This window comes from Stigmatopora nigra, chromosome 7, assembly GCF_051989575.1.
Source record: "Stigmatopora nigra isolate UIUO_SnigA chromosome 7, RoL_Snig_1.1, whole genome shotgun sequence".
NCBI lineage: Eukaryota > Metazoa > Chordata > Actinopteri > Syngnathiformes > Syngnathidae > Stigmatopora > Stigmatopora nigra.
In genome coordinates, this window is record NC_135514.1 from 10,494,700 (window position 1) to 10,710,850 (window position 216,151).

At 38.7% G+C, this 216,151-nt stretch overlaps 6 protein-coding genes and 1 long non-coding RNA gene across 18 annotated transcripts; 4 read left to right on the forward strand and 3 right to left on the reverse strand.

The window, feature by feature from the left end:
• Positions 1-23,093: 23,093 nt before the first annotated feature.
• dedd1 (death effector domain-containing 1) lies at positions 23,094-33,078 on the reverse strand. 3 transcript variants are annotated; one of them, XM_077721046.1, is made up of 8 exons: positions 32,978-33,078; positions 32,614-32,677; positions 31,588-32,076; positions 30,910-31,038; positions 30,251-30,391; positions 26,126-26,215; positions 24,388-24,778; positions 23,094-24,312 (listed from the first exon to the last, which is right to left on the reverse strand). In XM_077721046.1, exons 3-7 carry the CDS (start codon positions 32,039-32,041, stop codon positions 24,414-24,416), a joined length of 1,179 nt encoding a protein of 392 aa, XP_077577172.1. In that variant the 5' UTR covers positions 32,042-32,076; positions 32,614-32,677; positions 32,978-33,078; the 3' UTR covers positions 23,094-24,312; positions 24,388-24,413. The 3 variants fall into 3 exon arrangements, with proteins under 3 accessions (XP_077577172.1, XP_077577171.1, XP_077577173.1); XM_077721045.1 differs by having other exon boundaries at positions 24,384-24,778; XM_077721047.1 differs by lacking the exon at positions 26,126-26,215 and having other exon boundaries at positions 24,384-24,778.
• A 188-nt stretch (positions 33,079-33,266) lies between these two features.
• rabac1 (Rab acceptor 1 (prenylated)) lies at positions 33,267-35,855 on the forward strand. Its single transcript, XM_077721862.1, has 6 exons — positions 33,267-33,621; positions 34,045-34,185; positions 34,318-34,530; positions 34,609-34,706; positions 34,846-34,947; positions 35,041-35,855. Exons 2-6 carry the CDS (start codon positions 34,064-34,066, stop codon positions 35,127-35,129), a joined length of 624 nt encoding a protein of 207 aa, XP_077577988.1. The 5' UTR covers positions 33,267-33,621; positions 34,045-34,063; the 3' UTR covers positions 35,130-35,855.
• Positions 35,856-36,893: 1,038 nt separating this feature from the next.
• atp1a3b (ATPase Na+/K+ transporting subunit alpha 3b) lies at positions 36,894-58,322 on the reverse strand. 2 transcript variants are annotated; one of them, XM_077721287.1, is made up of 22 exons: positions 57,857-58,322; positions 45,921-46,004; positions 45,077-45,136; positions 44,396-44,599; positions 44,193-44,306; positions 43,971-44,105; positions 43,782-43,899; positions 42,814-43,082; positions 42,541-42,739; positions 41,636-41,880; positions 41,365-41,557; positions 41,001-41,176; positions 40,781-40,917; positions 40,556-40,706; positions 40,081-40,249; positions 39,855-40,009; positions 39,668-39,791; positions 39,440-39,585; positions 38,848-38,978; positions 38,666-38,767; positions 38,442-38,533; positions 36,894-38,017 (listed from the first exon to the last, which is right to left on the reverse strand). In XM_077721287.1, exons 1-22 carry the CDS (start codon positions 57,860-57,862, stop codon positions 37,989-37,991), a joined length of 3,039 nt encoding a protein of 1,012 aa, XP_077577413.1. In that variant the 5' UTR covers positions 57,863-58,322; the 3' UTR covers positions 36,894-37,988. The 2 variants fall into 2 exon arrangements, with proteins under 2 accessions (XP_077577413.1, XP_077577412.1); XM_077721286.1 differs by having other exon boundaries at positions 45,921-46,043.
• A 12,949-nt stretch (positions 58,323-71,271) lies between these two features.
• On the reverse strand, positions 71,272-182,766 carry LOC144199461 (nectin-2). Of its 3 annotated transcripts, XM_077721112.1 has the most exons (11): positions 182,404-182,766; positions 135,345-135,454; positions 133,519-133,768; positions 129,618-129,911; positions 129,379-129,496; positions 128,720-128,868; positions 73,484-73,619; positions 73,352-73,409; positions 73,155-73,241; positions 72,160-72,384; positions 71,273-72,049 (listed from the first exon to the last, which is right to left on the reverse strand). In XM_077721112.1, exons 1-10 carry the CDS (start codon positions 182,486-182,488, stop codon positions 72,181-72,183), a joined length of 1,491 nt encoding a protein of 496 aa, XP_077577238.1. In that variant the 5' UTR covers positions 182,489-182,766; the 3' UTR covers positions 71,273-72,049; positions 72,160-72,180. The 3 variants fall into 3 exon arrangements, with proteins under 3 accessions (XP_077577237.1, XP_077577238.1, XP_077577236.1); XM_077721111.1 differs by having other exon boundaries at positions 71,272-72,384; XM_077721110.1 differs by lacking the exons at positions 71,273-72,049; positions 72,160-72,384; positions 73,155-73,241; positions 73,352-73,409; positions 73,484-73,619 and adding an exon at positions 110,883-117,318.
• On the forward strand, positions 87,931-139,558 carry LOC144199463 (uncharacterized). Of its 3 annotated transcripts, XR_013326917.1 has the most exons (4): positions 87,931-88,338; positions 88,813-88,891; positions 90,691-90,945; positions 138,539-139,558. It is a non-coding gene; the product is annotated as an uncharacterized LOC144199463 (long non-coding RNA). The 3 variants fall into 3 exon arrangements; XR_013326915.1 differs by lacking the exon at positions 88,813-88,891; XR_013326916.1 differs by lacking the exons at positions 88,813-88,891; positions 138,539-139,558 and adding an exon at positions 103,235-103,760.
• Positions 182,107-204,325, forward strand: g6fl (g6f-like). Of its 5 annotated transcripts, XM_077721113.1 has the most exons (10): positions 182,107-182,354; positions 188,350-188,698; positions 190,270-190,536; positions 190,805-190,840; positions 191,918-192,244; positions 196,858-197,103; positions 201,757-201,882; positions 201,993-202,066; positions 202,240-202,266; positions 203,165-204,325. In XM_077721113.1, the coding sequence occupies exons 2-10, from the start codon at positions 188,458-188,460 to the stop codon at positions 203,210-203,212; spliced, it is 1,392 nt and encodes a 463-aa protein (XP_077577239.1). In that variant the 5' UTR covers positions 182,107-182,354; positions 188,350-188,457; the 3' UTR covers positions 203,213-204,325. The 5 variants fall into 5 exon arrangements, with proteins under 5 accessions (XP_077577239.1, XP_077577240.1, XP_077577242.1 ...); XM_077721114.1 differs by lacking the exon at positions 196,858-197,103; XM_077721116.1 differs by lacking the exon at positions 188,350-188,698 and having other exon boundaries at positions 182,108-182,354.
• Positions 204,326-204,782: 457 nt separating this feature from the next.
• abhd16a (abhydrolase domain containing 16A, phospholipase) lies at positions 204,783-211,784 on the forward strand. Its single transcript, XM_077720638.1, has 20 exons — positions 204,783-204,944; positions 205,515-205,571; positions 206,086-206,152; positions 206,290-206,376; positions 206,507-206,592; positions 206,676-206,749; positions 207,405-207,500; positions 207,616-207,730; positions 208,226-208,327; positions 208,395-208,458; positions 208,547-208,596; positions 209,446-209,569; positions 209,738-209,842; positions 209,915-209,978; positions 210,053-210,109; positions 210,429-210,491; positions 210,675-210,751; positions 210,823-210,921; positions 211,013-211,059; positions 211,522-211,784. Exons 1-20 carry the CDS (start codon positions 204,843-204,845, stop codon positions 211,603-211,605), a joined length of 1,620 nt encoding a protein of 539 aa, XP_077576764.1. The 5' UTR covers positions 204,783-204,842; the 3' UTR covers positions 211,606-211,784.
• Positions 211,785-216,151: the final 4,367 nt, after the last annotated feature.

A 216,151-nucleotide genomic window follows, 5' to 3' on the forward strand; every position in this document is an offset into this window, starting at 1 on the left:
ACATCCAAAAACTTCTAATTTGAGGCCTCCTCCTTAGTGGAGGTACAACTTTATCCCTAAATCTTTGTACACTAGCAAGAATTTGAATGACTATTTTTGTGCTCTTCCCTGATGGAGGTCACCACCGGAATGGTCTTCCCCGCATCCACGGCAACCTCTTTCCCTTACACGTCGTCAATTACTAGCCGGCATCAGTCAACGCCAGGCGCTTACACACCAGATTATTGTCCATATAGATTTTTAAATAGAAAAATCTATACTTTAAACATGGCAGTCAATACGAAGAGAATCAATAGGAATGAAGCAGCGTGTGTTGCCGCCTGCTCGCCAGTCCCCCACCCCTCATCCAGTCCCGTAGGCCTAGGTTTTCTACCTTAAATGCCGCGGGGCAATTATCGGACGCTTTTCGTGGAATTATCGCTGAGGACGGTATAAAAAGAAGAGAAGAAAAGTGGCCGGATTTTATCATGGAGGCCGGCACGGATGTGCTGCGAGCTAAAGCGGCCTTAATGAAGAAAAATGTCCCGCAGTGGACAAACGGGCTCGATGGCGTCTCTCCCCGAGCGTCATGTATGACGGATGACATCCAATGAGGAAGATGGGAGGAGGGGAAAAAGAAGGAGGCAGAAGTGACTGGTTGTCCTTCAAAGACCCCCTTTTTTCCTCCACCGAGGGAGTGAGCGCGCCCCCTTTCCCTCCCTTCTTCCCCTCCCTCTCTCCCTCCGCGCACTCCTTCCAGACAAAAGCAATTATTTCTTGTAGAATGTAGTGCGTTTGTGCGTGTGTGCGAGGCAACGGCGGAGGGAGGGTGCGCCAGATTGAAGGAGTGGGGGGGGCGGAGGCATGGAAGCGGATGGGGTGGGGGTGCTGTGCTATATACATGTATGACATCTACCTATACCTTGGGTTTTGGGGAGCAACATTTTGATCTATCTGACTTTTGTCAAAGTATATAAATGATGGGAGGATGAATGGAGTTCTAGAGTGAGGATAGGGCCAGGTGCCCCCCCCCCCCCCCAGGTTGAAATAAAATGGTTCTGTATTTCTCCATATCCTACACTCTTCTTTCTTCTTCATCCCGTTCATGGTTGTAGCGGTTAGAAGTGTGATGCTTACTACTAAAATCATCTAGTTGTGTCTAAATTCGATAGTTAGATAGAAACCCAATTTCTTGTTGGCCATTACAAAGATATTTGCTTTATGTTACATCAAATTCAAGATCCAGGGGCCAAATAAAGACTATTTTATCATTTTGTGTGGGCCAGAAAAGTAAATTGTGAACTTAATTGATTTCTTTTCACTGAAATAATAAAAAATAAACCTAAAATTACAATTTTTTTTTGGAAGAAGTTAAGCTTAACTACTAAGTAAGTTCCATGCTTCTATTTTAGGCAAAAATCTGGTTTATTTTATTAAATACTATACACATATATGAAAATAACGGTGATTAGAAACTCTAAGACTACTTTGCCGTTACTTTCGACACAATTCTTAAAATAAGCAAAGCATCCAAACTCTAAAATGAACTATGACAAATAATAATAGTGTAAATCCAAATAGGGTCGACTATTTGAGGAAGTACACCACACATTACGTTTGATGTTGTCCACCCAAATTGGTCAGATTGGTTGGAGGTGCCTTCAGGATCCCCACAGCTTTTCTTGCCCTAACAGAGGCCTCTACTCTCTGGGGAACCTGGAAGACCCAAAGGAGGCCCGAGGAGAGAGAGGGAGACTCTGACCAGTAACACCTGCTGGACTGCTAGCTCCCCCAGTGGGGAGCAAGCCCATCGACCCACCCCCACTTCCCCTGCAACCATCTTAACAACATACAACCCCTGCGCCAAATGCTGCATAAAATACGCCAGCACGTCTTCCATAGGTAATGGCTGTAATGATGGGATTCGGCAATTATAGATGATTACAGTTGGTCAAGATGGACGCATCCAATAATCGCTGGCATTGTGGTGCTAAAACATTGCCATTTCTGTATTCATCTGCGTTTGGGCTTCGAGTTGCTTGTTCACTGAATACATTCTGCACTCTTGACCATGCATGAATTATTGATTCATATTTATTCGTGGAAATGTCAACTCGGTGTGACTTTGAATGACACCCCATTTAATGCCCCTCCTATACTGATGTATTTATTTATTATATGTTGTCAAAAATAATATATATATATATATAGAGAGAGAGAGATTTACTCAGTATACATAGAGATTAGAATTTTATGTTATTAGTTTAAAATAGCTTTATTTTATCATGAAATAATATTGTATAGATTTTTATAAATAATAACAAAAAGTATGATATATATTATATATTTTAAATTATTCATTTAATTATTTTCGATAACATAAATCACAGATATTAAGCTAAAAAATTGATTGTTGTATTTTAATTCACTTTATTCCATGTGATTATTTATTAACGCTTTCAGTATAATATTTTATCTATTTATTATATTATTTCATAGATATTATTATATTCATATGGTTTTGTTTAGCAACTACAGTTTTAGCAGCTCAAAACATTATTTTTTGCAATATGGGTTACACATAACAAGTTGAGTGTGGACTTTTGTATAGTAAACAATCACTTGTTAAGTGCTTTTAACATATCGTACAAGCAAAAAAAAAACAAAAACAAATATATTCATAGAGGACAATTTGCTGAACACTTTGCCTAGCGTCAGGGCGGTCATGTGCTCCGGGTCAGAGTGTGGCATGAAATATTTATCCAATCAGAAAGAGTCTGAAGTGTCCTCAGGCCATACATTAGTCATAAACAGGACCTTGCATTAGTCACATGGAGTGTTGCCCTCCACTCCTGCACGTACGTATTTGACTGCATGTGTTGTGGTCAAATCGTCCTCATTGTCATAGTCATAGTCATGTGTCAGTGGCATGCTCATCCTAGCTTGTCCGCCTCACATTGGCGTTGTTAAATGTTCGTGTCACAGAGACAAACGAGGCGGCTGAATTAAATTCGCACTCATCAATAACGCCGCCGCTCGTCAATCGATAGTGGGGGAGGCCGGCAGTGGCGTTGCCGGCTGTGTCAGCGGCCTAACGAGGGCCCCCATTAGAATGGACAAAACCCCCCACCCCACTCTTCCTTCATTCACCCCCTGCTGCTTATGATGTCCGCTTATATCCTCAACAGCAACATATATTCACATAAGGCTATGTTGCGACATGATGTGTAGATTTGTCAAGATAAAAGTGGTATGATGTATGGCCTTGTATTAACTTTGTGCGTGATGGTTGCACTGTTCTGTACACAATGTCATGGTGTATTGTCCACTCTCCAATAAATATACTCATAAGTCAATTAAAAAGAATGTAGCTCACAATTCTGACTTCAACATTACTGCCAGGAAAACAACATTTGAAAAGTTGCACTGTTGATGTGCAACTTTTTCCGATCAAGACTGTACTATTTCACTGTAGTAGTACTAGATATAAGATTCATTCATACAAATTGCCCATGACTGTCATGATGAATGAACACCTTTGACATCAAGATTCACACATTTGGGAGAAAACAACCTTTGAATGGCTGTCCATTGCCCTCATTGATTTACAGCTCTGAAAAAAATGATTAAATAGCTGCCCACTGTAGTGTGTGATATCCAATTTGGCATCCAAAATTGTCAGTGTTACATTCAAGAACCATTTTAAACATGTACAAATTGATAAGAATCTAATGTATAATTAATATACTTAAGATAAATATTTAGAATGCTGAGATTTCATCTAATGATTGACACTATTTAAAAAAAAATCCTATTGACAAACAACTTGTGTCCACTTTAGTGTCTGATGAACAACTTTAAGGTCAAGATCTGTCTCCTCGAATGACTGATGTGCCACTTTGACACAAAACCTCCTGCATAATATATCACTGTCTTTCTTCTGTAGTGACTGCTGCACAATTATGACATCAAAACATATTCTGGTAACTGTACAGATACAACACAGCAATACCCCGCCTTAAAGTATCCCAGTATCGGCTATGTCATAATAATAATAATGATAATATTCCACTGAGCCGCTGACTAGTGATGCTCATCCTTAACAAATAACGCTGATACATTATACATTCGCCCTCTCGCTACTTTACAAGCACTTGATCCCACTAAAGCCAGCGTTCTTTCTATATTCCTCTTTCTATATATTTTTTTATTATTAGTTTTTATTAACTTTGCCTCTCTTCTGTCAGCAGTCTCAATAATCAATGCTGATATATTGCCAATATCCACTTCAGTCCCTCGTGCCATCTTTCACGGCGGCTGCCTTATTGGGGGTGTATATAGTTTGTCCCAATAATAATGATATTTATTATTGATATTTATTATCTAGCTGCTTGGCAGATGTACTAAACATACACACACACACACACACACACACACACACACAGTCTCACCGGGGCTCTTTAATTTACGCCGGTAATATCGGGCCATTATTCCCTCGTTCAGGGTTATCAGCACACGGCGGCCGTAAGGGTCTATGGACTTCCTCCATTTGTGTGCGTGAATGTGTTTTTATGTGTGTGTGGGTCAAGATTCAAGTCATTGGTAGGGGGTGTGGGGGTGGTAGGTTGTCGGTGGGCAGAACTGGACAATGCTCTTGCCCTCCCCACACACACACACAAACATGGCAACCCCCCAGGCCTCATCTACACCCCCCCCCCTATCTGCCTCCAGACGGTAATCCACCCCAGTGCTCCTCATCCTTTCACGTATTGATTTCCTCTCCCGCACCGCGGTTACATGTCGCACCCACGTCTGCTAGCGACCCCTCCCTCCGTGCCTCACCCTTTACCGCCCCCCTCCATCAAGCAAACATTCTACACAACACCTTAAAAAAGCAAATAGGGGGGGGAGGGTTGCTTGTCCAGGCAGGAGAAGGGCTAAAAATGTGGGCTGATAAAGCACTGCAGTATTTCAGCAAAGCAAGCAGCATTTTACAAGGATAGAAACAAACAGGATGGAGAGAGGAATAAGAGACAGATGTGGACAAGAAAAAAAAAGAAAAAAAAGGGTGGCGGGAGGAGAGGAAATAAAAAAATAAATAAAAAGAATCTGCCCCCGGGGGGTTGCAGAGGATATTGTGGAAATTATCAGAGTGCGACACGCGCTGGAAGTCCGAGCCCAAAGATTTATTTCGAATTTGTCTTTGACAGAGAAATTCATCACACCGCCACTACCGCCGCTCTAATTCTACACACATTGCACCTGCCCAACAACCTAGCCTTTAATTGGGCTGCGTTCTTAATCGAGCCAGCACGATGAATGGTTGAGGTGGGGGTCAAGGTTAGACTTGGACGAAAGTGGATGCATGGGATCCAAGAACAATGTATGAGAAGAGGATATATATGTGTGCATATAGTGGGGCAAATACGTATTTAGTCAACCACCAATTGTGCAATTTCTACTAGATTAGAGAGGCCTGTAATTGTCAACATGGATAATTCGAATGACTTTTAGAGGAGGGTCTATTTTCCTGAAGTCACTATTGAGTATCACTTTTAGTGGAGTATCAATTTTTCATGAACTCACTATTGAGTCTCTGTCCAATACAAACAGCGGGGTCCTTCATTTTCAGAATGTCACAGAGAGAACGAACACTAGCGCTAACGTGAAGGTCCATACAATCAAGGATATTGCAGCACAGCCAGCGTGAACATTGGAAAGGAACAAGACTTTGCAAGGCCAATGGGTGTGTTGTTTGCCTTTCTTCTTCTTCTTCTTCTTCTTCTCATCATCTCCGGGGCCATTTAAAAGCACTCATCCTAAGTGGCTGACACAGTGGAGTATATATTGTAATGGCCACGCTCGGACGCTGGACGCACGGCCCATTACGAGGCCGTACGCCCAGCGCCACTTTTGTGGCGTGGGGGGCCGTGCGACTGTGCAATGGCCACACAATGGCAAAGAACCACTTGGGGGAAAAGGTTAGGGCAATTTGGTCACCGGAGGAAAAATAATCACATAAAATGAAAATGCATTTCTTGACACTTACACAAAGGTCTTGCAAACACTTGTGGCACTTGCATCACATACTTTCATGTTATAGAAAAACGGTGGAAGGAAACAGGCTCCACTGAATGGAGGGAATATGATGCGCACTTGCAGAATTCAAAGACAGCCTCTACATACGAGAGTTGTACAATGATAGTCCTTGTTTTATTTCTGTATTAATTTCAAGTAGCCTGAAAAGGCCCCTTCATTTAAAAACAATAATTCGTTGATATTCCGAACCATTTGCCCTCACAAGGGTCACATGGGGGGCTGGATGCTATCCTAGCTAACAAGGAGACAACCATTCACACTGTTCAACTAGCCTTCCATGCATGGTTTTTGGGATGTGGGAGGAAAACGGAGTACCCGGAGAAAACCCATGCAAGGAATGCACTTTATGCAGTACAAATCTATAGTAAATAAAAACAGTTGAGGCTGTGGTTCGCCTTTAGCCAGAAGTCATCTACGTTTAGGCTCTAGCACCCCAAAACAATGACAGTGATGTTAAAAATGAAACACTTTACTAATAAACTGTAACCAAAAAAGTTCCAATTCAATTTTTCCATCCTAAAATTGTCTCTAAATGTCCCTTTTTAAATCACACCTATCATTAAAAAAATGCCTGTTATTTTTAGAAACCATCACCAATATGACAGCCAATAAATTGTCACCAAACGACAGTTATCCTTTTTCACAAACTTAAAATTCAGCCTTAGATATTCTTCCAAGCCTCCTTGTGGAAGAAAAAAAACCCACAAAAACTCACAAACTAGACAGAAACCCAAACAAAAGATAAATGTAAACCAACTGTATATACAATACAAAAGTTTTCCGGTTCATGCACAGTTTACCCCACATGGCAACACTTTTATTACAGCGCTCATGCATGCATGGAAACTCACACACACACAAAAACACACACGTGCACGCGTGCTCACACACACAGGAGGATACAGCCAATTAGACCCACCACCTTCAGAGAAACACCAGTGTGGATAGAAGACTTGGAGTCCAGCGGGTCTCCAATACCTAACACAGTCATAAGGCAAAAATAACACAATACACACGCTCACACAGCATGCGGAATAACAAGGCAAAGACAAAACAGTGCATTCCATCTCTGACATTTCCAATATCTGTCCATCCTTCATAAAGCCATAAAGTGAGTCATTGCGAGGCCACACACACCAACAAACACACGTTCCATCAACATGGCCGCCACCCCCACCAACGAACGGCCCTCTGATCCGGCTTATAATTACTCAATTATTGATCTGCCCCCGCAATCCTCCCAAATCTGCAGCTTTTTTTTTTCTTTCCAGCAGACATGTTGAAAATGTGCACGGATAGATTCTTGAAAATAACTGCATTTTATTGGTTAGTCCGTATATACTATATGTTATAATAAGTGCGGTATGTGTAATAAAAGTAGTCATTCAACTGGGAGAGTGAATGTGTGTAAATAATGTTTCTTACTGAGTACATAGTGAGTATACTGTATATTGACTTTTTTTTCTGCATCGTGGTGGAGGCAGCTCCTGCGGATTATACTTTATGCTTTATAGATTTTTTTTATTTAAGGCAGACTGTATGTTTGAATTCCTTGTTGGTTTTTGCATTTTCTGTTTTTTTAAACTTTGGTTTTAACAGTATTAACAGCAATTAAGACATTATATATTGTTAGTCTATTGGCATATTGTCTGTCTATACATATGTATGCATCGTTTCAATTGTAAAATATGTCCTTTAAAGATATTTTGTTATCTATCATAACCTTTAATGTAATTTTATCAGGTTTTCCATTATTGGCCAGAATGTTTTTAATGATTTTTGTTCTTAATTTTTGTTTGCCTCTACAAACAGTCAGATTTTTAGTAACGTGTTTATTTTTAAAATTAACCTTGTTGCTTTGATTGGCAAATGCTTAAATTATAATCTTGTGTTGCACAAAGAGGTAAAGTATATTTCTCTGCGGTGCGATTTAAAAAAAATGACTGCAATCAAAACACAAACCTTATGAATGAAAACCTTCAAAAAGGTCACACACTAATTTTCACCTCAGTTGCAAGACTGGAAAAATGGAATTTGAAAATCACCATTAAAAATGACTAATACAACAAAAGTTGATGCTAGTTTGGATAACTTCCCCTCAACGTTTAAGGTTGTGCACTATCATTAAGCATAACAACTTTCATTCAAAGCAGTTAAGTGAAAAAAAATCTCATTGTTTCTGTTTGAACTCCCATTTAAAACAATTTGGATGTGCAACACCATCAATGGCGGCAAATGAAAAGTACAATGATTTCCACGCTGTGACATTCCCATGCATTTCCGCACGACTATCCTTCCCTCCGTCTTGATTGTTTGTCGAAGTCTTTCCTCAGCCTTTTCCTCCCTCGGTGCATGTGTGCGAGCCGCGGCAAAATAGCGAGACTGTGAGTGAGAGTGCAGGTGATTTAGAGCAAGGGATCAATAAGAAATTTAAAAATCAATGCACTTAGCGCCAGGAAATCAATGGGCCTAATCGGGATGCCAATCGGACCAGTCAAAACAATTAAGAGGCAAGAAAAATGTTTAACAAGCTCGTAGACACACCAGAGAGAGAGAGAGAGAGAGAGAAAGAGAAAGAAAGAGTGAGGAGGAGGAGGAGGAAGGTGGGAGGCGGGAGAAGGATGAGATGGAGTGATGTATGGGAAGGAAAGGGCTCAGCGGGGGGAAAGCTCCCCAGCTTAGGCGGAGGCAAGGAGGGATGGAAAGGGGGAGTTAGGGAGGTTAAGGGCTGGAGAGGAAGGAGGAATGCCGGGACCAGCTTGGAGAAGCTGACCTCATGGAATAATGCTCTCGGGGAACCAATTCCTATCTAGGTTTTGGACACTTAATAAACTTTTGGAGTCATTAGTGGACTAATTATGCATGCTTATGTATAATTAAAAGGCTGTTTGGGTTTGTAATGTCAAAGTTCTAAATATTTGTGAAAAATGTATAATGAATGGTCCAAAGTGTGTATTCCAAGCTTCTATTTATTCCTTATTCTAGTTTTTTATTAAATTAATCATTTTAATAATTATTATAAAATGATAACATTTGGGAAAAACCATTATTAGGACTGATGACTTAAAATAAATAAACTAAATGGAAAATGACTGACAAAAATGCTCAACATGATAAAATGGGCAACTGTAATAATTATTAAAATACTTTTTTGTATTCTCAATTAACATCAGTTTGATCATCAGAGCTCATTTCACAGAATGAAAACTTGGACTCTATTGGATGCCACGACATTACCTTGAACTTGTCCTACAATAATAACATACTAAGAGAACTTCCTAAAATCTGAAATAACTATAAATTGATCACGTGATAATTGGTCAATTGTGAACCAATCGGACAGCTTCCCCTGCCAATTATCACAAGCGAATGGCGAAACTGCAGCTGTGGGCTGGTAGGAAACGACATCATTGATTGGCTGGTAGGTAGGTGGATGTTAAGAGTGGGTGTGCGGTGGTGGGGGGGCTAATTTGGGGTCAATCAATAGATCTCCCCTCTCTCTATCTTCTGGCTGCTCACCACGCTGAAAATCAATGGCAAAGCCAATAGTTCTCCGCCCCAGTGTGGATTAGTGAACACACAACTAATCAGCCAGTCACTGAAACTGACATGTGGGCTATTAACCTATTGATACGGAAGACACGTGTTGAACGGTCGCTCGCACATTCCGATAGAAACATCTGGAAAGATCCTGACAGCCAGTGAGTCAGCAAAAAAAGGAAGGAAGAGTGTTTCTTCAAATGTACTGGCCTTCTACTATGTTCCAAAAACATGATGTGATCTCAGAGCCCTCATCAAATACGTCTCAGAGTAAAATAATTCAGGATAATCTATCACACACATGTTAATACGGGATTTTAGGATCATTATCAATACATTAATGACACTTGAAACTTGGTTTGGGTAGAATCAAAAGTATGCAACTCAACGAAATCGTACCTATCACATGAGCAACACTGATTTGACCTTCGAAAAAGACATTTTCAAGATTACCAGAGCTTTTGCCATCCTTGATTCCCCTTCCTCACCTTCTCCACATCCTTAATCAGCACAAAAGTATGAGCACAACTTCCAAATTGCAAGTGCATGGCCGATATAGACTCTCAGCAACTTCTCACCAGCCAAATAAAACCAAATAATATATTATATATCTAGTAGGGCCTTAAGAGGAGCTCCACGACACGGGGAATATTCCTCCAAAATAGCAAAGTGACGACAGCTTTCATCCTGCGCTTTTTGAAAGCGCTCTTGTTTCCCCCACTTCCCCTGTTCCTTCAACATTCCCTCATTCCTCTCATGTTTGACTTTTCATACGTTGGGTTTGTTCTTCCTCATTTCCTCCCCTTGTGTAAGGAAAAAAATATGAAAGCCCTGGAAATGGGAGTCTTCTAGTCTGACAGTTACCGGTGCAGTAGTGCAACCACAAAGCTAGCCATGTACTACAACTCAGTGTGTAAAGCTGCATAGACAAACAGTTTTTTTCCAAATTCCATTGGCAGAAGCTTCTAGGGGACATTGATACACAGAAGCTAAAACTTACAACATGGCGGTCATTTACTGTCTACACAACATATTAACTGCAATTGATTGATGGCCATAAATGTCCAATTCATTGGATTGGACGTCTACCAATGGCAGCCAATGGATTACAACGAATGGAAGTGCAATGCTGGTTCTGTAAAGACCAGATGCTGATCATACAGTTTGTCAGAAAGTTTCACATTAGAGTTTGGACTCTAATGTTGTGCGTTTGCATTTTTTTTCTCGGCTGCTAACGTTGCACTCTTTATTTTTATATTGCTTTAAACACAGGGAGAAATAATCATACAGTGGTCAGTTATTGTTGTCTTGACTCCAACTTTTACTGTAATGACTAAAAAAAATCTCCCGCGCCTCAACCTATGTGCACCCAGACATTAATAATCGAAAACTGATACATACTTTAACATATTACTCTTGCTATTTTGATGAAGGCATCAATAATCGAACACTGATAACCATCCAATCTAAAACTAGTTTTACATCACACATGCAATCATTAATAACTTACACACTTTAGCCTATCACACTAACGTAAAAAAAAAACCTAACCGGCCGTTTCGGTGGACTTCATTAAAACACGTTGGGGATGTTAAACACGCTTAGTGTCATGACATAAGAACAGATTTAAAAAGGATGGATAACCACAATTTTTAAAGAGGCTTTGCATTTCTATCTGAAACTTGGGGGCATTACAGTTCTTCACCTATAGGATAACAGTCAAATATCGCTTGCATATGCATTTATTTTGCTTAAATTTAAGGACATTTGAATGGTGGCTCTAAAATGCAGAGTTCACACTAGTGGATTACACCAAGGCCACATAGACACCTGGCTGTAATACACTCGACAAACATGCAAGACCTGTCGTAAATGGCCTATGAAACAACTCAATGCGTAAAGCCGGATAAACAAACAGCCTTTAAATCCCATTGCCATGCACTCAATCCGAGTAGTGTGCCTGCATGTGTTTTGTTTACATGCACATCGTAGCGTATCCGCTGGAATAGAAAGTGTTTGTGTGAAGATGGATTTGAGGCCGCCGTCATTTCTCTAGCGCACTTCATTTCCACGGTGAACCCCCGCGATGTGTCACGCCTCAACTCTACATGTCTACCCATAATCGACACCTCACGCTTCCCGACAGAGATGACGGAAAAGTTGAAGAATGGACTTTACGGCCTAGGCTCGGACGCATTGGTTCCGTATAACCTTCCTATTGGATGGACGTCTTCCGATTTCTCGCCCCTCCAAAACCAATATCTGCACAAATAGGGAGGATACGGCATCGACGTGATACAGCCGCGGAATACGGCTCTTTCCCTCTTATCCCGCTCAGCCATATTGATGCCCCCCCTCCCTCCGTCCTCCTCTTTTTGAGCCTTTTCACGGCTGAGCCAAAATGAAGTCTTTCAAGGCCATGCGACTATTGGCAGATTAGGAAAACATATCCTATTTTGCAGCTCTCTTGATATCAGGAATAATAGAAGGCCGCCAAGGAGGCGAAGAGGATACACTGTTTGTTACCAGGCTCGTCTGAAATTAGAACACGAGCTAGAAACTTTCCTCTTGCCAATGCTGGAATGAACAAGAGAATTGATAAAAAAAAGAAGAGGAAAAGTCTAAATTATATTCCCTCTTTAAGCCATACAGAAAAGAGGAAGAAAAAAGATACAAGGGGGGGAAATGTGGCATCAGTGGCACCTCACAATGACGGGCGGAAAATCACAGAAAATTGATCACATCCTACAAAATGGCTGCAGTGACCGAGAAAAAAAAAAGAGAACAGTGTGAGCTTGCTTTGGATGGAAGAGGAAGAGAGGGGGAAAAAATAACCAGCAGGTGCAAAGGGGATGGATGAAAACACTGCACTTGTGACAAATGACGCTGCGCCAAGCACTTATGAACACATTACTGCAGTGGAAGCGCTCCACCAAAATTAGCACGCGTTCCAATTGCTAACAACTGCTTTTGGTTGCTGTTTTTTAAAGCATGGACTTATTTCTATTCTTTAATAAGAGATATTTAAGTTTTGTTCGAGCTCTGATTGGTGCTTGCTGATTGGAAATTTTTACGAGGCATTATAAAAATGTATGTACGACATGGATTTTTTAAAATCAAGGGATAAAAATGTAAATAATTACTAGTATTGAAATACATGTTTTATGTTAATTGTTTTGTTTTGTTTTCTCTAGAGGTTTTTGGGGTGATTTTTTAAAATAATTGTTAAACTAAAACATAAATAGAAACATAGAATTTAAAAAAACATTTAAACTGAACAAAATGTACAAAGTGTAAACAATGTATAAGATAATGATTAAATAAATTATAAAAATATGTTCATGGATGATTTCCTCTCCCAAAAAAAGAGACAAAAATACAGATTTGGGAGAATCTGCTGTCTTATTAAAAATATGAATCAAAATACTTTAAATTAAAAATGTTTTTGCACTCATTTTTATTCTGACTAAACTGCTATATGACCACAAATAATCGTCGCATAAGAATATATGACTAATTTTTGCAGCATTATTTGATGAAATAAAATGCAATTCAATAAAACAATGAAGGTTATTTTCTGTTACTGTTAATGTACTAATAGCAGTATTGAATTAGTTTAGGTAAACATAATAAAATCAAAGCTAAACGAGGAAAAAATCCTTCTCCATAGAACATGTTGTTTAGTGCCGTGCTTGGAATAAAATCAATAAAATAAGTGCATGAGAGACACATCAAAAAGGTGAAGGTGTGGAGAATAAGGCATAAAAGAGTTACGTCGAGCGGTGGCGTGTTCAGAGGTGATATACAGGAGTAAAGGAGACGAAGGAGGAGGAACAAGTGCAAAAAAAGGAGGAGTAAGAGATTTGGGATTAAGCACAGAGTGTGGGCCAAAAAAGGAGGAGGATTAGCACCACTGGGCGACAAAGTGAGTGATGGTCTTGCAGGGGAAGGGACGCACACACACATGACTGAAAGCTGAAGGAGTGCGAAAAAAAGACGCGCTTTTGTCCTTTTTTTGGGGGGTGCCACAGCTGGAAGACAAGACGGTGCAAGCATCTGGAAGAAACCATCTCACTGCTCTCTGCTGACCTCCGCAGGTGGGCAGTCGGTCACTACAAGAGGGCCATGTGCCATCCATCCCTGGACCCCCTCCTGTAGCCCAGGGGGGGTTCGATGGCTAGAATGGTCCTGCAATTGTCTTGTTCCAAGTGCAAGAACAGCAACAAGAATTAAGAGTTGACACCTTGCCGGGCACTGAGAGGAAAATAACATCCTGTTGAAAAAAAACTGTATGGGAGAGAAGCAGGTAGACTTGATCAATAACGTCGAGGGGCTCCATGTTGCTGAGTCACGCTCATGAGTGAGAAGAGGAAGAAAAGTATTTGAAGCATCTCTTAAGAAAGAAGAGATAAGGGAGAGCAAAGATTTCATTGGGATTTTTAATTGCCAGATTGAACAGGCATAATTCGCAGATAATTGCATTTAATCCAGAATATACTATAGAGTGGAATATGGAGGACATGTTTAGGGAGGAATGTACAGTTTGTATTTCCTCATATGTGCAATTAGGTTTGTGTTTATGCCTGCAATTTATGAAAGAATTGATTATAATGACTTTTTGGTCTGTATTTTGAAATGATGGATGAGAAAAGGATTTCAAATTGGTATTGGATTAAATTAGTCAGAGAATTCCTAAAGAACGAGTTAATTTGAGAATTTTTTTTGTAGTCTGTTGATGGAGATTTTTATTTTTTGGTTCTGAAGTGAGAGTTGATCAGGATTTTTTATTAATTGGGGGACTATTCAATGTAAATTTCATTTTTGGGGAGTTTGTGTTTTTTGTGCAATACAATGTGGATGAGAGGAAATGGAGATTGATGGAGGAATTTTTTGGTCTATAGGGAGATTTTTGCTGGCCTAAGAATGTTGAGCATGTAGTCAAATAGCTCTTAAGAGTTCAAGGTGTGCTTTTGTGGTGGCATTTTTCTAAAAAAATATTTCAGGTGGAGGGAATAGGACCCCGAGAAGTTGGAACAATTCAAATCAACCAAAATACATTTTTCTGTAGGGTCTATTTGGTAATAGAACCTGCTGGAGATATTTTTTGTTGGTCTAAGTTGAATTGTAAGGGAATAGAAAACTTTTTTTTGGGTGGAGGGAATAAAAGTGTTATGCTAATACATTTTTTGGAACATTTTGAAGATGGAATGATGGGAATTTTGGGCAAAATTCAGGAGGAAAAAACTGACTGTGTTTTTGCAAATAAAAGAGCAATAATACAAATAAGGTATTTTGCATGAATGTAAATTGTATATTTGTATGAGTGTGTGTGTGTGTGTGTGTTTTAATATCTTGGAACCTCACACTCAGAAATACACACAGGCGAGTATTACAAAAGGCCATGTGAAAGGTTGCCCGAATGTGTGTGTGTGCAGGCAAGATAGCACGTTTGCTAATCTGGATGAAGGTGGTGTAAAATGGGGTCAGGTGTTAAATCGGTGATATGAAGAGGAGGAGGGAGATTGTGGTGAACGTAGAAGATGGTAAAAAAACCAAAAGATTGCTGTGAAAGAGCAAAAGAGAGCCAGAATTTTGCTAATGACGGACAAATGCTTTCAATCAAAGTCAGTTGTGCATACACTAAATACCTATTTGTACAGGATGAGTGTTATATTTGTAAAGTAAAAATTCCACTAACAATAATATATTTCAGCAAACGTTAGGTGATAGTGGTGTTTTTATTTCCTGTCCCTATTCTATTTGTGTGTTTCTTTCCTATTTCACATACTGAGGAATGAAGGGCTGCGGTGAACATTTTGAAAAGCAGTTTTGACTGTTTTCCTGGGACACTGCAAAGCACCCCTGTGAACCTCGAAGTACAAGTTTGTGGGCTGCCTAATACATCCCCTCAAACAAAAAAACAAAAAAAGACCATCCCCAAAAAAGCTCCTTAAAAAGCTCCAGCAAAATAGACAAATTTTCCGAATTAGTTTATCCAGAGCTAAAGTACCAAATAACCAAGGTTGGGCATTAATTGGCAAATCAGCAATAATCCACGTGCCAATTTAGAGGCTTCAATAAAACATTTAATGAATGGCAATAGTGCATCAGCTTTATGATGATCAGTCTTGACTATTTCAGAGTAGATAGGATCTTGGGAATGGATTTAACACACTAAAAAAAATAACCACAATATGGTTGTACATTGAGGATAAATTCTTAGATTTGCCTCACTAGAAATTTTGAAATTGTTCTAATTACACTTGTAGGAATTAGAAGTAAGGAATAGTTCTTCACGCAAAAAGGATGGTGTTTGCCAGAAATGAGAAAAGAAGCTGAATCGGTGACTTGAAGCATTAATATCTGGTCTTACTTTCCAATTTAACCTTGCCGGTTCCTTCTTTCTCCTCTTCCCTCCCCCTTCCACCATGACTCTCGGACCCCAAAAAGGTCCTCCCGTCTGCGGGGTCATCAGTCTGGGATGAGGCCCGACCTCTGACCCAGCCAGGCCTGGATGTATTCTGAGCACAAAGGCAGCAGACACTCTCCCGTAATGGCCATTTTTGATCAATTTATCACCTCCCGGGCGCCTCTGCAGTCGCCATTTTGACTCGCAGTCCAATCAGCTACGTTTTCCCGGCATTGATCTGACCACTATTTATCAGCTAATCAATACAACCATGATCGGGAATTGACTCTTGACTCTATACAATCGCTACTATGTCACACGACAGACATCCACATGATATTTTGGAAATGTGAAATGCATCACAGACAGCAATTGTTGTCCAATCCATTTAAACGGGGGGAAAATGGCGGCAGAAATTGATACGTGCTCTTTCAATTCAAATAAATCGGACGTCTGTTACCGTCAAATATCGCCAGTTTGATTAAGGGGAATTTATACAAATGGTGTGATTTTGGATATAATAGTACGAATTAACTAAAATAAATATCAATCTAGTAGGAATTGGTGTAGTACTAGTGGTCTGGTATAAAACATTAATATATATATATATAAATGTATATGTATGTAATTTTTACACTGAGGTAAAATTAGGGGGAAAATCTATTGAGTTGGATTTTTTTAACTATTGCAGTCATATCTGTTTATTTTACATCTAATTTTTGCCAATATTGGAAACTTATTTTTAAACAAGCAGAAATGACAGGTATAAGATTTTCAAAACACTTTAGCTTTTTTGATTGGCCACTAAGAATTAAAACAACTATTAGTGGTCCACAATGTTTTGGTGTGGCTTGTTTTCACAATTTAAAAAAAAAATACTAGCATTAATTTGAAAAAATGGAATAAACATACACTACATAATTTAGGTAAACCTACCAGAACCTTAATGCATCTAATACTACAACATTAAAAATTTTCCTGCATTCATTCAACAAAATGTGAATTATTGACACGCTTTGCATGTTATATTTGGACTCTCATAAAGCAAAAACGATATAAAATATTGCAGGTAAGTTGAACCATAAATGCATTTGTCTTGTATGGATGTTAAATAAGAGACTATCATATAATATAATAAGATCCAAGTGCATGTGTGTTGACAACCACCCAAATAAAGCAAGTGTACCTAATATTGTGACTGTTGTGTTCTTGCCAAAGGCCACTAACATATTCTGACGGTCACTGCCGTCGCACACCTTTTCTTTTTCAAACACACACACACACCCATACACACACACACACACACACACACACACACACACACACACACACACACACACACACACACACACACACACACACACACACACACACACACACACACACACACACACACACACACACACACACATCCAACGTGCAATCGCAATCTCTCCGCATTAATTGAGAAACTGACCAGGTGACCTCTGAACCCTGCAGGTCATTACCGCATTGTGCAGCGGGCCAGAGAGAGTGTGAGGTCTAGGTGGGGGTGGGGGGGCTTTTTCCAGGTGGGGGTCGTCGTCCAAAGAAAATTGATTCATTTTGTTGCTTGTATTAAAAATACTTAAACAAAATAAGTTCTTTTTAAAAATTGTTATTATTATCAATGCAACATGCAACTTTGTGTGTGTATAATGTCAAACCTACTATGATTTTTTTAATTCAAACTAAATCTGAGCTAAATTCCACTTCGCGTCTTTTGTAAGGTTGTCCAGAAATAAGCTGAGCTGCCTATAATAACCCTAATAATTTAAAAATACACACACACACACACACACACACACACACACACACACAGTAAAACTGCACGTTGTGTTTTCCATTTTGTCCTCGAGAAAAAGACAAAGATTTAACGTAACTATTGTTTTCAAATCAATATCAGGTGAATATTGCTCAAACATTTCAATTCTTATGTGCATGATATAAATTTGCAAGACATTTATGTGCCTCTCAACTTTCAAATTTCTGCTTGTCTTTTAAAAAGCGTTCAAACGTTGTGGATTATAATACATTTGCAATTAATTGCATTCCAGATTTTAGAACATATTTTAACTATGTTGAACCAATTTAATATAATGAAACTAAATGTACAAGCAAGCTGGTGTTTGCATATAATTAATATACATATGTAAAATTGAACTATTAAATTAAAGGTTATTTTTCATAATCAATATTTTCATATATATTAGGATTAAAGATGTAATCGCGATCATTGTAGCTTTATTCATTTAAATAATTGTGCTAAAAAAATGTGTTAAGCACCACGAAAAAAGTTTTATTTCACCAAATGCAAACATTGAATATTATCATAAATGGACTAACCCTGTTGATGTTAAAATATCAAAAATGATTAATCAACTAATGAATTTTGTTGCTTTTGAATATTTTGCCAATTGAATTAACACTTATGTGATTCAAATAAGATCATCTTTGATATTATACAATTGTCAAATGGTTATGATAAAATTTTACCGTTCTGATCTACACCAAAATAAAAAATGAATATATAATTATGCAGATATTATAAAATGACTGACTACTTTATTAAGTAAAGTGGAAAACTTGCATTCAAAGGAATCCAAAAGAAAGGCTTTAACAAATCTAGAAATGCCTGAGTTGGTGGTCCAACATGTGTTTATAATAGAGTAAAATGCATCTGAGATAAAAAGAGCTTAATTCTAATATTTTGTCTCTTTCATGTGGCTCAAACCAGTACGAAAAACGCTAGGAACTACAGTAAAACCACCATACACGTTTCAAAAGAAAGAGAGAGAGAGAGAGAGAGAGAGAGAGAGTTAGAGATAGAGAGAGAACGTCCCTTTCAGCTATTCCCTTTAATAATACATTTAAAATGAACATATTATCATTAGCAATATGTTAATAAAGGCCAAACTGTTGATTGAAATATCACTATTTAACTGCAGGCTTGTCTAACAAGAATCCAACGACTCTTTCTTTCTTTCTTTCACTTTCTTCCTCCTCTTTGTTTACACCAAATGACCAAATAAGACATTAATATCTTTCTAGACAATAACAAAATTTGAAAAAAGCTCACTTACACTATAAACCTTTTCCAGGTGAATTAAAGATGCAAATGAGTAGAGTCAAAACACAATGAAAAACATATTTAGCACTGAAGACCACTTCAATATGCATTATTATGAAAATGAGTCATTATTGACTTGTGCACCTCAACAAGTTAATTTTCCACTCCTTCTGGGACATTACTTAATACGCCATAATTAATAAGATTCCAAAACATACTGTAATGTTGGAGCAAAAACCAGCAAATGACAATCCCACTCTAAAAACATCAAATCTACTTAATATATACCACACTCAATAGGATTTAGCACAATCATATACACGCATCCATTACAACGGGCAACCTCCACCTCCAGCGCCAACACCGGGAGCGAGCGCTCAGCGTGGCCGGCCACCGAGCTACCTTCCCGGGGCTCGGATCGCTCCGCGCACCGGTGTCTCGGCGGTCCCCACCCCGCGGCCCGCTCTCCTCCCCGCCTCTGCCGGGGAGAGAGAGCCGAACTCCCGGCCTCTTTATATAGAAAGCCCGGTCGGTTGTGCCTCCTCCTTTTAATTGATTTTCCCATAATTAACTCAGTGTGTCCATCGATTTCCGCTCCAACGTGGTCGCGGTGTTATTGTGGACGCCAGCACAGCGCTCAACTCCTCCAACTATGAGGCCATATCGACCACTCATACACTCATCACGCGAGAAGAGAATGCGTGGCGTGCAAAATCACACACATGCACTACCACGTGGCAGGTAATGAGGGGGCGTTACAGGTGCACGCGTGACAACGGCCCACGCATATTCCAACACACAAATAACGTGCGAGCACTTTGTAGGAGGACCGACAAAAAATGGGATACCCCTCCCACCTTCAAATATCATTTTTCCCCCTTAATTTAAACAAAAAAGAACATGTACCAGTACTTCCATCGACGAACGTCTCCATCCACGCCACGCGAGTCAGCTTGTCTGGACAACAGTGGGGATGGAGAGGATGATGGGGTACATGGGGAGGCAGCAGAGGTGGGGAATTAAGGGGGGGTCTTGATGCGGCTGGGATAGGGGACTCAGCAATAAAGTGAGGGGGTGCTGGAATAGGCGGGGGGCAAGTGGTAACTCCCCATCCTTTTATACCCCCCCTTTCCCTCCTCTACTTCCATTTTTTCCCCATCCCTCAACCTTAACGTGGGGCTTGCTCAGCGGTTGCCATGGTGACCTAATGGCAATGGTGCTGAGGAGGAGAAAGACGTATGTGATGAAGGAGCAAAAGGAGTAGTACAAATAAGAAAAGTTGAGTTCTAAAAATTACTATGAATAACTTTGGGTGAATTATTTATCAAAATATGCTTGAATGGCAAATAGACCAATGTAAAGCAAGAATATATTTCTTAAATGGACAATACTTGGGGGTGAACGTTGTACAATCACTTTGTAGGTGAAAATGTCCTTACTAAAAATAATTTTAAAAAAATCTGTTGTTATTTAACCCTTTCTGGGGAGTTACAATTTTGGGTCATCACAAAAAAAGGGATAAGCAGCCTTCAGGAAGAATAATAATTAAGTCAGTATAGATTGTGGTACTTCTCACTGTTACTAGACCTGACATGTGTACAACATGACATTTTTCAATGGAGCCACGTCAATAAGCAGCAGCATGGGACCCCATCAGTGAGACGCGCTATACCCTGCAGGTTATACACACAATAACGCAGGTCCCAGCGGGTCCTATAGTGTCTATCAGCTTTAGATGACACGTTTCAATAGCGCTCTGATTTGGACGCCCGAGACGCCGCAAGATGGCTGGCGTCTCCATCCAATCAAGGAGGTGAGAGGAACACCTGCGGACGGCGGGATAAAGCGGCACGATGACCACCACTCGGCCACACAACATTAGCTTTTTGTTACGCCGCGCAATTTGCACACACCAAAACACCTCTGGTGATGTTTTAGGGCAATAAAGCAAAGTGTGTGGATGTAATACAAATGTTTCATATAATGCACTCAAGGCTAGATCCCATGTGATTCGACAATAGCACCATAGCAACAGCGTCTCGGAAATACTTTGGAACGCTTTGACCTGAAAGGAGGAGGGCTAGCTGTTCCAGTCACCGATTGGCCGTATAGCAAGCGGTGAAAGGTCAGGGCCATCGACCTTTTCTACTATTCAAAACCATCACAAGCACCGACCCACATTTACTGTACTACTTAAATTATTTCTTGCACAGAGCCAAAATGAGATATGATGCCTTCTGGAGGAATTATCTTTATACTATCAATTTCTGAGAAGTATTTACTAACGTTCCCACAAGTTATGTTAAGTTCCTTTTACATTAGTAAGTTTAAGTATGGATAGTGACTGAAATTATAACGTTGGAGTGAAATTCAATGTTACAGCTTTTTCTTTCATTAAAAAAAAGCTACACAATCAAAATTTAAAGACCTCATAATCACAGATTTTTGCACGCCAATAAAATAATAAAATCATCAGTAACTAATACTTATTCAACCAAAACCAGTCGTTTGCTTTCCTTGATTGGCTCAACAAGCAAAACAAAATAGTGCAAAAACTGCTGTATAATATAACATAATTATCCACAACAACTCGTAAATCAAGATTCTTGCATTTCGTGAAACTTCTGAATATTCTCTAACCATGTGAAAAAGCACTTTACATTAAAATCATAATAATACCAATAATAATAATAACAATAGAGAAACATATACTCACCAATGACTGAAGCAGTGACGAAAGTTCTCATAGATGATCTCTTTTGCTTGTGACGTCAGTCTGTTCTCACTTGTTTTTACTACTATTTTAGACAGATTGTACTTAGCAGCCAGGTTGGACGCACTTTTAGATATCACACTTTTGTTATACACTGCTGTCTCGTGTGATTTCTATGGCTTTGCTGTAGGATGCAGGAATAAATAGAGAAAGAATGGTGTCAACTACTTATAATGATCTTGGGAAGGTTGAACTCCCTGCACAGCATGCCAAGCCGGCTCCACGTAAGCGCCCCGGTTTCTACGAAGAGCCGTGATGGGGTCAACCAAGAGTGAGACTTTATTCCAAATAGAAAAACATGGACAGAGTGTGTGGATAGTGAAGCGGACTTCCCAGACAGAGAGCTTTCTAGAAGAGCTGTGCAGCCTTTAAGAGGCGACACCAAGCAGAGCGAGCCTTTGAAACATCTGCGTTTGCCCAAGGCGGGCTAGGGGCAGGTTGGCTGCCCATCAAAAAATAAATAAACAAATAAAGAAAACCATAAAAATAACAACTGGGATTCTTTGGACGTGGTTGTAACAGTTCTAGCAAATATTTTCCCACATGTTTTCCGCTATTTTGTGATGGACATCCATCACCGATCATAGTACTGAGTGAGTAAAAATAAAATCTTATTTTTATTACTGCATTGATTTCTTTAAAAAAAAATCTAGAAAAACAACGCAGACAACAGCCATTGTTGGTATGTAGATTTCTGGCCAAGACTGCCTTTAAAAAATGTATTAATTTTTTTTATACAGTTGAACTTTTCTGGTTTAAATGGCAATATCCATTAAAGTCATGTGCATTCTTATTGTCTCATGTGCCATCAAGTTCCTCAAAATTGACAAAATGCCCCAACTTTTGCCGGCTGAAACTAATTCAGCTTTTGTTTTCAAGTGCTAGAAATGGTTGACTACATTTTTTAAAGTTTTGATTTCCTTTGACGTTTTGTAAAGTGGATTTTTATCTTATCTTGGAACATAAGATTTCCTATAGAGGCAATGTCTGTCTTTGAGAGTTAAATAATACATAGTACGGAGAGAATTTTAAAAGTCCAAAATATATATATATACACTATAAAAACAGTACCTACATCACGATTATTCACCTATTACGGCAGTTCTTTGAACCTATTAACTGCGATAAACGAGGTATTACTGGATATCAATGTGACTAGTGTCATATTTTAGATTAGTTTATAAAACAAAACCAACTCAAAGAACTTCCCATCCACATATTTATTGTTATTATTATTTCTCACCCAAATCATAAGCATGCTTTCGTAACATACGATAGATAACCAAAACAGTTGGTAAGCATTAAACATCAAGTGCTCAAAAGTATAAATAAAAGTTTAAACCATACCATATAAAGACAAACAAACAAAAAACCCTTTCTGGTCAGTTCCAGCCATTCCAAGCAAACCAGAATTCTTGTTCTAGTGGTTTTTATATGAGAGCGAGGGGCCTTATTGATCGAGTCAAGTCCCAGCATTAGTTCCAGAAGGGTGACCAGACAGCGCTCCGTCAAAGACATTCTAGCGAGGATGATGGCAGCCAGGATGTGCGCACTTTGGATTTTGATCTTCTGAACATCGCTTGTATTGAGTGCCACAATGCCTCGTCTTGTAAGGGTTTTTACTTCCAATATGAGCCCACATCTTGAATTATCGTCCCCGCTACCGCTACGGTCGGCTGAAGTCGGAAGCTAATCACCAATGTCATCTAGCGCTGACCACTGACCACAGCAATTGCGAGCTGCAGGTTTATCATCTTAGGACGATTCAGGACCAGCCTGGTTATCTTAAGACGCGGCCAAAGTTAAGACGCAAAGATCACTTTTTTTCACTCCGGATTTCCGCTTCAAACATATTACCGTCAGGAGACAAACTTTATCAAAGTGGGGAAAGGGGAAAACAAAATGGTGACTTTGGGCTATTATGGTTCAAAAGTTAGTTGGGCTTCTTCGATTCTTCTTTTGATCGCACAAATTTAACCCATAAGGCTAGAAACTTTTACTTTTTCTTCCACTTAAACAAGATAAATTCATTCACTGCCAATGGCAGAGATAGATTTTAAATAAAAAAATTCATGTAGGCAGCATGGAAATAGAAGGAATACATAAAATACGGTCCAAAGGAGCGAAAACGTTGCCAACAAGAAATTAACCTTTTTTACATATATATTAATTTTTTTCACCCGCAAAACCCCTCCAAAAAATTGAAATTCATTAAAAGGACTGATGTGAAACACCAAGAAAATTTGTTCAAATAGCATTGTTGCGGGGCTTACCACTATAAACAATGTTTGTCCTTCTCTGCCTGGTCTTCTTTCCTTCCGTTCTCTCATTCATTATCATCTGGACGTGAATTCAAACGGAAAACCAGTTCTGTAGTCATTGTTTCAACTCAAAACTCCAAAGCTGAAGTCTGCCACCTGGCGGCTGCAAGGAGTAAAATATGACCCAAAAAATTGACACATCATTGTCCCAACAAGTTAATAGCAAAACCCTACCTACATCCCTCAGTGATGGTCTTCCCGTCACTATGGCATTGGGATAGGGCTCAGATGCTGCCGGCCTTCTTCGTAGTCGTCCTGATCCACAGCGATGAGCAGCCGAATTTCCTCGGACCCGGCCGCCGCCCTCAAAGACTCGTTGATGAAGACCCCTTTGAGGGCCTCCAGTAGCGAACCGCTCAGGTAGTCCAACCAGAAAGCCTCCAAGTTTTCTAGCTCAGTAAATTTGATGTCGCATACGATGGCGCCCAGATCGCGGGTGCGCAGTAGCAAGTCAGCCCGGCTGAAAAGCTCGAACTGACGCTCCAGAGGGTGATGTTTATCCGATGAAACGCCGTTTCTTAGCGCCGACTCGTGGTTCAGGTATTCTGCCCGGACCCTCAGACGAATGGCTGAGAGGGGGAGGGAATAGGGAGTAGGGGAAAAAAAACAAGGAAAGGGTCGATGTTAGGATATGAAGTCAGAGGAGAGGGAAGGGAAACGGAGACAACGGTCAAACTGTTAAAGGCAATTTTACATTGCACGGATGGAACTTGGCCCAGCTAATCATTTAGCATACAAGACGATACGGCCAAATACACTAATGGCAGATAGAAAAGGCTACACTGGAGGTGTATGAATCCCGATGTGAAGCAGTCAGGGCGTTACAGTAATCCCTCGAATATCGCAATTTCTCTGATCGCGAATTCACTTTTGCAATTTTTTCTGCTATTAAATCTTTTTAAAAACATTTAATTGCAGTACTGTGTCAAGGTAACAAGAATGGTTTCTGCTTGTGAGTTTCAACGTGGATTTTCACATTACGGTTTTTTTTGAAGTTCATAAAAATGTGAAAGTTTAGGCTAAAACTCGTAAGCGGAAGCCACTACTAGCACTGAAGTAAAAAAAAAAATTCTCAAGACAGCTGGACAGGACTTTTTCAAGAAGAAACAAGTACAGCAGCAAAGTGGAAGTTTTGGGATAAGAAGTCTGAAAATGGTCAAAGTTTTAAAGGTGACTCGAATCCGGAAAACCTCAAGGCGGCACTGAATGGCATCAGTTCTTAGGTCTGGACCACCCTGGCATTAAAAAAAAAAAAAAAGAAAACGTAAAGAGCACCCTGGAAAGAAAAAAAAAGGGATGGCCAATCTTCTGGACCAATGTGTGACTGGCAGCCATTTACGTCATCTTTGAGAAACCTCAGCCTACATAAACCATAACTGTCTCCAAAGTATAAACGCGTCAATAGAGAGCCCAAGTCAGTAGCGTGCAGTGTAAAATAGCCTCCTTAATTGATGAATCACACAACATCGATGACATAAAAAGGGATTGAAGAGCAGTTTCTCAAATAAGGAGCTCGTGACCGAGTAAGCGGAACATTAACTGGACTGGAACGTACACATTGTCATTTCTGATTGAGCTTTTGCTAAAAGCAGCACAAACGTTGCCAAGGACCAAAAAAAAAAAAAGAAGAGGTAAAGTCAGGTTGAGCAAAGTGGCCATTTTAGTGAACTTGGAATGATAAATATGACTGCCATGGAAGCGGTTGCCTTGTACATGGTGTCAGCTGCACACTCAGCAAAATTCGTGTGGAAGCTTAGCAGTGTGTGGTCCAGGTATTCTGTGTTTTGCTTTTCTTTTCTTTCTTTTTTTTTTTTTTTACTCTTTCAGTTCCAGCTCAAGTGTTAAACGATGAATTTGCTCGTAACCGGATTGGCGGTCATGCAACAGCACAGCGAGGAAGATCAGAGGATACATACTGTCCTGAACACGAGCGCCGCTGAGAGGGCGTCTCCTCGTGTCCCTATTCCAGAACTGGGAGGTGGAAACCGGCTGCTTGACGACTTTGGCTGCAACAGAAACTCATCTGGTCCCCTCCAAAGCACTCTTTAGTGTGGAACAACAGTATTGATGGAATTTTTTTCCCATCAGTAAGAGAATTCATGAACACCATCCTCTGTTCTCAGAACATTGAAAAGCGTGACATGGGTCATTCCAAGATTGCATGCAGTTTCTAAGTAAATAGATTGTTTTTAAATAGCAATGGGTCTGGAATATCCTTGAAAATGCCATTTTTCTATTGTCCCATTCTTCCAATGACAAAATTCAAATCTGTTCTAATGTCATTTAATTTGATTTTTTGAGGGCTTTATGTGTTTCATTTATGTCTAATGGAACAGTGGGATAATTTATTCCAATTACTCTGACCGGGTTATCTGTGTAGATGAGGTGTCCCAGCGCTATCAACGTACACCATAACGCTAAACTAATTCGCTAATAGTTTTATCCATTTATCTTTTCTCTATTTTGAAATAAACGACCGTATCAACCGCAACGTCTTGCGTTATGGTGTTTTGACTTTGTCACCTTGCAGTTTCGTGCATGTCATCTTTTTATGCGCATATAAGCCTTGCCCTCGATTCATCATTTTTTTGTTTGACAAATGCGGCTTATATGCGAGTAAAGACGGTAAGTATGTCCTCTTTATCTGCTGAAAGCTAACAATAGCACAAATTTGGAAGCGTGTTACTCGTAAATAAATTTTATAATAAAAATGACCATTGAATGCTAAGCGTATTGAATTGCTTTTTATACTTTAGCACTTAATATCGATAAGGACATGGCAGAAAACCAGAAAAGTGGAGGCTTATTCTTCTGGAATGACCCACGTTTCAAGGGGACTAACATCATCGAGTCCAGTTAATTATCCTCCTGCTGATTAACGTGAACCAACAGAGTGGTATTTGTCTGAATTGGGCGAGCTGTGCACGACTCAAGAGAGCCATGGTTTGCAAAATGCCAACATTTGAAAGGCAAATGTTGAATAAAGGCATCGATTCTCGCATGCGTTAACATTTGCAAAAGAGCAACGTGCTCTAACGAGGGTTGTGATTAGACTGATAGAAAAATAATTCTGCGTGGACACAGGAATCAATTTAGGACCAGGGTGGGAGGATTTTTGCATGAACAGCCTTTCATTTACATAGCTTTCTAAGCAATAACTTTGTTACTGTGTAGCATGACTTGGGGACAAGAAATGGTAAAAAGTGCAAGATCCCTTGTTAAAGAGTGGAAAAAGAAACAACAGGCTGTGTTTACTTGACTCACCATACAAGATAACGTTAGGGATGACTTGAAGATATATTTTGGAGGTAACACTAAAATATGAAGTATAATGAAAGCTTCAAAATCAGACAAAATCCAATAAGAACGTAGAGGCCCTGGTTAATAGCAACTATCAATATCCAAAATTAGAGTTGTCCCGATCCCATAAGGGCATTTTCAGCTCATCAGCATAGTCTTGTTTCTTAGCATTTAAAGGTCACAAAGCAAGAAATAATCTCGAGATACAAAGAGCTTGCAAAGTTGAACAATATTAACTTGTTTTTACAAAAACTCACGTTTGCTGATTTTTGTTGTATATGGTAACATGCTCAAGTGAGACCAGAATTGACCAACAAACTATAGAAATTCTCATTTTCTATTAAATATTCGTTAATGAGAAGATACTGTGGTCTTCTAATCACTTGTGAAGTAGTTTAGTAGAAAGTAGTAATGTCCTGATTGGATACCCCATGTTGGTATTGGCGCCTGATAAGGCTTTTTTTTTTTTTTTTGGAGTATCGGACAGTATTAGATTAGATTGGTCACAAGATCGGATTAGATTCAGTATTCGCATGTGCTTTTCGGTTGCTGTAAATTAAACCACTGGGAAAACAAGCTAAGTGGGAATACTTCACTTTAGAAACTAATCGTAGTAACAGAGCATTTCTTGATGCCAGCAGGTCTCATGTTAATACAAAAAAAATATTATTTGACATTTACTGGATTTTAAAAGATTGATTATTTTGGGCATTATTTTTACAAGGAGTATGGGGTTCGTAATGGGCAAAAAATTAAAGAATCTGATCGGAAGTTAAAAAATAAAATCAGCATCGGGACATCCCTAATAGAAAGCCAAACTAAAAATATATGGAATTACATGGTATATAAAAAACATTGGAACAGCACAAAGTTTTTCTAAGTTTTTTCAAACCCTCAAATAAATAGTTAGGTGTATCTGTATCAGAGTAAAAGAAGGAAACACGCCAAGGGATGGGGGGAATCGAGTAGCTACAGAATGTTATGATGCAGGGAGACCCACTTTTACCTTCAGTACGCACCCACACTTGAATGTGCATGACTGCCAGGGACTGTTTATGGACTGTTTATGTTTTGTTTTGTTTAGTTTCTCACTCTGCCTCACTGAGTCCATCATCCTCTGTGCCTCAGCGCTAACGAGCCTCAATCCTGAGCCAACCTGCTGGATGGAATCAAATGGGCAGTCAGGACAGCAGCAACATGTTCAGTCACAGGAAGATCATTCAAGCTTTGCAAAAAATGGCTTGAGTCAAAACCCACAGGGGTTTTTAATTATTAAAAAAAATGGGCATCGGGACAGGTAAAACAAACTTGCCATTATAGATCAAATCAGTAAGGTTAAGCCTAAATAGAGCAATAAAATTCCTAAGAGAGGAATGATCATGCCAGACCTCATTTGTTTTGCATTGTAGATATTTGCGTGGTCTATTTCAGCTGTCATTTGCGTAAATGAAGATGAAAGAAGGCTGCATTTACAAAATGATGTTCTGGCTGGTAGCTTTTCTTGCTGTGCTGAATTGGCTATCACAATGGAGGGTATTTTTGCACCCATTTCCCAATAAATCGGTATATATCCAATGGAATTTCAGTAAATTCAGATATGTGCATACCTTCAGTTTAAAAATCAAGATTTTAAATGTGAATCATCACATTACATTACAGTGCTATTGAAGGCGACAGACGTCCAATCTACTTTTAGACAAAATGGGCTGGCAGTGTCCAAATAGATCAGATATACATCAATGAAAGCTATAGAATAAAGGTCAAAGAAGAATATGACATATTTCACCATCAGAACTCAAAAGGGTGGAATAATTAAGGCAACAACGTATTTTTAGGACAATAAGACGCATAAGTCCCCAAAAAAAGTGTTCACGAGTCTTTTAAAGGATTTAGTTGGTAGTTCTGTGAAGACAGTGGAATGAACTAGATAATTTACATATAAAGTACTGATCTACTTACGAAATTTTAAAGTTATGAAAAAAAATCTGGAACCAACGAATTTCGTAAGTAGAGGTACGACTGTACAGTGAATCGCCGACTTGAAAATGGAAAAAAATCATCCCACAAAATCTGAGACGAGCTTAAGATTTCTTTCTTGGAAAGGAAAAAAGTGAACATTGCGCAGCCTTATTGCTTAGAGTTCTGATCAGGTGCGTTGAATGAATGGCAAAGGTTACATGTAACGGGTAGGATGAAGGAGTGGCAATGCAATGCAGAATTAGATGAAAGCAGAAAAAGGCAAACTCGTGATGGATAGAATGGGCATCGTCTCCAGCACACAGTTAGTCAGCATTATAAACAACACTACTTAACTTATGCATTAGGTACTTGGTCAAGGTGTACTCTTGATTTTTCCGTCCATAGAGCTCAATTATTTCGTAACACAGTGGAAAGGGCCCGAAGGTTTACGCTTATTTCAACTTTTATAGCCAGTCGTTAAATTAATACAAGACTGGGAGCTCAAAATGGAATGTTCCTTGAACAGAAGCCAAAACACAAGACTTGAAGCAAAGCAACATTAATGATTGCAGGTAAGCTTCCTGTACAGTAAGTGAATTATGTATTTAAAAAAAAGGTGTATTCCATCAAAGCAGCGGCCAAGCAAACTTGAGGACATAGTGACCATGATTCAAATAAGGAGTTAATTGTTTTGCTTTAGAGAAAATGTGTGGAATTTTTGTGGAAAGGTGTGATCATGTAGAAAACAGAAAATTATTTAGGAATGAACATGCTGTTCTTACTGCAGGATTTTTTCGGTAGTGGCACAGGTGATGGTGACTGTGGCGGCACTCTCGTCTTCTTGGACCTACGACTCCAGCCAAACCCCCTTTTTTTTCTCGTTTTCTGTCTCAGAGGTGGTGTATGCACGCTTGTGTCAGACCCTGGGACAGTACATAAGACAGTGTCTCTATCAGGACAAGCATATGTGGACTGGTAGCCAATGAAATTACAAAACGCATTAAATAGTGGAGCATTAACAGACACGAAAACAAGACTTAAAAAAGATATGAGCTGTTGTCTGCTTTTTGGATTAAAAGATAAAACTAAATATATCATTGCGCCCCTTCTTTGATGAAAAAAATTGTAAAAAAATAAATAAATACAAGATAATAAGTTTCACACCCATGCTTTATATGGACTTTTGTTTTAGATCTATAAAAAAGTAATATTTAGGGCTTTTTAATCCAGTTTTTTTAATTCAATTATTTTAAAAAATCTAAAATATTAGATCTAAAATGGTGCGGCCCATATGAAATCGAGTTGACGATACACCCTTGATTTACATCATTTCCATATAGTACTTTGACGAGAATATTCTGTAAAATATGCTTGAGAGAGGTACTATATGCCTATAGGGGCTTCTGACATGGTAATTATACTCTTTAGGGAGCAAACTTACCTGTTCCCATTTGCATTGTGGAGGAAGAATGAGGCAATTGTGCTTGTCTATGGGAGCCAGTCCTCGAGCCAAAAGCGCTAAACAACTGTTGTTGTGGCCCACATTGCCTGGCATTTCTTTCTGGTGACACTGCAATGTCATCAAAAATTAGATGATTACACATCTGCAAGCTGTTTTCGAAGCAGCCAACCCCATGAAATTGTATTCGAGAATTGCACTTCATGTACAGAGACTTCAGGTAATGAAACAATAGGCATTTACCATAAAGTTACATTCCCATTTTTTGTTTAGTAAAGCAAGAATAGAACATATGTAGGACAATTTTCCAGAATTTTAGCCTTTGATTGAAAAATAATAGATTTAACAATGTATAGCTATGCTAGAATTGAAGCTAATTCAAGTCTAGAAATTCAGCCATAATTTAAAGTAGATTTTTTTTGGGGAAGACTGCACCTAAAAAAATATAACCATTATGTTGCTAATCTTACCTAGTCTTAGGGATCTGTTAATTTTCTTTAAAAGGGGCCTAAAATCTGGTAATGGCTATTCCAAAAACAAGTTGAATCAAATGTATGACTGTGTTGTCTACAATCATTTCACATCATGCTGAGGTATCTTTAAGTCATTTTAGCGTCAGAAATTGGACCATATTTTGACTTTATTTATGGTGGAACTGACCTGTTTTCCTCTTCTTATGGGACACCAGAGGCAACAAGTCGTGTCGCGTAAGTATTCTAAGGAGCTGCAGAAGCGGCTCCAGGTTGCCTTCACTGATGTACCCTTGCCTCTCCAGCTGTAGCAACAACTCCAGACCATTACTGGGTTTGCACCAATTCGCCATGCAGTGCGGAGAGCCATGCGACTGAATGCGCATCCACGCCGCCAGTAGTTTGGGACTCGGGGCCTCGCCCGAGTCCGACGGGTCGTTCACATCCGGCTGCACCGTCCAGCCGGCTGGATCCAAGGGGTGAGCGGAGGTAAAGGTTTTGCTCAATAGGAAGAAGAGTACGCCAATGTCGGCTTCCGTCAGTTGAGCACCGACCACTTCAAAGACTTCGTGGAGGGACAGCATCTCATAATAATTGAGGCATTCGTTCTCATCCCAAGATTGCCAGTGCTTAATGGCGGCCATGCCGACGTCACCCAACTCCAATGATAACTGGCAAGCTGCGACAAGAGAATGCCATTTGAAATTAGACAGGGTTTTCCCACATTGTACCCGGATATACCGTATTTTTACGACCATAAGGCAAAGTTTTACACTTTAATCTTTTAATGTAAATGAACTGAAAGAAAATTTGGCTTTCCGTTTCCTTGTGCCCTGCGATCGGATGGCCACCGATTCAGGGTGTGTGTCCCGGAGTCAGCTGGGATAGGCTCCAGCACCCCCTGTGGCCCTAATGAGCAGTTCAGAAAATGAGATGAGATGAAATGAGAAATGAACTAATTATATTGTGAGAAGTTGTGGGATCATTTTAGTTGGGTAATTTTTGCCCAACTGTGGAAGTATTGCGCAGTAGCAAGCAAGTATCTACAAAAAAGACAAATATAATGAAGCACTGTTTAAAAGTTTTTTTGTTTTTTTAGCAAAAAGACAAAAGTTCTTGACAAGCTAGAAAATCCAACACTCTAATTGTAAAGTAGCTATAAATACATCCATTGACAACCTTCACATACCTACATGTTATTGTTTGCCGTCCTTACCTTAAATTCGCTTTATCGTAGTCTTGGGTAAGAAAAAATATCTTTCTCAACGTTGACATCTACCCTGTGAAGGATGGACAGCTGCGATCAGTTGTTAAATACCATACCATACACTTGAAATTATAAATAAAACACGATTTATCGAGTATATCTTAATGTTTAATTTACAGTGTAAGATGGTGATATGCTTAGACAGCGTAAGGTTGACTTTCGCTAGCAGTTGAGCAAGGTTTAATCTAGCATCGAACGACAACACGTCCTATACATTAAAGACAAAGAAAGGAAAATAAAAAAAGAAGATTTTGCCAGCACGAACAGTTTTAAGAGTTTACGATTTGACAGAAAGCAGACCAAAACAACTTACCCTCCCTGCTTGTATGTGGACAGACAGACAACTTCCTAACATTAAGAAACTGTCCAATCACAGCTCGATTTATAGAGCGCTCGCGAGCTGGTTTGGTGTCAGATTTCTTTAGCCTGACGTCACATTTGGAAGCGAAAGCTGATCTCAGGTCGGTTTACATTATGTGGGAGTCAATCGAAGATAAAGCATTCAGAAAAGATCCATTCGTTTTTACCGATTTGGTTACAGATTATGTACCGCGTTGTCACAGTAAAGCAGGTGGAAATAACCTTATACCTGATCTCAGGTCGGTTAAAGGAACATGTTTACTTCGGCCTGGCGATTTTGTTGCTCGCTTGGTTTCACTTTATTTTCAGTTTATTTGCGGTTACGTGGAAGACTTAGATTGCTTGAAAAGTTATTTTTATCTGGAATAATCGCAAATATAAACACAATATACAGCCAGGTTTGTTATCATCAACAAGCCTGTACTTGTCTGACGTCTTTATTATATGTATTATTAAAATTATTGCAGTAAAAACAATATCGCTGGTCTCCGATCTGTTTCTAACATGCTCATGCGCATTTGCCGACTCTGACGTGGGAAATAAAATTCCACATCACTTCCGTCAATACACAGAGGCAACCCGGACCTTTTCACTTGTGTGAGTGTGATTATTTTCATAACAATTCATCATTTTTTCCCAACACAAAATCAAGTTCTAAGGACATAGACACTAGCAAAATTGTAAATCAGTCTTTATACTTTTTCAAACAATAAAAACGAATCGACTCCTAACAGGAACGAGACGTTCCCTCTTCGGCCATTTTATAATGGGCGAAACCTATAATCGTGCAATATTCTCTTATTTGAGTTTAAATTTTAACAATAATTGTATATCGTTTAACTTATTAATTGCAACCGGCACCGTTACACATGCCATTAATTCCATCTGGTTTTAAAACATTGTTTTACTGCCATTGATGGGGATAGACGTCCAATCCAGTTGAACTGGGAGACGCACGCACGCACACACACGCATACATAAATAATAATAAAAAATAATTATTATTATTCCTTCTTTTAGGCTGAAGTTGAATTAGTAGATGCACATTCCAAAAAGTGAAGAGTGCCAGGTGGACATTATGGAGAGTAAAGCTGGAGATGTTTTTGGTGCTGAGGATGCACATCCAACCGGCACTGGTGGTCCAGCTGGTATCCTTGCCAAGTAAGACAGATTTTAAATGTTTTTTTTCTTTTAAAGTCTGTGCGTTGATCTATTCTACTTGAAACTTACCATTAAAAGATCAACTTTACCTTTATACTTGTATACCCATCACTTAAAAAGTCAATTTTCCAGGTTGGGCCTCCCTAAAGGCATTTCTGTGGGTGTGGCCAAAGAGTGGCTGGATCGCCGGCGTGTGTCCATCCGTCCGTGGGCCGGATTCGTCGACCAACGCAAGTTTTCCAAACCGCGCAACTTTGGAGAAATGTGCCAGCGTGTGGTGAAGAATGTGGACACCTACAACAGCAACTATACTTTTATTTTTCTTGGACTCATTCTCTATTGCATGTAAGTGCCATAATGATATGCAGGTGGACATTTTTAATGGATACTGCTGAGGTTTTGACAGTTTTCTTCTGTTTTCAGAGTCAGCTCGCCGATGTTGCTCATAGCTTTGGCTATCTTCATTGGCGCCTTCTACATCATCCACCTCAAATCCCTGGAGTCTAAAATAATCATTCTTGGTAAATATTGTTTTTAACTTTTAATATTTTTTAAGATGACTTTCTCGGGCCGCGCAATGTGATGTGGCGGCCCAGATTTGGCCCCCGGGCCTTCACTTTGACACCAAAATGTAATAATTTGTTTAAAAATTTTTCTCAGGCAAGGAGCTGGCCTTCCCACACCAAATGTGTCTGGCCGGAGCCATTTCCTTACCTGTGTTTTGGGTAGCTGGAGCCGGGGCAGCTGTCTTTTGGGTTCTGGGTGAGTCAACATCATGAACGAATGGATTGCTTTGGTCAATGGGACCAAAAGATTATCATTCACTTTTTTGTTTTCCCCTCCTTCCTCGCTCAGGAGCCACCTTGTTCGTCATCGGCACGCACGCCGCATTCCGAGAGCTGGAAAACTCTGACAGGGAGGAGCTCCTGATGGAGTCCGTGTAATAACAACGCCATCTTGCTTACATTATATTGCTGTTACACAAATAATCAGACTATTCTGTATTCGAATACATTATTATGAATTGCCAAATTCCTTTTTATTTTCTATTTGTATGTTATTTTGTCATAGGGATGCAAATATTAACCCTAAGTGACTGGTTAGTGTGTTGGCCTCACAGTTCTGGGGTCCTGGGTTTGATTCCTTGGTCAGTCCTCCTTTATGAAGTTTGCATGTTCTCTCCCGGGCTTGCGTGGGTGTTCTAGGACCTCCTGCGACCCTTGTGAGGATAAGCGGTTCAGAAAATGAATGAATAAATGTTAACCTTTCAAAAGTGCAATTTAAAATCTTTGAACACAATGAATCCGACATTACTGGTATCATCTTTGGGTGTTTTAAATAAAATACAGTAGACCTGAGATGTATATAAAAAAAGGTTGTGGATGTCGCATTTTTCCTTGTAAAAGCTTGATTTATCAATTTGTAAATGAAGGGTCGCTTTCAAAATGGCCTGAGATAATACCTTGCCAGATGGAGGAGCTGTTATTTGTAAACGAATGTTGAAAATTTGAGGATTTGACATTTTTCACGTTCACCTTTAAAGGTCATCCATGGGAGTAGGTGCACATTTGGTGAAGTGTGAAGGAAATTGTTCTCTTAATGAAATATTTTAAGTTGTACATGTAAAATGCAATTTGTACCTGTAATAAATTCACCTATTGCAAGAGCAATTTATTGTGTAGTCTGCATTTCTTTTGTAGGTTGCTTTTGCAGAAAACCTAGCTCATAATTACACTTTACTTTTGCATTAGCTTCATCTCTACAATTACAAGTTAGTTTTGTTTACAAGTACGATTTATCTTTTAATACGTACAAATTCATTGAACATTTTTGCGGTATTTTTTTTTGCTAATCTTTATTTTATGATCAAAATTGCAGATTTTTTTTCATTTTCTTTTTTAGAAAATGTGTAATTTAAGAGAAATATCTGTTCCATCTCTACTTTTCTCATTTTCTCCTTGTTTACTGTAAGAACACAACATTTCTTCCATTTCTAGCTCTTGACTCCAATTGTGGCATCCTTCACCCCTCTTATGACCCATACTCCAAAGGAACCCCTCATTCTGGTTACCATGGTGATGACCTTGAAGCCCCGCCCATCCTGCCTCTCACTGGCAAACACACCGTCTTATTCACTGCGGCAAAGGCAAGCGATCGATATTCTATTAAAATGGAGTGTTTGGAGGTGTGTGTGTGTGCGTGTTTTTGTGTGGTGGGGGGGTTGCACTGCGGTGAGACGTGGCGCTGGGGGTGGGGTATTGTTCAGATTTTTTTCCATTGGAAATGGAAGAAAATAAACAGGTAATATTTGCCTGACATTTTCATCCAGTTATCGCAATATTGGGAAGATGATTTGAAATATGAATGTTTTGAGTTACAAGCGTCGTCAAGGTTCCACTGCATATTAACTCCATATTAAAAACTATTTGACTGTTTCCTAAAAAATATATATTTTTAAATCTATATATAGTATCATCTCATTTTCTTAAACGCTTTATCCTCATTAGAATCGTGGGGGGTGCTGGAGCCTATCCCAGCTGTCTCCAGGCCACAGGCCCAGGGAGAACATGCAAAGTCAACACAGATGGACATGACCTGGATTTGAACCCAGGACCCCAGAGCTATAGTAGTATGTTTACATTATTAATTTCATTATCTATTGAGGATCAATTTTCTGTAAATGAGCCAAGAAGGAGGCACAGTCAAAATGAGGTTGTATTAAATGTTTCTACATGTTTTATTGGTGTTGTGTTCATTGATTTGACACACATTTTTAATTGTACTTTGTTTTGTATTCTTTTCAATTCCTCTTGAACATCAACTTTGAAGCAACCAGCCTGAGACGCATACACGCACACACACTTGGACCAAGGCGTCATCCTCATCTTCATCCTCACACACCTACATGAGCGGCATCCATTTTGAAACGGAACGGGCCAAAAGAACCACAAAAAAATGGGTTGTTTTCTAATTTTTTTTTCCTATCTTTTTTTTCTTCCAACAATTCCATCTTTTATTGTAATGGGTGCCATTTTTAAATTCGGTATAGAATTATATAGATTTCCTAGAGCACACAGAAAGATTGTTAATGGAAGGGGAGAGGGGGTACACAGTGTACACAAACAAGAGACAAAAACAGGGGAGGGGGGACCAGAGGGGGGTGCGGGATGCCTTGGTTTGCCCCCCACCCCTCCGTTAAAAAAAATAATAAAATAAAATAAAGCAAAAAGCAAATATCAGTGAATCAGTCCCCCCCCTTACCTGACACGTTTAAGAGAATAAACAACAACAACACTGTGGCGCAGATGGTAGTCAGTGAGTGTGATGGCTATTTGTGTGTGCGAGAACTAGGATTCGGGGGGGGGGGGGGGGTGGGCGGGGTTTGAGTTTTACGAGGGCGGCGGGTCATTGGGACGCGAGGGTGGCCCTTTTTCAGCCGAGTCGGCTCCTTGGAATCTACATAACATAATATGCAGCTGCCGTTTGGTAGATATTATTATTAATATTATTATATTGGTTTATGTACACAGCAGTGAAAGAACACATGCAAAGACTATCATATGGGCAGGGGTGGGGGGCGGTGAGGAAGGGGGGGCAAGAGTGGATGTAGAAAGTCGTAAAGGTGCTTTTGCTGTTTTGAATCTTTGGGGCAGTTGGGATGAAAATTGCTTCAAAGCGTTTCGTTTTTTTTTTTTTTGTCTGGAAAGGAAGAAGGGAAGGAGAAGAGGGGAGGGGAGGCAAGATGAGATAGGGAAGGGGAGGGGTTGGAGCGGAGGGTGATGAGCAACAAGATGCTCCGACGATCAATAATAGGTCTCCCTCTCCACCCAACCTGCACGAAAGGAAAAGTGTTTTGTTGTTAGTTTGACCATAACATGAAGGTATATATATATATAAAAGCACAATAATTTAAAGCAAATATGACTGGATGCAAAATGATATGTAAAACTAGCAGTAAAAATTAAAAAAAAGCATAATAGTTTAAAGCAAAGAAAATAGGATGCAAAATGATATGTAAAACTAGCAGTAAAAATTAAGAGGTTAAAAGAGTGACTTTAACCAACAAAACAAGTGTGTTTTCAATAATAAAATCAATCAAAATTAAATATCACAAAGTATTGTTTGAAAGCAAAATGATTGAATAAAAACTATGCATAAAAAATGATCAATTATTGTTTAAAAAAAATTACATTAATGCAAAATACTACAAAGTTTCATTTTAGGAGCATATTAACAATGAGTAAAATGCAAAATACCTCCAGGGTTCCGGCGGATGAGAAGCTTTCGAATTTCATCATAAACAAAGATGAGGAAACTGTAAGGGAAGGCGCAGAACCACCAGGAAGGTCTGCACACACACACACACACACACACACAAACACACACAGGTTTAACATCCAAGTGGCAAAGTATGATGTGATATTGCTTCCACATGAACATGATTCTCAAGTTTTATAGAAAAAATTGAAAAGTGTCTTACTTGAGGGGATACATCCTGAGGGCCACGTCCATACCAGGGCAATATGACAGGAAGGCAGCCAGGGCAGTCTCCTCAAACAGGCCAAAGATCAAGATCTTGTTCCTGCAGGGAAGAAATAAAAGGGATTTAGAGAACTATGCCTCCTACCCTGCCGCAGTGAGGGGGCGTTGGTGGCTACTTACTTCATTCCCTGCTGGAACACGGAGTTACGTCTGGTCTTGCAAATGATGACGTCGGCCCACTGCACCACCACAATGCTGACGAAGAAGGCTGTGTGGCATGTGAACTCCACGATCTTCCTCTGCTCATATGTCTGAATGGGAAATCAGTCAAAAAACACAAAATAAATGTTAACAAAAAAGAAAAAAATACTTTTTGTATTTTGACTGACATTGATTTTTTGGGGAAGATGGTTTTCATGTTCACTGTATTTTCATTCTTTCATTTTCCAAGTGGTTATCATCACAAGGGGCGCACTGGAGCCTATCCCAGTCAACTATTGCCAATCACATGGCACAAGGAGGCTGACAACCATTCATGGTCACACTCCTGTCTAGGAGCAATTTATAGTGTTCATCCAGCTTATCGTGCATGATTTTGGGATGTAGCATGAAACTGAACTTTCATTATTAACATTGTAATATTTTGCACATTTTCCTGTGTAATTTAGCCGAATTTTTCACTTTATGGGATACATTTCGACCAATGTTTATGTACTAGTCTTAAAATCTGTGTCTTTTTAACTGATGTTTTGATCTATTATCATTGCTGTACCCATTGTTGTCCATAAGCATCCTCCAAGTCATTGCAGGAGCGGTCGTCCCAATCCAAGCGAATGCCCACGAGGCGACTGGGCAGGAAACCGTTTTCAGCCAAGATGACAAAGTAGGAGAAGAAACCACCCAGGGCCTGGATCATACCTGAGCAAATCACAAAGCAGACAAAGCACTCAGCTTCCCTCCTTTACGCAAATGGGAGTGTCCCAAAATCCACCCCACCCACCGATTTGTCCATAGGCAATGCTGATGAGACGCTCGTTCACCAGCTTGTCCCTGAATGGGTTCCTGGGCTGACGCTTCATGATGTCGCTCTCAGCCGCTTCGTAGGCCAGGGAGATAGCGGGTACCTGCATTGACATTAGCAGTTGTTGCATTCACACTCATCAATGGAAGCCAATGTGGACGCTTACCATGTCTGTTCCCAGGTCAATGCAGAGGATGGTGATGGTGCCCAATGGCAGGGGAATATTGACGATGATGAAGAGGAGGAAGGGGGTGATTTCTGGAATGTTACTTGTCAGTGTGTAGGCGATGGACTTTTTCAGGTTATCAAAAATCAGACGGCCTGAAAGGGAAAAAAAAATCAATGAGTATGTCCAACAAAAAATGACAGGGGGCGTATTAGTCCAATCCTACCTTCTTCAACTCCGGTGACGATAGAGGCAAAGTTGTCATCCAGCAAGATCATGTCAGCGGCTTGCTTAGATACATCGGAACCTGAGATTCCCATGGCCACGCCGATGTCAGCCTTCTTCAAGGCGGGGGAGTCATTCACACCGTCGCCAGTCACAGCAACGATAGCACCCTGAGGGAGCAACCACAAAGGAGAGAATGTCTTCGACGGTTCACTGTCGCTACCTGCTGTCGAGCTCTGGTACTGCTTATAGCTCTTCAATTAAATGGGGATGTTTGTGCCCACCAAAACTCACTCACTGCATTGCGTTTTGTCAACTACTTTATCTCAGTAACTCTAATTTAGGACTGAAATAATAGACATTTCCATCAAATTCATTTTTTTAAATGTACTTGGCTTAACCTGCCCATCTATCTAGAGGGAAAACGGAAATACTGAGAAACATCTTAAGAACTGGTTGTATAATTAAGTGTATACCTGTCTCTGGCAGCCCTCTACAATGATCAGTTTCTGCTGAGGGGAGGTTCGAGCAAAGACAATCTCAGTGTGATTCCTCAAAATATCATCCATCTGATCCTGGGAGAGTTCCTTCAAGTCGGTGCCATGGATAACGCAAGCCTTGGCATCCCTAAAAAAATACAAGCCCTGTTAGGGGTCCCTCAAATACTGCAGAAAAAGTGAGGTTATTTACAAGGTGCTTACCTGGGGTTGACTTGGCTGACAGGAATGTTGAGACGAGCTGCGATGTCCTCCACTGTCTCATTACCCTCGGAGATGATGCCCACTCCCTTGGCGATGGCTTTGGCAGTGATTGGATGATCTCCAGTGACCATAATAACCTGAAAAGGCAAGAAAGAGACACTTTCAAGCATCATGTGTGAACAATAAGGAGGACAATGATTACATCGGAGTGGGAGCAAACCTTGATACCGGCGGATCGGCACTTGCCCACTGCGTCGGGCACAGCGGCACGGGGTGGGTCAATCATGGACATGAGTCCCACAAAGCAGAGGTTGTCTGTCTGGAAGTTGACGTCATCGGTGTCAAAGGCAAAGCCTTTTGGGTACTGGTCCTCTGGCAGCATCAAGTGGCAAAAACCTGGAGGATGTTGAGAATGTACAAACTGTAAATCCATATTCCTTAAAGATGAACCTGAAAATAATTAATGCAAACGTCCAATCTTCTCTGAAAATAAACAGGTTTTTCATTGACAACAAATTAACTCAAAGTCAAGAAACACATCAACTACCTTCCTTTAAAGATTCTTTCCCATTGTAAATTCTTACCCAAGACTCTTTCTCCCAGTCCTCCCAGTTCCATGTAGGCGTTTTGGAAGGCCTCCTTCATTTCTTCATCCATAGGCTGTTCTTTGCCCTGGAGCATGATAGTGGCGCAACGATCTAGGATCCTCTCGGGGGCTCCCTTCATCACCAGCAAGTAACGGTTGTCATTAGGGTCCTCGGTCTCGTGCACAGAGAGCTAAAAAAAGGCAGTGGAGGTTAAGATGAGAAATACACTTTGAATTATGAAACTATGACATCTTTAGTGGTGACTTACTTGGTATTTGTTGGTGGAATTAAAGGGGATCTCAGCCACTTTCTTGTTCCTGTCACGCATGGCCCTGACTGAACCGCATGAAAGCTCGATACATTTAAGCAGGGCTGATTCGGAGGCGTCTCCCGCCACATCGCGCTTGAGGATGGCAATCGAATCCTGTCCCGCTTTGAACTGGGCACGGTTGCAAAGAGAGGCCACGCGAGCCAGAGCCTGCCACGTCACAGAGCTCTTGTCAAATGAGGCACCTAAAGAAAGAGAAACGAAGCGTTATTACAATTGGCTACCTCTTCAGGGATATTCAGTGAGATGATGGTTTAAGTGAGGTTTAGAATCCATATTGGTTCTTTCAATTTGCTTTTATTTCAACTGTACAAAGGGCCTTATATGTGCTGAAGTTGTCTAGTGACCAACCTATAGGCTGTTTTAGTCGCAACCCTGACACAAAATGAATGAATGGATGATATGTATTTTAACTGTAACTAATATTAAATTGAACAAAACTGAGGCAAAGCACCAAAAGAGCGCAATTGGAAAAAGATTCATATTTTTTAAGAAAGTAAACTAAAATTAAAAACAGGCCCTCGTCTGCACAGCCTCTGACAAATGCTAACATGTGGCACCTGGTCAGTAGGGGGCGCCACGACATATATGGTCACATTTTTTCTATTAATTTTATCATTTTCCAGTGCCTTTGATGGCAATAATAATCCAATTCGTTTGAACTGGGAGGCCTGTAAGGAACCAATCAAATGGCCGTCAATATGTGAAGGTTGTCATGTGCTCTAGCTCCTTTTTAGTTGGGGCGTTATTCTATCTCTATCTTTGTGTTTTGTATATATTTTAGTTTGTAATTCGAGGGCCACAGATGTCTATTTGCATTCATGGCCACATTTGACCTTACTCACCAGACTGATCCTCAGTGGTGTCAGCCTCATGGATCTGGTTGTCGAACCACATGTGGGCCACGGTCATCCTGTTCTGGGTTAGGGTGCCTGTCTTGTCAGAGCAGATGGTGGAAGTAGAGCCCAGTGTTTCGACGGCCTCCAAGTTCTTCACAAGGCAGTTCTTCTTTGCCATACGCTTGGCGGTCAGGGTCAGACACACCTGCAAGTACAGAGTGTTATTATTGTCTCTTATGTTTAAAAATGAAGGATTAATGCAGACTGAATTCCACTCACAGTGACAGTGGCCAACAGGCCTTCGGGTACGTTAGCCACGATGATACCAATAAGGAAAATGACGGCCTCCAGCCAGCTGTAGCCCAGGATGATGGCGAGGATGAAGAATGTGACGCCCAGAAAGACAGCAACACCGGTGATAATGTGGATGAAGTGCTCAATCTCTTTGGCGATGGGGGTCTTGCCAGTCTCCAGGCCAGATGTCAGGGTAGCGATACGTCCCATAACCGTGCGGTCTCCGGTGCAGATGACAATGCCACGTGCTGTGCCTGGTTAAGACATAGGGTTTCGAATCAGAAGTTGGTTCAAGTAGTAGTAGTAGTAGTAGATGGTTAAAGTAAATATAACTGCATTTATTCATGAAAGATGAGCAGCGCTAGTGTTGAATGATCTTAGAAATAGGATAGTTGTGATATTTCAGGCTGATAACACAAATTTGATTTGAATGACGATTTTTCTTCCCCAAAGTAAGCTTCAGAGCAAAATTCATATTCACATACTATGTAACATGGAATTACATTCTCATCAAAACACTGACTAATAATGCAAAGACACCTAAGTTCTGTATGCAATCCTTTTTGGGTAAAAAAAAATGCAGTAATGGTATATATATACATATGTACCCAAAAGTTAGCCTTTTTTTTCTCAAATATGGCTGTTTATTGTACCTAATTCAAAAGTAACAGATTGGGTGATCTGTCCAAAAAATAAATAAAGTATATATTTTTGATATGGTTTATTTGTGATTCTTTTAAAGTTTTTTTTTCCATATTTAGGTTTAATGTTTTCTCTTAACATATTTGTTGTACAATGGCGCTCACTATTGTGTATTCACATTAATCAAACAGGTAAAACCCATTTTGAAAATTGTCAAATAAACCCAAGCAGATACTTTGCACTATTGTACCTTAAAAAAAATGTTGCCAAGTCACATATAGTAACCGGGGCTGACAAGTAGACCAACATACCTTCCACACAATTGGTGGAGAAGAAAGCCACATTTCGAGTCTCCAGGGGGTTGTCATGGGTACAGTCAGGTGACCTGCTCTGAGGCTCTGATTCCCCTGTAAGGGAGGAGTTATCCACCTGTGAAAGAGGTAAAAAACATTAAAACTTAGCTTGGCCTTGTTGACAACATCTACTAAACGTTTCTCTACCTTGCAACCATGTGCTGAGACCACTCGGATATCAGCGGGAATCCTGTCTCCTCCCTTCACTTCAATCAAATCTCCGCCAACCACTTCTTCTGCGTTAATTTGTACCTTCTCACCCTCTCGGATGACCAGCGCTTGCTGTAATAAATATGAACAAAGTTTAGTAAAATAAGCTTGTAAACAAAACAGATAACAAAAACATGAGTTTTGCGACATATTATTTACCTGAGGCACCATGTTCTTGAAAGACTCCATGATTTTAGAGCTCTTAGCCTCTTGGAAATATGAGAAGCAACCGGTGATGACGACGACAGCTGTGAGCACGATACCCAGGTACAACTGTATAAAAGCAAAGAATATAGATGTTAAGATAAGAAGTGATGATGATGATGCTAGCACAAGTAATGGACCAATAATGCGTTACTCACGTTGTCTCCGGCAGGCTCCTCTTCAGTGGCGGCCTGGATAGCGTAAGCCAGGAAGCAGAGGATGGCGCCGGTCCACAGGAGGATGGAAAAGCCGCCAAAGAGTTGGCGACAGAATTTGACCCACTCCGGAGTAGTGGGAGGTGGGGTGAGAGCGTTGGGGCCATCCCTGAGCAAAAACTCTGCTGCCTTGGCATTTGTCAGTCCCTGCAGGGGTTCACAGGCAAAAAAAAGCAAGCAGTTATTTTAGATATTCTTGTTTTTTGTGGATCAACCAGTATCACACCTGCCATAAGCAGGTGCATACTTATATTCCCTGTTTTCATGTAAAACATGCTGTAAAACACAAAAAAACATAAAAGTGGACAGTGCTACTGCCACTGGCTGCCGTGTAAACGGCGCCATCATGGGGAAAGGAGAAAAAAAGGTTTTATTTTATTTACTGCGCGTCATATGATTGCTACTGCGCAGAGAAGACGAGTTTCTGGACAGCTTGTTGATGAGATGATCATTTGATTCCGTTGTAGTAGGGTTGTCCACAACTGTTCTAAATCAGTATGATTCTTTTATAGTGTGATGTCTCATTACTGGCAAAAAATTGCCAAATTTGCTATTTTTATATCTTTTGTTGGACTGAAGGGCTTTGTTGCTATCTAGTAGACACATCTGGAATTTTTTTCTTACCTGGACAATGTCGGTCTGGAATTTCCTGCATACCTCTTCTACGGACATCTTGTGTTCCGTCTGAAAAAATCAAATAAATCAGTAAGAAGACATAATGATAACTTAAATGATTTTAACACAGTTTTGCCTTAGCTAATACTTTGCATGCAAGGAAAACTATCATAATATAGTTCCGATTAACCAAATGGATTTCTTTCGATTGCAACTTTACACTTTCAAGAATCTGTTTGAGATAGAAATAGATTCTAGGCATGCATTTCACCTGATAGACAAAGTGTATCATGGCAGCCAGTTGAATCTGCGATGTGGCATCAAAGTTGTGACCTTCTGACCGCAAGTCTTACCATCAAAGATATGTACCGTATTTTCACGACTATAAGGCGCACTTAAGTCTTAAATTTTCTCCAAAATAGACAGTGCACTTTATAATACAGTGCGCCTTATATATGGAAAAAACAGAAAATAGAAAATGAAAAACCACCACTGTCGGATTACAAAAAAATCCAAAACATCAACAATGGCTGGCTCTAGAGGTGACTGTGTAGTGAGTGCTTCATACCTGGAAGTCAATAGCAATTACCGTATTTTCACAACTATAAGGCGCACTCAAAAGTCTTAAATTTTCTCCAAAATAGACAGTGCGCCTTATATATGGAAAAAAAATGTCATTCATTGAGGGTGCCTTATAGTCTTGAAAATACGTTGTTTTGTTTATCCTGTTTCTGATTTAGATGATTTCTTTCCCCTAAATGAGTCCATCTTGGACATGACAGACTCTATTTGTCTCTAAGAAAGGCATATGTAAACGCATTTATAGTAATGGAGTTGAGTTGTTTTTACTTACAATCGGCACTTCCTTCTTCAGGTCGTCCATGTCCTTGGTCCCCGTCGCCGCCTTCTTCTTCTTGGGGGATCGGTCGTCTTTGTCCTGTGTGGTGGCAACGCGGTAACTGTCTGATCGGCCATACTATAGACATACACATATGTTTTATACATGCCTTACATCTAAAAGTATACACTTGTCTTGGGGAGTGTGGGATTGGTGTAGGAAGGTGCTATACTAGAGGCATTGATGACATCACCACATTTAAGCTAGAGATGGGCATTATCTTTGTTTCAAAATTATTTTTGATGAATATCTTGAAGCATTTGAGGCAAAATTGAGAAGATTGTGGTATTAGATTTGTCTGTAGAAGCACAACATGAAATTTAAAGGAAGTTGAGCTTCGTTATTCCTCTCAGTGTATATCTAATTTCTCTACATTGTCTTGATTTCAAATTAATTTGATTTGAATGCCCATTTCTAGTATACACAAACCCTTGAGAAGCAGCCTATAGAAGGATGGTAGTCCTATTTAGTGGAATCACACATAGCAACAATCTGGCCAAATTTGAGTATTTTCCATCCATTTAAAACAGATTCATTCAAAGCAATGACTATTTTTTGCTCTTTTATGTGATTTCCTGTGGAAAATAATGTTATTTTCATGTCACAAATAGCAGTACACAGTAGTTTCTAAATAATATAACGCTTTTTACAGCAAATAATTTCTGTTAGTGGTTTCTATACAGTACATTTTGCCTGCCGACTCAATGTGTACCTAGAGAAAACAAAAAGAACAACAACACATGTATATGGTCTCTCTTCTTGGGGATTTTCAGCTAATGGGAGTGGGATTGGAACATATAGTTCACTGATAAGCACTTATATTATGAAAATAAATGTTAATTCAAGAACAATGTTGTTGATTGACTTGTAAAACATTTATGGTACGAAGAAAAAATCTTGTAAAAATATGTTCATACGTATCTTAAAATCTATGTGCACACGTTCAATGCTTTTTAGAACCTGCAATAGAACCTGGCCTCGATCTGACCGTAATATTAGAGACATAATTCTAGGACATTAAACATGTGCTTGAGGTCTGTTTTGTTTGATCACACTATCAATTGTCTGGACTGGACACAACAGAAAAGGCAAACGTGGATCTTTCATCATGGTAAATTACACAGGCAACAAACAAAGGAGTCACAAGTGCACTTTCCGTCGGCTTTGCTGCAGTAACATTTCTTTCATAGCCTTTTTTTCCTTTGCTGAAACAAAGAAATGAGCTGCCTAATATTAAGAGCTATTTTTACATGCTTCACTTTTGCATAAAATCTAATGTCACTGTAAAAGAGGGCTGGGTTTGATTGGATGACCCCCCCCCCCCATTAAAGGAAAGTATCTAATCAACACAGCCAAATCACCTATATTGACTAATCAATGCCTGATAATCTTTGACAGCAACCCCCTTTTGTTTGTGTGAACCGATGACGAGGTTAAGAGTTTGGAATTTGAATCCAGTGGGAATAATCAAAGTTCACTTGTCAACCAAAAACGGGTAAATTGTCAAAATGTCTTTGTGGCTTTTATATATCTCTCCTTTTTGTCTGCATAGTACGGCACTAAATCTACAAAAAAAAAAATCTGAAGAGCTTCTTACTCGTACATGCATAAAAGACCTGACTTTCTGGTTCACTTAACATTTGAAGCATAAAAATTGACAACCATCCCTCAATCCAAACAAGCCAATCCTTTGTCAGAGCTTGCCATGGTAGAGGGAGCGGTTTGACTTATATGCAAAAAACACACACACACACAAAAGGTAAGACGTGTTAGTGTACTGTAATGCAGGTGAACAAACCTCCGCCTATTGCAAGACCAGACAGGCTTTTATAGGTAAGAAAGCTGAAGGTTTCCAGTGGAAAATTACCTGCCAATTTCCACTGTCATTATGATCTATCATCATTTAATTTGCATTTCAAAAGAACATTTTTACATTTCATTAAAAATATAGTAGGTCAATCCCACTTTTTGGCCTAATGTGACATATTCTATTTTTTTTCAATCCGACCAAAGCTTCATTTGTTCCTAAATAAAAAATCTACAGCTTTCAAGGCTGCAATGCAGGTCAACTCATCCAGTATTCAAAAGATAAAAAAAAATATTTTATACAAAACAGAGAGCCACGAAAAGCAATAAAGCAAATTTGAAAAATTACTATTTATGATACGGTTTTGAAAAATGTCAATATCCTCAAATAATGAGTACGTGCACAAAAAATGCTTTACTGTTATTAACCCAGTGGGCAGTTGCGGGATTTTTTGTACAAAAATAACCGAGTATTTTTCAATCTACCCCCTGCTGAGGGTGAAACATTTTCAGCTTGGCCGCACACTGACTACACTGACAGCAATCAATAGTGCTGCTCCCGAACTCAATCCCCTTACTAGACCTAACCGACATAAATTCTACATGGCGTAGCTGAACAGAGCAGAGGTGCTCACAGCTGGAACCGGGTGTAACTTAGTGTTTCAGCAGGTTCCACTGGCAGACAAGATAGATTTGCCAATTTCTCAAAAGGTTTTTAATGATCCGGAAAATCACTCCAATTGTGCTTTTAACCACAGAATGATAAGATGTTCAAAGGCCAATAAAAGACAATTTTGATCTCAGCAATATCTCTAAAGATTTATCGAGGGCAAAAATGATCTGCCAACAGCAATCCGAGATAGTTGGAGGCAGAATAACGGGCAATGTTTATCATTCATTAAAGATAAGCCCGCAAGACTGCAAGATTTGTCAGAAAAATATGTTTTTTCTAGACAACATAACAAATTAGTGAACATCTATCAATACTTGTGATGTCATAATTTTTGCCAAGATTTATACTATGCCTTCTAAGTCACTAATGCGCAGACTGGCTAATGTAATGTAAAGCGTAAGAAAAGCAATTCCAATTGAGCAGAAATAATAGCTTCACATTATATGCCCATAAATGGTGCAACATATTGTACTTTTCAATAATATAATTGTATATTCAATTACTGAATTTAACGATGGCATAATATAACGGCGCCCTTGCATTTAAATGTCTCTATTTGTACGATAGTTGCCATATCATATAGCCCAAAATCCATTAATAAAGGTTTTATTTTGAGCAGTTTATTCACAAAAAGCATAACAACAGGTTGTGTTAGAAGTGCCACTGCAGTTGCCTAATAAGGCTCCCTTGAATTGGTATTTGTATCCATCTACAAAGTCATAAGTGTGGCATTGTAGCTGTCGCAACAGTGAGCGGAATGTGAGGCAAGCAGATGACAGACAGGAGCGCACACATGCAATAGGAGACATCAGTGGGAGGTGAGAAGCCGGCCCAGATAAAGAGTGAAACAAAGCAGGTGGCAATGGGGGTGGGTGGTTTGTTACACCCCCAACACTTCTAATTAGATATTGACCACAATCTTTGTCCACTAGCTCTGTATCAGCCTCTGACCTACACTGACCCCACTCCAAATGATTGCTCAACCTCACTTAAGGTGTGTGTGTATGTGTGTGTGTGTGTGCATAGCAGTCAGATAACACAGTATCTATGAAGCGTCATAAGTGCAAGTATGCAAAAGACTTACTTTTGATGCGTCATCCACCACTTTGTATGTGTGAGATTGCCAGATGTGGTTTTAACATTGTATCGAGAATGTGAGTTCTCAGGTATTTGATCATGGTGGAAGCATACCAGTCTTTATCTTGACCAGTGCTTGAATACTAACTGGGACCTCTAGGGTCCTTGAGTGCAGTTATATTGAATATTGAACTATAAGTAATATTAATACTCTTGAGACACAAATCTTGATTTGTCAAATTTTCAGTTTTGTCATTGAGACATCTTGAAATCTCTAGGATCTGGGACACCTCTCTGGTGTGGCGTAATAATGGACAACATTTCCATGACGTCACAGCGACTTCAGGGGGAATTGTTCTCCAAGAGACTACGCCTTGCCAAAAGCACATGGGAAACTAGATGTCGCAACTTATTCCTTTCATTCACTCATGATGACCTCTTGAAAAAGTGAAATGGGCTTCCTACCATCAGGAATCATCAGTGCCAACTGTTAAAGTGGCACTATGAATACATTTTGGGCATTGAGCCACCCCTTTTACTGATCTGTTGGTAGTGGCTTTTTATGATACCTGGCAAAGCCATTTTTTACTGTCATAGTAGAAGAGATAAACATTCAGTCACTATCTGGTTGTGTCAGAAGAGGGGTGTAACGTTTCAACATTAGAAAACTCCCCCACTCCACGGTGTTGAAAGCAATTGCAGTTGTTTGTTGACAATTGTATACTTCACATCAAATGCTATGGCCTACATTATCAAGTTGACAAAAACAAAAATTTAAGGTTTAAGCAAATTGATAAATCAATTTTCTATAGAAGAGAGCTTGGGATATCAGGTCTGTAAGTCTTTTTTATGCATCATAATATAATTTAATGCTGGAAATGCAAGAATGGGAGCAAAATATAAGAATTCACTTGACAAACGGTATTGTCTGACTGAATTCACCGGGATAAAGAGGCTATCTAGCAGCTATCAAAGCAATTAAGCACTCAGTAATTATATGGAAGGTCAATACAAACTAAAACAAGTCTGAAAACGGACCCAATCAATCAACTAACTATTCAATTGGTGCTCCTTTGGTAAAAAAATAAAAAATAAAAAATAAAACCTACCTTAAGTGCAATCATCACTGTAAACTAATCAGCAATAAAAACCAAATATTTTTGGGCAAAAGCTCATAATTTATTACCCTCTGTATTTTTCCAAACATCAAAGAGTGTATCTCCAGCCTCTATGCAAGTCTCTGGAAATTTAATGAGCCTCCATGTTGTGCCAAATAGGAAACAGAGACCATTGGCTGGAATTACAGACGCTCCATCAGAGAAAACAGAGAAAACGGACATGCTAGACACACAAGCCAGACATCAATGGCCAATGGCTCCACACTCTCCTTTGGGTACCTTAAGCAAATTACTCACAAACCACATTACAAGCTGACTTGAAAAACTGGATTGAAATGCCAATAAGTCAATAAGTCAGTGTTGCAGGTCTGTTGTTGGGGGGTTTGCACAGGCTGACATTTTGTGAGTGTAGCCATGGTGACTGATGCAGGGACTACAATAGTTCCCCTAATGTGATGTGGGACAAGTAATAATTGATGCATATGTAAGTGGACACTGTATTCCCTGCTTGAATGCGATTTGTGGGTGAGTGTAAGCAGATGTGAGTCATTTTATAGCATGTATCCTGTGTGGCTACAGTGGCACGCATTGCGGCAAAAAGAGAGATAGCTTCAGAGCCAGAAATGTACAGAGATAGAGAGAAGGAGAGAGAGAGACGGGGAGAAAGTGAAAAAAAGATAAGAAAATCTGATGTGTGGTAAAATGTGGACAAATCCGCTATGAGTTGATCCAGGTTTCATTACATAATGATAATAACTGGGTTCTCACTTTTTACTTTGCTGCATAGCACATTTGAAAAGGGAAATGCACAGAATGCCGTTTTTTTTTTTTTACATCTTTAAAGGGGAAGTGATTATGGACAGAAGAGAGTGGGGTTGGCAAATCTCTTCCTCGTATTGCATTTTATTTTTTTGTGCGGTTTGTTTCGCTTAAATCATATCTACCACAATCAGATACACGCTCTTTTTTATCACATCCATCAATATTAGCAAAGACACTTGCCAATTTTAATTCAAAATTGGTTTGGCTCACTTGCGTTGGGCATTATTTGAATTTGATTGATTTCATTTTATTCTAATTTATTCCTAAAAACAGTGATTTTTATTCACGCGTGTACGCTTGAATAATTTATATAGTATTGTTGGAGGTTCTCTGTTCTGATTTTTACACATCATAAAATTAGTGTCTATCAAAAGACACTTTTAATTAATGTCCACTGGCCAAGACTGGGGAGAAATTATCCATCTGGCTATCTTGTTCGTGTATGCACATGTAGATGCCATTGCACACTTTTAGAAATGTGTGACCTTGCAAGGTTGTTGGGCCATCTGCTGTTCCTTGCAGCAGAATAGAATTCACTCAGGGATGTAGAAGGGGGATCAAAGTGGGGTTAGCGTTTGAGATTAGCGATACACTGGATTAGTTTACTAAATCTTTTGCGTGACTCTTACGCTGGAAAACAACCACCATTTCCAATAGTTACTAGTTTTAAATTGTCAAACTAATTGGTCCAGGGCAATATTTCTTAACCTGTATTGAACGACAAGTGGTTAGTAAAATAGTTGCCTTTGTTTAATTGCATTAAATTAATTGGATTATGCACTTGTTACCTAGCGACAAGACTTTACCAGTCTTGTAAATAAAATAAAAAATGATAAATCTAATCAGTATAATTTCTTCCTTTTACTACTTGTGCAGAACCAAGAGCACACCAATATGTGCATGAATAGATAAATGTATTAATTATGAAAAGTAATCAAGGCATGTTAAAGAAACAGGCAAAAGCATATCTAGCAATTTACCTTTCCTTGTGAGAGTATGTGAAGATTACTCTTGTAAATGTGGTCTTGTTGAACATGGCATTTTGCCATGCTGATGCCATTTTCTAGGTCATACTAACACACACAAATTTGCAGAAGTGCATGAGTTCTTCAGCTTCTGAAAGGTTGCCAAAACTGACAAATGCTATATACCGATTTCCAATCCCCTTAGATTTTTTTGAAAATCAAAACTACACCCAGTGGCAATGAAGAAACAAGTCACATTTGTTTGTTTAGGGTGTCACTGTGTGATTACCCCATACGAACATTACTCAAGATCGTCAATACCTATCATAAGATCCATGCACCACTATGTCATTAATAGAAATAGAAATCAGCACACTGGTAAAAGTCAATCAAACTAGGAAATTATTACAGAATACTATGTATTAGGAACACTGCCAAGCCAGGTGTCAGCCCAACGAATGGAGCAGTGGTTGTCATAACTCACAAATCTCCGCGCATCACTAAAAGCAATGGAAATAAAATCATAAATATTCATTCGTTTTCCACTCTGCTTATCCTCCAGGGTTGCTGGAGCCTATCCCAACTGATTTTCAGGAAAAAATCTAACTACACTCTAGTCTAGACTATTGGCCAGTCAGTCACCGTGCACAGAGACAGACAGCCATTTGCACCCACAATCACGCTACGTGAATCGATTCCACGGTTGCCCGCACTGTATAGGTGAGTGAACCATTACACCATAGACAGCCATATAAATATAAAGTGTAGATAAAGTATATCACAGTGGATCAGCATTAACATTTTTATAGTTGAGTATAATGATTCCTACAGTTGTCGAGTTAGATAGAATTTAAAAAGCTAATAAAAGACCAATCTTTTACTATAAACACCATAAAAGCATTCATGGGCAAATTAGAAACTATGTTCACCATACCAAATTACCATTAACATTTCCATGTACAATTAAAGTTCACTAGGGATGTGATAAACGGTCTATACTTTTTTTAAATACAGCGCTACTTGGTTGCATGGAAACTACTCCAGTTGTCCAATTCCTGTGCAGAAATCGTATAAATTCCTAATAAGAAAGGCATTCTACAAAACTTGGTTAAATGGTATGGCTTCTGGTCACACCCTTTGTTCAAACACATTCAAGCATTTAGCCAACAAAAAAAAAATCTCCCAGACAACACCTCGAATCAGTCACGTCTTTGTTGTGAGGCAACGTAAATTCGCTGCCATGTTCTGAAGGTAGCTGCTGTGACCATACGTCATGTTAAAGTAAAGCTCTACAAAGACAAACATGACGGCGCTGACCTTTACATTTTAATTTGACTTGGAAAGCTAACGCAAGACTTTTTGCTAACTGTCCTTCACTAGAGGACAATGCCTTTGGAACAGTGATAATTATTGATCAGAGATCCTTGAGAGGCTCGATAGAGACAACGGTGGCTGGATTTTAACTGACCACCAGGCCACAAGCACTAGATTTAGTCTCAGTGACTCTTATGATTCCAGAAAGGGCCACAGTGGGTGGAGGTTTTCATTCCGGGCTACAAGAGGAAACCTTTCCAACAATCTGGTATCTTAAAACTACAATCATGTGCTTCTTGTTTTAACATAAACCTCAGTGGTTAAACTATTTGTGTTGGATCGGTTGGAAGAAAAACCTAAACCCCCACAAGCCCCCGAGAACCCGTTTGCCCACCCCTGATCTAAATAGACCTTACATCTGATTACAATGACAAATGCTTGTAATCTAATACAAGGATTAACGATAGTTTGACCGTTCGGTTTAACAGTAGGTCAATACTGGCTGAAAAATGGAGTACACAAAAGATTGGTCAACAACTAATCGTTAAAGCCAAGTTGTTTGGTTGTTTTAGATATACTATATTCAATTTTATTTGTTTTGCGTTATTTTTGATAATAATCTTTATAGCAAATATCTGATAGCCTCGTTTGTTGTTGAGTAATTTGAGTTCACTCACACAATCTTGATCTCATATCTGAAATTTTTGCTCTCATGTCAAAGCAATTACTCACGTTAACATCAAGATCCTAAATATACATTTGTGAGTTCCAATTGACAACTGTCCTTTGCAATCAATTGCTATTTTCTATTATTATCTGGTTAATCGCAATTTGTAATAGAACACGATGTTCTAATCTACAGAGATGTTGCCAGCGTAAGATATTCTATTATTTAGTATGTACTCGTTCACCTCTGATTTTGCCTGACAGTCCAGAATGTAGCTCACGTGTCCACAAATTTTTGTTGCGTGTTCAAATTGATCACTCTCATTGCAACAGCTGCTCTTGTGTGTGGGTGTAATTAGGAGTACAGGGTGCCATAGAAAACAATGATTCTGAATAGAACACACTGCTTTCTGACAAAATGACTGTATTTACTTGTCATTTTAAGACACTAGCTGTTGCTTACATGTAGATTCACTACAGTCACTCTTATCATTCCCCCAAAAATTGGTAGCGAAGAAATGTTAATGACGCAGATGGCTTGGATCATGCCAAGTGAAAACTATCTAAAATTACTAATTATATAGCAAATTGATGTAAGAATTGCCTAAATTATTTGCAATATGAGAACACTGCTAAACATTGTCATTCTTAAGAAACATATCTATATCGTCACAATTATTTTGCATTACATTTTACGAATGTAATACATTTCATAAAATATGTTTGACCCATTAGTCATAATGAAAGAAAGATTTAATCTATAATTCCAAATTATCCACTTGATCTTGATAATGTTATTTTAAATTTAACTTAAACGAAACAATTATTGCATTACTGCAGATTGCTCCCCGTCCCCAAATTGGAAGTATATAGTTAGGCAATTGAATTTCTTTATTTTATTTTAAACACAAGAATCTAAATGTTTTAAGATTTTGCTCCATCAGAAGCTCGGTTTTCAACCTTACAAGAGAAGTAAGGAATCATTAACTAACTGCTAACGTTGACTGTTAATGTCAGAGCTATTCTGAGCTCCACTGGATTATAACATTAGCTGCAAACGCCATACAACGACTCGACTGGACTGCGATGTTCACAAAGAGAAACCTGCAAAAAATGTATATTTTATGGTAAGCGTGCTTCTGTTGATTTTTTTTACTTCCGATTTGGCACACACACCTCACCCGGTATTCCGCTGACTGTTTTGATATATGCGAAAAACGTTGGTATCTGCTATAAATTGCGCAATGTCGGCTTCGTGGGGGTAGGGTGTCTATCTTAAGTTATAATGAATTAGCCTATAGGTTAGTCCAGTGCGGCAGGTACGGTACGTACAGCACTCTGCACCAAAGCAAGGGCTGGGCCTCTGCAGCATGCACCAGTCTCTTAAACGAGCACCCACTTCCATTGCCACACACAAGCATAAGCTTCGTTGTAGTAGACAGTGGAGGGGGGCTTCACACACATCAGCGGCCATTATGACCTTCTGATAAAAGCTGCATTACCACCATTTCCCCGTTGATCACTCCATTCCCAAATTTTCACCTCATCCAGAGACCACACCCTATGAAGATCATCCACATGATTTTCTACCCTACCCCATCTGCCTTCCCTGATTACGTGTCCCCCACAATGCACTGCGGGGAGGGAACAAGAGCCACTGAAACAGGAGCCCGACGACAGTCATTATCCAGTAACAGGATATACAGCCAACCAGCCCCTCCCCTCCCTCTTTCTCGTATAAATCCATTTCGCCACACCTGCAGTTGTGTCCTTCCTCTCTCTCCATCCACCCACCCCACCGTCCTCTTCTAGCATCCATGTCAGGGATGTGAAGGTGAAAAGCACTCCCAGCATGCACTGGTGCAAAAAAAAAAAAAAGAGGCTGAATCCCGACCACCCCCCTCCCTCTGGTTTTCTGGACACGTGCTTATTAGGCGAATGCTCCATCGCACATCTCGAGCGTCGGCCTATCGTGGTTCTGCGCTGGGAATTTCCACGGGAGAAGCCCCGCCCCTGCTTTGACGCAGCATGCACGTTGCATGCGATGTGCCCCCTGCGGCCTTGGGGAAAGGACAGCTGGCGCACCACATTCGCTATGATGCGCCGACGACATAAAACCGCACCGTGCGATGAATGCAAATTCATCCTATTTCAAATGTCCATCATTTCATCCCTGCTGCATCTAGCTTTGCACGACCATAACCCCAGAGGCAGCGTTTTTTTTAAACGTCAAAGCCTTCTTTTTGACGCAGCGGCCTGTCACCTCCCTCTGCAGGGACACTGCAACGTGGAAAATGGGGGACCCCGTCGGCTGCCTACTGTCACTGCAATGACGCCGGTTCCTTTCCAGTGTGCAGCGTCACACCACTGCACTGCATCCCAAATTGATGCAGTGGTGTATATACACACTCGCACGTACACACACATTGCGCAACAACCCTGCATTTCAGTGCATTGCCGGATGATATATTTTTCGTCTATGGTGCATTTCTCCGCAAACACACATGAATTTAAAAAGGGGCATCTTTTTTTTCATCCTTACTATGTGTAGGGAGAGGTGGGGGGTAAAAGTATTCACTCCTGGCGATTAGTGCGTCTCCGTTATGTCACAAATTAAAGGGGAAATAAGCTGGTGAGGCGCTTATTCCCAGTAACCGCATTATGACGCATGGGTCATCGAGGGTGCCGGACGGGGGATGAGACTATGTGGGGGCATGACTCGGGGCTCACTACCAAGTGAGATGGGGTGGGGGGTGGTTTGGGGTGCGATAAAAAAAAGGTGGGGGTTGGAAGATGGAGGTCATGGCGATGAACTTCTCATGTACATTAATAGTCCTTCAATCACGTTTTAGAAATGAGATGTGAAAGCATGACCGAAACAGGTACTTGCTACCCGCTCGTGCCTTTATAAACCGATTAAGGTCTACTTCAGGAGACTGGCAAGGTTATAGGGAAGCGTGAGGCCTATGATGAGACACATAGAGGACACTGGGCCCTCGTCTTCTGCAGGGACTATGAGCAACAATTTCCATCACTAAAATGGTGGTCGCCCATGGGTGTGTGGATGAGCGAGAGATGTAATCGACGGCAATAATTCAATAGCAAGACAATCCGTCATTTAAATAGACGAGTCTCGAGGCAAAATAGCAATGATAAGGAAATCGAAAACATAAATGTGTCTACAATTGGTTTTGTCGCAGTGTGTCTGGAGGCAGTTCCGCATTACAGTCAATGTCATTCAGTCATGCACGGGATTTCCACGCGGGGAAAAAAATGAAATGACATCATGTCTCTTGTTAAGGTTCCTCCTTTCTTCTTCACGCTCTCCTCCTATGAACCACCGCCTCGTTGCGGTGATGATGGCGGACTACCATCGCATTTCAGGCTGCTTCAGGTGGGCGTTAATGAGGGGTAGAAGGTAGGAAATGCAACGACGAAGCGCAGGCTTACCCCCATGTTGGCGCAGTCACTTTTCTCCTGCTTGCAGGTGATGCACGGCTTGAGAGGTGTTCCCTCTCTGCAGTTGCGACGTTATAACGTCTGGTGGTGGGCGGGTAGCAGGGAGAAGGGGAAATAAAGAGAAAATGGTGGTACGACCAGTCTTGATGCAAAAGGAGGGGGAAATCAAAGGCGATTTAAGGTGAGTGCGTCACCGAAAAGTTATCGATCTCGCAACTGAAGCTAAGCAAAAATGTCTGTGATCACCCCAGCCGCAGTTTGGGTGTATTTTTTTTAAAAGAAAGGTCGCGCTCTCAAGCAGAGCATCACGCGGAGATGTACCACTCGCCAAAAAGACCGGCGTAACTAAGCCACACTACTCCCCCTGTGCCCGGCGCTGGTATCCCTCCGCCCCCCGGTAACAGCCTGCCGCACTACGCCTTCTCCTTGCGCCTGTGAAAGAAGCGCCACTCCGAACGGATGCCTAAAAAAGTCGGCTTGCTGATTACATATGTCCCACCCAACGGCAACGTTTCAGCCAATCAGCGACGTTTTTTAGTCCATCGCTCGTTCTAATCCAATCATGAGGTTGAGCGTCTTCTCCTCCACCACCAATAGGCGTCGAGTATTGTATTCCCGCAGGCTAATTGGAGGCGAGCTTGGCCCCTCCTGCTTTACTGCAGAATTCAGTGGCTAACTGAGCAGCTAGCTTTATGCAGGCTAAGGATTTAACGTTAAAAATGGCAATTGTTGATCATTTTTGTGGTGTCACGTTGCAGTCATTGGACACTATTAGGCATGTCCACGTATACATTACACCATCAACACATATATGATGGATCCACCCCGTGCACTTGTGCAGCATCCTTACTATGCAGAGTCAGCTTTTATTTATGCATTATTCATTGCTGTAGTACAGGGGAGGGGACCCTTTTTCCTACATTATTTTTTATAATCTCATAAATTATCTAAACGAAGTGTTACGGTGCAGCAGTATATTTGAACAGTCAGGTCACAACTCTGGCTTTGGCCTTGGTTATCTCATCTCATTTTCTGAACCGCCCTATGCTCACTAAGGTTGCAGGGGGTGCTGGAGCCTATCCCAGCTGACTTGGGGCGAGAGACAGTGGTTATCCTGAATTGATGGCCAGCCAATCGCAGTGCACAAGGAGATAAACAACCATTCATGCTCACATTCATACCTAGGGCAATTTAGAGTGTGGAATCAGACTACAATGCGTGTCTTTGGGATGTGGGAGGAAATTAGTGTATCCAGAATAAACCCTATTTCACCTTGCATTATTTCCCTCATATCACTTTTGGTGAAAGTATACATTCAAAGGCACTACTCTTCTCCCTGCTTGATTGACAAGGTCACCTCCACACGTGAGCGATTATTATTGTCAGGGTATATATAGCCTTAAAATGACCTTTAAGGAGGGATATGCATTTTATTCACTCATTAAATCAGTTAAAAACTTTTGATAGTATGCACAAGTAGTTCTGTGACATGACCCAATAAAGAATCAGCGTCACAATGCCTTTCTCATCAATATCCCACGTTGAAGCCATCTACAAAAGGACTGACATTTGCATATAGCACATAACACATGTTGGAATTTAGGACCCAAACACAAAGTTAACTTATTTACATTATGCTGTTCTTTTTCAATAGTTTGCAAAAGAGCAATATTTCAATTGACGTAAAAACATAGCAGTTTGATATAAATTGTCCAACGTTTTTTTTTTTTTTTACATGTTATATTGATTTTGTGTGAATCGCATTGACTCCTGAAATATTCCGGAAATGGGACAAGGGCACTCCTGAAATGGGGTCGACAGTGGTTGGCAGCTGAGCTCTGCTGTTTATTTTAATTGGTTGTACGGGTTGTTCGTCATATTAACAGTGGTAAAAAAATGGCTCATTTTCCATATTACAATAAATTTGTCAATGAATGGGGGTATATAGACTTTTTATATCCAGTCTTTAGGCTAAATGAAGATTTACTCAATGACAAAATCCATTAATCACTGAAATGCTTCCATTTCATTTTTCAGTGCGAATAAAGGTAACAGTTTGGGCACACCTCTTTACTTTGTATCTCGCGAGTTGATACATGCAGGCAAAAATGCCCAGAGAAAAAGAATAAATCACACGGATACAACAGAGCGGGCTACGCTCAAGGCCAACCGTCATGGATTGGATGTAAAAAATCATTTTACGTAACCATAGATTCAGCAGAAGGCGACCCTTATTGCAGCAACTGTGAGTCACGTTACCTCCCCGTTGCGTTTCTTTCCCAAGAGAGGGGACGAAGTAGGAGTGCAGAGACGCTTCAGTCATGCACTGCTAATTTGCAAGGGAAAAATCTGAGCTTTTTTCTCAAGCAAGGCCCTAGAGCGACGCACTAACACGCTGCTGCAGTTTGACGTGCTTAGAAGAGACTGGCCGCTAATGGACTTATTTCCAATCCGGTTTCAAAATGGCTGCCACGCCGCTGCCTATCCTTTCATAACCTCATCTAATTCAACAAGATACATTTGGAGGAGAGTGGGAATAAGGGGGCTATGAAAAAAAAGATATCCTCCTGCAAATTCTTGGTCGCCATGGCAACAGATGACCTTGTCTGAGGCTTATTTTGCTGAGTCAGTCGAGGGAGGATGGGGAGAATTAAAGGGGGGGGGGGGGGTGCTGTTTCCAATTTTGATGCGATGGCATGATGCGGAGAAATTCAAGCGAGGCAAATGTACTCACATATAGAAGTACAAATACTTATTTAACTCCTGTGGTATAAGGAAAGAGAACTATTTTATCATATGGTGACGTAATTAAAAAAAATATATATTTATTTACATTACAATGCATTCTCTCTGTAATTTGTGAATACGCCTCGTCATTAGGGATAAAGTATCCTTCATTATTTAAAAAAAAATCCTCTTTGTACATTGTCATCATCTGCCTAGGTAGGTAAAGGAGAACTATAGTGAATATATTTAGTAACAGCACAGTGACCTAAGTAGAACCACGTCACACACATTTCAAAGCATCCACACGAATATGTTGAGACTAATGAAGGCCATGGAGCATTTTTGGAAACGTATGTGACGTGAGGCGTGAGTCAGGGCCGCGGATGAATACTCGAATGTCACAAGGTCTCAGTGTCATACGCCACAGGCTAACAGTGCTGTATATTTAGAATCATAGATAGTGTCTACACTCAAAAGCAGGGGTGGAAAAAACATAGACAATCTATGATCAAGCGTCCTGTAAAATTCAGTTTGACGTGTTAACAGTATAAAATGTATATTCCTATATAATGTTTTTGACATTACTAGTCATATTTTCCAATGTTTAAGTCCTCTTCAACTCCTGGGCAATCGTAAATACCATATTTTCACGACTATAAGGCGCGCTGCATTATAAGGCGCACTGTATTATAAGGCGCACCCTCAACGAATGACACATTTTAATGTTTTTTTTCTATATATAAAGCACACTGGATTATAAGACGCCCTGTCTATTTAGGAGAAAATTTCAGACTTTTAAGTGCGCCTTATAGTCGTGAAAATACGGTACTTGTGTGTTATGTATAATCTATTCATGTATTGTCATATTTTTCTAAGTTTTTACAGGCTGATGATTTGCATTTTGATTGATTTGATTCATTCATTGTATAACCAATCAAAGTATTGCTACATGCTATATGACGTCCGAAAACTTGCACAATGCTTATTGGCTATGCTGGTTGTCAGCCAGTATATTTTCTGACACTGACGTAGGAATAATTAAAGATGTGCACCCATTCAAAAGTAATGAGTTTCACTTGACAGCTTCCAAGTTTAAACATTTCCGCACCCTTCAGTAATTATTTTTCAAGCCGATTTATTTTTTTGGCATGTTGCTACACCAAAGCGTTGTTTAAAAATGTTTGAAATTCATCTGAAGAAAAACAAGCTGTCACTGAATAGAAACCAATCGGAAATACTGAGCAATTTCTTGCGATATCATCAGTTTAGAATAAAATAACAAACTAGTACCCAGCAAAAAACTGGAGAATATGCTACAAAAATCTTTTTAGACTGTTTATCTATAGTGCAGAAATCCTTTTTGCATATTACAGACCTGTAATATGCAGTAAATGACGATTCTGGCCCCAATTCAGGGCCTTTTTAATCTTGTAAACTATAAAATCGTTTTATGACATGACCCGAATGCTGTACGACAAAGAAGACTACTTGGTTGCCACCCATTTGAAAACATACTAGCATCAACTTGCCAAATCAGAGTTTGTCCAGACTTGCATAGGCATACTTTTGATTAGAAATGTGTGCCTGTATGGCACTGCGGGAGTCATCTGGACTAGCTTGCGTGTGTGAAGGTGATCCTAGCTAATCCGCTTTTAGAAACGTCTGACATAATCTGTGCTCCACTCACAGGGTTGTCAGTGGGGAGAGAAAGGAGGGTGGAAACAGGGGGGTGGGGGGGTTAAAATGAGGACTCGGGATCACTGACGATAGATGATGGAGAAACAGATGAGGTTAGGGAGGAGGTATGGGGCCAATGACAAAGAGGAAGGCGTGAGTCAAGTGGGTGGTGATGGAAAATTCCTTTGGGTGTTAGTAAAGATAACAAAGCAGGATATGACTATGAATGGCATTCTAGACCTCCAACTATGATGAACTCAATCAAATCCTTATTAGAAATTCACCACATATGCCATGTTATTGGAAAAAATCCAAAGAGAATAGCCTAAAATGTCATTTACTTTGTAAATGAGGTTACCAGGATGAGGGCAAACTAGCTTTCCACTGCTATTATTGCACAACAGATTAGCACTGGCACACTTTGAACCTATTAGGGAGACATTAGACCAAGCCTCTATGTCTTTGGTGTGACTGTCAATCCGTTCTTGTTGTTCTGTAGAACAATAGCAGGTGGTCACATTTGGAGTGTGAAGGGGTTTATTGGATGCTTGAGCTATTTCAGGCAGTTTGCTTTCAGGTCTGCTGAGCTTGGAGGGTGTCACCATCATTTACCACAAAGCAAAATGACACTGCAGGAAAAGTGTCTCCTGCGACCCCCTCAAGCACACACACGGACACACCTTTTTCCTCGATGCATATGCAAGCATCTTCTAGCACTGTCATAGCGACTGCCGTACAAAGTACACCAAGGGTACACCAATCGTTTTGGAAATAAATGTAATAATGTTGATGTAATGTGGCGAAATGTACACACATGTTGGGGGGATATGCAAAAAAATTCTAAATGTGAGACCAAATGAAGTGAAATGATGAGTAGATATGGGTAAATTAAGGGAGAACAAATTTGAAAACAATAAAAAATTAGAATATGTCAGGAATAAAAATGTTAGTATAAATCTGACTCCCCAAAAATACTCAATTAAAAATTAACAAATAATTTAAAAAATACTAGAGCAAAATCTAGATTTTCTTCTAAATAAAACAGATGAATACATTCAAAACAGTTTTAAAAAATGTAGTAGAATATTTAAATTATGAACAATAAGAAAGCAAAAAATATTAGGGATGAGGACACGCTTTATAAATTGGAAAAATGTAGTGGACAAATATGAATATACATAAAAAATCACTCCTATCTCTTTAAAAAGCAGCTACTGACCCCCAAACTTATGGTTGCTTTTGTCAGCATTTTGTAATATTAAACTCATGAGCCTGCATGTGTGTGTGTGAGAGTACACTATTCGAGGATCGACGGCAATGCTGCTGCAATGCCAAAATGTGCTTGTGTGAGCGAGCGAGTAGCCGGCCCTTTAATACACGTTATCCAATCACATGGCGGGGGGATGCTGGGACAGGGCCGTCCTTGGGAATAACCTTGCGGGGAATCGGGCTGCGGGATGGGCCTAGGGGACCTCGGGACAAAGTCATGCATGGCAGATGGGTGGCTAGGAAGCATGAATGAGCGTGTGATAGCCCAGAACGTTAAGAGGATTTAAAGTTCGGCCGGATCGGTGAGCTTCGCCCACTTCTCTGTCTCTTCCCTCCATTGCCGTCGTGCATTTCAGATTAAAGCACACTTTCTTATTCTGATATTACACAAGCCTTCTCTGAAATCAGGATTTGCAGCCATTGGAATTCTTATGTTGATGATACATGATCGCTTCAGTTGTCAGATGGGTGTAACCATCTTGAAATAGCCATTTGCTCAGAGACGATGCAAGAGCAATTGTCTTGTATTTACGAGTGCAACATTTTGATTTTGACGTTTCAAATGACTTCTCGAGCAGAGCTTTTTTTTCTCTCGCCCCCCTCACCATAATTAGGTCTGGAATTGCTGTGAGCAGAACAGACAAGTAGCAGTTCACTCATCATATATTCATTTACTGAATGCCAAGTAAGTCTGTAGCTTTCTCAGCTTAAGGAAATCAAGAAAAAATACAAGCTGACAGGCCACCAGATGCTTTGGTGGCTTTATTCTGTTCCACATGACAACGCATGCTTCTATCATGTCTCATGCACCATTTACTTATATGCACCCACCCATCAGCTTCTTCATATCAAAGCCTCACTTTAAATAAGAATATATTCTCTTACTCTATCTACCATCACCACCAATAAATCGATCATAACTGTCACAACAATAATCCTAAACAGTATAAAATCATACAGCCATAGTACAACACAAAGCCAAATAATGCTACTACTTTTGTCTGACTCCAATCCAAAGTGAGCCCTACTAATATAATATCTTGATGTTTACATATATGATGCTCATTTACTAACCCAATCACACAAAATTCAGCTTTTAAGGTGCCATTTATTATGAGGGGGAACCATACTTTGGAGACCCACGCTCCAATGCCTAAGAAAAACTGCTTCACATCTTAATGACTATTCTGTCATTTAATATGAATCTACACTGCTAGTGTGAAGGTTCCGCATATCGTTAGGATGACTGACAGGTTGTCTCCGTAAGGAAAACATTTATCCTTGGACAGTTACGGAGAGTGCTGCCCCGTCATGGCCGTACATGTCAAAAGACCCTGGAGACTCGAGGTCGCCTTGGCAACAGTATAGACACTCTTATGTACTCCCCAATTCATTTCACTCCTCATCACATCACTCATTCACATTCATTATACACACACCAGATTCTAGATTAGGCACACATCTAATTTACATGCATAATCTATTTAATGTATATGTATTTAGTTTTGCAGTGTAAATGTATTTGTGTTTTTTTTAGCCTAGCAGTTTTCAACATGACTCCAGTATTAATTCATATGTGTAGGTGACCCAAATGACTTCAAATGTCTGGCCGGAAAATAGATCATGATTGTATTTCATAATACTAAAGTCTATCCATTCTCCTTGTCAAGGCGTCTCTGTTTTAATATTCTTCCGATTATTCTCCGAAACCAAAGAAGTGGGAGTGTATTTACATATTCAATGTCTGCCAAGAATTAGGCCGCCCACCACGTCTGCTCCGGATGCTTCTTACTGTTAATAAGTGCACATAAATGCCACTGGCCTGAGAAACACATTTTGTCAATAACCACTAAAATAAAGAATTAAGATTTGAGCTGTCCAAAGAAATATGTATATATATATATATATATATATATATATATATATATATATATATATATATATATATATATATATATATATATATATATATATATATATATATATATATATATATATATATATATATATATATATATATATATATATATATATATATATATGTGTATATATGTATATATGTATTAATGTATATGTGTATAAGTGTATAGGTGTATAAGTGTATAAGTGTATAAGTGTATAGGTGTATAAGTGTATAAGTGTATAGGTGTATAAGTGTATACGTGTGTGTGTGTGTGTGTGTGTATATATATATATATATATATATATATATATATATATATATATATATATATATATATATATATATATATATATATATATATATATATATATATATATATATATATATATATATATATATATATATATATATATATATATATATATATATATATATATATATATATATATATATATATATATATATATATATATATATATATATACACACACATATACATATATATACACATACGTATACATACATATTCACATACACATACACATTCACATACACGTTATACACGTATGTGCATATATATACACACTGCTAAAACATAGGCAACAATGACATTACTATTGTTCTTTTATATCATTAGTACTATATACAGTATATAAAGCCTCTGTATAATGTGGAAAGAAACCTATTTTGTGATATTTTCCATCTTAAATCCTCTCTATGTGTTCTTTTCCTCTTTGTTCCTCCTAAAGAGTCTATTTTTAGCTCCCACTCGACGACTTATCGGCCTACACGTTAGCGTCTTTATGCATCCTTCCATGGAACTACAGACATCTTGTGCCGAGTATGAAACGATGAGTAACATGGAGGCGATGATGTGCGCTGATTGGCTAATCCTCACTCTCCCACCACCACTGTCCTTTGAGCCTTCCCATGATGCTCAGAGGAAGGAGAGCTCCCAAGGTTATATATGCCAACACATTTCAGAAAGTAACGTGCGTACACACACACACACACACAAACACACACACAGACTTATCCTTGACAAAGCTCGCGGGGGATTGTCACATTTCCATTTAAAGTGCTACACACATGTTACGGCGACACATAAGAGGTCATTTGGTAGCATCGGAAGAGCGACGTGACTGACACACAAGGACATAACACGTGACCCTCAATTCTGGATATAGATACAGTACAATAAGCTGTGAGGGTGGCCGGGCAGATGAGTGGTTAGCGCGTCTGCCTCACAGTGGGGGACCTGGGTTCAAATCCAGGTCGGTCCACCTGTGTGGAGTTTGCATGTACTGCGTGGGTTTTCTGTGGGTGCTCCGATTTCCTCCCACATTCCAAAGACATGCATGGTAAGCTGATTGGACACTATAAATTGCCCCTAGTTATGAATATGAGCTGCCTTTTTGCTGAAAATAGCAGCTTATGAGTGAAATGGCAGCCCTATAAAGAGTTAACTGACCTTCGGAATGGCGTGATCTTTTTAGGCAGCCAAAATTAACTTTTTTTCCCCTTCCTCTTTTAAAGAGTAAAGTCGTAATTGCATATCTGCACCCCAGATAACCCACAATGCAGCGCACTAGCGCTAGTCTAGAGCATCCAGCTGTTCATGGCTGCTGTACTAGTCTCATCATTGTGCCCGGGGACACGCTCAGTGGCTGAGCTCAATTAGGATTAAATTGTGGCATATTAAAGTATTCCTGTGGAGTCAACCCACGTCAAAAGGTTAATCTCAATCTGCGTGACGTAGAATCGGGAAGACTTTTGCAATTACTAGGGATGCCATTTTGCCCTTGGAACATTTTCTGTATGGACATGTGGAGTTTTAATGAAAATCCAATGACAATACTTGGGAAATAAATAAATTGAGCCTTTATTGTTTCAAATAGGGCGTCGACTTCACAGTTCTGGGGTTGAAGGTTGGATACCAGCTGAGTCATCGCTATGTGGGGTTTTCACATTCTCCCCGGGCTTGTGAGGGTTTTCTCCGGGTATTACATCCCAAAAATATGCATGGAAGCTCAAACACTCTAAATTGCCCCTTGCTATGAGTGAGAATGTGAATAATTGTCCATCTCTTTGTCCCCTGTGATTGGCTGGCCATCAATTCAGTGTTACCATTGGCTATTACCTGTAGTTGAGTGGGATAAGCTCCAGCACCCCTTCACAACAATTGATGCGGTTCAAAGAATGAATCTGTGTTTAAAAAGGGGTGGAATAGATTTAATGAGTTGCCTAATTTGCAATTCATTAAAGGGAGTAGCTGTATATATAGTAAAAAGCGCAAAGAAAGTAGGAGTAAATCTTCTGCAGGCTGATAAGGAGGAACGAGGCCATTAATCAGTTTTTTTTCCTTCCTCATTCTATTTGTCAAGTATTTCCTGGCAACCAATCTATTAGTGTACCTATGCACGTCTACTGGTGAGTAGACACATTTGTCCTGGTGCCCAGAAATGTGATGGAAGGAATGATGATGACGATGACAACAAAGACCAAGCAATAAGTCAAGACTAAATAAAAACTAATTATGCCAAATGCTAAATGAAGATATATCCAACCAAGAGGTGCCACCCAATTAACAACTCGATATTTTAGTGTGTGTCGGCTGAGTCAGAAACTAAATGCTTACAGGGAGCCACCAGAAAGGTACGCAACAAGGTAATTGGAGTTGCTTTTGTCATTAAATATTCATCCCCTAAAACCCTCCAGCAATGTTACTGCACTCTAAACACACAATGGGGGAAAAAGGCAAACAGAGGCAAGCCCCTTTAGATTTGTAAAATGTGTAGAAATGATATAATATCACAATACTATGCCATGCTATACCATCCTATACTACACTATCCTATACTTTATACTTAAATAGAATGCTCAGGGGGGAAATCAATTAGAGGTTTTTGTTGCACTGTCATTGGCAAACAAAAAAAAAACCTGAAAAAACATTATCATAATAAAGTCATAGAATTATGCATGTGTGTGCATTCTGAGAATGAATTATCATTTGTGCAATGGACAGACTGCTTTATGAGGGCCATCTTATCTTTCACAATAAAACAAAATTCTTCATTTTATATGTATCTATTCTGTCCTACGCTGGAATCTCGTGACAACATTATTAAACCAAAAACTGAAAAGGGTACACAGCGACAAAACAAAATATCACTATGCAAAAAGCCCATTGATATTGGAGTGCATTCCTACTAGCCATAAAAGAGATACTTTTACATAATTTGTAAACATTAGTCCATAAAGACACAAAACTGATGAAATTCCAAAAAGCATATTTGTTAATATAACTAGAAACACCATATTTGCTGGTGGGTTTCTGCCTTTCCTCAACCTAAATGTATTTTAAGCAATGTAAAAGTGACATTTTCAGTTCCTAACACTGACTGAATTACAGTGGGTTTCCTGGCCTTACTTGAATAAAGGCAATTTATCGTTGCCTAGTCTTTTAATAATGAATACCAAGGCCATAATTTGAACGGTTGCTATATTTTCTTTATGATAATCATGCAGTGGATTGAGAGTATCAGATGTATTTATCCAGAATGGTTTAATGCACAGTGTTGCCTCATCTTGGCTATTTTCACTCTTCTAACTCACAAGAGTACACCCCAACAATAGGGGGCTTTCTTGTTGACGGCATCACTCACCGCATTGCTGGCGTCCGTCCCGCTTTCGTCCTCTTCTCCTGTGGCACATTGTGTCCTTCTGGCCTGGTGTTTTTTGCGCAAACAATGGAGTCGTGATGAAACCGAACCGGGAAGTATGGGGAGGAAAGAGAAAAGTTAGTTAGAGGAACTCAAACACTTTTTGAAGAGTTTCTCTCATATTTTTAAAAAAAATCCCCCAAAATGAAGGTATTTTGCCTAACTTTTGTACATCCCAATTTCAAGTGTACCATTTTTGTTCACTCTGAGTTTGAGCTTTAGTCATTAAAGTCATTAAAATTAAATCAAACTTTACGACTTTATCATACACAGCAAGGCCGTATTGAGAAATTAATTAAAGGTAACTTTCTCGCTCTTAAAATAAACGTAGCAAGTCATTGGCTTATCAGGCTCAAGCAGGCCTCCATTTAGAAATGTGTGTAAGTGTGTGTGTGTGTGTGTGTGTGTGTGTGTGTGTGTGCAAACTTACCAACCAAGCTAGAACCACGCAGCCAAACATGCTCATCATGGTCATACACATGATGGCCGTCCCATCAGAAATTCTTCCACATTTCCCCTTCGTTTTTCCAGCAGGCACACGAATAAAGGTCACCTTTTCATTTTCCAACCACCTTCTTTCCAGGAAGTCTTTCCATCCTCCCACACTTACAGCCCACTTCTCTCAATCCTCACCTTCTTGTCTTCTAGTGCTATTTTTAACAGGCTTAACAGTGCCGAAGCCAGCGGAGGTTTATTCCCGGCCTTCATCGGTTACCTGCCGCCAATTTGTCGGTTAATCTCCTCCATGCTGTGCAATGTCATTGCCTGGAAAATTCTCAACATGCCATTTATGTTAAAACATTAACATCGGAAATTGTTTCTGATGGTAGCACTGAGTCAAAAGTCGATTTTTTTTTTGCCAGTTTTCTAGCAAAGGACTTAAGTTGTTGTGTTATGTAAAATGAATACATTTATTTGGGTAGATATGTGTTTGCCATTTTAACTTGAACCTGAAAAAAACATTAATATTCCATAATACATACCTGTCAACCTCGGCAATTGCTCCCGTTATTAATGATTGTGATTCCCCTTATTAAGCGATAAAAAATATTTAAAAAATGTACAAATGCAACGTGGCACATATTTACTGACATAAGGTGAACAAAAAAGTAAAAAAATTGCCCAATGGAGCATTAAATTCAAGATTCTGTAGATGTCACTGACAGCTTGAACTGTTTGGGTACATTGCTTGCTGACGCGCTATATTTATATAGTGAAAAGGCGGATGTATGAAAGCGGAATTTGTGTGCGCATATTTTGCTTAAAACATGACAATATTAGCAGTCAATTATGACATTTTCGTCTGCTACCAGTGACTAAGACGATCTGGATTAGAGTCAAGATGGGTAAAAAAATCGGTTTTACAAAAAACATACTTAAAAAATCCCATGCAAAAGTTGTTATACGGCGTACATAACTTGTAATGATCAAAAACGGATAAAATACTGAAAAAACAGGTATGCATAATAGTTATTAATAAACTATTCATCCTGGGCTCATATTTTATCATTAAGCCTTGCATTTGAACAGAGGTATGTCGATTTTTTTATGTCCTCTCATGATGGATTTATCCCAAATCATTTTTTTAGGTAACAACAAAAGTGTTTAGTAGTTATTTAGGCCTCCTTTTTGGTGCAGTCTCTCTCTATGCAGCAAATGAATCACGCTGGTCTAAAAATGGCTCTTTTTTTTTCATGTCACCAGCGGATGTGCAGCTCGAGATGGAAATAGATGAGTCAGACAAGACTTGCTTTTCATTGGATAGAAACCATATTGAGCTTTTGAGTAAAAGCACAAGAAAAAGACATCTGTTATCCTTTTGTGTTGCATTTATAATAATCTCACTGCTGGCTATTTGCAAAAAATTTAAAACAGATTTATTTTTATTCCAGGGTTGGGAGTTGCAACACATCCTGGGTTTTAAACTCCCACTGCCACCGGCTGGACAAATGCTTGAATTACAGCAACTTTGAGATGAGAGCATCTTTAAAAATTTGACATTTAGATGTCGTTAAAATGTACATTTGAATGGATGACTTTGAACTCTAAAGGATTTTTTTTAAAGGGATTTAATGTTTATGGAATTAGAGCAATTTATTTGGATAAAACTACAAAACATTACAGATAATGGCTAAATTAACCTTAAAAAATGTTTTCAATAGAAGGATTGTTTTTTAACTACGTTTTAAGACCTTACTTAGCGCATTAGGGAGCAAAAAAGGACAAAAACCTTCAAAATAATCAAACGAATTCACTGATTAATTCCCCGATTTCAACCCAATAGAGAGTAGCCACTCAAAAAATAATGAAAATGACAGTTTCACAGTCCTAGAGCTTAATTCTCAATCCTACTCATAATTTACCACCCGTTAAAAACAAAAACCACAAAACGAAACGGTAGAAAACTTGGTAGATAATGACCATTCATGCTTTAGAGTTAAACATAGTATACAAAAAACTTATTTTAAAGGATATTTATTCACTTATTTATGAATTAAACGGTGGCAATCAATAAAATGTACATTCTTTAAAAATTTAAATAACGATTCAAGACAATCAACGAATTGGCACACAAAGCCCCTCAGAGAGACCGAGAAGGGGGGTTCAAATAGTTGACCCACTAAATCAGTACACAAATTGGCTCTCTTAACATAATCTAAAAAAAATTTATCCTTCACGAAAGAACAAGAGATTGTGATAGTTTTTGTTGACCTAATCCAGATTCACCCTGGAATCTATATATCATAATGCGAGCTCTACTACATAAGTACATGCTTTAAAATAAAAATTCTAAAAGTAACAGACGCCATATAGAAACAAAATGAACGCCAATGATTTTATCTAACATTACATGAATAAGTTATAAAAAAAACCTCCCAAATGTCCCTGTAAAAAAAAAAAATACGATTTTGTACTTTTACTGGCTCAAAAAATGAGGACAAAAACATTTTTTTAAAAAGTATACATTCTCAATACACACACACATTCATACACACCTCTGTACAAGCAGGCCTTGCTTACACGAACATGGCAGAAGAAATGAAGCTGTCCCCGCGGTTGACGTCAGTACCCTGATGGGATTCGACCCCACTACGCTCATAGAAAGGTGGTGCTTCGCCATTGCCCGGATCGTCCCACCCAGAGGGAGCGGCGGCGTGGTAGTGCACCCGTGGCCCTTCATTGCCAATGTTATCCTCGTCATCGTTGTAAGCATCCAAGTCCTGCAAGAAGAAGATTTATCTTTATAAAATGATAGCTTTGTGTATTGAATTTTTCTTCATCTTTGTCTGTCGTTGATTTTTGAAAAATTACGACATTATTTTCATAACATGGCAACCGTTTTAGCTAAAAAAAAAAAAAGGATAATGAGTTAGAGACATGAGGAGAATTAATATACGGACAAATAGGCTTAAGGACAGGTATTTTTACACTTCCATCAGGACTCTAAACTTGCGGTAGCACGACACAGAATCCCTTCTGTGTAATAATTTAAGGGTGAGGTAATATGAATAGGCGTTAGGCGGTGATCTGCGTCCTACTGGCTGAATGAAGGTAAGTGAAAGACAGTGAGGGGTAAGTGATCCGCTCAGGGGGTGATGCGATGCATCCATAACGGCAGAATACCAAATTACGAGTCTGAAATTATGAATTATTTGGGTCTTTTGTCGGGAAAACGCACTACCAATTTCGTCATACGCAGTTCGGGGTATGATGACAATTAGGCTTTTGTTGTTGATGATGATGATTACAAAGCCTATGTCCGATTATGTTATTATATAAATCAGGATTCTACTGATTTGAAATTATTATGCCATACCGATGTTTACAATTTGAAAATGATGCATTGACAGACTCTTATAAGCAAACATAGGACCTTAACCCTTAACTACAGAAATATCTTTAGTTGTTTCATTGTCTATTGTTCCAGTTAGCGAACAAACTTAAAATGATATCAAGCAAATCCCAAAAATGGGAAGAGTGTTTATCTCACTGTGACTGGCTCTGCATCCTGGGTTCCATAATACTGGTTTTGTAGAAGGTACTCTTCTGACGCGGGAAGGTTCGTGCTGGTCACCTCCTACACACAAACACATTCCTTTTCAAGTCATTCGCTGCCATTTTAACTGAGGAAGGCATTTCACATATTGTAATCATGTTAAGGGCAAATTAAACCAGACAAAAGCTCACCGGTCTCACGGCAGTGTTGTTTTTCTTAGGTGGTGGGGGCTTGTGCTTGGGTGGACCACTGCAGAATAACGCAAAACATGTTTAAAGCAAGTTACCAACCAAAAAAAGTACCATAACAGACGAGAAACTCACTCTCCATTGAGCTTATTGGCACGATGTTTACGGAACATGACGATGGCAGTGCCAATAATCGCCACGATGAGGATAACACCGATAATAGCGCCGATGATGCTTCCCGTAGTCGCGCCTTTCTCGGGAAGACGGGTACCTAAAAAAAATCACAAATGAATTTCATTTCTATCTAAGATTAATACATTTTATTTGATTTGTTCCAGGCTCGTTGGCTCATTTTACTTGTATTAACATTTTTCAAAAAGTCATTTACACATGTTCATTTAATAATATAGGCATTACTTGCAGAGTTATTCATAAATTATAAGCACTACATAAAAAATAGCCTTCTTTAAGAGTCGTTGAATAGGACTAAGAATGCATTAGGTTCCATTAAAAGTGTTAAGAGCACCCACACAATCCCACACACACACACACACACAATAGCCAATGTGTAGAGACCTCTATACAAAGTGATGTCATTATACTGCAGTTTTCCCAAGGGTATTATGGTAATGAGGAGGCAGTTAAAGGGCAGAGAATATGTGAGGACAACTTGATGATAACAAACTGCGCTCCTACTAATTGGACAGGTCATGATGGAGTGTTTTTGTGATTGTCTTATTACATTTGGCTTCAAACAATAACATCCTTACTGAAAGCAATTTCCCTGCCAGGCACAGAAAAGCGCCTTTTCATATGATGCACCAAATGGATATTCATCAGCCTTCTGTAAATATGTGTTATGGAAAAAACATTTTGCATGATCTCATTTACGAGGAAAACACACATTTAAATATCTTGTAGAAGTGTAAAGGCAATAGTGTCTGATGAACTGTTTATATTACAAATGTGCTGATAGTGAGACTGATGAATGCTGATGGTTTTCAATCCATTCTCACTATGCCTGAAATGTATTGGATTGTTAAAATGTAAAATGATTGATGAATAAATAGAGTTAATAATTCATTCACTTAAAAGAATGACAATACATTTTCTTCTCCCCATGTAATAGTTGCAATATTTTAAAACAAGCAAATAAATACATACCTAATGGAAATTGCATTTACATGGTATATGCTGATGATTAAATTTTAAAATTATGATTAAAGCTAAAGATAATTTCAAAAATATATAAATATTATTTTTCAGTTATTTGGGTATATTATTGTATATCTGATGAAAGCTTGATATATTTATTTAAAAATTAAAAATAATGCACAAGTGCTTGAATTAAAAAAAAAAGTATTCATTATGTATGATCTGATGCAAAATTAAATTAAAAATAGCAAAAAAAGTCAGTTTAAAAAAAAGGTACAAAATTTAGTAAATTAATTGCCTAGTTGGCCATATATTAATATATTAGGTACATTTAATTTTAATGTCATCAAAATAACGCAATCTACAAATCTTGAACATATACTTCACAATGCCACTAACTAAAAACAAATGGTATCAAGAAAATACAGTAATTCAACAGAATGTAGTAGCAACCTCTGTCCACATGACGATGCTGTGCCTCCTTAAATAAATATATAGTACCCTAATTTCTCCCTGTCTAGTGTTTTCATTTCAGTGTGATTGCCCCTCAATGCAACAATTGTCTTTTCAGCAGGACACCAACGGTCTACCATTTTGATTACCAGCCCTCCTCCCCCATGACATTATTTGAACCCACTGCGATGAAAGATCCCACTTTGCGTCCACATCTTTATCTCAACAGTCATCATTACATGTTCAGTGCTGTACTGCCTCATCAGGGTGGCGCCTGATCAGACATGTGCTCCCAAATACTTCATAACCTCTTCCAGGCAATCCTAGTGGGACACAAAGGCCATTTTCCAGTATGGAGAAGATGCTGGATGTACAGGGTGGGGTGTGTGTGCCCTCTGCCACATACCATAATGAAAGAACCACAAAGAGCTAAGGTTTTGTGTGTAGTGTGGGTCTGCAGAGAGGCACACACACATTTAGTCTACCTTTTTCACAGCCAAACTTACACACACCTAGAAATTGCAATTTCAAATCATGTATAGAATTATGTATGTGGCAATACTGATGGTTGCTAGCATCCGAGGTGAAATGAATTCAAGACTAAATCTACTTTTCTATTACAACATATAGCATTAAATACACTGATAAAGTGGAATTCCCATGTGGAATCTTGATTGTAAATAAACGACTGAGGTTTTCAATTACAAATAATGAGAAATTTGTTGCAATAGGACACGTTTTATTTATTTCCCAATTGCCCCAATGACACTAATTACAATAGGAGGGGGACAACCCATCCCTCTGCAAACTCCACCATGATCTATGCCACTATATTGATGTGTAAATGAGGGAATAATTGTCTGGACAAGTGGTAATATAATTGAAAAAAATATGTGGGGTCTTGGGCACCCCTTATAGATTGCACCCTGGGCAATCGCCCACATTACTCATAGGAAAAAACGGCCCTGACTATCTAAGATTATCTGTCTAATGTTGCTGCACTTTTTGTTCAGAATTACTACTAATTGCTTATATGATTTCTATTACTAAAACACAGATAGTGTATATTTATTGTATGACTCCATACTCTCCATTACGTATTGACACTAAGCTATATTTTAGCCTCCATTATCTGCTACATTGAGTAGAGAATTAAGTTGAGTTCACTGGCATACATCTATATATATAGATTGGGAAATCATTCAGATAAAAAAAGTCTTTTTTGCTAAGAATTACCATACAAAACAGAACCCATTTGAAGTGGATGACAAGAAAACAAGATAGTCAAAAGCTTTTCTGGTTGCATTGAAATAATAAGTGGCAGCTAGCCAACAGAGGGGGTTGGGGACCTCCCTTCACTCAACAATTATCTGTCTATCTATCAATCTAAGCTCTGCAAGGGGCTTATTCCAACTAGAGTCATGGACTCGTGGGCGTCTGGAGATTATCTAAGATGACCTTTATTGATCCCCAGCCAATTGCAGGGCGACTGAAAACAAACAATTCTTTATAGTTACACCTAAAGAAAACCAGAGCCATTAATTAACCAGAGAAGCATGATTTGGGAACTTGGAAAGAAGCCAAGCTATGTGTAAGCCTGAATTTTAACACACCCTGAGCACAATAAATAATAATTATCAGTTAAGATCTGCTCAGAGTTCCCATCAAACCGGTGTTGTTTTCGCACTAAAATGCCAAAAATGTGTGCGGGAACTACATCAAGTATGCAAATTGGTGTAATTACTACACTCTTCACATGATTTGGATCTAAAAAAACTAAGATGAAATTACTGATTGTTTTACTTCACATTCAATGTTGTGTTGTCAAGGCCAAAAAAAAGAGATTTTTAAAAATTTTTATACCCGTAGTGAAGCATAGTACTTTATGGAAATAACATTGCAGGTGCGTTTTTAGTTCTAGGTGAAATTTCCTTTGCATTTATGCTTTGTGTGCCTTCGAACAAAAGCAGATGAATAAATTCTAAAGCATTTCAGACAATATTATCTACTGAAATTCAGTACAATCCTTCAAAACTATTTGGATTGCGCTCCACGGAGCAGATGGAAAGTGATCTGAAACATACTGCGAAAACAACCAGAGTTATAAAGGCAAAGAATGAGAATGTTATGCAATGGCCAAGTTATTCATTTGACCTGAATACAAATGAGCATGCATTTCTGTAGCTGAAGAAGAAACTCAATAGAAAATGCCACACACACAAAAAAAAAAATGAAATTGAGAACTCAGCAGTTGCAGTAGCGCTCCAAATATCATAAAAGTATAAACCCAAGGAAGTGCACACATTTGAATCACTGGTTGCCAAAGACGCCAATTCACGTCCAATACATTTAAACATCCTCAATGACAACAACAAAAAAGCAATGGCACAATCAAGCTAACAATTCAACATTGTGCTCATTGGATTCTACTTGACATTGAATATCACCCCCAAAACTGAAACTTATGTCCACTTCCCAATATTTCCTTGACTATAAATTCCTACTTATGGGGAAAACCCTACCATAAAAAGGGGCTACTACAATATATCATCACGGCCACTCACTTTGACATACAGTGTTCCCTCAGTTATCGCGGTTAATGGGGACTGGGACCACCCGCGATTAGTGAATTTCCGCGAAGTAGGTATTCCCCTTCTAAAATGCTTAATTTTTTTTCCATTTTTTTTTACCCCTCTGTATACAGTATACCATATAGAATACAGGTAGAGAGAGTGAAATTCATGTTATAACAAAAAAAACTGTAAAATATGTTGTTACAATGTAGTATTTGTTTTTTTTTCCCCAAAAAAAATCCGCGAAGCTCTGAGTCCGTGGTAGCTAAACCGCAAAGTAGTGAGGGAACACTGTATTTACAAAAACACGCATCTCCATCGAGAGCCCTTTGACACTCTCACAGTCCAAACCCGGGCAGAATACAACCCCCCCAAACACCCGCATCGCACAAATGCCGATATACATATTTAATAAGTAAGTGCATTGCAGCGAATGGGCAGAAAACAGCTGCACTCTGACTGAATCAAGTAGTGTATTTGGACGAAAGTTCACATTCCAAGCGAAACAGTGAAAAGGTCACACTAGTGCTCCTTTGGGCGGATCAATGTGAGGAGCAGCCTGTTAGTTACACATGTATACTTTCTTATCGGTTCTCCATGGCCTGAACCGTCACTCAACCGTAGGCCAGTGTGCTCCGGTGGGGCCGGGGGGAGGAGGGGGGTGATGGAGGGAAGATGGAGAAGTGGTGGAAGAAAATATGAGGCTTGGCTCAGTGTGTTAGAAATGATAGCAGAGCAACTTGAGCAAGTTGAAAATGCTACTAGGTTATTTAAAGCGTAGATGTCAAGGAATACTTAAACTTTTATTACCTCCAGCATTAGAGGAGCTTGTTTTTGTTTGTTTCTTTCACTCGTAGGATTTCTAGAGCAAATAACTGCTTTTTTCGTGCTTGTTTGAAATGCATAGAGCACTAGAAATGCCGTCGGATTTGGGATCAATAACCATCCAGTTCATTTGACATGCCAGGCTGTTTCATTCCACTGTCATCATGGGGATTGTGATAATAAACTTAATGCATATTACCAAGATTCACTCACCACGGTGCTAAAAAGTGAATCAAACACATGTGGAATGGAAGATAGGGAAAAGCAGTAAGCTAGTTTGATTGACAGCCAATAAAACAAGAGAAAATAAAACCTCAACAACTCACTAATCAATCATCCAGTCAACTGACCTTGTGATGAATTAACCATCTGACCAACAAACCAACTGACGGGGCAAACAAACATGGCTGCAACCAACAAAACAAAGACAGAATCAACTACCTGAAGAATAAACTGATTGTTTGACAAACCAATACAAATAAACACAGATAAATAAAAGCATATTTACCTAAGCGGTCAAACTTGTACTGACCATTAAACCAACTCATTAAATGACAAACAAAACAACCAATAAACTGACCAATAGACGAATAAACCTACTTTAATTATTACTGGCCATCAAACCAACTAAATGACTTTTGTGCAAAGCAATCACCAAGCAACCAACCTTTCTAAAAAAGTAACCAAAGGGCCAAGAAAAAAAATCCATAACACAAATTGCCAGCCCTCAAGCCATGGTATGTAATTACATCCAGACTGCAAAGCCATTTAATAAAAAGCTCACACAGAAAGTATATCAAGGTCATAAAAGAAAGGTTTTTTTTTTCCTGGTGGCTTCAAACACAATTAATATTCAACAAAATGAAATGTCAGGTACCTTAATACTGAAAGAGATGGGCATACTAGAGTAGCACTATGGTTATAATATTTATAATTTAGCATTGGAAAATGAAATGCTTTCAAATATAGTAATAATCCAAATGCAAAGAGCTAAAAATAAGACTACCCTATAGATCAGCGGTAGGGAACCTGTGGCTCGAGAGGTACATGTGGCTCTTTTGATGGGTGCTTATGGTTCTAAGCTAAAATATGGAAACCGAAAAAGTTGAATGCACCAATAGGAACGTCAGGTTGGCACTGTGGCATTGATTTTCTTTTTTCTGTATCCATTCTGTCATTGATACTTATTGAACTCATTGATATTCATTGATTAGCAATAGCGTAACAATGCTATCAATAAATTCACAGACTTTTTGTACTTTAAAAGTAGTAAAATGACAAAAAAGTGCATATTTTTATATATTTTGACTTTGAAATTCTTCTGAATCCATTTTCTCATTGATACTCATTGATCTCATTGATATTCATTGATTAGCAACAACATACCATTGTGATCAAAATAATCCAGATACTTTTAGTAGTGGTAAAATTACTATTAAAAAAAAAAATCGCACAGAATTGTTTACAGCGCTCTCTTTCAAAAAGGTTCCCGACCCCTGCTATAGATTATGATTGTACAAAATAATACATAGATAATAATCCATCATACGCACACATTTTGGGTAACGCTAGCCAAATTGATCGATCCTCCGACAACAATACATTTTCCACCGATACTAAAAAGTATATGATGCGATATGATTTGATTCAATGGCTTTTCAGCAATGAGAATGTGGTAATCTTGTGAACGCGCTTAGGAATTGGCTTAGTGTAAATATTATTTTCGATCTGCAGGTAATTGCAAACAGTATGAATGCACACTATTTGTGCACCATATGTTTTTCTATATACAGATGGTGAGGAGGCTGTTCAATAAAAAGACAAATTGAAACGAGGTATGGTCACTTGGACATGAATTTGCCAGCAATCTTGCAATTTAATGTGAATGGGGAAACCAACCATGGTGATTGAAAAACCATTAACCTACTTTAACAGCCCATCTAACTGGTCAGCCAACCAACCGGGACACTAATCGACAGAGCATCCAATCGACTTTTTACGACCTTCCCATCAACCAAACCTCCAGTTGGTGAATTAACTAGTTTATAAGTTACTTTCAAATCATTATGGGTCACTCTGAACTGGATGACTAAAACCCTACACAGAGGAAAAGCATCCATTGACTCACCCATTGTAAAATGAGATGTGAATTGCAATCAAATGACTCTAGCTTTGCTTGGATGAATTTTATTTTGTTTTTCCATACTGTTCATAAACTATGAGTGGACAGATTGTTTGGATGACCTCAAAGCTCGAGGCCTGAGAGGGACTCATTGACAGACAAGTCAAGGAGAGCCGTCGGGGGGTCCACAAAGTGGAGTGGTGTTCTGGAGAATGACTTTGTGTGGTTGCATGCCTGTGTGTATATATGTGTGTATTTGTGTGTGTGTATATGCGAGATAGAGTGAGTTGAGGGTGATGCAGAGGCAAGCCAGATGAAGGCTGTGATTAAGAGGCTGGCTTCAGATAAGCACAGAGGGGATTTTCCCCACTCGCAGCTGCTTGTTCGCCTGCGATGACTGTTCACACACCTCAAGGCATGAAAGTCAGGAAGAGGCAAGACATAGATCCACCATTCCTGCTCAATCCCTCGCTTCCCTTGCCTGCTCGGCGGGATTACCGGAACACGCCGAGCTAGCCCCCGTGTATAGGCCCACCGCTGTTAACCTCCCTCATCACCGGATCTGAAATTTTGGGATTCCACTTGGCAATAAAACAGCAGCAATCTGCCCTACCGTCGCCAAGTCCCGTCTCTTATCTAGCTCTACGTAACCAGTAGAGATAAGCCTGTTTCTCTTACCCTACCTGACCTTCTCAACAAATACAAAATGTTAACACTCCAAAATTGTCATTCCGTCCACATTCACTGCATGTCCATCACTGAAAACTTTCAGTTAGATAATGTGACTGCTTTTGGCTTAAGAGATTAGGTTCTCGATGGGGAGGAGGGGGACAATCCTACTGTAGCCAAGATCAATTCCTAATGGGTTGGCTTGACTTTTTTAAAAAGGGACAGTAAGGCAAAAAAAAAAAATATCCCCCAAAAGCCTCGGCTGACCTTTTGGGACCAAACCGCGTGGGGGTCAATGATGGCAGTGACGGTGTAGATTGTCCAAGCTGGTGTAAATCCCTTTTCCGGATACTTTCTCCACCAAGCAGGCTAGACTCTAAGAGGAAGAGCGTCTGTTTAATTATATAGACCAGAGGCGTTTGATCATCGGCAACACCATTAATGCGTAAGATGGAGCAAACATTTGCTTGATTTGGTATTCCCTTTCAAACTCTCCTTCTTTTGATTCAGGAATTTACATCCAAGCAAGCGTTTCTCAAAGAGACAGTGTTAGGTTTTTTTTTTTTTTTTTTTAACCTTTAATAAGTACTTTAAATATGCTGTCATGTGCCTCCTGATCATAACTACGGTTAAAAAGTTTATTTAAAAAAAAAACAAAGATTTCTTTTTCCTCTTTAAATTAGTTAGTCTTTCAAATACACTCCAACCTGAAATATATATACCAAATTCAATTGGAGTGTCAACATCAAAGTGGAAAAACTAGGGAAGTTTAATATGAAATATAAACACACACACAGACACACACACACACACACACACACACACACACACACACACACACACATCAATAGTGACGTACAACATGTACGAATATTCTTCTAAATTTGAGCAAAGATTTGAGATAAAAGTGCAACATGGTGGTTTACCATGTAACAAATCTAAGTTTTAAATCTCTTGATGTAACTATATATTTAATTCAATTAATTCATCTGTCGCAAGCATGTACGCTTTAAAATTCTGCTCAATGGTTATATCTGACCTTCCTGGATTTGGATATCCTCCCCATGCCTATGCGGGCTTTCACTGGGTACTCCAGTTTCCTCCCACATTCCAAAAACAAGTGCATTAGGTTGATTGATTTCAACACTTAAAATTGCCCATATAATGAGCATGAGCGAGATTTTCTTTGTCTCTTGTTTTGAATGAATGATTAATCCAAATTAACATCTCTTAGTTTAGAAAATTATGACAATTCCATGATGATACGATGAACAATAAAATATTTGCCTAGAAAAAGACCAACAGTGGTTATAATATAACCTTAAATGTAGAGTCCATTCCCTCCTTTCCCTTTAAAAAATACAATCCCCTTCCGAAAATTCAGTCTAAAGTCATGCAACAGACCACAATAGCTTGAAAATAGAAAGCAGACAGAAAATATCCGTAGGATCTTCTTTCCCACAGTGAAATACAGACGTGCACGCGACCAGCGCATGCAGGGCCTGGAGATGAGATTAGGACAAAATAAATTGATGGCCTCTGAAGAAGATTAAGTCAAAGAACAGCGTGTGTAATCTCATTGCTCACTAAGAGAAATCCTAGCCTTTGGATTGGGAGGTTAACTGGGCACAACCCATTGCAAATCTATTGATGCCGAGACTGCGTGTACACCCTCGTAGGTGGGTTAATGAGCTGCAAAAAAAAATGTGCACACACAGTGTGTGGGTGGAGAAAAATAGAATGAATAAAGAATGCGATGGATGGACACGATACTGCATCGATGACGGCACAGGTGCCCGTAAATTATTCAAAATCAATGCATGTGCTGCACTGCAGATAGCCTCACTGCACTTTTTTTTTTTTGCATTCACCCTATGGACAAAAGTATACGGAAAGCAAAGTCTTACTATTTGTACAAGTTTTTGTACTTTTTGTTTTACAAGTAAAAGATGACTTTTAATGAGCCATTATGACATGTTTTGACACACTAGTTCAGACATGGGCAAACTATGGCCCGCGGGCCGGATGTGGCCTGCGGGGCATTTTAATCCGGCCTGCCGACGTTGTCCAAATAATGTTTTTATTTTTATTTTTTAAGATGGCGCCGTCACGTGGAAGATAGTAGCAGTAGCTGTGTCCACCCTTATTAGTTTTTCGTGTTTTACAGCCCCTCTATCTTTCTTTAAATGACATTTTAATATTTCTTAATACATTCCTTTTTATTTGACTTTGTACTATATACTTTTTACTTTAATGATGAGTGATGAGTATGTTAATACTTTAGTCCTTTTTTTCTGTTTATGTTTCATACGTACTGTTAACGGATGCACTTTTTTATATGTATCGTATCTTGTTCTAACCTGGTCCATCTGTCAAATTTTTAAATTCAATGTGACCCCCGGGCCGAAAAGTTTATCCACCCCTGCACTAGTTAAATCATTGTAAAGCTTTTTAAAAATATCAAAACGCACACAGATCCAGAATTTTTAAAAGTTTACAGTTGAAAATAAGTCATATATTGGTTTACCTGTGCATAGTAGAAACCAATATGATTGTTGAAGGTAAGGCAGAGTGCATATGACTATGAGTAGTTGGAATATGAAATTGAGAGTGGGTCACAGAAGAAAGTAAGTACCAAAAAAACATGATTTTACCATACAAGCACAAATCGCCTGTGACTCAAACACGGATAAGCGTTTTTGAAAATGAATGAATGAATTGAAAGGTTCAAACCAAAGGCAGAATCACCACACGGTGCAAATTGGTGACAGATAATAAAAAAAAGAGCGAGAGCGCCTGATACGGGAGCAGCTATTGAGTTCCAATATTGTCCATTTTGGCGTTCTCCATTGTATTGGAGCAATTTCCTACATATATTAAACATTGTTCCGTATACAACAGAAAAAGGAAAACGGCCCGCGAAAAAGTCTGCCTTTGTTCAAGTCATTTCCAGTTACTGATAGTAAAATGGGATTAAACGTGTCGTTCAATTTTTCTTCTTTTATTTTTGAAAGAAAAAGACTACGGCTTCTGGTTTAGGTAAGTACCCCAGGAGATGATAATGGTACTGGGAATAGTTCACACCATGATTTCTTCTATTCAAGCAAGAAAAAAAGAGACAAATAAAACAGTGACAATACAAAACAGAATTGGGGACTTGTTCAAAGTGAGCTCGCGTGTGATATTGTAAGCTCTCACTGATCTCATGCAAAATTCACGGACATGTCACTTGATATTACGCTTGATGGTGATCCATCTTTTGCGATAAGTGGCACAAAAAAGGTTTAAAAAAAACCAAGAGTGCATACTCTATGGGATTGTGGAACAGGTCATGCAAGATTTAAAGGCAGACATTATATTCAAGAGTAAATAAAAATAACACTCATTTAAAAGTAGATACTCACATGTTGAGCTATGCTGAAAATTCCAAACTGAGATTACAGTTCTTTCTATTCATTTTAGAGCACGGGTGTCAGACCAGATTTGGTTCGCGAGCCGCATTAACATCAACTCGGTTTGGGCCGGACCATTTTAGATATTATATTTATATTTTTTTTAATAAATGTATTAAAAGTACTGGATTAAAAACCCTGAATATTCAGATTTTTACAGATCTAAAACAATGTTTATTTTATCTTTCTTTAAAATATAGTTTTTGATTTTACAAAATTATTTTTGGACTAAAAACAGAAAACAATAAATAAAAGATTGCAATTATTGATTTAAAAGAGACAAAATAATGAAATTTAATATACATCTATACTCTTCATTTAAATTTGATCCTAAAACATAAAATCGGTACTCATGATTTACTTTCTCGGGCCTCACAAAATGCTGCGGCGGGCCAGATTTGGCCCCTGGGCCGCCACTTTGACACCTGTGATTTACAGAAAGACACTGCCTGCGTGAGGGTGTCGCAGGGGGTCCATGACAGCTCAAAATTACACAGTGGTAATGGGGAGAATCTGCGTGGTGTGTTGTTTGCCTTGGTGTGCGTGTGTCGCTGGGGAAACAGTGTGTTGCCTGCCATCGTGCATCAAAGCACACTTGGTTGCCTTAGGAGAACGGCAGGAACCTTCTCTCTCTCTCTCTGACAAGGTCATCCAGCACCTCTGTCTGCCTGTCGATTTTTACAGTCTACTTTATGTGGCCGTAAACAAATGCAAAGCTAGACAGGGGGAAGAAAAATGGGGGGTGAGTTGTTGCTTTTGCCAAATGTAGCCACTCAAGGACTTGGACGGTCTGTTCATACGCACTTACGTGATCAGTATATATGACCTTGGCTTTGGAAAAAATAAAAAAAAAAGGCAGACTGTTGAGTTATCACCTCACACAACAGTCGAGTTATTTGTGCCGAAAAAGTGTCTCTTAAAACTATGTGTATTAAATTATCAGTTTCGTGACCGTATGATAAGTCAGAGAGGGATACTATATTTTTTGAAATGATAGTCTGGCATGATTTGAGTCAAGGACTTTCAATTGATTTAGTATAGCGTATTTTCCGGACTATAATGGCGCAACTAAAAATACTTGAGTACTCTCAGTGCGGCTTATAATGCGTAATCATTGTAGGAAATTCCCTTTAGCACTAGTTGACATATAAAATGTATAAAACAACTCCTAACTAATACTACCGCTCCATTTTGTGGATGTACAACACATTCCTGCTACTAATACTACTACTACCATTACGATTACTACGCCTTATAATCCGATGTGCCTTATAGTATGAAAAACACAGTAATATATTTAGATTTAACACAACCCTTTTAGACCAGTACTTTGCTGAACCATTTCAACAAAAATATTTTTTTTAACAAAACAGTATATCCAAACGATGAGAGCCATTTTTTGCTATTCTTAAAAATATACCATATTTTTATAATTACAAGTCAAATGAACCAAATATTGCACTACGAAGAGATGATAAATAGTCACCCTAAGTGGATAAATCCTATTTTGATGGCTAATTGAGAGACTATGATCTGCATGATTGAATTCAATACAACGACTTTTAATCGAAGTATGAATAAAGATTAATGTACCGTTACACCCCTACTTAAAATGTTATTGTGATGAAATAAAACTGTAAAATTGGCTTGCAATACAGATGATGGAAGACATACGCAATAGGATTTGACTGACAATAGAGATAAGTTCTTTGTATAGCCCAAGGGATAAAAAGATGACAGGTGGAAGACGGATATATTTTTCAAGACGCAAACTTGGAGTAGGTTTAGTATGCACAAAGAACAAAAGGAAATCTATGTTGTCATGGCCCAAGGTTAAATCCAAACCAAACACTGTTGTGTTTACATATTTTTGAACTTTATTTGATAGAACTGACAAGTCTGACATTGCATCCACTTAAAGTCCATTTGTCTGACTGTCCCTAATCTCTCTTCTTTTTTGTTTTGTTTTTTTTCCCCTGTGAAGAACAAACACCATTAGGCTTAGATAAAAGTCCCACAACACCAATATCGGAAATACCTTTCAAGTTTAGTATGTTAGTTGTTGTTTTTTGGTAGCTTTATAGAATAGCAAGTACTGACTTGTTTTTATCTGTCACGGGGCGCATTTTATTTCTTCTGAACTACTTTATCCACGGGTCACGGGCAATGTTCCCTCTAATTTTTTGTTGGCCAATCATAGTGCACAAGAAGACGGACAACCATGCACTCACACCCATATCTAGCAAAACTGGCTTGATACCCAGACTGCTTTTCTCACTCTTTCAACAGCTGAAAATTCTTCACTTTTAATAATAATCCCGAGGTTTTTGAGAAGCTTTCACAATAGGTTGAACTTGCATCCCTTAATTACTTTGCGAACAAAGCAAAGGCTTAAACAGTTCGGACTCATACTCCCTCATAAAATTGTAGTCATTCATCTACTCCAGTAAGAGGGTTATTTTCATTCATTAGCCTTACAAATATCCCTGTCAACTATCCCTAACAACTAAATTCATGCAAAATCTCCTAAAACGATCCCGTTTAATGACTCTTTGATGAGGACTTACTCTTCAAATGAGCACTGTCATCCCTCCCAGTTTAAATGGATTGGCTGTCCATCGCCATCAATGTCAGTCCATGAGTTAAAAGTATACCATTTTCCCCCTCGTCTCAATTCCACTTAAACGGCCAACCTGCTATTTTCCCCCCTCTAAGATCCCCGTAGCCATCGAAGACGAGCAGCTGCTACGTTTACCTGGCCTACAACCTCTGACTGGAAAGAACTCTCACCTCATTAGCCGGCACTCAGCCGAGCTCAATCGGCAGCGTCCTCCCTCACGTCCCGTTCGGTGCAGGAACGGAGCCTCGGTCCGTTCCCTGGCAAAAAAAAAAAGTATATAATGGCCAATTACGCGACGGGCATGTCTGCCTCGTAGTTTTCTGATGGTTTTATAGTATCATGCTTGGGCTGTTACCCTCCTAAAGTGGTGTCAAGTGTTGGGGAATTCAACTTTTTAGTGTATCATTTGCGCCTGAGCGCGTTTACATGTGATGATACAAGATTGCATTGCTTGAGGGCAGCGCCAAAGGCTTTCCCTAGCGAGACGCTAACTGAATTTAGGTGTCAAATGTCGCTAAACACAGCAGTTGTACCACATCAGGACGTAGCACAATCACATCGATTGAATTTGCTCAAGTGCAGAGATGAGCACTTCAACTAGTCAAAAAAAATTCTAAAGAATTCTAACATGAAGCGTCAAGGCCAACCCTGACATTCCGTACCCGAGCGCGTCAAAATAGTTAAGATTACTGCAATCTTCTTGACGTTTTGTATTTTTTTTTTTGTTACTGCTACTCCGGCACTGAGCGTCGACATCTTAAGTCGGGAATTGTTTTCACTTTACTACAGCGTGGACACAGTTTGAAGCCTTAAAAAGTGTTTTTTCCAAGTCGGATATTTGACAGTTTTGAGGAATTTGTCAATAGATAGTTATTACGCAGGAGGAAGTAAGCTGCTGAGGAGCTGAGGACGGGAAAAAGGACGTGAGGAAGATGTGTGGGAGGTAAAGTAACGGAAGAAGACGGCATTAAAAGTGCATGGGCGGCATAAGGAACGTCTCTTGACAGCGGCGGCTAATGAGCTCATTCACTGCTGGCAAGACATTTAATACAAATACTTGCTTACTGCTTGGAAGAAGAACTTTCAGGAATCTAAACTTCATTATTTACTTATTTTTTGGGGTGAGTGTACTTTTCCATGAATTTAAAGTCAAAATAGATTGCCGAAAATGGCAATGAAACATGACTATTTGTGCCAGTCCACCCATTTTAAATGCATTAGACATCTTTTGTTACTAATGTGAAGCAATGAGTTTAACTCTATAATGAGAAATATGTATATAAAGACCAAAAAAAAATGTTATTGTGGGAAATAACCAGAGTAATTCTGTCAATATTCCTTGTAATTTTGTTTTAATTAACATTTTATTAATTTAAGCAAACAAAGGATCAAATTATCATTGATAGCTGGCATCCACCTATGTGGACATTTTTCAATAAAATAGGAAAACCAAAGAAATATAATTTACAAGTAACCCCTGTTAACACAAGTTTTAGATTTTTCCAATGTGTGGTAGTTAAGGAAAGTAAGAATATATATGTATATATAAATTGGAAAAACGCATTGACCGAAATTGATGTCCAATTCCTTTTTAGAACGGAGGGCTGGCGGGAAGCGATTGAATGATGTGAAATTGGATTGAGCGTCTATGCCAATTTACATTTTTCCAAAAAGGTAAAAGGACAAGACCTTTGGTCTAAAATTATTTTTCAATTCAACTCTAATATTTGTAATATTAACTTGGCACCATTTTTAGTTGAAGGACTTCATTTAATCAAAGCATAGCTCAAACAATAGACAGGTTAAAACTATTTAACATGCGTCTATTACAGTATGTTTTTACTCTACATGGGCGTGCAAAACAGCAGGAGTCACAACACTCTTATTTTTGCCCGTATTTATATATATATTTTTTTACAATTACCACCAGGAACCTTTCCAATCTCATTACAACTTCCATTGTATTTACTACATTTTTGTTTGTTTATTCTTTCTACCTATGATCATGCTGTGACACCCAGCGGCGCTCAACAGTAAAAATCCGCTCCATCTTTGTACCCCTTCACACTCAAACTCGTCGGGCGTCTGATTAACGACAGGCCAAGTCGTAACGTTCTCTGCATTGGTTTCGCCAAGCCACCATTGGAAAGTCAACAAAAAACGTGGGCGCGTTTGCCGCACTCGAGTTTAAAGGCTCGTTAAGGAAGACATTTTCCTTCATCGGCATTCAACGGCACGTCGCCGTGTGGGTGGACACGGCCACAATAGAACACCCAAGAGAGGTGTTTTACTTGATTGGCGTGGCAATGTGCACGTATGCTTTTGTTTGCCTTCAAGTGTTGATGATTGGACGCCTCTTTGGGCCTGGTGTGAGTTATGGGCTCACAAATTTGATGCATTACTCGGTAGAAGATGGCTACTGGGATACGCGGTTGGGTCGCCGTGTGCACCGTAAAGCCATAAGTTACTTCTATACTGGCCACAAATGGCCAAAGCAGACACGGAAAGGAGCAGCACGATGTACATTAAATTGAAGCAATAAATGTAGGAACTTTGTCTAGGGTTGTAAAACTTTCTACTCACCTAAAGTTTGTCAGTAAATTTACTTGTTACGAGACCAAACGGCCAGAAAAAGAATCGATGATAAAGATTTGAAGTGACTTAAAAGGAAGGAAATTGTTATTTTAATCTGTATGATCAAAATGAGACAATTGGGTTTTTTTGTGGTTGTTATTTACATAAGGATGTTTGTCCTCTTGATTAATAAGTTAAACATTGGTCAAACATTCCTGCCGTGAAGTTAACATTACAAATATGCAGACTTTGAAACCCTCTTATGATCAGAATAAGACAATTATATTTCTTAGTTACATGGCTAACTTTATCCCCCTTGATAAATATCAGGTCTCACCTATCTCGACGCTAAAATTAGCGCGTCATTGCAACGTCGTTGCAGTAATTACGCCAAAATTATCAAGATAAAACAACACATAATAACCATGAAACCCTTGATCTATCATCTGAGCTAATTGTGCTCCTCCAACCTCTTTTTGATTAACATGTAGCAGAAAACTAGTGAGATAAAGTCTTCTATTTCCAAGAAAACTGAAGCCAAAATGTCCTAGAATGGACAATATTTAGATTTCCTTACTCTACCACCCAGATGGCAAGGCATTACATGTCAGACTTGTCAGATATCTTGCAAGAATCAAACAATCTTGAGACATTTCCATGACCTATCATGGCCTTGTATTGTCCCCTGTACGGCACATTTCGTTTTTTTTTGACAATCCAAGAGCCACTGTTGATTGTTGTGGTTGTAATTTTTGCCCTAAGTGCATTGCATCCTGGTCTGGTATTGATGTCATTAGAAGGAGTAGCTGGGAAGCGCATGTTGGAGTTCATTAGAGTTGATTAAATAACTGCGGCGGGAATCCAACTCCTAAAGCTGACATTAATATCTGCCGTTTAAGGCTGTTGGAGACCCAGGAGACGCCAGTCCTGCCTCGAGCTACACGATCAATACTCCCAAAACCTTCTTATGCCAGATGTGGGCCGCAAATGTTCCTGTAATCACATTTCCCTGGTGCTCCCGTAGACAACATCAGTGGAAGCTACCAACACATCAGTTGGCCTCTTTGATAGCTCAGTGTGGGATCACGAGCTTACATCGAACTTCATTATCCTCTCCCAGCTGGGACTTGCACGGCACCGGTGGGAGTTCAAAGGTAGGGGTCACAAATGTTGTTCATCCTCACGGTACGTGTCTGATCTTTTCCTTACGCTTTGACCTGTGTGGGGTGTCACCCTCCACTGTAACGTCAACTCCTCCGTCTTGGTAATTCTGTACTCCGCTCCACCTGACTAACCATGCTACCACCTGCTCCCTGCTTTCCCTGGATGTCAAAATGGCATCAGTGGACATTGTTGTAATGGGCATTCCAGTCCAAACTCATCCATGCTGAGTGCAAAAAAAGGAAGGGGATCAGAGCAAATTGTGTTGCCAATGAAATCCTTAGTTTTCCATAAACCACGATCCTTCCATTCAGTAAATTCCTTCATTTTAAATCGCCTTGAGGGTACTATTTGGATTGGATAAAATAACTTCATTCATCCCCTATTTGGGACATTTGATTGTCACAGTAGCAAGAGAGTGAGGATGCAGAAATAGAATAGGCATTTTAGACATAAATAGAAAGGTAATATGTAAGTTAATAAATAAATACATGAATAAATATATAAATGAATAAGTGTTTTGCTTATATATATATATATATATATATATATATATATATATATATATATATATATATATATATATATATATATATATATATAGATATAGATATATATATATATATATATATAATATATATATATATATATATATATATATATATAGATATAGATATATATATATATATATATATATATATATATATATATATATATATATATATATATATATATATATATATATATATATATATATATATATATATATATATATATATATATATATATATATATATATATATATATATATATATATATATATATATATATATATTTATATATATATATATATATATATATATATATCTATAACTAATATATATATATATATATATATATATATATATACACACACACACACACATACAACAGCAATTCGATACTTTCCCTCTTAAACTATCCTTTTATTTGAAAAAAAAACCACAATGAACCATTTTTCAACGTAAACTAGTGTTGCTATTTACTCTTTTGGTTAAATTCCGAATTCCCTTTATAATGTTTAAATCAATCCCGTAAAAAGCAAGCACAGTTCCCATAATCTCACAGCCTGCTTTTATTGCAAACAAAGACAATCCGTTTTTTTTTTTGTAGGCTACTTTGTTTACATCTCCAGGAAAAAAAAAGACTTTATGATCATCATCATGCCTGTGTACTCCACATTTTTACCCTGGACAAATATAATTTAGTGAGCTTATGATTGTGACTCTCTCATCACTGTGTTTGTGTGCCATTGTGTTTCCCCTACAGTCGCTTCGCTTAACTATCTTTGACATATCTGTGCCTTTTCCAGGCAAATCAGGGTCGGTGCCAAAATGCCAAGAAATCAATGCAACAGACTTGTTTTCTCCTCCTTACTAAATCCTGCCTTCTCCTTGTTGTCGAGCCCCTTTTTTCCCTCATTTTTCCCCCCTCATTGCTTCGTCCCCCTCCCCTACTCTGTGTTTCGCTCCCGGCCTTATTAAAAATGGAAGCGAATGTGCACTGAATATTTTAAAAGGCTCGACGGGTGGATTTGAGCGGCGGCCGGTGTTTAGCGTCTCCTCAGGGAACTCCAATGAGCCCTTAAGCTGACTCCTCTGAGTGAAGCCTGACTGACTGCTGAGCGCCAGCTAAACCTTCAATAATGACTTGTGTACGCACCTATATGGAAAGTGTGCTGGTTTGTTTACCGGAGGCAGTGTTTATTAGTGGGAAAAATTGGATGTATCGTATGCTCATTGTGGTACATCGGTACCAAATATCAACGCTGATGAAAAATGTTTGAGAGGCAATGAACCGTCAACTTAGACAAGAGTTCTGATAGAACACAATAATACACTTTTGGTTGCAGAATTCCTGAAATATAGGCTTAGAGTTTTGGGGTTTTCTGCTACATATTTATATATAATAGGGGAAAAAAAAGGCTTTATATGTTCATTTTACAGATGAATGTATTTTTTTTACATTATTTTTTGTTGACATTACTTGGTATAATCACAGTATCAGGACTTTGGACTGTGTAGTACTATAAGCTAGTTTGTTACTGCTTATTAGGGTTGCCAAATTTCCTTGAAAATGGGATAATTGATCTTATAAGGCAGTGTTCCCCAACCAGAAAAATTTACATTAATGTAGCAAGGTTAAAATTGAACTATTATAAGGTTAACATCAAAACATGATCAACGTTAAATTATAGAATAGCCATTTTGTTCCCTTTTCCTCTAATATGATGGGAAGTTGTTAGGTTTCGACGGGATCAACTTTTGGCGACGAAAAGTCTTTTTGAGCACAGTTTTTGGGCGTAAAATTGGGAGATTTGAGTAATATTTGGAGAGAAGTGCAATTAAAACCAGTACGATACAATTTCTGCATTGCTAGAAGCAGAAGTTTTTCATGATTTCGCAGAAATCAACTTTTGGTGACATTAGGTCAGTGTAAAATATTTGATTTTGGGATCATTTTGGTGGTTTATGTGACTCCTGTTGATATAACTTTGATGACAATGACTATTGTTAATATAGGCGACATAGTTTTAAATTAAAAGACTTCCAAATGGAGGCGTCCCTTGAGATTTCTGCCAATAGAAAAAGTGTGCCGCAGCTAAAAAAAGATTGGGAAACACTCTTCTAAGGGATGCGCTTCGCCCCGCATTATGTTTAAACCCAAAAATGGGGTTTGGTTTGAAGTTACTAAAGACCAAATGCAGAGAAATATTTTCCCCTGCCTCCTCTGCTTTGTGACCAAAGACCATCGGATTATGATAATTACAATACAAAATCCTGATCATCTCATTGGTTGACGTACTTTCACTTATCATAAAGATAACAGAACACAGCATGGAACGATGAATGACCAAAAAATATAAAGTTATCATCAAGCCAGCTTGCTCAAACACATGGAAAGCAGAAAATAAACTATTTCACAAAGAGGGCTATTAACATGAATGGAAAGTGAGGCTCCAGAATTCTCTCGCATTTTTAATTTGCCACCAATAAACAACAGAAACCCGGAGATATGATCATTTTAATTTGATGGTAGATTATTACTTTATCCGAGCATATGTGTGCACTAGACAGGGAAGAAGACAAGAATTATATTAAGATACCTGGTGATATTTTCCAAACAGCTCTGAACAGTTATTTTGATCATTGACTAATTATAGAGGTGTTGAATTATTGGATCAGATATAAAGCACGTCTTGTTTATGCTGGCAAGCTGTTATTCTTCCATAATTGTTGTTACCTTGAAGGCTCAAAGCATGAGAGCTAAAGAATTATTTCTAATAATAAAAAAACACCTTGTTTGTACTAGCTTTTTAAAAAAACATGTTTAACATCTTTATGAATGATGACGTTAGTTAAATTAAAAGCATCTTTGTTGAAAATGTATGTACACTGATCCTAAAAAGCTACATGATTCATATAAAAATAATACTTTTAAACTGGGAAATGTAATACAAAAAGAAATACTCGATTTTTAACACAAAGTATTCAAACAAATGGTTGAAATGAGGATATAAAATGACAGCATATCGATTTTTCGCTTTCACATTATTGTGACACCCTCTTTCGAGTAAAGCAATTGCCCGTGAACTAATGGCAGCCATGTTTTTCCTGGCCGTCAGATAAACAAAAAAAGCATTTGTTCTTGTGTAGACCACCCTGAAGCTTTTCACCTTGAGTAGCAAGTGTTTCTGTCATGTCACCTTTCATTCCAGTTTGAAATTAGGCTCCAATCTTGTCCCAAAGTGTCCTTCAGTAAAAATGCTATTGATTGCCAAGACTAAACTTGAGCAGCAAACACACACACACACACACACAAACACATATTTACGTATATAGTGTGCCAGACCAAAACCCCGACACCCCCAGACTTGAAGCATGTTGCTGAAGAGGTGGAGAAGATTAGGTAATATTGTAGAGCGCATAAAGAAGAGGTTGCAGAATGCGGAACAATGAGATCAGTGGCCCGGGTGCATGAAAACACACTTCATAGGATCAGATGTATTCATTATTGATGCCGACGGGGTTGTGCTAACGGTGTGTGACGCCGTTTGATGTGTGCACGGAAGCGGCGCGATAAGCACTGATACGAGAGGGTTAAGCGGCAATCTGCATCATTAGATTTTTTTCTGATTCGGGTGTATTTTTAGCCAAATCGACATCCTGAGTAAACAAAGTTTAGGTGTCTTTAACTTTGCAGAGATGTTAACTTCTGTCCACCCCATTTATGGAGTACCCTTGTCTCAATTCGGGAATTTATCGGGAATGAATGCGATTCATGCAGAAATCGATTTGTGCTGAAGTCGCACAAGACAAATCATGGTGTTACCGAATTCTTCCAGTTTATAGTGCAATTGAATCAAAATGGCGGAAGCCGTAGCAATGGTGTGCATTTCAGGGCAATTCAATTGGAAATTTGGTACTTTTCTGAAATGGTATCTTCAAAAAAATGCATAGACAATTTTGGGGGATTTCTGGAATTTAGGGAGGTTGTATGCCTTGAATTTCCGGGTAAACTACTGAAATTCCAGAGTAGTTGGAGTTCGGTAATCACGGAAGAACAGAGCGGGAGATTGCCGGGAATTAGTCCATTTTTGAGTAGATCTACGTTCCTACTCTAATGTAGGGTCATGAGTTGTAGGTCGTGACAGAACAAGATACGAGTGGCTGAGAATAATTCCCTTGGATGGGTTCTGGGTAAGCTTAATTCAGAGAGTAGAGTCGCTACTTCTCTCCATTGAGAGGAGCCAAGTGAAGTGACTAGGGCAGCTGATGAGTTTGTCGCGTGAGCAAATTCTTGGTAATGTGTGCTCATGCCAGTTAGAGTAACCCAGGAAATGCTTGAGATTACTTAGACTGTTTCCTGACTGACCTGGGAATGATTTGAAGTGTTGAATGTAGTGGTTGGGTAAAGGGAAGTTCCCAGATAACCAAATGGATGGCTATTAGGTGGACAGTTTTAATTGGCTGCTAGTTTTTATGACTGAAAGGCAAGAAAAAGTCAATTACATTGCCATAACAAATCCTTGGTATGCATGTTGTCATTGATGTTGGGCAAAAAGCAAAAAAGTGGGTGTGTCCATCTCCCCCAACTTTTCTCAGCAGGTTAGCCGCATGTTTACGAAGCTTTGACGCGGGGCTCAAAGGAAACCCACACAAAGGCGGCGTTTGTCTTGACGACTCAAATTGTTAATCACCGCGGTAACGTATTATCTGCACATCCTCCAGCCGTCTCCTTTTAAACGCTGACGAAACCCGCCGGGCTTCTTACTAGAGAGTAACCACAGAGAGCAGCCATTGTCCCATACAGATAAGAGAAGGCGACGGCAGACAGAAACCGACAATTGTACCCAAAAAACATAAAGCGTTGTCGCTGACTTAATCTGCCAGCAATGATGAAAGTAAGCGAAGCCAGGGAGAGACTGCAATTCAGTTTTCTTGCGGAATTTAGACTCAATCAAGACTTAAATGTGCACATAAAGCACCATGTATATATTTAACAAAAATATAAACGTTTTATACGCTTAACTCAACTTTGTGCAAAAAATATATATAAAAATTCAATATCAGCCCAAAAAAATTCCAGCACACTACTATTAAAATGCAGGAGAGGACATAGTGCTGTCACTAGGTTGGAGTAGTACTTTGGCCAATAGCGAAATACAATTAAAACTGGGTTTGTTTGTTGTGCTTTTGTTGATTGTTTTGCTAAGAAAAGGACTAAATTCAGCAAAGTCCAATCTATTTAATTCAGTAAATCACCCCCAAACACGTCAAAGGGAGCCTTTAATAGACAAAACAGTAAATAATGGATAGCAAATTCGAATTCCTTAAACACCGAGGCTTTAATGGTCCGCTATACAAAAATACTAGAAAACTTCAACTAGAATTTGCATCATATTTATATAATTTATCTGTTCTGATCAAGGGGCAAAAAAAAACATCACATTACTTAAAATCCATGTATCAAGTACCAAGTACCAAACATTTGCCCATATAGCCACAAATCTCTAAGACCCAACCTCAGTACTGCAAATTTGTCTTTCCCTTTTCCTAGCCCAAATTGAAATGCAGTGGCTCACACAGCCGTGATCAAAATGCAGGCTGTGTTCTTTTATATTTGCCATCTTTTGAGACTTTGGACAATCTTAAGTATTATGGAGCGCGTGGCTAATGAATGACCCAACGGGGGTGAGTCGGGATTTAAGTATTCTACACTCAGTCTGCCTGAATTGGGAGGATAAACATGGCCAGAAAAGAAAATCTGTCAACCTCATTGAGAGTTTGGAAAATGTCACCTTAAAGCAGAAGAGAAAGGAATGTGCTGATGGATGACAATGGCATTTTGCTATTCAAACCATTCAGACACAGAGAAAACATGTCCAAGAGATTGTGAGTCTACCAAATAACATTTATTATTATTTATTATTATTATTATTATTATTCCCCTAATCCTTAAAAATCCTTTACTCACCGGCCAATCCAATATTAACAGACATTTTTGAGATATTTGAGTGTTTATCGGAATATCAAGCATTTCCACGACCAGTTAACCACTGTGAAATTCAATTTTTGTGAATTACTGTGTAAGAGAAACACATATTTGCTTCAATGTTCCCAATTTGGACACAAAATATCTCATTAAATAGGAATTAAAAGCTGAGATGTTTCCGAAAGTGATTAATTGAGGCCAGTGTCTAAAAAAAAAAGCGCCAGTACTATGGGATTGTCGCAGAAAGTAATGAAAAAAAATACTCATTTTAACTTTTTTGAGCAGTTCATTACAGTGCTGACATCAATTATACACAGAAATAATTTTGCCTCTTTTAGAAACTTAAAAAAATAGTCAGACACCAGAAAATATACGACATTAACCAATTTTCCATGTTTAGCGCAGAGGTTATTGACAAGTCTGGCTTGTCTGTTTCATTGGATAAGGCAACACTACAGTGTATATTGCCCTTCATTTTACTTAAAAAGAATTCTGCTCTAACGCGTCTTTTAGTTCTACTGCTTCCAAGAACGGCTGTGTTTATTGGATTAGCCATGACAGAGTTGTATTCACAAAAGCAGAAAATGTATTTCAAAACCCTACCGTGTCTTCAAAAAGTTCTAGCTTTAGTCCCATTGCTTTTTACAAATTTATTTCAGCCTCCCCTGTCTGTTCTTCTCTCCCGACCAATTGCATTTAAACACTGATAAGCCCGAGTCGCATTTGAGGTCTAATTAGCCCACGAGCTATCACCCGCCTTGCTTTCATCTTAAATGCGTGGCCATCAAACGTAGTAATCTTTGTTCGACATCAAACCGTGCTGGGTTTTGCGCTTTGCTTTGTTGCTTTTTGATTTTTCGGATTTAGGAACAGGCACTCTTGCGTATCCTGATGCATCACATTCCAATTAACTCAAATGAGCCAGCGCATTGAGCTGAAAATGGATCCCCCAGGTACCACATGTCATATAAGCATTGAGCTGGGATAACCAGGACAGAATGAAAACGGATGGAAATGTAATGTGGGGAAAAAAGACATTTTGCGTAAAAAAACAACAACCCAAAACACACGTCTCGATGTTTATGAACTACAAACACCACAGCGATTGTGCGTAATCAGGTCTGTTAACCAAATGTACTGTATTTTGCCATTTAATATATCGAGGTATATTAAATGATTTTTGGTTTATTGGGCCTCCCGTTTGTGCGCCATTTAATATACCCCTGCCGTTTAATATACCCAGTTATATTACACAGCAACTCAGCTTTTTTGGCAAGATTTATATGGTGTTCATGGGGCATAATTATAGATACTTAAGTGCATTAAAATTCCAAGTCCTCCTATATTCAGTAGTAAGTAGTTTTAACCTGAGCAGTAAGTAGTTTTAGTCTGCAAGACATTGATGCACCCTGTCACGGCATAAAGAGTGCGTTGTGGATTGTACCTTCCCGCTTGTGTGCCATTTAATATACCCCTACCGTTTAATATACCTGAGTATATTAAATGAGGAGGGTATATTAAACAGCAAAATACGATAAGGGAAAAACTGGGTTGGATATCTAAATAAGTTCTTGAGCTCTGGCCTCTACACAAACTGAAAAAATGAATTTGTTATGTCAAAGCAGCAACGTAAATATGTCCAGATTTAACTGTAGCCAAAGAATTACCATAGGGGGACATACCTAATAATAATAACACTACACGCTGTCACTTATACAAGTGGTTAACCCGCAGAGGTGGCAGGGATTTTGGAAGGTACGTCAAGAACGGACGGATATTAAAACATCAATAGCCAAAGTAGCCTGGGATGCAGATATAAGGCTTAAACTCTTCCTCCGGGCTGTAAGACCCCAAGCCGAGCGAGTCCAATGACAAAAAAAAAAGCATTTAATATGGATGCGGATGGCGTCCTTGCACATAAAGTGAAAGCTGAAGGAGTGCATTAGCCAGGCTTGATATTTTGAAATTTCAAAGAAGCGCGCGTGCGTGTGCGTGTTTGTTGCTGGTGACCTTTGAGGTTCCCGAGGTGCTGTGCTGAAAGGCAGAAAAGATGGACGGCTGCCCGAGATAAGCAGAAAGATGAACGAGGCGCTGCCGCCGTCTCATTCCTCCCCCCAGCTGCTGTCCTCTCTCCATCACATCTAATTGTCACTCAGCCCGCACCCCTCCCTCACGTGCGCTTCGCCGCCTCCTATTTGGCTTCCTCGCTCTCACTCCATCCACACAAATGACTCAGTAAAACAGGTCAAGTGTTACAAAATTCACCCTGCAGCCCAACCTGCCTAATTCAAGGCCTGGCTCGTTGCACCGAGACAACACACGACCCGCACACGCACGCCCAAACGCGGCTTTCGGTGGAAGGATTTGCATGTATATCGTCTTTATATACCCTACATGCTGCGTGGGCCATAATTCATCAAATACATCAACCGCCCAGTCACCTCTTCAAGAGATATTCCTCAAGGGGGGATTTTAAGTGCAGTCTATTTAAGTGCAAATTCACATTTATACTGGATATTTAGAGGACCCTCATTGTGCCCCAACGTTTAATAAACAAAACCAAATGCCTTTGACGATAATAGGCGTTCAATGCATTTGAACTGGATGGCTACTAGCCATCCTATTTCTAGTGGATTGGACTAGAGCTGCAGCCGTTGTCTTTATATTCCAAAAATATAAAGACAACGTTTTATAAGCTCAACTCAACTTTGTGGAAAAAAATATATAAAAATTCAATGTCAGCCCAAAGAAATTCCAGCACACTACTATTAAAATGCAGGAGAGGACATAGTGCTGTCACTAGGTAGTAGTATTGCAGTAGTACTTTGGCCAACAGCGAAATGCGATTAAAACTGGGTTTGTTAACAATAATTGTAAACAATAATTATCGACTAAAATGGACAATTAATTCAAACAGATGCAAATAGTTGCTGACAATAAGCGACAATCCAATCCATTCACAACATATTTAAGAATCGATTATTTGTTGCAGCCTTAAATCGAACCTCTATCAACATCAATGGCAGCCAATGAAATCACTGGACTTACTGATTGACTTTTTGTACAATTTGCTTCAGTCATTTCATTTCTACAAAAACAAAAAACAGTAACAAATGTCTATCAACGATTAAGACTTGATACATTCCATACTAGTGAGTGAAATTAATGAAAATTGGAAAAAAAACCTTATTTCTCTCAGTTTGGCTAAAGTTAAGATTACTAATGCGAAACAGCAACTGCCTCAGCTTTGAGGAGCTAATTTGGTTCCTTCTGTCTGGAAATAATTTGGCCCATTTAAGATAAGTGGCAACATTGCACAGACTCCAGCACACTCAGAAAATAATCAACACATTGGTGCCTCTTTAACTCATTGGCTGCTATTAATTGCAATCGACGTCCAATCCGTTTAAACTGAGAGGGCAAATTCTTCCGCATTGGCATTCATTGCAAATGATTCAGCCTACCAAATGTTGAATCCTCTGTTTTCCTCTGTTATTTTTCTCTTTTGGCTTTGGCCTCTGTGGACCATCACACAGTCGCCGATCTGTTTACAATAGCGACATGCTGATAGAAATGTGTGTCGTCGCAGGCTATGACGCAACTTTTTGTTGACAGAAATGCTGAAATTGAATATGTATTGTACCCATTTTGACAATCTGGAAAATGTTAAGAATGTTTTTTTCATGTTTGTCATCCTACAACAACTCTATCAAAACAAAAAAATACATTTTTCTCAATCATTTCCCATACTTTCGAAAAAGAGCAGAGATAAAGAGCCGCAAAACCTATTGTTGCCGAACCCCGCCTTACACCGTTGTGTACATCGCTACACGTGGTATCCGGACGCTTGGTAGACGGACGTTATGTCGAACGGACAGTCTCTCTCTTTCTCATGATTATAATTTTGCGAATGAGAGATTACCTGGTTCATCACTTTCAACAGTAAACTCTCTCTCTCATGATTATAATTTTGAGAGCAACCAAATCCGGCGACCAAATGTCCATTTGACCAAACGTCCGGCGACCAAGTGTCCGTCGACCAAACGTCCGGTCACGGTTACACGTGTATGACCCCTTTAGCACAACAACTTATTTATGTAGACTTTTCCTACGGATGTTGACTTACCAATAGATAAAAATATTTTAAAAAAACTCAAACAAAACAAAGAAGATCATTTGAATGCACTATGACCATAAGGGACTATGTGTGTGTTTGCATGTGCACATGCTGGTTGGTGTGTGTAAGTGTGTGTGTGTGTGTGTGTGTGTGTGTGTGTGTGTGTGTTTGTGAGCGTGAGTGGAAATAAAAGAGATTTATATCAGGCAAAGAATGGTTTGTTGGAGCGCCTAAGAATAGATTCTGTGACGGAAATGATTTGAATGCTGTGTGCTAGGCGCTGTGTAGATGTGTGCGCGCGTGCACAATTTGTCTCATTTCGTGTGTATTTGCCCCGAAGTGCTTTGCAGATCAAATGCACTTGCTGTTTAATTCACCGTCTCAACAGGCAGCTCTTACCGAGCGCACGTGCTCAGTGGGGCGTGCGTGGCCCCGCGCACACACACGTATACGGAAACAAACATGGAGAATCCGAGATGGAATATGGAGATGAAGAGTCTTTAAATATTTGGTCTGAGGAACGGCTGCGTCGTCAGCTGGGGAGTGTCGAGTGTGTCGTGATGCTGTTCGTGTGTGTTTGGGGGGGAAAAAAAGGATGCAGATGCTTGCCACACACACGAACTAGTACAATAATCAGATGCAAAAAAGGGTCCTCAGCTGTTGAGAAACTTCATGTTTATATGGGAGGGGGGGAGACCCAAATCTTTCCCCCATTTTTTTGCGCTGAAGTGGCACAATAAGGATTTAAAAATGAACGGAGTCGGCTATCCTCAGTTTGGTTTCTTTTGTTGCTTTTAAATCAGCTCTGTCCATGCTATGGCACACGCAGCAAATTATAAAAGATATAAATACATTGAATATATAAATATGGGCCTCCTAAAAAGCTTACATTCAGGATACATTCTGTTGTATTGCTCGCTTTTAACACTTTATGGGGCTTATGCTAATTTATATAGGTTAAGAAATTAAGGTGGAAAATGACTGAGTAGAAGATTTAAAAACAACGTAATTGGTGAATCATAATGCGTAATTTCATTGTCAAATATTTGTAAGTGATGGATCTTATGATTAAGCTATCTTTTTTGTAATTTCACGTAACGAAAAAGAAAATATTACAATGACGACCCCATTTATGCATCGCTTTGTATTATATGCTGTATTATTCCTTGAGTTTCTTGATAGATACTGTCAAATAAAATGTATCATTATTACTATTAATATAATAAACTGAATGGAAATACCCCCGAAAAAAAGGGACTGGCCGCTCTCTGGACATGTGATTTTAATTCAACTCCTATTTTTAATGTAAATACAATAAATCATGAGCAGGTTTAGTAATATGCTAAAGGAGGTCTGACATCTTTGACTGGCTTATTATTATCAAAAACAAATCCAGCAAGCAATGCTCAACTAATAGAGTTTTTTTTCCCCCTCCAATGAGTATGTAATTGACTGATAATATCGTTAAAATATACTCGTCAACCACACTTGCCATATTTTTATTCTCGAGGGAATGTTGCAAGCACTGCAAATGTGTTTTTCCATTTTTTCCCCCTCTCAAGAGGAAAAATATCACACATTTTATGTCATCAGATAACTCCTGACTTGACTTATCTATCCACCTCGTATAGATGCCGGCGCTCGCAAACAGATGAGTGGGAGGCTAAATCAACACAGCTGCAACAACTCAGCTTTCATGGCTTTTCTCTCCTCTATGAGTGGTCTGAGCTGGATTTAATCAGCCTTCTGCCGACTTTCCCTGCTCTCCACTTTGCCCTTTGCTCCCACATCTCGTCTCCAAAACCACATTTGCAATATTTATGCATCCATTTTCAACACGGGGTATGGCAACCTAATCAACGTCGCTGTGAGGCAACACCAGATACCAAACCAAAGTCCTATTTGTAGACAAGCTTTCTACAGAGCATTTTCTGTAATAACCTGCCATTAAAAAGCAACAACTGAATTCTAATATATGATATACTGCTTGCCCTTCAGTGGTGTTGTGAGGAAGAGATGCCTCATCATCATCATCGCACAGGAAGAGGTAAACGAGCACTGGCCTCCAGGGTAAACAGGAGCATCTATTTCCTCCCTTTCTCTCGCTCACAACGCCCAGCTCATGTATTAGAACTGTATTCTCGTGTGTGTGTGTGTGCATGTGTGTGTGCAGAAAACCAGAACATCGGATGTTTTCGTTCCCTGCTAGACAGCGGGCATGATAGCATTTTCAATTTCCTGCACGTTCTTACATCTGCAGTCCAAGTCCAACACGAGTCCAACACGGGGGAAACACAAATAAGCGCTCAAGAAAGTGGCCTCACACACACATACACACACACACACACACACACACACACACACACTCTCAGGAGCCCAAAAACAACTTCCTTTTTCATTTTTATACGTCACTCATGTGGAATTGATTGCTGATTCAAGCCATGGAGTTATTATTTTTTTAATGTTTTGGAGGCTGTAATTGACTGCAATTGAACTGTGGCACCTACAAAAACAGTTTTAAGACAGATTTTAAAAAAATATGATTTCGATTCCCATTTTAAACTGCACATCATATATATATTATTTTAAACTCCATTTGTAAAGTGCAGCAAAAGTAAGAGAAATAACCTGAAGCTTGAGAAATTAGATTTTAATTATTGTCTGGTGTCTGACTTGGAGCCTACAGGCAACAATACGTCCACAATTAATTTGCCCGAAGAAAAATATAACAAATACAATAATTATATAAAAATAATTTAAAAAGTATTAAAAAACACTGAATCTGAAACAGACAAACTAATATAAATCCGGCTGAGTTGTTGCAACTTATATTTAAATATTTATGGTTAAAACAGTTAATATTTTACGACTTGAACACATAAGGATATGAAGACAGCTTCATATCCTTATAATGTTGTTGTATTTCATAATAAAATCATTTTGAATTCCTATTCCTAACTTGTCATGCGACTACAACGCAAAGTTAAGTCTGCCTAGCAACAAGTGACATAGGTGAGAGGCGGGGCAGGTCAAACCCCTCCCTCAAACAATATAGACACAAGATAAGAGCACCTGTGTATGTTGGTTACTGAAAAAAAAAACTGTGAGCTGCTCGGAATAGTCTCCTCAGTGAGCCTGATCGATGCACCGCTACACAACAACAAGTTTGTTTTATTACGTTTTCTCCCACTGGAGTGTCGTTTAGAATGATTGAAGGTTCAATTGTGGGTTTTCCCCCTGTGGGGAGTTCAGCTCGAGGGAGGCCGGTTTTTACAGAATGCTATCGCCTACAAATGCAACAGAAACTGTGGGAGTAAATAGTGCGAGAAGTTTTTACAAAGGAGGACATTTGCGGCCAATAGCAGCATGGCTCCAGATACATTTTTTAATCTATAAAATGGTTAAAATGCAGTTTTTTCTAGTATATTAACAGTTTTAAAGTAGTGTCCATTTCCTTTTTTCTATTACTTTTCATCCATTCATTCATTTTCTGAACTACTTATAATCCCAAGGGTCGCAAGGGGTGCTGGAGCATATCCCAGCTAACTACGGGTACCCTGAATTGGTAGCCAGCCAATCACGGGACACTCAAGGAGGTGGACCAATCATGTACACACTCAAACCTAGGGGCAATTTAGCGTGTTCAACTAGCCTAGCATGCATGTTTTGGGGATGGGTGAGGAAATCGGAGTACCCAGAGAAAACCCACAAGCCTGGGGAGAACATGCACAATACATACAGGAAGGTCTGAACAGTAAACATTTTTAAAAAAAAGAATTTAAGCCTATGGGAATGAGTGTTTTTATGCACTGAACTATTTTAATGTATTCTCATTGTGGTCATTCATGTTGTGTTGTTTATTTAAAGAATGCAGTAGACCGAGTTTTGGGGAAACGGAGAAAAAAAGAACAAAGAGAAGAACAAGTAAAAAAATATCTTTAAATAAATAGGTAGTGCATTCATATTGATGCATTTCCTATTCAATATTCTTGTATGATTTGGCCTGGGAGAAAAAAAGGGCGCAAGCATTCATCACTGTTTGCCGCTTTATTTATTCTTCTTTCACATGTAGCGCAAACACCAAGGAATACAATGGCTGCAATCAACCTTAAATGAAATGCTTGTACCAACAAACCCAATAGGAAGGAAATGATGACTATTTTGAAGTGATGACAATCAGCATGAAAAGGAGAAAAAGATTGGTGCGCCCCCGCTGACGAAGGACGTGGATTTCTACTCACACATTTATCATGTTCAATATTTACTGCAGCTCCAGAAGCACACTGGCATTTTTTCATCTTTATGAAAACAAAGAAAGTACACAAATCCAGTGTAAACAGCATCTAATGAATTCATGTCTGGATGCAGATTCAGGAGAGAAATTTGCCTTAGCGATCAATTCATCAATCGGGGGTTTGTACAAGACGCCTCGGTTCCCCCTGAAGGGTTAGCATTTGCATTTTGGGTGGATTTTACACACCTAACTTTGGAAAAAGCCCGAAAGGTTGAAAATGAGAGGGCTGCTCATGTTTCAGTGAGATTGACAGATAGACATTCAATCTATTTTGACTGGGATGGATGGAAGTTAATGATAGCTATCAATACCTTTATTATATTCACAGAAGAAGAAATAATTGTGTTTAATACATTGAGAAAAATAACTTGTTTAATTTCAAGGTTTCATTTTCTTATGTTTAGCATTATTTATGTATTTTGTAATACTTATTTTATTTTAAAGAATCTAATGTTTACTGTTAACGCTGATACATTTAATTGAATATAAATACATTTAATTCAACTTTTTTTACAATTAAATACAAAACCTGTAGCAAAGATTCAGCCAAAAAAGATAACTAAAGAACTTCATTTTTAAGCTTTGTATCACAAGCAAGAGATTGAAATAACTTAACTAGAGTCTTAATTAACAGTAATAAATTACATTTTAAAATAGCACACAAGCACTTTGTCTCATGCAATAAAAAAAAGATATCAAATACAGGTTTTATTTTGGTAATTGAGTCAATAATTGTGCATATATAGTTAAATTGCCTCTTCCCAGTCAAAATGAATTGCATGTCAACCCCATCAATGGCAAACAATAAGTTAATAGTCAGCAAAAATTAACCATCCAAGAAAGCTTCTACTACTCTGCTTGACCACTAGACAGCGCAAGCATTGAAAAAAACTACAACCTCAATGACAAACCATTGAAAAAAAACAGCTCCAAGTACTTCCCTCAAGACTCGCAAGAAGAGCTAACGAAGCAAAAAAATAATGACAGCGTTGATTAAATACAAACCTGCACGTTTGTACTTTGTTGTCAGACAAACAGACTTAAATATTTGATGATTCACCGCCTCGGGCGCGTTAACGTAAGTGTGAAGGCATCTTTAACGCTCAAGGGGACATAAGCACCAGTCTACTTTCATAATTGAGGTCAGTGCAGATAGAGCATTTCTTTTAATCCCTGTGAAGGAAAGAGGACGGCTTGGGCTTTTGGTCACATTCATTACATCCTAAAAAAAAAATTAAAAAAAAAAACAGGCCAGAACGTTCGTCACTCACTCTCCGATGTATTGGTCGCGTCTGACGGCAGAGTGGGCGGGGCCAAGAAGGGTTAAATGGGGCCGCATTGTCTTAAGTCTTATCGGCAAACACACCAAAGTGGAAACGCATAATGTGGTTTATCAACATTGTGGTTGCAGCTGCCACAGATGCACTTCTGCAAATAACCTGGAGTGTTTACTTGTTTAATTGCAGATTGGAAGGAAGCCTTTATTTAGATATCAGATAGTGTTAAATGAAAGTGCCGGGTAAAAAGAAGTAGGAAAATATCTATAAAACTTTACTTTTGGGAGGGGAAAAGGTCTACGTTTTTGTAAACTGACTACACAGTACGTCAGTTATTTTAGTGGTGGAACAAATCATAGTTTGGGGGATGGCTTTCATTTCAACCAAACACAATTGTGGTTATGTATACATGAAGTCAATAACCCTTTAAAGGCCATGTAATCAGATTCAAATAGATTGAACATGTCCCACCGTCAATGGCTGAAACATACGTGTACAAATATGTTTTTTATTCATTTATTTTTAACTCCCACAACCACTCATAACCCATTTGAGAAAGTCACCCACTCCCTCTCTTTTCAAATAATCGAAATACAAAATATTAAAACAATGAGTTTGAGTAAATTCTTTTTTCCTAAGAAAATGTTTAAATAAATAAAATTATTTAGTTTGTCCTGTTTTTCAGCAGTAACAGATAGCTAAACAGTTTGCTCCTGAAACAAAGCTGACATTAACACCCCTTGATTATGCTAAATTTAGTAAATGTCAGCTAAATCATGTTTTTCTTAATCATTGATCTGTATGCTGAGTTAATCAAGTCGGCAAATCATAAATTACTAGTAAAATAACTATGAAAATGAATAAGCAAATTACAAAACAAAGCTATTTTTTTAAATAAATTTGAAACCAAAATGTCCTTCAATTCTAGAATGACCCACTTAACCTGCGCTTATTTTATAAAAATGAAGAAATATGAACAATTGCCCGCGAGCAGTAATATAGTAATGGCGAAAAAAAAAAAAAGCCATTGCCTACCAGAAAAAAAAAGAATTGCAATTCTGAAATCCACTTCTTAACTTTAGTTCTACCCGCAAGAAAATTTCACACAACAGATTTTTCTTCAAATGGTTCCCCAGTTATCAACAAACACAAATGTGCAGCCATTTACGTACATTTTGGAATGATTACGGCCAAGTAGTCGTTTGGCCGCGAGCTGGTGAAGCAGCGAGTTCAATCTAAGACCACATTGGTGGTGCTGCTGTCACTTTGGCTTCAGATCCAGGTTAACGGCCCCAGGCTCACATCGGCGGTGGAAAGAAGCAATCGACTGTATGTATGCTATCGGGAGGTCACCCTATTCACGTCAGATGTGTACCTTGGTCTCGGGAAAAGTGGCCAAAACGCTGAGAGGCTTTTCCTCCACACGTTCAGCAAACCAAAGCGAACGGTTTGCCAGATAGGTTTGTGCATACGCCCAAACGCTTTTTAGAAGTCACCAGCCTCCGATCCAAAGCAATTAGAGTGTCCAGATGGCGCTCCTGGACTGGCAGTAAATAGCTTTGCATTGACAGAAGACGCCTCACACAAGGAAACGAAATGGAAGCCAACGACGACACGAGTCATGGGACCACCATGTTGAACGGCATTAACCAACTGTTCGACCAAGATCCACAAAGTCAATCGCTTGTTAAAATTTCATCGTACAAATCCAGTTTGAGCCAGAATCCGAACAAAAAGATATGGCAGCCATCAACGATACGAGTCACGGGACCAACATGTCGAACGACATTAACCACTGTTCGACCAAGATCCACAAAGTGAATTGCTTGTTAAAATTTAACCAAACAAATCCAGTTTGAGCCAAAATCTGAACAAAAAAAAATATGGGAGACAGCAATATCACGCCTTATGGGACCGCCATGTCGAACAACAAGTCAATCGTTTGTTAAAATATCACCGAAAAAATCCAGTTTGAGCCAGAATCCGGACAAAAAAATAAAAAATTGGGGGCCAGCAACAACAGGCGTCACGGGACCAGCTTTAACCAACTGTTTGTCCACGATCCACAAAGTCAATTGCTTGTTAAAATTTCACCGAACAAATCCAGTTTGAGCCAAAATCCGAACAAAAAAAAGAAATGGGAGCCAGAGACAACACGCGTCACCATACGATACCGACACCATTAACCAACTGTTCGACCAACATCCACAAAGTCAATCGTTTGTTAAAATTTCACCCAAAAAATCTAGTTTGAGCCAAAATCCGAACAATGCGGCCTTTCTCCGTGGAGGTCATTGGGTTCAGGCGTGTTTGTTAACCTTTAGTGAGCTGCGCAAAACTTGGATCGAGCAAAATCCCACGCTGCCAGACTAATTGGAAATCCATGTCTCTGGAATAACAACAGCAACCGTGCGCCATGGATGGATAACATTCTGTCATCACGCTTGACTACGCGGCGTACGTGTTAGCAAAACGTTGCGTTCACTTTGCAATGTGCGACAAAGGAGAGAGAGAGAAGAAAATGATCTTTCAAATGGCTTTTCAACTTGCCACGCTCACTTTCCCGCAAACTGTTATCACCAGCAAATTGACACGGGAACAGATTCATCAAGGTTGAAGTCAGAAAAACGGCAGGAAATGAAGGCGAGATGAGCAGAGGGAAGAGTTGTTGTTTTTTCTCTCGATGGCACGAGTCAGGTGTTTATTTTTCTACCATGTTTTGGAGTTGTTTGTCAATTTCTATGGAATCAGGTGTAGCACAAAAACAACCCAAAAAGCAGGTTCCAAAAAAGCATGGTGCAATTAAAAAAATAAGACTTTAAACATAATTAATGGACCAGAGAACACAAGTCATTGAAAACTGAAAAACAACACTTAGAATGTATGCAATTGACTTTTTTTTATACATTCTCCCTGCAAAATAATTTAATTGAAGTATGAGTATTATCATAAATATACTAAGTGAACCCAACAAGTGGATTTTTTTAAATTATTATTACAGTCAAATGGTATCACGCCATAGGGAGATAATTTTCAGGTTTACGGGAAATCTACGTGACTTTTGAAAGCAAACCTTCCATAAAAAACTGTCCAACCGTGATGTTTGAGTCAAATATTGTAAATGCAAAAACTAGGAGTGCATGAAAAAAGGGAGATGGAAATCATTTTTTTTTCAAACAAAAAGAGGCAGGTGACGCAAACAAGAAAGTGTGCTTTCTAGATCAAAACTCTACGGAGGGAGAATGTAAGAAAATAAAATAAAAAATGTCGGGTTTGAGTTTTTAGATGCCTTGATTTGCTCCAGTTTCATAATTTTGCTTATTTTTAAGTTGCAACTCGCAAAGTTTTGTTTGCTCCCAGAAGTTTGTTTTGAATCATAAACATTGTTTTGAATGTTTTGTGCTGTTAAAAGATATAAAATGTACAATTTCTTTGAACTTTGCTTGGATCATTCGGTGCCAACCTTCCCAATTCCAATGGATTGGACGTCTATCAGTGACAAAATTATTAAAATACACATCAGAAAGATTAAATGAGTCATCTGATTGGACGCCGATCACCAAAAATGCCACAAAAAAGTTATGTATAAGAATATTTACTTGTTTCCAATTCCTGAAAGCGAGAAATGAATAAAAACAAGAAACCCACCCTCATAAATCCATCAAAAAATCTGTCTTAAGCGCAATAAGAACACACACTAAGCTGTAAAACACTTCAAAAATCAACAAATCTTTAATAATAACAACCAAGTACAAAAAATCAAGACATGACAAAAGCAGCAGAACCAGTCTAATTTACCTGCTTTTTTCTTGTATTTTTTTTTGGAAATCGCATTCTTCAATTGCTTTAAAATCCATTTTTAAAAATACAAATAAAAAAAATAAAAAAACCAGTAAAAACCAACAAAAAAAAACAACTTTCACAGAGCAGTCAATAAAAAAGCACATTTCGGAATAAGGGGTGTTGTTCTGCTGCGCGTGTACATTTCAAATTGTATAGACGAAGCATATTTGCCGGCGTTTTGGCAGCAATCACAGCACGCCAGTCGGGAATAAAGCACTCGCAAAGAAAAACGGTTTAAATTATATAAAGCACTGCAAACAGCAAATGAAAATAAATCCTTCATGCGTTACCGTCATTGAGCGTTACACAAAAAAACATGACACCATAAATTAGTACTTTGCTTTTTTTCCCTTTTCTCTGCTACATATTTATATATTTATACTATTTACATAGGAATGATCATTTGTTTTGTTTTTTTACCCTCCAAAAAAGGTGAGATGAAGGATGTTAAGGCTTTGTAAAAATCACAGGACGTTTGCTGACAATTAATACGGCGGCGTGGATGCTTTTTTTGTGTATATTTTAATGTGAATCTTCCCTTTTTTATTAAAAATGATTTTTTTTTACATAACTGACTGATGGTGAGCTGAGGTAAAATAAAACGTCAATATCATGCTGCGTCATGTTACTTTTTTTTTTTTTTTACCCCCACAGTACACGATTTATACATTAAAAATGGATTCCATTAAAAGAGTTGGTAGTTGTTGCCAAGTGGGATAATGCATCAATATTGGAATTAATTGTATAATGATATCTATTCATCTAGTTTCTATATTGGATATCAATTTTAGGATGGCAGAAGAATTGCTAGCAGACTTACTTGCAAATCAAGTTGCGTATCTAGTAAGGCTCAGTCAAAAATATCAATAATACGATGCATTTTTTGTTCCTAACTGAAGTGCATTACATTTAATAATAATGATAATAATACTTAGACATTGGCTTTGTCATCATCATTAACTCGACAAAAGTCTAATTTTTATCAAATCCAGAAACTGCGTATGACGAAATTGGTGAATTTAATCAAATTTAAACATTTAATTGTCCAAGTATTTAACAAATTGCCATTGACAATAATATGCAGTTTTGACGGGGCGGACTAGCTGTGACTGGCCATCTTTAAATTCTATTTTCGGCACAATAAGACGTACAATCCAATTTTTGACCAAAACATTGGTCGCCATTACTCACTGCCCATCTCTCCCACTCAAAATGGATAGGACTTTTTGCATTATCAATAACAACCAATGAGTAACCTAAAAACATCTATTTTGAATCTTTCTAACAACATTGCGTTGTATGTGCGGTCTCAAAAATGCTTTAAAAATCCCCCAAAACTATAATTAAAAAAAAAAAATCTACATGCCTCCCATTTAAATCAAGGAAGAAGCCACTTAATGGAATAACTAACCCAACCTCTACTTCCAATGCAGAAGTAGAATGAACAAACTACTTCTTGAAAAATAACACAGGTGAAAAAGGTACACGAAATTCAGCCAACGGTTGCACAATTTCAGAGGACAAAGCACCGAGAACAAATCAAGATTCTTTCCGAAGTAACTGGTAATACGAAATACGCCTCTTGACAGAAAAATGTGCAAAAAAAAAAAGGAGAAAGAAAGTACACCCCCTTCCCCTTCTCTGTTTGTGTGTGGGCTTGTGTCAGGCGATGGCAGGTATGAGGCTTCTTGAGCACAGTTTGGGTGTGGGAGTCGAGCATAATGAGAGCAGCTGCGGGGTTTTTTTTTTTTTTTTGCGAGTGGGCGAATGCAACTCTGTGACGACGCATAACAAGCTCGCTTTGCCATTTGTTTTATTTTGTGTGCAAGTGCATGTATGTGTTTGTGTATTTGTTTTCCATGTACTGTAGTAGAAGGTTGGCCAATAGATACCCTCACTCCTCCTACTTGATTGCAAAAAGTTTACTCACAATTCACGTCGCCAGTTGGTAAATAATGACTATGTGTGCGTCTTGAAAGAGGTTCACTTCATCTCCTTGGAAAAGCCAATTGTGCAAAACAGTGTGCTTATTGTGTGTGGAATTGGGGAGAAAAAGAAAAGGCGCGTAAATACAGCAAAAACAAATAATCCCAATGTGCTCGTGATTTGAGTAAGGATGTACATTCACAAAGAGTTCCTTTACATCACAACGCCGCCACATGGGCTCCATTAGGCTGATTTACATTTTCTTCATAAATATCCCTTTTTTTGTTTTGACAACAAAAATAAAGATGCTTACATTTATAGTAGTATACACAAACACCCTCAAGACCAAAAAAAAATGTACAATGTATTTGCACCCCCAGACACCAAACATTAAGCGCACATTTCTCTTTGTAGCAGTGACACACACACACACACATACAAGTGCAAAAATATTTCAATATTTTTCTTTTTTTAGCTTTTTATGTTTGGTTGTTTTTATTTTTTTTTTAAACTCTGGAATTGATCATGGTAATCTCATTTTATTTCGTATTTCTGGTTTGTTCGGGTGTACTGATTAGTTAATTATTGATATTCAGTCTGGACAGTGTCCTTAAATTTCTTATTAATGAAAATCATAGCAATAGTGGTTGGTATGTGTCAGAATTAGATAGTTCTACAGTTCCCTTTAGTTCCCGTGTTACTGCGTTATGTGATTTAGTGCTATGGTATGGGAAATCTTGGGTTCATGATGTTCCCGCCACGCAAGGTTTCGAGGTTACGAAGAACGAGTAATTGAATATTTGGTGCAGCAATGTGAAAATGCGCATCACAGTTCTATAAAAAGGCACACGCAGCTACTTCTCTCCTGTTTTTTCCAGGTTCTGGTGCTACCAATAACTTGGTTATGTTTGTATTTTAGGCTATGTTCACACTTTAGGTTAATTCCGAATTAGTTGCCAATATGCAAAAAACATGTCTTATTTTTTCATGGCTTGTGATCCAGTCCAATTTCAAATCTAGCCAAGATGTCCTATAAATGTGGATATGCTGAATTGGATATGGATGCAATACTTTTGCCGTATGAACATTCATTTGTAATTTTTTAGGTCATCAACAGGCAAAAAAAAGAAGTTAAGACAGTTTGATAAATCAAATATCAGGCGGGGATGAGAAATGATGGACAAAAGGTAGAAAAACTCCCTTTTTTGATGGCATGTTTTAACCTATCCTATCAGAAAATGAACATTTTGACACTAGTTGTACAAAATTCCTCAAAAATTGACCAAAACAATGCAACACATTTTGCATACGTGCTCTTTTCACCCCCAAAAAAACTTTATTTTGCAAGATTAAAATCGACTAGACCAGGCTAATTTTAAAATCGATATTTTCCCCATATGACAGCCATGTTTCAGTTGATTAGATGCAAGCTTACAAATTTGGGAAATTCTGAATATTCCTTCAATAATTCGCATGTTGACGCTTTTTAGGTCATTACACTAAAATTGAGGTTAACTATAAAGCACAAATATATAATTACATGTATTGTGCACAATACTACAAGGCTTTTCTTCAAACACCTAATGCTAAAATTCTGTACAATAGTAGACGCCATTTGATGAAAACTAACGATTAAAAATAACATTTTAAAAAGACTAAAGACTGCATGATAATGAAGAAAATTGGGTGCAAAATTGTCAGCCCTAACGGCTTCACACTCCAAAAAAAACAACATAATAAATTCAGAATTGAATGTAGCCTTACTACGATGGCAAGTGTACCAGTTTTCTCGAATAACAGATGCTTTAAAAAAAAAATCATCGTCCTCAAGAAGGTTAAATACCCAATAGGCCAAACAAGGTCTTTTCGGTTAGTCAAAGTTAAAAACAGAAATGCAGTCACCATGGCCTTCAGCCGCACTTTAGCCAGCGTTTAACCTGGCAACCTTACGGAGTCATTTATTTACCAGTAGGGTTGAAAAAAATAGAAAGAAACTGATCAAAAAGGTCAAGAAAATTCACGATACGGCCAATATGGTGACTAAACGGCAAGTACAGAAGCAGCAAGGGAGTGCCCGGGAGAACCTCCCATGGCTCGTTAGCGAAATGAATTAACAGTCAGGAGACAATCAGGCCTGAAGCTGCATCATAAAGGCCCATTTTGCCTCGTGTTGCCTGTTAGTCAATATAACTCCGCCGGCCGAGCAAAGCTTTTATGTCCCCCAATCAATTCTCCACACTTAACGGCATCCACTAATGGAGAAAAATATTGCATGATCTCAGAGGAAAATCTATCGATGGTAATGTGCCTAAGCTTGGCGCCATCCGTCAGGCTACCGTTAGGTTGCCTAACGGTGGATTCGTCAGAGCTGACTTGTCAGGCTACATCAGAATAAAAAAAAAAGTCTTAAGTGGGCTTCTTTGACACATGGAATGTCCGTGACCTGAAAACTACCTTGTTTTAAATCACAGTGGGTACACAAGCCAAGAAAAAATGGCAATGTAATGTTTAAAAACAGAGGCTATGTCATAAACGATAAGTGGAAACAATACGCTGGTCCGAATTTAGCATCTTTGCGCTTCCCTGCATAAGAAGTACTTGTGATGATGAGACGCTTCCCTATGTCGTCCCGCCTTTCGTCCCTTTCCACCCCGTCAGATCGGTTAGATCTCACCCTAGTCATTCTCTTGTTTACCGTCTACCTTTTAGCTGGCGGCACACGGCATGACGGTTTTGCATGTGAACACTGTGTCAGCGCTTCAAAAAAAAAAAAAAAACCCGAAAACTGCTCGGGATCATACAGAACATATAAAGACCCGTGGCTGTGAGGCTCAAGTCATTTTGTTCTCGTGTTAGGCATTTATGTGAATGGACAGACAGAAGCGTGATGAAAGCAACATGTCAAAAATGGTGGTATCAGGACTTGGAATAAAGGCTCGGTTGTTAGACATGCAGCGAGTACTGGCTGGGCAGTTGAATTTTTTAGTTCTTACGGCATTGCGCGGTTCAATGCGTTTTTGCAATCATATCGCAATGATGAAACGCCATTAAATGAAAGAGTAAGAAAACTGCCTCTGGTATAAGAACACGTGATGGACTATGCCTACATTGCCGTACAAAACGAGTTCATCGGGTGCTGTTCGTAACCTCAAAACGAGAAATATCTAGACCGGGGTGAAGTGAGGACCCACTGAATTAAGATTTTTCATTAAAAAGTCGAATATTATTTCACAAGATCTGCCCAATCAAGAGCCAATGCTCTTGATCATGGCTTCATATCGACTTTCAGTTGATAATAAGCACACTGTTAGTCGCAAACTATGGAGGATGGGATGAACAAAATTACATAATAGATGTCAACCAACACAAATCTTAACGGTTCATTTCCTTCAGACCCCACCATGAGTGACTAACACACCCAAAGCTTGTTACGGCACGACGATTTACGGAAAACAAAAAAAAAACGGTTTCCCACGGGAGACCTGAGAATGGTGAGTATACTGCGTGACAACTACGATCCATCACGAAGCGCATAAGAGGGAATTTTCAGTAGTTTTGATGTCGTTTGGCCCAAACAATTTCTTCTGTCTTTGTGATGGATTGCAAAACAAACAGCAAAACTACTCACAACAACACTACACAAAAACAACCTCCTCCAGTCCTTATTGGGGCTACACCATGATTAATAATAGAATATATGGAAAATACATGATTCTTGTTTTAAAATAGGGAGCGTTTTCGTTCTCTATCTGATGGAGGCACAAAAAAATCCTGGGGACTCCTCCTCCACGCTCTTGTTACTTCTTCTTTCTACTTTATACGTAAACAGCAGTCCTAGAGATGACAGAACCATCCCGTTGGGACTCCATGTCGTCATCTAGGTATACTCCGATCATTTCCTCTTGCTCATTGGGTGGGCGCAATTGCAGGATGGGGGCGCCACCAGAAAAGTGATCGTACCGTTCTTCCTCCTCCAGCTGGTCAAACTTCCGCCTCTCGGCGTCGTCAAGCTCGGTGCTTAGCAGGATGTCCTGGGCGGTGGGGGTGCCGGCGACTACCTCGGACCGCCCCCCGAGATTGAGAGGCCCATGGTTGTTTTTCTCGCCCTGGTTAGCCGAGCCATCGTCGTACATGTACATGGGGCCGTTGTTGTTGCCGCCGTTGTTGTTGCCCGTGCCGTTTTTGTTGGCCGTCTTGCCGCCACCGAATATGCGCGACTTCAAGTCGCTGCCACCTTTGGCACGGTAGCCCTGCTGTTGGCGGCGGCTACGAGTGACCAGCACGGCAACCAGGGCGGCCACCAAAAGTAGAGCCAATAGGGAGCCGATCACAGCCCCCGCCACCACGCCGGCATTGGATGGGTTCACTGTAGGCTCTGTAGGAGAGAGAGAGAGAGGAGGAAGTGTGGGAGAGAGAAAAAAGGTAGAAGAGTGTAAATTCTGGCAAGAGAGGAAAGTCACCAGACACCAAAAGAGAAGGAAGGAATGGAGATGGAAGGGCTTGGGTGACATCAATGTATTCTTGATGTAAAACGTATGATGTGTGTAGAGGAGTGGGGATAAGGTTTGGATCCCAGTTTGATCGACCCAACAAAATGTCAATCATTGAAACTGCAATCCTGAGTAGACTAGTAATAGTTAAAATTTGCAAATAATATTGCAATTTTCCATTGGTGTTGGCTCCATTAGTTTTTTCTGGATCCTAACTGCAACTTTTGGGATTAGCACCAATTGGAGTACAAAATTACGGGAACCCTTACAAGACTAAGAATTCCCAATTGGCTCCCTAAATCCAAGAACTAGAAACCCCTGCCTTCCCCAGTTTACCTTCTGAGATTAGAGTTCAAATCTATTGTTGGTGGTCATGCCAACAACTGCAGCTTCCGACCATTTACGGTTGACTTTTGCACCTAACTTGAAGTACAAGCTTAATAAAGCTTTTCAAGTAGGTCAGACAGCTTCTCCAACAAAGTCAAAGATATACTATTTGGTCTGTCCTAAACCAAAAGAACAAAATAAGCCCTCTAGGGCAACAAAAAAAAAGCCTGTGTCCAGGTAGCCTTTTGATACGCTGACATTTCTGTTGCAGTCTAATAACTGCTCATGTCCCCATTTCCCCCACCACTTTGCAAAGAGGTCTCAGACATTTTGCCCTTCATTCACCGGGCTTCTGGTCGCAAATCACGAAGCTGCGGAGGAGAGTAGGCGAGGCTTGTTGTGAGAGTCACACTGCAATCTTCAGGGACAATGGCACGTGTTTGTGTATGTGCGTGGCGGAACAGGTGGAGGCCATCCGTGGGTTGATTATGATGAATGGAGTAGTGGGTGGGAATTAGAGGAAGAAGAGGAGGAGGAGAAGGAAGAGGGTGAGTGACAAAGTGATGGAGGAGAATGACAGCGTCTCCTGGAAGGCATGCAGGGAAAGGAAGCCCGCCCCCAACACCAGCAGCCCCACTCTCTCTTTACTATCATCTCCCCAATGCCAATACGAGTGTCCATTTGATTGGTAGAATTGCGGAAAGAAGGCTCTTATATGCTATTCGGACTTATTTGGAGTCCCAACAGGCACGGATGCTGACATTCACTGCGCAATATTTCTTCCGACGCGTGAATACCGCAGAGAAGAAGCAACGGTGTCTAAATCAGAGCTCCCACACGACTCGTCAGATATCTACAGCACTCGCTCACCCTCTTTGGGAACTCATACTTTTATATCTCATGTGCAACGCCATATTTTTGACAGCAAAAAGTTCCATAAGCAATACCTAGCCTCGGTTTGAACTTGAATTATCTCGTCCAAAAAAAACCAAACTAAAAACGTCAGGCATTCATTTAACATGTTTACTCAAACAAGGACACTTCTTATCTTCCTTCTGGCAAGACCCATTTAGTCAGCATGCATGACATTTATTTGGACAAATACGTACTAAAGTAAATCATTTGTCGCGTTTTTACAAATTAAAAAAAAAACAGAAAAACAATGGAAACAAAAAATATCGTAATTTGCCAGCGGAATAGTCAACAGTACAGACGCGTTGTAATCGTCAGCTTCCCGTCACCGTGTCGGTTGATTTAGGTCAGCGAGCGAGCATCCGCTGCTCTGCGTTTAGCAAGATCTGGCAACGCAGACGTGCTTCAATTGGCACTATAAAGTAGGAGATTTACTAGAGTCTGCTAGCAGCCTAGTAAAGCCACAGGAATCATAAGACAGCAAAGCAGCGAAATGGCTTGGCACAGCTGCCAGCTTTCACATGCCAAGGGTACGGGGGGCTCTAGGTGCTTTTTGGGAGGCCTGCCAGTTGCCCGGCAAACAACCCCGCGCGACCATTGTCCAGTCGGGGGTTGTCGCCAATGCTGACCCTGCCTTGACGGGATTTACTCGAGTGTGAAGCAACAGATTAAAATGTCCTCCAAACAAAATGAGTTGTTGTGTTGTTACAAGTGTCAACAGTAAAGAGAACAAGGAACCAAATTAAAGCCTGGAGATCTTTTTTTTTGTTTTTCAATCAGTAATTCATTAAATGTAAAAAATTGAATGTAAGACAAGAATGCTACAATATAATTGCAGCTTATGTTCTTCAAGAGGCTAATGGAGTAAAATATTTATTTTCCTTGTTAGTTTGAATGTGAAGGCATCCATGTTTGTATGTAATTTGAACTTCATTGTTAGTGATGGGAATTTTAAAGTGAGTTCATATTAGAACAGATATGGACAAACTACGGCCCGCGGGCCACATCTGGCCCGCTAGGCCTTTTAATCCGGCCCGCCGACATTGTCCAAATAATGTTTTTTTTTTTCATCCCCAAGATGGCGGCGTTATGCGGAAGCCAGTGGCAGTAGCTCTGTCCACTGCTATTTGTTTTTTTTGTGTTTTACAGCCCTTCTATCTTTTTTATATTTACATTTTAATATTTCTTAATACATTCCTTATTACTTTACTTTGCACTTTATACTTTTTACTTTAATAATGAGTGAGTATGTTAATACTTTAGTCCTTTTTTCTGTTTATGTTTCATATGTACTGTTAACGGATGCACTTTTTTATATGTATCGTATCTTGTACTGACCCGCCCCATTTGTCAAATTTTTAAAGTCAATGTGGCCCCCGGGCCCAAAAGTTTTCCCACCCCTGTATTAGAACCATAATCATACCAGGGCTATTAAGTTCATGTATTTTGGTTTTATCAACTCCTTAAGGTGTTGCCTAGAAATGAAGTATTCAGTTTTTATATAGTTGCAGAAGTGTTTTTTTTTATAATGAATTTAGACTATGAATATAACATTTCTTTGGCTAGTAGACTTATCTAATATGCACTGGCAAGAGAATGCAAGGTTGCTCTTTGATTTGTTAGACTTTAAGAAAAACCAAAACATTAAATTGAATGTTCACTAAACTTCTCTGAAGACTATCAACAAGACAGCCTCGTCAAATTAGGAACCTTCATGCTGAGGTTCTGATAATAACGAAAGTCTGTCAATCACAGCATTATTATATTACGATATTTATTGTGCAGTGTGTCGAATTCAGCATGTTCTTCGCAGAACATCAAATACAAGAACACAGGCTTCTCTTTTCAAAAAAACAGACAAAGGAGGCGCTGCTTCCTTCGTCTGTGAGATTATTCTTCACAATGAAAAGCAAATAACTTGGGGTGACACATTTCAAACCCATTCCCAGTTGCCAAACTGATCAAACCCCCTTGCTCTTAAAGTTCACCACCCCGACTTTCGCATTTCCGGGAGCCAATGCAGAGGATTAACCATCCGCCACTGTGGGAAAACCAATCAACCCCATCCTCTTGTTGTCATTCACTCATTTGGTGATTCAACATGACACGAGCCCCCAATGAATGAGAGGAGAGTGCAACTAAATTATTTGTGCAACAGCGATTAATTTCACCAAACAAATTGCTAGTGGTGCTACCTTCAAACACCTACTTTACAGGGGCGAGCCTCTCTACCCTCCTCCAGATCCCATTTTCCCCCCCATCTCTACTCAAGCTCTACCAGATGTCCCCTCTAAACCCATTTTCCATGCCATCTTTAATTTACACCCGCGTTTCTGTCATGTTCCGTCTCCTTGCTCTCCCTTGCGCTGCATTGGTCCCTTGGCGTAAGCCCCCGGAAGGAAATTAATCATATCCTATTGCTATACTTCATGATTATTTTACTATTCAAGCCAGCTCTACAAATGATCCTTTCGGTGTCCTGCCTGCGTTTATATTTCAGCGAAGTACACGACTTATTACATCACACCAAAAAACACATCATCCACACAGTCTATGGTGTAATTCACATTACTTTCCTCTGCAGTATTAAAGATATTCTCATGTTTTATGAACACAGCTGCACAAGCAAATGTTACGCGTTTTTACATACTGGATAAAAACGCAACTTGTAACTTCTAGTTGGTTATAATCAGCTTCCGAGGATAATTTTGATCCTTTCTTTAGCTATTCACTTCCTTAATTGCCCAACTGCTATCATGTATCGTTAATCTGTTCGTCTTTTAGTGTTATCCTAATTATTATCTTTTACTTACATAAAAAGAGCGAAGTAATAATGTCAGGCCTGTCTAAGAAACTGAATATAATATCTCTAAATTAGTCTTGCAGTCCTTGCCAAACAGAACACTTTTCTATCACTCTGGTTGCTTTAATTTAAGGCCTCGAGGCAGTCAATTATCGAGGGCAGCTATTCTATATGAACTATTGTATGTTATAACTGCCCAGTAGGGCTGTACCTGGAAGGCATTCCATTGTACAACATACAATGTGGAATGACAAAAAAAGATTTCAATTCAATTCAATCTGCTGAAGTCTCTTAAGAGCACATTGTAAAATAGGTTAATTTTCAGTACAGTAATCCCTCAAATATCACGGCTTCAACTTTCACGGTTTCACTACATCGCAGATTTTTTTCTGGAGGGATTTTTACTCTTTTCATCTGGTCTATATTAACCTCAATAATCGAGGGATTACTGGACACTCATAATAACTCAACAGTAATGTGTTTACATTCCTGATATCTTAGCAAATTGTTAGACTTTTGGCTCAGTTAATTTAATTATTGCTCATAAAAATAGAAAGCTATTATAAAATCTGCCTCAGTCATTGCAGTTTCTTGGTTAATTTAATGCACTACTTTATTACAACTTGCCAATCTTCCCACTTTTAAAGTTCGATAAACTGATTTTTCATTGCCGGTAGTCTCCCAAAAAAACAAAAATTCAGATTGAAATCATTTTGTTGTCAAAATATTGCTAGCACTGTCGCAAAGTAGAGACTGTTGTGTAAAATGCTACAACTATAAGATGGAAAATGCTACTCATGTTTGGTACAGTCCCCATTATTTAAACAATCTGTCGCCAAACACACACACAACCTCAAAAAAAAAAAACATCCGATTCCGCTCATTTTCCCCCTACAGGGCAAGCACTAAACATCACAATTCACACACACAATGCCGACAGTTTTCCCCTTGGCGCCTGCTTGCAAAAAAAGAACACAAGAAGTGCATTATCACCTCAGGCTCTGAGGAGTATTGCCACATGTAACCTGACAGTAATCTCTATGCAACCACATACTGCACTCACATCACTGGGTAAGTAATCCAATAGTCAAATCTTGGCCAAAAATGATAAAATTAGGTGGCCTGATTCTCTTGCACATCAAGCATATAAAATGTGACAGGCACTATATCCATATTTAAAACATTTTCAACCATATTGTATCTTAACAGAAAACATATTGAAGAAAATCCTAATTGATGATTTAAAGCAGGCATTTTGAAATATTAGATTTTGGAATGGTTAAAGTTCTTGTATTGTAAACCTATGAATTTTTAATGTATATGCATACTGATATATTTTTCAAAGTACGCCACAAAATAGTACGATTTTGCAAAGTACCATTTTTAAACTTTAGAAGAGATATATGGAGGTAAAACAAGGTAACGTATTGCCAATGGAAATGATGGAGTTGAATTTTGACATGTTTTTCCAATGTCAGTCTAATATTTTCATCTTCACAATCTGTCAAAAAGTTGCAAATTACAGTGAGAATGTCAGAAAACAACATTTTAGAAAACCAAGTAAAAACTTCAAATTTCTCAATTTCATTTTCCATTGCAGTCGTTTCCATTGCAATACTTGTTTGAAGTCAAAAGACTCTTCAATGCCAAATCTTAACAGCAGTGTTCTAGCTCCAGAGAAGTTTGGCTCTATTTCAAATTTTCAGTCTGACTCCTGTCAGCACTTTGTATTTCGCTCTCAAAAGTCTTGTTACAAATCATTTAGCGAAATCTTGTCTTCTTGAGACAACACTTTAAAGATTTAACAGCATGAAGTAATGGAAACGCCAGGGGCTCTCTGTACAGGTCCTATACAAACACCTAACAAGGCAAAGAGGGTAAGACAAAAGAAAAGAAAACGGGAAAAATAATGTATACAAACTAACACTATACAATTGTGTCCATATTGTAAGGTTATATTATTTAATAGGATCAGGAAGCTTCACCTATTTTTGATACCTTGCACTGAGAATGAGATCTTTGTGTTGTATTAGTTTAACTAGTCCAGACATGGGGAAACTACGGCCCGCGAGGCCTTTAATTTTGTGTTTTACAGCCCCTCTATCTTTTTTAAAATTACATTTTAATATTTCTTAATACATTCCTTTTTACTTGACTTTGTACTTTCATGACGAGTGAGGACTATGTTAATACTTTGCTCCTTTTTTGCAGTTGATGTTTCATAATCACTGTTAACGGATGCACTTTTTTATATGTATCGTGTCTTGTGCTGACCCGGCCCACCTGTCAAATTTTTAAAGTCAATGTGGCCCCCGGGCCAGAAAAGTTTGCCTACCCCTGAACTACACTATTAGATTTAGCAATTGCTTTCATTTTAGTAAAAGAAATGTCGGTGAGAATGAACATTAATTCCTTTGTTGCCAACCCTCCCACTTCAAATAGATTGGATGTCCATCATTGTCAAAGACAACCAATAAGTTACTCATTATTTAGAACAAAAGCCTGAACAACATAACTTGTTTACAAAAAAAAAAGTCGTCACTTTGTCAATTCTTCTCGCAAGTTTAATTCAGTTTAAATAAAAAAAAGCCACAGTTGAACTTTAAAAGAAAAAAAGGGTGGCTTTTATTCAGGAAAAAGTAACTCTAAACAGCCAAAAAGCAACGTACTACCTCCAAAGCTATGTCCAGTACGATCATAAACTCCAAGTGACCGAAAGTAAATAAAGAGATGGAGTGGAAGTAACCTTTGCTGTAGACCCCCACCCCCCAAAAAATAAAGGCGCACACCAACATGGCGTCCTGCACCTTCCAGCATAACTGGGGAGCATTTAACTGTCAAGCATGTTAAGTTATCGAATGACGGGCGTGTGTGCATGTGTGCTAATGGGCGGCTGGCAGCGGGCCAGTTTGATTCCGCCGGCGGACTTGGCTCCACGGGACCTGTTCTGTGGCTATCGCTCGCATGACCGGAGAGACACACTCGCACCCACTCAGACAGACCAGAAGCCACCCGGAGGACGAAGACGCTCCGCTCCGGCCCCCTTTTTTTTGCCCTTGCGCTGCCTCCTCGGTAGAACTCGCGAGCATCCAATCGAAAGGACGTTTATTTTTGACAGAGCCCAAAGCCCCTCCGGACCATGTGTGCGGATTCAGAGGAGGTCATCTTAACTTTTTTTTGGTGTCACCGCTGTAAAGAGTGAAGCGAGGAGGATGGATGGATGGAATCGCACGGACGCCCTCCGGGGAACAGCCAAAGCAGAGGGATGGAGACTAGTAAGCTGTGATTAAGAAAAAGCTACACTGGTATGGAAGACGACGAGTGCAGGGGGTAGCGTTGAGAAGGGAAAGATAACTCTAGGGGGGGCGCAGAAGTCTCTTCTGTGAGCAGCGGGGAGATCAGAGGCTGACTCGCAGAGGCTGAAAGACAACCTGGGAGATAAGCGGGTCGAGGAGACGCAAACGGAAAAAGTAAATGTCAGCAAGCTACTGAGAGAAAGTAGCATATTTGGACGGAAGGCTGCCTGCAGGTACGCGGGACAAAAAGGAGGACACGGATGCCCATACAAGCATGCTGATGTGCATGTGTTTCATCCAGCTGTGAGCTGGAAGGCCATGCTGGGGGGATGGAGGACAGACCGGCTATACAGCAGGTGTTGGCCATTTCACACCTGTCGTAACCTTTTAGCCCCCTTTGTTTATCCGTTACTGTGTTAGCATCCGCTGGTTTTTACTGGAAATCCATCAGGAGGCATTACATGTCTTCCAACAAGTAAACACAACCAACATTCATACAAATTATTCTATTCACATGTATATAAACTATGAAGCCTTCCATAAAACCTTACCTAAGGCACATGTGTGTCAAAGTTGCGGCCCGGGGGCCATATTTGGCCCGCACCATCATGTTGTGTGGCCTGGGAAAGTAAATCATGAGTGCCGACTTTCTGTTTTAGGATCAAATTAAAATTAAGTGTATAGATGTTTATTAAGTTTCCTGATTTTCTCCCTTTTAAATCAATAATTGTATTTTTTAATCCATTTTTCTGTGTTTTTAGTTCAAAAATCATTTTGTAAAATCTAAAAATATATTTATAAAAAAGCTAAAATAAACATTGTTTTAGATCTATAAAAAATGAATATTCAGGGCTTTTAATCCAGTTGGCGGCACCCAGTTTCTAAAAAATAATAAAGATATAACGAACAATTCAATGTTAGATATCCTATTTATGTCAGTCTATTCACATATGTAAATTATCCATCCAGTTTAAACAGGACACACAGCCACAGTCAACCTTAAAACACTTTACAGAAACATGTCAAATACCTTTCTATTGAAACGCAGCATGATCGCATAATTCAAGACCAATAATATCTAAGAGTTTGATTTCAAACCCTTGGTGAGTCATCTCCCAAAATGTCTTTTTAAAATCAAACCACCACTTTGAAGTCAGACTATTCCATTCCACCCCTCAGTTCTAACTGCAAATTCAGCTCCCATGTTCTCCCTCCTCTTTTTCTAGCAACTAAAACAAGTAGGAAGAAAGCAATAGATAGACAGCAGACTGAAACACCACTAAGTTCAAATGAAGCTCTAAAAGAAAAGCAAAGGATGAGGTGCAAGTGTAAAAAAATGAAGAAAAAACAGGGCAGGATATGAATTAAAAAAAAAAGAGCAAGAAAGTGGTGAGCAGGATGGTGAAATAGCGAGTAAAGCAGCCAACAGCTCAGGCAGCAAAGGGTGACTGATCCGCTCTGAGAGGTTTGGAGACAAGACAGACACACGCTATATAGCCATAGATAGTGCAGGCCAACAGCTCTGCAGATAGGATGCGGTGGCACAAGACTCCCATGGGAGCTTTAAATGCCTTCAGCATCCTCCCTCGCTCTCTCTCACTCGCTCACCATCCCCTCGTGCCTTCGTTGGATTGCACGCTGGCACTGATTCATCCTGCTGCACACTCCCTGACTTCTTAGTCCATAAAAAGCCTCAATCTTCCTGCTCGCTTGCCTGCCTGGACTTTTACTTTTTTATTTTATTTTTTTACACCGGGGCTTTGCTCCTTCCCTATAAAAACCACAGCGGGGTGGGTTGTGATCGCTTGTGCGACATAGGACGTACGCCAGCATGGAAGGGGTCCCAAGGGAGGGGTGACACACACTGTGGCGGCATATGGGGAGCTCAGGGAATTGGAAGAAAGACGGAGACCAAATAAACCAGGGCAGGGGAAAAAAGGATGACGATTTGTTAAAAAAAAAAGTAGGCGCCGCCATTCGCCACTGGCAGAAAATACCTTGTTCTTCGGTGGCATAAAAGGAGAAGGTGAGGGTTATTTTTTGCAGCGTAGGTGGAAATATCATTGAGAGGATGCAATTAAAACTGTTGAGCATCAGCAGGAGGATGGGGGTATTGATTTTTCTCCACCTTAAGTGGCATTGTATTGCTCCATAGTGAAAGTCGGAGTAAATGAAAATTAATGTTTACATTTAACACTTAACGGGAACAAACCTGTTAAATTGGTTAGCTAATTGCTGGTGATAGATGTCAGGTCTATTTGAGCACAGAAAGGACAAATGGAGTTGGTGCTTGTTATCCCAGGGGTAGCAAGGTTGAAATTCTTAATGGCCGCAACTATACCAATGGAGGAATGTTATGGCGAGGGCAGCACATAACCGTAATATATGAACATGTGCATTTTTTTGTTGTTCCACCACTTCTTAAGTACAAAAAGTCTCAGAATTCTTTTGACAACATTATTACGCTGTTGCTAATCAACGAGTATCAATGAGGATGAAATAAAGAATTACGATTGACGCCGACACTCCTATTGGTGCGTTCGGGAGGCCACCTAATTGCCAGTGGACTCTATATTTTAGTTGATATTTGTTTTCGGAAACAAGCGGTAAAAGGACTTTACATGAACTGTTTTTTTTATATAAAAAATGATTTTTTTTCTCCAACAGCTGACTCTTTCATACAAATACACATTATTTAATCTTTACTCTTCCATCAATAACTATTTACCTGTAAATCTTACAATATGCCATTTTAAACTTTGCTGACTGTTTCATACAGTTACACATTATTTAATCTTTACTGTTCCATCAATAACTATTTACCTGCAAATCTTACAATATGCCATTTTCAACTTTGGACCATGTGACTTCTCGTCAGTTGCACTCCAAAGAGCCAAAATAGCGATAGTACGATGTTTTCCCATGCATTTTTTTGGTCAAGACCAAGGACTCTATGGAGAATTTCAATATGAAATGATACTATAACAAAGCAAACCAAAAAAAAGGTTGCATTTTGGTCCAGACCCAATAACCCAAACTACGTACTTTCCCCTGATTCAGTCCTCACTCTAATCTTGCCTCAGCTGCTTTAATAATCAATTAATCTGCCACAAAAGTGGCAATTCTGAGCAATCAAAGGACTAATGAAGCAGGTACACACACACACACACACACACACACACACACACACAAGACATCATAAAAGTCCACTTGATGCACGAGTCATTTTCCATCTGGGTGAAGCTCGTCTAACGATTGCAGCCAAGGCTCTAATGGACGTGGGTCGTTTGCTTTACAATTTGAAAATATTTTTTTTTTCTATCATGCATTCACACAGAGTGAACTCTGGTGGCACTGATTAAAAAGAAAGAAAAAAAAAAGAACAAAATGGTGGAAAGCCCAAAGATTGGAGCCGGCAAACAGAGTGGGAACATTAATGGGGCAGAATGCGATGAAGCACTCAGCAAGGAAACCAAATGACATTTAAAGTAGGACAGAAAAGGGAGGTGATACACGCGTGAATGTATATGGACTGCGCAGCTGGGCCTTTTGCAACATTACAGAAAGTGTGAGTATATATGTGTGTGTCTCTACACTCCCTGGAGACCACATAAAAGCTGACTCCATTAAGAATGTGTTGCATGTGTGATAAAAGTCCTATTACGTGTTTTTGTTGGGATTTCATTTGCTGAAAAGTGTGATCTGATTCTTTGACTTGAAACCATGTTATGACACTCCCCGCATAGTATTGCTGAACAGAGAATGATGAAAGGAACTGTTCTGGATCATCACAGAATGTAAAAAGAAACAACTTTTACATCATTATCCACAATTGCAATCATTGTCTCTGGTGAGATTCAACAACACCAGTATTTGGAAATTGCCTTTCTTTTAAAGATCCTCTGGTTTAAATGCATATACATTGTTCAGATGTGTAATTTGATTGACCTCTGACAAGAGCTGTGATCTGGTCTCTGCCAATCCCGACACGATTCTTGACCTCGCAGACAAAAGTGGTGTTGACGGCTTCGTCCACCTTAAGGACCTTCAGTTGATTGTCTTTAACTTGCACCGTATCAGGCATATCTCCTGTCATACTGGAAGAAAATGGCTGGATCAGAGTGGATTTACTCTACTTGGTTCCCAGACACACATCTTTTTTTTTCATGACTCGCTATAAATGAATGTACAAATATCAGTTGGATCAACGCCCTAAATCAAACTCCTTTAGAAACTAGACTGCTTACACAGATTTTCATTTGCATAATGTACTGTACGATGTCAACCAAGTCGACTAATCTTATCAATCAAACATTTGACTTCCTCAACATCCATTATGGGAAAAAAACAGATGGTATCATTATTTTTACCAAGTTCTACACTTTTTGGGTATATTTGCCAATGAAGGCACTGTCAAGGTAATGGAAGGAAAATGAAAGAAGGCGAATGGCGTGAATTTTATTGTATTTCACATCGGAGAGTCAAGTTTTTCAAGTTCTGAATACAGCTTTACTGCATGATTGCAGACTTGATGAAGGGTGAGGAGAAAGGAATAAAGGGTCTATTGAATATATAGAGAAAAGGTGCAGAAATGGTTTTCTACTCACGACTTCCAAAGAACTGTCGTCGGCACTGGATTTCCAGCCGCTTGGCAGGTGAGCAGCACATTTGTACGACCTACGTACCAATTATTGTCATATCCCACAATTGTCACCTGTGGGGCATCTGGGGAAAGAAAATGAGACAAAAGGGATTTATGGAAAATAGCGCCATACAATGAGTTCTAATAATTAGATCAAGCTAAGAAGGAGCAAAATGATTGAAAGTTAAAATGGCCGACTCTTACATTGAACTTTGAGTTTCATCTGGAAGCTTTCCGGTACGGTCTGCGTCCGATGAGACACGATGCAACTGATATCTTTGCCATTATCCGCCGCGGTGGGAACCACACGGTACTCGCTAGTGATCGTCACCGTGTTGTCCTGGCCCGGCTTGGATAATGTGGTGGCGTTGCCATTAGCTGTGGTCACCCAACGGATCGTAGCGGCGGGGCGGCCATTGAGGGATTCGCAGCGTGCCACCACCGTGGCTTTAGAGTTTGCTTCCACAGTTAGGGCGGAGGCAGAGTTCTGGGGCTTTGCTGGTGAGAAAGTTTTATAAATCCAAGTTTAGCTATTGAATGTCGAAAATTCGGAATTTCAACAATAATTTTTGCATTGAACTCAATGGGGAAGGAATACAGCAATACACAAACTAGCGATGATTCACCACATCTCGGTTTGGATCCCCCAAATAAGTTTATAGTGTAGGAACAATAATACAAACATAAAATAGGGAAAAGGGAAGTCACAATTGGATATAATTTCACTGGACATTTGACGGCAGTCTACCATTGAGAGTTAAAAAATTGTACAGAGATTTTATGAGTCCAACTAATATTAAATATACGCCATAAAAATACTGTCACTGCATCGTGGTTATTAACCTATTGCGACCGGTGATGAATGAGGTATTATACAGTATACGTTTTAAAATAAATTAGTGTCCTACCATTTTAATTGTTGACATTATGATTGGATTTTGGAAAGCAATGTCAAATTAGCAGATTTGTATGATCTTGGGCTGCTACTGTGCTAGTTTGCAATGGTATAAAATAACAAGGTATAGGCGAGTCGATTTTTCAAAAAGGTAGTTATTTTGGAAATGTGAGGATTTGAACAGATGTATTAAATTCATTAAAGTCATTTCAATTGTGAAGGAATTGTAACATAAGTATTTAATCTAAAAATACAAGCATATCAACGAAACTAATTAAACTTAAGCCCTTTTGTGTTGTTTTCAAGATGTTATTTTTGCTAAACATCGAATCATGTATCCCAGCAACCTCTCAGCACTATGGGCTCCATTACTTTGTCTTCTCTCATCGAGAAACTGCACAAACAAACAATTAGATACTAGCCCAATCGCACTTTTAAAAGATTTTAACGTAGAATGGCTCTCTCCCTTATTCAATATTTCTCGGAAAAAAAAACATTATGACCAAATTATAGCTCACCAACAACTATCAGTCATTACAGACCATTTTCGGTTTGTTTGAAAGTGGAATGCGATCAAAGCGGTGATGAACGCTGACAAGCTTGGATCGATATGCATTCGGAGAGGGACGCAGGGGGAGGCACTTTGCCTCAGTGAGAGGCGAGTAGAACCAGACACACTGGTGTTGAGCCAAGGTTAGTCCAACAGTTCCTTTTCATTAACAAGAATACAATTGATCTGACAATACTACTTATAATAGCAATTAGACGGCAGATGGGACGGGCTTTTAACCTCCGTGGCACCACCGAGAGAGGCTGGCATGCCGGGTAACAGCTTGTACGTATTTATGAATACGCAAAGAGGAGATCAATACTGACACCTGACCACACTCCCATCGGAACAACAGATGCTTTGACAGGTCATCTCGAATTAGTGGATTAACTCCAACTAGATTGAAAACTACTCCATCTACCAAATACTATAAAAACTAGTTCAGGAACGTCAAACTCAGTTTGGTCGGATCATTACGGCAGTCAACTACTGTATTTTGAGGTGTAATATGCCCTCCATTTTATATGCCCCCCATTTAATATACCCGGGTATATTCAATTGCAAGGGTATATTAAATGGCGCACAAACGGGAGACTGAAAAAAGCAAAAATCATTTAATATACCTGGGTATATTAAATGGAAAACTACATTAGGGCGAATTGAAAAACTGATCAAAAAATACTAACTTTATAGACCCCAAAAATCATTTTAAAATTAAAAATACAAAATAAATTAAAGTTAATATTCTCTCAATTCCATAATCTCCCATATTTTTATTGACCACTACATATATGTATACATTTCATTTTACCAACAAAAAAAAACATTAAGACAATGTACTTCATACTCTCGTTGGCCATATAAAACCACGAGGTGGGCCAGAACTGGCCCCCGGCCCTGAAGTTTGACACCCGGGCACTAGCTGAGCCAAAAGATACTGCATATTTTAATTGCAAAGACTGACGGGACTATAATTACAGCAATTGAGCATCTCCCTCTAAGCAGACAATATATTACATGTGCAGACAAACAACTGTATTTATAGTGACTAGTCTTTTTTAGCAAAACATGTGATGTCAATCATATAATAATCAATAGCAGTAGTAAAAAAAAACAAGAAAAAAGATTATTATGTGGTGAAAGGCTTTGAGTTTAACCTTTCAGCTAGAAAATGTCAGCGCTCAATCATGATGTCCTTTTGGACGGCAGTGCGGTATTATGTCACCACTAGCTCCAGACTTGCCACAAATGTGTTTTAGTGCAATGGTGGGTTGGCCTCTTGAAAATGATTCAAAATCCCCAATTAACTTAGAAAATCCAACAAAGCTATGATTAGACACAAAACCACACCCACTGGACTTTTCTTGTCTATGTGGATGTTTCTCTGATGCGGTTTGTCCTACTGTGCAGCATTTCACAAAAGTGGGACATCATATGTCTTGAAATCCGCGTTCCCATTCGCTAACTTTCGTCAAAGATCCTCTCAAACAGAATAAATGAGTTCATAAATTGTATTTTTTGGATACTTCTTGACACTGCTATTTAAAATCTACCAGTTTTCCAATGTAAATGGGTAAGTAGAGCTCTCCTCTGTGCAGGCAGTTAGGGTAAAATATCCAGTAAAATATGATAAATGATGACAAAAAAGATTGGTTTTGATGACAAGTAGTGACCTAGCAAGATAAGATGACAAATTTGCTTATCATGGTTGTCAAAAATCTTCTGTTTCTGTTTGATTTTAAGGCTTTGAGGTCAGACCTTATCTTTAAGTGGGATGTTTAAGTCTCAATTTCAAAATACCAAGGCATAATTTCAGCTCCATCCATGGCTTAGTCTAAATCTCACCCAAACCTGAGCCTATAAAGCCTCTAAAAGTGTCAACTCATCTTTGTCAAGGCCCACATTCTCGTTTTGTTTTCCTTCAGATGTGCTGCTAACTTGGGGGCTGCCATAATGACCCAACTAAGTAACCACTAGCTGATCATCAAATCATGAAAAAATATTTGCAAGTAATTTAGTTTTATAGTCGAGTAATCATCTAGGATGGGACATTGACTTAAGAACTACAAAATGGGAAAAACAACATCAAAAAATGTAAATAATCTTTGTATTTAACTGTAAATATTCTCCTATCTTTTACAATTTCAAAGCAGGTTTGCTGATTTGACACCATATATCAAAATTGAAAAAAGTAATCCCTGATTTGTCATTGAGGTCTACAGAAATTTAGTTAAAATTTCCTTTAAGCGACCAAATATGAGGCCGATGCCACTATGCTATAAAGGAAATGCCAAAATCTCCAAAAAAACACCTTGCATTATTAAACTTCAGCTATTTTGATGGAACTTTCTTATGTCTCATATAAGCAATACAAGCCACTATTGGCTTCTAAGAAGCAATTCCAGTAATAAGACTCTTTCTTTCCCCCATTATCATCATTACCATTAGACCAATTGGCCTATCACCATGGAAACCATTATGAAAAAGGTACACACACACAAATAAAGGGGATGAAAAACAAGGACGTTTTGATGGAAATTTCTTAGTGCCAATTACTGTGACAGATGTTCAACAATTGGAATTAGAAGTGATGGTTTTTAATTTCTTTTTTTTTTATGATTGCATGTATGTTAAGAAAAAAATATGTAAATGAGACTTACTGAGCATAACAAGTTGGGTGGCTCCCTGTTCGTGTCCGCTGGGGTAGCACGCAAACTCACAGATGTATCTCCCCTCATCCGTCATGCGAACATTGCTGATCTGGATGGAGGGGTTGACCACGTTGGCGGGGTTCTCCATGAAGCTGACTCTGTCCTTGAGCGGCGACTCGGGGTAGTTGGGACCGAAGCTGGGGTGGAAAACGGCAATGTTCTTCCTCTCCCCCTCCTTGGGTTCGTAGATCCAGGTGACCTGCAAGATTAAAATGCATTTATTTTCCGAAAATATTTATATATATTTTCTTAAAGAAATTTCCACAACTAGGGCCAACAAAACTCATCATGTTGACAGTCAAAGTGACCAAATTACATATTAGAAACTGACACACAAGTTATTAAGTGATTGTTTTAAGAAATGTGAATAAAATTTTCCAAAAAAAAAAACATCCAAAATGTGGTCCATGTGGACACCAAATCATAAATTAAAATTAGATTGTTCTTCATTAATATTATTTTATATTAAAATATATTTTAAGAAGAAATATCATGATACATAAATAAAGAATATAATAAAAACTCAATTAAAATACATTTTGAACACAAATATCACTCTAAAGTAGTTTTTGTTATAATTTCTTACCATTTTACTCATTTTTTGCCATTGACAACGATGGACATCTAATTAATTTATACTGGGAGTACTGGATGTGAATACTCATCTTTCAGTGCCATTGAGTTAAATGGTATAAAGTTACACACTCCTGTATAGTAACCAGAAACGCTACCAGCTCCTTCTACAAATACCCCTTTTTGTTTGCATTATACATGTAGATTCTCTGCCATACTTTCTCTATTCCAAATTGCTCGTTAACAACAAAACCACAATATTGTAAGCATGTTTTGCTCATCTTTAATTCGCCCCACATTATGGGAAAACTACGAAAACATCCAGCTTTTCCTAATCTTGCATAGCATTTCTTACATCTGAAAAATCCATTGGTTTGTTAAAAAAGGGAGACTTGCAAGCTATAATTAATTTATTTGGCATTTTCATCATAAAATGTCTCAATTTTTCCTACAAATTCCACTCAACTGCATGGAGGACACATGAAAAACACCTAAGAGGAGCAGGTATGAATATGAATGTGAATTTTAAAAGGAGCAACACGCCATTCCAGCTACTACAGACTTTTCACTTCATTGAGATGCAATTTAGGAGTGTCCCCATTAACATACTCAATCCCCTAAAGTAAAATGAAGCTTAGCATTGTTTGTTTGGCAACAAAAAAAAAAGTTAAGCCTAAAATGTGATAAAAACCTATTACTAGCCTTAGGATTATTTCTGCAAACCATGATTTGCTAGATTAAAATGGAATACTGGAGGCAAATAAGGCTTGTATCCTCACCACATGTTTCCAGTAACAATTGTGGTTGGAGCAAAGCAAATGCCGCAACAAAAAAAAAAGTTAGCATAGATAGTTTTTGGAAAAAAATCATTTAAAACGGCATCAAGATGCAAAACTGAAATTTTATATCAAGCAGCATTGAACGACTGCGAATAAATATTTTATTTACTTCCCTGTGTTTTTTTATTTGTAAAAACTATTCCCAAAAAATCAAATCGACATTAGGTTTCCACTGATTTGCTGATATTAAAAACAGAAAAGGCTTGGCATGGAGCACAGAAGAAGTTATTTAAGCACTTTTATCATCATTTGAAATGGTTTTGAGATGTATTTTTAAAAAGGAAAAATCCATAGAAAGTATCTTCACCAAATTCTAAGCATTTAAAAAAAAAACATCAAAAAATAAGCAATAAAATAACTTACCATGGTGAGTTGAATCCCAGTTGTATCTGTAAAGGCACAGCGTAAATTTACAGTTTGCCCAGGGTAAGACGACACCTCGGGCTCCACTTTCACTCTCGAACCGAACACCCCTAAAATAAAAAACACACAGAAGAAAAAAAAAACATGAATTCCGCCGTTCAAAGTCACAGCGAAGAGATGAGAGAAAGCAGCACAAGATAAATTCTTTCAGTGATTAATGATAAGAGTGCAACAGTATCTGCTACAGCATATGAACTCTAGCAAGTAGGCCAAGAGTCTGCGGTCCCCTTTGCTTTGACTGACCGGCCATAATAAAAATAAAACCCACAAAAAGCAGGCGACATAAACAAGGTAGTCATAAATCATCCCCACGGCCCTGCTTTTCTATCACCTCCCACTTGCAGATACCAACGCATTCCAGCGTAGCGGCAAAAGAGTAAAAGATATGGTTTATTTGCAGAAGCGGGGCTTGAGAATGACAGTCTGCCAATAAGGGTGTTTGTATGTGTGTGTGTGTGTGTCAGTTTGTGTAATCCAGGTCCCTGAGAAAATCTAATTACTTGTATGAGTAACCCAGCTATAAGTATATGTCAGCAAGATGGCACCTGTTTCAAGTTAAAGTGGATTACCTGTAAATTTCTGCATTTGCAGAGTGGATGTGCATATGTGTAAGTTTGTCCTTACAATACACACACCAGACTGTAAGGTGTTAGAAGTGTTGTTTTTAAATCCTGACTCCCACTAGGAGTTAATCGCCTAAGACGGAAGGTCTAAGCTGACAATTTGAGTGCTCATACGCCGTTTGTGACTGGTCCCCGCTGTTCTACTTGCGTCCTGGAAATCTTGCGTAAGGTTTCAATGCCCAAGTTACTAAAAAGCGGGTTTTTAATGACTAAGCTGTTACTGTGCTTGATTGGGTACCAAATGTCCTGACACAAAAGTCAATTAAAAATCTATTGGCTGTTGTCAAGGGGAGGATAAAAGAGACGGACTTTAAATGTAGAGGACTTAAAAGCTGTTTTTTTTTTAAGTGACCGCAGGTTGGTCACTTTGACTTCACAGCCATACAGTGATTCATTTAAAAGCAAGCCATACAAAGTATGTAGTAGTAGTAGTAGTATGGGTAGATAGTAGAGTGACATCTTTGTGTTGAGGAATTGAATTTTAGGTTTACTTTAAGAAAATAAAAAGACTTCAAATATTCACTCTGTGAAATCAAAATGACCCAAGTTTCACTCTGGAGTGTCTGACAAGACATTGAACTTTTTCCTCTGTGTTGCAATTATGTATCTGGGATGTACTGGGAGTTTCTAAGAAAGATAAGATGATTTGTGGTGCTCTTGAAGTCATTTTCTGTTTCACAACAACTCTTGTCTCTTTGTTTCAAGTGACTGGGATTCCCAGGAACAAAATGGGACAACAAAACCACACCTCAAACATAGTTTTTAATTTTTTTTATATATACCCATGTGTGTATATATATATGTATATATACACACACACATACACATGTACATATATTTATAAATACACAAATACATACACACATACATTTATACACACATATATACATATATATATACACATACATATATACACATATATACATATATATATACACATACATATATACACACACATATATATATACACATACATATATACACACATACATATATATATACACATACATATATACACACACATATATATACACACATATACATATATACACACACATATATACATATATATACACACATACATATACACATATATATACACACATACATATATACACACACATATATACATATATATATACACATGAATATATATACCTATATACACATACATATACATACACATATATACATATGCATATATACATATACATTCTTTGATTTCAGTAATTATATGGAAAAACTGTTATAGCAGGAATGGAGGTTTTGATTTCTCAACAGGATTCAGCTGGGTTAGGGAGTTTATATAAATATGAGATGCGAACAGAGAATAGCATTACAGTTTGTCCTTTTCCTGTTTCCATTTTTGAACAAGACATTTGCGCCTGATCAATCTGATCTTGAGCGCATGACGCACATGATGAAAAAACCTGGGCAGGTCGCCATCATTTGACAAAACACTTTTATCCCAGACTTTAACAACATTTTGCAGAACCGCATGAATTAGTATCATAGTAAAAGACACCATCCTTTGTGCATTGCGATTTTCTATAAAAGATGTTCCCGTCAAGTACTGACCACCGAACAGTGAGCCAAAAAAAAGTTCTTTAAAGTCTGCCCTCAATGTAAGAGAGTATATTTTTGTTCATGGTAGTTATCTCTGCTCAGAAGCTGTGTCTGTTACAGAATGCTAATCAAGCGCTGTCTTGAACCTCGAAAAAGTCCTTTGATGTCTTGTATTTACAACAATGTTAGAGATACCAGCTTTAAGTTTATGACTCTTTGCTATAAAGTTGCTCTGGCTGATCCAGAATACTATTTATGTGCTCACTAGATCCATAAGAAAAACACCCTGTTGTCTCATATAAGCCTTACTGTAAATGGGAGCAGATTTAAGTATCAGTCTCTCATCAAAAGTGTCTTAGTGTCTTGGAATTTGAACTAATACTCATTTCATATCCTCTTAAAGACACAAGCAAACTAAAAAGAGTAAAGTCCGACCTTTACCTACACAATTACTGGCAGATCTAGTCCAACTGGTTTTGTATTGAGTCAAAGCTATTGTGTTGAAACTAATATCAGGAGGCTTGATAAAACACAAACAGTCACAAGACTGAAAAGCTATAGCTTGGGAGATAAAAGGAAAAGGGCAGCACTGTCTTTCTTTTTGACGAGCAATAAACTCCACACCTTTTTTTTCCCTTCGGGGAGACGTGAGATATCAATACGAGGGGAGGAATGGGTAAAAGAAAAGAGCAAGAAAGAAGAAAACAAGCCCTTTCCTAGAATAACAGCAGCTCTCAGAGGACGAGCCCAATTTGCAACCACAAAACAACACCCTTGTAAGCCACAGAGGACACTTTGGACAAGAACCAGACGGCAGCCCGCCGAGGCTCGTGCCAGATCGCTTCTAGGCCCGTTATTTTTTTCCCTTTGCCAGCAAAGCATGAGAAATTCCAATGCATCAATGCTCCGTAATAGCGACATTGTGATTTTTGCATGTGCTCACAGCATTTTGCAGGCCACCAAAAAGCTTTGTCGGTCAACTTAGCCCCAGATGAGATCTGCCGATGGGAGTTTGTACTCAAGTTGCCTCAAGGATCTGGCATAAGGCGACGGGGGGAAACGTGGAAGCGCTTCATTACACGTCTTGATTGGAGGGACTGGCCAGCCAAAATGTCATTTCGAAAGGAAAGAAAATCGACATGGCATCTACTCTACTCTTGTATTTCATGCTAAAGAGTTTTGCATGTATGGGTCAACAACTTTGATAAATGATAGAGGTTTTGGATAGTGTTTTTTCCTATTTCCATTGGGCACTTGACAAATGACAGTAGTGACTGAACTGGGACATAAAGTGAATTTATTTGCACATTGGTTAACTTATTGCTTTCCCCATTGTACTTTCTTATAAAAGATGTCAGGGTTTGCTCCAATTTCCTTGTGACTCCAAATGACTATTGAACTGCAGGTTTTATAAAAGTGAAATATTTTTTTATTGAAGTATGCTCCTAAACTAAGAAACAAAGACACTTTGGCTCTAGTTTAAAGACCCAAAAAGGCATGAAATGAAATGAGGGCATGGGAACAGAGTGGATAAATGTTTAAACAATATTTAATTACAAAAAACAACACACTGGCTTTCCTTTTATTAAGATTTATGGATGAAAATTCCATTTTTTTCCCAGCAAAACTAAGCCCTGAAACTTCGACCTATAAGTTTAATTACCCTTGACTCTGTTTACTTGTTTATCAAATCAATTTTCCCATTAAAATGCCATTATGCTTTCCAACACTAGAAAAAAAAAACATTTTTGACAGTTTTGGGAAGAAAAATCATCACTAAATAAATATGTGCCATTATTTGAATGCCAACCAAGATTAAACAAGAACAAAACTAGTTTGTACCATTTCCTTTCTGACACAAACAATTCATAATTGGTAATTGAAAAACAGAAAACAAGCCATTTTTCTTGTTCCATAATGAGCTTATTTTATATAAATTGGGAAATAAATTCATACATGATTTGTTTTCCCCAAATTCCTATTGCCACGAAACACTAATTACTAATTGAGAAACCGAATATGTTTCGTTCAATAATCTCCCTATTTTTTGGAAACATAAAAAAAACACACACAAAAGCCTGGTTTTTCATTTTCATCAATCCAAATTTGGAATAAAAATAAATAGCTAAAAAAGACAGAAACCATGTCACCCTTCAGCCTGCTACCCAATCTTAGACATATATATTTATTTTTTTAGACAAGGCTTTACCACAGGCGAAAATAAATCTTATCAAAATTCATTTTTGACAAGCCAGTTGGGTTTGGCTATTTGCAAATACTGGGTTGTAGCCAAAGTTGGCGGGTATTCCGTCAGTCTCTCTGGCCTTCAAATGCTAATTCATGTACAGTAACGTGGAGTCTTCGTAACACGCAAGGACACGGTAGAACCAGGGCTGACCGTCTGTCATTCGGGGGGGCAATAAGACGAGAGCCAAAACAGGTCAACTCCTGCTAGAGTATGAAAAAGAGACAGGCTGCCCTTACGAGAGGCTACGCCATTTCGGGTAAGTGAATATTCCACAAATACAAAGACTACCAAAGGACCTTTTACTTGATGGTCCCTGAACCCTTTCAATTCCGTCATTCATGTAGCCGTGATACATTAAAATGAGGGACAAAGGCATTTTGGATCGAATAATTGAGAGTATAAATATTTAGAGAGCGGCGGCGGTGGCATGAAGAGGGTGAGAGGGAGACAAGTAGAGTGGCAGAACTGAGGGAATTGAAGGATGAAAAAAGGCAGTTCAAGGGTAAGAACAAAGAGAGAAGCAGGGAGGCTCCTCGGGGAGGAGAACGCCAAAGACGTGTGTCGCCTACGAGTGATGCTGCAGTCACCGACGGATGCCCTGAACATCTTCAAGTCGTCAACTTCTGTCGTCTATGGTTATGTCTCGTGGCAGATGGCCAAACACACACACACAAAGATGCAAGTACACATTAACAACAGGCTGCCTGATCTCCTGGCTGGGCACGTTGACATTTCCATACTTCCCACCATTGGTGTGTGAAGAAGAAGAAAATGAACAAGGAGAGGAGGAAGAGTAGGGGTAGGTGTGGATGAAAGAGTGTGAAGAGAACACTGTGCCAGGAATAGGGAATGAAGGAGGGGAAAAAGGGCAGTAGAGGGGAGAGGAGGACGTCGAAAGGGAGAGACAATGTGATAAACAAGGTTAACGGAAAATGGCCCTAGGGACAAAAGCCACAAATAAGGCAGGAGAAAGAGAAAAGAGGAGCTGCTGAAAAATGGAGCTATTCAGGAGACCAAATGGAATGAGGTGGCACGGGGAGGAATTATCAGAGCGAGGCGGCTGAGTCCCTGACCTTGTAGAAAACACTTGTCATACGCCCTGACCAAATACGCAGAGAGCGAGACAAAACATCTGTGAAAGCGCATCAATGCCAGAAAGTCATTTGAGAAAAGGTGCCAAGTAGGTAAAATTGTCCATTCAAATCAAAGTACGTCTAAATATGTCTAGTGTTTGTCTGTAATTTGTCAAGAGCCAGTCCGCCTCGATCGACTTATTCAACTCATTCAAAAGTGAAAATTGATGTCTTTGCGTGTTGAACACGTCTATTTTATGATGTGGAAAATTACATTTTCATCAGCTTTCTTGACCTGAAACTACATCCGGGAAGCCCGTAGGGTAGCTTTCAATAGGGAATGTTAATAGAATTTGCATACAGTTGATTAAATATGACATGGGTTAGGACCATGAGTGATTCAAAATTTAAAACAATTCCATCTCAGTCTTAAAACAGAGTCCAACCAATATTCCTAGTTTGGTTTAAATGGAAATCAGACTAATTTCCAGCTAAAAACATGTGACTTTCTACTACCAATATTTCCATTGAATTATGTTAAAGCCATAACCTCAACACACAGAAATTGAAAAGGTCAAAAAATGTGTCATAATGCAATAAGTTTTATCTCAAATAAAAAAAATTTCACATTCCTGAAAAATAAATACTGCCAAAAACCTAGAAATGTCACACAAAAAAATGCCCATTTTCTCTCCAGCCTATCTAGGACAGTTTGTCTGCTTGCAAAACGACACACGGTCTTAAGCCAGAATCTTCCCGCCTCATTCCCTCGGAGGCTGACTTTGACGCCTAATGGCATTCGTGCCCTCCGCGTGATCCCACTATAGCGAAAAAGAAGAAGAAGAAACCACTCGTCCGAATGGGCTGAGCGAGTGGAGGCCATCACCTAAAATATCCAAAGCCCTTCACAGCTAACCCACTCTGTCACTTCATCAGGCTAGTGGCCTTTAGATTGACAGGTGGGCATCCAGCAGAGTACCAGCATTGTCCATGCTCCTTTAGACTGCTTTCACTCTACTGTGCCCTCTTGCTATATACCAATTTAAAGATTTTTTTTCAGCACGACACAAAAATGTTATACCTAATATTGAGCGTCACAAAATGCCAGCAATAAAGGACAGCAAAGGTTATATGCATGGAAGTGGTTTAAAAGCTGAATTGTACCCTACCTTTAGTCGGGATGGGATAGATTCCAGGACCCCTGCCATTGTTTTAAGCATAACTGATATGGATGGTAAATTAATGTTTTACATGTACATTTATATGGGTTTTTAGCTTCTAGCTGTCTTCATGTATGTTGTTTGACTGAAGGACTGAAGAGAATCGCAAAGCAATAAAAATGGTCTGTCTTCTAATAGTAATTACTACTTAATCGAAAGAAGTACACAAATAGTACTTTGGTTCTTGGTCTTTTTTTTAGCATTTAGTCATTCCATGTGTAAAAAATGATAATTTTTCTGTATAGATTGAAAGATCTTTTAAATTTGTGGGATTTAACATAAGCGTGAAATGTTACTTTACTTGAAAAGCTCAAGGTTTCCAGGTTATAAAAGACCATCGTCTTCACAATTGACACTGAAATTCATGAACAAGTTCAATGGTTGAGGTTAGTAGAGTTCCTATACATTTACATTCTAGGAAATTCAGATTTTTTTTTTCCATTCAGATTTTTTTGTGCAGTTCTTTGACGATACAAAAACAAATGCGACTCGTAGGTGACAGGAACGAGTCTATGATATGATACCCATAAGCCCCATATGATCGCTCAAGGAGGTCTCGCTTGCCATGGAATTTTGACCAACCAGAGCCAAAGTTTTAACCTGCTAGCTTCACATGTTTTGTCAAAAAGGTAAAACTATTTTATGTGCTTTCATCTACCATTTCTTGTTCACAACTGTCATTTTTGTCCTCAAAAAAAATGCTGAAGAATAGATCCTTTATAAACAGTTGTCTGTTCTATAGAGCAAAAGGAAATGCAACCTGCCCTACAATTACTATGAAATGTCAGTTTCTGTCACCATATTTTTCCTGCAATATCGCCCAAGTCAAAGGCCATCTTGCTAATTCTGAAAGGGAAAATGTGGGCGTCTTTGGCCTTTCATGGATGGTATCAATTCCTCTCCAAATAATTATGTCTTCATTATTTTTGACAGACTAAGTTCTCACTTTCCAATAAACTCTAGTTGTTGTTATGCCCACCCACCCACTCCAGTGGTGAACAATAATAATAGCTTTGACATAGGTGGTGGCAGAGTGGTCAGGCAGCGTTCTGCCCTGATGGAATCTAGTTTCTGCCTGGTTACGTCCCCCCTCAAGCGAGGCGTTTTATTAAAGCGGAACGAGATGGCTTCGCAGGCCAACCTATCAAAGCTGATGACTTGACAAGCTCCATTTTTTCAGCCGAGGGCGGCACCCGTGTAATGAAATGAGGTTTTTCCTCGATACTGCCGAAGCCATTTGGGCAGGAACACAATGAATGTCAATGTTGGCAGCTTAATGATTGCCTGCCAATGACCGCAGCAACGCAAACCTCCGCAAATATGATTTAAATGCTAAAATAGGTTTACTTCCCCCCCCCCCCCCCCCCCCCCCCCCAGGTCTACAAGTTCATACAGTTTGAGCCCTAGTCTTGACTTTAAGCTTCCTATAACTTTCAAGGATGCTTGGTTATGCTATTATGTGTTTTTTTTTTATTTCTTTTAGGGCTGATAAACATTTTTAATTGCGCAAGTACTTAGTTTAATTTTATGGCTAAATATACATGCTCAGTTTCAATGTACGTCCTGGTTATGAAAGATTAATTTACACTTGTCTGGTAATTTTTATCCCTACTAACATTAACTGTAATTATGACTAAGGGATGTAAAAGACTCCAGATGTGTTTAATGTGGATTATTTTAACATTTTACACAAAAATAATGATTTAATTTGACACTGTGGCATCTTATTTTCAAATGATAGCCATTATTTGGTCAGTTTATTTGCTATAGTTCAAGGAATTTAAGGAAAAAGTCTTATTATAATAATATTTGCTAACAATCACATTGTTCTTAAAGTGAAAATATTTGATTGTGACTACAGAATACTCTGGAATTAATTATTCCATTTAAAATTTGGAAAAATAACCAAATGGAAGTTGACAAGCATTTCACAGAACTTAAATTTCAGACAAGTTTTCTACAGTTTACTGTCCATAATGTATTGCATCTTTTACAGTAAACTCAAAAAGATGTTTCTTTAATGGGAGTCCCCAGGCAATGTGTTAGCGCTGACGCATTTTTTTTCCCCTCTCACGCCAACACGCTCCGATTTTAGAAAATTCATTGACTCATTTAAAAAAGTGCACACAAGACCGCACACACACACACACCACATTCACATTAGCTCTGCTAAATGTTAGCCGCTTCAGTGGCAGTCAAATGTCACACCAAATAATTCATGGAATTTATGACACTTTGAATTATCTGACGACTTACTGGCATTTTGTTCTGACAAAATTGGTGAACATCAGTCAATCATTTTGCAGTAATGTGAAAGAAAGGTTACTGAACTATTGCAGTTTCATATCGTCCTAATTGCTGATTAACTGATAATCCGATAAAGTTACTTAACCTTTCAAGACTTTAAGTTCATTTAACCCAGTGTAAATTCTGTCGCTAATGTGAATAAATGTGAAATCTTTCTACATTTTTCATTCATCGCAAAATATTTTCAAGTATACTTAAATATTAGACTTTTATAAACATCTATATTCATTAAATATACACATTAATTTCTGCTTTATGAAAAATAAAAATCCTAAATCAACAGTAAATCACACAGCAACATAAACAATAAAAAACAGATATTTGCAGTAGTTTTCATTGGTTAGTTTCGAATTCGCCTTTGTATGAACACGTTTTTTTTTGCTATTGTTTAATTGCACAATCACATGTGACTTGGTCAATTGCCAACAATAATTACAAAATGTCCCTCCTCTACTTTTGTATGACAGTTCCTAATTGCCATTTGTTATTTAAGTAGTAAATGACGACATATTATGGAGCTTTGCCAATACAAACAATACTGCAAACAGCAGTAATACAAGGGAAATTACCCAAAAGCTATTGTATAACCAACTAATAACTACTACCACTGCAAACATCCACTTAATCCACACAAAGTGGGTTATTTTCTGCTAATATTTCATTTACTCTTGACTTTTTAATGTCATGAAATCAGTCTCAGGTCTGGAGTGCCTGCACATTCTTCAAAATTAAACTAGTCACTGTAATTATCTACTTATGGCAAAAGTTCTTGTAAACAACCTCAGTTCTGTTCGACAACATTGGAAGATTTGCTATTTTATTCATCAGAAAATACACTAGATGAACTAAACTGTCAACCAACGCTCTTGGCATAGAGGCCAAAAAAAAAAAAAATACTCCCACAAACTCAGCAGAAGCAGAGCACGGGTTTCTCTGACCTTCACATGGGTGCACAGATGTGCGAGTGAGCACACAAACCCTTTCCAAACATGCACTCGCATGTACTTTTGTATGCAAGGAGCAGAGCGAAGGGGAAAGGCAGCTTAGCTTTGACAGGCGAGGCGCTTTGACAAGCCAAGAATAAAACTCGGAAATGAAGATTTGAGCCGAGTGTGTCATCTCCTTATTGACCTTTCCTGACGGACTCTCCAATCAATAGCATGTGGCCAGGTTTTGCTGTGCATTCACTGTTGCCTCCAATGTTCTGCCTTGTAAAATCCATGTGTGCTGTCAGCTTTAGAAGAAGGCTGCCGTAAATGAGTATTTTTCTTTCTTTATAGTAGACTAATCTGCAATTGTTTTGGCAATGAGTCGACTAATAGGGTATATAAATCAGGTCATTTGTTATCTGACATTGTTTTGGAGTAACAAAGTAGATGGGCCTTTTTTTTGTTTAGAAATACATGTTATCATTTGCGTTAAGGAGTACAAAAAGCACATCATATTTAATGTTTTTTTTTTGAAAATTTAAAAACGTAAGACCATAAAGCATTTTTCCATTCATTTCTATATTATTTTTAAAAAGTACAATTCCAGTTTTAAATACGCACATATATATTTCGGTTTAATTTAATACAACAGAATTTCTCATTTAAAATAATTTAGGTTAAATTATAGAATATATTTACATTGCATTTATGTTTCATTTAATAAATAAAAGTGAGTTTATTTTTTTCTTTTAGTTCATTAGGAAAGAAAATACATGAAAAAATACCACAATTTTTTACTATTTCTTAACTCATTCACTGCAGTTGACATTGCATTTATTTTTCCTTTAAATAAAATAGTGAATGTTTATTTGTTTTCCTTTTGTTCATTAGTAAAGAAAATATATAAAAAATATGACATTTTTTACCATAAACTCAATGTCTAGAATTGACTGCAATAGTCACAAATGTAACAATAATAATTCAAGTAAATAAAATACAGTTTTTAACTCATTCACTGCAGTTAAAAACAACAGATGTCCAATTAATTTGGGGCGCGATGGTTGGCATAGATTCATTTTTTCCCCTCTATTTCTAAGGAGTACACAGTATATCCTCTCCAGATTCAAATGCTAAACTACCACAGATTGGCCTGGAATTTCTTCCCACCCACAATAAATGTGAGTTCACTGCACCAAGTATTGAAAGTGTGACGCAACTTGAGGTAGGCCTTCATTTTCACTTTGTTCAACGTGATATGATGAAATATTTGATAAGTGAGTGAGTGTGTACAGTGAGAACGGATGGGGAGTGAGGAAAAAGTCATGCAAGAAAAAGACGAGTGGAGGAGACGTTCAGGGCGGGAACATGGGGAGACGCGAAAAGGCTTCAAAGCGTCAAGGAGAAATGAACAGCTGGAGGAGAAACCTGCACTGGGACGCACCCACGCGCATGCGACGTGCACGTCCTCGTGCGCGAAGCGAGAGAGTGAGACGGCGAGCATCCGCACCCTGATGCATATTCCTATTAAGTCGCCTGTTTATACAAACATGCCCCGAGTAAAAGAGGATATTATTTGCAAAAATAAGCGTTTACCAATTCAATTTAGTGCATCACATTATTAAGAAAGCCTCGGGAGAGATATATGGAAATACTGCCTCATAAAAAGTGCATGAACTTTACCTCGAAATGCTAAAAAACATCCTTGGCGTATATGCTGGAGCGCTACTTTCAAGTCTGGCAATGGGGGCGTTGTATAATATATGTACTATAATACAGTTAAAGGTCTGTAGAGTAAACAAAATGTGGAGATGGCACACGAGTATTAGGCGGTGAGAGGGAGAGATGAGGACTTGACACTTGATGAGTTGAGGGGGGGATTTATACCTGCCCAATTTGGTTGGGACCAGAGCTAAAAAAAAGTCCAATTGGTGCAACTTTTAGGTGTGTAGCAAACAGCTGGTCTGAGACAATGCCGCCAAAGGTGTTTGCTTTATGTGTGAAAACGACTGAAAAAGCAAATATGAAATCACATCTATTTGCATGTAATAGGCTTCTATTGCCACAGGCATGATGGGAAATGTTTGGTTAGCAGTGCGTTGGCTAATATGTGTCAGGGTTCGACTTGGAGCGATGAAGAGATGGAATGTTTTGCAGATATTTGCAATTAAAATTGAATTGAAATGTGTTCCACAAAATGCTTGTAGTTGGAAGAAGTATCTTGATAGGAGCACAAATGTTGGAGGATGGAATGGAGTGATTGTTTATGTACATATTTTGTTGTGACCCCACCGAGATGGTTTTGTCCAATGACTAAATGATATTTGAAGATGGGTGGATTTGTTGTCAATCTATGTCTATTTAATAAAATGTGTTTGTCAGGATTTTTTTGTGATCTCATAGTGTGACATTGCGTCAAAGAGGAAAATTGCGGCCCGCTTTAACGTCAACTCAATTTTTATGTGGGCTGGACCATTTTAGATATAATATTTCGATTTTTTATTTTTATAAATGGATTAAATGAACTGGATTGAAGTCCCTGAATATTCAGTTCTTTACAGATCTAAATCAATGTTTATTTTTGCTTTTTTTATATATATTCTTAGATTTTACAAAATGATTTTTGAACTAAAAACACAGAAAAAATTGATTAAAAAAATACAATTAAAGATTTAAAAGGGGGGAAATCATGAAATGTAATATACATCCATACTCTTCATTTAAATTTGATTCTAAAACAGAAAGTCGGCACTCATGATTTACTTTCTCGGGCCACACAAAATGATGTGGCGGGCCAGATTCGGCCCCCGGACCGCCACTTTGACACATGTGACGAGAATTTTTGCTTAGCATAGCGAGGCAAGAATTAAAGCCTTAATAACCACTGTGAAAATACAGAAGAAATGTCTACCCACAAAAGAGAAGTGAATCTAAAGACACTTCTGTTAGACTTCTCTATATCATCTCATTTAAATAAACAAATAAGAACTGAATGTACACTGTAAAATGAGCTACTTTCTTCTTCCTTCCCTTTCTTGTACATGCCATTTTTGAATGTTAAAACATTGCTTAAACTATTCATAAAGGCTTAATGATAGTGACACATCATTTCTATGGAAATTCCTTTGGGAGCCATGTGACCAAATCTCAATATATCTGAATAGGGTTGCAAGGAGAGCGCACATCATAAAGCACAAACAAATTGGCCCGTCAAATGTGATGCGAATGATGTGAATGTGAATGAAACCGGAAACGAAATACCCCCTCACATGTCAATTAATTAGGCACATCTCGGAAGAGGAAAGGGGGCAATATAATGTAACAGCCGCGCAGTAAATCGGCGGCCTTCGTAGAGGCTGTGACATTGCGTTTTTATTGGTTGTATTTCACAGAGGTGCTGATTTATATTAATTGTCATTTTAATGGCTGTACAATGGTGGCACTGGTGAACTCCTCGAGGTCATGATGTGTGGTGGTCCTGATACATATTGCACTGTCAAAAGGGGATATTATTATCTTTCACTTGACCTCATGTCGGCTATCATCAACACTGCTGTATTTTTTTTTGCCTTCTATGACAAAGTTTTAGGACATTTTTTGCTGCTATATTGACAATGTGATGCAAATTTGAATGCAACTAATCTCAGGAACAATATCATTTGTTTTTTAACAAATGTTTGGGTGTGTGTTGCTGGAAATGTTAGATTTAATTTATTACCGTATTTTCACGACTATAAGGCGCACTGAAAAGTCTTAAATCTTCTCCAAAATTGACAGTGCGCCTTATAATCCAGTGCTCCTTATATATGGGAAAAACATCATTGATTAGCAACAGCATAAGAATATTTTTTAACTTTAAAAGTGGTGAAATTACAAAAAAAAATTGAAAAGGCACACGTTTACATGTTTTGACCTTGACTTTTAAATTCGTTGTATGGCTCACAAGCAATAACATTGGAAAATATGAATTGTTTGTGGCTCTCTTCGTCAAAAAGGTTCCCGACCCCCGAGTTAGACTAAATTGACCCTAAAGTAAAGTACCCTAGGAACATTTAACCATTAAAAAAAACACTACTTTCCTTCATGTTAGTACAACAAAGTCTAGGTGCAAAATAATGTACCTGAGACCTGAAACAAAACCCATGTATATACACATGATAGCCAGATCGCTACCACACCTCTTTCACACAAACACACACACACACACATTGAGGTTGGGGTGGGGGGGCGTTGGTGAAGCAGCACTCTTCTCCACTGGGTGAATAATTCATACCCTGGTTGGAACGAAAGCACCCTGCTCTCCTCCTCCTCCTGCTCTCATCTCTTCATTATTGATAAACACCAACATCTACACTGTACTTGACCCGCGAGAGACAACGCAGAGATGCACATGGGTGCATATAGGAGGGAGGGTGTGGGTCATTACCAAAGATGGCAATAAAGAATAACTGGTTGGAAAGAAACGTAGTAAAAAAAGCAGAACAAGGGAAAAAAACAAAACAAAGGCAGGATGACAAGAAGAGAGTTTAACGGGCTCTCTGTGGCTGCTTTAGGGTCCGTAAAAGTCTTACAGGCAGAAGTCTAGTGTGTCCAGAAAAAAGACAGAGCCCTTCTGAGATGGACAAACACTGCACTGAATAAGTGACTGAATAAGTTAGAGGCTAGACGGTTGACAGACACACAGTTCCCCCCACGGCTCCTGGATCTGCTTTGTCGGACCCTTCACATCAGTCTACCTTCACTGCATCGCTTCTTTGGTTCCATTTTTTTTTTTTTTTATACACACACACTCACACACACATTTCTCAGCAATGTAGCCGCGTCCTGTCTTTTCATTTTGGAACAAATCCGCTTTATCCCTCTGGCTCATTTTTACTTTCCCTTCATTTTGAGCCGGCTGATTCATTTTCTGTCTGGGTTGGTCATACAAAACCTGTGTGTCACCATGCATCGTGGTAATTGCCATGGCCGTGACCGTTTTTTTTTAAACTCTTGCAAAAATAGTGAAAGAAAAAGCTCTTAAAAAAGTGTTACCTTCATTTTTGTTTGGATTTCAAATTTGGCTGTCAGAAAAAAAGATCTCCAGCGTAATATCTTGAATAACCATTTGTGACAATACAACTCTTGAGATTAATTATGGATGACATGACAGGAAAAGAAACCACGTCTTACAAATTAGTATCCACGGTGTCTTTTCTTCCTAGTTCTAGTACTAATAGCAAATTGTAGTTTATCGGCACGAGCTCAGTCATTAAAAAAAAACGTAAGCATTCCGTGATTAAAGATTGTTTACGTTTCTTACCACCCAAGATTTACTGAACAGTCACAAGACATTTAGTCCTTTGAATGACCCCTAATAAAAGAAAATAACCATTGAATGGGCTTTGAGGTTGAATTTTCAAACTGTTTTAGTAGCAGGCAAAAACACATTTTTTTTCCATAATTCTTATCAAACATTTTGAACACTTAAGTGCAATTTTCCTTCTAATTTTTTGTTGGTCTGGGCAGAAAGACATCCCAAGTACCAATGTGAGCGACATCATTGTTGCTCGCTATGGGCACACCAGTAACAAACCTGCCATAAGCTGGTGTATGTCAATGTTCCCTCTAATTTTTCATCTAAAACATGCTGTAATACATGAAAAACATAAGAGTGGACAGAGCTACTGCCACTGGCTGCCGCCTAAACGGCGCCATCATGGGGAAATGGCTTAAAAAATAATATTATTAATAAATAAAGTTTGGATTTTATTTACTGCGCGCCATATGATTGCTGCTGCGCAAAGAAGACGAGAGTAGTACGCAATTGCGCAGCTTAGAGGCAACATTGCTTAAGTGTAAATTTTAGTGTTGGAAATATCTCAAAAGTACCAAAACAAGTGTCAAAACACAAGACATTTTATTCTATACCAAATATATCTTTCCTAGCATTACTATATTTTGCTTTGCCCTTTTCTAATGGACTTAATCCATTAATCATTTTTTCCCTGCATTTCACAGTAAGGGCAGAACAGAGCCGGAACTGAAATGAAAGAATCAATGCAAAGCTTTACGCAAGCTGAATTCGCGACGCTCTCGGGGTCATCTCTTTCCGAATCATATCCGTTGAGGTGCCATTACTCACGGGGAAGGCCTTGCACCTTTTTAGCAAGCTTGACAAGGAGCGTGCCAGACTATTTTTCGCCCTAACATCCAAACAGGATATATTGCTTCTGCACACACACAAACTTGGAAGTACTCGCACGTCGTATACAGGCATGAATTAACGGCAATGTCACAAGTACACAAATAGAGAACAGTGCCAGGTAATTCAACAAATGCTCCCTTTGCAGCATGCCTTAATCCATCACTTGCTGTACTTGTGCACCCATCCACCCGTTTTCGCATAATGTAATTACACGTCCTATTTTGGTGGGTGTGAGACTGACCAGGTGTCAGCAGATATTTCGGCGGGGGCCCCCTCAAAGTGATCTTTTCGGAGAATTAATGCAGTCCCGGTCCTGGAGAGTGAGAGGAATTCCATGACAACACCGCCTCGGTATCTAAACACAGCTGTGTTTTGCGGTTTTGTTGTTCTTTCGGTCACCTTTGCTCCACCTTGGGGGAGTACATTTCAATTCCCAGCTGCTCGCTACTCGTAATAGTCCAGCTACGCCTCAACCCGCCACCATTGGTCAACTTGGACTGTGCTAGGAGGATCAGTCTAGTTCAGTGGTGTCAAACATACGGCCCACGGGCCAGATCCGGCCCGTCTGGTGGTTTGGTATGGCCCGGGGAAGAAAGCTGCATTGTATTAAAAAAATGAATTTTCTTTCAAATTTATAGTTATTGTATTATCCGCTAGGATGCGCAGTATTTTAGTACGTGCAGACAACATGAAAGCAACACTGTTTTATGTACAACACACTTAAATATATGTTTAACTGTGTAAAAGCGTTGTTAAAATTGCATATACTTTATTTATGTTCTTATGTTATTCTCTTGTTCATAATATATTGTTCATAATGTAAAAGGAAAATTCTGTTAATAAACATGTTGATAATTTACTCATTCTTTGTGCTAATTATTAGTATTACTGACTAATACAAAGGAAAAAAAGTGGGCTTATTATTAGTTTTATGTAATTTTGCAACAAGTTTTCTGGTCCGGCCCGCTTGATCTCAAATTTGTATTCAGCCCGCAGACCAAAGGGAGTTTGACACCCCTGGTCTAGTTCGTATGACACATTAAAAGGATTAAAAACAAACAGGCAGGAGTTGTATCATCTAAGACTGGAGATTGGGGCATTAGGCGTTGTCAGTCTACAGGGGGTGGGTGGCATAGCGAGGTTGCAAAATCAATGGTGGCCATATGGAGAAACACAAGGTCAGACAACACGTAAACAAACAAAAGACTTGCTGAAATATTGTCATAAACTGATCATCGCGTCTGTCATAACATCCAGTGATGACCAGCTGGATTGAATTACTGATGAGTGTGCATCTGTGTGTTTGCTCAGAGAATGAATATGCCGGGAGAAGACGGGAATATTTGAGCACACCAGGGAAGAGTATGTTCCGAACAACTGCTAGGGCTGCTCCTCATTACGTTATTGTGCATGTTAAGACAAACCTTCAGCGTGTCCGTGCTGAGAGACTGCATACTCGTGCTAAGGTGTTTAAAAAATAGATGTGTTACAGAAGATACATGCAAACGTTTGTAGTCAGGCTGGAGTTTGTTATTTTTTAATACTCCAAATGGGCAGCTACTGTTGACCAGGACATTCCTAGATTTGGCAAAATTATGCATCAAATGTATTTTAAAAGTAATTGTATAAACATTTTAAGATTAAAAAAGGAATGAAATGTTGTAAGGAAAAGTACAAGGTTTTTTCCCAAACAAGTGTTCATTATTAGAGATGTCTCCAATCCAATTATTTTACATTTTAGGGCAGGGGTGGGCAAACTTTTGGGCCCGGGGGCCACATTGACTTTAAAAATTTGACAGATGGGCCGGGTCAGCACAAGATACGATACATATAAAAAAGTGCATCCGTTATTAGTACATATGAAACATAAACAGATAAAAAGGACTAAAGTATTAACATACTCATCAATCATTTGGACAACGTCGGCGGGCCGGATGTGGCCCGCGGGCCGTAGTTTGCCGAAATCTGGTTTAGAATGCAACAAATGAATCTGAAGGTACAGAGATAGTGGGATAGGTAACCTAAATTTATACGTTTTGTAATATGCAACCGAACAGCTGGAGCTGAATTAAACTCGGTCATTCAAGCGATTAATATATAGCATTATGCCAGATCAATGTTCTCTGCAGGTGTTTCATTATTTACATTTTAAGTTCAGACATCCCTGTGAATTCCGACTGTTTTTTTTTTCTAACTCAAAGATGCTTCTATTGCTAATATGTAATAGTATATGGTGTACAATCTAGAATTACTTTACACCATGTATTCTTTTACTGTGTCAACTATTTAAAAAAGAAAAACACTACTTTACCAATGCATACCGGCTAAAATGTTGACAATGAAAAATCACAACGCATTCAGGAAACAGCCAACAAATAGCCGGAAGGAAGGAGGCAAAGACCACTGGAATGCTACACAATACTTAAGCCAAGAAGCGTCTCTAAGCAGAACAGGTTGTGTTTATTTGAACCGCCACATTGTATACCTCGAGTTTCCGTCTTGGCGGTCCACAGAGAATTGAGCGTGGGTGGAAGAGAACGGGGCCATTGTCCAGAAAGTCAATAGCACCCAGGTAAGGTGAAACTACTCATCAACACTTTGCTATCAATTCCAGTAAGGGAAGGGAAAAGCGATACCAAATTGCAGGAAGGGAGTGACTGACTCAATGAATGAATGAATGAGTGAGAAAGAACAGGGAAGGGAAGGTATTCTCTAAACTACTACAGTACAGAAGAGTATTGGAGTGCAAAGATGTTTTGGTAAGGTTTGTCTCTTTGTATTGGCTATTAACATCAACTTTGATGCATCCCTGCAGAGAAGCAATCACACAACGGAGTCATTTTATCTTATCACAAGTCTAGCTCATAGTATACAACCAAAATACACTAAATGTTAATAGAAGGCAAGCGGGGTTAACACTAAATACATTCCAGGCCCCCAAGTGCAACTACCGTATAAAAGTGCTCATAAAAACAGGGCTAAGGCATAGTTACGGGCTATAAATACGCACAACAAAGGCATTATATTGCCCCCAAAGTAACTTTGAGGTGTGCCTATTTATTAACCTCAGTATTGGCTGGTCAAAGAATGTTTTATTCCACTGAAAAAAAAACAGTCTGTCTTTGTAATAAATATATCTATATTGGATATCCAAATTTTCATTTGGATTCAGCAATTAAACTAATATTAAAAGTGAAGTTTTCACTAAAGTCTAGTTAAAATATCCCTTAATTATGGGCAATGGGAAAAGTTATGGAAGAAAGTATTATTTTAATAAGATGCTTTAGAGTCCTCCGCATCATTGGGGTTTCTTATTTTTCGACTTTCTTTTTTTTTTTCTAACCGGGACCATTAAAATACACTCGAATTATGCCCGATTGTTAAAATATTGTCCCAATTAGTTATTGCTCTAAGAAAAAGCAACATTAACAACATTGTGTGAACTTTGAGGATGAGAATCTAGTATTGAACAAAAAAATGGCAGATCTTAAATTTCCGTCAGTCCAAGTAAACCAAAAAGGTCAAAAAGTCTGATGCCATTTATTAAAAAGGCCTGTAATCCAATTCACTTAATATGGCCAAGACATGAAAAGAGTAGAAAAGCCATTGTTCTACAAGGTCAAAAGATCAAATTGACTTTTTTTGTATAATTAAATCTCCAAATTTTCCCAAATCCCATTTTTACATCAACAATAACTGTGTTGATGTAATGAAATGAAAGAATCCTGAAATCCTAACAATCCTGAGAAATAAACAACCTGTTGGACACTTCTACTGATCTTAACCCAAGCGATAAAAACCATTGCAACACTCACTACCACAGCATTTAAGCGTTAAAGACTCGGCAAACACAATCTAGCCCTTCTTCATGAAGAGGCATAGACGTTCTAGAAGAATCCACAGTCAAGACATCATTAAACTGAGATGGCTGGGGTTTGTTTACCATCAAGCCCCTTGAGGCAGCACGACAGGGAAAAGATTGCGAGGTGAGCGATAGCTATAAGGTGCCATGAACAGAAGAGCACCTCCTCTACCCCCGCCATGCTCAACTGGCCAGCTTCAAGGACCCTTCAATAACACCAGCTCTGTGTAATTAGACAGCGTTCTGTCACACACACACACACATACACACTCGGCAAACAAACCCTGCTATTGGTGCCACATTAAAACGCTGCAGGGATATCCTCCCTCCCTTCGCCAATGCTTTTTTGTTGCCTCAGAGACCCAACGCAAAAGGGGGATTTGTACAGATTTAATTACGTTCATGATTCTGCCATCTTTCGTTGTAATCGCTTAGGGTTGGGGTTAAGTAAATCCCCCTTCCTCACGAGCCACCCACACCCCTTTTGTTGCCTTAAGCCAAGCACACTGTACCACTTGTGTTAGTCTTGAATATCAACTCGCGCTGTATGATTTAATCACCTACTAAAACCAACTTGTTAATCACACAGTGTTTCGACAATGTTTTATGTTTGCAATTTCTTTAGGTATTCTGTACTTGCACTTAGGTGTTATTGACAGGAAGAAAATGTGTCCAATTATCACAACAGTAATGATTCTTGGGACTTCATTTGGAGTGATAACTAGACAGATAAAACACTTTCAATTGTGGTGTCAGTTGATGAGCTTTGTGAATTTTTCAACACGGATAGGACTCAGAAAGTGAACTGTAAAAATAAATAGATGAATGTAAACCATTTACATGCTGTTTTATAAAACTAAATAAAATTTTGAGCTACTAGTCATATCATAAAACAGTAAACTTGGCAACCAAGATAACGGTAATTGCATAAATGCTTCTTGTTTATATTTTTAGCATCGATCAAACTAATTACACAATACCAAGGCCTTTTGTGATGTGTTTATCACAGGACAAAAAAGGCAAAATCTTGAGACTGGCAGAAGAAAATGTTTTGAAACCATTGCAGGATCTTTGAATCATTAACTTTTGAAAAGAAAACTAGTTTTGTTCATTTAAAAATTAAAACTAAACTTTGCTCTACCATTTTAGATATTGTCATGTTATAAAAGCAGACTATTTCGACCATAAGGGCCTGCCAGTGATTAATCACTGCAATAATGAGTTAAGTTTTCATCTTTTCCACCAGAATTGAGCTGAACTTATGTGTGAAATATTAACAGCTGCACACTCCATGCTTCTTTTTGAGTGCTAAAGTGCTTCATGTTTTGGAAGCCTCCAGTCAATACGACTTTGCCCTAACATACGGTAGTAGTGCTAGAGTCCCCAAAAGGCAACGGAAACCTGCCTGTAGAGTGCACACTTTTAAATATATGTGTGTTTTTGAGTGAAAGAGTTTGTGTATATTCAGTTCACCCTCACAGCCAAATCACAGCACCAGCAGGCAGCCTTCTCTAAAGCGAGAGAGACGAGTGAAGCAGATCAAACACAAGCCAACTAATCACAGACGCTGGCTAATTAGTGCAGCCCTCAAAGGGGAACCAGGAATGAGTGATGATTACCCCTTATGAATTTCTCTGAATGACTCTGTGCCATATGCCACCACAAATAGTCCAAATTCAAGAGAGCGAAGGGGGCAAAGAGCAACAAACGCCACCATCTTATCACTAGAGAGCAGCAAGGGGGCAAAGTGGCGCTCGATATCTCTTATCGGAGTTTCAGTCATGTACCGGGAAGGCGCCTAAAAACGAGTGCTGACTTTTAATCCCGCCCTTTCGCAAACCAGACTTGCACAACCAGTTTTCCCCAATCGAGATTTCTCTAGCGGTTAAAAATCACAAGAGCGCAGACGTTACTTGCCGCCTCCGGAGCGCAGAGCGAGGTTGACGTTCCGGAGTGCAAAGTGCGGCTGCTGATTAGCGCTTGGATCTGCCATGCTGTTCCCAGATTTCCATGAGATCAGAGGCCGCCCTTTTGAGCACACGCGGTGGTGACGGAGACAACCAATTAGAGAGGCGCCGCCTGTCCGCGAATGCCTTTCCTCGAGCTGAAGCCATCAAAGTGACGTGAACTCCCCAGCCCTCACACTCCACGTCCTCCTTTCCCCGAACCTTCGCTCGTCTAATCTCAGTCAAGAAGCACCTGTCAGGAGGCGTCTCAGTTCACCAGCCAAACTCACAAACTCAAAGACAGGAGTATAAAAACGTAGAAAGTCTGTAAAAGACTATAACAACAGTCACTGCTTAAACATTTGACACTTGTTAAGTGCCCGGTTACAATATACGATCTAATGGTAGAGAAGGGGTAAATAAATGCTTTTCCAGACTGAATTCAGGAGGCCCAGGTGTAATTAGATACTTCAAGAGCAAACCTGAGCAGATAAGATTTGACAGATAAAAGTGCTTAAACATCATTTTGCATGCAAGATCGGAGTTGTAGTAGTCACGGTAATGATCTCATTTCACGGAAGCAGTCGGAAACTGCGTTTTTAGTAGAGTTCCGCAATGTTGTTGCAGCATGGAATGCCTTTTCCAACTTCAGTTTAAACCTGATCGTAAAAGTAACTCCGTCTCCAAGGACTCTGCCCTAATTACCCTAATGTAACAATAGGGTAGATGTTGAAGAACTGATGTAGTCCAAAGTAAAAATAATGTCACCCAAGAGACAAGCCTCATTAGTGACCAAACTGTGCGTGTAAGTGGGAGTGACCATGAATTGGATGACCTGCCTAAGGGAACAAAAAAATGTATCACGCTAAAATATGCACAGATTGCCAGATTGTTACAGTTGCTGATGAATCAATCCACACGCAGTGTAACTGAATGGAAACCAATTCAGGGTGAAGTCTGGCTGTGGGGGGTTGCTTCAACTCCTGCTGTGATACTTGACAAGATAAGCGCAAACAAACATATGGATGGATGAATTGCTAAGACCACGGATGTTCTATTTACGCCACATTGCCAATCATTGCTGGAAAACCACCACCCAAACAAATAAGCATTATACGACTAATTCGGACAGATTTACAGAACAATACAATTGGCGAACCTGCCAATAGTCCAGTCAGCATTTTGTTTCTCTACAGGATTATAAGACCGAAGTTGGAATAAAAGATGCAGACAAACAAAAATATCCTAGAAATATAGTCATTATTCCCTCAACTCTACTTGCCCCACCCTTAAAAAAAAAGCCTAATATGGTTATGAATTTTAACAGTGGCATCAGGAGGTTCAGCAAGTGGAAAGGATTTGGTAGGGCTAATCAAAGATAACAAAATACCAGATTTGGGAATAGAATTTAAACTGGCCAATTTACACATGAGCGAGTGCTTGGCGGGAGGAACAAAGCGGTCTACAGATAAATAAGAACATATTGGATGGGAGGCAGAGTGAGACGTGGAAGAGGGGGGTGGGTTGGGTTGCTGTGCTGTGTGAGGCTGCAAAGCAACAGCTGCTGAGCATCACATCTGCTCCAAGTGGAGTCATCAGCAAACAGACAGACTGGAACCTACCCACCGAGGCAAGCCCCAGGGAAGAAGAGAGGATGAACAGCGTAGTGATGACGATGACGACCACGACACAATTAAAAAGGAGATGAGAATGAACCCGCACGAATTCTCTCATTTCAGTACGAACAGTTCCGTCTGACCACCTTTTAATATTTTAAATTTCAGCCATGACTTTGCATAAGTGTCTGGATGGAGAAAGGACAAGTTGTTTAATGGAATTACAATTGTGACTACAACCTCATCTGCATTTATTTCAGGCAATGGTTGCACATGAATGTTCTTTTTTTTTTTTTTTGCATTGTATTCACGGTCATTTGCATTTTCGGAATAACTAATATCCTGGAATATGGAGTAGGAAAATTTTTACAATGATGATGTTTTGGTGAAGTGGCTTTTACAACAATGGTGGTTTGGTTTGTTGAAAGATATTAAATTTGTGAGGACCAAGACAATGGAGAAAGCACAAGTCTGTTGAAGGTTTTGTGCTTTTATTTAGATTTACTACATTCCTAGTGCGATCAAAAGATCTGCTATTGACATAATTCTATTATTTGTCTATGGACAGATCTAATCTTTACTTTGGTATAACCTGAACATGGTCAAGGGAGTGGCTGTTATTTATTTTATTTTATTTTTTAACTCAAACACAGTCCTTCTTGCCTTTTGGCCGCCTTCCCTTGCATCCTTCCTCTCTCAGGATCAACTCACTTGCCTTCTTTCTCTACAGCCATGCTAGTAGAACAAGAGAAGCCTGTGAGGGGTAAAGATGAAAGACCACTGAAGGGAGGTGTGTGTGTGTATATGTGGGTGTGTATGTGTGTGTCCATTTGCAATGAATGAATGAATGAGCACTCTATCCCTCATCCCCAACTAGGGCTGTCCTGGCCAAATACAATGGTAAGAAAACAACACTACAGGGGGAAGAGTCAAGGGTTCGCAAAGCAACTACCCATCCTAGTCCTCTATGTTTACATATCCCACGTAAGTAGCGAGTGGGACCTATCAGATGGTTCCCCCATGGCGATACCAAGGTTTACACCTCACCCATAGGAGAAGTGCACGCCCCAAGAACATTGCACACTGATCACCCATCGCAGCGTCACCCGACCCTGTGGCAGCATCGGCCTCGCCATTTGGCAGCAAATGAAGGGGAAAGGAGCAGAGCAGTGGATGCTCACTACTCGCAGCGGGAGCTAAGTTAGCAAAAGGACACAGCTCAGATTGTGCTGGCGTTTCAGTGAAAACTATATACTGTAAGGCGAAGGGTTTTATGGTGTCTTTGTGGAGAGGTGTCACTTTAAGTCTTGTCTAGTTCTGAAAAAGAGTTGTTCCCATTCTGCTTAGAAAAGAACAACACAGCGTGTGTTGGTAAAATATTTACTCAGCAATACAAAAAGGCCACTGTTTGATGTTTTGTATACTGAAACAAGTACGAATATACAGAATGAGAGCACCTGCTTAGCTCAGTGTTTCCTCTTTCATGGTCAGGAAATTGCAAGAAGTTATACAATATGATATTCAGAGAGAAAAATTAATATGACTATAGCGATATTAAAATGGAACTATTACAAGGTGAAAACCAAAATAGGATGAACATTAAATTATATATTATATCATTAAAATACGGGTCAGGAACCTTTTTGATGGAAAGAGCCATAAACAAATCATATTTTTTTTAAATGTTAATCCTTGAGAGCCATGTTCTGTCCGATTTTAAAAGTCAACACATGAAAATGTGCCTTTTTTAGTCACTTCACCACTTTTTAAGTACAAAAAGTCTCTGAATTTTTGAGAATGAGAAAATCTTTGCAAAACAGTGTAATGAAAAAAAATGATTATAGGTGTCAATACCATAATACCAACATAACACTCCTATACCGGCACTTTCTCAACAGCAGTTTCCATAGTTTACCTCACAGATTAGTAGAGAGCCATATGCACCCATCAAAAGAGCCATATGTGGCTCCTGAGCCATAGGTTCCCTACCCCTGCATTACAAAATTCAAATTATGAGTCATTTTACTGCTTATTTTTTCTCTAAGAAGAACCAAAAGTTGTTTGTATACTAAGACATCAACTTTTGGCAACCTAAAGTCTGTGTAAGCACAACAATGTTTTTGTTATTCGATACAAGTTGACTAGGACTGGGGTGAATTTCATTTTCCCCAACGTCGCATATATAAAAAACAACGTACAGCAAGAGCAATACAACCCCCCCACCATCCCTTAACGTTGCCAGAGGCAGCGAACATGCATCTCCAGCTGACATCTAGATGCACGCTTGATTCAATTGCCTTGACGTTGACTTAACACCTTCTCCCTTTTTCTCCCCGCTATCTCATTCTTACACCTGACATTAGCCCCTACGGACATTCTTAATCGCTTTCCTCGTCACCTCTTCTGCTAATTTCAAGAGCACGCTCAGCCAACATTTTCTAGTTAAGAGAAAAATTGAGCAACAAAAAAATGAGGGTAAGAAGTAGAAGAGTAGATTGACTGAGCTTTGCAGGGGTGTCTTTTTTTTTGCATCTGTTCGGTCATTAGCATGTGTTTGACAAGCAGGCAAATGAAATGATCACAGACTGCAGATCTACAAAATGCGGAATTAGCACTTGTGCTCCCACTCAATGTCACTCTTGTTTTGGATGCCTCGCACTCGTGACTCTTTAACTAGGCGCTCAAAATAGATGCAAATGAACAGAGAGAGAGTGCCTAAGAAACAGAGTGAAAAGACAACAGAGAGTCACAGAAAGCACTCCGAGACTCTTTCCCAGAGCGCCTAATGTTTTTAGGGTTGTTGTTAGAGAATTCCTATCGAGGGACGGGTGAGTGTTGGGGGAAGAAATCCTATTCCATTAATGCTGAAGGCATTTCTCTAGGTTTTGGGCTGGTTATCTCCAAATCTATCACTCCTCCCTCTCTATCCATGCATTGCACCTGTGCCTCATTACCACTGCTGATGGTACGGGCTTCCACCTCCCTTTAGCTACTGCCAACATCCATTTACCTCCAACAGGATGGCCAGTGCTTGCCTACACCCCTTGGCAAGTTGTCCACATGATGCCTTTTCCCTTCCCCTTTACCCCCATCACTTCTGCCATTACACACTAGCCTGCAAATCAGCTTTGTCAACCGTCAGGTGATCTAATGATTTTGTGCCAGAACAACCAAGGCTTCCAATTTGTCAGCGGGCTGTCCGATCAGTCGCTCTTTACAGCGCTACGTTTCTGCTTTTCTGGTTTACAAACTAATAGCGGTTTAAAAACATATTTACACATGCTGACTTGAACCCGCTAGATCCTTATACAGCGTGTAATGTGCAGCTGGTGTCTTTATTTCCCCATTGGGTACTCTAAATTAACCTAGAACGATGGCAATACCCACTTGAAAATCGGGTTACGATTGTGAGGAATCAAATACTGTGAGAAAGCAAAATAATTTAAACTGTTGTACAAGGACTGCCTACGATAAAGTTATCAATTTTGGACTCGGTTGTATGAAAGCTAAAAATTAATTTGCGAGAAAGTATGAGGTTTAAGAGAAGTGATTTCTAACCGGAATGTTAATAATACCTGATTGAGATGTAATTAAATTATATGAAATGATTAAATATTCACTCCATTTTGCGAATGCTGAAAAGATTTCCTATGGACCATTGCATTTCATCTATGATGGCCAAAAAAAAAGGCTGCCAGGAACATAGCTTAAACCGAGTCTTAGCTTACTGTAGGATGTCGCGTTTCTGTGTGAAAGCACACACAGCTGTGGCAATATCCCACTTTGGTGGGTTCAGCTCCAGAGACATGGTTGGGTAAATACCATAATCACCAAGCTTCCTTTGGTCCTTACCAGTTATAAATCACATGCTATACTGGAGCTACTATACCATCTCCATATGACAGGCAGTTTTATTTCCAAAATCTGCATTCCAGATAAAATTAGCCATTGAAGACAATTCAGCTCAACAATTGTAAAGGAATATATATCAAATACCCACGGGTTGGCAAAGACAAGACGTCTGTGACTTCAAAAATTAATCTATTCAAGTTAATTAATGAGCGGAAGCATTTGTGCACATGTAAATTAACCATTGTTATTGCTTTAAAAAGGGCAATCACATTTAATGAAACTGTACAATGAATAAAAAAAACTAAGTGGCCTTTAATTATGTAGCATGTCACAAGATTGGCTATATGCCTGAATGGAAATCTCATGTGTGAGTTTTGAACACCTAAATATTACAAATGAACAAGCATCCCTTCTTACTTTTACACTACAGAGTATTAAATCTAAAAGTGAGTAAGCCTGCATCAAAATATCACAGTTGACAGATAGTATAGCGCTGGCAGTAATTGCCATCTTGTGAATGTTAAACAGATTAAACTCCACCTTCTGGAGATGCATACTAATGCCAAACTCTAAACCGCATCCTCTGCTTATTGATATGCAGCATCCCAACAAACATCCGTCTGCATCTACAGTTGGCAAGTTAAATTGACCCAACATGGGATATAACTCAACCTTAACATGGCCAAAGATGAAATGCAAGAAGATGAGCACAGAAATAATCCCCATTGACTGTGAATTTCATTAAACACTTGCTACAATCAACTCAAGGCTTTCTTTGATATAATAAAATTTGACTTATAGGTTCTATATGTACTCAAAGTGCTTTAACTATTATATCAGTTTCCTTTACAGCCAATTAACCCCAAGGTCGGCATTTAAGGAAAAAGTGTGGGACACTCTACCTGACAAATGAGTGCAAGTCGAGTATTGGGAGTGCTGAAATGCAGTCACAAGAGGGAAAAGTCTCCCCCAACATTAGCCTTGATGGCTGCACAGATAACCCGCCAGAGATGAGCACAAGGCCAGTGGCTAGCTAGAAAGCCGTGAGAGAGCTTTTTGGTCACATTAATTCTTCTAATGCAGCCAAAGTCAGCTTGTCGCACGCCGACGCTGCATAATTATGTCATCTGTTGGGTTGAGCTTTTGAAAAGGGCAGATGAACAGCAAAAAGCCAGCATCTTCCCATGTTCTAAAATGTCAGAACATCAAAAAAAAGGTGTTAATGCAAGTTCATGCATTGGAAATAAAGTAAGATTTGAGAGTATTGAAGGATGATGTGTGAAAATGTGTGGGTTTTATTACGGTGCCTTGGTCAATAATTGAAAAAGCAATATTAGCTGTGTACAAAGTATAGCTCCTCCCTTTAACTCAGGCAATCAAGTGACACATTTAGGTTGCTTTTTCAGACTTATTCAAGGTCATAGAACTTTATATTTTTCAACTGAAGTCTGTGGGAACCATTTTTTAGCTCATCTGTAAACACTGCTACATTAGACTAAATGTTACATTTTAACGCCACAGAGATTCCATTCACTTACGAATCAATGTTCCCTCTAATTTTTCGTTGGTCTGGGCAGAAAGACATCCTCCCTGAGCGCACCGAGTACATCATCATTGCTCGCTATGGGCACACCTGTATCACACCTGCCATAAGCAGGTGCATGTCAATGTTGCCTCTGATTTTTTATGTAAAACATGCTGTAAAACACAAAAAACAAGAGTGGACAGAGCTACTGCCACTGGCTGCGGCGTAAACGGCGCCATCATGGGGAAAGGGGTATAAAATAAATAAATAAATAAAAATAAAAGTTTGCATTTTATTTACTGCGTGCCATATGATTGCTGCTGTGCAGAGAAGATGAGTAGTGTGCAATTGCACATGCACGCAGCTTAGAGGGAACATTGCTACGAATCATAATTTGGCAAAATGAACAGCACACACAAAACACTATTATTATCACATTAGTTATTAAAAAAAATAATCGAAATTGTGCATCACCTGCCTCATTCTTTTGTTGAAAGGAAAAATATATAATGTGGCCTTGATCTACAGTACATTACATCCCACCCGATTGAGGCAGTGGCTAATGCCATGGACTGACTGACTGACCATCAACTGTACTGCATTGGACAATCCACTCCTCATTATCAACATAATTCTTTATCAAAGCACATCCTTACATAGACTATAAGCATGAAAACATTGGGATGGACGTCTGAATAAACAGCAAAATTTCATATTCCATTCACTTCCTCTCCAGGCCACATTTCCCCAACTCTTTTGTCCAAGTAACATATCAACTATCACGAAAAAGCTTAGACACTTCATTATTATAGCAGCTGTCGGCGGCTCCCATCAGGCGAACCGGATCTCAACTTTCTCGTGACCCTACCGTCTATCAAATGACGACTGACAGCCCCGCCTGGACCCCGCCCCATTTTAAATAAACAACAGCTAGGAGAATAACACCAGGCAGGGGGTATTGGAGCGGAGGAGGATATCAAAGTAGGACTTGCACACACAAACCTAAGACAAGGCGGCCATGTCTGTGCTGGGAAAAGGAAGCGCCATCTAACAATGTAAAGGAAGGAAGATGTGCACAATGGGCCGCTATGGTGAAGGAGGTCGTGTCTGACTAAAATGAAGAACTGCTGTTATTGCTTTTCGTGCTCTACTTTACTCCTGAGGTTCAATAGGTGTTGTTGTTCTCATATTGATTTTTTCCCCCCCTTTCCTTGTTCATTACCAACATCTGGGTTACGTCTTTTGTTTTCGTCTCCCGCTGACTTTTCAGTCTTAGGAACCTTTAATTTCAGAAAATAATTACATAACAGGTCAAAATTGAGGTAATTTTCCAAGATTACATTGATTTGATTTACAAGTGGATATCGTCTGTCGAGAAACATTTTCTTTGACCTCTTTTTGACTTCTATCGCTGGTTTCCTTAAACATTTTGCACGCGGTGGTGTCTTGGTGTAATTGATTTTTCTTGTTATTGCTATTGACAATTTTGTAATTTTTGTTATCTGTCTCTCTCTTTTTATCCTTTTGTCCCATTGATTGTTCTGCATCTTGTCCTCCACCACTCTTATTTTTACTGTAACATAAATGTAACTTCAAAAAAATTAGATTCTTATACACGCACTTAAAAAAAACAGCTTTAATCTTACTTTACACAAAATGTAAACCTTGGTTATTGCACAAGGTTTACATTTTGTGTAAAGTAAGATTAGACCAGTTTTTTTAAGAGTTTAATGTATTCCACCACGGCATTCGAGGCAACAGCAAAACAAAAAACATTTTTTAAAAAAATGATACGCTCCACCCAGTGCTTGTAGATATTTTTGCACGGTGAAATGCCACGAGAAATAGTCGTATGCTCGTATCTCAAAATTTGTCTCTTATCTGAAGGCAAATATTTTCTTAGAATTTTACTTGCATCTCAAATTCCTCGTATGTTAGGGCACTCTTATGTCAAGGTATAACTGTATCATCATTTTACCTCTTTGCTTTTCCTTACGTTTAGGCTCACCTAAAGTTGTTATTGCTTTATTGTTATTTAGGTCCTCAAACAGGTACTGTTGTCCTTTTCAATTCCTACGTTCCTACTTTGGTGGTTTTGCCGTTTATTGCCTTTGCTTTTTTTTTTGTACTCCGTTTTCCTATTATTTCATAGTCATGTTACACAACCATGTCCCAGCAGGTTATGTGATAGTAGGGTTAGGGTTAGCCTTTAGTTATTGTTTCCCCTCTACATCTAATCTCCTATAGGCAATTTCCAGCCCAGTGACATTCCAAATGAAAAAATAATTTTAAAATAAGATCACAAGGTGCATTCTCGAGTCACTTGTTGCATAGCATAATTACAATGTTGCAATAGGCTAGTCATGCTTTATGACTGAGCTGGCAAACAAAGCGTGATATGATGAAAAAAGAAAACGAGTCGTCGGGGAAAAAACAGGCAGAAAGGGAGTTACTGCAAGGGAGTCGAAATTTCAGGAAGGATAAGAACAATTGTTGCATTAATAATCCATGTGCAAGGAGTGAGAAGCTGGGAAGGGGTGCACACAAACCAAGGAAAGATGAACCAAGGGGAAGGCAAAAGTTGATTGATGGCGCCTGGAGGATTTCTATTTAAATCAAGAACTATTATGAACGCTCCTTTTAGTATACACATACGCCTCCCTAAAAGCCCTAGTGATGCCCTGGCAGGATCTATTTTAAATGTGTTTCAAAGAGTGTTCTATTGCTAATAATGGCTGGCATCACATCAACTCTCTCCCCCACAAACACCCCAAAATTAATTCAGGTTTCTTCTGTCTCTTGGACCACACAAGCTGGATGTATGGGCAGAGTGTGACTATGGCGTGTCACGGATAAATTCATGAATCACTGGTGCACAAATCAGCCGCGAGCTTGCTGTGAAATGAGCAAAGGAGGAGGGGATGGAAAGGACAGGAGTAAGCGGTTCAAGTGATTCACTTTAAAAGCTCTTAAAAAAGACAGCGGGATGGGAGGAGAGACGGCTTCCAGCAACCTACGTGAAGAAGAGAGTAGGGCTTCAGTGACAAGGACTCGTCAGTAGGCTAGACACCCGCTTCCCATATTTCCAAACACACCATCTCCCTCCTACATTCTTTTCCAAGGCTGGAATCCTCAACAGAAAGAAGCCCAACAAGCCTATAAGTCCATAATACACCTGAGGTAAGCATGTACAAAATGAGCTGGGAAGAAGTCATTTTGCACACAAAACCGGTAAGTGCACTTTCAAAGTACACAAAAACCTGGTTTACCCACAGAGAACCTGCGTGAGCCACCATTTTGGAGGATAGACGTTTGCAATCATCACCTGCTGCTGAGCCACTTTCCCTTGAAGGGGAACTACTCAATTGTGGCTGTGCGCATTGATACAGGTACGGCGTAGAGGATGGAGACAAGCTCAGACAAAAGATGGCCTTTTCAAAAGACGCCCTCCCTGGTTTCAGTAACCCCCTCCTTCACCTGGATTAAGGTGAATGAAGTGGGGGAATTGTAAAGGACACGGAGGGGAGGATTGGAGAACAATTGGGTCTTTGTATTCTTTTACATTTAGTGTAACATTCTGTTAATGTTCTGACACTGTGGAGTGAGTAAATCCACATTTGACCTTGAATTGTGCACTAGCATGTAAAGACTAAGTAGTATATTTGGCACAATAATCCTTTGCGTTATTCTGTCCAATATTTTCCAAAATATTTACCAAGAACAGAACTTTAATGTTGAATTTGAGACTAAAGAAATGCCAAAATCAATTGTTTTTAGAAGGCATGTCTGTTAAGATGAGTGTGAAAGGAGGTGAATACAAAGTTGGTTTTAAAGACATTTTTTTTGTGTAGATTAGGGGTCGGGAACCTTTTTGACGAAGAGAGCCATAAACAATTCATATTTCCCAAACATTATTCCTTGAGAGCCATACTCAGAATTTAAAAGTAAAAATACATGAAAACGTGAGCATTTATGATTCATTTCACCACTTTGAAAGTAAAAAAAAAGTCAGAATTCTTTTGAGAACATGATTTCACTGTTGCTAATCAATGAGAAAATGCATGCAGAAGAGTCTAATGAAGAAAAATTATGATTTAAAAAAGGAGAGAGCCATATACACCCATCAAAAAAGCCACATACGGCTCCCGAGCCATAGGTTCCCTACCCCTGGTGTAGATTAATCAACTAAATATAATATAAGCTATGGAAGTGAGTGGTAACCCTCTATTAGTTTCAAATACAAAAAGAGGCTGCTATACATGAGCATTTTTTACTCGTTTTTTGACGCGTAAACACGCCATAAAAGCACATTTCAAAGGAACACATGCCATCATCCTTTCATACAGATTATTGTTTGTGTCGTCTGTCAGTCTCGGCAAAATAAAAAATGACTTTTAAAGTCCCGCAAAGCGTATCGAGTTGTACAACATTGTACTTTGGGAATTAACTCTTCAAATGTAATCCGATTTCAATGTCAGTTTGAGATTCTTGTTGGATGAGTCAGGCTACGTTGGTGGTGGTGGCCTTGTGGTTGCCTGCAGGCTGTGTGTGTGTGTGTGTGTATGTGTGACAGCACCAAAGCCAGGCCCAGTCAGCCTGATCCCCGCCTGAGTCGCAAGACAGGTTTGCGCAGCGTGCAAGCCCACCCTCACTTTTCGCCTGGCTAACGACCTGATCTAACCATCAAATGAAGCTCGACTGCAGCGACTCGTGCAGTTTTACCCGCTGCATGACGTCAAATATCATCCTCTGAAGAGAGGATGAGATAATAAGACGGGAAAAAAAGAGGAAAGGGTGTCACAGCAGCTTAACCTTTAAAAAAAAATGCTATCGGTGATCGGGTGGGAGGATTCATTACTGCCAGAAGAATGAAATAACAGGGTTAAGTCTAGGATTTCTTTTCCCAACAAAAAGGGGCATAAAAATACATTTTAAATTTATTTTATACCGTATTTTCACGACTTCACGCATTATAAGGCTCACCCTCAATGAATGACATTTTTCCATATACAAGTCGCACTGTATTATAAGGCGCACTGTATTATAAGGCGCACTGTATTATAAGGCGTACTGTATTATAAGGCGCACTGTATTATAAGACGCACTGTATTATAAGACGCACTGTCTATTTTGGAGAAAATTTAAGACTTTTAAGTGCGCCTTATAGTCGTGAAAATACGCTAGTTGCTATTGACTTCCAGGAATGAAGCACTCACTACACAGTCACCTCTAGAGCCAGCCATTGTTGATGTTTTGGATTTTTTTGTATAAAATCTTGCGTTGGGGGAGGAGCTATATGATGGAAGATTTTGTAAACTAAGATGGCTGATCTGCATATTTAACAGTATTGTTTCAGTTTGAAAAATGTAGTCATCAGTTACATAACATGTATTAAAGTTAGTGTCATTAATCACATACGCAACAAATTAATTATGTCGCAACTAATCTTAAACTCCTGATAAATTAAAAAATGTTAACAGGTCATCAATACATCTTTTTATATTTAACAAGGTGGGAATGAGACATTCAATATCTAGCCAGGAGGCAGTTTGCAGCTTTAAACTCAGGCTTCTTGCCAGAGTAGTGTGCCAATATCTTCACAGACCATGGGGGGCAGTAAAAAGGCATCTACGGTACACCAACAACACTACATCGTCATAAAAGCAAAAACCTATCAACCCATCTCTAGCCAAGAGTACAAACTTTTGCGGAAATGTCACATCGTAAAAACAAGTTTCTTGTAAATTCACATTTACTTCCCAATGGCACCTTTTCAATTTGCCTAAAGTTATTGAAATATTAGTGAAACTTTTTACCAAAGTGTTAAGCTGTCAAATGAAAGAATCATACATATACAAGTTTAAGTCCTTCAAGATTATTACAGTAAAAAGTATTACACCGAATCTAGGCTCAAAATTCCAATGTAAGGGATAGTAATCCTTCAAAAGTGGATTTTTTTATGACGTAATACATTTTCTTGACATTTGGGTGGGTTTGAGTTGAGTTTGATTTATTTAATAAAGGGACAGCAGCACATATTAGTGAACATATTTTTGTGGTTTGGCTAAAGGCACTCTTTTTAAAAGAGAACTACAGTCACTACTAGACGCAGCTCTTGTTGAAATTTGGAAATATTTTCTGTGGGTGGAGTTCCAAGTAAATTATCGTCATGTTTGGGAAATTTCCAGCACATTTTCAGTGCATTTATAAGCCCTTAGGTCTTTGGTAAAACTGTAAAAGGTAAGGGAGGGCTCCAAGTACGAGTATAGGACCAAACTACCGATTTGCAATACCACCTTTTGGCCACCAGTTGACCATATGGGCACATAATGGTGGAAATTAGCCTATTATTCTATGAATTTACCTTTACAAATGGTACTATTTTGGGATAATTGGAAAATCTTGAGCCATGTAAGTGGATATATTGTTATTTAAACAGTCTATTCATATTTGTGGTAGTAAAAATAGAACGCAATAATGAATTGACATTATTACTCAATGCCTGAATGACAAACAACAGGACGTTTCAAAGTCTGCAGGCTTGCTCAAAGATCGGAATATGTCAACTTTGGAACCTCCTAAAACAAATGTAAAGGAAACACTGGAGTAGTTGGAGAAAAAAATCGTAAACGGAGGACCTTTTTCCGGTAGAGGAAAAAAAACAAATGTCCGCAGGGAGTGTCGGGGCAGCTTGCAATTTGGATCATCTTAGAGACAATCCTCGTAGCTGGCACAGGTAGCGAGAGAAAAGCGGTGGGTGGTGCCGCAGAACAGAGAAAGAGCACTCGAGGGGGGGTAAAAGATGGCACAAGAGGATGCAAGCGTGCAACAGACATTCCAATTAGCCGAGGCCTCGATGAGGGATTGATGACTCACAAGAAGATAGGGAGCAAGAAACCAGGCAATACAGCACGAGACGTAGCGCTTTGGTGAGCAGATGGATCAATTATTTTGAGCTTGAATTACAGCCAAAAGGAAGTTGGGGTATTAGGCAAACAGACGTAAACAGGCAAAGACGGCAAGAGAGGGCACCGGAAAAGGGGGAGGAAGGAGGAGGTAAACAGTACAGCCAAATTGCAGGGCGGCCAATCAACAGAGCAGATAGGAGACAAATTGCTCTAAACAAAGGCAGGCCAGCTGTCTCCTCCGAGACCCCATCCGACACGCCCGGCTCGGTAAGGACACGGGAGTAGATAACGGCGGAAACCCGCCGTCTCCGTTTGACCTCAATGTAGCGGCCGCTTCGGAGGGGGTGTTTTAAATGCCATTTCTGGGCTCGGGAGGCCAATGATGGCGACGGCGCTCGCTTGTCGGTGTCGCACGGCGCCAGTGTCGTTAAAACCAACAAGTGTGGGGCTGCGTGAGGAGTCATGAAAAATTAAGGTGCCACATCTCAGCCATTAGAACATTCCACTTCATTATTGTGAGTTTCGGAGGGGGTGATGGATCAGGTTTAATTGGGCGGTAATGGTAGTTAATGATTGGGTTTTAGTTCCATGGACGATGGGAGATGTCCAAACTACTTGGACTGGGAGAGGCTGGCAGGAATGATGATTTACGAGTCATTTAATGACACACGTCATGATCAATGTTCCCTGTAATTTTTCGTTGGTCTGGGCAGAAAGACAACCTCCCTGAGAAAACTGAGTACCAATGTGAGTGACATCATCATTGCTCGCTATGGGCACACCTGCCATAAGTAGGTGCATGTCAATGTTCCCTCGAATTTTTCATGTTAAACATGCTGTAAAACACGAAAAACATAAGAGTGGACAGAGCTACTGCAACTGGCTGCCGCGTAAACGGCGCCATCATGGGGAAATGGGTTAAAAAATAAATGTTTGGATTTTATTTACTGCGCGCCATATGATTGCTGCTGTGCAGAGAAGACGAGAGTAGTGCACAATTGTGCACTCATGCAGCTTAAAGGGAAAATTGGTCATGATTAAATGTATTTCTTAAAACAATCCCATTAGGACAAATATTGCAAAATTGTATTTTACAATAAATGCTCTATTACATTATTCCCAAATCTATCATTCTGTACAAGCAACATTTAATTGGATGTTACGTTATACATGCTGGTTATAAAAGGGCTTGCACAAAATGAAATCATGTTACCTCATTGCTGATGGGGAGATTTTGTTTTTGGAATTAGAAACAGCCTGGTACTATTTCCAAAAAAGATTGAACTTGACATATGAGGAAGGAAACATTTGCTTTTTCTATGACAAGGTGTAGTTTTACAGTCCCCCTCTCGAGGGATCACAACGTGAATTGAAAGCAGTCACTCCGCTTAGGGAAGTTTTTCAGCGAACATGACCACATCCAGAGACCTGAACCAGGGCCCCATTTGAACCAAATTCAATTTCCTGCTCCACGGCCAGCATGTCATATTGAATTCTGACATGACCTTGTCAACGACTGATGTGGTGAAGACACAGCACATGTGTACATTATTAGTTAAGCTTAGTCTGGCTGTAGTGATGCTGTTGACATGTTGTTAAGAAAAGGGAGAAAAGGGACAAAATACGGAGACTAAAATAGAGATGACCGACATAAAAGTCAGATAGTTTAATGTCTTCCATAAATTATTCGCTGCAACCTTGCGAGACAGCTTGATTGGTAAAAAGTGCAGGTATGAGACCTTGCCAGGTTTCCGAGTGGTAAGACTTCCAAAGATAGGAGACTGAGAAGATGTTGGCCAATGAAAAGATCTGTATATGCTTTTCCTTTACAAAAAATGAAAAGCATTTAGTAAGTATCTTCCTAGATGATTGACAGATAAGGGTCTAGTTTAGCTGACACGCCCACACAAGTCTGGAAATCAAGCTCTATTTTCAAATAAGGCCCTAAAATTATGATTATGATTATAATTCTTATTCATATTTGCCGTGGTTGTTAACAATGGTTTGGTCCGTTTTTCAAGCCAATTCACGTTTTGAAGTGGCGTGCTGAGAAAATGAAAGATGATCGTTGTTTCGTTATTTTTTACGAACACTGACAGCCACATACAAATGTATTTGAGGTTTATAGGCAGTGTGTGTGTGTGTGTGTGAAAGGCATAATTTTTACGGAAACAATTTGGATTAATGCAAGAAAAACAGGTCACCATTAGAACTTAAATTATGCAGACATGAAAGTGAAAGTCAGTGTTATTTTATCTTGATACTAGTGAAAGATCTTAAAATCTTAATGTTTTTTTTCTCCTCAAAATTTTTTCAGAAAATCAATTTAGAAACCAGACCGGGGGGTAAAAATTGATAGTTTTTAAAAATCTATCTAAAGCCAAAGCCATTTCGCAGTGTTTTCACAAAACAGGAGGAAAGAGCAAACAAAATACCAGAAAAAAGAACTAAAACCCAGAATTAAAACCATCATCGATATGATTTTATAACAAGCTACAAGTCCAAAAGATGCAACCCTGCCTCTCAAAAAAATCCAACTTAATCCGCAACCCTAATAAGGACAAACTGGATGATTCAACTATGTACTCTACTTTACACCTCTGTAGGTGATTCATCCACTGGCAATTCCACAAACAATTTTTAACAATCAATTGAAGTGTTGATTATTTTTATCCCAAGACAAACACATTGCGTATCAGAACATTTTCAATTTCACTAAGTGTTGCTGCAACGAGGACACAAGGCAAGGTGATGGAAAGCCGTTTACGACACGCTGCCATTTCCGTAGCTTTAAATGTTTTCAATATCACGTAAGGGCACTGCATCATCCACCATTCAATACCTGATCGATATGGCAAAGCACCTCCCACCTCTCCGACTACATTTAGACACATTAAAGGTGACTGCTAATGAGTAGCGCTGCATATGGCTGCGCTTTAGTACATTGAGGACGATGTCAAGGACCTTGGTGCTTAATTCCATACAGTTTGCGCTGAGAGCTCCATGGAGAAGATTTACAAAATGAAAGAATGTGACAAAGACGCAGGAATGGAGGGAGGGAGGGAGGGAGGGAGGGAGGGAGGGAGGGAGGGAGGGAGGGAGGGAGGGAGGGAGGGAGCAGAGCGTGAGAGTGCTGGCCAAGCTGCAGGCAGTAATAAAAAGGGAGAAAGGTTAGCGCTCGCAGTCCTTCACACAGTCCACAATGGATGGTTCTTTAACTATTAAATATGAGCCTCATGCTTTAAGGGCGAGTCATGCAGAGGGAGGTGCGACTAAATTACAAATGAGCTGATCACTCACGGCCTCCCCACTTGGCTCGCACATACCCGTGTTTCCAAATCCTACTTTATCCCCCTCTTGCCAAGATGCTGCAGTGTGGGATTTGAAAATGTTGACATCCTCAAACCCAAGACTCTGACGCTTTTACTCAGACAGGGTCACGGGGAAATTCATCTCTCAGACCCAATTCATTTAAAAAGAGGGTTGGCTTCTCTTCCAATAGAAACGAGTCCTTGTTCTCTACTTTGTTCGGGAATGCGAGGACTACTTCGACATAAGGAATTGCATATTTGGCAGAGGGTGTCTTGGTTAATGGTGTGGAAATGTGTGTTGGACCCAAAAAAAAAAAAAAAGCCATAACAATTTCATGCAAGATAAACTGCTAAAAATTCTACTCAAGCTAATAGTACAGTTTTAAAACCATCCATAATGGCAATTCAGGTACATTAAGAAAGACTCTTATGCATACTGATCTAATGTAGCTCTTCCAAAAACATTGCCGAGTTGTGTTATTGGAAACCTCTCAACCCCCAATTTTCATTAAAGTCTTTTGGCACTACTTGTAAGAGCGGCCTTTCAGCTTATTTTACTTTGGATCAGACGGGAACAACTCCAGCAGTCTGGATACCCCCTTGGAGCCAAACACAACTATCCCGCCAGGGGGTTCTCGGTATGACCTCAGCAAAGAGGTGGGAGGGGGGAGGGTGTTCTGACATGGAGCTGTCTCGCTATTTAAAATAAACCGTTTTAACTCAATACATGTGCGATAAGAGACTATCAATTAATGGATCACCCTCAATTACATCAATTAAATACAATGTCTTGCTGATTAACAATATCTGGCAGGAAGACAGTTTGATAAAAAATAAAAGGGCTCCTTTACCAAAGATGAACGAACCTGAGACATTTTGACAGTTTTGTGGCATGGGAATATTGGAGTTATAGTGGTTTCCAGCATTTATAAGATTTTCTGCTGGGATGTAACCCATGAAAAGGTTTGGAATGTTAATGTAACCTTCTATTGAAAAGTTGTAACAGGAACCACATCCTTAAAAGGGAGTAAATTGAATGAGGAAGTCATTAGAATAGAACTTTGATGTCTGCACAAGATAACAGTTTGTGACGGGAATGACACGCGTGCACAAAAATACGCATGCGGACGGACACCTTGTCATTCTGGAACATGGCGCCTTCTCTTCCTCATTACCGGACTGTCATTCGACTTCCAATATTAATCAGTGAAGGTATCCTTGTTTGTGGTTCAATATTCCGACCTTAAATGCAATACACCCCCCGCCATACCCCATAAAAACTGCAGCTTCATCTCTCCTGTCTCATAATACTCCATAAGTCAACAATAAGCTTGATGAATTCTCTGCGTTTCAGGTTACTGGTAATGAAAAGTCCACAAAGCAAAGTCGTTTTACAAAAGCTCGTTCATCAAGATACACGAGTACAAAAACCCTGAAAGACATCCGCCATGTACATCAATGCAACCAGTGAACCATAGGTCCATATTAGAAGGGCGCAATAAAAAGTTGCCTGCAGTGTTGAAGACTTTGCAATGAATTTAATAAAAAGAGGATTTTTCCATCTGAAGCGGCCATATTTGGATAGAAAATGCACTATTTTCCCAAAAGGTTGGTAAAACCACACCCAAAACCGCAAACATGGATAAACATAAATGACCTTTTAAAGAATACTGACATTTATCAGACCAAAGCTGATAGGGGAGGACAGCTCATTTGGTCTGGCCTAATGATAAGACCTAACCACCGTAATCATTAGCACTAAAATAAACAAACGCGTAAAGCCTTTGCCAAGCTAAGTGCTAATGAGATACTAAGCGCTTCTCTGTTCCTTCTTTTATTAAGCAGGAAAAAAAGGATAAACTCATCGTGATCCATCAATTACATTCCTCTTAATAGAGCAAGCGTAATGCTCAATGTGGGCTGCTGCGATGATGAATGGCGACTATCTTGGCAACGGGACAGTATTCACATAGAAATTTTCAGCGTGTAAAGGGGAATTTTACAGCTCTTAAAGCCCACACAGGGATTTTTTTTTTAAATTTTAAAAGATGGTCTGTTACTGACCCCACAAAGCTATTCTTTACCTTTACCTAAATCAGATATAAAACAGTTTGTCTTTCTGTGTGTGGTGTGTTCCAGTGTTCAGTTCATATCATGACAATATTGTGTACCATGTATGATACCTATTGCCATTTGCTGATCCCAAAACACAAGATTTAATGTCAAGCTGGATTTTGGGGGATTTGGGTTTGAGTGGTGGCTTGTTAGTCCAGAAAATTATAAGTAAAAAAAATAAAATCTATTTAAAAAAAAAAGTCAAAATTGCTCCAGGTGAGTAATTTGGACCTTTTTGAGCAAGTGGTTGCGTGTCCGCCTTGCAGCTCTAGGGTCCTCGGTTCAAATCCCGCTCAGTCTAACTGTGTGAAGTTTACATGTTCTCACTGGGCCAGCATGGGTTTCCTCTGGGTACTCCAGTTTCCTCCCACATTCTAAAAACCTGCATGGTAGGCTAATTAGTCTAAATTGCCCCTAGATATGGGTGTGAGTGTGCATGGTTGGTTGTCCATCTCCTTGTGCCCTGCGATTGGCTGGCCACCGATTTAGGGTGTCCCCCGCCTCTGACCCGTAGGCAGCCTCCAGCACCCCCCGTGGCTCTAATGAGGATAAAGCGGTTCAGAAAATGAGATGAGATGAAAATTGCTCCATTTTCTTCTCCTTAGTGCTTTTTCCCTGAATACTCCCAAGACCAAATCTTCTTCTCTTCAACAGTGTTACGACCAATAAAAAGAGTGATTTGTTGAAACACATTCTGGTCCGCTTACACTTGGGAAAAAAAAGAAAAGAAACTATGGGGGAAATATACAAAGTTTAAAAAAACACTGCCTGATCTGTACCACTGAGAAAATCCTAAGTATGAGGTACTACGAGAAAGTATTGTTTTTCTACATTGAATCTTGGTTGGTTGTATTGTAAACATCCATCTAAAAATCCATCCGCTTAAAAGCACACAACCAGAGCTACAGCCTTGTTGACAGACCATGTCAGGCTTATTTTCTCCGCTAGCCACCATGTTGTTACTGCCATAAACAGCATGGCCTTGAGTCCAATGGGGGCAGGGTGAGGATTTGAATTCACCAATGACTACTGTCACTCAAACAAAAGCACCGAACAGAAAAGGGGGGGCGGGTGGGATGTCAAAGATAGGAGAGAAGAGAAAGATGAGAACAAGGCTTCTGTCTGTGTACTAGACAGCGGGGGCCTTAAAAAGGGGGGCAGTGGCTTAGTGTAGGACATAGTTTGGCGGGAGCTTTGGAGAGTCACCATTGCCTGTCTTAAACGCTTGCTGCATCCTTGCTTAAAAGAACAAAAAAATACTTCCAATCAGTGAAATTAAGCTAAAGGAAAACTATTAGGCATCACTTGCATTCCAAGTGTTTTTTTAGCAATCTTCTCTGAGGTGAAGCAAATGAGCTGTGATTCATTTAGTAGCATAGAGTGAGGCGGATTCCTCCCCCGCAAATGACCCAACGTGCCCACCAGTTTCTCAGGCAGCCAGCCACCCCCTGCATGCATGCATGTAGCTTACTCAGCCATAAAGACAATGCCCTCCACCTGCACCCCCCGCCCTGCCCAAACTCCCACATAAACAGAGACCTCTTCAATAAAAACATCACCATAGTAATGGGCCAAGCCTTTCTGACCCACATCTCTTGCAACTTTGAAGCCAGGGCATTTTTTTTACTGGTAATCATTAACATATACTGTAATATTGTATATACTTTTCTTATGTATTTATCTCAGATTAGCAATGTGATAAGTTGTCAACAACTGTGTGCAATCATTGAATGAGCATTTAAAATATTTTGAAACTCCTACATGTCAAAGAAATTTATAAAATTGAAAATAATTGTCACATTAGAGTCTGTAGACTGCATTTCTCAACAATTATGTTCATTTTTTTTCATGTTTCTATTTATAAAGAACATTTTTCAAGGAAGGACAACCATTTGCGATTTCTCTGTACTTTTGTCACAGTGACTTGGAGAACCCTTTGGTATTTCCATCCAGGCAGAATAGTGTATATTTTTAGCGGAAACTTGTCAGCCAATTAGAGGACCCCTTCAAATGCCACTGTATTTGTGTATTTGGCTGTCCAGTTCATTAAAAGGCTAACAATGCATTAGTCACTCTGAATCAGTAACCCTATCCATTTTGAATTCTCGCCTGAGTTCTTTATAAACCTGGTGGGACGGAAATTGCTCTTCGCTCCAAATTTAACTAGCAATACACCAACTTTTTTTTTTAAATTAAATATAAAAATACATTTGGAAAAAGTTGGTTTCTGTATTAAAATGTGATTGTTATTTTGACCAATATTTACTATTTATATAGAAAAAAATCTGATAAATATTTTTTATTAAAAAACTAAGTTGGAAAAATACTTTTACCAATTTAGTCGCCATTGACGTCGTTAGACATCAATCACTGTCAATGAACTCTATTTATATTATATTATTTAACCACAGGTGCTAAACTTTATTAAAAAATGCATTTTACATTTCTTTGGGTAAAAATCCAATCATCCACTTAATTCAGACATAAAAAAGCAAAGTTAGTGGCCTATGTGCTAGCTGTCCAAGTACAACAGGTATGAGAAGCATTCCAATACACAACCCCGGCAATAATTTAGGTTGCACAAATCAAATGATTTAAATGCAAGAAAACTGAAAAAGGGATGTTTCTGCCTGTGCTGGTTAAGCTTTGCATTCGCTCCACTCATAAATATGGAAAAGCTTTTGTTTTGTCCCTACCCTACTCCACAAGCACCATCATAGTACTCCATGCTCTGCACAATCAAAGTAACATAAAAAGGTCTGCTGCATGAATAAGTCACCAGCGTGCACGCACGGTCAGTCGTGAACATTTACAATAAACGGTTGGGTGCAAGAATGCTGGATACAGAAGTCCTACATACTTGCCCTAATTACTGCACAAAACAAACAGCCCGGGTGCAGAGTAAGCTCAGAAAATGTTCAACTGGTTTTGCAGCGCTCGCATTCATATGCTAATAAGTTAGCCGCATGCCTTAGATACTTGTTCTACTGACTGCAGATTACGTTCAGTGGCCTCACCTGCAACATTTACTAGACTATGTTTTATTTATTTTTCTTTCCCAACCCAGCCAATGGCCAAAATGCAGAAAGCTTATGTTTGGGTGCCACCCATGCAGTACATGGCATGACAATTATGTTTGTAAGGTTTATGCATAATAACACAGGCAAAACCAAGTCACATTGCCTGGAGGAATTGTTCACATACAGATCATTCAGACACAAATACAGTTTTTATCCAAGCTTCTGCATTTAAAAAGAAAATTAACCTTGGCTAACACTGATTTTCAAATAAAATAAAGCTCTCTATAATGTCTTAGAAATGTATACCAGTTACAGAAGCAAAAATGTTTTTGTTCCCATTCTTCTATGTGTTAGTCAGATTTGAGAATCGATAAAGATTACCTAACATCTTTGAATCAAAACTACATCAAGTTTGCAGCTTTGAATATGGATAGTGACTAAGTGCAAGCACATATCTATTTAATTGAGACTTGGAGCTTGGGCCGACCTGAAAAAATCATGTGAAATCCCCAACTTTAAAAGCACCAATTACTATTTTCCATTAAGGCATTGGATACATATTCAATTCAGTCCTGACACAGGATGTAGTATATCACTAATGACAAGCTTACTTAGACTTTCTATAGAATATCTTGGCCAGCCAGCAGTTTCCAGCATATCAACCATTATCATTAATAATTTTGTACCTTTCTGTCTCAGATTGACATGTTTACCACTTTGCTTTCTCCAAATCACATGTTACAGGAAGCATCTGTCAAAACCTCTGGTCACAAGGATTGGTTCTTTATCATCTTTAATGGCAGACAATGAGTCAAATCAGTTCGCACTTTGCACCTCTTGGACTATCAAAAGTCCAGATGGAGCTACTTAGTAGCCCATTTAATATACTACTCCCTCACAGTCCACCTAGTCACTGACATTCATATTTATTCGCCCATGCATAATGTCACACATTTTACTTAGGCCAGTGGGTTAGCTACAAGTATTGCTGAAGTTCATCTGAAAATGCTTTGGGTTGAGTGTTTAAACTACTGAATACAATCCTTTATGGGACATTGAATCTTTATGTTGAGGCAAAATGCTTCAAGATTCTCTTCAATAAATATCTAAGCATATTTTAGCATGGTTCACTTCAATAATTTCAATGTCATTGACGATGAGACATCCAATCATTAGGGCTCTTTGCCTCCTGCTGGGAATTTAGAATTAGTTTGTAACTGGTAGACTTTGAAACCATTTGACATGGGAAGACTGACAGCAAATTAATATTCATTGCTAGCCTTAACTAGATTGGATATTTGTCACTGTCAACAGCAACCTATGAGATAGTAATCATTGTCTACTACACTACTTTTTCCATTATGCTATTTGTAGTCAAACCAGTCTGACGTCAAGGCTGGTGGTCAACACGAATTACTCCCCACACTTAATAAATCTAGCAGCATTAGAGGAGGTTACATAATTAAAAAAAATACCACACAAATAGTCTTTTTTAATGATAAGGTGACGGTTTTCAGTACACGTCATGGAAAACGCTGTCAAATCAACTGCTCAGCAGTTGGGAGTCACGGTGCTGTGTTCTGGCAGACAATAAAAAGTTGTACCTAAGCAAATAAACAGAGCAAATTGTTCAGGTTCCCACTTTTCTATTCTCTTGGGTACATTAAGAGCAGAGTGAGCAGGCCCTGCAAGTCAAGTGTAACTAATGGAGGCTGATGTGTGAAAAAAAAGTGAGAATGGCAAGGAGAACTAGGCGGTTTTGGGACATGGCACCAAGGGCACAAAAGTGTTTCTGTTTATGTGTCTGCACACAGCCATGGGAGTGGAAGTGGGGGTAAAGTGGACCTGATTACCATGGGCCCAAGGAGGGAGGGGCCACAACTATCTTGAAATAAAAAAAGATCTCTAGTTTTTTCATTTCAAATGAAATAGACCCTACAATGAATTGTCGTCTAATATATTGATAACAGTGTGTGATTGGACCTTAAAGTCACAGTTCCCCAACAAATGGAAGAATCTGGCCCCTTAAAAGGCTGCAACATGGTTTAGTCCACCGACAGCAACTGGTGACAGGTGGAGGCAGCCACTATTTTGAATTTGAGAATATTAAACTATCCAAAATAACGAACTTTCGCTGTTCTGGGTGCAAATGAAACACACGGTTCAACAAATTTGCCCTGTAATCTGTAAAACTCATGCAGACATTTGTCACAATGTAGAAGTTCAATATGCCCTTTATGGTACACATGGGGGTAAGTGTTTTTGCTGTTTTTTAAAAGTTATTTATTGATTATTTATTTGTGCACTCATTATAGTGTTAAATCTCATTATGGTGATAATAAAAGCATTCAATCTATTCAATTGATATCACCTGATCACACACCTGGCAGCCCCGCGGAGCCACGCCTTAACCAGGCGTTACGTCACTCACCGAAACTCGGGTGGAAGAAGCGAAACGAGGCACTAAACATGACTCGAATTCAAAACTCGAACACGCAAACAAAGTCGCATATCATATGTTAAACATCAAGATATTTTTCTATAACAAAAAGACAACAAACATCATAGTGAGGGTTATCACAAAGAGGAAAGAAACAACAGAATCAGCTGACCTGGACTCTTCGTCGTCGTGACAGGTGATCAAGGTGGGATCGAAACTAGTACAATTATAAAGTATTTAAGAAAATCTCTTACCGTGTGGCAAAAGTGTCGGGACGAGGGACAAAAGTAGCAATTTTATGAAGATTTGTCCACTTGATAGAGGGTCTTTTCCGGCCATGGTCGTTCCGAAATGTGCCGGAGGGGAACAGCAGGTTCACTTTGCTGCGAAAGAAGACCGGAATAAAAGTCCGTGCAGAGGTATATTCTTGCTTTTAAAAAAGTCGCCTCCTGGCTGGAGTGGCTTCAGTTTAATTCCGTTTTAGCACACACAGGTAAATGATTCCCCTCTTTTACTCCGGGCGGCCTGACTCACTCTTGACCGCCGTGTGTGTGTTCTACGAGCGTATACGTGTGTGTGTATAGTTGCGCGACTTAAGCCACAGCGAAACGCGCACGTCCGAGCGAGTGCGCTGACGTCACCACTGGAGTAGGCGTCACTAGTTCCGCCCACTCGATACCCCACGCCCCCTTCTACCTCTACTACCATCCACTCCTCGAGAGAACAAGCAAGGTTGGAACGGGTTGAGCTTGAGTTGAGTCCGGTTGGACGATTTCAAGGATAACTTGTTGCAGTAGCCCGCAGCTTTTTCATCCTCAAAAAGTTGATAGCACACACAGACATGGCTACAGAAAAAAAATGCTATACTTTGTACTGGTGAGTCACTCACTCACTGCATTAAGTTCTTAATGTAAAATATGTGTATAGTATATGTATTTATGTACTTTGTGGAATGAATTCAATTTCTGCAATGGTCCAAAAGACAATACAGAAAGTACAACCAGTTCAGTGAATGCACAATGATTGTCAGTGAAGAGACTCATAGCGCCCTCTACTGTTCTTGGGATCAGGGTGAAGTCATGTCTAGCAAAATAGCCAAACAAATATATTTCTCATCTTATTTTCTGAACCACTTTATCACAAGGGTTTGGAAAAAAAAGGTTTGGCCAAACCACTAGGGTTGCAGGGGGTGCTGGAGCCAATCTGAGCTGACTTTGGGTCAGAGGCATCCTGAATTGAATCAACCATTCTGGAAGTTACAAGGACATATTGAGAAGAAAAAATACCTTCTTTTAGCAATCAGGTGAAGTTTTTAAAATTGGATAACCCTGCATAAACATTTTGATATCCCTTTCCCTTGAACTTTCTACTTAAGCGATTCTTCACACTGCTTGCCAAACTCCCAAATGCGACGCACTCCATTTGCAAAGCTATTTGGTACGGTGCGCATATTCAAATAAGAGTAAATCCTACAAATCTGGTTAATATTCATAATATTGTTTATGGTAAAAGTAGGCTGATTGGACACTCTAAATTTACCCCCTAAGTATGAATGTGAGAATGAATGGCCACTGATTCTGGCCTGAAGTCAGCTGGGATAAGCTCCAGCACCCCCCCCCCCCCTCCACGACCTTAGTGAGGATAAAGCAGCTCAAAAAAAAAATGAATGAATGAATATTCCTCCTCTATTTTCTTTGTCTTCAAGATGAGTTTTTATCCCCTCTCTTTTTCAGGACAACCTTTACTTTTTTTCCCTACTTTGCTCTGAATGCAAAAGCACACTCCAACAGCTATGGCATTATCTAGTTTAGGTCTAATCCCTAAACCCAAGTGTCTCCCAGCCAGCGTAATTACATTTTCGGAAGTCACGCAGTTCAAGGCGAGTTTTCTTCCTCTCGCCTCCATTTCCTCGTGTGTCACCATCTTATTTAGTGTAAATTTGGTGAGGCGCAAGTTGTGAAGGCGGCGACAAACATCAGAGGTCAGGAAATGGCATGTGCACCAGAAAAACAAATTACACCATACTATGTCCATCTTTTTCTCAAATATAAGCTTCAGATTTTTCTCTTGGATGCTCGGACAAGCAAAGAGAGCCACTGTGGATTTGAAATGCCATGTTTTGGGGGGCTTTATTAGTATGTGTTTGCAATCCGTTTTTGTTGGAGCAACATCCAGTTGGGTGAAGGGGTCTTCACTGTCCAGACCCTCCCCTCATATAGTAAACACTACCATTAATATAAGGAACAAATAAATCATAACCAAGTTATGCTAGCAAACATTGTAGCAGAATGTTTTCTTTTCATCATCATAATAGCTGTTTTTGTTGAACATAATTTACCGACTAGGGTAAAATGCCAACTTTGCATTTAAGACTTCAGGCTGTATAGTGAATTTCCACATTAGCATGACTAGACCAGTCATGGGCAAACTGTGGCTCGCGGGCCACATACGGCCCGCTAGGCTTTTTAATCCGGCCCGCCGACTTGTGCAAATACGTTTTTTTTTCCCAAGATGGCGCCGTCACGCGGAAGCCAGTGGCAGTAGCTCTGTCCACTGTTATTTGTTTTTCGTGTTTTACAGCCCATCTATCTTATTTTAAATGACATTTTAATGTCTTAATACATTCCTTTTTACTTTACTTTGTGCTTTTTACTTTTTACATTAATGATGAGTGATGAATATGTTTATACTTTATTCCTTTTTTTCTATTTATGTTTCATAAGTACTGTTAACGGATGCACTTTTTTATATGTATCGTATCTTGTGCTGACCCGGCCCATCTGTCAAATTTTTAAAGTCAATGTGGCGCCTGGGCCGAAAAGTTTGGCCACCCCTGGTTTGACTCTTTAATAGATTTTTAACCTTGATTGAAATTAAAATGATTTGCACTCATAGATCGAGAAGAGTGTTTAAGGCAGTCCATTTTCAGAAAATAGTTTTACATTAATAACTCAAGTCAGCAATATTTGCTATCTCGGTTCCAAAAAATCCTGATTATTTTTTAATAATGCTGTCTTTAGATACTTTTGAAAGAACTGTACATTTTCTTATGGCCTTGACCCTTATGGTATATAAAAGTCAGGAGAATTTTCTCTCAGTGTTATCAAGTCTCCAATTCAAAACGCTAGAGTGACAAGTCTTTACAAAACAGACAACATCAGCGGAATAGTTTCAACATTTTTTTTTTTATGACTAAAAAGCCAGCCCGGAAGAAGGCAATCTTGGAGTCAATCGCGCTGAACATTGCCAACGCCATGGTGCCCATTTAAACGTAAAAGCCGTGATTTATCGGCGTGTTAGAAACAGCCTCTGAGTGGCAAATATTTAGTCGAGGTCACCTTGTTTCTCCGGTATGATTCAACATAGCCAAAAAAAACTGACAACAAGAGATACAGACCAGTCAAATCCTGAAATTTGACAGCACATTATGTTAAATTTTTCAACATTCAAAATGTTAATACGCTCAGAATATCTGGTGTTTTGACAAAATATCAAGAATATCCTCTATTTTCATGTTATTTATAATGAAATTAATTGCGAAATCTTTTTTTGCATTGAGAAAAAACAATTCCAAACCAGAAGGGGAAAAAATCTAAACTTTTTTGGATGACATTATTATGATTTGCTATTTCAATCACCAGAGAAGGAATACCTATTAAAATTATGAGTGGGATTTTTATGGAAAACAAATTTAACTACAACCACCCAACGCCCTCCTAAAAGTCTCATCAGCCCAGGGACATAAAAAGCAAAAGCAATGAACAAGCAATTAATCAGTCCTCAGACCATTTTTTTATCTTCTGTTATTCATTTGTAGAATGGATCAACCACATTTAATTTCGGTTTATTTGCTCTGAATAGAGGAATAGTTGGTCCTGTTTAGTTACCACTGTCTGCACAAAGAAGAACAAAGTAAGCGACAACTTTAGACCTTCCTCGTTACAGTAAAATAACTAAAAATTCACTTTATTAAAAGGCAATTCCAATATGAAGGTTTTATTTTCACATTTAGGGATATTAAACTTTCCTTACAAAACTAGAGAGGCATTCTGAGACCACCACAAATTTAAAAGATTCTCATATTTGCAAGCTTGACATTAGAGATTGGGTTTTTTTAATGTTTATTTTTTAATATCTCCTGCTTGCTGCCTCTTGTGTGACGTAGGTGTTTCTGATTGTGTCATCAGCCCTTTTCTGTCTATTAAAAACCCGTGTTCATCAGTCCTGTTGTATCGTCTGCATTTGACATGCTCATGTCCATGTTTTGTGTTTCTCGTTTCCCCCGTCAGGTTTGATTTTGTTATTTGATTTCAAAGTCTTTTTTTGCTTCTTTTTATTAAAATTATTGTCTGTAAACTAATTTTGGGTTCGAACCCTGACATAAGGGCTCTTCCTTTAAGAATAAAACAAACACCATAGATTTAAATACTTGTATAATGACTATAAAAGCATTCAATCCAATTCAATTCAAAAACAAAAACACTTGGCTTTAAATCATCTTAACACGAACATACCGCCCTTCTTACTGATTACGATAATTGCGTTTAATCATAGCGCATCCCTTATTTATCTTTTGACACAAACAAAACGACTCCGAATCTTCAGATTTCCTATTGTTTTCGCGTTATACAAGTCATACGAATTCTAAAAGTGAATCCAAGTACAATCTTTTTCTCCCACCATTTTCAATCCCCACACTAGCTTTTTCTGCAAGTGCCCACTTCACTCACAGTCACTGTGAGCCACACACACTTATTTTTTTTTTTTCTCAGGCCAACACACAGCCTTCACACCCTGTGATCGTTTGCACTTTCGGCCACAATTTCCGTTCCCGCTGATCTCTCTGGTCCCTTCTTTTCTTTCTTTCTCCGATTGCTTTGTCCACTCGTCCTTCGCGCCTCTCCGCCATTCACGCCGTCCCTGAGATCTCTGGAGGCCCTGTGGCACTGATAATGAGGCCCCTATTTAACAGATACTACTCAGTGGCGGTGGATTCATTAGACGGGGGCAAGCCTGGCTGATGGCGATTATTTACCCACGAACGAAGATACACACACACACACACTCCCTTCTCCTTCCACTTCTCTCATCATTACATCCAACCTCTCCCCCTTGTCATTAGACTCCCACAATAACACTCTACCGCTCCTTATTCCCTTTCTCCTACTACTCCTCAAAACCCCCACCTTCCATCCAATGCTAATTATGGAAAAATAGTACTCCGGGGATTTGATAATACCTCTAACTTAATTAAAGACGTTTATGGGATGTAAAAGACATGTCGCCCGAAGGGTTGGTGTGCATGCACCCACACTAACTGAGAACTCTTTCATTTCATCTCCCCCAAATTCTTTCTTTCATGTTTTAAGTTTGAAGCAGATTTCTTTTGTTTGGGTCAAGAGTTTGACCATTTATTTGAATGGGCATTTCGAAAATTTTCATTTTGAATGGTACAATAGAATAGAACTACAGTGTTCCCTCGGTTATCGCGGTTAATGGGAACCGGGACCACCCGCGATAAGTGAATTTCCGCGAAGTAGGGATTCCCCTTCAAAAATGCTTAATTTGAATTTAATTCAAAAAATTTATTATGATTTTTTTTTTAATTTATTTTTTTTTTTTAAATTACCCCCCTGTATACAGTACACCATATAGAAAATACGGGTAAAGAGAGTGAAATTCATGTTATAACAAAAAAAACTGTAAAATATGTTGTTTCAATGTAATATTTATATTTTTTTCCCCAAAAAATATCCACGTAGCTCTGAGTCCGCGGTGGCTGAGCCGCGAAGTAGCGAGGGAACACTGTACATTGAGACCTTCAATAAAACCCCAAAAACGGGACTTAGTGAAATGTAATGTCGATTTCCTACATGACATTCAAGTTCCTCAATTCCTCGTTGTCTGTTTGCCCATATGGAAACTGTCACGCCTTGTTTGGTTTTAAGACTATCATCTTGCACACATTTCAGCCTGTATCCTGAGGACCAGGAGGAAAAAAAACTAAATTTGTCTACCCGATGTTCTTTTTTTTAAGCCTTAAATGTGCAATGGTGTGCTTTTTCTTCATCTTTTTTGTTGTTCCCTCCATATTTCTGTGTTTCCAATGCGTCTCCATCTCACCTAGTCGAGGTATTTCAAAAAAAATCTATGAAGATTGTGATTTTAACTGTCAGTCTGCATCTCCTCGTATTGGGAAGTATGATCTTCAGAACCAGTGGGATGAAATTGTGGTGGGTGAAGAGCAACGAGTCACCACCTTGGAGTGCATTCATCAGGAAGTGAGGGCCGCCGTGAAAATCAGCTGGATGGTCCACCTCTCTGGTGCGGAAGACTGGAAGCTGGTGCTAACTGCCAGTGATCTGGAGGAATTCTCAGGCAGTGGCGCAAAGCCTTCCATGCGCCTGGCTGACCCTAACTTTCAAGATACGGGAAATTTTTCATTGCTCCTTCAACCTGTCTGGCAGGATAGTGGCTTCTACAAATGCTTTGTAGAGCAGCACGGGAAGAAAATCATGCAGAAGATCATCCATCTAGTCATTGCCATTGGTAGGACAATTAAATCTTTACAAATAAATGCTCTTATAGAAGGTACAAAGACTATATATATATATATATATATATATATATATATATATATATATATATATATATATATATATATATATATATATATATATATATATATATATATATATATATATATATGTACCTTTTTTTAAATCTGTTTTTTTATTTGTTTTGTTTTTTTAATTTAACTACTGCTTGCTTACATGTTTTAAAGTCATTCCTATTATGCATTGGTTAGAGACTGCTTACCAATCTCTCTGGCATTAATGGTGCTAGATCTCCACAGATTATTTTGTACTTAGAACTATAAACACACCAAACCTCCAAGATGAAAGTCTAACATCTTTTAATTGCATTTCTGAAGAAATATAATTGTTGTCCATGGCAGTGTATCATATTTTAATTCCCAAAATTGTTTGGTAATGGAAATTGCAGTGAATGACTTAATATCCTTTGGCACAACCAAAGACTGTCACCTAGTATCAGATTTAAGTAACCTTTAAAACAATTACCTTTTATGTAGTCATGATTGGTCTGGTTTAAAAGGTTTTCAGTAATAGTGATCTAAAAGCAATTATCTGTAAAAAAAAAAACACCTACATTTTCTTTTAAATCGATATTTAAAAATGTGTACCCGCACTAGTTTTTTGGGGAACCCTACCCCGCGTAATGTATAGTTGATTCCGACTAAACACAACCGAGAACAGCTAAAATCTGCACTCAAGAACAGCTCCCACCCAACAAGTATCATTTCGCCCAAATCCCAATATGCTTTCCACTGTACTCGTTTAGTTAATGTACATGACATGCATGCCTGAATGATTGATGTAGCTGAAATATTGATATTGATTTTAGAGCATAATGATGCGCTAGCATTTTCATCATTGATCTACACCTCGCTTTCGCCGATGGGCCTGCAATTTATCCTTTGATAAACGAGTTTTGTAAAGTAATAAAAAATTAATATTAATATCTACTGCAACAATTCATAGGCGAAACGCTCTAAAGAAGGTATATTTTATTCTACTGGACAGAGGAAGGTTTCATAACACCAAATATATGCAAATACAATTTTGTTACACTGAAAATAAATTCTCCATTCATTCATTGATATAAAAATTGCAATAAAAGCCCCATCTTAAGCAATGTTCCCTTTAAGCTGCGTGCTTACGCAATTGCGCACTACTCTCGTCTTCTCTGCGCAGCAGCAATTATATGGGGCGCAGTAAATAAAATCAAAACTTTTTTTTTACCCTTTTCCCCATAATGGCACCGTTTACGCGGCAGCCATTGGCAGTAGCTCTGTCCACTCTTATGTTTTTTGTGTTTTACGGCATGTTTTAATTGAAAAATTAGATGGAACATTGACATGCACCTGCTTATGGCAGGTTTGATACTGGTGTGTCCATAGCGAGCAATGATGATGTCGCTCACACTGGTACTCTGGATGTCTTTCTGCCCAGACCAACGAAAAATTACAGGGAACATTGCTCTTAGGCAAGATGAGAAAGTTTCCCAAACTTTAAAAATGTTGGATTTCTCTTTTCCAGTCTCCAGCATCCCGGAATCACCCATCCCACGAAAAAGCACCCTGCGTCTGTTTGCCAAGATTCACCCAGAGGTTATCTGCGAAAAGATTTCGTGGGAATCACCGAACGGCACCAGTTTAAAGACGGTGTTGAAACCCATGTCTGGATTCATGACCAAAGTTCCCCAGGCCACGAACGACGACGCCGGCACCTACAAATACACGATTCATATCCTAGGAAGGCACAACATCACCACCTTCACATTTCCCTTGCACATCGAGGTTAACGGTGAGGAAAGACGGACGCCACACATGACGGCAATGACGATGAGTGAGCCCAACAAAACAAAAAAAGCCCACCATTGGCATTATTTATTAAAGCCTCCTCTAGCTATATTACTCGGCGGTTTATTTATTTTATGAAGCAATTTCAAGATTCCAAACTCCGCTGTAGATCTACACAGAAAAGTCTGCCACTCCTGTGGGTATTACACTTGCAGTTTGTATTATTTATTATTAGGTTAACACCCTGTCTCCCTTTTCCTCCTGCTCCACAGCTGTCAGTGAGGCCTTCTTCACCACTATCGAGCACGGTGAGTGATGCCCGCAGGAAGTCTAATGTCAACATTTGGCTAATCACACAGCGCAGAATGCAATGTGACATTATCGCAATTGTTGCAGGGAACTTTTACCCCATCTGCACTCCCATCTGTTATTCATCTTCCTCTATATTCAGTCGAACCCCCAAGGTTGAACATAATCTGTTCAGGAACGTTGTTTTGGTCTGGACCCTATAAAAACAATATTTGGAGTGGCATTTTGACATTATTAACTTTTAAACAAATCTGTAATTGGGTTAAAATGATACCAGTTACAAAAGTTTGACCTAAACTAACTAATCAGTAATGGAACCTTTGGATGACATTTGAGGATTAGCCAAAAATGTACTCTCATTTTCATAAGTCATAATTTTGAGTCTAAATACAGAATTTTTGGATGATAATTGAGGATTAGCCAAAAATGTACTCTAATTTTCATAAGTCATCATTTCATGAATCACAATTTTGAGTCTTAATACAAAACTTTTGGATGATAATTGAGCATTAGCCAAAAATGTTCTCTACTTTTCATAAATCATAATTTTTAGTCTTAAAACAGAACCTTTGGATGACAATTGAGGATAAGCCAAAAACCTACTCCAATTTTCATAATTCATAATTTTGAGTCTTAATACAGAACTTTAGGATGACAAAAGCCTAAAATGTACCATCATATTTACAAGTCATAATTTGGAGTCCTAATTTCAACTCTAAAAGTTTGTCCAATAGTTCAATGCATCAGTATTTTTGTTTAAATATATATCACATTATTCATTGCACCATCATAGCCAACTGTTTAGCTACTAACACAAAATTGTTGGGAAAATAACAACGGGCAACTTTTGCACGTTTTTTGTTTTTGCTTCACTTCATTGTTGTGTAAACGTGGCCTTAGGCAACATTTAAAAAGTGATCAACAGTAATTTGTCAATACTAGGATTCAAATGGAATCTTCTAAAAGGCAAATGAACACTCACTGACCTTTTACTATCCCATATTTCTCTTAACACTCTCAGTATACTTAACAAAAATGTATCGACACCCCTCTTTTGCTATTCTTAACCCACACAGGCCCTCCCATCCACACCCCCATTCAAACCGGGAGATCTGTTACCCTGGCCTGTCCCGAAATCCGAGCGGACTACATCTTTCTGTACCGGAAACACCCCAAAACTGGCAACTTGAAGCTATTGTACTCGCGAGATGATTGGAAGGTCAAGACGTGGATGGATTCGGAAAGCCTTGACCTCAAGCTAACCAAGGCACCCAGCACCATTTACAGAACCATGTACGCCTTTGCTCTCAAGCCGGGTTTCAAAGACGGAGGCATCTACATCTGCCAAATGCTTTCCAATGACAACCTATTCAACCAAAGGACCCTACTGACCGTCTTGAAAGGTAAACACTGAATTTATTAAACTGATAATGATGATGATGGCGAATGTTGCACCATGCATTTTCATATTGCTTGAAAAACAGGGAGAAATAATCACACAGTGATTAGTTGTTTTCCTCAATCCAACTTTTACTGTAATGGGGAAAATCTCCCGTATTTGCCAAGCTATATGCACCTAGACATCAATAATCGAATACCGATACATACTTTACCATGTCACTCTTGCTATTTGGATCAAGGCATCAATAATCAAACACTGATAAACATCCAATCCAAAACTAGTTGTACATCACACATGCAACTATTAATAACTTAAACACTTTTGCATGTCACACGGAAATAAATGTTTAAACTAAACGTGACACTGCTTACCAGTGCAGCCATTTTGTGAATTCATCAAGTATGTGTTCATGTTGGGCTATCGAGGATTCTTGCAATTCATCGGCTAAAATAATAACCACTTGGATAAAATGCCTACTTTACTTTGTCGTTTATAGAAAATTAGCTTTTATTTACCTTTCTCTCCAATATTATTTCTATGTCACTTTTACTATGTCATTTAAATGGAATGTCCATTATGGGTCAAATGCTAAAAATTATTTTCAAGATCCATTGACACGCACACTCACTCCAATACATAATTTTCTGGATCTGGGATAAAGCCCAAGAGAAAACCCACGCAGACATTGGCAAACTCTCATCTCTAAAACTAATATCTGATAATACACAGAACATCAGCGGTTATTTATCCAAAGGTCATTTAATGATGGACCTGTCCTAGAAAATTTGTACAATTGCTACTCAATGGGAAAAAAAACAAGATTATTTTGAATTTGAAAGCACTTTGGCTGCCATTGAAAGCTCTCAAAGTGGATAAACGTAAAGAGCACAGATTACAACCTTTGGGAGTCAATACGAACAAATATGATAAGGTCGTATGTGGATGTTACTTTAAAAATTATTCTCTTTAGTGTTTCAATTGCTCAGGCAAGAAGACACAATTAAAGATTTTATGGACAAATAGATCCGCAAAGATAGATAAATAAACACATGGGAAAATATAGTTAATACTAAGAGTTAACAAGAAAAAACTATATAAGTAAAATCAATACTATGACAAATGGATGGGGAATTGAGAGTGGATAATATGAATAACAATGAGTGTGTGATATTGCACTTTATTATGTCGTTTTCTCACTGAGTTTTGCATTAGAATGTCCACATAAAATGAATTTTCCAAGACATTCAACTTAGACTCAAAATGGTTCTTTTTTCGGTTCTTTTGTGTTGTGTCTTTTATTAATAGATTCAACTGATGGAGGGAGTTTTATTTCTTTATTGGGAGCATATTGTCCATATTGAAAGTGTTTGTGTTTTTGGTCAGTTTGAAACCATCCAAATTTGCAAAATTAAAAAGCGAAAGAGAAGAAATGCTGTTTAAAATATTAATCTACCACAGTAAGCTCCACTGGGCTGATCAGCTTCATTCTTTCAAAGGTGAAATATGATTTATAGCTGTTCAGAGGTGCGAAGGTCTAAATCCCAGGCTTAGGTGCTAAGTATCGCTCTGATAAGTTTGAAGGCCACATCTCATGACTCATTTCTGTGTTACACTGGAGGAAAAAAGAAGGCTGGAATGAAAGCTTGCATTTGTACATAATGATTCGAACAACCCTATTCCATCATTTTGCCCCTTGTTGTTTGTTACTTGTCTAAAAATTGTTCAGTGGAATGGTCTGACATTTTGGAAGAAAAAGCGCCTCATTACATTCCCGTCAAGAGTTAGATGAGAGGATTTATTCGGCTTTAGGAGCTGATATCTAACTTTATATTCTATATGTCAAGTAGTTATCTTCCCAAATCTTTGATTTTTTTTTCTCCCCAATAAAAATATGTCAAAGTCCAGGCATTTTTTATGTAATACATGATGTTGCTTACCTTAATTGAGGTTATGCAATGTAAAAAAGAAATAGTTAAATGTATGGTAAAGTACTTGTATGACAAAATGGTACAATTGAGAAAAATGGCGCAACTAAAAGGTTTACAGTCAAATTAATTATACACTACCTTACATATTTTGACTGTTGTTTTATGGCAAACATCGTAAAGCGTGCTGACCGCTGAGCTAATTGCCTAGTCTAGTCTGGTTTTGTCTGCTAGCATGCTCATTTAGGTTCTCGAAGACTATGTACACTGCAAAGATGACCATCTAGGTTTGAATCCTGGTTGAGAAGGGGGTGAAACTTCAATAGGAGCCCACCCCCATCAAGACTGCTTGATTATATATCGATTAGCGTGGGAAAAAAGGCTATAAAATGAATGACTACAAATGCACTGCACTGTTTTTTACAGTTTACCCTTCTTTTTTTAAGTAAGAGTCTGGCAACCACAATATTTATTTTGTTTTATCTATTTTTTTACTGTATACGTAAACTGGAGCCTGTTAAAACATAAGGTAAAAAAATAAGAGAAAAAAGAAGTATTATGGACAACAATAGGTTTTAAAAGTACTCATGCTTTATATTTTACCTCCCATTGCATACATTCTAACAGCTCGGGCCAAAATAGTACTCAATATGTTATTAAATTTAGGTTTGGAGCTTTTTTTGTCATTTTTAAGGCCAAATTAGCATATTTTCTGTGAGGACCACACCTGCCAGCTCTTCTGCTATCTGAGCGGCTGGTTGCCTGGCAACATTATTGTGTCTCTGGCACAGGCTGGTTGACATGAGAGTAGTATGCACAAAATCCAATGAATTAAAAAGCAGGGATTGTTCCTCATTCACTCTTTCATGAAATTAAAAGTTTTACATGATGAGCTCTTGAGCTTAATTATGGCGCAAGCCCTGTCGAGCAGATTTTCACCTCCAATTTCAAATTTTACGCTGGGCCAGAGCCAGGGTTTGCTAATTATCACCAGAAATTAAGTTGATTTCACTCCATCACTAATAACTCTCCACAGGACTAAAATTAAATAGCCATGTAATCAAGTATTGAAGCATTTTATTAAGGGCATACAGGTTAAAAAATAAATACAAGTGGTTTTAAAGCGTGTTTCAGATAGATATGGCATATTCATACACCTTGCTTGAACTCCATGGTTGGATAAGCAACAGATATGCTTCGACATGCTAAAATTGAAAATCTGATTTATTCTGAGATAGAATTGCGGCACATCACTTCAAAGCTTGTGGTAATTGGTAAGACGTGACAGAAGATTGGGATAGATTCTCCTATCATATCACATTTTATGTTTTCAAGACACAACTGTCATGTCCAGTTCTGCATTTCATGGTACATGAAACAGTGAGGATTTAAGTGTAATGTGCAAAATTCGCTTAAAAATAAGATAATAGTACAAAATATTTGCAAGATTTGGTCAAAAACTGTATTTATTCTTGCAAAATCCAATCCTACATTTATAAAAAAAGAAAAATGGCTCTATTCTCCTGAAAGAATTGAAAAATATATATTTTTATTCTATTATGCGTGGGTCTAATCTCTTGCTTTCCCTGAATAGGCCTTATTTCACACTTTAAAACACCCACATGGACACAATAGGTTGCCTTGAAAGGCGTAAACAGAAAAGGCGAAGGCATACATCCCTGTAATGGTGGCCTCGGAAGAGTTTACTAATCACAATCCCCCCCGGCATCCATCACAGCTGCCCAGACATGACGAGCCGATCAGTCACTGTCACACATTTGCAGCCCCTCCGCACGCACAGCGCCGCATACGCCAAACGGCAATCATATGACGCATATATATTTTTACCCCACCTCATTAAGAATATCATTATGTATGATTATACCTGCCAGCTTCCCACGATGGCTGGAGGTGGCCCACGTTGATCACACTAATCAAGGCTGAAATATGTGTGTTTTTATGCGACATAGCGGGGGGGATCTGCAGAGCTTGATTAGGCCCAGATGGATTCTCATCTCACTATGATGAGACACTAAGCATCAGTCACAGTCAAGTGATGCATTAGCAGCAAATCACTTTAATGAATATATATTATTGTGACCTCTTCCTAGATTGTGCTCTCTATTGGGTTTTATTTTATTTTTTTTACGTTCTCCACCATTCTTTTTACCCCATTACTCCTTGGCCTTTTTGCAATAACGCCAGTTTTAAAGTCACATCTTTGTCTCCCTAACGTTCCAACCAAGTCCATTTATTTGTGTCGATGGGTGTATTTTGTTCACTAGCGATGGCCAACTGTTTTTTACACGGTGGGCTAGATTTATGTTAAGCAACACAGTGGTGCTTTTGCTTTGTTTTGCTATACTTTTTTTAAAGGTACGAGCACTAAAGATGCTAACATGAATGCCCACATTTTGGGGGATTGTTTGATTACGTCGGCCTCGCAGTTCTGGGGTCCTGGGTACAAATCCAGGTTGGTCCACCACGTCGGCCTTGCAGTTCTGGGGTCCTGGGTTCCAATCCAGGTCGGTCCACCTGTGTGGAGTTTTGCATGTTCTCCCATTCTAAGCCAGCCAATACGTTAATCATGTGTTTTAACAAACTACACTGTGTATTTAAATTTAAAATACTTTGCTAACAAATAATAGGGCATTTTTCCTCTCTACTTTCCCCCTGTTTTGTTACACAGTTACGGGTGTTCGGTTTGGCAACCAGTTGCAGCTGGAATGCCTGTACAACGAGGTTAGCCAGGTCCATTTCGCCAAGTGGGAATACCAGAATGAGAGTCGGCTACTCTGGTCGAGCAGTTTGCCTGGCAATGTCACAACCACTTTGCCCTTACCCATCACCCCCGACATGGAGGGCAACTACACGTGCACCTTACAATTACAAAACGGCAAGACTATCAGCGCCAGGCATGCTGTCAAGAACCAAGGTATATGTATTACACTTTTTGACATTTTGTTCCATGCATCCTTAAGTTATTCAATGTATCAACTGCTCAGGTAGGTGTGGTATACTTTTAGTTCAGGGGTCGGAACCTTTTTGATTCATATTTGTTATTCCCTGTGAGCCATACAACAAATTTTAAAAGTCAAAATACATACATGTAAACCTAGTGCCTTTTTTAAAAAATTTTTTAGTGATTTCACCACTTTTAAAGTGGAAAAAAAGGAACATTTTTAAAAATAATCTTATGCTGTTGCTAATCAATGAAGATGCATTCCAGAAGAGTTTACTGCAAATAAAATGAAAATTAAAGCAGTTCTGTCACTAGTGATTTCCATATTTTATCTCACAGGTTAGCAAAGAGCCAGATGCACTCATCAAAAGAGCCACATGTGGTTCCCGAGCCATAGGTTCCCTACCCCTGTTTTAGTTACTACATTGATTTAATAGCAGCAAAACTGAGATATCTACACTCATCTAATTTAATAGTCCTGACATTGAATCTATAAAAACCAAGATGTGAATCCTTGAAAATATTTTAAAATCTGGATTAGCCTCAAAAATGCACTTTTTCCCTCATCTGCAAAAATCATTTTTATTGCACAATTCCAATAATCATGGCTCTGTCTTGATCATTAATTTTTGAATATTCTTTGACATGATTCAATCATTAGACACTAATAATAGAGGGACTTTAAGAAAGACTAGAATACTAACAACAAGTCAAAACATACTTTATCTCTCAAGGGCCCAAACCCCAACCCCCAAAACCCCCAAAATCCCAAATATTTAAATGCTCAACGTCCTCTTAAACAACATAAAGGTCAGAGTCTTTCTTATCTCACTCTCCTAGCTAATATAGGAATATGAGGAGATGGAACCCCGAGACATAGCCTCCAACAATAACTAAATTATTCAGGATTATTGTGTTGGTGGTGGAGAACAGGAGTATGTGACAGCTAAATGGATCCCTCCTGGTTGAGATAAGTCCAATGCATCACTTGAACCGCAGGGCCCAGGGCTCATCATAATGCACGCTGCCGCCAATACTGCAGCTAGAGAAATAATGGACACTTTGAGTATAAACACGAGGGTTGGAGATGCTTCGTCTTATCAGAAGGGAGAACATCTAGAGATGGAGAGTGCCGTAATGGCCAGATTTAACGGCTTTTCTGGGAAGACTTTTTTTTTTTTACATCCGCTATGGAGGATATCGCTTCATTATCAGGAAAACTATCGAGTAAATAAAAGGCTATAAAAATGGACATTACCCTGTTTTATTATTATATGAGATTTAAAATGAACCACAAAAATATTTCACATTTTTGTGACCTGTTTACTTTACAAATATAGAATACATACATACTGCCCTGTGATTGGCTGGCCACCAATTCTCCCCCGCCTTGTGCCCGAAGTCAGTTGGGATAGGCTCCAGCACCCCCTGCGACCCTTGTGATGATAAAGCGGTTCAGAAAATGAATGAATACATACATACTATGTTCATTAGTACTGCTTATTTTTTCAGTCACAGCTATTTTGGGGTTTAATTGCCTCATATAAATGACATTATTTCCTTTTATACTACTTTTGGCATTATATTTTTGCCATAAATGTGAATAATATAATCATCCATGTTCATGAGTATATGAGAATATTTACTTCTTTGACTTTTTTGTTCATTAATTAATCATAGCAGGTCTAAAACATGCATACTTAGTCAAAAAAATGAAAAGACTGGAATACACAAAAGGAGTTTCATAGAGAAAAATATCTATTTATTCCAAAATGTAGGCCACTTTTCATCCAATTATTCAGGCCAGGGAAATTAAAGCTGTTAATGGCTGTCAATCTATACTTGTGGCAACAAACGTCACTTGAGAAAATACTTTGTTGCTTTTAAATCCAAGTTTTCAAAGCTGTATCACTATTACAATTTCTGCTGTCAATCAAACAATGTCACTTGTCGAATGAGTAGTTGTGAAATTTATTTACAAGCTGTTGTTCTTTATTCATTTGCATTATTTCCTTCCAAAGCCATATGCTAAAACATTGTATAAAGTACTTATTCAGTGTGCCTTACCTTTCTGATTTCTAATTATCGTTGGAAGTAGAGAGCTGAACTTTCAATATAGGTAACGAAAAGGTTCAAAGATGAACTTGGTAAGAGGGAGAGACAAATACATCCTTGATGCTACACTTTGCACTGACTTACCATAATACATATTTGAAATCTAGCAAAAGGGAACAATGCAGGTCACCGCCGCGTTCCATTAGCAAAGCCCCGGCACGTACTGTACAATCAATTAGAGCTCATGCGTCACATGTGCTGACGGATGCCTTTGAGAGGAGGTTAATGGCCGTGACACTGGGGGCAAAGGTGGTCCTGTGAGTCGTTCCTTTTACAAACAAAATTTGTCAAGAAGCGCTTGAGTGGACTGCAAGGTGTGCTGGGTTACTGACCTGCTGCATACATTAAGGATTCATGTCTCTAATTATGTATAAATTGAATTGAAGTTGGGTTTTTTTCTTAACCAATCCAAGGGATGAAAAAGTAATAACATATTTTGTGTGTATAAAAAAAAATATGATAATGACTGTGGTGCTTTGAGTTTAAATTGCAATCATTTATAAGTCAGGTCTTTTTTTAGCATTGAAATGCATGGAAATGGCATTAGTCAGTTGTGGAGTAGAATTTTTTAATTTTTTTTTTTTTTTTTGAAGAATTAAAAGCAATAGAGTAGGAAAAAAAAAGGTTTTAAAAATGATGAAACAGTGACATCATTATATAGAAGCTGAGTAATTAAGTAGTTTGCACGTAAACGTTTCATTTTGGGCAAACTGAGTAAATGTTGAAATGCAACACTTTGGAGAAAACTTGTTACTCAGTAGCTGCATTCAAAATGCATAGTTTTCCAATCATAATAAAGAATATATATATAATACTGTATTAGTAACTATGTTTGTTGCATCTGCTTAAAAGGTGGTAACACTACCTTGCATTTCACATAGTATTTCCCATCTGATAATATTAATTTACCAATCTTAAAATTGGATTTATTCCAATTAATCCATCTGTATTTTGTTTAAGTTTATTTTGGCAGTAGTCTTCAAGTGGGATTCACAATAGTATGAAATATATTTTTGAAGTATTGCTTACAGTTTGCTGAACTGTCCATTGTGGTAAAGTGCATAAAGCACTCACATGTCAAAAGGAAAAAATAATCCTCAAAAATGATGGCTCACATCTTAAAATGGTACAAATTGGGTCGCTTATGTCTGAAGGCATTCGTTCACACTGTGACATTTTACCCACGTCATTTTTCATGCGCATCCCTTGAATAAAATGAAGACAAGGATTCAGAAATTCATATATATATATTCTTTATTTATAATGACCCTAACACACATGTTTTGGGAATTCGGAATTAATAAGTGCAGAGGAACTTGTGTGTAAACAAAATGGTAAAAATAGGTACTTAATGTGTAGAAAATAAGCCATGATGCTGAATCTACATTGTAGTACCGTATTTTCACGACTATAAGGCGCACCCTCAATGAATGACATTTTTTCCATATATAAGGCGCACTGTCTATCTATTTTGGAGAAAATTTAAGACTTTTAAGTGCGCCTTATAGTCGTGAAAATACAGTAATTGCTATTGAATTCCAGGTATGAAGCACTCGCTACACAGTCACCTCTAGAGCCAGCCATTGTTGATGTTTTGGATTTTTTTGTATAAAATCTTGCAGTGGGGGAGGAGCTATATGATGGAAGATTTTGTAAACTAAGATGGCATCTGCATATTTAACAGTATTGTTTCAGTTCAGGCGTTTGTGTTTTTTTATATCTGACAGTGCTGGTTTTTCGTTTTTGGTTTTCAGTTTTTTCCATATACAAGGCGCACTGTCTATTTTGGAGAAAATTTAAGACTTTTAAGTGCGCCTTATAGTCATGAAAATACGGTACTTCATATAAACACTGTAGAAAAAATAGATTTTTTTGCTGAGGATAAAGAATATATGCTTGTGAATATTGTAATATTGACTCTTTACACTGTTTGCGTTCAAATATTTCTTGCTTAAAGTAGTAAGACTTTTCAACTATAAGCTAACAGCTTCCCATTTATGCCAATTTCAACTTATAATATAATTATCTTTGTTTAATTGATTTTTTTCCCTGATTTGATTTGGATTTGTTTCAACACACGTCTTGTTTGAGTCTTTTTCGTGTCAAACATTGACCCAGAATGAATTAAACTGGCATGTACGGTACCCTTGGGTTAGATATGCCATCATTGTGACATATTTCAACTGCCTTGACCGCTTGTGCTGCACGTGGCGCCTAAATAACAAGTTTGATTGATTTTCTTTTTTGGGGGTGATGACATCACTGGGTGTCTGGTGCATGTGTCAGGTTCTTGTCTGACACCGCCTTCTTCCTTCAGTGCCCCCACTGCGTGGGTGACTGACAGCTGAATGATGAAAATACTTGTAACATGCCTGGAGGGCGGGCGGGGCTCGCCATCTTTCCTTTGGAGTTGAAGCCCCTTTCCTCCCTGCTGCCTCTTGATTTGCAGAAAAACAACTTGTCAATGCCAAGAAATTGAAGTTTTTCCTCTCCTTTTGCTCTTGTTGGCAGTGATTGTCCCTGTGCCCTCTTCCACCCTCCATTTCCTCCTCCTGACTTTATTACTTCTGGTGCTCCTGGTTGCCGGCACGACCATGGCTGTGTTGCTATGGCGACAGAAACGCATCTCTCGCCGAGGTGAGGCTATCGCCATTATCCCTCAGACGGATACGGCCCGGAACATTCTCTCGGGTTGTGATGAATCAGACTCCATGTCATCCTATACATGCGTGTCAATGTGTTTGCAGCTATTGAACAGTCTCTGTCTGTTCATTCAGGCGAGATGGAGAACATCTACGAGAATCCGGAAGATGTCAGACAGGTGATAAAATGCGGCCATTTTCCCTTGTGATGAATTGTCTTCTCTCTCCTCATCACCTCACTTCCATTGTGGGGGTCTTACTTTTTTCTTTTTTTCTTTTTTAAACCTATTTTCTACTTCCCATTTCCCTGGTTTGTTGCTCATTAAAGCTGTTTTGCCCTCCATTTCAACAGGCTCTTCCGCAGGGGTCTTTCTATATGGTGAGTTATTGTGCAATATACTCTCACAAATAAAGCTGTAATGCTTTTTAGGAGTGAGAACTTGTGATACAGTTAACATATGTTTATTGTTACTAACTGCAAAATGTGAAAAATTGACATGCAGAAATATATCCAGCCAAAAATCTACCTTAAAAAATGAAAAACTGACATGTGTTAACTATAGTGCTCAAACTGAAACATGAAAATAAAAAGATTTAAACATTGCATATACCAGATCAAAAAAACAAAAACAAAACAATAATATTCTTGACAAACATCTGCTACTATTTTAGCCAATCAAATGTGAGCATCCTAGCTTGCCCACAGTACACCTGTTCTCCAGTCCATTAGCCAATCAGATATGAGTATCCTAACTTACCCGCCCTTCCTCATGACATCATCAACCAATCAAATGTGAGTACCAGATCAAAACAAAAAGACAATACAATAACATTGTTGACAGACATCTGCTACTATTTTAGCCAATCAAATGGGAGCATCCTAGCTTGCCCACAGTACACCTGTTCTCCAGTCCATTAGCCAATCAAATGTTAGTATCTTAGCTTGCCCTTCCATCCTCATGACATCATCAATACTCATCATTACAGTACACCTGTCCTCCAGTCCATCACTTTGTACACAAGTGTGTATAACTGAGATCACAAATCTCTAGTGAAGTCATATATTAGAAAACAACATTTTTCTCCCTCATCAGAGTTCTACAAATGACTTATTTGCATCCCCAAATACTTTTACATGAAGGTCATTTGTACCAGGTGTCAGTAACTGCCATTTTAATGAACCAAAATACACATCACATCTACCATCTGTGCCTAGCATATCATTATAATCATTAAAAAGTTTTTTATGTTGGCATTTCTCCCTGTTTTTTTTCTAGGATTTAAAGCCAAGACATGATGATGTTTACAAGGAACTTGACCGCTAACCACTGAGAAGAACGGCATCACCTGTGTCCATCACTTTGTGTGTCCTATCTGTGTTTGCAGCATCTGCCTGCTATTCTCCTCACAACGCCTGCACATCACGGTTACTATTTCACTTCACACACTGACAGGAAACGCTTGGCCGGCTGTGTTGTTGTTTGTGTTGCGTGGGCTGTCTCTACCTGTATGTGTGTTGGAAGGTGAATAACACCCTTTTTGTGTTGTGATGGTCTTTGCGGCGCCCTTTCCAGTGCCACAACTGATCACCTACACGCTCGAGTCGCCCGCATGCTGCTGTCACATCTGCTTGCCTGTGTGCAACAGTGGGGGGCCCTCTTCTATTAGGAGCACGGCATTTGGAAGCTATAATTGGCTCTTGGAAGACTTTGAAATGGCACTTGAGTGTGTGAGTTTTCTCAAGAAGGATGCTTATTCTTTTGTTTGTCATTATGAAATTAGGGGGGATGAATAAGATGTTTATTTAAGTAAAAGGATGCTGAGGAGGTTTTGTGGAAATTTGCTTTAAAATAGCATCAGTTTCTTGTCATCATTATGTATTAGGTTTCAATTCCAGTGACGTAAATAAGCGTCCAATCCGTTTCCGACTGGAATTGGCAGTTGCCAACTTTCAATGGCAGTTATAGTGTTACTGATTAAGAACTATTAGTATTTTTCTTGCTTAACGGATTTAGTTTGACCAGTTTAGTTTTATTTACTATTATTGTTGGTCTTAATTCTGCACAAAAAACTGAAATGGTGTGCTTGGAACAGAAAACAAGGACATTTTTTCAGACTTTTTCATTTCTAAGATTTATGTATTATAATTAATGATATAACTTTTTCCGACTAACAGAATTTGTGCAGTATGCATCATAAGAAAATTACACAGGCACAATTATTTGGTCACCTTTGTCATTTTGATGATTTGAATATACCTGTAATTTATTAGCAGTGACTAATTGGAAACCATAATTAGGCCCTGAACCTCATTTAAAGATGAATGCAATTATTAGAAGAGGTATTTGAAGTGGCTGATTCCAGATTGTGCTTCTGTTTGGATTTTCAAAATTCTATCTTTCATAAGTCACCTGTAAAAATAAAATCGGTGATCTAAACACTCGATTGTGGTTATAAATGAATATGATGGAAGTGTCAGAGGTTCCAATCTTTTATATACATACCACTATACATAATATTGACCAAATTGTATTTTGGGAAGTTTTTCCCCTGATAAGATTTATAATAATTTCACGACAAACATTCCTGTAATAAATGTATTTTATTAAATGAGATATTTTCGCAATAAGTATTTAATCCTGCAAATAATTGAAAAATTTATTCATCTATGTATTTATTTAATTTATCTAATTTACCATCTATTTTTTTAAGGGAATATATTTAAAACGATAAGAATGGGTATAATAAATGTGGCATTTCTTAATGCCTACGTCACCACCAATAGTATGACGTTTATGACGTCGTTTGCGCAAGAAATGACAGTTACGCCAATGGCGTAAGGACTCTTCTTCGATTCCTATATAAGTCCTTCCTGGTGTTCGCTCTGATGGAAACAGCGCCCTCATTGCTTACGCACTTTGGTGGATTGCAGCTTTCGGTACTACACCTGGAAATATGGCCGTCCGAATGTGGCACCGATGTATTTTCGGGCCACATCTGCAAAGAATTCACCGTTCTCATGCCCCGATTGTAATAAGTACCCCGAGGGCAAGGATGGTAGGTGCATATTACTCATTTTTCCTTCGTATTGACGTGGTTGACTCCACAATATCCGCCATTTTGCTAGTCGTTAGCTAGTTGCGCAGCTCTACCTACCGGAATGTTACATGCGGAAGTGTCAACTGTTTTTGAAAACTTGCATCCGACTTCACCCATACATGACATTAAAATAATGAATGAAATAAAAGCTTAATCTATATTTTGAATATTTTCCGGTTAGTCAACCGTAAATTCGAGATCGTTCTCAATGACACGACACCGTCGTGTTAATGCTAACGTTAGCTTAATTTATGGTGCAACAACAGTACATTTCCATGACTGGACAGGTAAATATTAGTTTTACAGCAACAATCGGTTATTTCCACACACAAATACTAACTGTACTTCAACTTTTTAATCATAAAAATAGATTTTCAGAATTATAGCGATCTCCTGCAGTGTGTGTGACCAGAGTATACGAGGCTCATTTAACTTCATTGATTTGTCTTTGTAGCGAACGAATTAGATTATTTCTGTACATTTATGAAGTGATTAAATACTATTTTTGAACTATTTCACCCCATACAGGCATACGACTACAAGCAAGGGAACTTGGAGAAATACACTGATGGCATTCTCGGATGGGTCAGTATACAATTGCAGAGTAAATGATTTGCATTATTTGGATCACGTTGGTGAATAAGGGCAATACGTAATTAACGTTGGAATCACATGAACATAATTTTGTATAATTGATTAAGTCAGAATAAAAACCGTACTTTTTTGTTTTACCTTAAATTATTTCTATTTAAATAACTTGGCACTGAGTTCACAGGGAGTGCATTTGAAACACATCTGAACACTTAAATGTGCCTAATTGAAGCATAGTTGTCTGTATCCAACATATAATGATCATTTATTTAGGAGCTGTGACATCTTATTTATGTTAGGCAAGGCTATCAGCACCACACTTAAGAAAATGCAACTGAGACATTGTTCAGGTCTAAAGGAAACCAACAGAGTGGATCAAATCATAGTCATGTGATCTACCAATAGTAAATAGTGATCGACGTAATGAGTGCCCCAGATTTAGAACTTTAAAATCATTTATGGCTGCTAGAATTAATGGAAATATGACGGATTTTTTTGCTTCTTCCAGGCTTCTGCTCTGTGGTGTCTATCCTACTGCAGCTCACCTGTCCTATTATGCTTTTTGTACGGAAAAGGTAAGAACAAAAAGGCGTAAATATTACTGTAATTTCGTCTGCATTTGTATTTCTTGTTCATTTTTTGGACCTGACATTGGCTATCTCCAAAACATTTTGGTGTTTTGAATTTATGCTCATCTGGTGCCTATTTTCAGGCTACATCTGCAGTTCTAAGTTGGCGCCAGTGAGTCAGTATGTGACGACAATGCTGCTGTGTCTCCTTGGAGTGGCGTGCATCCGAGGTTAGGCCTACAAAAATGTATTGGACAATCTTATAGTGTTTTTTAAACAAAATAATGGCAGAAACATGAAATATTCAGCAAGTGAACACTTGTTCAGATTTGAAATTATCTTGTTTTTCTCCCTCTCTAGGATGGGGAAGATGGAAGAACCCTGAGTATGTTAAATTTATTTCCATTTTGGAAGAGGCTAAGAAGAATCCATCACCAGAGAACAAGGTGAGTTTATGTAGTTTTTAATTGAGGTTTGGTGACGGGATTGAGAAGGAAAATGATTCCATCTTGTTTTCTTTTACTGGTAGAAAAAAATGAAATCCTACAATTTTGATTTCTCTCACTGGCCTGCAGATTTCAGCTCTAGTGAAGTCAGCAAACCGTAAGCTTTTATTGTTATTATATTTGTGTAAACCATATTTTGACTAGCAACGACGTGGTTAAAAAGTGCACTCATAAGAAAGGCGAGACGACTTCATGATTTGACATTGAAACTCAAAACAAAACAAACCATACCTTTTTTTTAACTAAAATACCCCATCCTTGCTAAAAAAAAAATCTACCTACTCAGTTTAGAATATCAATATAATGTAATATTATTGACATTCTAGACTCACAACACAATTACTATGCTTAAAAAACTTTTTTTCTCCTTCTTTTCTAGAACAAAATACAGTGGTGCCTTAAGATACAAGGGACTTAGTGAGTTTTTTGAGATATAAACTTTCATTCTTTTAAATCTTTTCTACTGTACCACATTCCACAGTGCTATTTTCCTTATGAAACAAATACTAACACATTAAAATATTGTTTTGAAGTGATTAATGGCATTTCTATTGGGGAAATAAATAATTATTTAGGTAAATGATCTTTTGAGGTAGAAATCACGGAACAAATTCCACTATTTCAATACACAGCGTTATTTGTATTTTTATTTATTTAATTTTTTTAAAAAATACACGCGTTTCCCCACTGTCACCGCCTAATGCTTCTTAAGCTCCTCTTTTGCCATTCATGATCTCAACTGTGCGTTGTAGAAAGGGAAGCAAGGCTGGCGTTTCCCTGCTGAAGCACGAATCCGGACCGCGAGGAGCGGCAGACGCCATTCGCACTCTGCCCTGCCATGTCATCAGGTGTTTACTTCACTCTCTCACTCTTTATAAGATGTACCGGCGCTCATGTTTTTTAGCGTTGGGTCCTTCTCCCATGCCACAACATCATGGTTTGACTTTTGTTTTGTTTTGGCAGCTTCCTCATCGTGCACACCTTCGGGAGGAGGATGTTGTATCCGGGCTCGGTGGGAATACTGCAGAAAGCCATGAGGCCCATGTTGGAGCAAGGCATGGCCAAGCTTGTAGAACAGGTAACAACAACACAGTCATGCTGGTGTTCCTCACAAAAGAGGATTGGGTTTTATATTCAAGGCCACTGTAAAAATACTTTACCGTATTTTTGGACTATAAGTTGCATTTTTTTTTGCATAGTTTGGCTCGCCCTTTAACTAATATAGTTTATATAGTCGATCGTTGTATTGATCACCACTGGGTTAAGAGATGCTTGATAATTTTAGTGTGTTTTCTTCTTGCTCTAAAAAATGGCCCTCCCAAAAATGTTTTATTTTTATTTAATTTTTTTCCTTTTCATAATGTATTATTTGGCTGGTGAGGCTTATAGTCCGAAAATGCGGTAACTTTGGCATTTTTATTTATAAAAATAATCATGGTGGAAATACCATTTCAAATGCTAGGACAAGTATAAGAAAACAAACTAAATGACAAATTACTCCTTACAAAATACTAATTAAAAATACTATTATGAATGTTAATAAAACAATGACGCCCTACATGTTGACTCTCAGTATGGCGGTCAGCGGAACAAGCTGGTGGCTTGCGATGGCAACGAAATTGACACCATGTTTGTCGACCGCAGGGAAGGAGGCGGCAGCAAGGGCAGAACCCTGGTAAGTCCACGTGAACGTGCATGCTTGAGTGCCAGGCGAGTCATGTTTGTGTCTGCCTCTCTCACAGGTCATCTGTTGCGAGGGCAACGCCGGCTTCTACGAGGTGGGATGCATGAACACCCCTCTGGAGGGTGAGAACTCGTACTCGCAAGTATCTTATGTGTCAATCATCCCATTTGACGCCAGATTGAACCGTGTTTCGTTTGATACGCTGGGCAGGCGGCTACTCTGTCTTGGGCTGGAACCATCCAGGCTTTGGAGGCAGCACGGTAAACTCTTGTTTTTATTCGAACAGACAGCAACAACAAAGCAAAACAGCGAAAACAGATGCTTACTGATTTGGTGTCATTTACTGGCCTTGATGATAACAGACGTTGAGTCCATTTGGAATGGGAAAAGCTGGCATCAAAATATAGCTTCCAGCTATTCAACTCAAAATTAATCAAATGAATAGCGTCATAGATGTCACACGGAGGGGTAATAATGAAACTCGAATGTAAAAATGTTTGTATTTTGTCCGGTTTAACACCTGCCACTTTGGAAACAGGTGACAAATTGATACCAGGTATAGCTGAACCATAACTATTGCTGTTTAGGAAAATGAAATTGACTGCCACTTACCGTTTCAAACATCAACGCCATTTCGATTGGAAAGGCTGGCATTGAGTGATCATGTTTCAACACCATTGACGGCAATATACTTAAATGTTAGGTTCATCAATAATTATACTTTAATATGGTGCTCGGACGTTTGGTCGCCGGACGTTTGCTCGCCGGTCAAATGGTAACAGAGAGTTTACTGTTGAAACCAGCTCTCAAAATTATATTCATGAGAGAGTTTAATATCAAAGAGAGAGAGAGTGTTTAATATCTAAGTACTGTTTAATATCTTGGTACATTTGACCGGCGACCAAACGTCCGGTCACAGGCGGGTATCGATTGAACGATCACAAGGCCATACCTTTAAAAATATAGTGACCCTCTAAAATAGCCATTTAATTAATATTTAAAAATAAATATATTAAAAACACTTTTTTTCCACCCAATTCCGATCCGTTCAAAATGATCAGAGACATCACAAGTAGAAATAACGCAGTGTATTTTTTTTGTCGTTCCAGGGGGTGCCCCTTCCACAAAATGAATCCAACGCCATGGATGTGGTCATCCAGTTTGCTGTGCACAAACTGAATTTTCGGCTAGAAGAGATCAGAATATATGCCTGGTCCATTGGCGGATTTACAGGTGCCACAATACAGCATTTCTTCTATTTTGGGGTTTTAAAGCAAATGATGTTCTCACTAGGGGAGTAACAATGCATTTTTAAAAAAATGTATTGTATTGGATTAAGTTATGGATGATCATCTTTCATTCCCATTGAGCATGGTATCCTAATGCTGTCCACATGTGTAGCCAGTTGGGCAGTGATGTCCTACCCTGAGATCCAATCCGTGGTACTGGACGCCTGTTTCGATGACCTTCTGCCTTTAGCCCTCAAGGTCATGCCTGATAGTTGGAGTGAGTACTTGCAGGGTCTTTCCTCCCCCCTTTTGCTATAGCTTTTGCTAATGCACATGTTTTCCCCCTCAGGACCCCTGGTTCAGTACACGGTGCGAAAGTATGTGAATCTCAATGTTTCAGAGCAACTCATCAAGTGAGTCCAACAAAGTCTTTTTATTCAAATGGTTAATCTGATATGACTTACACTATGCACTGGGCTATGCGCAGATACCAGGGACCGGTTCTGCTGGTGCGGAGAACAAATGATGAGATTATCACCACCAGGTGAGTGGAACATATAGCAGTCGACTACCATGTTCACCTTGACAATTTGCGTTATTCCTTAATTGGGCATTTTTGTCAAAAATGATCAAAGACTTGTTTAGTTAACCTTCCAGAGCTGTGGTAATATTGGGATTACATGATTGAGTTACAGGTCACAACAGTATTACGGAGTTGCAGAGTTAATATGTTAGCTTTTCTTTGAAGAATAGCTTTAAGTTTTGTTCTAGAGCAAATATGGGCATGTTTAGATCAGTTCCAATTGGTTAATCCAGAGTAAGTACAAATTGTTGGAGTAATCAGTGTTTCTGGTCCCATTCAGGAGTCCAACAGACATCATGTCAAACCGGGGCAATGATCTCCTGCTCAAGCTGCTTCAGTTCAGGTCACTTTTGATATACCCCAAATAGTGCTTATCCACTGTTCAACTCATCAACTGCCATTGATGGCTACAGACGTCCGTTCCGTTTACAATTGTTTGGATATCCATCGCCATCAATGGAAGCTAATGAGGTCAACCTATAGGCAATGGCGGTTGACATAACAAGAACATGTGTGTGATCTGCAGGTATCCAAACATCATGACCTATGAAGTGGTCACTGTGGTCAAGCAGTGGCTGGAGGCCTCCACTCACTTACAGGAAGGTAATAACTGCTTTAGTCATTTTTGCAATGTGGACGCTAGTTCCAGAATCTTAACTTTGGCTAACCCGTAGTGGCTGTGTACAACTCCTACCGGACGGACGACCAATGGTGTGACAACGTGCTATTCACATACCAGAAGAACTCGGACTCGGCTTTTCCTTGGGATATTGGTAAGAAAGTCCTCGTTTCTACTTCTTGGTTGTCGCCGTCAGGATTGCCAATTTGATGGTCAGGTGACCTGCTAACTTTGTTTCTCCTCAGGGGAGGACTTGTCCGTCCAAGAGAAGCAACAACTGGCCCTTTTCTTGGTAAGAAATCAATGACTGCAAATACATTTTTCAAAATAATACAGACATGACCAAAATGTTAAGACCAGTTTAACCGTCCCCGTGAACGGCAGCATTGGAAAACGCCTCCATTGCCACACAGTTGTCAATGATGTGGCATTAGTTGTCCACCAAACCACATATGTGAATGTTTTATTCAGTTTGCGACCAAGAAACATTATTCTCTTTTACTCTACACCACCTCTTTCCCTTGACTGAGTCACCATGGCAACAGTCTCACCTGAGGTCCAGGCTTGCGCGCTGTCATACATTTTCGCAGCCGTCGCGCCGCCTTATTGAAGTCATTTAACATGAAGGGCGAAGTGTGCCATCAATTAGGACTCCCGCTACGCCCCTTCGTTCTCAGTTCACCTCAAGTGGAGGGTGGGGGGGTCGTAAGAAAAGGACATGAAGTGAAAAAAAATTGTCTGCTTTTCTCGCAAGGCTGGCAAGCACATGAAGAACTTTGAGACGACGCACTGCACACCGCTACCTGCCTCGGAGTTCCGCACGCCGTGGAAGCTGTAGGGACATAAATCGCTCAAAAGCCATTGCGTCTGATGATTTTTTTTGTGTTTTGGTCAAGCTAAAGGGGGAGGGGGCTTTTGTTAAGGAACCATAAAAAGCCCTTTTTCCTCCTTTCTGGTATGTTGTATGGGCTATAAGTAATGTTGGGTAAAACCTTTCAATAAAAACTATCAACAGAACTTTTTCTATGGCCTTATTCTATCAGATCGCTCGATTTCGGCGTCCAATCAGATCGCTCGATTCTCTCGGCCTATGTATGTATGTATGTATGTATGTATGTATGTATGTATCTATGTATCTATGTATGTATGTATCTATGTATCTATGTATGTATGTATGTATGTATGTATCTATGTATGTATGTATGTATCTATGTATGTATGTATGTATCTATGTATGTATCTATGTATGTATGTATCTATGTATGTATGTATCTATGTATGTATCTATGTATGCATGTATCTATGTATGTATGCATGTATGCATGTATGCATGTATGCATGTATGCATGTATGCATGCATGCATGTATGCATGTCTGTATGTCTATGTCTGTATGTCTATGTCTGTATGTCTATGTCTGTATGTATGTCTATGTCTGTATGTCTATGTCTGTATGTATGTCTATGTCTGTATGTATGTCTATGTCTGTATGTATGTCTATGTCTGTATGTATGTCTATGTCTGTATGTATGTCTATGTCTGTATGTCTATGTCTGTATGTCTATGTCTGTATGTCTATGTCTGTATGTCTATGTCTGTATGTCTATGTCTGTATGTCTATGTCTGTATGTCTATGTCTGTATGTCTATGTCTGTATGTCTATGTCTGTATGTCTATGTCTGTATGTCTATGTCTGTATGTCTATGTCTGTATGTCTATGTCTGTATGTCTATGTCTGTATGTCTATGTCTGTATGTCTATGTCTGTATGTCTATGTCTGTATGTCTATGTCTGTATGTCTATGTCTGTATGTCTATGTCTGTATGTCTATGTCTGTATGTCTATGTCTGTATGTCTATGTCTGTATGTCTATGTCTGTATGTCTATGTCTGTATGTCTATGTCTGTATGTCTATGTCTGTATGTCTATGTCTGTATGTCTATGTCTGTATGTCTATGTCTGTATGTCTATGTCTGTATGTCTATGTCTGTATGTCTATGTCTGTATGTCTGTCTGTACGTCTGTACGTCCTTTTGCTGTACGTACGTCCGTACAGGTAGTATAGTAAGGCTTTTTCTCTTCAAAAACGACATAGTATAGTAGGGCTTTTTTCTTTAAAAAAACGACATAGTATAGTAAGGCTTTTTTCTTTAAAAAACAACATAGTATAGTAAGGCTTTTTCTCTTCAAAAACGACATAGTATAGTAAGGCTTTTTTCTTTAAAAAAAACGACATAGTATAGTAAGGCTTTTTCTCTTCAAAAACGACATAGTATAGTAAGGCTTTTTCTCTTCAAAAACGACATAGTATAGTAAGGCTTTTTTCTTTAAAAAAAAGACATAGTATAGAAAGGCTTTTTCTCTTCAAAAACGACATAGTATAGTAAGGCTTTTTTTCTTTAAAAAAACGACATAGTATAGTAAGGCTTTTTTCTTTAAAAAACGACATAGTATATATAGTAAGGCTTTTTTCTTTAAAAAACGACATAGTATAGTAAGGCTTTTTTCTTTAAAAAACGACATAGTATAGTAAGGCTTTTTTCTTAAAAAAACGACATAGTATAGTAAGGCTTTTTTCTTTAAAAAACGACATAGTATAGTAAGGCTTTTTTCTTTAAAAAAAACGACATAGTATAGTAAGGCTTTTTTCTTTAAAAAACGACATAGTATAGTAAGGCTTTTTTCTTTAAAAAACGACATAGTATAGTAAGGCTTTTTTCTTTAAAAAACGACATAGTATAGTAAGGCTTTTTTCTTTAAAAAACGACATAGTATAGTAAGGCTTTTTTCTTTAAAAAAACGACATAGTATAGTAAGGCTTTTTTCTTTAAAAAACGACATAGTATAGTAAGGCTTTTTTCTTTAAAAAACGACATAGTATAGTAAGGCTTTTTTCTCTTCAAAAACGACATAGTATAGTAAGGCTTTTTTCTTTAAAAAACGACATAGTATAGTAAGGCTTTTTTTCTTTAAAAAACGACATAGTATAGTAAGGCTTTTTTCTTTAAAAAACGACATAGTATTGTAAGGCTTTTTTCTTTAAAAAACGACATAGTATAGTAAGGCTTTTTTCTTTATAAAACGACATAGTATAGTAAGGCTTTTTTCTTTAAAAAACGACATAGTATAGTAAGGCTTTTTTCTTTAAAAAACGACATAGTATAGTAAGGCTTTTTTCTTAAAAAAACGACATAGTATAGTAAGGCTTTTTTCTTTAAAAAACGACATAGTATAGTAAGGCTTTTTTCTTTAAAAAACGACAGAGTATAGTAAGGCTTTTTTCTTTAAAAAACGACATAGTATAGTAAGGCTTTTTTCTTAAAAAACGACATAGTATAGTAAGGCTTTTTTCTTTAAAAAACGACATAGTATAGTAAGGCTTTTTTCTTTAAAAAAAACGACATAGTATAGTAAGGCTTTTTTCTTTAAAAAACGACATAGTATAGTAAGGATTTTTTCTTTAAAAAACGACATAGTATAGTAAGGCTTTTTTCTCTTCAAAAACGACATAGTATAGTAAGGCTTTTTTCTTTAAAAAACGACATAGTATAGTAAGGCTTTTTTCTTTAAAAAACGACATAGTATAGTAAGGCTTTTTTCTTAAAAAAACGACATAGTATAGTAAGGCTTTTTTCTTTAAAAAACGACAGTATAGTAAGGCTTTTTTCTTAAAAAAAACGACATAGTATAGTAAGGCTTTTTTCTTTAAAAAACGACATAGTATAGTAAGGCTTTTTTCTTTAAAAAACGACTTAGTATAGTAAGGCTTTTTTCTTAAAAAACGACATAGTATAGTAAGGCTTTTTTCTTTAAAAAACGACATAGTATAGTAAGGCTTTTTTCTTTAAAAAACGACATAGTATAGTAAGGCTTTTTTCTTAAAAAAACGACATAGTATAGTAAGGCTTTTTTCTTTAAAAAACGACATAGTATAGTAAGGCTTTTTTCTTAAAAAAAACGACATAGTATAGTAAGGCTTTTTTCTTTAAAAAACGACATAGTATAGTAAGGCTTTTTTCTTTAAAAAACGACATAGTATAGTAAGGCTTTTTTCTTAAAAAACGACATAGTATAGTAAGGCTTTTTTCTTTAAAAAACGACATAGTATAGTAAGGCTTTTTTCTTAAAAAAACGACATAGTATAGTAAGGCTTTTTTCTTAAAAAAACGACATAGTATAGTAAGGCTTTTTTCTCTTCAAAAACGACATAGTATAGTAAGGCTTTTTTCTTTAAAAAACGACATAGTATAGTAAGGCTTTTTTCTTTAAAAAAACGACATAGTATAGTAAGGCTTTTTTCTTTAAAAAACGACATAGTATAGTAAGGCTTTTTTCTTTAAAAAACGACATAGTATAGTAAGGCTTTTTTCTTTAAAAAACGACATAGTATAGTAAGGCTTTTTTCTTAAAAAAACGACATATTATAGTAAGGCTTTTTTCTTTAAAAAACGACATAGTATAGTAAGGCTTTTTTCTTTAAAAAACGACATAGTATAGTAAGGCTTTTTTCTTTAAAAAACGACATAGTATAGTAAGGCTTTTTTCTTAAAAAAAAACGACATAGTATAGTAAGGCTTTTTTCTTTAAAAAACGACATAGTATAGTAAGGCTTTTTTCTTAAAAAACGACATAGTATAGTAAGGCTTTTTTCTTTAAAAAACGACATAGTATAGTAAGGCTTTTTTCTTTAAAAAACGACATAGTATAGTAAGGCTTTTTTCTTAAAAAAACTACATAGTATAGTAAGGCTTTTTTCTCTTCAAAAACGACATAGTATAGTAAGGCTTTTTTCTTTAAAAAACGACATAGTATAGTAAGGCTTTTTTCTTTAAAAATACGACATAGTATAGTAAGGCTTTTTTCTTTAAAAAACGACATAGTATAGTAAGGCTTTTTTCTTTAAAAAACGACATAGTATAGTAAGGCTTTTTTCTTAAAAAAACGACATAGTATAGTAAGGCTTTTTTCTTTAAAAAACGACATAGTATAGTAAGGCTTTTTTCTTTAAAAAACGACATAGTATAGTAAGGCTTTTTTCTTAAAAAACGACATAGTATAGTAAGGCTTTTTTCTTTAAAAAACGACATAGTATAGTAAGGCTTTTTTCTTTAAAAAACGACATAGTATAGTAAGGCTTTTTTCTTAAAAAAACGACATAGTATAGTAAGGCTTTTTTCTCTTCAAAAACGACATAGTATAGTAAGGCTTTTTTCTTTAAAAAACGACATAGTATAGTAAGGCTTTTTTCTTAAAAAAAACGACATAGTATAGTAAGGCTTTTTTCTTTAAAAAACGACATAGTATAGTAAGGCTTTTTTCTTTAAAAATACGACCTAGTATAGTAAGGCTTTTTTCTTTAAAAAACGACATAGTATAGTAAGGCTT

What these genes read in the sequence shown, in the direction of transcription:
- dedd1 (XM_077721046.1), bottom strand. Translation starts at nt 32,041, where the DNA reads ATGGCCGCCATTAAGCACTGGCAATCTTGGGATGAGAACGAATGCCTC. An exon ending in ACTACCGAAAAAATCCTGCA is followed by an intron (nt 26,216 to 30,250) that starts GTAAGAACAGCA and finishes TTTCTGTTGCAG; the next exon opens with CCAAAGTCGTCAAGCAGCCG. An exon ending in CGGCGCTCGTGTTCAGGACA is followed by an intron (nt 24,779 to 26,125) that starts GTATGTATCCTC and finishes TCCCCCTCTCAG; the next exon opens with CCATTCGTCTGAGGGTCCGG.
- rabac1 (XM_077721862.1), top strand. Translation starts at nt 34,064, where the DNA reads ATGCACATTCCAAAAAGTGAAGAGTGCCAGGTGGACATTATGGAGAGT. An exon ending in GGACTCATTCTCTATTGCAT is followed by an intron (nt 34,531 to 34,608) that starts GTAAGTGCCATA and finishes TTCTGTTTTCAG; the next exon opens with AGTCAGCTCGCCGATGTTGC. An exon ending in AGCTGTCTTTTGGGTTCTGG is followed by an intron (nt 34,948 to 35,040) that starts GTGAGTCAACAT and finishes TTCCTCGCTCAG; the next exon opens with GAGCCACCTTGTTCGTCATC.
- atp1a3b (XM_077721286.1), bottom strand. An exon ending in ACTGGGAGAAAGAGTCTTGG is followed by an intron (nt 41,177 to 41,364) that starts GTAAGAATTTAC and finishes AACATCCTCCAG; the next exon opens with GTTTTTGCCACTTGATGCTG. An exon ending in CATCCGCCGGAACCCTGGAG is followed by an intron (nt 38,018 to 38,441) that starts GTATTTTGCATT and finishes CCTTTCGTGCAG; the next exon opens with GTTGGGTGGAGAGGGAGACC.
- LOC144199461 (XM_077721110.1), bottom strand. Translation starts at nt 182,488, where the DNA reads ATGGCCGGAAAAGACCCTCTATCAAGTGGACAAATCTTCATAAAATTG. An exon ending in CACCCAACTTGTTATGCTCA is followed by an intron (nt 129,912 to 133,518) that starts GTAAGTCTCATT and finishes CTTTCTCACCAG; the next exon opens with CAAAGCCCCAGAACTCTGCC. An exon ending in GATGAAACTCAAAGTTCAAT is followed by an intron (nt 129,497 to 129,617) that starts GTAAGAGTCGGC and finishes TTCTTTCCCCAG; the next exon opens with ATGCCCCACAGGTGACAATT.
- g6fl (XM_077721113.1), top strand. Translation starts at nt 188,458, where the DNA reads ATGGTCCACCTCTCTGGTGCGGAAGACTGGAAGCTGGTGCTAACTGCC. An exon ending in CCATCTAGTCATTGCCATTG is followed by an intron (nt 188,699 to 190,269) that starts GTAGGACAATTA and finishes TCTCTTTTCCAG; the next exon opens with TCTCCAGCATCCCGGAATCA. An exon ending in CCTACTGACCGTCTTGAAAG is followed by an intron (nt 192,245 to 196,857) that starts GTAAACACTGAA and finishes TTTGTTACACAG; the next exon opens with TTACGGGTGTTCGGTTTGGC.
- abhd16a (XM_077720638.1), top strand. Translation starts at nt 204,843, where the DNA reads ATGGCCGTCCGAATGTGGCACCGATGTATTTTCGGGCCACATCTGCAA. An exon ending in CAGGCTTTGGAGGCAGCACG is followed by an intron (nt 208,597 to 209,445) that starts GTAAACTCTTGT and finishes TTGTCGTTCCAG; the next exon opens with GGGGTGCCCCTTCCACAAAA. An exon ending in GTCCATTGGCGGATTTACAG is followed by an intron (nt 209,570 to 209,737) that starts GTGCCACAATAC and finishes CCACATGTGTAG; the next exon opens with CCAGTTGGGCAGTGATGTCC.